The 240,383-nt window shown below is 39.6% G+C and overlaps 2 protein-coding genes and 1 non-coding gene across 3 annotated transcripts; 1 reads left to right on the top strand and 2 right to left on the bottom strand.

The window, feature by feature from the left end:
• Positions 1-8,139: 8,139 nt before the first annotated feature.
• Positions 8,140-136,741, bottom strand: LOC5577314 (LIM/homeobox protein Awh). Its single transcript, XM_021843325.1, has 6 exons — positions 136,227-136,741; positions 55,384-55,565; positions 25,421-25,635; positions 25,143-25,364; positions 8,386-8,619; positions 8,140-8,320 (listed from the first exon to the last, which is right to left on the bottom strand). The coding sequence occupies exons 1-6, from the start codon at positions 136,230-136,232 to the stop codon at positions 8,259-8,261; spliced, it is 921 nt and encodes a 306-aa protein (XP_021699017.1). The 5' UTR covers positions 136,233-136,741; the 3' UTR covers positions 8,140-8,258.
• On the bottom strand, positions 103,599-103,670 carry Trnac-gca. Its single transcript has one exon. It is a non-coding gene; the product is annotated as a tRNA-Cys (tRNA).
• An 80,727-nt stretch (positions 136,742-217,468) lies between the features above and the next one.
• LOC110675154 (non-classical arabinogalactan protein 31-like) lies at positions 217,469-218,128 on the top strand. The gene has a single exon (XM_021839540.1). It carries the CDS (start codon positions 217,469-217,471, stop codon positions 218,126-218,128), a length of 660 nt encoding a protein of 219 aa, XP_021695232.1.
• The last annotated feature ends 22,255 nt before the right edge of the window (positions 218,129-240,383 follow it).

The following is a 240,383-nucleotide window of genomic DNA, read 5'->3' as shown; positions in this document are numbered from 1 at the left end:
CGGGACCACTAGTTTAAAATATATTTTAATTGAAAAACTACGAAAAAAATATTTGTTTAACACTGTTTGCCTATAAAGTGAAATTCAAATCAATAACTGGTAGATTTCTCGACTGAAAGATGACTGCTAAAGTCTATTGAATAAATTTGTGCAGAAATATATTTTTTTGATTACGCTCTAAATTGATTTCAATTTAGAAATTTACTAAAATCCCGTTTTTATACTATATGCCAATATATAAAAATTTAGTGCGATGACAGCTTGTTTTGTCGATATAAATTTTATTATAGAAGTCTTATAAACATGGTCGGCCAGAAAATAAAATTTTCGAGTTCATTCAAAATTTATTTTATTTCAAAAACTACGAACAGTCCTTTTAAAACTTTTTGCCTGCAAATCAAAAATAACATAATTTTTTTCGACTTCAGAACCCCGTTTGTAGGGGGTTTCCAAAGCTGTTTCTCTGACTTCTTGGTAAATAATGAAATTGTGTTTATATTTTTGTCATGGATTGTGTTTTTGTTTGTAACTGGTAATAATTGTCAAACTTGAATGAGCTATCACACTTAAATTATTTTACGGATTCCTGTGATATCGGAGTACGGTAAATTTTCACGGAAATCGGTTGAGCTGTTCGAAAATTACGATATTTTTTTTTATTAAAAAATCTAATGCGCTGAGACCTACAGAGTGTGCCGATGAAAAATGACTGATTTTTTATTTTTTTAAAAATATATCTCAAAAACTAAAAAACATACATCGCTGAAAATTTGACAGTAAACGTAAAACTTTCTGAACTTTCAAGAAAAAATGAGAACAGCAATAGCCCCTTTGGTCCCGAGGCCTCCAAAACACGAAAAAATGGAAGTTATTCATTTTTTTTTCATGTAAAAAGACATTTTTTGTGAAATTTTATATTTTTTATGAAAAGTCCAAGTCTTTAGCTTTCATTTCGTCCCAAAAGATTGAAAAACAGTCGAACGGTTCAAAAGTTCTATTTTTTTAAATAAAAATTTTGCAAAATCGCGATTTTTCTGGTCACCCTATTTCGGGAATGGTCACCCTAATCAAAAAATCCAAAAACACGCGTATCCTTATTTCGGATAAGGAACAAAAAGCAAATTTTCAAGGAATTCGGTGACCCACTAGAAAGTTTTTTCATGGAATGGCTGAAGTTCAAAATTTAGGTTTCTTGTATTTTTTTAGACAAAATTAATTTTGAGTGTAATAAAAAATTTCCCTTTCTGCTCAAATATAATCGCTGAGCTTGTACAATCAAATTTATCACTAAGAACTACATGTCATTGCTTTCAAACGGTTTTTCATGGAATGGCTGAAGTTCAAAATTTAGTTTTCTTGTAGTTTTTTTAGACAAAATAAATTTTGAGTGAAATCAAAAATTTCCCTTTCTGCTCAATTATAATCACTGAGCTTGTACAATCAAATTTATCACTAAGAGCTACATGTCATTGCTTTGAAACTGATGGGATATGGCAATGTCTCACCCCTTACTACATCTTTGAGTTTTTGACATTCTTACCCCTTTTATATTTGGCCCTTCTGGCAACACTGTAAGTGTTTATGTTTTTAAAGAAGACGACAACAACAAAGTTTATTTTTAGCACTAGTGAATTCGATACCGCCATTGTATGTAAATATAGTTCGTCCTTGCTCGTAAAAGTATCGCGGCGTTTGTTCCGTTTTATTTAATCCTTCCGAGACCAGTACGTGTGTGTCCGCTTGTGCTCTGTGAGAACTCTGCTTGCCAACAGGTTATGGGCCCAGAGCGAAGTCCGGAAGGTGAAAATAGTGAGAAAAGTGATCCCGCGGACCGGTTTGTTTTTTTTTTTCCCGTCGTGAGTGTGCCTCTTGTGTGTGAAGATGGCTGATTTGGGCAAACTTTCGTTTGCGCGGCTGAACAACACCAACTGGCAAAGTTGGAAATTCCGTATGGAAATGTTGTTGATGCGGGAAGAACTATGGTATGTGATTACCGAAGTTAAGCCGGAGCCGGTGACTGCACAGTGGACGAAAGACGAACAAAAAGCCCGTGCAACTATCGGCTTGTGTGTGGAAGATAGCCAGTTTAGCCTGGTAAAAAGTGCCACAACCGCGAAAGAATTTTGGGACAAATTGCGCGCGTACCACGAAAAGTCGACGATGACTTCCCGAGTGTCTTTGCTGAAGAAACTGTGTGCGTTGAACTTGTGCGAGGGTGGTGATATGGAGAAACACCTCCTAGAAATTGAAGAACTGTACGATCGGTTGTCGACGACCGGTATAGACTTGGAAGAGCCACTTCGGATTGCCATGATTCTCCGAAGTTTGCCGGACTCCTATGGCGGGCTAGTGACAGCCTTGGAGGGTCGGCCGGATGCCGACTTAACCATGCAATTGGTGAAGTCGAAGTTGCTCGACGAATTCGAGCGAAGAAAGGAGAAGAATGGTGGTTCGCGAAGTGATGCAAGCGCGATGAAGAGTTCAACGAAGAACGGGAAGCAAAGTGGTACGGTACAGATCCGGAAGTGTTTCCACTGTGGAAAGCCGGGTCACTTTCAGCGAGATTGCCGAATACTTGCGCGGCAGAAGAAAGGTGACGAAGAACGGAAGAGGCCCGAAGAGAAGCAAAGTGCTAAGCAGGCGAAGAATACTGGCAGTGGTGTGTGCTTCATGGCCGGAAGTGTTCCACGCGGGTCGTGGTTCATAGACAGTGGGGCAAGTTGTCACATGACGTGTGATGAGAGCTTTTTCTCGACTTTGAAAAAGAAGAATGGCCCAAATGTGTTCCTGGCCGATGGAAAAATGGCTAAAACGGCCGGATACGGTGAAGGTACAGTGCTCGGTGTGAACAGCGACGGTGATGCAGTTGATGTGAAGCTTGTCGACGTTCTATACGTTCCATCGTTGACAAGTGGACTGATTTCGGTGGACAAATTGACAGCGAATGGTTTCACGGCCGTTTTCAAGGACGATGGATGTGAGATCCGTAACGCTACCGGCTCATTGACGGTAGTAGGAGAGCGTTCTGGCTGCCTATACCGGCTGAAGCTAGCAGAATCGTCGAAGAAAGTTGAAGGTAAGACACACACCCTTAATTGTCAGCATCAGTGGCACCGACGTTTCGGGCATAGGCACCCCGATGTTATTAGGCGAATTCGCGAGGAGAAGTTGGGCATCGGCATGAATGTGAGCGACTGTGGCATCCGTGAATGCTGCGAACCGTGTCTGGAGGGGAAGTTGGCGAGGAATCCGATTCCCAAGACAGCTGAGAAGAAGTCAACGCAAGTGCTGGATCTGATTCACACTGATTTGTGTGGGCCGATGCGAACAACGACGCCAGGCGGGAAGCGGTTCTTGATGACGATGATTGATGACTTCAGCCGCTTCACCGTCGTTTACCTGCTAGAAAAGAAGTCAGAAGCGCCGGAGAAAGTGAAGGAGTACGTTCAGTATGCGGAAAATCTTTTCAACCGAAAGCCGCGTATTGTCCGCTCGGATGGCGGAGGCGAGTACGCGAATAAGGAGTTGCGCGACTTCTTTGCCAAGGAGGGCATCAAAGCGCAATTCACAACAGCGTATACACCACAACAAAACGGTGTAGCCGAACGGAAAAATCGATCGCTGCAGGAGATGGCGACGACGATGCTCCTCGATGCTGGCCTACCCAAGCGATATTGGGGCGAGGCCGTGGTTACGGCTGCTTATTTACAGAACCGACTTCCGTCGCGATCCGTGGAGAAAACTCCATATGAGAGATGGTACGGGCGGCAACCTGTACTGAGTCACTTGAAAGTATACGGTTGTCCCGCCTACGTACATATACCCGACGTCAAGCGAGGTAAGTTTGACAGAAAGGCGAGGAAGTTACGGTTCATCGGGTACTCTGATGTCCACAAGGGGTACCGATTCGTTGATACGTCGACGGATAAGGTCACCATCAGCCGTGACGCAAGATTTTTGGAGCTAAAGGATGGATCGTTTCGTGAGACGGAATTGGAGTCAACATCCGTCGAGAATTCACCGGATAGTGAGTTTGAGTGGCCTCTTCCGGTAGTGTTATCGAAGCAGCCGGCAGCTGTAGAAGAAGCTATGGGAGAAGTTGCCGAAGACGGCGAAGAAAACGAAGAAACAGTGAGTGAAACAAGCGATCAAGAAGACTACCACAGCATGAACGATCCCGATCCAGAAGACGATCCCCTCGCAATGAAGGAGGAGGATGAAGACGAAGAAGAAAATAGTGAAGTGGACGAAGCACATAGCGAAGAAGCGGGAAGTGAGGCTCGACAAGGTCGTCGCACCCGAGGCGTGCTACCAAGCCGGTTGTCGGATTATGTGGTAGGCGTCGTGGAGCAGGAAGCTGAAGAACCAGTGACTTTCAAGCAGGCAGTGTCCAGTCCGGACCGAGTGTTGTGGAAGGCAGCGATGGATAGTGAAATCCAGTCGCACAAGCAGAACGGGACGTGGGAGTTGGTACCTTTACCGAAAGGTAAGAGAGTTGTAGGCAGCCGTTGGGTCTACAAAGTAAAGCGGAACGAGTCCAACGAAGTAGTCCGCTACAAGGCGCGGATTGTTGCCCAGGGGTTCACGCAATGTTACGGCATCGATTACGATGAGGTGTTCGCTCCTGTGACTAAACACACCACCCTACGAGTTCTGCTGTCACTGGCTGCGAAAAAGGGAATGATGTTGAAGCACTTTGACGTGCGCACCGCTTATCTCTACGGAGACATAGATGAGGAGATTTACATGCGCCAACCACCCGGATACGAAGTTTGCGGCAAGGAGGAGGTCGTTTGCCGACTTCGTAGAAGTATTTACGGGTTGAAGCAGTCAGCCCGTTGTTGGAACCGGAAGTTAACCGGTGTTCTGACAAATCTTGGATTCCAAACAAGTTCTGCGGATCCGTGTCTATTCGTGGCAACCAGAAACGGCAAGAGAGTGTACCTGATCGTGTACGTGGATGATTTCCTCGTCGGATCTGTGAGCGAAGAGGAGTTGTTTCGCGTTCGGAAACAGCTGGGTCAGCATTTCGATATAGTTGATCTAGGTGACGTTAAACACTTCCTAGGTCTGGAAGTTCAGAAGGAGAGCGACGGGTACAGTGTTAGCCTGGCTAACTACATCGACAAACTGGTTGCCAAAGTAGGTCTTTGTGATGCAAAGACGGCAAGAACGCCCATGGATCAGGGCTATCTGAAGCGAGAGGTTGAGGAGAAACCGTTCGAAGATGGCACGAAGTACAGGAGTGTGGTTGGTGCGCTTCTCTATGTGGCGGTGTGTGCGCGGCCAGATATCTCGACGAGTGTTGGGATACTAGGAAGGAAGTTCAGCGCCCCAACAGAGGTAGACTGGACAGCTGCGAAGCGTGTGGTGCGGTACCTGAAGGGTACCAGAGATTGGAAACTGCTGCTTGGACGGAAGAAGAAGGAAGAGCTAGTGGCATTTTCTGATTCGGATTGGGCTGGAGATCAGAATACGCGTAGGTCAACAACCGGCTACGTAGTGTTCTATGGAGGAGGAGCAGTTTGCTGGGTCAGTCGTCGGCAAAATTGTGTTACGCTATCGACGATGGAGGCCGAGTACGTCGCCCTGGCAGAAGCGTGCCAGGAAGTTGTGTGGCTGCGACGACTGCTTAAAGATTTCGGTGAGGAACAGTTAGAAGCTACACTGGTATACGAGGACAACCAAGGATGCCTGAGCTTCGCCCGTTCCGAAAGATCCAGCAAACGCTCGAAGCATATCGAGACCAAGCACCATTTTGTCCGAGACCTGTGCGACAAAGGCGAGGTGGTGCTTCAGTACTGCCCAACGGACCAGATGCCAGCTGACGTCCTGACGAAGCCATTGGGTTTCGTTAAACATCAACAGTTTGCCGAGCAGTTGGGTTTGGTTGATGGACGACCGAGTCGAGGTAAGGTGTCCAGCCATTGAGGAGGAGTGATGGGATATGGCAATGTCTCACCCCTTACTACATCTTTGAGTTTTTGACATTCTTACCCCTTTTATATTTGGCCCTTCTGGCAACACTGTAAGTGTTTATGTTTTTAAAGAAGACGACAACAACAAAGTTTATTTTTAGCACTAGTGAATTCGATACCGCCATTGTATGTAAATATAGTTCGTCCTTGCTCGTAAAAGTATCGCGGCGTTTGTTCCGTTTTATTTAATCCTTCCGAGACCAGTACGTGTGTGTCCGCTTGTGCTCTGTGAGAACTCTGCTTGCCAACAGAAACTCGATTTATTGGCATACAAAATTAGTTATCTTCAATGTTTATTTTTGGTAAGATAAATTTTGAGTGTTTTCATAATTTACTATTCCTTCCCAAAGATGGTCACTGAATTTCTACAAGAATGTTCATGAGAAAACAAATATGTTATTGCTTTATATATTGATTTTTAGACAAAGAGGTTGTAAATCTAGGGTTTCTCGTAAATTTTTGGTAAAAAATGTTTTATGTGTAATCCAAAATAACGATGTCTGCTCAAATATGTTCGTTGGACATGTACAAGCAAATTTATACTGAAAAAGCTCGATATCATCGCTATGAATTTTGATATATATGCACACAGATCGAAACCTAAAGTGTCTCGTAGTTTTCAGAGTATAACAAATTTTGAGTGTTACCTTGGGGACGGACCTGGTGTAGCGGTTAGAACAGACGCCTCTCACGCCGAGGACCTGAGATCGAATCCCATCCCCGAGATAGTCACTAAAAATTCAGTGACGACTTCCTTCGGAAGGGAATGAACTAGCCGCCCGAGATGAACTAGCCCAGGGCTAAAAATCTCGTTAATAAAGATAGAAAAAAAAAATTGAGTGTTACCTATAATTTATATTTTTACCTAAAAAAGTTCACTGGACTTTGAAATTGATGTCAATAAAATCTAATGTCATCGCTTTGTATTTTGTTTAATAAGCAAACTGTTTCAAATATTTATTATTATTTTTTGTAAAATAAATTTTGAGTGTGATCAAAAAATTCTTTTGATCGAAAACAAATTCACTGCACTTCCACAAAAACTTTCATGTCGAAAAAACTAGGTATGTCATCGCTTTGAATTTAGTTTTAATGTTAAATGTATTTTCAAAGTGCTAGGAAGTGTCTATTACTAAATAACTTTGGGTAGACGCCTTTATTAAGAACCAATTAAAATGGACGTTGATCTTGCATGATGCTTGGTTCCATTGCTGAAATAATTTTCAAAATAGCTTCGAAAACAACAAAGATATGCTTTGTCAAAGTTGGATTTCCGACTTTTTCAGGAGGTTGGATGTGCACAAGTAAGGTCATGCTGTGGCGCCATCTGGTGAGTGAATTCTAAAATATAATTACCGCTGAGTGGAAGATATCAGGACTGTGAACAAGTTCTCCGAACATAACATCATTATATTTTGAGTCATTTGGAAGTTATTTGCGAAAATCACTGTCCTCAATTGAGGACGCTGGGCGTTCGGGGCATCTGTCCTCAAAATAGGACTCTGGGTGTTAATGGGTTAAGTATTCGAGAAGCTGATCTTCTTATTTTATGCTTTTTGCTAGTGCACAAAACTAATTTAAAAAAATGGCTCTGCTGTCTACTGCTTTCTTCGTAAAACTTTTGCTTTTTTAAAGTTTTGGTGAAATATTAAAGTTTGATTCCAAGATGTTTTACCTTAAAGCCGCTCTCTAAAATATAGTTACACAAAATCGATCTCTTCTGGACCAACACACATGTGTGTAATTTTCACACAGCCTGAAAAGTCAATTTTGTGCTGTTTTATGGCTCATATTCTCAAATTTAATGACACACTGACAAAGGCGCAGAGTCAACCTGCCGAAATCGAGAAAGCAGTTGTTTTATGTTCGATATCGAAGGTTTGCAAAGGAAATGACTTTGAAAATGTATTAGATTTTGTTGTTGCGTGAAAAAGTTTATTGGAAAACTCACAGCTTTTCTTATAAAAATTCTTAAAGTTCCGATTTTATGCGATAACCTAAATCTTTAATATTGGTTCAAGATTGTGTAATGAGAAAAAAACGTCTAAAACGTATTTTTAGGATGAGAGGTGGGAGGACATCTTAGCGCATCAATGCTAAGCCATTCAAAATTCTATAGACTATATAACTATAGATGATGAAGAATGAAACAAATTGAAAATTAATATGAATGTCGATAGAATACATTTAATCACTGTTTTAATATGCATAAATATTAGGCTGAAATTTTACATTAATCATTTCTAATAAATATTTCCACATTTACAAATAAATAATATTTCACATCTCATTTTGCATGCAATGGATAGCGGAATCCTCAGATAACTCGTCTAACGATGATTCTGCAAATAAAATCAATAGTTATTTTGTCTAACTTTGTTTCTATTAGTTTTCCTATTATACCTACCGTTTCTACTATATGGTGAGGACTTTGACGAACTGTTTGTATTATTGTTGTTATTGTTGAAAGCTGCGGCCATAATGTTATTGCTACTGTTGTTTATACTACCGGTATGTCCAACAACACTCCCCACAGCGCCCATGTGAATCGGACTATGCATCATACTGGACTGTTGAAATGTATACGACAGCTGGAGATTGATGTGCCTGCTGAAAGGGTTCATATCACCATCTCTAGGAACTGTTGGTAGAAATAAAACAAATGATTCGTTGAGTATGTTCAAGTTTTGTTAGATATTTCTGTTGAGATTTAAAATAAAATTTCGATGTGAAAATGTGATATGTTATTATAAAAGGTTGTGCAATCTCATGCACTATACCAGCGTTTTAATCCAGGACACATAAAGCTGAACGTCGGAGAAAAGCGCCGTTTTTAAGAAGTTGAAATTCTACCAGAAGCCGATATGTGCAGATAATAGAAAGGGAGCATCTTGAAGGACGAACGCGAGGTGATTAAAGGGTGGAAGCACCACAAATCTGAACACCTGTACGACATAGTAGGTACAAGCATAGATGTTCAGAACAGCGAAATGGATACCAGTTAAGGATGTTGAGGATGCCATTCAACAGCTTAAAAACAGCAAGACCACTTACAAGGGTTCTCCATGTTAAGAGTGGTTCACAACAGCGTCTGTTCCCTATGTCAGGGGCTCGTGTGTCAATGAGGAACGCCAATCAAAAATGTGAACTATGACCCTGATAACATTTAGGGGAAATGGTTCCCCGCACAGCCGTGCGAAAAAATCAAGCAACGGAACTTGACAAATGCTTAACATGAATGAATTCTTAGATGTTTTAAATTAAGCATCATTTCCAAAATACACTCACACAATATGACCAGCCCATGATGGTATGCCGTATTTTATATAATGGAAATTTCACTTTTCACTTCAGAATAGCTCATACGAACGATTTGAATTCTTCTTTCTGAATCAAATCAGTAATATTTTACGTATGTGGCATTGTTACGGCGAAAACATGGATTTTTGACGGCTTACAGCCGAATTCTTTGTAGCATATCGCAAACTCCTTTGGCCTGGGTGCGAGACAGCTTTAAGCTGCAAATTTATTAGCTCATTAGATCAAATTATAAGACATCAAAATATTACTTACATAATTCGGTATTTAGCTCAATTTAGAATACAATAAGTTCCTCCGTAACATTTTTTCTCAAACCTGTGATAGTAGATTAAGGTTAAAACACAGACAAACAGACGTCACACTCTCATCGATGTCCGTCGCCCACCTTTTTAACGGTCGATTTGAATAAATGATAGGTGGCCAACTCACCACCCGCAGCGCTCGCGTCGTTTTTGTTCGTGTTTGACGTTTACACACTACCGCCACCTGTTGGCCGATCGGCCAAACACACCGATTTTAGCATTGGGCGTATATGTTCTCGCAGTACAGTAGTTCAAAAACGTGAATCTCATCAAGTAGCCTATGTTGGGTGCACGAATTTTCTAAATCATGAGTGCCATTGAAAGCTCTAAATGCAGGAAATGCAGCGGGAAATAGAACATTTTTCTACAGTAGTTTTGGGTTGCTGTAGGCAAAATGCCTTGAAAATAGCAAAACACCCGTTGCTAAGTGTTTTGCTATTTTCAAGGCATTTTGCCTACAGCAGCGATGGGCGTGAGTTTCACTGGCTTCGCTGACTGTGATTGGCTTTGATTGGCTACTGTAGAGTGAATTTCAGATTTTTTCCCAACCCTGACTATGATTTTCATCGAAATTTGTTCTAAGTGTTACGTCTGTTTGTCTGTGGTTAAAATAATACATTTGTGATCGTCTAACAACTTACTGTGATAATTTCTGTGATATTAACTATAACTTCGTTTATTTCATTGTGCATGTAAATACTACTGGTAGCTGTAAAAAGTTTAAGGATTTTAGCAACTTACTCAATTAATAACTACAAATAAGCAAATAACACCTGCATGACTATTCACTACACTGCTTGGTACTGTAGTTCACAAATCTCTTTTCTCCTATTATTTTGCTTTACCCATCACATACAAACATCTTTAAGCTTGAGCAGTATTGGCAGCAACATTCTCCCCCCGTAACACTGGCCATAGGTCCAGTTTTACTAGACCTTATAAATCTATCCCATTGCCATATTCACGCAGTCTTATTTCTTATTGAACAGTGGAATAAAACCATAATCTCCTCTACATTATTACCTCATCAGCCATCATGACCCTAAAGTAACGCCTAATTTTCACAATGAAGTTCGCTGAACCTTGAATCAACATTTTTTTCCCCGCATTAAATATTCGTTCGTTCCATCCGTTCATTGTTTTGTTATATCTCCAACGCTCGACACGTTCACTGCCGCAATAACACCCGTCTCCACTGTAGCCCCAGTCATGTGTTCAAGTAGACCACCTTGGTTTTGTTCCAAATGCAGCTGCCAGGAAACCGGAGTAGCTTTGGTGTTTTAGAGCTCCGATGTGCGCATTGAATTGGTACAAAACGGTACGTTTGTACTGTTAGTAGAATCCTCACTCTGTCGGTCACTGTGAAGTTCGATAGCGAAGGGTCAATGCTTAGAATGATCAAAAGTTCTACCAGGTGTATCTTGTACCCACATTTGAAGATGTGCGATTCACCATCCTTACTTATCTTTAGTACCAACAGGATCGTCAAACTAACCCCCCATAAATCTATCGGCAATGGCTGACGCACATTCACGCCTCTCTTCCGTCGTGACGTTATATCATCATTCGCGATGATCTCATTCCTGAAATTACCGGAAATCGTATTACGTTCCGGCCTTTCTCCCGATTCGCCAACGCAGATATTTCGTCTCTTCTCTTCGTTTAAACATTTTCCGGTAGACCAGGAAAAGTTTCGCCCATGTATCACGTGTCTTTTCCGGCCCCAACAACCATCAGCATGGTTAACGATGGTGTCTAACTGTTCTTCCGGCTGCACAAACCAGCAAAGATGTCGACGCCCACAAATCGTATTGTAAACACCGACTGATACCTTCTCTATCTTCGACCCACCGTTTTTCTTGCATTCACTCTTCCATACCTCATTATGCTTCATGTCTTGCTGTCTGTCGTGGTCTTCTTCGTAGCCTTGCCTTGATATTCTTATGCTACGCACATGTTCTTGGCTCGCAAATAGCACTGTAATTACGGTTAAAATCAGAGCACTCACCGTAGTCGAAACGAGTACTCATTCTGTTGTCAATGTTGTCATATACATAAAAGGGTTGAGCGACGGATCACGAATTTACACACTTCACAAAACGATAAAAACGTAACCAAATATTCCGCTTCAAAGTAAACACGATTGAAAGCAATCAGTGATGCCAGACGTAAATCGTTACTGTAGACAATCAGTGGTACACATACTTTCGTTACTGGATGCAAAGCAGAAATGTATGTACATACCGGTAACTGATTGATCATTCTACCGTCGTCTATCAAATTGCGATCATTTGGAACCAGTTTGAGAAATGCGCCGTTAATTTGCTGCTGTTTCCCATGTAGTGGTTGATCTACAGGTGGACCCAGGGATGCCAAGTCAATTTTTGAAAAATCTGGAAGATTTTGAAAATTTTTCTGGAAAAGTCTGGATCGCTTTTGTCGTATATGGAGAACCTTACAAATTATTTACAAAACCTTACAAATTCATTTCAAATTTTATCTGGATCTTCCAGATTTTTGTAAAATGAGGCCTTAAAAATCTGGAATATTCCAGACAAATCTGGAAGGTTGGCAACGCTGGGTGGACCCACCATTGGATCAATCTTCACACACTGCATAGACGGACGTTGTTGACTGAATTTCTCTGTTGATGAATCCTCCTCGTTCGGTGAACTGTTTACAACCGATCTGTTCGAAGAAGTCTCGTCGGTTGTTTGTTTATCAACGTTATCGCTGTGTATAGCACTCACATCAATACCGGTACCTTTTGTTCGGTTAACCTTTCTACGCTTCGCCAATTGCTCATTTAGCAGTTTGTATTTTATCTGTACAGCTCGCTTCTCTTGCTCCAAAGCCCTCCTCTCCGCATCATATTCGCGCTGCTGGATGGCGCGCTCTTCGTGAAGTTGCCTTAACCGGAGGGCTATATTGGCTGAACTCTTGATAGCTGATACATCAAATGGTGTTGCTTCTATGCAGGCTTCTGGCACCACAATACTACCCATGGGAAAAAAAACGAGCCGCCATCTCTGGTTCCTACCGGGAAATGGTTCCCCAAGACAGTTCAATGTTAGTAAACAAATAGTCGTTTCAAGACAAACAATCTGGAATGGCGAAACAAATTCCATGGGGAAAAATGTGTTTAATACTACTTTATGCTGTTTTAAATAAACACACAGTTGCAAACGCTTAACATATTTGATACTGAACGAAAACGATTTTTACGCTGAGCTTCGAAAACAGTTTAACAAAATGGAAAATTATTATTGATCCGATTTGGCCAAAGTGAGTAATTACTCTTGGGTATGATGCTCACTTCAAAAACATGGCTACTTAGCAGTGGGCTGCTTCTATGCAATTATTGTTGGCCATCTTTCTCACGATAGTATGGGTGCGCGAGGTATCGACGCTGCTACCCGATCGGTTGCCATCTATTGATTTGATTCTCGTTGTATCGGGGCGCGAAATATTGACGCTGCCTCCCGGTCGGATCACATACGTGGGCATGCTTTTAACTCTCTCGGAGCGCGAGATATCGACGCTGCTTCCTGTGAGATACTGGTCACCCTATGAGAGATGTCAACTGACACAAGCGATCACAGCCACAGCACGATTGCCCTTCGGCACCCGAAGCATCACGGCCGACAGCGTGACTGTACGATACTCGGCCTCTTTCCCTTGCAGACCATCGTCGAGACTACACGCGTAGGTGAGTTGCTCCGCATGGAGCCCATCGGCTTCCGCCGAACAGTCGACCGTTCAGTTGGCGATGTTCGGCGGAATTCCACATTGGCGATCCTCCCAGGTTTGTCATTAAATGGCAAATAAATTGCAAACCTGGAAAAGGAAATCTAAAAACATGAATGAACATTTTCCGCGGATCGGTACGACCGCATTTCCGGAGAATGTATGTTGCTTTTGAGAGTGAAAAGGGACATTCACTAAACATAAAGTAATTTTTTTTAACGAGGAACAAAATACCTAATAATAGAGACGCTTCATAAATCGAGACGACCGCAACATCATACTATGCGATTCTATAGAAACTCAAACGTTCGAGTCGGAGTGAATAGGGACATTTACTCGACACTGGTAATGACTATGTAGGGAACAAACCTGACTTATCGACTGAAAGCCATCCCTGATCTTTGTAAAGCTTGGTTTAAAAGATTTTGAAGTGGAACGGGACATCTACTAACATAGAATGCGGTTTGCGTTGAAATGAGAGGTTATGTTTCTTATAACGAAGCATTCGTTACTGACTTTCTTCCGACTTTAATGCTAGTGCAGCTTAGTGCGATGGGACGTCCACCGATAATACGTATTTTCTATTAAATACATAAAGCTAATACAACTGTCCATCTTTACACACCCGTAGATCTGTCATTTTGAAATGTCTACTCAAGGAAAATACGTCCGAGCCGCAGTTAACGGCAATCACATGGAAGAAGGTCATGATGACTCATTCTACTCCGATGAGCTGCTTTCAACCGAGCTCGGAGCTGTAGAAGTGATCGAGACTGATGAGATGGAGTCTTACGACGAATCTAACGGAACTACGCCAGGTTATGTGATGATCGATGAAGGAAGTCAGTCCACCATTCAGGAAGAGATAGCAGCGTCCACGCCGCCAAGTGATGCAAGCTTGCACGAAAGAATAGCTCAACTCGAAAAGGTGATCGAGCAGCTCACCAAATCATCGCAACCTACGAAAAACAATAACCCGATCAGCGAGCACAGTGTGCCCCCCGCGCGCTCTACAGCTGACGAGCCACAAGGGTGGTCAAGCGCCGGGGAGAATAATATCACGAATCACGTTAACGCGAACATCCGTTGGGAGCATATTCCTCCATTCCCGAAGGACATACCGGCCAACAAGCTCTGGGAAACGTGGAAGCGTTTCCTGGAGAATTTTGAGATCGCAGTGTCGCTATCTAGCGTGTCTGATCCAGCCTACCGTGTCAAAGTTCTTTTCCTATCAATGGGCCCCGAATTACAAGGAATAGTCCGGGCGGCCAAGCTGCGGCCGAACTTGGATGGACCTAGTTGCTACTCAACATTTGTGGCAAACATAGATGTATACTTGAAGTCAATGACCGATACATCATCAGAGCACGAAGCGTTTATCAGAATGCAGCAAGTAAAGGGCGAATCTATTGTCTCCTTTCACTCTAGGCTGACGCAGAAGGTGACATTGTGCGGCTATAGCCCTGACGATCAGGAGCGATTCATTCGTACACAGCTTCTGAAGGGCATGCTGAACAAAGAGTTCGCCAAAACCGCTCGCATTCTTGACCATGACACAAACTTCATTGTTCAATCTGCCACCAGAGACGAGGCTTATCAGGCAGAAAATAAGCCAGCTGACCACCTTACTCAAGCTGTCAACTCAGTTGCTCAGCGGCGCAACAATGGGCGAACCATGAAGAAGCGCACAAGACCAGTAGGACAGGCGCCGATGAAGCCGCTTCACGGATCAGAAAGATATGGTCAAGGTAGGCGTTCAAGATGTTCCAAGTGCAACCGTTTATCCCACGCTGGGAATGCATGCCCCGCGATGAACAAGGCATGCAACAATTGCGGCAAAATTGGGCACTTTTCTGCTGCTTGCCGAAAACGGCGTGCCAACCATGTGCAGGAGATCACCAGCGGAAAACGAATGCGAGCAGAATCGTCGGATTCCACTGCAGACGAGAATTCGCAACAGGTATGATGTGTTGTTAACAAAGTTGAGAGTTCAATAAAGATTACTTCACCCTACAAAAATAAACAATTAGCTTATTGGAAATAATCACATTGCAGGGAATAAACGCGATTTCGGTCGAGGATGTTCTGGTAAATTGCCGCATCGGATCATCGAGCCCAATAACCTTTATGATTGACTCCGGGTCTGATGTGAACATCATTGGTGGTTCTGATTGGGAAATACTCGAGCATCAGTTGCAGAATAAGCTGGTTGATTTGAATCTAATTAATCTTCCACAAAACCAGGAACTGCGCGCATATGCAGTCAAAAAGCCTATGCCGGTTCGACATGCCTTCAAAGCGCACATTGAAGTAGTGGGTATGACGAAACCAACGGTTCTAGCGGAGTTCTTAGTAGTAGCTAAGGGCCGTCGATCCTTGCTTGGTAGATCAACTGCTAGTGAGATGAGGCTCTTAGAAGTAGGTGTTGCAGTAAATAATTGCGAGAATTCCAGCGGCACGGGGGTCTTCCCAAAAATGCCGGGAATTAAAGTTAAGTTTAGTGTGGACAAGACGATCCCCCCCGAAAAGAACGCTTATTATAACGTTCCAGCGGCCTATCGTGAAGGAGCTAGGCATCGTCTGGAAGAAATGGAAGCCCGTGGCATAATAGAACGCGTTAAGGCAGCACCCGAATGGATCAGCGGAATGTCGGCGGTGCCGAAGTGTAAGAACGACTTCCGCTTGGTCGTAAATATGCGTTCGCCGAATAAGGCAATTAAACGGGAATACTTCCGCCTGCCTCTCCTGGAAGAGATGAAGATCAAGTTACACGGATCCCGTTTCTTCACTAAACTAGATTTGAGCAACGCCTTCTACCATTTAGAACTTGCTAAGGAATCGCGGGACCTCACCACGTTCCTCACGGAAAACGGCATGTACCGGTTCACCCGGCTGATGTTCGGCGTGAACTGTGCGCCGGAAATTTTCCAGCGGGAAATGTGTCGGTTATTAGAAGGGGTGGAGCATGTAATCGTTTATATTGATGATATTCTCGTTTTCGCCGACACTTTGGAAGAACTCCGAAACACTACAGCAAAGGTATTGAGAATACTACGAGAAAACAATCTCACTCTAAACGTAGCGAAGTGTGAGTACGAGAGAACGCACATGAAATTCCTTGGCCACGAATTAGACAACGAAGGATTCCACGTTGACGAAGCGAAAGTTAAGGATATCCGCAAGTTTCGAGAACCCACTTCTGTCTCAGAGCTCTTGCCTCGTTCCTTAGCTCATACATCAAGAACTTTGCCGACATTACGAGTCCTCTTTGGGCGGTATGCTCGGCTAAATCTTGGTTTTGGGGTTCTGACCAAAAGAACGCCTTTGAAGAAGTAAAAGAGAAAATTACAAACTGCACTTCAACGCTGGGATTCTTCTCTGAAAACGATAAAACTATACTATACACCGATGCTTCCCCAAACGCACTCGGTGCAGTTCTCGTACAGCAAGATGGCAATGAACCACCACGAATCATTAGCTTTGCTTCGAAAGCACTAACTGCGACTGAACGGAAATATGCCCAGAATCAGCGCGAAGCTCTAAGCGCAGTTTGGGCAGTAGAGCACTTCGCGTTTTTCCTTCTCGGGAGACACTTCACACTACGGACAGATGCAGAAGGAATAACGTTCATCCTAAACCGGACTCGTGAAAGCTCTAAGCGTGTGCTTACGAGAGCAGATGGTTGGGCTCTTCGATTAAGTCCTTACGATTATGACGTCGAATTTGTTCGGGGTCGGGACAATATCGCAGACCCTTCTTCCAGATTGTACGTTGGTGAAGATGCTCCGTTTGATGACAACCAGAGTCCGTGGGAAATAGCCACCCTGGAAGTTAACTGTACAGGATTCCTAACCGAACATGAAATCAAGAAAGCAACTTCACGAGACCAAGAGCTACAGGAGGTTATGAACGCGCTGGAAAGCAATGAATGGCCAACAGCACATAAAAGGTATAAAAGTATTGCGAGTGACCTCTCTGTGAGCGACGGTATTCTAGTGAAGAACGGTTGCGCTGTAATCCCAACATCTCTTCGCAAAAAGACCCTTGAAGTAGCACATGAAGGTCACCCGATGGTGGCTAAACAGAAAAGTATACTGAGAGAGCGTGTATGGTGGCCCGGCATGGCTTCAGCAGCTGAAGACTGGGTAAAATCCTGTCAAACGTGTGCCACAAACGGTCGCCCTGAGAAGCCAACGCCAATGAGAAGAGTTCTTGCACCACAGGCGGTCTGGGAAACGATCGCCTTAGATTTCAATGGGCCGTATTCAAAATACGGTGGGATATCCGTGTTGGTAATCGTAGACTATAGGTCTAGGTACTGTATATGAGTTGTATAGAAGAATTCGATATGAAACATTCCATTGTTGTTACAGGTACATCATGGCTCGTCCCGTTAAGACGACAAGTTTCGAGCAAACGAAGAAAGTCCTAGAGGAAATCTTTGAGCGAGAGGGCTTCCCAAAATGTATACGGTCCGATAATGGACCTCCGTTCAATGGAGAGGAATACTCAACTTACTGCTCACAAAGAGGAATTCAGACAACCTTTTCGACACCGTTATTCCCCCAACAAAACGGGTTGGTCGAGAATTACATGAAGCTGATAAATCGAGCGATGTCTACTGCTATCACTAATAACAAAGGCTTCATGGATGAATTACGCGCGACCGTTCACGCACACAATGCTGCTGCTCACACAGTGACCGGGGTTCCTCCCGAGGAAGTTTTCTTGGGTAGGAAAATTAAGCGTGGATTACCGCTCCTGGTACATAAGAAAGCTGACTATGATGATAATGTTCTCAACATGAAGGATCAGGAAGCAAAAGAACGCAGCAAGCAGCGTGAAGATGCGCGGAGAGGTGCTCGAGAGTGCTGCGTCAAACCAGGCGATACCGTTATAGTTGAGCGTTCGAACCGTGGTAAAGGCGATACACGATTTGGGCCGCAGCGATACACTGTTATGGAAGAACATAACGGAAACCTCGTACTAAACAATGACGGGCAGATCCTAAAGAGGCACGTCAGCCAGACGAAGAAGGTATGCGAGTGGCGATATGAAAGCCTTGCCAACGATCCCCCTACTGATGACAACCAAAAACGACCATCTCGAGAAAAGAAAGCACCAGCATATCTGAAAAACTATGTGCAATCTGTAGAAGAGTAAACCTGAAATAAACAGAGAAACCGATTATTCTCACCTCACGGAAGATCTGAATATCATATGATTGAAAACTAATAAACATAAACAACTATAACTTACCTCAGGAAATATTCTGAATCGTCCAGTTTCGTGAATGAAAGAAAAGGTGGTTTGGTTCGGCTGCAGTAACCAAAGTTACTACTATTAGCATGACAAAACCCACCTATCCTTCCACCAAGCCTTTCCCGTGATAATTTTTACGAATTATCATAAATAAATTAAATGTTGCAACACTAGGATGGCTAAGAGAATGATTGTTTACTTTTTGATGACGGTGACGAAATGAGCAAACGTCATCGCACAACCCAGTGTTGAGTAAAGTGCACAAGTGAATGGCCCACTGCAAAAGAAATGGAATTTTCAGAACTACACGGAATCGCAAACTATTCAAGCATAACAAACGATTTCATCCCAATTCAAACTTAAGAGGCAAAATATTCCCGTATGACGATGCTACTACCGTTTTCCTTTTCGTTCCTTCGCAAGCATTCGGCGTTAGACTCAGCGAAAAGGAAAATGAGGGCAGTAACTGGTGGGTTGGTATTCCATTTATCATTGATCGGTTATGTGAGCGCATTGCTTTCATAGAAGTAGACTGTATAATAAAATTGGGTTCTAAAATTTGTAATGAATTCTTGTTTTTTCTTGTCGTATTATTAATGAAAGAGCATGTTCTTGCAACTGCTTTAGCAATTTTTTCAGCTCAAATAGCGGCTATAAATAGTTAAAGTTGAATTTTAAAAATACTTCCAAATAAGAACCTTGACACCTTTGATCATGTTTGACGTTCGCATTGTAGACAAAAATGCCACAGGGCCTATAGTTCTAACACTGGGATTGTTCCTATCTGAAATTTCGGAAGGGACACGGAAAACAAAACAAACCCAAAATTTGAGTTTAAACCAAGGGGTGAGACAAAATCTCCAAAACCATAAAAAAAAAGTTTTTGGCTCAAACCAAAGAGACTCATTTAAAAATTGAGTAAACATGTGTTTCTGACCTAAACTTAAGCGTTTGGTACTAAAATTGGGACAGGGCTTTAGGACCCAATTACCCAAATAACTGACAACGGTATTCTTGGGAGACCATGGATAATATATTCCTTATGTCTTTCCTTAGAGGGGAGGGAAAGGGGGATGTGAGATACTGGTCACCCTATGAGAGATGTCAACTGACACAAGCGATCACAGCCACAGCACGATTGCCCTTCGGCACCCGAAGCATCACGGCCGACAGCGTGACTGTACGATACTCGGCCTCTTTCCCTTGCAGACCATCGTCGAGACTACACGCGTAGGTGAGTTGCTCCGCATGGAGCCCATCGGCTTCCGCCGAACAGTCGACCGTTCAGTTGGCGATGTTCGGCGGAATTCCACACTTCCAAGGCGAATTACATTCGTTGATTCGATTTTCATTCTATCGGAGCGCGAAATATAGACGCAGCTTCCCGAACGAATTATCTTAAAGTTATGTTACGGCGAAAACATGGATTTTTGACGGCTTACAGCCGAATTCTTTGTAGCATATCGCAAACTCCTTTGGCCTGGGTGCGAGACAGCTTTAAGCTGCAAATTTATTAGCTCATTAGATCAAATTATAAGACATCAAAATATTGCTTACATAATTCGGTATTTAGCTCAATTTAGAATACAATAAGTGCCTCCGTAACATTTTTTCTCATACCTATGATAGTAGATTAAGGTTAAAATAATACATTTGTGATCGTCTAACAACTTACTGTGATAATTTCTGTGATATTAACTATAACTTCGTTTAATTCATTGTGCACGTAAATACTACTGGTAGCTGTAAAAAGTTTAAGGATTTTAGCAACTAACTCAATTAATAGCTACAAATAAGCAAATAACACCTGCATGACTATTCACTACACTGCTTGGTATTGTAGTTCACAAATCTCTTTTCTCCTATTATTTTGCTTTACCCATCACATACAAACCAGAGTGGATCTAGATAAGAGTGGCGTCAATGTCAAAATTGGAACAGCGACGAACTGTCATTTCCATACAAATCCGCGTTCCAATTGAGCAGGAGACCTGTCAAAACTGGAACATGACGTCACTCTTGTTTACAGGCACTCTAATACAAACATCTTTAAGCTTGAGCAGTGTTGGCAGCAACAGGCATAGTTTTCTAATCAGAATAGAAATTCCCAGAAATGGATACACATGGCAGTATAGGTCGTATTCATGTGCTTATACGTCTTGAAAGAGGGTTCACATGAAGTTTTGTGCAGTCACTAATCTACTCATATGCAATGCGCACATGATATTTGGGGTTTGAAGTGCCTGATTTTGAATAAAAAGGCTAGATTACTTCGGATCGACATTATGTGATCACTCCAATTATTTGTCATGAGATGAATAATAAATGTGGCGAAGATGACAAATCGGTCCAACGTAATCCAGCACTTTTATTCACGGCTTCGCACTTATGGAGGGCACATATTGCGAAATAGACACAACAATATCGATAACCAACATGGACACATAAATTTTAGTATCGTAAAACGAGGTATTTTTGATAATGCGGGTATCTTCGATAGTGCAGGATCCGCCACGTACTAAACAAAATAACAAAAATTATGTTATTCAGATAAGCAAAACGAATGCGAAAGTAAGGAGTATCAGTGTGACACTTCACCTCGGAGCTGTTTTCGTGCCAATCGAGAGTATTTGAGGCTTTATAGTGTTTCAAAACGCTCACGAACAATCTGTTTTACTATCACTATTCCATGAAATTATAATGAGTTCGGTACGTATTCTTGATGACATAGCTATAGTAGAACATGAATCCGGTATCAAACCTCATAGCGAAAAACAGTTTCACAATTTTGAATTATTATTGTAATCAAAGTCATAAATTCCCATATAACATTAGAAGCCTAGAGGTATGCAACGCCTCATGTACTTCACGGGATTCATTCGATTTATACTCATTCATGTTCCAAAAACGATTGATTTATGGTGAATTCAATGTCGAAACATGATTATCGATATATATCTATTCAGAGATATAATTTTATACTCATTATTATCAACTTATAATAGTGTTTTTCATGTTTGTTTTGACTGAAAACACTTTTAAAGGTATTTTTTGTTCAATAAATTCTGTATTTTATTTGATAAAATCTAATCCAGTTTCTCAATTAACATTCTCCAATCAAATTCAAACTGTAATGATGTCAAACAATAGTTTGTTGTGGATTTTCATGCGCTTATCTACTCATTGTCAATGTTGCCCCATTACCAAAAACTGACTTTCGATTATCGAACCATTATGCAATCTTTCATGTGCAATCGATAACTAACAAACCAGTGCTTGATTTACAAAAAAAAGATTTAGATTTTCTCTCAAAAAACTATCAAAGTCACCCCGTTTTATGATATATATTTAGTTTTAAGTGTGTGAATGTAACTAAGGATATGTTAATGATGTGAGGTTTTAGCAAACGCACCCAACAAGCGGCTGCAAGATTTCAATATAAATCTGCATGACAACTTTACAAATATTATATAATATTGTTGCTCATACAAGAAATATAAGACTATCATAGATTTTTTTTTATTTTCACATCTTACATTTTCTGTACAAACCCTGTATATGTAACGATATTTTACAATATTTGTATGCGTTCTAGTTTTGGATGTAGACACCCCGTATACAGGTTTGCGTAAAATCTTCCTCCATCTTGCAATCAAAACAAATGTGAATAACAAGACCAGCTAGAGTGAACATACCATACAAAATTGAAACAGTACATTGCCCTATCAGCGTTTTTCATATCGTGCTCCGCGGAGCACTTGGTGCTCCGCGAAGCCTTCCCAGGTGCTCCGCGATAGTACCTTTGCCTAATTTGTACCGATGCCTTGAAATCTTACCTGTATTGATAGATTTTTCTTCAACGAGAAAAAGAGGATCGGAGAAGAAAAATAGATCATGTTAAGCCCATATGAAGGAACAGTGTTGAAATATCTCAGCTTTGAGCTTTAAAATACGATTTTAATTATATTAAAGCAAGTCATATTCAGGATATTCAAGCAGAACTAGAGTGTCCATTTCCTGGCCATTTTGCTTGTCTCGGGATTCAGGACAAGAATTGATATTTGTTCCAGGAAATCCCGGGATTTTCAGATTTTAAAGAAAACTAGTGTTTTCGGTGAAATTGAAGCAAAATTTCAACAATACAATGTTAGTTACAACATATTGTATTTCATATATTTATTCTGATGAACTGTCCCATTTGGATTTTTCAACAAACACCTTTTTCATCGCAACATTCATGATTTAATATAAACTTTACTATCCGTTTTTGCAGACGAACCAGCCACGGACTGAAAGTCTCCCAAATAATGTTAATAATAATGATAATAATAATACCCGTTTGTAGTACCATATTGGAAAAGAAAGGCATTACATTTTCAATATAATCCAAAAAAGAAATACGAAACGTGAATTGCGCTCATATTTATATATTTTGCTTATCAAAGAAAAATAAACTGAAGTCTGGTAAACAGTTAAGTCATAATATTAAAACAATTTACTTCAGATTGTAATGGCAGATTAGACATCTATGTTTTGAAGAACCAAAACACGTTTCAAGATCATTGATACCTCAAATCAAGCTAGTGGCGAACATGCCAAGGGCGAAAAGCCATTTAAATAAAAACAAACCAAATAACTAACTCTAATCATTATGAATATCGAAAATTATTGACAGACGTTTAAGTGTAATTTCAGATTAGCTTTCTCAGCCTATGCTTATGAAATGAAGAATTTTGAAAAGCAACGCAATATATAGCAAAGGTTATTGAACAGATATAAATATATTCTTACTTATTAATTAATTTGGTATTTTATGTAAATAATGACCCATTTATTTAATTTCCTCTATGATTTTCTCCTTTTTATCGAATGAGCTCATTGTTGTGAATTAAAATATAGAAGTTTTTATCAAATTTTACGTTTATTTCAGGAATTCCGGGATTCCCAGGACATCATAATGCATATCCCGGGAAATCACGAAATTTCTCAAATCCCGGGATGTCCCGGGATGGACACTCTAGACAGAACCGATGTTCAACTTTGGTTTGAACCTTGCAACTTGTGTTGAACCGCGAACGCGCTTCGTATCTGTACCAATGCGCTCTGCACCACACACGAGCCCGCCGCTTTCGATTAAACAGCTCGAGCTTCAGGAGCGCTACATCCAAGGAACGGTGACGCATGGAGGTGTGATGTGATGAAATGTGATGGTCTGGGGGTGTTTTTCGTGGAGTGGAGTAGGAAGCCTCGTGAAAATCGACGGAATAATGACGGCAGATTCCTACATCAACATCTTGCGGGAAAATCTGGAGATTTCGTTGATCCAGACGGGCCTTGAAGAGAAATTCATATTTCTCTAGAACAACGACCCGAAGCATACTGCCAAGAAGACCAAGTCTTTCTTCCGATCTTGTCGGATTAAACCGCTGGAATGGCCTCCACAAAGCCCAGACCTCAACCCCATCGAGAATCTGCCGGCGATTCTCGATGCCAGGGTTGACAAAACTGGTGTTACCAACAAAAATAATTATTTTGAACCCTTGGAGGGCGCCTGGGAAGAACTAGAACCACAAAACCTACAAAACCTGGTGAATAGCATGCCGAAGCGCCTCCAGCAAGTCCTTAAGGCCAAAGGAGGACACATTAACTATTAAATTGCTTTTTATTTTTCTTAAATCATCTTTTCTGGGGCCAAGAAGGAAGTGGGCACTTTATTTTGTCACTATTTTTTTCAAAACAAATTGATTTTCTTTTTCTTTGAGTAAAATTCTTTTTTTTTATCAAAATTTCGTAAGTGCAACTTTAAAAGAATATCAAAAATATAATATCAAAAAAGATTTAAGTGTGTTAACTTTAATTTGAACCAGATCAACGAGAGAAATTTGAAAACTGGTAAGGTGGGCACTTTATTTTGCCTCTCAGTGTAAGAGCGACGATGGATGGGGTGCAAAATTGTGCGAAAATTTTAGGAAACAATATTAGTTTGGACTACAAGAAGATGGACATTCGTACCTGTTGTTCAACATTGCCATACATAGAAGGCGTTATTCGTAAAACCGGGTGTAACAGTCGAGGAACGATGTACAACAGATTCAGTCAATTTATTTGCTTCGCGATTGATTTGGGCATTGTTGGTCGAACATTGAAAAGGTGATAGACCTGTTCAACCACCTGAATCATGAGATAGCAAAAGTCGTACTGGTGGTGAATGCGTCAAAGACAAAGTACATGCTAGTAGACGGAGCCGAACGCGACTGGGTTTACCTAGGAAGTAGTGTCACGATAGACGAGTATACGTTCGAAGTGGTCGATGAATTTTGGACCCTTGCTGATATAACGCAAGTCGCGAAATACGGAGGCGCATTATTTGCAGAAGTCCAAAATAAGTTGCGATCAAAAAAGATTCACACCCATTGCAAATGTACCATGTAAAAAACGCTCATAAGTCTTCTCTACGGGCTTGAAACGTGAACTGTGCTTTAACTAGGCTTTGAATCGGATAGTAGAAATGTCGTTTTGAAGTACTACTCACCTTGAACATGCTTCTTCTGACGCGCACGAGAGTTCTGAAACCACACCTGAGTAACCCGTTTACTCAAACCTGTCACCGAAGCTATCCGCTCCAAATCCTGCCCATCGGGATTGCTGTCGATGTTGAAGTTCGCTTGCAGTATCTGCAGTTGTTCCTCGGTGAAGGTTGTGCGCACCCGTTTCGTTTTATTGCTCTTCTGAAAACCATCCGCTTCACAGCCGTCTAAAATAAGTTTTTTGGTAATATTGAGCTAATATAACTAATAATTTAGCGTATACCATCACTAGACGTTCCACAGTCGAACATTTCCGAGTAGTGCGTCTTGCAGAGCACTTTGCCGTCTACCAGGGCAAACTGTTCCCCAGTGGACAACTGTCGTCCACAGCTATCACAGGCAAAGCAGGCAAGATGGAATGTTAGTTCGCGAGCACGACGCACCCAATCCGAAGCGGATAAGCTTCGGCAACAGCGGGCACATTTTGCTCCAAATCTTCTGAAATAAGCATAAATTGGAATCGGTATGAATATTGATGGAATAGAGAATTTTAAAACTTTGATGCTAGAGTAGAGTTTAATTTTTCGATTATATTGCTTGCAATTGCGCGCTCTATCACATATTTTTGTTATCCATTTCTATAGTACCGTAATCCGGGGTAACATTGATCATTTTTTTTAGTTTTTCTTAAATTTTTCATTTCACAATACAAATGTTACAAGTTTCATATATTTAAAACAAGTACTGGCACCCACCGCTCCTAGCTATGTACTTTATTTTGTTTTTCGAAAGATTTAAACATGTTTAAATAAATGTTTTAAGTGATTTTTTGATTCAGCTGATATGGGGTAACATTGATCACCCAAGTAAACAACGTTCGCTAATATTGGAAATGTCGTTACTTACTGAAATTAGGGCCCCTGAAGCCGAATATGAGGACCAAACTCTTACAAGTCATTTACTTTTTGAGGTATTACAAAATTAAAAACACCTTGAATCGCGTAATACGCCTAAAAGTAGGCAATTTCCGCAGGAAATTCTGCATTCGTAATAGTATTTAGTTAATGTTGCCTAAATGAATAAAATTATGAAAGATTTGACAACGGAATCGTTTTCGGCGATGCCTTTTTTAGTAACACCCGCATTTTCCTTGATCACATCGTCTGCAGAACTCATGTGAGACATGAATTTTCGGTAGTGTCAGTGCAAATGATAGAAATCATTGTTCCAAAAAGTTGACAAATTTGCGCATGAACTAAACGCAATTTTGGCAAAAACCTTAATTATCATTAGCTTATGAATATACGAAAGAGAGGCACCATTCATGGTTCGAAAATGCTTCATCAATAAATCTTTATTTGAACGTTTAACAAGATGAGGCATCCCGAACAATGTTACCCCGCTGATCAATGTTACCCCGGATTACGGTACTTATGGAAACTTCTTCTTCGGAAGTAATCATCAGGTATTCTCATAACCATCTTAAGTAATTAGAATTTCGGATATACGACCATTATTGAAGCTAAGTAGTTTTTTGAGGTTATTTTGTGGCCTTCTATGTAATTATAAGAAGTTTCTCATACAATACTCGGAGAGTTTAAACCACGAGCCTAAGCCCTAAGTGTTGGTTTATCCAACGGCAGCTTTTGAGGTTGGTTCACAAGGCCTCCTTCGACTCTCCGGCCCTAGGTTTCTACTAGCATAGAAAATTTACCTTTAACATATGGACCAATGCACGAGTTCACTATTTGACGTTTTAGCGGTGCCGTGTTATTTATGTAACCATGGAAACTAGTGAATTCGGCACCGCTCAAACGTCAAACTAGTGAACTCGTGTATCGGTCCATTGTTACATGTTCATTTTGACGGTTTGGTTGACACATTGTTTTGGCGCAACGTATCGTAATCCTTGGGCTCAGACTGGCTGGGAGGAGGAATTCAGACAAATTATTGGGAAGCTCAGGGCCCAATGGCTGTCGAACGAGAATGGCTTACTATTGGGCAGAGGATAGAGAAATACTCCGTGTGTCGACTGAACTAAAGTGAAGTTTATTTTATAAAATCTTATTATACTTTACAAGTCATAGGTTGCTCTGTTTTCTACTTTAATATTTACTCCTCTTCAACCTACTGACTCTGGATTCTCTTAGCAGCTCGCTGAAGTTCGATCTTCGGTTTCGGGAGCGGCTTCGTCAAGCAGTCCGTCAGTTGTTTATCGGTACTGACATAAACGATGTCTACATCACCACGCTGCACAGCATCCCGAATGAAACAAAGAAGGATGTCAATATGCTTGGTCCTTGGATACTACCCATCGTTTTTAGCAATTGCAATAGTACTTTGATTATCGCAATTGATCTTCACGGCTTCATCGATGTCGAACGTTGTTCTCAGGCGCTTCCACCAAAGCACTCCTTGAACGGCTGCCGAGAGCGCCATGTACTCGACTTCACATGTCGAAAGTGCTACTGTCTGCTGACGTTTGCAGCACCATGAAATTGCACCACCTTGCCCAATGAACACGAATTCAGTAATGACTTCCGATCCTCACTGCTCGTGGCCCAATCAGCATCGGAGTACCCGTTTGCTTCTTTCTTGTAGGCTAAACGGAATTTCGAAGTACCTCGCATTCCAGTGCTTTTCGCCGGGATTCTGATGGAATCGGCACAGAACATTGACGGCATGGCAGATGTCGAGACGTGTACACTGCGCTAGACACATAGGACATCTTACATGTAAGGAACTCGCTTCATTCGTTCGGCCTCGTCATCGTTGATTGATTGCATTTCCTTCGTGAGTTTGTCGTTCGGGTTCAGTGGAGTAGACACCGGATTGCTCTTCGACATACTTAAGCGATCGAGTATGCTCTCAACGTACGCTTCTTGTTCGATAGAAATCATTCCTTGGCTTCTCGTGATATGTATTCCCAGCATTGTATATCGTGATATGTATTCCGGCGAAGCACGGACCGATATCTTTCATTAGAAATTCCTTGGCCAGATCATCCTTCAGCTTCTTACGCCATTGATGATAGTTCGTGAAGAAAAGTACATCGTCAACGTAGATTACCACGATCAAAATTTTGTTGCCGACGATTTTGTAATACACGCAGGAGTCGTAGTCGGTTGAAACCAGTCCAAACTTTTTCAATGCGGAGTCCAATTTGTGGTTCCACACGCGGCTCGACTGTTTTAATCCATAGAGAGCCTAATTCAACCTGCAAACCTTAGTCCTATTTTGGGTGTCTTGGAAGTAGGCTGGTGGTTCCACATAGATTGCCTCGGACAGTTCTCCCTGGAGGAAGGCAGTGACAGCATACATTTGATCGATATCAAGATTTAATCAAGGCAGCTATCGCAAAGAGATACCGCAGGAAACTATGACGTACCACAGGAGAGTAGGTTTCCTTATAGTCTACCCCATTCGCTTTGAATATCCCTTGCTTACCGTTACCAGCCGGGTCTTGTGGCGAGCCGGTTTTCCTTCTGCATCGAGCTTGGTTTTATAAACCCATTTACCTTCCCAATGGCCTTCCTTCCTGCCAGGAGATCCGTCAGAGTCCCGGTTCCATTTCTCATTTGTACCTCATACTTCTCCTGCATCGCGGACTTCCAGAGCTCGGCGTCGTCTCGGGATAATGATTCTTCCGGAGTAACGGGATCATCGGCAATGTACTGTGGAGAATCATACCTGGTACAGCTGTCTTCAGTATCGGTACCGCAATACTTGCCGTGGGGGAAGCGTCCCCTGTCGCTGAGCATCAACCCTTATTGAACATCTTGAACTGGTTTTCCCTGGATTTGAACACTTTTTTCGTTTTCTTATTATAGAGCCGGTTTGTTTTCCTTTCTTCATCAAAACCGGCTTCTGTTTTGGAATGTTTGACATCGTTGTTGTTTCGAAAATCCGCAGGTTGGACGGGTTTCTGCCCCGACCAGGCTTCTTCGGGTGTCGTGTGAATTCCTATCGACGATGAACGTTTGGTGATGTATCAGTTGCACTTCGCTGACGTCGATCGATGATTCCGAACACCTTGGATGCAATGCCACGGAGCCTTCCGCGACTACCTTCATCACACCCACGGCATAAAAAATTAACAAGGCAGGCTCTTCACTGATGTAAACATCAAGTTTGGTTGAAAACATGTGACGTCACTCCTATCGTACCATATACCATCCGGACCACTAGATCAATTTTTTTGAAAATTTGTTCGAGGTGGATAGGAATGACGTCGTCAAGTAGCTGTCAGTTTTCGGAATATATCACCTTCTTAAATATAGTACACCGTGATCACACCCTTGTTCGCAGTGAGAATTTGTTCATCGGCCTTGTGGACGTTGCTTAGCAACGACTCATTCCTTGTAAAATGGCGACAGGATCCCAAATCGAAGCTTCTTCCATCGCAGCAACCGACAAAATTGTGCAAAAAGCGTCATCCTTTTTGACACATTTCTTCGTTGACTCCTTCGATGGGCAAAATCGAGTGATATGCCCGAATCTTCCACAGCAACGGCATTTCGGACCCTTCGACGGGAAATTTTTAGAACCGCTATGCTTGCTTCTTCCTGCCCCTTGGACACGAACGCTAGATCGACGGTTATCGATGACTGCTGAACCTCCTTCAATAGCTTCGTTTTCACTGCATTGCCAGTTATCACCGCTCCAGAGTTCTCTAATTCCATGATCATCGGCTTATAGGTTTCCGGTAATCCAGGGAGAAGCAGCATTCCGAGCCATTCTTCATCGATCTTCAAGCTGACTCCATTCAGTTGGTGGGCTGTACCAACCATTCTGGTCACATACGCCTCAATTGACCCGAAGCTGTCCAAGTTGGTCGTGATCAGCTTGTGTAGAAGTCCCCATTTTCGCGTGAGGTCGCTGTCTTCGAATACCTTTTCCAGCTTCTTCCAAGCTTCACCGGCCGTTTTTGTATTTTGAACATGGACGTACATCGTTGGATCCAGGCCAAAAATAACTTTTCCGTGAGCTTTCCTGTCCTTGGCAGCGTTGAATGTTGGTATGTTTCATTGCTCATCCGGAATAGGTTTCACGACTTCCCACAGCTCTTCAACTTCCAGAAAAGTTCTCAGCGCAAACTTCCAGGTATGCCAGTTTTCGCGGCCTACGAGTCGTTTAATTGCTGGCAGTCCGGAAGGAGCAAGTCCATTACCACCTCCGTTTATATTCAGTTGAAAAAATCTAGAGTTCTGGAAGCTTCTAATTTTCAACCTCGTACCACTGCTGGGCCCATAACCTATGTGGCAGAGGATAGAGAAACACGTCTTGTCTTGTGTGTGGACGGAACGCAAGAGAAGTTTACTTTATAAAATCTTATTCTACTTTACAAGTCATAGGTTGCTCTGTTTTTTCTTTAATACTTACGATTGATTGATTTTGTCGCTTCTAAGAAAATGAACATTCGTAGAATCTACTTCCAGTTTCACAGTCTTCTGCATTGATGCATCTAGCGATTACCACAGAAGACAAAATCACAAATCAATCACGTAATGACGCCCATGATGTGGCTGAGAACAATGTTGGGTACGTGGACGATGTCGACGAAAAAATTGGTTTGACGGGGATGCAAGTGGATTGCTTAGAATCACACTGCACACTAAATTACTTCGCTTGGTAATTTCCGCTATAGATAACTTTGAACCAAGCCCAACTGAGCAGTACCTAATACGCGCCATTGTGTACCCTGTACTCCATCCGACAGGATCACGCGATTTTTTTTTCTTCAACCGCCATCGCAGTTTGGTTTGTGGCCACAGTATCCTACCTGCGTTGAAACTACTAATAAATTTAGTAGTGAGTTCGCGAATGCCTTTTACCCAGTTCAACCATCGAGTGTGCCAGCACATACCATGCTTTTCCGTACTGGAATTCACGGTTCACTGAAGACTAGAATCCGTTATCGCACTCGAGGTGCTGGGTGGCGGAAGCATCCTCCTGTAGAGGAAGTAGAACGTCAATAAAGTGGAAGTGTACACTGGACCACGAAATAGAGGGAGTTATACTTGAACCAATTTATAAGTGTTCTTTTAACGGAGGGTCACGAGCGTAGCGCGGGGGTCTCATCTAGCATCTTGTTAGGCATACCTGAGGTGATTGAAAGGTGGAAGCAGCACTTCGATGAACTCCTGTATGATCCATAAAGGATCGATGGGGATCAAGCGAATGGAGAAAATATCTCGCCAGGGCATCAATAGAAGCCCACCAGGTTCCACTTTGAGGGAGACGTTAAGATGCCTGCTCAAGAGGAGTGGAACAGCTACAAGTGGAGTGGAAGGTAGAGATATTATCTTAATTATAATACTACTATGCCCCATCTTTAAGAAAGGTGACAAGTTGCACCATTCTAAATATGGCCTACAAAGTGTTATCAAATTTAATTTTCCATCGTCTATCTCCTGTAGTTAGTCGGCAATTATGAATCCAGCTTCATGGACCACTTATTTGGCGTTCAATTCGTTTATCGAGTAATATCGCGAATCCGGTTAGGCGCATTCATTTCAAATTATATAATTATCGTTTACCAAAACGAATCCGTCCCCCATATCCAGACTCCCAGTGTTTACTTGTGGAAGAGCAGAGGACTCCTCGGCTTCCATAAAGCAAGTAACACGTCAACATTTCCCTCCTATCCCCAAATTGACCTGCATTCGGACGCAGCCGGTGCCGTTATTGTTTATTATAATAATGAGAGCACCAGTACTTACACTTTGATGATGCTACTGACCCCGAGTAGTGTTTGTTGGTTCCATGTGTAAGTACAGCTGTTCTTGCAATAACGGAGTAGCATCTGCGGGCGGTCAATCATGCTCATGCTCATGCTCAATTATGAATCCAGCTTCATGGACGGTCTGCCTGCCCAAAGCTGCCGACAACAGATTATGAAGGTACATCATCCGTGGAGGTTGGGCCTACAACCGGCTTCGCAAGAAGCTGCGTTCCAAAAAATTACAACCGCATGAAATGTACCATGCACTGAACGCTTATAGGACCGATTGTCTTTTACGAGCATCAAACGTGTACTATGTTCGAGAAGGATCTGCATGCTCTAAAGGATTTCGAACGTTAGGTGCTTATGGCCATCTTTGGGGTGTACAGGCGACCGGTGTGTGGGATGAGCCACGAGCTCGCTTAACTCTATGGCAAACCCAGTATTCAAAATTTGACGAAATTTGGAAGGATACGATGGACAGGAAACATTCGAAGAATGACGGAAAGTAACCCTGCAAAGATGACTTCGCTTCAGATCAGCGAGCTAGAAGGACAGATCGAAAACACACATTGTTTTAGTGTTATCTGTTAACTGCATAGATGAAATAATTAAAAAAATGGGCAAAAGAATCTTTGTTCGCCCATCACGGTTGTTTGGGTGTTATATAGGTACTAACGCAAACTTGTCATCCCATAGCCTCTATAATTATGAATGTAGTTCGATTACCACGTATCTCCATAGGCGAATGGTTCCCTTCCTTAAAAAAACCTTTTCCCACCAAAGCTAGAATAAATCACTGCGTCAATTCGAAAATCCAGTTCCTGTGATTGACGCTACAGCGAAATATTCTGGCACACTTATTAATAAAACATATCTTTGAAATTTTCCTCGACATGATTTGGTACAGTAATCTTCACATGTTGTGAGCAAACGTATATGGAATTTTAATTACCAGTCCCATGCCGTTCTGGCTGCCGGCTGTCTGCAAGTGGTGTTGGTTACAATCAGTGCTAAACTGGTCGCATGCATTGGCAATATCAGGGGCATTAAAATGCGCGAATCCATTCTCCCTTTGCCACATCCACCGCAATTGGGCCCCAGAATGTTTCCAGCTCCATTGAGAACCAACGGGAGCAGAAACATGGAAGGATAACTGGGGTTGCGAATAATAAAATTTCAACATATTTTTTCACGCGCCACAAGAACGTTAACAGATGAAAGGCATGTAACCATGCTTACAATGGAGTAGAGTAAGAATGTTGGCGGTAGGAAGGAGGAAAAAAGTTAACGTACACTGAGAACAGCGTTGCGGTTGAAAATACTATATCAGAGGGTTAAATTAAATACACAACGCCACTTGATTTGTGCAGACTAAATTCGCATTTATTTAGAATATTTTGTACATTCAATGTTACCATGGCACCATTTGTATAGTAAAAATTACTATATCATGGTTAAAAACTTGCAGCAGACCAGAATCGAACCGAGGATCTGGCGATTGCCAAGCGCGAACGCTAGCCGCTCGGCTATCTACGCGGTTGGATTGAGAGGGAACAAGGCGCAAATAAAAAGCGTTCATGATAGCTCAATCGTGGTTGGAATTGTAAATTTAAAAACACGTTCATGGTTCTCATTACTGCAACGCTTGTTTCAGTGTAAGCACATATCAAGCACAGAACAAATCCGGTAGGAGGATTGCGTATAGACGACAATTGCTTTGGTTTGCATTGGAACAAGAGTTTCATACAACATTTTTCAAATATCACATTGTACAGTGGTCCAGAAAGCAGTTTTACGCGGAAAGATGCATTTTCAGCTTTAGATTTAAACATTAGACGAAAACGGTCTTCCACAAAGTTGTTTGTATTAGTTAGGCCCTTTGTTTGGAGTTATTGAAAATTAGGGTGGTCCACGTTTTCATATAAATTGTGTAACTAACTTTCTCATTTGTGGAAATTAAAATTATACAGGAGTAGTGTTTGGTCCTTTGGTCGCATTGCTTGCTCTTGAGTATATAAGAGTCGCGGATCGCGTGATTAGTGTTAGTAGTGTTTGATCCTTTGGTCGCGTTGCTTGCTCTTGTGAGGGCGAACGATGAACACTTGTTCTGCATACAATTCATTTATCGAATAATATATAATAATTCATTTATCGAATAATATCGCGATCGCGGTCAGGCGTGAATATATCAAGGATCGCATCATCAACTAAAGATGACTCCCAGATCCTTACCTTATCCCACTAAGGGGCTGTCCATAAATGACGTAGCATTTTTTCACTTTATTTTTACACCCCCCTCCCCCCTCGTAGCATTTTGTCACAAATGCTGATACTCCCCCTTGGAAAATACGTAGCATATCAAGACCCCCCCCCTCTATATATATTTTATTAGTTTTCCTCAGCGATTGGGTTGAAACAAAAAATTGGAATTCAGGAGTTCAATACAAAATTTGATATAATTTACTGACTAAAATGTAAGGATAATCTAATCTAACAGTTTGATATATAGCAGCGCTCGAAAGTAATTTAGAAAACAGTTTCAAATAAACATATTTCCTGTAACATAATTTTGGTGTACAGTTTCATATAGGCTAAATTGTATTACTTTTGCTGTTGTTACCAAGACAAACAAGTTTACTATAGAAAATGTGAAAAAGAATTTATTGGATTGATGAAGCTCGTTATTGTTGAGTTAGGGTACAATATATTTTTTATTATATGAATAATAAAAAAATCTTCAACTTACTGATAACTTAGTAAATAATAAAATTGAATAATAGGGCAATTTCGATATCGCTCGAATCTGTTGTCCTCATTAATATTCAGGAATTCAAAAGCAAAACAAATCGATGAGTTGATTGAGTGAGATCTCCTGCAACACTGAATGCATAATACACGGTATAAATATCTTGTTTCATGTAATATTTGCCGAAAAGAGCATATTTTATTGTCTTGAAAACGGCTGACTTTATGACTTGTTAACAAATGAGAAAACAATGTTCTTCAAGTAGTTAGAGCATTGATTTTTAATTTATTCATTAAACTTTGATTTTGTTTATTCATAAATTTATCAATTTAGACACGAATATAATATAATATTTACATAACTATTTAAAGCTTTGAAAAATCTGTTTGATTGCATTTTTCATGAAAATCTAAAATTTCTTAGATTTTTTTACAATCTTGTCATGTGAATGTTTTGAAGCTTAATCATCATTTTATAACCTGAGTGTATAAATCAAACAAAAATATAGTTTGATAAAAAATAATTGTATGCCATTCTTTTCTGCGCCTCTCTTTTTACCGATATGATTCAAAATGCTACGTCCACTAGCTAGGACCCCTCCCTCCCCCTCGTCACACATCGTCACAAATTCGTAAAGACCCTTCTCCCCCCTAAAAAGCTACGTCATTTATGGACGACCCCTAACCCAATATTCTTTCCATGACAACTATGGAGAAGCAGAAGATTCTTCGGTCTGTAAAACCAATGGTTGTCTAACTAGCATTCTTTCTCTTCCCCGATGACCGTAAGGACGTGGCCGGCGCCGTTATTGTCTTCTAAAGTTTGTGTTCTCGATTTTTGCATATTGAAGAATGGTAAGCTAATCCCAAACCCCATTCACTAAATCCCTGTGCAACTTCGATTGCTCTGGTCAATCATGGAGTAGCAACTACGAATTGTACGGTCATTTATGCTCATGCTCATGTGGAAATTATATTATACAGGCTTCAGCAAAGTTGTATACTATTCAATTTCAAGCAACTTTGCCAAACAAGTTTTTTTGTTTCTTTTTTTTTTGCGTTTTCAACTCAAATATCTTATCAAAGTAGTCTATGAAACACTTTAAGAGCTTTGAAAAATGCGTAATTTGGTCAGTGAAGGAACTCGCTATCTCATTCCGTTTGGGAGTTATTGTTGTTTTTTTTTAACAAAAACATGCCTACTTTGATTGTGAATATCTCTGATTGGGGCAAACATAAAAAATATTTTTTTAACGGCATTCAAAAGACAAAATAAAATATCATATTCTATCAAAAAATTACAGATGTGTTATGCTTGTAACTTGAATAAAATGCCCGGAAAACAAAGGATTTTTAGCAGAAAAACTCAAACAACTTTTGAACAAAAATAGATATCATCAATATTTTTGCATCAAAACTTACTTTCCTTCCTTAGCCGAGTGGTTAGAGTCCGCGGCTACAAAGTAAAGCCATGCTGAAGGTGTCTGGGTTCGATTCCCAGTCGGTCCAGGATCTTTTCGTAATGAAAATTTCTTTGACTTGCCTGGGCTTAGAGTATAATCGTACCTGCCACACGATATACGAATGCGAAAATGGCAACTTTGACAAAGACAGCTCTCAGTTAATAACTGTGGAAGTGCTCATAAGAACACTTAGCTGAGAATCAAGCTCTGTCCCAGTGAGGACGATAATACCATGAAAAGAAGATATAAGAATTTTTATTTGAATCGTCACAATATGCAATTTTCGGATACGAATACGGATATATTATTCAACTTGTTTTAAATCATTTTTACGTAATATGCCACAGAAAAAAATAAAATAAAATGCATGAAATCAATTACGTAATATGTAATATCATGTTATCTTATAATACTGGAGAAACTTTAGGCATAAAAGGGTTAAACTGAAAATAGCTTTCCCAGTTTCCGATTTCAATTCAATGACTGTACCAACCCATTGATCAATGATCGTATCGCTTCTACCAGCAGCAAACAGTAGCGGAGGCAAATCTGGGTAAGAAACCGGTAAACCGGTAGCGCTCAGCGGCCGAATGGGAAGGCAATAAAATTCATTAACTCGGACGACGCTTGGACACGATTTTTGTTCTCACAATTGCCTTCTGTTGAATGAGCCTCCCGCACTTGTGCGATCCCCCTTCCATTATTCTTCCTCGGAAGTGAACCCTGCAGATCAAATCAGTCCCTTACTTGTTTTTTTTTTCAATTGAGGGGATTAGAAGCAAAGGGGTGTAAGCGACCAAAAAAAAATCGAAAATCGAGTTGAATACTGAAATAATGAAAATTACTGTGGAACAAATTACAATATATTCAAACATGACGATTTTGCGCAAATATTGGTTTGAAGATTTGAAGCTAGAAAATGCTCGTTCAAAACGATTTTCCCGGTTCCCGGCCAAGAGTCAAACTACTTGAATGAGGAAAGTTTATGATTAAAACTACATGATACATTTATGATGTTGGTCACTTACACCCATTTGCTTCTGAACCGCTCAATTCTGATGATTCGATGCAGAGAGAGGGGCGGGGAAAGTAAGTGCAGACAGCATCAGGAGCACTCACGCGTAACATGAGCGGACAAATTATGCACATAATCTGGAAAATATCTAGAAATTTATCATTTCTCCGGTGGGGTTGTATGCCAATGGTGGTGGTGACACGATGGGTAGTCGTATCAGCAGGATGCGTTCAACCATGTGACGAAGCTACGAGGGAGATGGCGCATGCGGATCATGCAATATCATGTGGCGAGGACGCTGTGCTACATCACCCCACACCGGAGCTGCTTAAACTCCACGACCACGACGACGATCAGCAGCACACGGCAGCAATGAAGATGTGACGTGTGAGATGAAGTGGTGTAGTAGCGATCTCGATCGCATGATCGCAAGTATTTCCACGGACAAGGCGCAGAACAAACTGGTGAATTTGTCATGATCGCCTTGTACTGATAGCACACGAATGCTGTTGGAAATTTGTTTTATAGGGTGCACGCTTTTTGAAAGATTTTTACGTATAAAGGGTGTCCAAGAAAGTATGAACACTGCTTTGATAACGAGAAACATAGTATGTTTCGACCAAGCAAACATTTTTGTATTTATACATTATTTTGTTTGATCAAATAAAATTAGTTGTTTTTCTTTCCTCGCAAACCGTTGTCACGAAATTATAATTTTTCAGGTATATATTTTAATGGGAACAAAATATAGTGGGACTCCGTTTTGGCAATTCTTTCCGCTTAAATAACGGCTATATCACATTTAACCCTTTGGGGCCGGCGCGGTCATATATGACCGCAGTACAAAAAAGGCTGTAAAAAAAGAACCAATGAACAAATGTATATACTGTCTTCGGCAAAGTTGTCCCAAATATACTCTTTTATCAGAGAAAAATATGACCTAATTAAAATTATGACCTAATTGACAACCTAGAACATCCTGAACATCCTTAAGTTTGGAAAATTGAACTATAAGTACATACGAAGCGTGAAATGCTGTTTGTGAACATAAATGATGTTCAGGCTAGATAATACAGAATTACTCTTTTAACGAAAACACTATTTCACTTGCTTTGCTATGTCCTGGGATGTTCTAGGACGTCCAAACTGTCTTGAAGCACACTATTTGAAATCTACAACCGTAACAGTAATTGTTTGGGTTAAAAACAATAACATTACAAATTCAAATAGAATCTACCAACCTCTGAGAATCTCAAGAGCTATTTCAAGGAACGTTTGGGATATTCCAGGCCCTCCAAATTACCATGGAGTTCAGAACTTCAGGTCTACACTTGTTCCAGTAGTTATTCTCGCTAAACTGAGTGAAGTTATATAATCTACAATGTTTACTGAACCTTGTCACGGATCAAAAGGCTACTTCAAGAAACGTTTGAGGTATTCTAGGCCCTCCAAATTATTCTAGTATTTGTAACTTCAGGTTTACATTTGTTTCAGTAATTTATCTCACTAAACTGAGTGAAGTTATATAATCTAACATGCTCACTAAACCATCTCATGGATCAATAAGCTCTTTCAAGGAACGTTTGGGATATTCCAGGCCCTCCAAATTACCCTGGAGTTCAGAACTTCAGGTCTGCACTTGTTCAAGTAATTTATCTCGCTAAACTGAGTGAAGTTATAAAATCTAACATGTTCACTGAATTTTCTCAAGAATCAATTAGCTGTTTCAAGGAACGTTTGGGGTATTCCGAGCCACCCAGATTACCCTGGAGTTCAGAACTTCAGGTCTACACTTATTCCAGTATTTTTTCTTGCTAAACCGAGTAAAGATATATAACTTACCAAGTTTACTGAACCTTGTCACGGATCAATAGGCTAATTCAAGGAACGTTCGGGGTATTCTAGGCCCTCCAAATTACCCTAGTGTTCGTAACTTCAGGTTTACATTTGTTTCAGTAATTTATCTCACTAAACTGAGTGAAGTTATATAATCTAACATGCTCACTAAACCATCTCATGGATCAATAAGCTCTTTCAAGGAACGTTTGGGATATTCCAGGCCCTCAAAATTACCCTGGAGTTCAGAACTTCAGGTCTGCACTTGTTCAAGTAATTTATCTCGCTAAACTGAGTGAAGTTATAAAATCTAACATGTTCACTGAATTTTCTCAAGGATCAATTAGCTGTTTCAAGGAACGTTTGGGGTATTCCGAGCCACCCAGATTACCCTGGAGTTCAGAACTTCAGGGCTACACTTATTCCAGAAATTTATCTCGCCAAACTGAGTGAATTTATAAAATCTTTCCTGTTCACTAAACCTTCTCATGCATCAATAGACTGTTTCAAGGAACGTTTGGGATATTATAGGTGCTCCAAATTACCCTGGAGTTCAGAACTTCAGGTCTACACTTATTCCAGTATTTTTTCTTGCTAAACTGAGTAAAGATATATAACTTACCAAGTTTACTGAACCTTGTCACGGATCAATAGGCTAATTCAAGGAACGTTTGGGGTATTCTAGGCCCTCCAAATTACCCTAGTGTTCGTAACTTCAGGTTTACATTTGTTTCAGTAATTTATCTCACTAAACTGAGTGAAGTTATATAATCTAACATGCTCACTAAACCATCTCATGGATCAATAAGCTCTTTCAAGGAACGTTTGGGATATTCCAGGCCCTCCAAATTACCCTGGAGTTCAGAACATCAGGTCTACCCATGTTCCAGTAACTTTTCTCGCTAAAATGATCAAAGTTTTCCCTTTAGGGCCGGCACGGTCATTTATTACCGCAGTCGGAAAATGGCTGTATAAAAAGAACCAATGAATAAAATTTACTGTCTTCGGAAAAGTCCTTGCAAATATACTTCTAATAAACTTCTAAAGCCTCTCGGCTATACGGAGCGACGCCGAATGAGAGAAAGAGGTGGAGATAAAGAATGGCGTCACTGCGCAAGCTTCCATTGAAGTGTTAGCTTATGCATGCGGAAAAATTTGCACCCTTGGCAAAGAGTGTACCAAGTGCTTAACTGACAATAAGGCAATCCATGAGACAGCTGTGATCAGCTAAATTTTTTTTGGTTACCATGAATTTTTGACAATCATCGCTTGGGGAACAAAGGAGATTGATAAGCACTGATGACGCTTAACGAAATTTCGGTAAGTTTAGTGTTCACTGTGCTTGCACTTTGAGCTGTCAACCCAATCGCGAAGTGTCCTCATGGATAGTCTTATAGTCCACACTGCCATCTGTTGCAAGAACCGCGCGAAGCACTGTCGGCCATGAAGGATTTTTAGTTGACGTTTGCCTACACTACTACACGAATTGCCTGTAAGTTTTGTTCGCATCATTCAGCAACGTGTACACTATCAAAAGTCAAAGCGGTCGAATACTAGCGCCTCTGGTGGAACGATCGCGTCGGTCAAATGAAATTCGTCGTTAAACGCATGTACCATGAGCTTCTCAAGAATGTTACGTCTGTTAGTCTGTGACAGTACAGTAGTGACGCCTCTACACGGATAGTCGTGTTGCACGATTGCAAAAAAAAAGTAGAGCTCGAGATTTGTATGACGATTACCGGATCCTTTCGTAAAGGAAAAAGTCTTAACTTCCTTGGGCACAGAGTATGGGCGCATGCCTGCCACACGATATATCCATGCAAAAAGGTCATTAGCTGGGAAAGATCTCAGATAATAAATGTGGAATTGCTAAACTAACACTAAGCTGAGAAGCCAGCTTCCTTCCAGTGGGAACGATATGCCAAGAAAAAAAAGAAGATTCGTCGACAAACACATATATTCAAAACGTGTTTCTACTCGTTTACGCATTTAGACTCTACTGACGTTTTCACAAATTGTTCTCAAACAAAAGATGAAAAGCAGGGGGGTTGAAAATAGTATATTTTTACGTGACATAATTTATGGATGCTTCCCAATAGATGTCGCTAATTATGACTGGAAACTTTGTCGAATACACCATGTTTCGGAAGTGCTTCGTTTCGTGGTTATTAATTTATTACCACTAAATCCTGACTCTCATCGCGTTGTAGATCTTATGTACTGAACATCCCGACAAGATAGATAATCTAGAACATTCAAAATGATCTGATAATATTTGCTGAACACTCAGAAAGTTCAGAATATACGGCAGATTACAGTTCATCACTTTGTATGATGAACAAGGTTGTTATTACTAGCATAGACTTCAAGTTATGAACTCAAGAGCAGTTTGGAAGACCTAGCACCTCCCAAAAAAATATTTGTCATCATTTCTTGTTATGTTTAGCATTTTGAGCACCAAAACTATTGAAAGGCGTTCAAAAAACTGTATAATAGTTCTTGAAAAAATCAGGCCCCAAAGGGTTAAACTCTAATTAAAAAAAAAATGGGTCCAAATTTTAACATGGTCAAGGTTTAAATTTGGACCCATTTTTTTAAATTAGAGTTCGATCATGTTCGACGTTTGCTTAGTCGACAAAAACACCATAGGGGTTGTTCCTACCTGACATTTTATCACAGGGTTTTTCCTATCTGACATTTCGTAAGAATCACGGAAAACAGGGTGGCTGACCATCGTCCGAGTGCCAGAGAAGGGCTCTAAGCTAAACTGTGCGCTATGGTCCTCCGAACATTTAGGGGGAATGGTCCTCCGGAAATCTAGGGATTGGTGTCAGGCCCTGCAAGCTAACCGTAAAAATATATCAGCACAGGAACGTCAAAGATAGAATGCGGACCAGAACAATAGGGCGATATTCAAAACTGAAAAGGCAATAGATGACTCTTTTTCAGTGGTAGTAAAAACAAAATCCTGAAGCAAAGAAAGCACAATGGAAGATGAACTAAATACAAAAAGCTATGTATTCATATTACGCTTGATTTCTAATCACTACTTTTTCGATCCAGTTTCCTAATTGCAAGTAATTTACGTTTTTCATTATTTTCCATACGTTTTGACAGTTCACCGACTACCATTCTTCCATGCGCTTGTGTTTGAAATTTGAGAAATTTGAGAATCCAGCGTAGCGCGATCAGTGAAAGGAATACACACATCAGTATCGCCGCTAGGCGGCCAGCACAGATAAACTGAATGTTCAAAGGGTTGTTGTCTGTACTTTTTGCCACTGGCGCCAACTGTTAGCGATTAAGATCAAAATAAACAGTCGTTATGCTATTGGCGACGGAAATGGACTAGCGATTGGAAACTCGGTACGTGGAACTGCAAATCTCTCAACTTCACTGGAAGTTTTCGCATACTCTCCAATGTACTGAAGACCCGCGGTTTCAGCATCGTAACACCTATTTCCAGCATAGCCTCCCGTACACCTGGAGATTACCTCAGCAGACAGAATTGGTGGGGGTTTGGCATCTAAGTCCGAAAGAGACATGGATTTGCGAAAAGAGATGTGTTCATAGTTAGTACTCGGATTCAGTTTGGCTTTCTATTCCGCAGAATCATAAGGTGTTCTCTAGCTTAGTTGGTTAAAGCGCCGGTCTAGCGTACACGGAGTCGTGAGTTCGAGTCTCACTAGAACGCGTATTTTTTCGCAAATTCATGTCTCAATTTGTCAAACAAACACACTGTGTCTTCTGATTTCAAGTTCCCAAAAAACTATGTTTCGGACATACTAGCAAATCTGGTATATGCCAGTAAAGGGCAAACATTCATTAATGTGATAAAATACTTCTCTGAGTGTATCATTGCACACGCCCAAGCCTATTCTGGATGAGCTTTCGATTTGACATATGAACTGGCGAAAGCTCATCTTCGGTTTGGTTTGCTTTTGTATTGCTGTGTGCGTTTGAAATGCAAATATCAAATGCGGGAACACCAAATGCGGTAAGATTTTCAACAAGGAAGGCGAAGTCAAAGATCGTTTTTCTTTGCTAGGTTGGCGGTGATATGAATCATGGTTGCTAAGTGATGGTTGATGGTTGATTAGTTTGTGTTACCGCATTTGGAATGCATTCGAGCCAGATTTGCACGTCAAACGCAAACAGCAATATCATTGGTTTGTGATCACGCTCGTAGAAAGTGACCACGCGCACTATTCGATAGTATTGGTGAGTGCGAGAATGCAAGGCGCGTTCAATGATTTACCCACATACTATCATGCAACGTCTGAATGGGTGATCATGGAGAGCTTCTGATCATTATAGCTTCAGTTTATAAACGGATTTTGCGGCGAGTAGACGCTTTTCATTTTGAGTCTGCGAGTGAAAGTTGCCACACCTGGTAATGGTGAAACTGCACCCAAAACTATCCGTTATAAACGATGTACGATACCATCGCCTACCTTGCACCCAAACCTATCCACAATCTAGCGCGACTGAAACAACCATACGTTCTCAATGCGTACGCTCAGCATCTGGAGCCAGCGTTGAGGACTGCTGGAAGACAGCCAAATCAGCGATTAACGACGCTGCAGAAAGCACGTGGAACAGAGTACGATTGATTCGACGAGGAGTGCTAGGAGGTTTTGGAGGAGATGAATGCAGCGCGGGCTATAATGGTGCAGCATGGTACGTGGCAAACACCGCTAGCGCATGACGGTTCACCATAGTAGCATGTCCGAATGAACTTGAAACTATTCAACAGCTACAAGTTCAAAGCCCTGATAAAGGTGGATGGTTGTGATGGCTATGACCGTGGTCATCATGTAAAGAACAAACGGACAATTCTGTATCATGTCAGCACCGAGGAGGCAGCCCCTCTACCACGATGTAGGTAGCACAACCCCGCGTTAGGTGGCCTATCACCAACCAAGAAAGGCAAATGTAGAGCAAACGAATTGATTTTACGACAACAGACCCGGCAACGAATAAAGGACAACGATTGGAAAGTTAGATCTTGGAACGCGAGAACTTTGAATGAACCCGCGCTTGTTGGGCTCCTAGCTCGTGAACTGCGGAATGTCGGCGTGAACGTGGCAGCTATCCAGCAAATACGCTGGCCGAGAATCGAAGAACGTGAACTCCGATAAGCCCTATGAAATTAAGGATGAGTTCTATGATAGCCTGGATAAGGCCTACGGAGAGTACCCAAAACAAGATGTTAAGATAGTCATCGGCGACGCAAATGCCCGGATCGGGAAAGAAGATTTCTTCCGACCCGTCATTGGAACGGAAAGCCTCCATTCCGTTACCAATGATAATGACATGCGGCTAGTAACCTTCGCAGCTGCTAGAGGGATGGCAATCAGCAGTACCTACTTCACACGAAAGAATATCCGCAAACACACCTGGCGACACTCGAGTGGCGTAGCCTGCTTCCAAATAGATCACGTGCTGGTTGATGGGCAACATTTCTCAGATGTCATGGATGTCAGGACCTTCCAAGGCCCTAATATCGCCTTGGATTATTGTTTCGTTGTAGCTAAAATTCCAGAATTTTCCAGAAAAATACAGATTTCACATGCTGAATTCGACGTGCAAATTCTGTCGTGCATTCTGTTTAACAGGCTGAGGCCGCTCGAGGAGTCCTTCGTCGGCGAATATCAAGCTGGTTTTCGTGAGGACCTTTCGACAACGGACCAGATGTTTAGCTTGCGTATGATCCTAGATAAATTCCGGGAGTATAACTTGCAAACTCTTCATCTGTTTATTGATTTCAAGGCGGCGTACGACTCAGTGAAAAAGAAATAAGCTGTGGCAGATAATGTCTGAACATGGTTTTCCGGAAAAACTAATTAAGCTGATATATGTTACGCTGGATGGTTCGAAATCAAGTGTTTGGATCAGTAGCGCAACCAGGTTTTAATTCTAGGGGGGGTTTTACAAATTTCAAAATACATTTTAGGAATGGATTTATTTGGATTGTAAAATTAATATAGAAAAATTACAATACATAAGTGTGATACCATTCCACCGCTCTTCTTCTATCTTGCGCTTTAATTATGTTTTGGAGATTTTTAACAATGAAAATTAATTCGAGAATAATCGCTGAGCGCAGCAATTTTTAATAGAAATCATTGACACTATTGTTGCAATAGGTCGAAAATAGATCAGCATTTTAAAACTAAACAGCCGGAAGTAGACTAATTGTTACATCTTGCAGGATTGACATCCTAGAAAATCGATTTCAAAGGTTAAAATCAGTTCTGCTTTCATTGTGAAGATTTTATGACCAAATATGTGATTTGTGATACCTTAGATTTTTAATACAAACATTAAAATTTGTTTTTGGATGACTTTGTAAAAAAGCATATTGATTTACTATTGCAGTGGGACGCCAATGCGTTCATATTGTTAATGGGCACATTTTTCCAACTTCTTTCGAACGAACCCCCGATTTTGATAGTTTATGGATAGTTATTATGATAATTTTTGGGGAATTAATTAATTATTCTAGAGTTTGAAAATTGGTTATTCTAATAATTTTCTAATAAAGATGGCGGAAAAGGGAGAATGTGGTCATAAAAAAAGATAAAATATTCTAATTCAATAATTTTTTTAATTCACGATTTTAAATTTCAATAGGAAGGATTGAATAGGGAAAATTGGAGTTGACACACCTTTTTACTCGGGTTGCGACGCCGCGCCTCAATGCTGGATGCGGGCTCAGGTTGGCGCAATTCCTGCCTCCTATCGACTTCGACGCATTCAACGGGTTGTCGTCGGGACGCTTGCTCGATGCCTTCGGTAGTCGCACCCACTAATTTTCGTCGGCTTGCTTCACACACGTGGCACAAACGTTGGGCTAACTCGGCCCTTCACTGATGGGCTCACAGGGCTTCTATGCCGGGTTGATTCGATTTGCACTCACGCGGACACTAGCGACTGTCTGTTACACGAATAAGAGATCGATCCATTCGATGCATGGGGTTTTTATTCCAGATGATGTTCTGGATCTGGGATTCATATTGCGATGACGTGTACAATATGGTTACAACGTACAGTATGGTTGGTGCACACGGTCTTTGGTGTCAGGGGGGTATTGGATTTGGTTTTTGAATTCAAATTAAAATAGGGTTGTAAAGGGCATCTGACACCAAGGAAAAAGGGGTAGGAAAGGATAGGGAATTTTACACTAGATTTATTTATTTCATTTTCTAATTCATTTTATTTATATTCTTTATTTTATTTCATGACCACAAATTCAATATATTTCAACAAAAAGGATTCTAACAACTAACAAATTAGAAAAGGTATATACAAAAACTATTTACAAAAAAACTATTTACAAAAGAAGTGAATTCTATTGGTTGATCGACGGGTACAATTATTGGAACCTTCTGTGAAAGGTTACAATTTGTATGGTTTACCCAATAAATTGAACGTAATTCATGATCCACATCCATCTCAAAATTGTTTGAAATTTGTTACGGAACCGAAATGCATCCACCGGCAGATAAGTACTTCAATAGCATTCGCTGATATGTTTTTCTCCTTTTATATAAATCAAGGAATTCGTATGTTCCAACTATTGGCACAACGCTTTCAGTTTGATTTAAAAAGGTTAGAAATTTTTGTTATTTATAAGCATGTTATAGTAGTATTTACCAGTTAATTTTGGTTTTTATCAAACTCCACAAAGAGTTTAAGAATAAAACCACACAACTCAAAAGTACATAACTGAAAATTACTAACATTCACATTATTCATACGAATTAAAATAAGATATTGCTTTGTAGTTGTAAGATGTGTAGTGCTGAATTTCACAAGAATATTTAGCAATTCAAAATTTTTCGGCTCTGGGGGGGGGGGGGGGTTTGACCCCCCCTTGGTTGAGCCACTGGTTTGGATCGCAGACGAGGTGTCAACCTCGTTCGTGACGTTAGACTGGTTTAATCAGAGAGAAGCATTTTCGAATTTACTGTTCAACATTGCACTCGATGGTGCTATTAGGAGATCTGGCGTGCAGAGAAATGGCACTATTATCACAAGGTCGCACATGCTCCTTGGCTTTGCGGACGATATAGACCTAATTGGAATCGATCGCAGGTCAATGGAAGTGGCTTTCGTGCTTCTGAAGAGAGAGACAGCGAGGATAGGCCTGACCATTAATTCTACCAAAACGAAGTACATAGTTGCAGGCAGGCCCGGATTTAGCAGGGTTGCCAAGGGGGCAAATGCCCCCTCCCCCAGAAATCAGAATTAAGAACAAAAAACATTTTGAAACACCTTACAATATTTTCTCTTTAGACATTTGGACATATAATTCTAACGTAAAGTTAACCCCGTAACGCGGGTAGATCACCTTTTTGTGGTGCGTTACGGGGTAAGATCTACCAATTTGAACTCTAGTCTCATCTTGTTTGTCGGGCTAGGGTAATATGTTCTGGTAATTCAAGGATTCGCGGTACAAAGTCCTTGTTACTGGCAACAATTTCTAAAAATTAATCTATTTTACCTAGCAGATGGTTAAAGACTCGGCGTTGGTCAGTCCCGAGACTACACTTGAAGCCAGGATAACAATCATGAGTATTAACTCAACAAGGAATGTAAGTACTGGTAATTCAAGGACTGAATTCTGATTACTAAACAAATTTTCTAGCTTGATTCGGTTTTGCTGCTAGCATAAAGCCCCTTTTTTCTAGTATTTTTCAGGGACTAAACTAAAAGCTAAACAAGGATGTGACTAGAGTTCCGTTGCATGGTCAAATATCAGTAGTACCGATTTGGTTCCTCAGAAATTTCATCGATTATGTTTGCTAAGGGACGCGCCTTCGCTGAGATGTAAATTTCTATGAAGGGTTTAAGTAGCGGGACCTAGTCATTTCATTATAGTCGATTTTTATCAATTTCTGAGGAATCAAAACAAAAACTGTACAGAAATCGATATTTCATTACCTGTCAATGGAAATGGAGTAATGCGACATGCACTATACACTAAGGATACGGGTAATGCCACAATGGATCTAAATACTGGTCGCAGTGGCGCATCCGAACAGAGAGAAAAAAAACGTTAAGTTAACTTTACAATATTTGAGTATTATTTTTTTCTTTGCCTAATCTCACAGTATGGTTTGGTCAATTATCATGCTTCAATACATTACAAAAAAATATGAATATTAAGCCAAGATCTTCTAAATTATACTGTTATTAGTTTTCAAAAAATATTAGAATTCAAAATGCGCTTAACTTTTTTGCAGGATCTGAAGAAATACGGCTAAACCTGTACTGCTCAATTCAAAGAGTTTATGTGGTTCCTATCAGAACCTTAAAATTTAAACATATTTGCAATTCCATCAGAAACCTGAAGCGTAAGGGAAATTCTTATTTTTTAATACTTTTTTTTCGTATTTTTGTATTTTGTACTACCAAATTCGAATCCCGCTGGTCGAGGATCTTTTCGTAAAGGAAATTTTCTCGATTCGCAGGGCATAGAGTATCTTCGTACCTGCCACACGATATACACATGCAAAAATGGTCAATCGGCAAAGAAAGCTCTCAGTTAACTGTGGAAGTGCTCTTAAGAACACTAATCTGAGAAGCAGGCTTTGTCCCAGTTGGGACGTAACGCCAGAAAGAAGAAGAAGAAGAAGTACCATGAATAAAGTACATGGAGATCGATTTTCATATAAAAATGGTCAAGTTTAGGGAACTGTATAACAGCTTCTAACGTGAACTACTTCTCATAAATAACTTGAAATTTGATTTATAGAAAATTAATCAAATTATATTCACGAGTTTGGAAGCTAATAAAAAATATTATTTTGAGAAAAATGACAAAATTTTCAAATTGGAATATTTTTGAAATGTGAACATATAATAAAATGCATGTTTTCTGTTTGCAAAATATCTTAGTATCAAAATTTTGACATTTTTGTCAAAATGGGTCGAGTTTAGGTACTTAGATATATTTGCATAGAATTTGATGATTTATTTACAAATCTAATTTAAAGCTACAGTTAACTCTCCCTTACTCGATATTCCGTATCTCGATATCGAGTTAGAGAACCATAGTAAAAGTTGGTTTCATGGCTAACTCGATGGTCCCTTGGATCGCAGTTGCACTGGTTTTGTGTTCTGTAACTCGATATCTCCCTAACTCGATGGTCCCTTCAATATCGAGTTAGGGAGAGTTGACTGTATTTCCAACATGCAGTTCAAATTTCAGGTCAATCGGCCTTATGTACTTTATTTTTGCTAGTAGGGGAAAAGCACTAATTTTCGACCTACAAGAATTTTGTATAAAGGGGCCCCGTTCATGAGATCTGACCCGGGCCCCCGAAGCCTAAATCCAGCACTGGTTGCAGGTAGATATAGAGTCAGGCTTGGTGGCATAGGTGCTGAGGTAGTGTTTGATGGGGATGTGTTTGTAGTTGTTGAAGAATTTGTTTACCTTGGACCACTTGTGACATGTGACAACGACGTTTCCCGCGAAGTGAAACGACGTTTTGCAGCTTGCAAACGGAAACAAAATTCACCCTGTATAAAACATTGATTCTTTCGGTGGCTCTCCACGAAGCGTGGACGTAGAGTTGTATCAAGTGTACAACGATGCGAATATTATCAAGCGTAAAAAATACGGCAGAATTCAGAGGGCTGGTCACTTAGAGCGAATGTCGGAAGAAAGAATTGCGAAAATAATAGTCAGCATGGAACCAGGTAGAGGTCGGCGGCTTCGGGGAAGACTACGAATACGCTGGCTGTACGTAGTGGAAGAGGACCTGGCGACCCTAAACGTTCGGGGCAACCGGAGAAGTTTCGCCCAAGACCGACGAAGATGAAGCTCTACAATATGCCCGGCAATGGCGTGACGATACGCTGTAGCCATCAAGGTATCAAGGTAGGTACGCGGCAAAACGTGGAACGATACAGACTGACGCAGAAACAGTAAACGCGCCTATTCTGGGACAAAAAGGGCCGCTTGGAAGAGGTGGAATGGCAAGAGATGGAGTTGCTATTCCGTTCTCAAGAAACGCTGGAGATCTATCAGAAGCTCAACGCATCACGCAAAGGGTTCGTGTCGCAAGCTGAAATATATAGGGAAAAGGATGGTAGCATTTTGACGGAAGGACGCGAGGTGATCGAAAGGTGGAAACATCACTACGATGAAGGGCTGAATATAGTAGACGACACAGGCATAGAAGGTTCAGGACAACGAAGGTGATGGCTACGTCAGCACTGCGGACAGTGGAAACCAAGTACATGCTGGTAAGCGCGTCAGAGCCCGCCTAGGAAGCATTGTCACGATACACGGGGATTCGTTTGAGGTGGTCGACGAATTCGTCTACCTCGGATCCTTGCTGCCGGTCGACAACAACGTTAGTCGTGAAATACGAAGGCGCATCATCTGTGAAAGTCGTGCCTGGGCTCCAGAAAAAAAATGTGGTCAAGAGATATTCAGCCCCGCACCATATACACGATGTACAATAAGCTCAAACCTGTAGTCCTCTACGTGCATGGAACGTGGGTGATGCTCGAGCAGGACATGCGAGCACTTAAAGTCTTCGAACGCCGGATGCTTTGGAAGATTTTTGGCGGTTTGCAGGAGCACGGTGTGTAGTGGCGAAGGATGAACCACGCGCTCGCCCAGCTCTACAGCGGACCCAGTATCCAGAGGGTGACCAATGCCGGAAGGATACGCTGGGTAGTGCATTTTGCAAGAATGACAACAGCCCGGTCGGAACAAGAAGGCGTGGGGCGCAGCGAGCTAGATAGATTGACCAAGTGCATCAGAACCTGAAGAGCGTGAGTCTAATGTTGGCGATGTTTTCTCATGTTGATTGATGAAGAACCAAATAAATAAATAAATAAAATAATTGAGTTAGATTTGGTTTTCGGGACGTCTATTAAAAAATGGCCTAATACAGTCGCCTCTCCACATTTCGATATCGAAGGGACCATCGAGATAGGGAGAGATCGAGACAGAGAACAAATTTTTGATGAATACTAGATTGAAAAACAGTTGGTTGCCAAGAAAGACGTCATTTAACAATGTGCTTTAATAAAGGTGAGGAGATGATTCTGTATAACACACCACTGTTTGTATGTATTAGTGAATCGCTTGAGTTCTCAACACAGCAACCCATTGCAATGTGACTATGTGTGACGTCATACCGTTTGTTAACAAATCTTTCTGGGGCTTCGTTGCTAGCAACCCTTTCGTTACCAAGGTTGTTAGAGTGTTGTTACTCAAACAAAAACATGAAAAAATCAACTCGGAAGGATAGCACGGGAGGTGATTCATGTAATTAAGTTCTAACTTTTGTTTTATTTTAGGATGAAATCTACAATTCAGGATATCTCCGGCACTTTGGAAGGCGCCGTAAAATACTTAGCCGTAAAACACTGATAGCATATGGATGTCAATGAGCATAACTAATATATCGCGAGGAATGCTGTGTCCATGAATGCAGTGTGGAAAGCTAATATGATTGGAAAAAGAGGAAAAAGTAGTTTATTCCGCGAATTTATTTCAAAGAAATATTATTTCTGGAATTTATTTGAATGAGTTTTACGTCTAGGTGTTAGCTGTAGATTTTTTCCGGTCTAATTTCGACTTTTACGACGCAATGGACGCTTCTTTAATCACTCACAACATTTCATTGAAACCGTATGACGTCACCCATTTCCCCTCAATGTTTGTTTTGGTTTTACACTGTACTAATACAAGCTCACAACGACTTTCTCCTCACCTCCTTTATACCACATTGGTCATTTAACGCTCCTATTTTTTTTTTTTTTGAATCCCAAAATTTTGATCTAGTAACCTTCAATATTGATCATATCGACATATGGAGAGAAAAATGAGAACGAACAATCAACAGAAACACATCGAGATATGGAGATATCGAGATAAGGAGGATATCGAGATATGGAGAGTGACAATGTGTGCAGACTGAAGGGACTAATGAAATCATCGACATAGGGAGAGATATCGAGATGTAGAACATCGAGAAGTGGAGTGTCGACTGTATGTATATTATTTTTACTCAATTTTCCTTATATCTATATCTTATACCTATTGCAAATACAATAAAAGTTGAAAGAGTTATGAGACACCTGAAAAAATAATAATAATGATATCCTGTAGAAAATAAACTTGTTTGAAACTGGGGACAGGAGATGTTAGACTAAAATTATATTTCTTCATAGTTTCTTGCAATATTGTTAAAAAATATTTCGTATTTTTAAAATATGACTGTTTTAGATAATTTTTGTGTGTTTCATATTAATATTTAATATTCAGAAGCATTGATAATTCAGTTTAAAAAATAAAGCAATACGGTACTTTTTATAGAATTCCTAACATTTGTAATTTCTGATAAATGCATGCATTTTTAGATTACGTTTTATTCCAGGCAACATTATTCTCTGTAATAACATCCTTTGCTTTTACCCAGCATCTTGATTGGATAATGATTTCACATTTTTCTAGCAATGTCTGGTATTGGATGCTGTCCTGTACTGGGGGATATCCCCCTACTTAGTAACCTTCACGGTGAAATATAAGCACCATGATATCAATAATTATTAATTATTAATTAATTACAATTCTGCATTTGGATTTGCACTACTGTTTGATGTTGGCAATACCAAATAAACATCCCTGGAATGTTTTGATTTGAAATCAAAAAAATGGCAAAATAAACGTTTCCGCCTGACTTAGACTTGAACCGTCTTCGGAGAGCAAGTCATGTATCTTACCTCAACACCAACTTGCATCTGTGGTCAAATTAATTTCAATCACTTTCTACAGCTACCTGTAAATAATGATTGCTTTCATACAAAAGACATGATGTTCAATATCAACAATTGGTGTTTTGAATTGAGTCAAGATATCAATCTATTAAATCGGACGTCCTGATTTCTTACCGTGTTTGAAATCGATAACATATATATCGCTATTCTGGGTTGAGCCAAATTATGTCCCCTTTCTCAGCGTTTTATTATCATCACGATCAAATTGTAAGTAGGTAGGTGCCATGTGCCAATAAGCAAAACAGACGCAACGTTGGTGGCAGTGGGATTTTGTGGAAAAGATGTGGGTTTTATTGCACTAATTTTTGCTCTGTAAGGTACCGCGGGGCAAGTGGGAACGAAAAAAACGATAGTTCAAACAAATTGTTCAATAAAATTTTCAAATGTCAATATTTTTCAAATCCAACAACACAATCACGTTTTGGCAACATATTTGCTGGTGTGTGCATGAAACTAATCGAATAACTTCGAAATTGTGAAAACCTTGGAAGAAAGTTTTAGAATGAGCCAATGGACGCAGTTACCTCGCTAAGCGGGGCAAGTGGGACACATCCAGTTTCATGCGTCATTCCACATCAGTAAGTCAATCATTACAATAATAGGATTGATAAGTCATAGATTTTTAATTTTAAGTACATATTTGATGTACATAAGGCATCACCATAAAATACGTTACGTTTTAGGAAGAAAACCTTTATTTAAAAGTATATCACCTCACATTTAATATTAACCGAAAATTCCTCAATAAAAGCGTAAAGAGGAATTAAACATGTTCAAAATATATCATTTATGAGTTGTTTATTAAAATGTAGCACATAAACAATCAATAATTGACGAAATTATAAATATGTTTTGTTATTATGTATATGCATGGCAGAAAACCACCATATGGGATGAAATTGTTTTCCATCACTACTTAACTTGGTAGAAATAACAAATAAAGTTCAAACAACATAGAAAAGTAATCGTTCTCATGATGCATTTCAAATTTCAGCTGTTTGTTAGTTCAATTTTGATGTCTTATTTCAAAAATAAAGAAATAATCAAAAAATAAAGAATAATAACACTTTTCTTCTCCCTCTTAGGCAATCACGTAATTTGAGGTTGATCTTTCTTGATAAAAATCATTTGTTTGAATGTTTTAGTGCTCTCTCTAGCAAAATGTATGAAACGTGTACGAAAAGTTTTGATTCTGGTTTTTGTTTGGATAGGTCCCACTTACCCCAGGCACAAATATATTTTGAGGTAAGATAGACCATCGAAAATTTCATATGAAATGAAAACAAAATGCTGGTTTATCGTTAGCAGCTTGTAATAATACTAAAAATTATAGCTCACTGATGGAAATTCGATTCAAAACACATTTATTTTTTGCGAGTCAATGCAAGACGTGAAACGTGTCACAATTTGTCATGCAAGTTGAAAATGGCGCTGAACTGACAACTGTTACATGAACCACATGGTAATAAAAATAACAATATGTTTAGTACTAAATACATTCCTTGTCATTTTATCTTCAACTTTCTAGAAGAATACCCCCATGAAAAACTTTTCCTAGTTGAGCTATGACGAAACGCCCCACTTACCCCGGATTCTCACTTGCCCCGGGATACCTTAATAAATTCGTTGGCGTCTAATGGATATGCATATGAACAAAATTAGTATTTTTTTGTTTTTAAGGTGAAGATGAATCGAAGCCAAACCTCAAATTTTCAAGAGCACAAATCTGGAGAACCGAACACCCATTGGAGCTGAAAACTTAATTGATTGGACACCACCAGCAAGTGACCAATCGATTAAGATTTCAGTTTAAACGGATGTTTGCATCCTCAGATTTGTACTCTTGAAAATATGAGGTTTGGCTTCGATTCATCTTCATCTTAAAATCTAACGGCTATACTTTCTTGTGGAAATCAGGTTGGGAATGATTCAGTTGTTAAACATAATAGAAGTATATTTTTTTAACTCTTATTTTGAAAATTCACATAAATAGCAAGAATTTTTATTTTTAAATATTGAATTAGTTCTGTACTAGTGAAAATTCTGCAAAAGTGGAGTATACATTTTGAATGATGTTTTTAATTATCGCAAGCATTTCATTTGCCATGATTTTGGCTCCCAACATTATTAGCATTGAATGTCCAACGCCTTTAGTAGTATTTTTCAACACGTTTGTTTTACATTCATCGCCTCGTTCAAATTCAAAACCAAACATCGAACCAGTACAATAATTATGCATCCACCTATTTATCATTCTGGATCCCCACTGACTGCCTAATTGAACTAAATTGAGCATGTAAAACGCGTTGTTTATATATGCATATCATTCATGCATTTTTTGACCGGCCATTTCCACTGCTACTGTTTGCTATTCGGAAGTTTTCCTTCATTTTAACACATATTTGCTGAGCATCGTCGTCAACGCACTAGGTTCTTCCCCCTTCGAAAAAAGGTGAACAAAAATGGATTCAAAAGGCAAAAAAGCGTGACTTTGTCTTCTCGTCGTAATTAATAAGCTGAATTAGAATGCACATCGGCAAGGAGCCCCTGGTTTGATTCTAGGTCGAGTAGATATAGAACATTTCCATGCTTACATTACCAGAGCGGGCGTCTGCATCAAAATTTGGCATGCGATGTATATTTTTACTTACTTTGTGTAGTCGTTTTTGCAGTAGATCTGGCGGTCTCTAAGAAAACAGGACGGTTGATGATCCAGCGGGTTGTGGCAGATACAACATCGGAGACAGGCCGAGTGCCAGGAGCAACCGCCTACGTCTAACAGGTACTTGTCTGATATGGGCTCACCGCATGCCGTGCAGGAGCGAAGTTCTTTCTGAAAAGGAAGTTTTGGTTCGAATTATTTCATAGTAAGGTTTATAAATAGGTACTGAGGTTCTACATTGGATTGTTTTATCGTCATCATTTTTTTAGATCTAGATTTCTTAGGCTAAAATTGGGGTCCCAAACAACTAGAATAAACTAAGCATGTATGGCTCCATTTTTATAGATCCCCCTGAGTGTTGGCATGTTTGATAGTTAAGCTCTTATAGAATGTTGCAATGTGCTCGAAGGATGTATCGAAGTAAGTAAGGAGAAAAAAATACTCTACAAAGATAAAACCCTTGAAACTATTATGGTTCTGCATATATTCTTCGAAAATCTTTGCTAACAACTGTTGTGCACCAAGAGGAATCAAATTCAAATATTTTGTTGTTGTCTTACTGTTTACATATGAAAGAACGCTTTTATAACCTGTTATTAATATGCCAGTCAAAAAAACATTACAAACATCAAAGACATTATAATTTTGAAAGCTCACTCCCTTCGATATTGCTATGCAGTGTAGGCCGAAAAAGAAGAAGATTTTCAGCATATTTTTAGAACAACAAAGTTTTGTTGGATTTTATCTAGTATCTTATTCAGTACTTTGGTTTTTAAGGAAAATTTGTGAAGAAATTTACCTAAACATATATTTTGTTACCATATAGTAGAATTGTAAGCCAACGTTACAAAAATACACGTTACAAATTGACGTTGCACATATTGTAATCTAAACCGCTTGTTTTAATTTCACACAGATCTTTAGAGTCCCAAATGAAAAATATATGATAAATCGAGGAAAACGAGTAAATCTTTTACGTTATGACCAACAAAACACAAACGTAAAAAAACGCGACTTTATCAGAAGATGCTGCAGTTCGTAAAGACACTTTTTATGCAGACTAATCGTTTCATCCGAAATTTTTAATGTGACGATGAATCGGAGTCACAATCCAAACTTTTCAATTTCGTTCAATGCAAAATGTATGAGGACCAAAAAACAAGCCAATCTTCTACGAATTATGTTATTTTTTCTAATGGACGGAGAAATCACCGTTGAAAAGCTTGGAACCTCTAGACTTGTTCAGTGTACTTTACACAAAACAGAGTCACCTTTGCTCGATGATGTGGTCTATGGATAAACTTAGATCAGCTTAGACTCATTACATATATCTATTAGAGTGGTTCAAAAAATCGTTTTTGCTCCACACCGCTCATTCGATTCTAGATCAAATTCTGAGTGTCCTCCCAAAATTTGAGCTCATTTGGATGAAAACTGAGACTACACAAGCCCTTTAAAGTTTCTATGGGAATTACCTTGAGAAAAGCAACCAATTCATTCAATCGGTCATAGTATTTGCCCATGTGCTCTTGGAGATTAGAACTACGTTGATACTGTGAGATACATTCATCAGCTACAACTTTGCGGAAGACCGTTTTCAAATCGGACGCCTAAGATTTTAGTAGCCCGCGAATGTCTGTGATGAGATTATGTTCATACGAAAGCTTAAAACAAGATCTTTCAAATAGAGTACTTGCTTTGCGAAAACTTGCGATAGACCACTTTTAACACACTTGAATTCCTATTAAATAATAACAACCCTGTGCTATTCTAATATGTGTATTGCAATCGTAGTAGCCATGAATAGCATGCAGGGTAAGTGTTCCAATAGTGAAAGTACTAAGCACGACTCAACTTCATTTAATCTAAATTAAATTAATGAACTCATTACGGGTGTTAAAGATGGACAAATTATGGGTGAAATTATGAAAATAATCCACGTTCCAGCTGAGCACGTGGATTATTTTCATAATTTCACCCATAATTTTTCCATCTTTACCACGCGTAATGAGTCAATTAATTTAATATACATGCGGATTGGATTACCGAACAGCTCAATATAAGTATCAATTCATTTAATCGCTAAACATTCAAAAAGCGCAATAATTGTACATATTATTGTTGTAACGAAGAGCCCATTTACATAATGAGAAAAATAATTTCATCGCAGTAACCAACGGCATGTCAGTGAAAAATAATCCCTGCATTATTGGTGAAGTGTTCCTTTAGTTGCGGTATATTTTAAATTTGTGTTCCTATAGTTGCGTTATCCGTTGTTTTCTTATGGGATCCTCCCTTTTAGGAACACTTTATCGCAACTATTGCACAGTGGGACGGATTGAGGTTTTAGGAGGAAAGATGGAACTCACGCCTTCAATTGTGATTTTACGTAAAAATAATGTTCTACAAAATTGTTTCTTATATAAAAACAATTTTTTTGGTCGGAACGAAAATTAGGGTGGCCCTATGTTAAAAAAGCTAACCATTAAAACTTTTTTAATTTACGGAATATTGATATAGTTTGTTCTACAAAGTTGAAGATCGAAAAATTTCAAGCTGATTTGAAAAAAACAGTTTTTTTCTAGCTCAAAAATTGTCCGTTTTAGAACGTTTTTCGCTATTGATGTAGGGTGGCCCATCAGAAAAATTTTTTTGGTGTTTAATTTTTATTATTTCAAGTTTCTTAGTAAAATTGTCTTCCCATTACTTTCAAGACTAATTGAAACGCAAACATATAAGAAATAGCTAATGGAAACAAATACAAGAGTAATGAAAATTTAATTTACTTCCTTGGACATAAAGTATCATCGATACTAATACATACGATATACGAATGCAAAATGAAAAATATGGCAAAGAAAGCTCTCAGTTAATAACTGTGGAAGTGCTCCTAACAACAATAACCTGAGAAGTATGATCTGTTCCAGTAGGGACGCGATGCCAAAAAAAAAAGAATATTGATACATTTTTTTCTGATGAAAAGTTAAAGACTTTTTGATAACCAAAAAAAAAACATGTTTAGGGGGACATGGGGCAAGAAGGACACACGGGGCAAAAGTGCCACCTCTAATTTAACGTAGTTCAAATCATTTTTTTATGTTTAACGCAGGATAAGAATACATTGAGTACTAATTGAGGGTTGTGTAAATATTAGAGTTAGAAATGATTAGTACAAAAAATTAGAAAAATGTCTTTAACTCACCAACGCGAAAAAGGCGAAATATTATAAGAATGTAAGACTGGAAAACAAGGTTTGACTCCCAATATATACAAAACATATTGATTTTTCCGCACAGTATTGATGATTTACAATTGTTTAATAAAGCTGTGAAGAAATTTTTTCAAAAAAGTTCTTTTGACATTAAGTTTTACATATATAAAAACAGTATGTCTTATGGGGCAAGAGGGACACCGCAATTTTCTCATATAAAATCAAATGAACTTTTATTTTTCTTGTTTAATATTGCATTAAATGAATGTTTCCTACTAAATGAAATCAAAACAAACCATCTTGGACATTCAAAATGGTTTCTGACAATTTTTACTATTATTTTAACAGTCAAATAAGATGAGAACTAAATTAATTTCGTAAAATTACTGTTTAACTATAAGTCAACTTTTATCCCTCAGTTGTTATCCTTACTTACTCTAGAATGTATCGTTAAGGCGGAGAAATAATAATATACAAAATTTGTTGCATTTTGCCCTGGTGGTCTTCTTGCCCCATACGAGTGGCACTCTTGCCCCGTGCCTCGTCGAAAAACATCATAAGAAGGGACATTTTCAAAAATCTAAAATCAACATGTGTTTCTTATATTTTTGAAATCTATCGAAAACATCATTTAGAATAAGAGGTGAGCTTGCCCCTACACTGGAATAAACTTCAAAAATTGTGCTAATAAACCATGATTTGAACCTATATATCTTAAGGTGTCCTTCTTGCCCCCAGCCCCCCTATATGTTTGTATAGTTGGGAAAACAAAATGAATTGTGTTGACATGACGATAGTGTTTGTCAGCTTAAAAATGTGAATAATCGTATTAGAAACTAGCTTTGAATATAAGTCGTATATTTCCCCCTTGTCCATGGATCGCATCATCGACCAGAGGTGACTCCCAGATCTTTTCCTCCCTCACTAATTAACACCCTTCCCGTGGTGATTGTGGAGATGCAGTGGTATTCTCGGTCTCTAGAAGCAACAATCATTACACCCTAACATTCCTTCCCCATCCCAACTGACTGTAAGGACTTGGCCGGCGCCGTTATTGATCAATAATATTAGATCTGCTAAAATTGCACTTCGAGAGTAAGCGGAAACTCCCATCCCTTATTCATTTGGATCGTAGTGCAATTTTTACCAGTTCCGATCAATCACGGAGTAGCAACCATTGACATGTACAGTCAGTCTGCTATGCTATGCTTAAAAATGTGAATAATCGTATTATACTTCGGCGGATCTGTTTGCTAATGATATGACTGGTTCATATATTAATAACCGTTACTAACAGATTTTTGAAGGTACTCCCAAATTTACTATAATGTTCAATTTTCAGGCATGGCTATCTTTAAATTATAGCCTTAATTAATCAAAATATCTAAACATGATCAAATAATGCATATAGTTATTCTTCTTAATCTAGCCTTGAAAGTCAGCGTCATAATCAGAAATCGTACTCTAGTAATATACCGTTCCAGATACGATATATCTCCTACGGTGGACAAATTACTAGTAATTGAGCATTCGTTACTTCCAATCAGAATGTTTCCCAAAGAGCCCGGCAAATCCCAGAACAGAAGTATTCGGAAGTTTGGGGTGAGCCATGTCAGGAAATTCAACCGTGAGGTAAATTTAGAAGATATTTTCAAAAAACTTTTCTCCTTATTTATATTGCTGAGCTCATTTGACTCTTTTCGGAAGTACGTATGTAAGAATATGAAATAAGTTAGTTTTTTATTCTGATTTAAAGCCGAAAGATACTAATTGTCATGCAAAGAAAAATCTTTTTTTGCCCCAACTACATTTAAAAGTAAAAAAACGTTTGTTTTTCATGAAAAATGTTTATAACTATTCACAGACAAAATTGTATAGGCCTTAAAATATGCGTCTCAATCGTCTAAAGATGAAGGAATGACAACTTTGATGAGATATCTAAAAATAAAAAAATATAACACAAAAACCTATTTTTAAAGGGTCACCCTACATCAATAGCGAAAAATGCTCTAAAATGGTCAATTTTTGAGCTAGGAAAAAACTTTTTTTATGAAATCAGCTTAAAATTCTTCGTTTTTCAACTTTGTAGAACAAGCTATGTCAATATTCCTTAAAATAAAAAAGTTTTGATGGTTATCTTTTTTTACATAGGGCCACCCTAATTTTCGTTCCAACCAAAAAAATTGTTTTTATATTAGAGACAACTTTGTAGAACATTATTTTTACGTAAAATCGCAATTGAAGACGTGAGTTCCATCTTTCCTCCTAAAACCCCTATCCGTCCCACTGTGTATTGGTACAAGTGAGGAAATTTTTAGCAGTTTTGGTGGTATTTCATCAATTTTGAAGCAATTTGAACGATATTTTCAACTATTTCGTGTGTCAACAAGCCAATACGTCGATTGGCAGTGTCGGTTCTGTGGTTAATTCAATGGCATCAGTATAAGTGGCACTACCGCTACTATAGGAACACCCACAACTAATGGATCACTTACCCTAGTGTGATTTGTATGGATCGTCATACTTCATGAGATCCCCTTTTTCCAACAGTGTTTCGTATGTTATGAAGGATCCTCAATAATTATCTTGCGAGTTGTATAAATAGTGGTAACAAACGAGTGGTAAGATTACATCATGCTTTAAATTCTGTCAAGATTTATGATAACGATTCAACAATTTCCTTCTGCTTTTGAAATAAAAAAAAACGAATAAGACGAAATATTGGTAAAAAAACTAAATTTCACCAGCACGAAGAAAATCGTGAACAGCACAAGGCTTCTTCCCATGTTCCATTAAAGATGCAGTATTTGTGGTATTTTGGAAGAGTTTATGTTCTGAGTTTCTTAAAAGTCAGAATACTTTTAGGTAAACTTTGAATTGTAACAAAATAAGTACGTTATTGTATTTAACACAAATTGTCTCGGCTTATTAAGATGGTCTAAAGTACGTTCTTGCAGCCTCCTTATAAATATAAACAAATTGGAAAAATCGTTTCCTACATGGCCATGCTTTTTCAAAACAAGTATGAGAACAGACTGAAGCTATTAACCTCATAATGATGCTGAGACTGATGAAATGGATGATGCTTGCATTGTGGCAAGGTTAGATCTAAGATATTTAAGGACCGATTTGATAAAAAAAAACAAAAATGGAGACGATATAGTACATATTATGTATATATTTCATATGATAAAACAGAACATGCAATGCGAGTGTGTAGATTTTCTTGCGAATTAGTTTGTACTCTTATGCGACTTAATTTATGATAACAAATTTTATTTGACAGTTGCTACGGATTGATCCGACTTACTTTGTAAAAGTATACGGGACGAAACGGAATGTACGTATGAACTCAAAAAATAGCGTTTCATGCGAGGAAACTCATCAATCAAACGATTTGATCCACCATGTAGTGCGGAAGTGATGCAGTTTGTACAAATAAACGACTTTTTTCGCATACTGCTATGCGACTACTGGTTGTCTGGGTAGAGTATCATCGTACTTGCCACAAGATTTACTAATGCGAAAATTGCAACTTTGGCAAATAAAGCTCTCAGCAGTTAATAACTGTGGAAGTGCTCATAAGAATACTAAGCTGAGAAGCAGGCTCTGTTCCAGTGAGGACGTTAATGCCAAGAAAAAGAAGAATAAGTTATGGGCAAATTAATATTTTGCAAATGTATGGTCCAATACTGTATACCCTAATTATCAGTCAAAAACAAGAAATATTTGAAAGCAAACGTCCATGCTGCTTGAATATGATATAAAATATGTCAAACATATAAGTATAAGGAGAACTTGAGGTTTTGGCCGACATTTTGCACATAATTTTGCATTTTTGACTCATGCCTGATTTGCTGCTGAAAAGTAATGTCTTGGCTTATCTTGATGCATGGGAAATTCCTGCAAGGAATAAAAAAAAAATCTTTAGCAGCAAATCAGGCTTCATGGTGAAAAGTTATTGGTAGAAGATTAAAAAAGTACGTCGATGTCGATAAAAATGTATTATTATTAGCATGAAACGAGCTCACCAGTTAGCTATCCATCCTGGACTGAACGCGAACTTGCGCTAGCACCCACACTACTCCTCCTTTGCGTTTGGACCCCTCAAGTGCACAAATCTAAAAAACCAAAGAATTATTGCAACTTTCGGTATACTCAGTTGGGGTGTGGATTCGTTAATGTAAAACATCTCGGAATCCAAAGATGGCCGTCACAATGACCAACTTGTAACCCTACTTGCGATTTCAAAGGCACAAAACTGGAGAAATAGTTGGCAAACGTTCATGATCTTCTTATTTTAAGCTTTCTGCTAGTACACAAAATCAAAATAAAAAGTGCACTGTTGTTAGATGCTTTCTTCGCGATGTTAGTGCCTTTGAATTTTTAGTGCAATCTTAGAAGTTTGATTCCAAACTGTTTCACCTTAAGTGAGATATAATATTTGGACGAGTATTGATGAATTGTAAAAGTTTGAGCAGTCGGGAGGGTCGCCAATGCACAATAATGTCCGGAATCTAAAATTAAAAAAAAAGTATGTATCTGCTCTCATTGATTATAGACGTATGTCTTCAGAGAAACTGTACGGAATTGACTTTTGTATTTTTCTTGAAAAAAATGTTGGGTAGTGATCTTTTGAATCTCTGAATCATCTGCCAAAAAAGACCCAGTTTCGGCCAAAGATTTAACTTCGGTTCCTAAATTGGCCAATTGCATTGATTTCTCATGAGAGTGACCAAATTAGGAGTGCCCTGGCCAAATTAGGTGTATGGAACTTAAAATTATAAAGAAAATTAATTGTTTTTCTTATGTTTTGAATCAATTTGGACGAGTAAATGAATGTAGTTCTGTCATATGAATGTGATGTACTGAACACAAAAGGTTTCATGCTGGCTATGTAAAATGGTGTATAATCCACAATGGCTACAACTAGCGTATGGCCAAAACCGGTGCTTCTACCCTATTTGTTCAACGATGTGAAATTTTATATAACGTACTATTTGTACGACCTCCACCTACTTTAAAATTGTACATCCTAACCACAAAGGTTTAATATATTTGTAGTACTAAAACAACAATAGCAAACTGCTCTTGTTTAAGAAAATTTCACCTAGTATCTCATATTTCGATAGGAGCACAGAAAAACTTGAAATTTTGTAATTGCAAAATTGATCGTATTTGTAGTTCCGTGGAACGAAAATCAGCTCGATTGCTTGAAATGGAACAATATAGAGCAAACCAAAGAGAAGTATTTTGAAAATCGACATTCGTTGCTATTATACAAAACAGCGCTATATTATGTGTGTAGTAGATTTTCTATAGGGAAAGTGTACCAGTTATGGCTATAGTGGTTCCCTATTTGGCCATATATGACATTTTGATAACTTTCACATTTTAAATTTTTTTTAATTTTTTAACATCAAGATATACTATCTTAAATCTAACTACAGTCGACTCTCCACATCTCGATGTTCTACATCTCGATATCTCTCCCTATGTCGATGATTTTTTCGGTCCCTTCAATCTGCATACATTTTCACTCTGCATATCTCGATATCCTCCTTATTTCGATATCTCCCTGTCTCGATATGATTTTCGTTCCCGATTTTTTCTCCGTGTATCGCGATATGCCCATTATCAATTGTTACTAGACTAGATTTAAGGAACTCAAAACAATTTGCGAAGATGAAATGACATCTGTTTGTTATTGATTTTCCTGGCAACGGAGTGATTTTCAATCTAGTATTCGTTAAAAAATTGTTCTATGTCTCGATCTCTCCCTATCTCGATGGTCCCTTTGATATCGAGATGTGGAGAGGCGACTGTAATACAACTCACAAAACTTTTCAGAATTTCAAGACATTAAAGTTATCATATATGGCGAAATAGGGAACCAATATGTCCATAACTGGTAAAGCTACGCTATATCTGAATTTGAAATATTTCCGAACAAATGATACGTTTAGTGTGTGTACTCACATTAAAACACAATTTTATTGCCACATTGAGCATACGGTCCAACGTTTAACAGCTTCCAACTGTTTCCCAACTCAAAACAATTGATAAGCAAAACAGTTTGAAATCTATTAGGTTCCCAGCATCAACTGTTTTATCGTAAACGATTGGATTCAAGTAACCTACAGATGTTTTCCGTTTTGCTTTTGTCTTGCGAATCGAATTTCTTCGGCAGAGGGCGATGGTAGGAAAAAAAAAAAAAATACCAAGTAAAGGGTGATTTGACTGTTGCGATTGAAAGTGATATCACAAATCAAAATATCCGCTCGATCAACAGTCTCTATCAGTACCTCTACATCAAAGCAATTCAAACACATGCCACCCAGCTACAACAGCAGTGGGTAACAGTAAAGAAACAGAAACGTACAAATCATCCACGATTGCACAGTGGAAGAAAATGGACCCAGAGCGGCACCTAATTCAACCAATTCTCAACAATTTCCATATTATATATAGAAAACGGGATTTTTAAAATGTAGGCACGTGAAAAGTTACACCCAATGCTAAAAATACTTCATTTGGCCATCCGCGAACTAGGTGGCGGTAGTACCGATGGGCGAATTGGAATCGATGTTCCGAACATCGATTTTTTCGTTTCGATTTATCTATTATTTGAATCGATGTTGGGATCGCTAAAGATCTAGTGAATCGATTTACTTCATTCGATTTTTTGTTTCGATTCACGAGGATGAAATTTATTAAATTTTTTTAATGAGTTTATGAATCATAAATCAAGTTTTGAACAAGCCTTGAAGCGTTCAATGTATAATTTTTATTTCCACCGTTTTTTAATTGAAGGAAGAAATCAAATATGGAAGCATTTAGTCTTATTTTGAAAGCTTGTTTTTGTGAATTTTCGTATAAGCTTGAAAATCGAATCGATTCAACAACATCGATTTATATGATTCGATTAAATCGGTGAATCGATTCGACATATCGAGTTTGAATCGATTCAGTAACATCGATGTTCTGGTCAAATGTGCCCAACGCTAGGCGGTAGTAAGCAAACGTCAAACTCGAACAAAAGTGATGCGAGTGCCACGAGTAGCCCGTCGGTCAACTACCAAATATTAGAATTGGGCACTATTCTGCTGTGCGATGAAAATAATTAGAGCGTTACGTCTGTTTGTCTGTGACATAACATTGACAAACTACAAACTAAACTAAAAGATTTGTACAGACAACCATTATACTCGCATCATAGTCTCGTTTGCAATTCGTAAACAAACTGTGCACGACTAACTGAAACAATTTAAATTTCTGACAAAAATGAAATTTTTGATAATATCTCGCGATTCAGAGGTGCAAAGAATCGGGAAAACATACTGTTTTGGTTAAAAAATGTCAAAGTTTCATAAGTTTTGGAAAAACTCCAAAAATTCAATTAGGTGCCGTTTAAAGTACATTTTTACCCACTGTGTGATTGGGATGCTAGTTGTTTGGCATATCCGTCCATGGAATGCACAACCACGCAGCGAATTCTGGTGTTCTTCAGCATTTCTACCGCCAGTATGCCAGAAACGCTTTGTCATGCAACAATGTGAAGTCAGTTATCTACCATCTTTTCACTGGCTGGGAGTTTCCGAGTTGGGAAGCATCAGTAATGTTTGCAATGTCGGCCCTCAGCAAGAGGGTGGTGCCTCAGCTACGCAAGTAGGTATACGGCAGCAAGCCATCCAAGAGGAAAATCATAAAATATTCTTAGAAACGATCCATTGTTTAGCTTCATGGCGCTTCCGATTGGGTCATTGAGGAATCGTTAGCTTTTGACGAAGATGTCATTTGTTTCCAAATGACTGCAGCAATCTGTGTCAACCAAACATATAATTTAATTGATGTTCAATACCGTTTCATATCAAGCTCTGAATAAGCTCCGACCACTCGATTTTAGTAAGACGATTTTGTTGAAATATCACTGAAAAAATGTTGGTTGAATTCCAGAACCATCGATTGTAAATCTATTCTAATGATTTTAAAGCAATTCCAAGTACTGGGAGTTTTGATGAGTCATGGATTACGTGGTCAGTACAACTAGCTCAAATAAATTTATTTGTAAATTTATTGATTTGAATACCTACACACAAACAAATTGTGCTCTAGAAACTATCATTTTAGGGGGTTAACTTAAGCGCTCGCACCAGCAATTTTCAGCAGACCACAAATGCGCATGATTTTACCATGTCTGAAATCGAAGTCAGATTGGCGAAAATATGTCAGTCAAATGTACCAAAAAGGCGGATGGTATGTACTACAAACTTTCTCTGAAATTCCATGGTAGTTTTAAGAATGGGCGTAGTCAGCTAAAAAAGTAATTTTTACTATAGATTTTTTTTCCCGTGTAGGGGTAATCAGGGTAAAACCAACCCCCCCGCGCAGTGACAGATAACGCAATTTTCACGTACCACCTTGCAACGTAAACAATGGGGCCATCCACCGCTGCCGGCACGATTTTTCACTATGGCAGATTGGAATTTTGTTTCGTTGTTGACGGATGCAAAACAACGAACGGCATGAAATGAAATAAGGGCGAATCTGATATTTTCGTCTTCCAATGGAAATAAATTTAATGAAATCATCAAGTTTAGGCACCAAATGAACTTAAGAGCGCACCAATTCGTTTGGTGAAAAGATTAAATGACCTGTTAGTGCTTTATTTTGCGGGAAAGTAATCCATGAGAAATAACTCACAATACAGCCTAACTGATTTTGTGGATCGCTTTTCTGCTCTCAAAAGAAATATTATGGGCCTCGCGGCCGTACGGTTAGTGTCGTCAGGAATTTAAGCGCATCGTGTCATGGGGCGTGGGTTCGATTCCCGCTTCAGCCATTGAAACTTTTCTTCAGGAATGTTTCTCGGCTGTGCCACTGGCGCATGCTTGTCCGTTGTCTTGTGTTAAGTTACAGTCTGTGCAGCTAAATGGCTGAAGACGATGTCCTTGTCTTTTTATTTGAACGGGTTTCAATGAGATCGAATCAAGTCAAAAAGTGATAATTCTTATTTATTTGCAGATTTTTTTTCTATGCGGCTTTGAACACTTTTTCTCATACTCACCACCAGAGGTCTAAGTTTCAATCAAATAAGCCTATGAACTAATGTACGATGACGTCACGTAGCAACTTTCAGCGAGAGGAATATTTGTACTGCATACAGAAAAAGTTATAAAAATGTATGTAGGGTGTCGGTGCCATTAGTGGACTACCTAAGCTATAAAAAATCATAACAAAATAACGAAAAGCCCTAACAGAGATCTTTTGGCGTCAACAGAAAGATTTCAACCTCTACTATATGGGAAAAATATAAAAAGAGTGATAAAACTAAATTTTTAACATAAAATCGCTTGAGCCACTATTGGTACACGTGTTCCAGTAGTTGCGCTAATGCTCCAGTAGTAGACGTTCGGGAATGATACAAGGAATTTTAAACAAAATGGTAAATTTTTACATAGGTTTAACATTTTTCCCTCGGAACAGCAATTAATATCTTTCGAATGAAGCATAAAGGTCATCTCTAGGGCTTTTCTCCATTTTTATACATCCATTTTAAAAACTGCTTCCAACCGTTGATCCACTACTGGAACACGACGGCTACTATTGGTTCAAGGGAGCCAATTTTTTACGAAAACTTAATTATTTATATGACTTTTTGATAAGATAAAAAGCTGAAATTTGACAAATCGACTAAACTAGAGGCGATCTATCCACCAAAAATAGCACATGTCGTTTTTATCGAAAAATGTACGTTTTATTCCATAGTCCAATCTAATGGTACATTACAACCATTGGTACCGGCACCCTATACAGAAAAATAAACGATTTCGTTACACATTCATCCACGCATTGTACATCTGGTGAACATTCGTGTTGGTGCGGATGTCATTTTATGTAAACATATTTAGATCGAAAAAAACAACAAGAAAATAGGACTTTGGATAAGTCCATTGGATGAACTATCCAGCTTTTCAAAAACGGCAATGGCCGCCAAAAGTTACCTCACTTTCTGGTAGGGAACCAACACATTGACGTTTGGTTTGGGTTCGGTCAATTGACTTGTCCACCGGGTTGATGAATTCACTCGGTCCAAGAATTTTGACACTTTAGCGGGTCACACTTCTCAATAGTTGTTTCTGCGCTTGTGTACATACATGTTACATGTCACCAACTCTACATAAAAATTGCTGGTGAAAAATATAAATAAAGATCAGCTGTTCCCAGCAAAATCAAACAGTAGTATTTTCCACCAGCAAATTTGCGCATGTGTTCGTGACACCACTCGGCAAGAGCTCAATCGTGCCTATTCTGCGCGGCGTGTGAGGTGACACGAGTCGAATGAGGTGACAATTGTCGACTTACTCCCATTTGATTAACATTAGTCGTCTCACGTCACTCGCGGTGAGAGCGAGTCGTCTCGACTCACACGCCGCGCAGAATAAGCACAAATGCTCCCCACGTGTTTCGGTCAAGTGTCAAAATTCACGGACTGAGTAAATTTGGTGCACCGGTGGATAAGTCCATACCAAGCGACCTATGTCAAACGTCAGATCACTGAATCCCTTTTTTATAAAAGTGGTGTTCTGAACGGGGTTTAAATCACGGGCGTAATTTTCGGATGATCACTGAACACTTGGCAACGACGCGAATACTTAGCGAAAAACCGATTTTTATTTGCAAAAAGGGAGCACTTTAATTCAGATGGTCAGTTCACTGTGGTTGCTTTATTCACTATGGCTAACTGGTGACCGGTGAGCGAGAGTGGCAAAAAAAGGAAGCGCGAAACCGCCAAAAAATACATAATAGAAATGCGTTCTATATAAAGGTGCGTTTCGATCAGTTCGCAAATTTGATACTATGGAGATGGATTCTACATTGGAATTTAAATTCATAATATTCAGGAAAAATATCTAATCCTAACATAGACCGGCCACCGAAATGAATATTTCAAATCAATCTTATTCTAATTAATTCATTGAAAGAATAAAATAATTCACTTAGCTGGATCATCTGCGATGTTTCCTGCGATATCGTCCTCCATGGTGGATGGTAGAAGACAGAGCTTTGATGTTGGCCTCTTGAAGAGTCCCGAAGCGGTGCGTATGGTCACTACGCGCACCACGCCGTCTTGGCCAGGGTGAAGATGCATGATGTGGGCTAATGGCCAGCGAATGGGCGGAAGCTGTTGATCCTGGACGATCACTACTTGACCAACCTTGAGGTCGACCTTTCGTGGGTTGATTGTAGCTTGATGTTGGAGTTCTTTCAGGTACTCGGATGTCCATCGGCACCAGAACTGTTGCACCTTCTGTTGAGCTAGCTGGTATCTGTCCAATCGGTTGACTGGCACTTCTCGCAGGTCCGGCTCAGGAAGAGCTTGTAGATTCGAGCCCACTAAGAAGTGTCCCGGTGTAAGGGCTTCAAGGTCGTTGGGGTCATCCGATAATGCGACCAAAGGACGGGAGTTCATGCACCCCTCAATTTGCACCAACACTGTTTCCAGGTCCTCTTGCAGCAACGAACTGGTTCCTATTTGGCGAATGAGGTGCTTTTTAGCCACCTTGACTGCGGCCTCCCATAGGCCGCCGAAGTTGGGAGCACGAGGGGGAATCATGTGCCAATTGATTCCATTCGTTGCGAGACTGGTAGCGATACGAGCGTTTTCGGTTCTATTATTGAGCATTTGGTAGAGAGCATGAAGTTCGTGTTTTGCCCCGGCGAAGTTTGTGGCATTATCCGAGTAGATGTGCTCGGGTAACCCACGGCGAGCAATAAATCTACGCAAAGCAGAGAGGAAGGATTGCGTAGACAAATCACCGACGAGTTCAATATGAACAGCCTTAGTGCTGAAGCATACGAACAGTGCTATATAGGCCTTGGTGGGAGCTGAACGTCGAATTTTTGATTTGACCAATACTGGTCCGCAGTAATCAACACCTGTTGATGAAAACGGACGACTAGGTGTGATACGGGCTGCAGGTATTTGACCTACAGGCTGCTTAATTGGTCGGGGGTTAACACGTGTACAGCGGTGGCAATGCCAAATTGTGCTGCGCACGGCCCTCCTGCCGTTGGTTGGCCAGAAGTCATTCCGAACTACAGCCAGGGTATGCGAAATACCGCCATGTAGCAGCTTGCGGTGATACGACGTCAGAAGCAGTCTTGTGAAGTGATGGAATCCAGGTAACAAAATTGGATGTTTTGTTTCATATGGCTGCGCAGACAGTCTGAGCCGGCCACCGACTCGGATTATGCCAGATGAATCAACAAATGGATTCAGTAGTCTCAGAGAGGACTGGTTTGCGACCGACTGTCCCCTTTTCAGAGCACGGAGTTCATTGTGGTAGCACTCAGTTTGAACCATTTTAACGAGCGCAATTTTTGAGTGCTCGAGCTCCTCGGTTGTTAAAAAATCTGAGTTCCCCTTTTGTTTCATCCGAGCATTGTTGATGAAACGAAAGCAATAAGCAATGGTTCGCAGCAAACGATGGTATGAAGAGAATCGGGTAATTATTGGGTTGGGTGGTGGCGGGGTTTGAAGTGCGAGGGTGATTATTTTCCGCTCCAGAAGCTCATCGTTGTCGTCGTTTCTCCAAACTGCGTTTTGTTTCGGCCAATGTTCCTCTCCCTCCCGCAACCAGTTAGGTCCATGTCTCCGAAGTTGACTCTCCGTAAACTGCTTCACTGTCATTCCCCGCGAAACAAGATCCGCAGGATTCTCCGTTCCGGGTACGTACTGCCATTTGGATCCGTGGGTGAGAATTTGGATATCCGCCACACGGTTCGATACAAACGTCTTCCATGCTTGGGGTGGTGAACGGAGCCAATGCAATACCACCATAGAATCGGACCAATACCAAACGGAATTCGCTCCAATTTCCAAAGTAGTCCGAACCTTCGATGTGAGCTGAGCAGCGATTTGTCCAGCGCATAATTCCAACCGGGGGATGCTACGCTTCTTCAGCGGAGCCACTCGGGATTTTGAAGTAAGAAGCTCGACTTTTATGGCCCCACCGGATCCAACCGTTCGCACATATACGCACGCCCCATAAGCAACATCGGATGCATCTGCGAAGCAATGCAGTTGCACATCCCCTTCCTCAAAAGCATATCGATCGATTCGGAAGTTAGATAGGCTTGGTAATTCGTTGACGAATGTCCTCCATTTAGCTTGAATTTCGATTGGTACCTCCTCGTCCCATTCCAGCGACAGCATCCACAATTGCTGCATCAAAATCTTGGCTCTCACTACTATCGGTGCAATCAAGCCAAGCGGATCATACAACCTTGAAATCTCCGACAAAATCTTGCGCTTAGTTATGGGCCCGTCCTTCATGTCTACGTTGATGTCGAAGCGAAACTGATCAGACGATGGTTCCCAACTTAGTCCCAACGTCTTGATTGCCTCGTCAGGATCGAATGTTCGGTTCGATTGAGTGGCAAGGTCTTCTTCGGGAACTCCATCAAGGACCTCATGGAAATTGGAACACCATTTTCTCAGCCGAAAACCTCCACGGTTGAGTAGCTTCGTCATCTCCTGCCGTAGTTGAATAACCGCTGGGATTGAATCCTCTCCTCGGATGAAATCGTCCATATAAAAATCTTGTTTGAGGGCATCGGCTGCTAAGGGGAACGATCTACCTTCGTCGTCGGCCAATTGGTGCAACGTTCGTGTTGCTAAAAACGACGATGGGGATAATCCATACGTTACAGTGGTGAGAGCGTACCTGGTGATAGGGTGATCCTTGCCGAAGCGGAACAGTACGCATTGGAGAGGCTGATCGTCAGGGTGCATACGGACCATACGGTACATTTTCTCTATGTCCGCCAGTAAAACTATTCTGTACCTCCTGAAACGCAGTACAATCAAATAGAGCTCGTCTTGCAGGACAGGACCGACCAAAAGCGCGTCATTTAGGGAGTACCCTGTACTGGTTTTCGCTGACGCATCAAATACGCCTCGAACTTTTGTGGTCGAGCTCGATTCCTTCAGCACAGGGTGGTGGGGGAGAAAACATGTCGTTGGGGGTAGTTTTTCATCAGACGGAATTTCACGCATGTGTCCAAGGTTGATGAATTCCGCCATGAATGCGTGATACCTTTCTTTCAAAAGTTCATTTCGGTCTAGCTTGCGCTCGAGACCTTCCAACCGTCGCAAGGCATTGGAATACGAATCACCAATCATCTGGGAAAATCCTTCCGTTTTTGGGTATTTGACTACATATCGGCCAGCAGAATCCCTAGATACCGTCTGCTTGTAGAAATCCTCGCAAATCTGCTCCGTTGGGGAAAGAACCTTCGTGTCAACCTCCTCTATTTGCCAAAATCTTTCTATGTGTCTATCTAGCGATTCAAGGGTGGAAATATGACACAGTGGGGGGTGGGTAATAGGAGTATATGACGATTTTCCTGACACAAGCCATCCAAATACGCTCTCCACAAGCGTGGGTGATGTTTCGCCCAAATTGATCCGACCACCCTTCAGGAAGTTGTAGAAGTGTTCGGCGCCAATAATCAGATCTATCTTCCGTGACACATTGTAGTCGGGATCAGCAAGGTTAATGCCCTCCGGAATGGACCAATTGTTCTTTGGGATTGTAACCGCTGGTAGGTTCGTCGTAATGTTACGAAGAACTAAGCAATCTACCGGAATGGCGAACTTATCGAATCGTGATCGAACTTCGGTAGCAACCGAGCCAACAGCACGAATCTGTGCTTCACCGACACCGAAAATGGGTTGATTTATTCGGCGTCTAACCAATCGCAATTGTTGGCAGAGTCGGTCACTCATTAGGCAGCATTGTGAACCCGAATCTAATAATGCTCGCGCTAAGTGCTCTCTCCCGTACCCATCTACAATGATAAGTACGACGGTGGATAAAAATACATTCACGCTGCGAGGGTCCGATACCGAGTTGGAAGAAATCGACTGTTCAGTTGGTGCAGAGATCGCTTCGACTTCACATCGTGCCACGTTGGTTGACTGAATTGGTGGAGCTTGACCAGTGTTTGAATTTCCGTTGCTGCTAGTTGGTGAATCGAACCCGGGATGCAGCAAACTGTGATGTCGTTTTTGGCAAACACGACAGGAGAATTTGGAAGAACATTTGCGAACGAAATGATCTCCCCGAAAGCAGTTACTACATATCTTCTTGCGTTCACCAAATTCAGCCTATCCTTCAGGGGCATTTTCTCGAAGACGGGACATTTTACCAACAGATGTTGTTGGCTGCATGCATGGCATCCAGGTAGGTAGTTTTCCGTTGCAGCATAACTGTTAATTCGAGACGAAGGGGGACCTTGCGACGACCTTGATTGCTTTGAGGGGGGAATTTGCTTATTCTGAATGGTGGGTGCGAAATGATCAGCAGCGATCGATAGGGATTCTAGTGTGCGTATTTTTTTGTTGAGGAATTCAACCAAATTGGTATACGTTGGATCGTTACCGGCCGAAATGAATTCCTCCCAATCCTTGAGAGTTTGCTCATCAAGCCTCGAGCAAAGCAAATGAACCAACAAACTACTCCAATGGTCAGTTGGCTCACCCAATTGTTCCAAAATTTTAACATGCCGTTGGAACTCCTCCACGACGACACAAAGTTTGGAAGCGGATTTCGCAAGCGGTTTTTGTGGACACGTGATTGCTTGCAGGTGCTTCTTTTTCAACAAATATTTGTTGGAATAGCGATTCAGAAGAGACTGCCATGCCACGCTATAATTCGCGGCGGAGATAGTTAGTGATTCAATTAACTTCAGTGCGTCACCCTTCAATGCGGAACGAAGATACTGGAACTTCTGGATACACGGGATATCTGCCGACGAATGTATCAGCGAACTGAAGGAATCGTGAAACGTTAACCACTCGTTCAGATCACCATCGAACTGAGGCAGTGTGATTGTTGGAAGTTTCACACCGATTGAATGGGAGATTGCTGGCACTGACGTAATTGTTGGCGTTGCGACTGGTGCGGGGGGAGGAAGCAGGGATGTAAGACCGCCTTTAACCCGAAAATATTGCTCTTCTACCCTTGCCCTAATGCTCATATTACCCTTCAAAAATTCCATGGAATCATCGAACGTCTCATATTCACCTTGGATGTCCTCGAAGTTCTCCATCAGTTTGTCCAACCGATTCAAACGTATCGCTACCTCTTGGGAGTCTCGTTCCGGGTTGTAGTTGTTCAGGAACTCATCGATGCGGCTAATCGAATCCATGATGTTGCGTCGCTTGAGCTCCTTCTGCTTCATTTTCTTCTCCGACATCGTGCGAGCCGGACGAAATCCCACAGGTGGCTGTAATGATCGAAAGGACCCAGGAAGTACCGAAAGGGGGATATGAAATGCTTGGACAGACACTCACCTGTGCCTGTCCAAAGACAGGCCTTGTATTATCAAGTTAGACAGGAACCTCGATCGTGATGTCGATCCCCGAGTGGGCACACCTTGCGCACACAGTCTGCTGTTGCAGGTTATATGCGACCTGAGCTGGGATGCTAATGTCGGTTGAACAGCGATTTGATGGCTAAATTCCTTTTAGCACTCTGAGTGATACAATCACTATCGCCGCGGACCGCAAACTATGTATTTCAGCGAGAGAAATCCAAAGCGGGAAGATGGGATAACCACACACAGCACACAGCAGAAACAACAGCAACCTCGTGCCACCCAGCAGCAAGCAAATCACAAATGGGCTGAAATCGATCCAAAAAACGACCCAGGAAGCACCGTACAATGGGGATGGGAAATAATGGACAGATACTCACATGTACCTGTCCAAAAACAGGCCTTGTAATTATGTACGGTACTGCAATTCTCAGGGAAATCCTCCCGACGGGTGATGGGGTTAGGTATCAGCGTCGTTGTACCCGATCCAAATAGCGATATCACTACACACCCGTGATCCTGGTCACGGCACCAAAATGTTCTGAACGGGGTTTAAATCACGGGCGTAATTTTCGGATGATCACTGAACACTTGGCAACGACGCGAATACTTAGCGAAAAACCGATTTTTATTTGCAAAAAGGGAGCACTTTAATTCAGATGGTCAGTTCACTGTGGTTGCTTTATTCACTATGGCTAACTGGTGACCGGTGAGCGAGAGTGGCAAAAAAAGGAAGCGCGAAACCGCCAAAAAATACATAATAGAAATGCGTTCTATATAAAGGTGCGTTTCGATCAGTTCGCAAATTTGATACTATGGAGATGGATTCTACATTGGAATTTAAATTCATAATATTCAGGAAAAATATCTAATCCTAACAAGTGGGCTAATTTTTGATGATATTAGCGCTCGTATAAAGCTGAATAGTTCATCCAATAAGCTTATCTGATTGAAACTTAGATATCTGGGGGTGAGAATGGGGAAAAAAGTGTTCAAATCCGCAAAAGAAAATGTACAGCGAGTCAAAAGCTGGATATGATCTCAGATTGATTTCAAGCTTATCCAGCTGTTTAAAAGCGCTAATGGCTGCCGCAAATAGGCTCGCTTTCTAGTAGGGATCGGTCGATTTGACGTTTGGTTTGAGTCGTTTTATATTGAGCGGACCCAAGCCAAACGTCAAATCGACCAATCCCTACCAGAAAGCAAGCCTGTTGGCGGCAGCCATTAGCGCTCGTAAAAAGCTGGATAACTACAGTAAATTTTCCATAAATTCATAATCCTCGTAAATATCTAAGGGATGATTCAAATATAACGTAACGAAGAAATTTGCCAATTTAAATTCCTCTTCCTCCCTGGAGTAACAGATTTTGTATGGAAGATTTCAATTTATTGTATGGACTGTTACACTACAAAAGACCCCTTCCGATAACCGTATAAATCCTTTCAGAGAATCGTAATTTGGTGATCACTCGTTTAAAATGATATTACAAATGCCAAACAAAAATTGTACATTTTTTTTATGTCCATCAGCATAATTCTAGTTTACGCCCTATTTTGAGCGCATTCCATGATTTCATTGAGTTTGACAGTACCACGGACCAAAATTTTTCGGTACACTGACGTTGTACTACAGCTGTCATGATGCTCCCGGGTTGGGTAAAACCGACACTGTGGGTAAGATCCCTTTGATTTTTCATGTTTTGAGATTTTCCTGCAGTTTCCACCACGCTCTATCTTTACTTGTCAAATGTTGTGTTTTGAATGCATTATTATCATATATATATATATATATATATATATATATATATATATATATATATATATATATATATATATATATATATATATATATATATATATATATATATATATATATATATATATATATATATATATATATATATATATATATATATTTATTTTCGTGAAAAGACAGATTTCCTTTCAATGGCAGTCTAAGTACCAGTGTCAAGTCGTGTAAATACTTATTACAGTGAAACCTCCATGAGTCGATATTGAAGGGACCATCGAATCATGGAAATATCGAGTCATGGAACAGCAATCCTTTGAAAAGCTGCTTTTAGGGACCATCATAGTAACCATGAAATTTTGTTTTTAGTATGGTTCCATGAGTCGATATCGAGTCATGGAACATCGACTCATGGAGGTATCACTGTAGTTACTAGTGGTCCCGGCAAACTTCGTCTTGCCATCAAGTAGGCTGTTGGAAAATGATTTGAATCACCCCATACAAAACGACAGGTCCGTTAGTTCTTGTTTTTTCGACTTTTCTGTTGAATATCCTTGGATTTTGATGCACACAAGCACGTCGGAACCCTTGTCGAACGAAGCGGAGAAAGAATCATCCAAATCCGTAGACCCGTTCGTAAGTTATTTCGTGACATACAAACACCATTCCATTTTTATTTATATAGATGTGTATAAGAAGAAAGGTCAATCTGATACAAGTTTGTAATAAATTTATACTGCTTCGCCACTAAAAATGGGTGAACCATCGTGCAAAATTCGATTTTTGACCAACTATCTATGTCTTCCGCCGTATGCATTATGCGCACTATTGAGGATCGAGTTGCGACGCGGTGAAGTTGGTCAAAAATCAAACTTCGCACGTTGGTTCACCCATTTTTAGTCGCGAAGCAGTATACATAAATCTGTATAATAAACATTTTGTATCTAACTATTCACCATTGGATTTCCCTTAGAACATCTGGTAAACAATATTTTGTTTTCTGAATCAGTGATGTTTCATTAAATTCATAAACTGTTTCCATCCTTCGTTAATACTCCATTGCTGAATAGTTTGGAAATTGTTCGTGAACTTAATCGAAATATTTCTGATTCAGAATACAAAAATGTTTACCGTGTACTTTCAATGAAAAGAAACATTTAAAACCACATCCTAAATTGATATGAATGCATATGCGAACCCCCATTGCAAAAATCCACGTGGGTTTGCACATGCATCAAATGAGAACTTTATCTTGAGTGTATTTTGCCCAAAATAAATAAATTTACACAAATATTTTGTTTGAATCGTTGTGTTTGGTAAGATAGTTAGGGGCTGTCCATTAATTACGTAAGGGTTTATGGGGGGAGGGGGGGTCTGAGAATTCTTACGCGCCATACAATTTATTTTTGATTTTCATACAAAAAATCTTACCATGGGGGGAGGGGGGGTTGAAAAACCCCGAAATTTGTCTTACGTAATTAATGGACCGCCCCTTATGAGGTATTTGATTCGTTTATTTTTACACGAAATAGAGCGAAGTGAGCATGTTCGCTATTTAAACCGTATTTTTTATATTATCATTTAACAGAAATCCAATTATAGGTTCACATGTACAACGGAGCCACATCATCAAAACGAATGCGAAACGGATGCAGAGGTTATCGGGATCAACTTGCTCGAAATACCGAATTCGATACTGTCTCGTAAACCCGAATAAAATGATACGGCTGCTATCGTAAAAAGGCCCGAGAATGCACAAATCAGAATGAGAAGAGAAACAAGCCGCGTTGATGCGTGCCCGATTCCAAAGCATCCGATACGTAAAATATGTGACATTCAGGCGTATTAACTTTGAATCAGGTTCTCTGTTGGCCATAAGGCGAACTGAGTTGGGCTTGGGAAATTACTGCTTTCGGCCTTTTTTTCGGTGCACACGCTATCGAAAACAAAACGGTAGTATTTCAGCAGCTTTATTGATATTAACTTATTATGTTGTTTAATGTGGAACGTTATCGTCATTTTGTAGTCTTATCGAGAAGAGGCAAGTACTGGATGGTATATCTTCATACAGTATATACAGAGAAAAAAGTATATACAGGAACTGTACCATTTCCCTACTTTCAGAGCAAAAGCCATAAAAAATGAAGCATATGGGCCGTCCTTGAACCACGTAGCCATCTATGGGGGAAGGTGGGTAGTCTGATTAAAGATCACAATCCGCACAAATTTTACATGAACGATAGACCATGAGGGGTGGGTGAGGGGTCTGAAAATCCAAAAAAATGTCCACGTGGCTTATAAACCGCCAGGTGTTTGCTTTTTAAAGTTTTCCAAGGTCAAGATGTATCCGATTAGTGGATTACAACAAAATTTTATCAAAATTTGCTACAAATAATTCATTTTCTTTAATTGTTGATAGAACCTCAGTGTTGATGAAAGCTACTTAAGCCCAATTGAAATTAAATCAGCTATACCCACAAAGGCCGGTCAAAATATGTTTTAATTGGAAGTATTACACAGCGTAACAAAAATGTTATTTTTGCTGAATCTGATATCAAAGTCTAGCTTACGATAATCAAAAATTTGTTTTGTTAGTATAATCTTATCGAATGGTTTGGCCAGATTTAAACTTGATATTATTGGAAATAATCGCTAGCGTCGATCAAGACAGTATAATTAATTAACCGATGTGCGTATTCAGATTGACAGATTATGTGGTCTAGTATGTTAGAACTTAAAGGCCTTGTAATAAAGCTATTGGTACATATAAAGCCGAAGGATTCTAATACATTTTTATATTTTATAACCACATTGTTATTTATCAGATTAATGGGGACATTCATATCACCAACAATCAAACAAGGACGATTTACAGAAGACTTGCAACCATGTTTCCATTTTGTCGTGAAAACGGTTAAATTCAAAACAAGCAGGGCAATACACACCATGTATTTCATAATAGAAGCCTTTTATTTTAATTTCGACACTTATATGATGCAATCCATCATCAATCATGTTTTCCAATACTTTATGAGATACCGTTTTGCGAATAAACACAGCCAAACCACCTGATGAAGATTCTGATGAATAATATTAGGAAAATTTATTTCGTCCAAAAACTGTAGAATGCTATCTATCTTTTGAAGATCATTTAGCTCTTTGACATTCCATTGCAATATCTTTAAGGACGTTGATCCTGTATCGAATATACAAATATTATTAAAATCGTCAATACTACCAATATTTTTTTAAATGAGCCATTAAACCAAGGATAATAATAAAACACACAAAGACAATTGAAAACGATTGTTTTATTTACTACAACACCTAATAAAATCATTTAAATCTGCCCTATTCCTAATTATTTATACATCACAGTTTTCGCTTTGTTTGACTGAGATTGCACCATCTTTACTCTTAGCGGTGCTATTGAGTTAGGCTTTATTGTTTGAAATATTAGCGCAACCACTTAAATAAAGTTTTATGTGACCATTCAACAACATTCAGGATACTGGGTTCGCCGAAGAGTTGAGCGAGCTCGTGATTCGAAAACCCCAAGAGCTTGCAAGTCCTCCTCGAGCATAGTCCACGTCTCATGCCCGGAGAGGACTACCGGTCTTTTGAGCATCGTGCATTTGGTGCGGGGCGAATCTTTCTTGACCGCAGTTTCTTCTGGAGCCCATAGTAGGCACGACTATTTGTTGTCAGCCGTCAGCAAGGATCCGAGGTAGAAGAACTCGTCCACCTATCGTGACACTGCTTCCTAGGCGGTCCCTGTCGCGCTTAGTTCCGCCTGTACAGCATGTACTTTGTTTTCGACGCATTCACCATTAGCCTGACTCTTGTTGTTTCGCGTTTAAGAGGGGTGAACAAATCTGCCACCGTTTCAAATTTTCTCCCAATAATATCTATGTCGTCCGCGAAGCAAACAAACTGTCCGGATCTCGTGATAATCGTGCCTCGACTGTTAAGTGCGGCTCACCGCATGACACCTCCAAGCGCAATATTGAACAACAGGCACGAAAGTCCATCGCCTTGTCGTAGTCCCCGCCGAGACTCGAACGAACTGGAATGTTCACCCGAGATCTCCATGCAGTTTTGCAAACCGTCCACCGTTGCTCTAATCAATCTTGTGAGCTTCCCGGGAAAGCTGTTCTCGTCCATGATCTTCCATAGCTCTACACGGTAAACACTGTCGTATGCATTGGCGTAGCTAGGATTTTTTTCTGGAGGGGGCCTAGGGGGGGCCTAGCAAATACTTGCTTTACAGAAGTAATGTCGGTCCCAAATTTCACGATTTAAAAAAAAAACGCAGTTTTAACAGACTTGTATTGATTTTATTGATTTTGTTATATATTTGTTATTTTGTCTCATTTCGCAGCACATCAGGGATATTTGTAAATTTCAATTTTCGCTACGAAAAACATTCATTTTTTTTGTAATCCAGTCAAAATCCTACAAGGATTCTAGCAAAAACTCACAAGGAATGTCCATTTTGATTTTTCCACGAACTTTTCAGGTATTCAACAATGTGCTTTACATAGATTCCTTGAGGAATTTCCTCATGAATTTTTTCTCCATTTTCAGTGTTTTTTTTTTCAATAACTCCTTTACCAATTATCACTGAGTTCGTCCTGGGATTCCCACGGAAAATCATTCTCAGACTTTCTGATCTTACCAGACAATTTCTCGAAGAATCTCTATCGAACTGCTTTTAAAAAATCATGAAGGATTCCGCCAGAGAATGCATTAGAAATTCTGAATTTGCATCATAAGTCATACATGTATTTTTTACATATAAATTCCAATGTTAAGTTCAAAGTGTCCTCCTGTGTTCATTGATAATTTATTTAGGATTTCCAGGAATTACTGAGGATTTCTTCAAGAAAATAGTATAAAAATTCTAGGGGTCTCATCAAAAATGTCTTCAAGATCACCAAGCAAGGAATCATTCCACGAATTTTTCAGAGAGTTCGCCAACAGTTTTACCAACTTTGCTTTTGAAGTTCTTCCTGAAGTTACTAAATGATTGTTTGAAAAAATCGCAGCAGAAATTATCCAGACTTCCCGAAAAAAAAAGATTGACTCTTCCAGGTGTTACTGTAAAGATCGTAATAACAAGAAGTTCATTAGCAATTAAAAAAAAAACTCAATTGAAAAAATGTTATTCATGATTTTTCAGAGAAGTCCTTCGCAGATCTATCTGTATTTTTTAGTGATAATTATTTTTCAGATTCCTTACAAATCAAGGAGCAACATTTCGCCTTCCCTCAAAACTCTCTCAAAAATATATATTTTTAAAAATTTTCAAAAATGCTTACCCAAAAAAAATAACATTCCTATGAAGCTCCTAGCGGAATACATTCTTTCAAAAACTCTTCCGCGAAAATCATTTGGCAATCTTTTGAAAAAAAATTTCACCGTATTTACAAAGATTTTGCAAATTATACCTGAATTTCTCAAAAAATTTCTCCAGAAGTTCCATCAACTATTCTTTCAGGTTCTGAAAATAACTCCAAATTATGAAAATAAACTACACATACTGTTGGTTACTTTGTAGTACTGTATAAGTTTTACGCAAAAATATGGCAGCATCTTTTAAGAACATGGCCGAAGATGTATTGTGGAAAAATTCGTAATGTAAGATTTTGATGGATTTAAATCTTAGGGGAAACTTTTGCATTGCATTTGAAGTTTGTTAAGGAATTCCTGATGGACTTTCAGGAATCAGGAACCATACGTATAAGAATTTTGCAATTTATTTTACTATATCTATAATTTACCTTTTTTTAAATTCTTCAAAAAGATGCTTTTTGGAGCATTGAAAGATTTTTGAACAAAGTTCCTCAAAGTGTCATGCGAAGGAAGGAGAAATAATAAAATATTGAAGCAGGTAGGGCAATGGTAAAATAAAAGATAATTTATTATCTTTTCTCTAGAGGTAATTACAAGATAATTAAAACCTATCTAATGAATTTACAAATAAAACAAATTTCTCAAGAAGGTCCATCAGAATCTTCTTTAGAAGTTATCCTTGAAATCTGCCCTTCTTTGACTTCTGATTTCCTAGAATTCTGCCAGAAGCCTCTATAAATTTCGCCCTCTTATCGCACAAATATTCAAAATTCTGCCAATGATTGGCAAAATCATTTCTAAAAAAAGTGTTTTAGGGACGATCAATACTAATTTCATTATGAATAGCTTAATAAATTTTCCCCCCTTCCCATTTATTTGCTGTATGTTTCTCTACAGATTCCTTTAGCGCTATGCTGATTTGCTGAAGCAAAAATTTTCCTGGTGTTTTCGACAAATTTCATCTGAAATTACGAAGGCAATATTCTTTCCAATTGTTGAATAATCCTAAATATAGAAGATTTCTTGACGAAATTTGCGAATTGCTTTGGAAATATTGTTTACGACTTTTGATGAACTTAGCGGAAGAATTTGTTATATAACTATTGGGAAAACTATTTAAAAAAATAACACAAGAAATTCAGTGAAATATCACAGCATTAGATATGACAGAATCAATGTTTTTCTTTGAGGAATTGCGGAAAAACTGAACCTTTGAAAAACTAAGTAACTTTTTTAAGTAGATCCTGGACCATTTTCCGGAATCAATTTGCTATCATATGGTAAACATAGAAGAATGGATGTCCACCAGGAAGAATTCGCTTCGAAAGTATGAACAAGTTCCACAATATTATTTGACCAAGAGATTTGCAAATGTTCTGAAACCACCTTTCAATATTCCTTGACGAATTTCATCATATTAAAATTCTTTAAAGAATATCGAAAAGTTTTTTGAAAAAATTTGCTCCAAATCTGTTGGAAATTTATCAAATTATTTACGAAATAATAGGTTTTCTTGAAAAAATATAGTTTACGCAGTAAATTGAGTCATGCAAAATTAAATACTTTAAAAATTGAATCAAAATCAAAGATAGAATATATTACTGGAATAAAACACTAAGGTCGATTTTGTTACATTTTTTCACTCCAGGTTAAATTTCTGCCATTCATCTGAAAAAAAAATCCGAAATTGCTTGCAAGTTTAGCCTTATTTTTGGACAAAAATTCCCGCTTTATATTTTCTGAGAAATTCCTCTAGACAAAATTCTAATTTTCCAATTATTTTTTTCTGACATTATACGAGTTGAAGTTGATATATGGAATTCTTTAGATGATTCTAATTCCTCCAAAAAACATGAGGAATCAGAATGCAGTGAATATGCCGCATTATGCTCTATGCAGGACTATTTGAATTTTAGAGAAAAAACCTGACTTAATCCACCGATGGTGAGACTGAACCCTTCTTACATTTCCATACAGGTATGAGATAATTATTATTCATCATTCATTTGGAACCTTGTACCAGTACAGTGGGGATTCGCTCGTTGTGGTTCGGCTACATGGAATGACTCGATGGTTGGAAAATATTCCAACTAAAAGCACTCAAATGTCAACAGAAAATGTCAAACTGACTTTGACGTCTGAGAATCGTCGCTTTGAAGTCTCCATATATAGAACAAATGCGTATGTATATGTGCGTTTTGTGGCGATTTGCTGTCCAGATGCGTTCGTGTGGAGCATTTTCACCAGCTGTCAGTCTTTCCTACTAACGGGTCGGATTCGCTAGATGGAAGGCAGTCGTGTTCCAACCAGCGAATCCCCGGTGTATAACTAAACTTTAGGATGTTGTGACTATGTTCTATCTGCCCTAATAGTTTAATGGTTTGCAAAAAAGTCCAGGAAACTGCACGTCAAAAGGCGGATATCGAACTTTATTAGTTTTCATACGCTTATTATCATAGTTTATGTGCAGGTTTAAATTAAAAAAAGGGGAATTTTAGAGATTTTTGAAAATAATGATTTTTATCTCTGTAATTTATAATTCGATTGCAATATGGTTGTGAATGATGTCCGAGCTTTCAATCGACGAAAAAAGAGCTTAAATTGGATTAAAAATAGCTGAGAAATTGATCAAAATGTAAAAAAATGAATATTTCAGAGAATTTTTTTTTTCCAGTACTTTAGAAAATTCTTCCAATGATATCTCTGAAACTAGTAATCCGATTTCAATGAAAACTTGAAGGCTTATGATTGAATGTCAGAGCTTTCATTAGCCGATAAAAGAACTTAAATCGGTTCAAAAATGGCTGAGATATCGATCAAAATGCAGACAGTTGAAAATATTAGAATATGCTTTTTCTAGTACTTCACGATACTGTTTGAATCATAACTCTGTAACGAAATGTCCGATCGCAATGAAATTCAATAGCGTTCTATGGGAATGTTGTAGCTTTCATTTAGAGCTAAAAGTGTTTAAATCGGTTGACAAACAGCTGAGATAATTGAGTGACATTTTTTGTAACACACACACACACATACACACACACATACACACACACGGACATGTGCTCAGTTCGTCGAGCTCTATCGATTGGTATATGAGACTTGGCCCTCCGGGCCTCGGATCAAAAGTCGGTTTTTCAAGCGATCTTTATACCCTTAGAGATTTTTTTTGGATAAAATCGATTTTTATCTCTGTAACTTTACGTTCGATTGCAGCATGTTTATGAATGATGTCAAAGCTTTCAATCGATGGAAAAAGAGCTCAAATCGGATCAAAAATAGCTGAGAAATTGATCAAAATGTAAAAAATTGAATATTCTAAAATAAACTTATTTATTTCCAGTACTTTACAAAATTCTTCTATTGATATCTCTGTAACTTGGTGAATGCTTTCGACTGTGATACTAATTTCTTTCTAAAGTTTTATCGGCTCTATCAGTCTTAAGGCAGCTAAAACGACTTTTGCTTCTACTTCTCCGACGTTTCGGCGTATATTTCGCCTTCTTCAAGGGTTTAGAGGCTGCGTTTTGTTGTGTGTATTGGTGTCTTGTCCGACTTGTGACCGTCTAAAAAAAGCGTAGGTGCAGGCGAAAGCTAGTTTAAAAATCCCTGTGAAACATTTCGTAATACAGTGAGAGCCGCGAAGAATGATACGCACAGATCATAGTGGGACGCCATTAGAAATTTTAGACGGCCACAAGTCGGACAAGACACCAATACACACAACAAAACGCAGCCTCTAAACCCTTGAAGAAGGCGAAATATACGCCGAAACGTCGGAGAAGTAGAAGCAAAAGTCGTTTTAGCTGCCTCAAGACTGATAGAGCCGATAAAACTTTAGAAAGAAATATCTCTGTAACAAATAATCCGATTTCAATGAAAATTTGAAGGGTTATGAATGAATGTTAGAGCTTCCATAAGTCGATAAAAGAACTCGACTCGGTTCAAAAATGGCTGAGAAATTGATCAAAATGCAAACAGTTGAAAGTAATAAAATATGCTTTTTCTAGTACTTCACGATACTGTTTGAATCATAACTCTGTAACGAAATGTCCGATCGCAATGAAATTCAATAGCGTTCTATGGGAATGTTGTAGCTTTCATTTAGAGCTAAAAGTGTTTAAATCGGTTGACAAACAGCTGAGATAATTGAGTGACATTTTTTGTAACACACACACACATACACACACACATACACACACACGGACATGTGCTCAGTTCGTCGAGCTCTATCGATTGGTATATGAGACTTGGCCCTCCGGGCCTCGGATCAAAAGTCGGTTTTTCAAGCGATCTTTATACCCTTCTTATGGTTGTAAGAAGGGTAAAAGGGGAATTTTAGAGATTTTTGAAAATAATGATTTTTATCTCTGTAATTTATAATTCGATTGCAATATGGTTGTGAATGATGTCCGAGCTTTCAATCGACGAAAAAAGAGCTTAAATTGGATTAAAAATAGCTGAGAAATTGATCAAAATGTAAAAAATGAATATTTCAGAGAATTTTTTTTTCCAGTACTTTAGAAAATTCTTCCAATGATATCTCTGAAACTAGTAATCCTATTTCAATGACAATTTGAAGGCTTATGATTGAATGTCAGAGCTTTCATTAGCCGATAAAAGAACTTAAATCGGTTCAAAAATGGCTGAGATATCGATCAAAATGCAGACAGTTGAAAATATTAGAATATGCTTTTTCTAGTACTTCACGATACTGTTTGAATCATAACTCTGTAACGAAATGTCCGATCGCAATGAAATTCAATAGCGTCCTATGGGAATGTTGTAGCTTTCATTTAGAGCTAAAAGTGTTTAAATCGGTTGACAAACAGCTGAGATAATTGAGTGACATTTTTTGTAACACACACACACACATACACACACACATACACACACACACACATGGGTTGCAAAATGGTGAGTCGACAACCAGGAAGGAGCGTCCAACATAGCTCTGGTCCTCACAAGCCCCTACCTCACGCTTCCACGGGTCTAACGATGACAAAGACCGCCAGCTAAGGGTTGCGTACTTAGCTGGTAGTGCAACCTGGGCACTGTTGTCCTTCTGACATCAGCTAGAGTGAGGAGGTGCCAGGTGGAAGCTTGGGATTTTTACCCTTTCCAAGCGAAACTCATACATACAGCCGTATGGAATACCACCTTTGGTACTTCCTTCGGGAGGTGGCCGAGCGTCTGGTCCATCTGACCAGGGGCTCAAGCATGGTCTACCTAGGATGTGGCGGGGGTTCATCAGTGGGCTCTGGTGAATCTCTACAAAAAACCACATATCTGTAAGTAACCCTGAACAAGCGACCTGGTACCGCTTTCAAAGTGCCTTAGCCCAACCATTGGAGTGCCAACCGGCACATTAGGATCGATGCCAGTAAGATCCTAATTACGGCATACTGGCTGCAAGGACAAGGACAAGGTCAAGGACTGTATCAACACGACGTTATAGAGCTGACAATCGCTCTATTCCACTTCCTTAGTAAGAATGGGTGACACTATTCTGAAACGGCAGGTGGGCTAATGGAACGGTTGCCCCCGTCCCGTTAAAACCGTGGCAGGCCTCCTAGTACGTTCAAAGCTCGCCACCTTAGCTGGTGGAAGTAGGCTCAGATGGATATTCCTGACTAGCGTCGATCTGGCTCTGAACCCGGTACCCCATGAAGGACCGTGTCAGCCCTCGCGTGGACCTCACTGCAAGCAAAGGTACCCATGGGATCACAAGGACGACTACTTACGACGGGTGGAGATAGCGGCTTGGAGGGGGGACCCTTAAGCATGGAAGTTAACAACATCAACGTAGGTGAAACAGCGAATCCGTTCGCAAAAAGTGGCTTGCCGAGGTCGCCACCGAAGCAATGCCAACAGCAGGAGCTGGAACAGCAGCAGCTGGAACACCAGCAGAGCGAAGATAAGCTGCACGAGCAGCGAACACGTGAACAGGAGCGGCGGGATAAGTCGCAAAGTGAGCAGGAGCAGCGTGAGAGACAGCAGCAACATCAGCTGCAAAGTGCGTGGAAGTTACCCCCGAGGCAATCGAAGGTGGAAGCGGCGAAAACCGTTGTAGATGAGCTTCGGGAATTCGTCGATAAGAGGCACAACGTGCACAAAGACATTAAGGACCTCGTGGCAAGGATTCAAGGAACCCTCGGATCCGCCGTCAAGGACTGGAGGAAAGTGATGCAGAGGATTGAAGCTGTTGAAACCGAGTTAGCGGCGACCAAAAAGGCCCTGGCAGCTGCGGTAGTGCAGCCGGAAAAAACCGGCATAGCCCCTCGGAAAGACAGCAAGGGGAAAGAAAGGTCAGCGGGAATAGGAACTACGCCAAGTTTCACCCCCAAAAGACATAGGTCGTCACCAGGAGACGAAAGACAGGCTGTATCCAAGAAGCCGAAAAACGTAAATCCAAAACCGGCGGATGAAGTGCTCAGAGGGGGACCTGGCGATATCCCATGGCAAGAGGTCCGGAACAAGAAGAAGAGAGGCAAACAGGAGAGTGCCAGAAAGCAAAGGCCAATCAGGAAGAAGGCAAAATGCGAAGCTGTTGTCGTCAAAACTAGCGAGGACACTTATGCTGAAGTCTTGCGGGCCATGAGGACGGACCCTCAACTAAAGGAGTTTAGTGCCGACGTTCAGAAGATCAGACGCACCCAGACGGGAGACATGCTCATCGAGCTAAAAAAAGACTCGGTGAACAAAAGCTCGACATACAAAGAGCTAACCGAGAGAGTCATGGGCGAAAAGGTGCAGGTGAAAGCCATGTGCCCTGAAGTGACACTCCAATTGCGGGATCTGGATTGGATCACCACCGAAGAGGAAGTGAGGACCGCCATAAAGGAGCAGTGCGATCTGGAAACGGTGCAGATGACAGTACGGCTAAGAAGAGCACCGCTTGGTACACAGGCGGCGTCCATAAAGCTCCCAGTAGACGCAGCCAACAAAGCGCTGGAAGTCGGGAAAATTCGAGTCGGTTGTTCAGTATGTCCACTGAAGATCTCCCAGAGACCGGAGGGATGCTACAGGTGCCTGGAATACGGCCACCTGGCACGGAACTGCGAAGGACCAGACAGAAGTAAGCTCTGTAGATGGTGTGGCGACGAAGGTCACAAGGCGCAAGATTGCAACAATAAGCAAAGGTGCCTGATCTGCAAGGACAAAAGTCAAGGTTGGACGTAGACTTGGGTAACGAAGGAACAACCAGCACCTACCGTAGAGATGGCCGGGAATCAATAATCGACATCACTTTCTGTAGTCCTGTGTTGACGGGAGGCCTGAACTGGAGAGTCTGCGATGGGTACACTCATAGCGATCATCAGGAGGTCCGGTATAGAATTGGTGGAAGAACACAATGCTCACAGAGAGCGAGTACACCTCACGAGCAGATGTGGAAAACGCAACGTTTCAACGAAGAGCTTTTCGTGGAAGCCCTCAGAAGAGAAGAGCAGGTTCTGAACTTGAGATCGGAGGAGTTAACGGCTGCGCTGGTACGAGCATGCGACATTACCATGCCACGGAAGGTCGAGCCGAAATACAGACGTCGTCCGGTATACTGGTGGAATGAGAGACTTGGCAACCTCCGCAAAAGATGCCTCCACGCCAGGAGACGGATGCAAAGAGCCAAAACCGATGGTGAGAGGGAAGAGCGTAGAGTAACACTGAGGGCGGCGAAAGCCGATCTGAAAAGAGAAATTTCGCTGAGCAAGAGAACGTGCTTCAAGGAGTTGTGTCGCGATGCCAATGCAAATCCGTGGGGAGATGCATACAGGGTAGCGATGGCCAAGATCAGTGGTCCAGCCGTACCCGCTGAAACATGCCCAGAGAAGTTGCAGATTATCGTCGACCGGTTGTTCCCACAACACGCGCCAACGGTCTGGCCACCGACACCGTATGGCCAGGAAGGTGAAGAAAGAGCAATCATTACCAATGAGGAGCTCATAGAGGCGGCCAAGAAAATGAAGCCGAAGAAAGCGCCTGGCCCTGATGGTATCCCCAACGTAGCGTTGAAAGCAGCTATCACGGCCAACCCAGATATGTTCCGGACATCACTCCAGATCTGCTTAGATGAGGGACATTTCCCAGCACAGTGGAAAAGGCAAAAACTGGTTCTGCTACCGAAACCGGGTAAGCCCCCCGGTGAACCAGGCTCGTTTCGGCCGATATGTTTGCTTGACACACTCGGAAAGCTGTTGGAGAGGATCATCCTCAATAGACTGATGGCGTTCACTGAGGGAGAGCGTGGACTGTCGGAGTGGCAGTATGGATTCCGGAAAGGAAAGTCAACGGTAGATGCCATCAAAAAAGTGATTGACACAGCCGACAAAGCAAGCACAAAAAAACGTAGAGGTAACCGTTACTGTGCTGTCGTGACGATAGATGTGAGAAACGTCTTTAACAGTGCAAGCTGGGAAGCCATTGCTGTGGCGTTACATAAAATGAAGGTTCCGGATTATCTGTGCAAGATACTATTTTATTTATTTATTTTATTTTATTTATTCTACGTCTTCAATTTTCAATTTAATTGTACAGACTGAAACTTATTTTAATGCCTTATCCTATTTTTAAACGTCATCTTAGTAATATTAAAATCGAATTTATCATAAACGTCATTAAAGTATCGACAACAAGAGTGTAGAGGGTTATGATGCCCGTAAAGAGTGCGATGTGTCGGAATATACAAAAAAGTTGGATGGCGTAGGCGACGGTTCGGGACATGAATGTTCAGTTGTTGAAGCAAATCTCCGCAATCGATATTCCCCGTCAGAAGATCAAAACAGAACACCCTCTGTAGCAGTATCCTTCTCGACGCTAGCGTGTCCAGTCCAATCAACATGCATCGGTGTTCATATGGCGGCAACCTTATCGAGTCGTTCCACGGCAGGCGCCGTAAAGCATATCGCAAGAATGATTTTTGGACTCTTTCAACTCTATTGCTTTGGACTTCATGGTATGGTGACCACACTTGAACGGCGTACTCCAAAACACTGCGGACTACCGTACAGTAGATTGATTTGAGTGCGTACACATCTTGGAACGATTTCGTTATTCTTCGCAGAAACCCAAGGAGAGAAAAAGCTTTCGCAGTAGTTGTAGCAATGTGTTCATTGAATGTAACCTTGTTATCAACGACAACTCCCAAATCCTTTACGGAAGTGACACGGTCCAGCTCATGAACTCCGATTGAGTAACTTTGTTGAATCGGCGCTCGGGATCGAGTGAATGATATTACCTTACATTTCTCAGCATTGGTATCCATTCCGTTAGCACTGCACCAATTCCTTATTGTGTCCAAATCGCGTTGAATTACGCAACAGTCCATTTGAGAGAGAATCGTTTTAAAAATTTTCAAATCGTCGGCATAAAATAACTTTTCTGATTGAATCAGATCGCATAGGTCTGCAATAAATAACACGAATAGCAGTGGTCCGAGGTGACTGCCTTGAGGAACCCCAGACGGTATTGTAAACCGAGCAGACTCATACCCATGTACTTTAACGAAAGCAAATCGTTCGGTTAGATAGGATTCTAGCCACGCAATTATCCATTCCGGAAGTCCCATTTTCCGTAGTTTTGCAATTGTTAGGGTATGCGGTACTTTATCGAACGCCTTGGCGAAGTCAATGTATATAGCGTCGACTTGATGTTTCTTCTCTATCCTGTTTTTCACACATGTAACAAAAGACATGAGGTTCGTTGCAGTAGATCTACCTTTGACAAAGCCATGCTGAAATTCCGGAATCACTGAACGTACAGTTCTATACAATGCCTCGTGAACGAAACTCTCTAGAACTTTTGAAATGCAGTTGAGGATAGAAATGCCACGGTAGTTTTCTGCGTTGTTCAGGTTTCCTGCCTTATGGATAGGAGTGATGGACGCAATCCTCCATAAAGCTGGGAAAACTCCGCTTGAAAGCGATCGATTGAAAATTATTGTTGCAGGAAGAGAGAGCGCTTCCGCACATTGTTTAACAAACAATGGCGGAATTCCATCCGGTCCTGGACCTTTTGAAGCATCGATATCAGAGAAGCGCCTGAAAACTTCTTCGACGGTTACATTGAGGAGTGGCATATGCAGATCATAGGTCACAACACCATCAAGTACCTCCTGAGTAACTGGTGTTGGTCTGTCATTGTAAACGCTCTTCAGAAAATCGGCTAATAAATTTGCGGATTCTTCTGCAGAACTGGCATGAACATTTTGGTAACTTACTTCACGCGGTATACCATTTGATTTTCGCTGACTTTTAACAAATGTCCAGAATGATGAAGGATCGTCTTTGGCATTGCATTCTAAGCCCCTAATATACTCACGAAAAGCGGAAGTTCGTCGCGTCGAAAAATGTCTTTCCATTGTTTGAAGAAGAGTTCTGTTTTCCTCGGACCGATGTTTGAAATATCGTTTTCGAAGCTTGCGAAGCCTGTTCCGCAATGTACGAAGTTCATTGTTCCACCACGGTTGATTATTGCTGCGAGTTGTTCGGCGCTTTCTCATCGGTACATGTTCGCGGATTACGTTGTAGATCACGTCATAAAAAACGTTGACTGCATCGTCTACAGTGCTTTCGTTGAGAATTGAATTCCAGTCGACATTAGACAGATCTCTACTAAGAGCGCTTGCATCATATCGCCGGAAGTCGAAATGTAAAACATCGTCCTTTTCGTTATCTTCGATTGCGGGTAGAAAAACGTTTAACAGAAACGGCTTATGGTGTGCGTCAGGTTTCAGTAGAGGCGAAGGCGGCTCAAACACCTCTACATTGTCTGGATCGTTCAGAAAAGCTAGGTCGAGCAGTCGATCGTTATGATTGCGAATATTCAAAACTTGAAACAGTCCAGATGCGATCACTGATTCTGTCAGCGAGATTTCGGATTCGGAAGATGCATTCGTTGGGAGATGAGCGTTTATATCGTTGTCGTATCGCCACACAAGATGTGGTAGATTATAGTCCCCTAGTAATAGTATGGCATCGTTCATCGAAGCTCCAGCACAAATATCTTGGATGCAAGAAGCGTGTTGTTCGTAAACTGATGGGGCAGAACTAGGCCTGATGTAAATGCAACAGACGTGGATCGTTTTGGTAGGAAGTCTAATTCGCACCACTACTTGCTCAAGATCTTCTCCGTTTGACATCGAAACTACTTCGCACCGGTGATGCTTCTTGACAGCAATCAAAACACCTCCACCACGTTGAAATTCACTTGTTGAATTGTTGCGGTCACAGCGGTAAACATTATAGTTAGATGTAAGCTCAGAATCAGCAATACCTGGGTGCAGCCAAGTTTCAGTAAATGCGATGACTTCGTAATCACAGCTGCATAGTTCTAAAAAAAGCTCTCTCGTCTTCGTTCTGAGGCCACGGACATTTTGATAATACACGAGGAAGGAGGAAGTAGGAACAGAAGGCAGCGTGGATGGTTGCTCGATGTCCGTATTCAGTATCAAGCCACGTTCAGTGGATGATCTGATGTGACTGTTATTTGCGGTAATGTATTCTCGGGAACAGGAGCGGATGGTCTCCAAAAACCCGCTGGTGGCAAGTTTTGGTTTTCAAATTCACGAAAACGGATTCCCATGGGCCATGTGTCGGCGGACATAGCTTTTTCCTTCAAGTCAGCGGCAATGCCAACTTTGAAAGAGATGAACGTAAGCATACGCTGGTCTTTCCCCTTAGGAATAAGCTTCACCAATTTAAACTCATTTGTCCCAAGGCTCTCCTGTACCATTTGCCGTACAGTGTCATCAACAACGTCAGGTTGGATACCGGACAAATACAACCAGAAATCTGGTACTGTATCCGCCGAATCAATAGCAACGGAACAAACGTCAGAGTTGCGAGTGGCAGTTCCACAGAGCAGCTTCGGTGGGCGTCTTGAGGAAGTGTCGTCATCAACGTCAGCTTCACGTTGTCTCTTATTTCTTGACGAATGAGGCAACGGAGGTGGTCGTATTGTCAAAGGCGTCGATGGAACCGCGTCAACCAAGGTTTTGAAGTTATCGCGTATTTCAGTGCGAATATCATTCAAAATGCTGTCCTTGATTTCCGTTTTTAGTGCATCAATGATGTTCTGATTAGCAGCATTCACAGATGAAATGGCATGAGAGAAACGTGTTTTTGCGAGTATATTACGACAAGCAAAACACATCCATACGAGATGACCGTTATTATTCAGTAAACGGTGTGTTTCCTCCGTCATACCCGTACATTTCATGCAAAATTGGCTTGAACAGAAACCTCCACATTTCATCACCGCTCCAGTGAAATCATTTGCGCATTGCTCGCAGACAGTATGCATCTTTAGCCTTGACGGAAAATGGATCACCCTATCAGAAGATCAGGTTCAACGCTCAGAAACTAGATGGCGCAACGAGCGGCGAGAAGGCAGCAAAGAGTACGGGTGTAGCGAGTTGAGGTGGTATACAAAATGGCTCACTAAAATACTTCCAGTGGACTTACGATCACGGTCGATGGCAGCGGTAATCAGGTCAAATGATGAAACAACAGCGATGTAGGCGGCTTGCTGGATTATATGGGACGTTTTCGGATGGATGTAATGATAACACGGAGCGGGAAACAGCTTTCTATTTTCTTAGATGACGGATGATTCGTACAGGTTTGAAAATAGATGAATGTTTTGATTTCCGATACGCAGCAGCGAGAGCGAGAAGGCAGATCAACAAGAGCTTGTTCGTTTGGGTTTGACAGCAGCTGGTACAGGTGGAGAGTGGCGAGGTGGGAAATTTTCTGGAGGGGGCAATGGCGGTGGTGGCGGGCACTTCCACTCTCAAGCCAACTCGGATTTATTTTAAAATCACGATCCTACCTGACCACTAGGAAGCTACTTTGAAAACCGGGTCTTGAGCTACAGCACTAGCGAAGGACAGAAGACTAGGTCGGTAAATGCGGGAGTTCCACAGGGCTCTATCCTGGGTCCAACGTTGTGGAATGCTATGTACGACGGAGTGCTGACGCTTAGGCTGCCAACAGGTGTCAAAATCGTTGGATTTGCAGACGACATCACGCTTGTGGTCATTGGTGACTCACTGGAAAGGGTGGAGGTTCTCGCTACAGAAGCAGTGGACGCAGTCGAAAACTGGATGTACGAGAAGAAACTGGTGATAGCCCACCAAAAAACGGAGCTGTTGCTTATCAGCAATCGAAAAGTGGTGCAGAAGGCTGAGATTACAGTGGGAGAACACACCATAGCCTCAAAGCGGGAGCTAAAACACCTCGGCGTAATGATCGACGATCGGCTGAACTTCAACTGCCATGTCGATTACGCGTGCGAGAAAGCAGCAAGGGCAGTCACGGCGCTGTCCAGGATCATGCCGAATAACTCGGCGATTTGCAGCAGTAAGCGGAGGCTATTGTCTAGCGTGGCTACGTCGATCCTGAGGTACGCTAGCCCGGCGTGGGGAACCGCAATGAAGACGAAGAGGAACCGAGTCAAGCTTAGCAGCACGTATAGGCTGATGGCCATGCGGGTAGCGAGTGCCTACCGAACCATATCTTCGGAGGCAGTATGCGTGATTGCCGGAATGGTCCCTATCGGCTACGTTTTGGAAGAGGATAAGGAGTGCTACGAAGCTAGTAGTACTAGAGGAGCCCGGAAGATTGCCCGAGCCGACACGATGGTGAAATGGCAACGCGAGTGGGATACCGCTGAGAAGGGAAGGTGGACTTATCGCCTTATTCCAAATCTGGCGAAATGGGTGAGCAGATCCCATGGAGAAGTCAACTTCCACTTGACGCAGTTCTTGTCAGGTCACGGCTGCTTCAAGAAATATCTGCACAGGTTCGGCCACGCAGAGTCGCCGCTCTGCGCTGAGTGCCCAGTCGTAGAGGAGTCGCCGGAACACGTCATTTTCGAGTGTCCACGTTTTGCTGCGGAACGTAGCGAGATGACAGCGGTCTGCGGTGCTGACGTAACCGTAGACAACGTAGTGGATAGAATGTGTAGCGATGAGGTGATGTGGAACGCGGTGAACATGGCGGTGACGAAAATAATGTCATTGCTTCAGCGGAAGTGGAGGGAGGAACAAGCCGGTGAACCGGAAGTCAGTCTCCAACCGGAATCGCCGAACCGACCTCGGCACCCAACCGGTAGGTAAGCTTGATCCACCGTCGGGGACAAGACCGAGTAGATCGTGGAAAAGCCCCGGAAATTGTAGGCTTCGTGGCCGTGCGGTTAGCGGCGTCAGTCGTTTAGGCATATTGTGCCATGAAGTGTGGGTTCGATTCCCACTCCAGTCGGTGGAAACTTTTCGTCAAACGAAAAATTCATCATTGGGCTACTGGGTGTTTCGTGTTGTCCGTTGCCTAATGTTTGTGATTGTTCAGTCTGTGCAGCCTTGAGCTGAAGACGGTGTAAATTGTCTTGCCAAATTGGTCGTCAGGGCACCTGTGAACCGGAAGTCATCCACCAACCGGAATCGCAGGATCGACCTTGGCACCTATCCGGGCAGCATCGGTACCGGAAGAACTTCCACCTCCGGGGAAGTCTTCGTCGGGGTAGGGTAGATTCACCGCCGGGGACTATCCGAATAGTGCGCGAGAACCTGGAGTGCTAAATGGCATGCGTCCAGCACCGAGAGAACTTCCTTCGTCAGGGAGTTTCTGGCACCCATGGTATCGTGAGCCGAATGGCTGAATATGGCATGTTTAGATCACAAACTAGGAATACTAACAAATTATTAATGGGAGCCGAAGGGCTCAGCATGGCATAGATTAGGAACTAACAAATTAATGATGGAGCCGAAGGGCTTAATGAAGGGTGCGCGTAGCATGTGTCGCCTCTTCTTCGAAGTAATACCGCAAGGTGGTGCCGGAGAAGAATTCTTTACGGTGACGGTGTACCTAGGAGACTGTTTTTTAGTGGGTAGGCGCCCCATTGCGAATCCCACACAGTGCCAAACCATACACTGTGGCATGAGCATGAACAAATACAGGCCAGTCTTGAGAAGATTTTTTAACTCCTAGAGATGCATGAAAAAAAAAAAAAAAAATACACACACACATACACACACACGGACATGTGCTCAGGTCGTCGAGCTCTATCGATTGGTATATGAGACTTGGCCCTCTGGGCCTCGGATCAAAAGTCGGTTTTTCAAGCGATCTTTATACCCTTCTTATGGTTGTAAGAAGGGTAAAAAAACAATTTTGGGAATTATACTTCCAGGATATTGACGCTTTTTTTTATTCCATGGCGTTTTTTGCAACGAAGATGTTGAAAATTGTGTATATCGTATACAATCAGTAGCTAGTTCTAACAGTAACCGATCGATGGACAGCTGGACGGTTGAGCTTTTGGTTGTCTCGAAATTCACCGAAGTTAGAACCGTCACGCTGATGTTATGTAAAACAAGCGAGGTTTTCTCACTGTAATTGAACAACATAAAATAACGTAACTACTGAAGAGATTTTTGTCAATAACAAGAGTCATGTACATTGATTCGAAAGATGTTGCTTCATGTTAAATTAAATGTTTTTTAATTTTTATTTTTAGTATCAGCAAAAATTCTGGGGGGGCCTGGATGATTCTGGAGGGGGCTAGGCCCCCCTGGCCCCCCTGTTCCTACGCCAATGGTCGTATGCCGCCTTGAAATCGAAGAACAAATGGTGCGTAGGGACCTGGTAATCACGGCATTTCTAGAGGATTTGCCACACGGAAAAGATCTGGTCCGTTGTAGGGGAACTTACGTATTCTCGGCAGGCTAAGCAGATGCCGCGCTTCTTCTGTAATTTTCTCGGACAACAGCAGACAAATTTCGTGTTTGTCTATTTGCATTTATGCGTTGCTCAATCCTCTATCGATTCACACCGACAGATTTGTCAAAATGCGTTTGGAAACGTTTTTACAACGCTGCGAACATCTCTTGTCAGTGTGACTATTGTCGGCAGCCTCATTCTCTTCGGCATCTTTCCCATAAGAACTGCTGGTGAATCTCTTCGGCAGCTCCGAATCAGTCGCATTTTGAGGCGTGTTCATTTGAATTGATGACATCTCTGGCGATATTGTTTGTTCAGTATCGAAAACCTCGTCAGCGGGAAATGGGACAGAACAAAGAATCATTTGAATGTTTTCATTGATGTGTTTTGATAGGGAAATACTGTGTATTTGGCGTTTGAAATTTAATTGCCGATAATAGCCGAATGGTGCCGAAGCCGTAAGTCTCCCTACTTCCCACGAACTCGTTTGCTATAGGTGATAGACGACATGGGGCCCAGATAGCCGTAGCGGTAAACGCGCAGCTATTCAGCAAGACCAAGCTGAGGGTCGTGGGTTCGAATCCCACCGGTCGAGGATCTTTTCGGGTTGGAAATTTTCTCGACTTCCCAGGGCATAGAGTATCATCGTACCTGCCACACGATATTACGCATGCAAAAATGGTCATTGGCATGGTAAGCTCTCAGTTAATAACTGTGGAAGTGCTCATAAGAACACTAAGCTGAGAAGCAGGCTCTGTCCCAGTAGGGACGTAACGCCAGAAAGAAGAAGAAGAAGGTGATAGACGACGGAAGAGAATCTGCCATGTAGCACTTTGTAGGCGGCGTTGAGAAAAGTAATTGCACGATAATTTTCACACTCCAGTTTGTCGCCCTTTTAGTAGATGGGGCATATAACGCCTTGCTTCCACTCCTCCGGTAGCTATTCCGTTCACCAGATTCTAATTATCAGCTGTTAAGGACAAGCGGCTAACCTGTCCGGGCCTATCTTAATGAGTTCGGTTCCGATACCATCCTTGCCAGCGGCCTTGTTGTTCTTGAGCTGTTGAATGGCATCCTTAAGGCCCAAGTAAAAATGGTGCAAAAGTCAAAACTGAAATAGCAGTTTTCTCTTTTTAAATAGACAAATCAAAGAAAATAAAAACACAATGCTCTTTTATTTTTCAAATAAAAAGGCTGTGTGTTCTTATTTTCATCAATTTATTGTTTTAAATGGAGAAAACTGTTTTTTCAGTTCTGAATTTTGAGCCATTTTTTCTTGCACCTTAACTTCCCCTATCGTGAGAGCTGGTTGGTTTCCACTGTCCGCTGTGCTGACGTAGCCATCGCCTTCGCTATCCTGACCTTCTGTGCCTGTGTTCTTTGCTCCATTCAGGTGTTCATCGTAGTGCTGCTTCCACCTTTCGATCATCTCGCGTCCGTCCGTTAAAATGCTTCCATCCTTATCCCGGCACATTTCAGCTCGCGGCACGAAGCCTTTGTGAGATGTGTTGAGCTTCTGATAGAACTTCTACGTTTCTTGAGAACGATACAGCAACTCCAAATTGAAATGCCTTCATGTGGGCGAATATCTGAAGTTCTGTTTTACTTAACGTTCTTTCCCAGATGTAATCTGTATAAATAAAAATGGAGTGGTGTTCGTATGTCACGAAATAACTTGAGAACGGATCAACGGATTGATGTGAGTTTTCCACTGTTGCATTCGATAAGGGATGCGACGTGTTCGTGAAAGAAAAAAGTTTGGGAAAGACTCTGGAATAATCGGGAAAACGGGAGAAGAATCATGTGTCATTTTGTATGGGGAATTACATGACGTTTTACAACAGCCTACTTGATGGCAAGACGAAGTTTGCCGGGACCACTAGTTTCAAATAAGATTCTCATTACCGATGTAACACTATGGACCAACAGAAATGTCTCAATTTTCTGTTAGAAACTGCAACAAATGCTTGGTGAGTTCGTTTTGACTCCAGTTTTTTTTTTCAAACTGGAACACAAACCAAAAACTACATATGCTCGATTTATCAACTTTGCTACGCCTTCGTCAATAATGCCTTTATACACGGTGCCGCCATACGCGGTTAATCCACCTTTTCACCGAAATTGAAGCGTACAGAATCAATAATCGCGTGAGCTACACTAATCGCAACAAGTTTATCGTACAAACGCAAAAGGTTACACATATACGTGTGTTAATAAAATATAATAATCAAATAATTACCGCGGCCCGAGATCGAACGATCGATCGGTCGAATTATGGTCGGTGGCAGTAGCTGCCGTTTGCTAAGGAATGACGACGTCTAAGTAAAGACGAGCACCGATCGTGGAGGACAGCCAACAAGTGAAACGGTTTCTCCTCGGTGGAACTGATTTGTCCAACCGAGAAGTTTGCGGCTTGGGGTATTCCTTCATTTCGATGCGCGAGGGTGATTTGCGCCACCGCACAGTGGACTAAAGGTGGTCAAAAGTCGGAAAATTTAGTTTATCAATCTTAAAGTAACTCCAAAAAGTATAAGACCGATTAGAGTAAATCGTGTTGTTGCATCATGTAAATTGTAGATATGTCAAATTTTACAATTTTGAATTTTTTAGTTTTCCTTCAAAATAGCTGTTTTAGCTCAATCAAATCTTTCGCAACCGGTCTTCTTCAAAAATAGAACTTATGCTATGTATTGAAAATGTGTCGAAAAGTATTTGAATTTTTTATCATTTGTACGTGTCAGCACTTTAGTGCTATTCTAATGCCTGTAGGGGGATTTGGGGTATAATGTACACTAGACTGGCCCAGCACAGTATGGGAGAAAAATAAAGTTGCCACCTATGACGCTGGGCGTGCTGCGGTGCAAGGTGCATGCATATATGTGATCTAAGCCTAACTTTCAACAACTGAAAGGTTAATGAAAATGAGCTTAAATCCAGATACAACCTTCTGCAACTATGTTCATTAGGGTATCAACTAGTGAATTTGTCATTCTGGGCATAATTGAACGCGATTAACTAGTATACGAAACGACATAAGGTCAATTTTCAATATATTTGAAACGAATATTCCATACAAACTTCAAATTGAAAGCGCCAGCTGGGGGAGCAACCAAATGAGTTGAAATTTTGAGAGAGCTTTTCTCTTACCCAAAGGTACATATCTAGGGGGTGCCCCGTTGAGTTTTACAACTTTTTTGTTTAAGGGCCAGTCTAATGTACACATTAAGCAAATGCTTATTTTGAGACCATAACATGGCAATATTTTTAACTCTTTTTTATGTATCTGATTATCTATGAGCAGAATCTCAATAGAGAAACAAAAAAATAGATTGGAGTACCTTGTACCTTTTACCTTTTTTACCCTTCTTACAACCATAAGAAGGGTATAAAGATCGCTTGAAAAACCGACTTTTGATCCGAGGCCCGGAGGGCCAAGTCTCATATACCAATCGATAGAGCTCGACGAACTGAGCACATGTCCGTGTGTGTGTATGTGTGTGTGTATGTGTGTGTGTATGTGTGTGCGTATGTGTGTGTATGTGTGTGTATGTGTGTGTGTATGTGTGTGCGTGTGTTACAAAAAATGTCACTCAATTATCTCAGCCGTTTGTCAACCGATTTAAACACTTTTAGCTTTAAAAGAAAGCTACAACATTCCCATAGAACGCTATTGAATTTCATTGCGATCGGACATTTCGTTACAGAGTTATGATTCAAACAGTATCGTGAAGTACTAGAAAAAGCATATTCTTATATTTTCAACTGTCTGCATTTTGATCGATATCTCAGCCATTTTTGAACCGATTTAAGTTCTTTTATCGGCTAATGAAAGCTCTGACATTCACTCATAAGCCTTCAAATTTTCATTGAAATCGGATTACTAGTTTCAGAGATATCATTGGAAGAATTTTTTAAAGTACTGGAAAAAAAAATTCTCTGAAATATTCATATTTTTTACATTTTGATCAATTTTTCAGCTATTTTAAATCCAATTTAAGCTCTTTTTTCGTCGATTGAAAGCTCGGATATCATTCACAATCATATAGCAATCGAATTATAAATTACAGAGATAAAAATCATTATTTTCAAAAATCTCTAAAATTCCCCTTTTTACCCTTCTTACAACCATAAGAAGGGTATAAAGATCGCTTGAAAAACCGACTTTTGATCCGAGGCCCGGAGGGCCAAGTCTCATATACCAATCGATAGAGCTCGACGAACTGAGCACATGTCCGTGTGTGTGTATGTGTGTGTATGTGTGTGTGTATGTGTGTGCGTATGTGTGTGTGTATGTGTGTTTTTTAATTTAAACCTGCACATAAATCTTAAAAAAATCGCTGGCAAAATCATTTTAGGACATCAATTTTTCATTTTTCGATATTATTTTACAGGATGGCAACATGGGTTTATAGACCCTCTTAAACTATGATAATAAGCGTATGAAAACTAATAAAGTTTGATATCCGCCTTTTGACGTGCAGTTTCCTGGACTTTTTTGCAAACCATTAAACTATTAGGGCAGATAGAACATAGTCACAACATCCTAAAGTTTAGTTATACACCGGGGATTCGCTGGTTGGAACACGACTGCCTTCCATCTAGCGAATCCGACCCGTTAGTAGGAAAGACTGACAGTTGGTGAAAATGCTCCACACGAACGCATCTGGACAGCAAATCGCCACAAAACGCACATTACATACGCATTTATTCTATATATGGAGACTTCAAAGCGACGATTCTCAGACGTCAAAGTCAGTTTGACATTTTCTGTTGACATTTGAGTGCTTTTAGTTGGAATATTTTCCAACCAGCGAACATCCAACCATCGAGTCATTCCATTTAGCGGAACCCCAACGAGCGAAACCCCACTGTACTGGTACAAGGTTCCAAATGAATGATGAATAATAATTATCTCATACCTGTATGGAAATGTAAGAAGGGTTCAGTCTCACCATCGGTGGATTAAGTCAGGTTTTTTTTGTATGAAAATACTGGAAATGTCGAATTTATTTTGTTCGCTTGGCCATCTTGCCACTGTGCACCGCCATCCTAGTGAAAACATGCGCCTCCGTCACATAAAAAAAGTGCTGCCAACAACAATCGATCCGATGATCCGTGAAATCCTGTTTTACGGTAGGTAGTGCTTCTCTTGACCATTTTTTCAAGATTGCTTCAATGCATCATGGCAATGGTGCTCTCTGAGTGGTTCGTCTCGAGGCGGCATGACGGAACATTGATAAAGAATTAATGGTTGTAACATCAAAGCAAATCACTCAATTATCGTTGTCTATGTGAAGCAGTGATCGATGCAAGTCTTTGAAATTACTGCTTAATAAAGTGATTTACATTCATTGTTATGTATCTGAAAATTCTAGTTTCCACCGGCCAAATGAAAATATTTTATGGAACTGAAAAATTGAAATTAACATTGACAATGTTTTGATTTTGTAATGCAATATGTGAAATATGGCAAACATCTGTTTGAAATTATATAAACTCTGCTTTGTCAAATACAAGTGGTTGCCGTTAATTATATTTACAGTGAAATATAGTCTTTATGTGTCTTCATCTGTAACCTATCTCGCTACATCCTTTTGCCTACTTTCATACGGGTTAAGACCGTTCGCTTAAGTAATTTAATATAAGCTCTCAGTTTATAAGTGTAAAAGTGCTCTTAGACAATAAGCAAAGAAGCAGTCTCTGTTCAATGCCTAGAAGAAGAAGAATTAGAAGAATGCAAGATTAAAATCTGTCATTGGTGTTGCCTTTTTCCTTAGAAAAAATCATTCAGGGGGCACCCGGATTTGAACCAGGGACCTCTCGATCTGCAGTCGAATGCTCTACCACTGAGCTATACCCCCTTTGCTACTCGATGATGTAGTGTAACTGTTCAAACTAAAACTCTGTCAGAACGAAATCTAGTTAGGGGTCATGCACAAATTACGTCACGCTCCAAGTGGGGGGATAGGGTCAAGTCAAGCGTGACAAACCTTGCAAAATTGTCGAAAGACTCATACAAAAAACGTGACAAGGCGGGGGGGTTGAAAAAGTCGAAATTTAGCGTGACATAATTTATGTACCATCCCTTGTGCTATTTTTGTTGCAAAAGTTTGATGGCTATCACCACATAGAAACATGCACGGTACAAGATAGCTTGCTTGTAAATCTTATCTATCAAAGTTCTTCACCTATTTTGCTGGCCAAAGCGAATTTTAAACCTCGCTTGCTAGTGAATAGACGTGCCCGAGCAGAAGCAAAGTACTGACAATGAAACGTGTTATTTACCTGTTTGACATAAGAGATAAAAAATCTAAAGAAAATATTGAAATTTAATTCCAGGATTTACTAAAAAATATCAAAATTTGATGTTTACAGATCTAATGAATAACTCGCTGCTTTTGTTTAGATTTTTCTAAATCTAAATATTCTATGCTAATGGTATGGTATACGAACAAGGTAGGCAAAGTTATAGCTTATGAACAGCATCAGCATAGCTCTAATCCTCAAGCACATGGGCAAACACTATGACCGATTGATTGAATTGCTTGCTTTTTCCATAGTAATTCCCAAACAAAATTTTAAAGGCTTGTGCGGTCTTATTTTTCATCTAAATGAGTTTAAATTTTGGGAGAACATTCAGAATTTGATCTAGAATTGCTTGAGTGGTGGTGTGGAGCAAAACCAAGTTTTGAACCACCTTAGTAGCATATTCATGTGTGGGGAGCGACGGAATCAAGATCAATCGTATTCGGTTTGTGTTGTTCGAGTGCGAAGAGAAGATGGGTTGTCAACTGGTGAGCTCGTTTCATGCTTATGATAACAATTTTTATTGTATTGTACATTGTGTTTATGTAATTTTCAAACAAACTATGGATGATTCGTCACTACAAGTGTCGACGTAAACCTTTAATCCTGTTTCATTTGATTTTAATATACACATACTGTTCGGTCTCACCGCAACGACTCTCCCATTGATTGTTAGGCGTACTCAACTACGGCAGAAGCGCAGTAGTGTTCATTTAATTTCATCTGTTTCTCCGCCAGCTAGCAGCAAGCAGCCCAATTGCTTTGAAGCTCTTGTGTTGGGCTGCGTGATGCTAGCCTGTCGGCGCATTACAGTATTGTAATGTTATGCTCTACCGTACTACCTATAGTGTATAAAAGAGGCATGTTTTCTGTAATCAAATCAGTTGTAAGCTGTTATCGTTACCCAGAGTATCCCCCACCGAGCAGGAGCACTGCCTCTCTGGTGGGCAATCAATTAGTTTAAGGAGAATATCGTTCGTCATTTCGTCTGCCCTTTCGGGACCACATAGTTAATCACAACGTAGGGCCTGGTCAACCCTGGACGAAACATTGGTGCCGTGACCAGGATAACGGACACCCGGAGAAACGATCGACGAGTGACGGACTGTCAACGGACAACTCAACCCGGGCCGAAGTGTCGCCCAATCGGACCTCGCCGTCCATCTGTTGGGACAGTTGCGTCCATCTCTGGATCATCGCCATCCATCCGGACCCCTGCGTCCTTTTGTGGAACCACAATGTTTCGTCCAGGGTTGACCAGGCCCTACGTTGTGATTATTTTTGGTCCTGAAGGGGCAGACAAAATGACGAACGATATTCTCCTTTAACTAATTTATTGGCCACCACCGAGAGGCAGTGCTCCTGCTCGGTGGGGGATACAAAACGTAACGAATCACTTACAATTTGGCAACGAACAACACGAAACACCCAGTAGCCCAGCGATGATTTTTTCGTTTGACGAAAAGTTTCCACCGACTGGAGCGGAAATCTAACCCACACCCCGTGGTACAATACGCCTAGACGACGGACGACGCTTAACGTAAGCCCACGAAGCCTGCGATGACTCATCTCGTAAAAAGATCGCATTATCATTTATTGATGGAACATTTCCAAACTATGAATGGTGCTTCCCTTTTATATATTTATGATCTAATAAAACTAATTTTTGTGAAAATTGCGTTTACCTTATTCGTAAATTTGGCAACTTTTCGAAACAATGATTTTAATGGTTAAGGAGGACACTACCAAACATTCGCGTCTCACATAAGTTCTGTCAACGAGATGAGCAAGTAAAATGCGGTTCTTACTAAAAACGGCATCGCCGAAAACGATTCCGTTGTCAAAACTTTCATAAGCATGTTCAATTAGGCAACATTACCGAATTACAGTTAAGCATGTGAATTTCCCTTAGGAAATTGCTTACCCTAGGTGTATTCCGTGGTTCGAGGTGTTTTTTATTTTAAAATAACTCAAAAAGTAAATGAATTGTAAGCGTTTGGTCTTCATATTCGGCTTCAGGGCCATGATTTAAGTAAGTAATGACATTTTCAATATTACCGAACGTTGTTTAAGTGATCAATGTTACCCCATACCAGCTTAATAAAAAAATCGCTTAAAACATATTTTTAAACATTCTTAAATCGTTCAAAAAACAAAATGAAGTATATAGTCACGAGCTATAGGTGGCAGTATTTGTTTTAAAAATATAAAATTTGCAACATTTGAATTTTCAAATGAACTATAATAAACAGCTTCCCGTAGTGATTGTGAAGATGCAGATGTTTTCTCGGTCTCTAGAAGCAACAATCATTGCACCCTAACATACCTTCTCCATCCCCATTGACTGTAAAGACTTGGCCGGCGCCGTTATTGATCAATAATATGAGATCTGATAAAATGCGCACTTTGAGAATAAGCGGAAAGTCCCATCCCTTATTCATCTGGATCGAAGTGCAATTCTCACCACTTCCGATCAATCACGGAGTAGTAACCATAGGCATGTACAGTCAATAAATGCTATGCTATGCTGCTTTCCCAGCTGAAGCGGGATTCGAACTCAAACTTTATAACACAATGCGCCTGTGTACCAGTTGACTCTAACGGAATGACCACAAAGCCCACATGAGTGGTTCAAAAGTGCTCAACTATTAAATTTAAAGTGCAAGTGCACCATACTAAATTGAGTGTGGCCCGTTTTGCCATCACACAAAGTAAAACGAGTTGCACGAAATGTTTGTGAACAATTTTATATATTATAACATTTCCTCGATTTATGAGTGAGTGCATCGGTAACTCTGTTAACATTTCTATAGCTATCTACCTAGTTATAAAAGTTTTTATAAGCAGTTGTAATAATTTATTTGCATGTCGTGGAAGGGTCAGTACGAAAAAAAAAATCGTTCCCAAAAGTTTGATCATCAATTTGAACCGGAATGGCCTCCAGATACATGACTTTATCAAAATAAATAAAGATAAAGCTAAATGCAGCTTGAATTACCTTTACCGTTGCAGCGTTTATCTTCATCGCCGCCCGTCAGCGACCTGGTAACCACCCGCGATAAAAATGATATCGAACGATTTTTTATGCTAATTTAATTTGTTTTTATTAGTCTTCCTCGGGATCTCTGATTCCGATTTTTCGACTTTCGGCGAGGTCCACGCAAATGGTGATGAAGTTTACAGCTGTTCGGACGTAACACGGTGGTAATGTCTCGTGAAGGAAATGCAAATGAGATCAACGCTTTTACTGGCGACGGAGGATGGTTCGGTATTCTTGTTTGAGATGCTTTACCTTTCTTATGTGTAATATTCTTGAAAATTGTGGGAAAGTCGTAGTACAACCGCAAAGCAGTAGGGTGATTTACAGCTTCGGCACCATTCGACCAACCACAATTGAAACGTCAAATTTACAGCACTTTTTACAAAACACTCATATTAAGACGTTCAGTCTGAATGATGCACATGATTCTTTAAGTTTTCACTTCTGTTAGTTTCACTCTGATGCCAAGTGGACACCTTAAGATTAGCGACAACACCCTAAGGAAACCAATTTCCAAAGCAGTGCTGATTGTTCTTTTGCAACAGCTAGAAACTAACTTTTATTTGTTTACAATTAATTTACTAATATGTTCCTCACATTTAATAGTCGTTCAGAGTAATTCTCTTGTCGGTTTTAGGTATGGCGCGTAATTTTCCTTTGCTGAATATACAAATATTTACTTTACAAAATACATTATTCTTACCATTTACAACATTTCGCTTTACCTTCAAAGACTCCGAAAATCGAACAAGAGTGTTTTATCATAATTATAATAACTTTTCCACCAATAATTCCAACTAAATTATTTGTAAAAATGAACTGGTTTCAATTCTCAATACTGTTTCGCGAAACCTTTTCTTGACTGACCATTTGGATTTTCTCCTTAGCTGTAATTATGTTTTGTTTACTAGCCTTCTCCCTCTCGTGTACCAATATACTCACTGACAGCTCAAAGCTGTCCCGCTAGATGATGTGAACGCTTGTAGCGATCCCGAGCCATCACGAACACAGTGGTTCGGCATCAACGCCCTTGGTTCTAGGCCGACGTACGTTAGCGACCGTGAGTTAATCAGGCCTTCGGCTTCCGTGCACGTCGTCTGCAACACTTCGTCGGTTAACGTTCGACCATCGTTCAGCACGGTGAGTGCTGCCTTCACTGACCGAACCAGTCGCTCTCAGACCTCTCATATGGGGTGCGCTAGGTAGGTTGAAATTCCACCGGGTTCTGAAAACCGTGAACTCGTCCCTGCTCGGGGCTTGAATCTGCTGCACGATCACCTTGCTTGCCGCTTGGAAGTTCGTGCCGTTGTCGGAGTAGAACTCCAACGGTTTTCCTCTACGGCGAACGAATTGACGTATGGCCATCAGACATGCTTGAATCGTCAGGCTGTGAGTGATCTCAAGGTGAACAGCCCTCGTCGTCATGTACGTGATAAAGGCAGATATATCGTTTCTCCGTTTTGCGGCCGACAGCCACTGTCACCGGTCCGCATTTGTCCACGCAGGTATGGCTGAACCTTGGAAAGTTCGGCGTGCGATGCGCTTCATCTGTGCTCGTAAGTTTGCGATGCAAAAGCGCTATCGTTTACGGCAATTTCCACGTTCCTGTGTGCTACTCGCTGGTGATAGGTACTACTCTGCAGCTGTTGATTTTTTCAGCGTCCTAATTTCCTGTTTAATTGATTATGGTTTGTGGTTTACGGCTAACCAGCCGAGTGGATATTTAACAACTACCGAAAAACTAAACATTACATATATTTTTCAATTGAATTAGATGGAAAAATTGATGTGATATTTACGAAAAAGTTTCACGCCTTTTAGGTGAATCGAACAGGGAATTGTGAGTTCGATTCTCTCCGAGAAGACGTGAATTTTTTTTTCGCAAATTTCACACCAATTTGTCTATCTAATTCAATTGCAAAATATATGTAAATATCGTGGAAATGTAGACTCGCTCAGAATCCTTCGGGGACATTCGGTGTGATGTGCTCTTGCTCCGGCCAATTGTCCTCCGGTTGGTAGAGAAACTTTGGGGCACGGAACCACGGCCCATCGGATCGGAAGGTGTTCCCTTTCTCCCACTTGGTCAACGCATCAGGTACGTTGCACTTTGTTGACACCTAGCGCCACTCCGCAATTTTCGTCAGCCTACGGATTTCGCTGATCCTAAACGTCACGTACTGCTTGTATCGCCGGTGGTCGGAGTGGATTCATGACTGAACAGTCTTCGAGTTTGACTACATGAAACGTTGCTTCACCTCGAGGGAAAGAACGCCGACGACAGAATTTGCAAGTCTTGCTCCAAGGGCTGCTGCCTGCAGCTCTAAGCGGGGAATTGATAGTTGATCAAGTGGGCCACCTTTGATCTCGACATCACGAGGGAGCACAACGGCCCGTTTGTCGTCTCGTTTCGGACGTATGCTGCTGCCCTGGCTTGCATCCACGAAAACGTGGAGCTAAAGGCTGCTGTAGTCTATGGTACGACATCCCTGGAAGAAATAACGGGAATGCGAACGCCCTCGACTTCTGGGAATCTTCTGATCCAGTTGTTCCACTTCTTTAAGCAAACTTCGTCGATCGGTTCATCCTGAAAACTCGTCCTTGCCGGGCTCCACACGATCCCCAACACGCGCTTGGCGCTAGACTCTTCGTTTTCGCTGAAGCAGACGCACTGATCCGTTTCCCGTTCTGCCATTTCTATCAGGATCGTTTCGGAGTTGGAGACCCAGCTGCAGAGCTCAAAGCCGTGCTGAACTTCCTTCGCTCGCTTCACTGCATGGTCGACCGTATCTACACACTCGACGATCGCCTTCGCTACCCCGTCCGGCAAACCTTCGCATTCAAGTTCTTCGTATTGTGCGGAGCATGACGAACTCGTGGATCCAAACGTTGCCACGTCCATCACGTACACCTCCGGCTTTTCTGGAGGTTTGTTCTGGAATAGAAACCTCTGCTTCTCGGATCCGCAGCTGGTGATACATCTCCTTGATATCTGCACCGAATCCAACCGCTCGCTATCTAAACTTGCAGAATACTTCACTGCCGGCAGGGCAGTCAGCATATCCGGACCCTTCAGCAGCTTGGAATTCAGCGACACGCCTTTTACTTCTCGCACTACCAGGCGGGATTTCTTCTTCCTGGGATAATAGATGATGTTCAGTGGTACATACCACACCTTGCTGCAGTCGAAAGTCACTAGCTCTGACGGTGTTGCTTTGTGTGCGTACCCTTTGATCAAATAGTCGGCGATCATCGAGCGGACTTTGGCGTAGAGATCTGGATCCTTCCTCAGACAATTCTCCAGGCACTTGAGACGCTTCACCACCATCGGGAAGCTATCGCGAAACTCCGGGTCATCATGCTTCCAAAGCAGTCCAGTTTCGAATCGATCGCCGATCCGCTTCGTTGTCTTCTTCAAAATTTCTTTCACTCTTCTATCCTCTTTCAGCTCGGGAAGCAAAGCGTCGGAAATTCCAGCGTATAGTAGCGTCGGACTCTTCCAGCGTATAGTAGCTCTCCAGTAAGTCGTGGAGATCTTGGTTTGTCACGGTGGTACACGTGTGGTGCCCGATGATTCCTCCCTCTACATTTTCACCATTGGACCGATCCAAGATTGGACCTGACCGCTATTGGCTCTTCGGGGTGGCCTATCCACGACTCAAGTAGCATCGACAGGTGAACATCTTGCCGGCCGATCAGAATCTGCGGGGCTGCTTGCTGGAAGCCAACGATCGGTAGCCCTCGGAGGTGTGTGAACTGCTGAACCACTTTCGAAACGTTTGATGCGGCAGCTTCAAGCATCCATGTGACCCGCAGCGGTTGCGTTACTCCACGATCACCAAAGTGGTTAATTAGCGACTTCTCCACCAGCGTATACGACGATCCCTTCATCCAGAAACGCGATGCGGAGAACATTCCGCTGTGGAGGGTGACGGGCATCAAGCGGTAGATGACGAATGGTTTTGGCTGGATAACATGGATGTTGCAGCTCGCAGCTGATCTCCCTGAATGAAAGAGTGGATTGTGGCGCTCCTTGCAGCCGTCGATGTTGCAAAGATCAAGATCAAGATCAACTTGCAGCCTGCTCCACCATGCTAATTCAGGTATAATTTGCACAGCCGGGTGCACGACGTTAGGCATAAATACGTTAGGCATAAGGACGTTAGGCATAAGTACGATAGGCATAAATACGATAGGCATAACGGACATTTGGCATAATGGATGTTTGGCATAATGGTCATTAGGCATAATGGACGATAGGCATAATTTCCAAAATGAAAACTGAAATTGGTAAAAAATGTGAGCTGACTTTTTTGGTAATTGTAGAGGGCTCCAATGATAACAGTGTGTCCTTTGAAATGCGATTGTCTTGCAGTCGTCCCATAGTTGTGAATCCTTTGAGGTCAATTTCTAGGACACCACTTGATTAAATGATTAGCATGTGGTAACTTCTGTTACCATAGAGTCAAGCCATGCTGAAGGTATTTTAGTTCGGTTCCAAATAGATCCATGGTCCTTGGCCATGAATAATCGTGCTCATGTATCGTGCACAAATAAGAATGAAAAATTATTACTTTGCCAAAGCAAACTTTTGCTTAATAAAAGATGGTACACAAATTATGTCACTTTAAATTTCGACTTTTTCGATCCCCTCACCCCTTTTGTCACGTTATTTGTATAAGTCCTTCGAAAATTTTGTAAGGCTTGTCACTCTTGGCTTGACCCCCTCTTCCCCTTGGAGCATTACATAATTTGTACATGACCCCTAACTGTGGAAGTGCTCCTAGAACACTTAACTAAGAACTTGGGTTGGGGCGTAATGCCAAGAATAAGAACGACACTGTAACTGCCGCTTATCTTTTGAGTTTAGTTGTACACATATTATTGGCAATTTTTTCATCAGAGATTATCCCTTCTTTAAATTGAAGGCTGTTCTTTATAGTTATACTGTCGCCAAAATTACCGGAGTTAGTGCTGCTAATGTTTTAATCAGCATTTTGTTTTTCTTTTATAATTAAACTGTTCTTTCGAGACATACTTATTCAGTAATTAATGTCATTATTACTCTTAATACTTCCATCATAAATTATCCCTTCTTTGAATCATAGGCTCTTCTTTATAATTATACGTTTAATTTAATATCTGGAAGAGAAGGCTGTTAAAAAATCACCTTCTTCCAATAATATGCTGTTTTGTGGATTCTTGCTGTTCTAATAGTTTTTGGAATTGTAGATGTAAATATTTCCATAAAAAATGCGCGTCATGCTAAGTTCTGAATACTATGCTATGTTAAATTGATTTGACTGATAAATTGACTTTGAAATCAAATTTTACTTTTCAAACTCGACGAATTTCATATATGTTCAAGGTGCTTAAATATGTGGTTGTTCAAAATTGTTTGAAAATATCGAAAATTGTTGGCAAAAGAGGCAAAGGAACTGTTCTCACTACATTAAATTGATGAGCAGACTCGAAGTTGGAATGTAGCGCTCTTCTTGGTGTCACACTACCAGAATATTATTGTTGAAGTTCATAATATGAATTTTTGACTTAACTCTAGATTGTTGTCTTGAAGTTAATCAAGTACTAAAAATTATATGGAAATCTTCTTTAGAATTAACGCAATTATGTAAGAGAAATATAACAAAATATGGCATATACTCACCAAAACGAACATTTCTAGAAATTAATAACACTTGCACATCGCAAACATGAATACATACTTACAATAATGGATTAAGCTAGACTTTAGAATGATAACAATGACCATGACAACAATCTTATTCCATATCTTGCGATAATGGAATAATTGTAAAATTTAAAAACACCGAAAATAGTAATTTATAACTAACCAATTAATTATGGAATGTTCACTTATGAGCTGTTACATCTTAAGAACATCCACCCACCCCCATCAACGTTATGGAATTTGAAAATGGACCCAAATAATTTTCGAAATGACAAGAGTTTTGAATGGCACACACGCAAGTAATTTTATGTCAAACGTCCATTATGCCTAACGTATTTTATGCCTAACATCCATTATGCCTAATGTCTTTATGCCTAACGTCCATTATGCCTAACATACTTATGCCTAACGTCCTTATGCCAAACGTCTTTATGCCTGATGGGGTATACTCGGCACAGCCTCCACTTGCGTACTGCTTTTCAACGTTCGGCGAACTGGAACCGTTTGAACCTCTCGCAGTTGAAGATTCGGCGATCCACTTTCCTGCAAATCCTGCACGGCGTCCTCTGTTTCATCGGTGGACTCGAACTTTGGTTTTCAGCCGCATCACACTGTGTTTTATTTTGTCGATTTCATGCCCTTCTTGAATAGCGCCCAAACCGTTGATTTGAGCGATATATTTTGTTCGGAAAAGTTTCTAGGTATATTAAAGCGCATCTTTTGACGCAAAAAGTTTTGTCATCAATGCACCTAGCAGTGAGATAGAAAACTGTTTTTTTTTTTCAAAACATTTAAAACAAATGGTGTCTTCAACAAAGTTGTAGAATTGGCAATTTAAAACAACTGTAACCCGACAGCCTGAGTTTCCCGGGAACAAGTAAAAATGGCTTTTGTACCACTCCCGATGGAGACCACTTACCGAGATTGAAAGGTTGCCCGACCCAATTAAGACCCTTCAGGGGAGGGTTCTGATTTTTCCCAAATGAATGGGCGGGAAACAAGCTGGCTGATCAGGGAAACGAAATGCCTCACGACCAAAGTCGTGCAAATAGATAAAACCAGAGTGCATAAAGGTGATTTTCGCCGACGACAAAGTAATGCTTGCGATGATTATCATCACGGGAAAACAAGACTAAAACACCTCGAACGAATCTTCGTTCGATTAAAAAGCTGTCTGGTTGATTTCGGAGTCAACCTCTCCAGTAAATGACCAAAATAGAAAAAACGACGATTGAGTGTGGTGTGACGGGCCTTGCAACTAGCCACAAATCCTATCAACGGAAACATGCCGACACACGGCCTTAACTTATAATATACCCACGGACATAGCACCACGGAATAATAACCGCCAACTTGCACAAAGTACTACCACGGCAATTAACTTTGGCCTAACTACTTGAGGGAAATAAGGGAAAAATCTAAATTAGTAACCTAAAGGTCTCTTCACGTTTAACTCTGGTTCACCTAGAACTTCACACCACGACGCGTTTAGACTACTAGGACCGCTCTCGCCTCTTCCACAAACCAGAACGAAGTGAAAAAATCAAGTTCAGGGATCCTCAGATTAGGCGCGAGATTTGCAAATCTATGTTGCCGGAAATTACAAATAGAATTTCGCGAAGGTCAAAAATCGCTCAGAGGCAGAATCTAACAACGAACTTATACAAATGGTATGCAGAGTGGAGCAAATGAACAAATGAACTCGAATTCAGTATTTCATTCAAAGTGAGTGGTCTATATACAGGGGGTAATTCAATGATATAATTCAACATAAGGAAATTATTCTGTACAACTTAAACTAATATTCATTTTAAATTCAATTATTCGTGGTACCGCCACACAACTTTGTCCAAGACACGATTTTTCTATCTCTTATACTTTTTGAGATATAGCCCCTAAAATCATATTTTTTATTACAACTTTTTTCCAAGATTTGTATCATTTTTTGTGTTTTCTACAAAGTTGTTTTTTATGAGAAAACCCGTGTTTTTGCATCACGCTACCTTTTGAAGCAACAACAACAATTTCAATGACGGCCTACTTCGCCTTAATATACTATATCGGAACTTCTCCCAAAAAACTATATCGCTAAAATCAACGGTTTGAGCGCTATTCAAAAAGCGCATGAAATCGAGAAAATAAAACACAGTGTTTCGTGTGCGTGCACATGCCCAAGTTTTGGGGTCTGTATCTCAGCTTCTGGTAGACCGAATTGGCTGAAATCTGGATGACGAACTACAAAAAGTAAGAGGTTGTTTCCAAGATACGACCGCCAAGTTAACGTTGGATAACGTTAGCTTTTTCTATTTCGCGGCTTGAGACCGTCACGAACTTATGAAAGATTTCTAGGGGAAGAGCACCAATTTTCGACCCAACACTGGTTTTCGACCCTTTCATACGATTTTGGTCTACTTTGTATCAAAATCCGAAAATGGTCACAGAATTCTTGTAGGTCAAAATTAGTGCTGATACTGATAAACATCTAATCATTTTTCACACTATTTGTTGCATGTCAAATCTGACCTATTATGGACATTGTGTGAACCGGTCGATGGTATATGAAGCATGAGCGGTAATTTTTGCTCTCCAGACAAATATTCCGGTTGAACGATAGTTCCACGCATGATCCACTAAGTTTGGTTGCTTTAGTGCGTTCCGAAGCCAGTTTGAGGTTTAAGTACTTGTCTATCAAGTCCGCTAACCCCATGTTCTCCTCTTTGCTCAAATCGATGTTGAAGTTTCCTGTCACGATGATTGGCAGTCTCCTTTTGATACTTGAACAAGTTCCGCGCCATGAAGAACTTCTTCCGCTTCTTTGTTGTATCCGGGGAAATGTAAAGACAAACCAGTAGTGCCAGACAATTCATTGTAGTGATCTCGGCAGCGTTATAACTGCGTTATAACTGGTGCAGAGTTTGCGGATCGTGTGCGGTACAGCTGATCCGCAAGTTGCCAATCCAGCGCCTGGCCGTGAAATCGCGCAGGATTTCTTGATCAAGACCGATCTGCGATTCTAGAGCTCGGCCATCATGGCCCTGCAGGAAACGAGCGTGGCCTAACTGGTCGGTTTGTTTGAGGATACCAACCTGTACGCGATCCACGCCAAGCGTGTCACCATCATGAAGAAGTACATCCAGCTGGCTCGTCGTATCCGTGGCGAACGCGCTTAAATTGCATTCAAGCACAATTTCAAACAACAACCCTTTACAGGGCCACAATTGATTAATTAATTTATTTAGTTATCAATTGTAATTTCGAATGATAAGTTTTCAACGGAGATGAATGGCAAACAAAGTATTATCTAGGTTCCCGTCGCACGGGTCGGGCGGTGGTAGCATTTTTGCAATCTTCTCTGTGTGTGTATTTCGATTCGACAATTTCTTACCAAATCAAAAGGTCAACAAAGCTGTTGCTGATAAGTTTTAGTTCTTTGTTCGTCAAGTTGATACTGATCGCTCTAGCATGCGACGACGATAACGGCACCATTCAATCATCACTAAATGCGAGGCAAACCTGACCTCGCGCGCACAATGGGAATTTTATTTCTTGACACTGTGATTCTCGAGAAGCATTATTTTGCCGTGATAAATGATTGCATGCAAATTACTGACCAAAATCTGAATCAATCACATCCAATCACCAGTAATGTCACTCTTCACGGTAGAAAATTCTCACAACTCTTTCAAAATGAAATGGTCGTCCTGAAAAGGACGGTTGGGGCTAGTCACCGTCGATCGAACTGGGTTGTCAATCCATTGTTAGACAGAAACACAGCAAAAGATTACCGAAGACGATTAAATCGAAATGCGGTCGGTAATTTTGTGCTTCGTTGTTTTCGTTGGTTTGCTCACTCATCCGACGGCAATTTTCAAGGTTTCTAGACGAGATCTCCACGAATTTGATGGTCTAGCTGGATGCCCATGGCCATGATGAGCGATTTCACGGAACCCGCAGCATTTAGCTTGGGTTGGGAATAAACAAGAGCAGAAGCAGCGGCAGCGACGAATGTGTAAAATTTATTCCGATAGGAGTCCTTCTCCGGTTGCTGGTCGACGATTGACTGATGTGCGCGGGGCTCATTGAAGGTTGGTTGGCTTCGACTGAACACGATAGAATAAAGAGGAGTAAGAAGAAGGCCGAAAGGGGCGTTTCCCTTTGCATGACGAAAGTAGCTAAGATATCGAGCAATGATGTCTGTGCTAGGAATACACAAGAAAAAAATTTCAATAGTTAATTCATGAAAATCAATAGTTTTATTTATTGGAGTCGATTCGTAGAAAAATTTCTAATATTCAATGTTTAGCTATTGATAATCAATAGTTTTCTTTTGTATGAAGGAAAATTTCTGATCCATGGGTGCCAATATGATGAAAATTGTTCAATGAGAATTTCTTTTCAGAAGCATTCTAAATATGTCGCAATTTTGTTACATATGTTCTCATAAAATGGCAAGTCTAAGAAGCTGTTGGAAATGCCACTCTATTTTACAATCGTTGTGAAATGTTGTGACGGCACTGCAGCAGCGTCCACGAATACAGTATCAAATTTTCGTGCCATCAATTATTCCTGACAAATTAAATTTTGTATGAAGCTGTGAGATTGATTGAGAAATATAAGATGTAATAAGGTCGAAAATATTATTCTTTCAACTCTTTTCAACACATTTGATGGCCCTGAAAAGCGCCGATTTGCTTATACGACGAACCAGCTAAATGACGTGACGTGGATGGCGCACAAGAGCAACGGATTATTGATTACCGGGCATAAGTCGAAATCTGCAAACGATGCTCACTTTTAAAATCTTGAGCGATTTCACAAGTCCGACGCTCGATTAGAAGCAGCTCCTCGGATCAGCAACTCAGAGGGCCTGTGGTATTTCGTTCCTAGCGGGCTTGCTTCTTGACCACCGATGCTGAATTCAAAGTCGAAATCTGCAAGCGCGGATAAATTTGCGGCGGCGATGACGACGGCTTGGACGCTTTTCCGAGCGGCAGTAGTTCGCTGCTAGGAGAAGCGCCCAAGCCATCGTCATCGCCGCCGCAAATCAACCTTGCGTCTTCCTCTTCCGACGACACAAATTGAACTGTGACGGCGGGGGCAAACGCAAAGCGAAAATGACTCGCCCGACCGTGTGAACAGTCCGACCGCAAAAAGAAGACTGAGGGAAGAAGCAGGACCGATGCGCTTTTATAGTGGGAAGCGGAACCGAAAAATGTGCTTGAACGTGATTGGTTAGATAAGAAAGGGGTCAACGTTTTACGATATTTCAATAGTTTGTTGCTAATAATCAATAGTGTCCTCCATTTGAATCGACGCGTAGATAAATTTCCAATCGATTCATGGATAAATATTGAAAATCTATCGATAAATGACTGAGTTATTAGCGGTCAAAACCTGACCATTTTTCGTTACATGCTCAATTTTTCGTTTTTCTGAATTGTACCCCCATATGTTGCCGTAAGACGTTATCCAACGTCAAAAACTTGAAATTTTGTGTATTCTGAGCTCATCGAATTTCAATCATTTTCCAAGGGTTTTCAGAGGATTGGTCAAAGAGAAAAGTAAGTAACCGAAAGATTTTTCGATTTAATAAAAAACGATAAGCTGTAGAATTACACATCTGATGTGGTCATAAAGAGTTCGATTTTGGGCAAATAGCACCTTATTTTATGTAACTTCATTTAAGCGTATTACCTCTATCGGTTGATAATAGGTGAATTTCCGTACTTTTATAAATCAGTGCAAAATAAAAGTATTTGTTCAACATATGCAAATGCATCACCAAGGACCGTATTCTCGTACTGGTTTGTATATTTCAATACATTCAAAAGTAATACCGATGTATTGATTGTATTTTACTGTCGTGTAATCATATCTACGATGGAATCAGAATAGATGCATGATTGAATGACACATTCAATGCTTTTAAACCAACAGAGCTGTTCACTAAGATTCATTTTTTCAGCGCAGTATATTATATCTAAGGTCTCAGCAAACCCCAAAATGAACTTTTGGTAATAATTGCAGAAGTTTTCCATAATAAAAATAATTTTGCATGGAAGTAGGGGTTAACAAAACTTCCACTCGTGTCCTTGAGACCCTAATTTGACTTCGTATGTCCGAGATAATTGCGATTGAAGCGCAGCTAAGGCTGCCGAGTATACGTTAATTCTCCTATATGTATGTTGTTGAGAAAAGTTCTGAATTATTCTAGGTAAATTCATCCACCATTTTCTGCATGCACATTGTGTCAGTTGAATGGGGGTTTGATGTTTCAAGTTCGAGTAAATGACCTCAATATTTTTGGACTCTCACTCCCGCGCGGTAGGTTTCGCAGTTCCTTCTCTTTTTAATTGGTCATCCAGGAGACGGTTCGACGATCCGCTGTGTCAAGACGTGAAAGATCGTTAATTACCTACCATCTCGCTTGACAATGCTCCAACTTGCACAAGAACGAAGACGGCGCGTGGTGGTAAGTAGATATAACATAAGCAATTCAGTTCCCTATCAACGGCAGAATTGCCTTCGAGTAATCCTGCGCTAAATGTGATCACAAAACTGTCAGGTGTTGATGGAGCCGTGAGTAAAATATCGTTCGGATTGAATCACACGAGTCGTGGCATGGGACCTTGAAGAACGGCAACGGCAACCGAAGGGGAAGAGGTACACTACCCGCCAATGGTATGGATCTGCTTTACCGTGTATTGAAACACTCGTTTTGAATACTGTAACATCCCCGGAAAGTTTAGAATCACTAAACACTATAACTAATATAAACTTCCTGGTAATTCTAAGCTTTTCAGGGTATTTCAATATTGAAAACGGGTTTTGCATTACTCGATAAAACGATAACATACTTTTGACGGGTAGTGTAGGGGGAGATCCCCCAGTGCCGGACAGCACCCAATACCGGACAAAGCCGAAACATTGAGAAATCATGGTCCAATCAAGATGGTGTATTAGAAGAAAAGAAAGCTATTATGTAGACTAATGATTGCGTAGAATAACATATCCTTGCAATATGCATGCCTTTTTAAAAAAGTAGAAAAGTTCGAAGATCTTTAAAAAATTGACGTATCCACTTAATTTTGAGCCAATTTAGTAAATATTTTGAATATGAAAAAATACTTTGGATTCCGCAAGCATGATCGAACATAATCCTAATTTGATAGTATGAATGTATTTTGTACCTTAATTGAACTAAATATGGACAAATTACAAATTTGGTTGAGCACCTCCTGTCCCTCAGTTTCGGACAGCTTGATTTTTTATATGATATCTTTGTAATTATTGCATCAGTGTCTCAGAATACTTTCATTTTTCATGGGTTCCGTCGATCATGGTATCAAATATGCAATAAAATTAAGAATAATGAACATTCAGAACAACATCGTAAAATGTGCTATTTTTCATCATATATGAAAGAGGTTTTAGATAGGCATCTTGCAAACTAAGAAAAACTCAAATTATTCTTATAAATATAGCAAATGCATTGAATTGGTAATTATAAACTATTCTTATAGTGTACACATTCGATGATGTTCAAATTTACAGAATTCGAGGCATTTCCAGATCTTGTCCGGTATTGGGTGCCACCTTTCGAGATCGATCAATTTGGTACTAAAACTCATCATCAAAATGCAATATCAAAATTCATATTTATATTTTCAAATTTATTTTTGTACACTATAAAAATGATAATATTTATCATAAATGGGTAACACGAGCCCATAAAATCAATATTTTTCGAATTATGGATTTAGTGGCTTAAGTGTCCGGTACTGGGGGATCTCCCCCTACATAAAACAACGGGAGAGCTCGTCTAGAGCTTCACTAAAATCTCGTCACACGCTTTAATTCCTACGCTCCACGAAGGACTTGGTTGCCGGGTTGGACAGTTCAGCTATGGATGCGGCGACTATGAACCATCTCTGCGGCTATTTCATTCGGGTTCCCGTAAGCTTAAGAACACATTGAAATATTAATTATTTTGTCAAGGGTCATAATTTAATAACTTTATGGCTAGCGAGGCCGTAGAATACGATCTGAATGAGTCGTTTCTGTTCTTTGAAGTTGGTCGATGTAGAACGAGCATTGTCGTCATCTGAGTGGAAAGCAAACAAGTTAAACAAATAAACAATGTTCGAATAAAAAAACTGTTCTATCTTATTTTGTGAGTACTGGATTTTTTATCATCATTGTCATTTTAATGAAACATGAATTAAAGTGGGGTAAAACTTCGATTAGGGGGACGGACCTGGTGTAGTGGTTAGAACACTCGCCTCTCACGCCGAGGACCTGGGATCGAATCCCATCCCCGACATAGTCACTTATGACGTAAAAAGTTATAGTGACGACTTCCTTCGGAAGGGAAGTAAAGCCGTTGGTCCCGAGATGAACTAGCCCAGGGCTAAAAATCTCGTTAATAAAGTCAAACCAACCAACTTCGATTAGGTTGAGAGTTTTTTATTTTTAGATTTTTAGCCTGATGCAAAACATTTTTTTTTTAATTTCTCGGTGGTTCGAATGCTATTGAAGTAAGGGACTTCTATTCTGAAGGCACGGTTAGGATTATCATAAAGATGCTTTGAAGGTATTAATTTTTGCATAGATTTTCAAAACCGTTTTTGATTCATAGTGGGGAAAAAGTTCGAATCTACGGGGCAAACATTTGAGCCATATATTTTCTTAGGTAAAAGGTAAAAAATCGTACATATTACCTTTAAATGCAGATCAAAAACTTACTGTTTTTTCCCTTATTTAGTGTATGTGTAAGTATTGTACATCATCCATTTATGAAAGTGATTTGGCATAGTATAACCACTAGGATGGTTCAAAAAATCATTTTTGCTTCACACCGCTTATTCGATTCAAGATCAAATTCTGAGTGTCCTCCTAAAATTTGAGCTCATTCGGATGAAAACTGAGACTGTACAAACCCTTCAAAGTTTATATGAGAATTACTATGGGAAATGCAAGCAAATCATTCAATCGGCCATACCGTTTGCCCATGTGCTCTTTGGGATTAGAGCTACATTGATAATGTAAGATACATTCATCAGCTACAACTTTGCCGACGATCGTTTTCAAATCGGACGCCTCAGTAATTAGTTATTGATTTTTAAGTGAGTTGTAAAGCTTTGACTATAATAATTGGGCTGATCTGCAGGCATCACTGGATATATGCAGTAAAACATAGTAGCCATGATCTATGTGTGCTATCTTTCGCGCCAGATGCAGCAATGTTGCCTGTTCAAAAGATAAATGAGTACTGTAGAAGAATTTGCGATTGGATATACAGTCGAAGCGCGTTATAACGACATCGCAAGGAACCGTCGCAATAAAGAAAAGTCGTTAAAGAGAAAAGATATAACATTGAAATATTTTTCATGAGACCGAAAAATGTCGTTATAGAGAGGTTTTGTCGTTATAAAAGTTGTCGTTATAACGAGCTTCGACTGTAAATCAATAACTAATTACTGAGACGACAGATTTGAAAACGGTCTTCGGCAAAGTTGTAGCTGATGAATGTATCTTACATTATCAATGTAGCTCTAATCCCAAAGAGCACATGGGCAAACGGTATGGCCGATTGAAAGATTTGCTTGCATTTCCCATAGTAATTCCCATATAAACTTTGAAGGGCTTGTGCAATCTCAGTTTTCATCCGAATGAGCTCAAATTTTGGGAGGGCACTCAGAATTTGATCTTGAATCGAATGAGCGGTGTGGAGCAAAAACGATTTTTGAACCACTCTAATAACCACGACCTAAGCATATTTCGATAAAAACTTCGATTTGCTTGTTTTCGCTCGGCTAAACGAATGTTGAACACCATGGCATGAGGCTAAACATAGTTATTGAAGATAACTCGTTTATCAGAACATGCCAATATGTTGAATGCGACCCATTTCATCTTCTTCGTTGAATCATTTTTAACACATTGCTCTTGGCCAAAAATTGCATTCTTGTGCCATATTTCATGTCTTATACACCATTATACTGCAAAAATGAGTTATGAGCCGTGAAAACAGTGTTCTTCTGTATGCATAAGCAAACGCGATCCATATCACAGTCGGTGTGCACGGCTCTTGCATCTATGGAAGCATATTACAAACCTGGTTATGTGGCCATCGGCAGAAGAAGCAACGTTTCAACAACCCACCGAAGCTTTTCGGCATGACTGTTATTATTACGGATTATATGGTGAGGAAAATAATTAAGAAGCTATTAAGTCAAAAGTTTCGACCGCTGCCTGCGAGCAAATATAGAAGATTTTGGCGCATCATCCATCTGGTTTAGTAGACGTGATAAATCTAAAGCTTAAGTATGATAAATGGCAATCTACATTGAGAGAAACGCTCCACGGAATCGACGGAAGCTTATTTGTGGATGCTTTGACAGTGCGTTTTTCCGAGATTTATTGAAATCGAATATACCACTAAATCATAGAAATGATCGCAAGTATATTAAATTGGCAGATATTATTGTGTAATACCTATTTTGATTCACTCATTTTTGTTAAAGTTCTATTTAGAATAGGTTTTTTTTATAATATTGAAAATGTTTAGTGCTTTTAGACTATAGTTTGATATATCAATTAGGAACAGTTGAGTACTTGTGGGAATTTAACCTGTGGGATGCGATATGGTGAGTGGACAAGCTGAAAAGAGCGTCCTATAAAGCTCTAGTCCACACAAGTCCTTACGGGTCAAGCGATGACAAAGACCGCCAGATAAGGATTGTGTACTTAATTGGTTGTGCAACCTTGGCACTGTTGTCCTTCTGACATCAGCTAGATTGAGGAGATACGGACCAGGAGTTGTGCCTCTAACAGCGTTTGTTCTGGTACCCAGCGGCTGATTAAGAAATTCTGAATCGCGCACAGCAAAATCCAAGATGGTGGTCCCATCAGTGCGATCCTCCTAGTGTTAGATGGGACGTTAAACAGAGCTGCCACGATGGCGATCCGACGAGACAGGAGGGTTGGTGTAAGCCCAATAAGCCACACGTAGAAATCCTTATTGCGAATAACACAGGAGAAAATACGACCCAGAACAATCGACAAAGACCCATGAGATGATATAAGGACTACGATTGGAAGCTTGGAACTGCAAATCACTTGATATCGTAACTTGCGACAAGTTTATTTACGACGAACTATATCCTCTTAACTTCGATATCGTAGCGCTGCAGGATCTATGTTGAACTGGACAGAAGGTATGGAAAACTGAGCATTGAGAGGCCTGAGCTATGGTACCACAAATGAGCTAGGAACTGGCTTCAGACTGTTGGGCAAGATGCGGTAACGCGTTATCGGTTGACAACCAATCAATGCAAGAATGTGCAAGATGAGGATAAAAGACCAGAACTGCTCGCTGTTAATTTCAACGCTTAAAATTTGCTGATTCCTACAGTCTGTCTGCGATACAATTCACATCATTCTGATTCTATATCACATCAACATCATGCTATATACTCCATAATCCGTGCATTGATGGCGATAGACTCTGGATATCACTGATGAATTATCTTTAGTCTTAAATTAAGCAATGAAAATGGCAATTTATCAGTACGATCATTATTACAGTGCTGTGGACCAATTGAAACTATATGTTGGTCACTAAAAACTAGAGTGTCCATTTCCCGGCCAATTTGCTCGTCCCGGGATTCGGGACAAAAATCTATGCTCGTCCCGGGAAATCCCGGGAATTTTAAATAAAACTAGCATTTCAATTAAAATAGAAGTACAAATTCAACAATAAAATATTTTTTCAATAAAATAAACAGATAATGTAACTTTTCAAAATAATATGTTAATTATAGCAAACCACATTTCAGATAAGACTTTCTTATTCTGATGAAATAATCTAACAAAAATCAAAACTTAGCTTGAATAATTACGGATTTTCTATGGATTTTTTCAAATTCTTCATAACACATATGAATGGAAGTATGATTAAAACAAAACAAAAGTCACAATTTTAAAGCAATTTGCTTCAAACATTTGAAAAGTCATAAAAACTGTAAAATAAAAGAAGCGATTAAAGATCATTGAAGGTATTGTAGATCATGCTAAAAGTTAATTACTGAAAATTATTGACTGAAGTTCACTGCTGTGAATCGCAAGTCAGTCCTATCTGTATTTTGGTCAATATTGAGTTGATATTTCATTATAGTTTTCATTATATCTTCTAATGATCTCTCAACTGCACTAACGAGAAATCACTTTTTGTTCAGTAAAATTAGGAAAAACACCAAGAATTGTCCCATAATGAAAAGTAAACGCATGTTAGTACCACTGCAGATTTTCGAATCGTGTTACACACAAATGAATCGTTATTTGGTCATCATTATATTTTTCTAGGAAAGATTTGGAAAAGTTTCATTGAGATCGAAACATGTTCCAATCTCCCGGAATTTTTTTAATATTTGTATGGAAAACGAGATTAAAAACTTCTCAGTCAATTTTCGCAATGCCTACTTCTTACAGATGATACTGACATGCGATTAACGGCGGTTTAGGTGTACTTCCAATTTTTTATCTCAGCATAGGCTTATAAAAACGGCTAATGTTGGAAAGAAAAGCATTAAAACTTTGCAACTAGACAAATAAAAATATGTATATCTTACTTGGTCGGTGTTCAGACAGACTGAACCAAGTGCTTTTTTAAATGATTTCAGGAAAACGTACCCCAAGCGTCCAGAATAACAATATATTCGCATTTTTTGCTATAATAATGGAACTTATATGTTTGACAAAACATAGAGTAAGGTGGGGCAAAAGTTCGACCTTAGTGGTATAATCAAAGTTTCCAGGAAAATAATAGCAGATGAAACAAAACAAATACCATACAGCGAACCTTCAACATATTGGCTATAACTTTGCTGAACGAACTTGTGTGAAAATATTTACCCATTTTTAGTTATAACAGTTTCAAAATTGATTGTCTTAAACGAACTTTTGCCCCACCGGTGGGGCAAAAGTTCGAATCTAGTGTGGGGCAAAAGTTTGTTGGCTAAAACACAAAATATCAATACTTTTATGCCAGGCATACTTTATACCAGCCGTAAACTTATGTTTGCCGAAAAATACACACTAAATTTTCATCAAAAAAATGCCCAAAACAGGATTAATTGTAATACACCCAAAAAATAGCAGTTTTTCGCAAAACTAAGTGAAAATGTAAAATTTTTGTGACATTTTTCGCACGATCAGGCAAATTTCGCTAAATTCGAAGATGTATGTAGATTTAAGGAAATTTGAAAAATTTTCCGTGGTTTTATACATGGGTCGAACTTTTGCCCCGCAGATTAGAACTTTTGCCCCGCTATGGGCCAAAAATTGATTCCAACTATTTATGGAAAAACTAATACACGTCAAAGCATCCTTATGATAGGCCTAGAAACGCCCTTACATAAAATATTGAAAAATATTTTATCTTCATTTGGTTCCATGCATCGAAAGTTTGACCAAATATTACAATATTTACGTCGAAAAACAACAAATAGCCATAACTTTTCCAAATCTTAATCGATTTTTATGATATTTGGAGTGAAAGTCTCTTACTTGAATAGCATTCGAACCACCATGACATTTCTAAGTTTTGTTTTGATTTGAGCTAGAAATCTTAAAAAGAAACTCTTGCCCCACTCGAACTTTTGCCCCACTTTACTCTATGTATCAAAATAGCATCGGGAAAATCAGAATCGGCGGAGTTCCTGGCATATCTTTACAAGGCCAAAATATCATTTAGTCCGGTCTGTCTGAACACTGACCAGTTGGTAAATTGATCTTTTCATGAAAATAATTGTTCGTTTATTCTCTTTCCCATTATGCTTTACTACTTTATCAAATAAGGTTGATAGTAAGGAAAAATGACATTGTTTTTCACTGAAATTTAGTGGTTTTCATCAAATTCTACGTACATTTCGGAAATCCCGGGATTCCCGGGATGTCAGAAATAAAATCCCGGGAAACGGGAAATCACGAAATTTGTCAAATCCCGGGATTTCTTGTCCCGGGATGTCCCGGGATGGACACTCTACTAAAAACATTAATAGCTTGGATAACTACCACGTGATCACTGGTGTTGGTTGTCGAATCAAAGTGATATTAATAGCTCGCAAGTGATACTGATATTTTTAGTCCATCAGCTATCAGCTGATATGACTGATATTGTGCAACTCTGTCCGATTCTTCAACTACTGCTTTATCAACGTACACTATCCACACAAAGGGTGACACGACGACGAGCAGGAGACGTTTCACGCGCAGCTGGAGCAGATATACAACGGATGCTCGCTGCGTGATGTGAAAATCGTTCTTGGTGACAAGAACGCACAGGTAGGATGAAACATTCAAATAGCTCACGGTGTGTTTCGTAGAACAAGTTTATTACAAAAAAAAAAGTAAGAGGTTGTTTCCAAGATACGACCGCCAAGTTAACGTTGGATAACGTTAGCTTTTTCTATTTCGCGGCTTGAGACCGTCACGAACTTATGAAAGATTTCTAGGGGAAGAGCACCAATTTTCGACCCAACACTGGTTTTCGACCCTTTCATACGATTTTGGTCTACTTTGTATCAAAATCCGAAAATGGTCACAGAATTCTTGTAGGTCAAAATTAGTGCTGATACTGATAAACATCTAATCATTTTTCACACTATTTGTTGCATGTCAAATCTGACCTATTATGGACATTGTGTGAACCGGTCGATGGTATATGAAGCATGAGCGGTAATTTTTGCTCTCCAGACAAATATTCCGGTTGAACGATAGTTCCACGCATGATCCACTAAGTTTGGTTGCTTTAGTGCGTTCCGAAGCCAGTTTGAGGTTTAAGTACTTGTCTATCAAGTCCGCTAACCCCATGTTCTCCTCTTTGCTCAAATCGATGTTGAAGTTTCCTGTCACGATGATTGGCAGTCTCCTTTTGATACTTGAACAAGTTCCGCGCCATGAAGAACTTCTTCCGCTTCTTTGTTGTATCCGGGGAAATGTAAAGACAAACCAGTAGTGCCAGACAATTCATTGTAGTGATCTCGGCAGCGTTATAACTGCGTTATAACTGGTGCAGAGTTTGCGGATCGTGTGCGGTACAGCTGATCCGCAAGTTGCCAATCCAGCGCCTGGCCGTGAAATCGCGCAGGATTTCTTGATCAAGACCGATCTGCGATTCTAGAGCTCGGCCATCATGGCCCTGCAGGAAACGAGCGTGGCCTAACTGGTCGGTTTGTTTGAGGATACCAACCTGTACGCGATCCACGCCAAGCGTGTCACCATCATGAAGAAGTACATCCAGCTGGCTCGTCGTATCCGTGGCGAACGCGCTTAAATTGCATTCAAGCACAATTTCAAACAACAACCCTTTACAGGGCCACAATTGATTAATTAATTTATTTAGTTATCAATTGTAATTTCGAATGATAAGTTTTCAACGGAGATGAATGGCAAACAAAGTATTATCTAGGTTCCCGTCGCACGGGTCGGGCGGTGGTAGCATTTTTGCAATCTTCTCTGTGTGTGTATTTCGATTCGACAATTTCTTACCAAATCAAAAGGTCAACAAAGCTGTTGCTGATAAGTTTTAGTTCTTTGTTCGTCAAGTTGATACTGATCGCTCTAGCATGCGACGACGATAACGGCACCATTCAATCATCACTAAATGCGAGGCAAACCTGACCTCGCGCGCACAATGGGAATTTTATTTCTTGACACTGTGATTCTCGAGAAGCATTATTTTGCCGTGATAAATGATTGCATGCAAATTACTGACCAAAATCTGAATCAATCACATCCAATCACCAGTAATGTCACTCTTCACGGTAGAAAATTCTCACAACTCTTTCAAAATGAAATGGTCGTCCTGAAAAGGACGGTTGGGGCTAGTCACCGTCGATCGAACTGGGTTGTCAATCCATTGTTAGACAGAAACACAGCAAAAGATTACCGAAGACGATTAAATCGAAATGCGGTCGGTAATTTTGTGCTTCGTTGTTTTCGTTGGTTTGCTCACTCATCCGACGGCAATTTTCAAGGTTTCTAGACGAGATCTCCACGAATTTGATGGTCTAGCTGGATGCCCATGGCCATGATGAGCGATTTCACGGAACCCGCAGCATTTAGCTTGGGTTGGGAATAAACAAGAGCAGAAGCAGCGGCAGCGACGAATGTGTAAAATTTATTCCGATAGGAGTCCTTCTCCGGTTGCTGGTCGACGATTGACTGATGTGCGCGGGGCTCATTGAAGGTTGGTTGGCTTCGACTGAACACGATAGAATAAAGAGGAGTAAGAAGAAGGCCGAAAGGGGCGTTTCCCTTTGCATGACGAAAGTAGCTAAGATATCGAGCAATGATGTCTGTGCTAGGAATACACAAGAAAAAAATTTCAATAGTTAATTCATGAAAATCAATAGTTTTATTTATTGGAGTCGATTCGTAGAAAAATTTCTAATATTCAATGTTTAGCTATTGATAATCAATAGTTTTCTTTTGTATGAAGGAAAATTTCTGATCCATGGGTGCCAATATGATGAAAATTGTTCAATGAGAATTTCTTTTCAGAAGCATTCTAAATATGTCGCAATTTTGTTACATATGTTCTCATAAAATGGCAAGTCTAAGAAGCTGTTGGAAATGCCACTCTATTTTACAATCGTTGTGAAATGTTGTGACGGCACTGCAGCAGCGTCCACGAATACAGTATCAAATTTTCGTGCCATCAATTATTCCTGACAAATTAAATTTTGTATGAAGCTGTGAGATTGATTGAGAAATATAAGATGTAATAAGGTCGAAAATATTATTCTTTCAACTCTTTTCAACACATTTGATGGCCCTGAAAAGCGCCGATTTGCTTATACGACGAACCAGCTAAATGACGTGACGTGGATGGCGCACAAGAGCAACGGATTATTGATTACCGGGCATAAGTCGAAATCTGCAAACGATGCTCACTTTTAAAATCTTGAGCGATTTCACAAGTCCGACGCTCGATTAGAAGCAGCTCCTCGGATCAGCAACTCAGAGGGCCTGTGGTATTTCGTTCCTAGCGGGCTTGCTTCTTGACCACCGATGCTGAATTCAAAGTCGAAATCTGCAAGCGCGGATAAATTTGCGGCGGCGATGACGACGGCTTGGACGCTTTTCCGAGCGGCAGTAGTTCGCTGCTAGGAGAAGCGCCCAAGCCATCGTCATCGCCGCCGCAAATCAACCTTGCGTCTTCCTCTTCCGACGACACAAATTGAACTGTGACGGCGGGGGCAAACGCAAAGCGAAAATGACTCGCCCGACCGTGTGAACAGTCCGACCGCAAAAAGAAGACTGAGGGAAGAAGCAGGACCGATGCGCTTTTATAGTGGGAAGCGGAACCGAAAAATGTGCTTGAACGTGATTGGTTAGATAAGAAAGGGGTCAACGTTTTACGATATTTCAATAGTTTGTTGCTAATAATCAATAGTGTCCTCCATTTGAATCGACGCGTAGATAAATTTCCAATCGATTCATGGATAAATATTGAAAATCTATCGATAAATGACTGAGTTATTAGCGGTCAAAACCTGACCATTTTTCGTTACATGCTCAATTTTTCGTTTTTCTGAATTGTACCCCCATATGTTGCCGTAAGACGTTATCCAACGTCAAAAAAAAATAGGTAAGTCTGAAACTTCTTTACAATAAAGTCTAGGTTTCTCGCGTTCATTTGCTGGTAAAACCAAAATAATCGGTCGGGGGGTCCAGAATAATTTTTTTTGTTTGATTTCGAGAGACTTGCACATATGTTTGAATTTGCCTATTTATGTGTTTATGTACATTAGGGCGGTTCAAAACTAAAAAATGTTTGAGAATTCAATAGCACATATGTTCCTTACTATCTTTACTATAAAAATAGTGTTCTGTGAAATTCGCAGCTTTCTAGGTGGTGATTTAAGGTGGCCCAAAGACAATGTAGGTTTATATGGAAATTACTATGAAGAAATTTTGAGGTATGTTGCAAACACGCTTGTACTGTAATGTAAGTACAAACTTATTATCCCATTGTAAAAGCTCACCAAAAAAACCATAATAAAGAAATTTACTGAAGAGAGAAATTCAATTCGACAGATAGCAGAAGAGATATTCATGAGTTTGTTTGCTATTATTTAGCTTAACCCCTCTACCGCAGCTTCGTTTTTTCAGCGCAAAAATATATTTGAATCGCGATAACTTTTTTGTTTCTCTATATTTTCCCCCTTTTTTTCACAACTTCTCAAAAAACTCTTCTACTTGTGGAATCTATGTCGGTATTGACCATTGATCAACTGGTTTTAAAAATATTTATGTGTTCCTTGGGAGACCGACACTTCCTATATAAAATTTCAATATGATGTTTTAAGAAGTTTTCAAGTTTTCTCGTTACGGCTTGAGTGGTACCAAAAACATAATAGCTCATTGCTCAAAAACAGTTACACCGATTTGTTTAATTTCTTCACAATAGACTTTCATCAAAGTTTAGTTTTGAAAAGCGAATAACCAAATATGAGAAAAATCTGTAGCCAGAGATAATTACGAGAGTTATGGCTATGCGTCGGTCCCCCAAGGAATTTTGGAATATCTCCGAATATAGATGACCAATGCTCAAAACCGATACAGATTCTGAAAATAAGAGAGTTTTTTGAGAAGTTGTGGAAATTTTTTTTCAAAAATATTGAGAAACAAAAAAGTTATCGTGATTTGAATATTTTGAAAAAATGAAGCTGCCGATAGAGGGGTTAATATGGGGTTATAGTACTGCAAACAAGTACAAAAATCCCAAACCCATTTTAGCCTCATGATGTTAGTTTCTAATCTTTTTATAAGCACTGTGCCATTAAGAAAATAACATAAAAATATAAGATTTGAAACTTCTCAAATACCATCCAAATTAGCGTATTTTTCAGCACCATGGGGCAAGTATATTATATGCCTTATAACAAGGTTTATCACATGCGAAGCCCTCTACTAATTAATTCGAATAACTGAAATTGTGTTGTTTGAAAGGCGGATAAGTCACTTTTTATCTAGGGGTCATGCACAAATTACGTCACGCTCCAAGGGGGGGGGGGGGGAGGTGGTTAAGACATGCGTGACAAGCCTTACAAAATTATCGGAGGACTCATACAGAAAGTGTGACAAAGGGGGGGAGGGGTTCGAAAAGATTGAAATTTAGCATGACATAATTTGTGTACAGGGGATGGTAAACGAGTAAAAAAAGAAATCTCGCATAATTTATGATCTCGTCCTAAAAGCCATAGGTTGTTATTACTGAGCAAACGAATGGATTTACACTTTATTTCACAATACTACGACGAAGAAAAGATCCTCCTCTGTCTCCCAGCGGTGATAGTTTTTATTTTGGTCCGTTTATCTGCTTAATAACAACGAGCTACACACTCGGTTATCAATGGTTTTAAGGGTGAATATACATAGAAGCCAAACCTCGAATTTTAAAAAGCACAAGTCTAGAGAAGCAGACAACCGGTAACTAACTGGTCACTCGCTGGTGGCGACTAATAAATAAAATGTTCAACGCAAAAGGTTGTCAGGTTCTCAAGATACAAATCTACAAACAAGCTCTTGAAAATTCGAGGTTTGATATCGATGCATCTTCACCTATTAAAAATATTTCCTAATAACTTCTTACATCATTTTAAGTACAATTTTCATGGTTTTTCGTGGACAATAACTAAAATGACGTTTGAGACAGTTTTGCAATTATGCGTATATCATATGTCATATATGCTTATTACAGCTCTTTTGAGCAAGAACAACTTTAACTTCCAAGCCAAAGTGTTCAAATGGTTTGATCTTGCAGTTTGTCCCGTATCTATGTTCAACGCAAAGTGTGTCGGTACAAAAACACATATCCATGAATACTTCACACAATATAAAAAAAATGTTCTGGACCCCCCGACTGATTATTTTGATTTTGGTCGCAAATGAAAGAGCAAAGTCTAATTGTTTTTAGTTAGAAATTTCAGACTTACCTATTTTTTGTAATAAAGTTACTCCACAAAGACACGTGAGCTATATCTTGAGATCCTTATGATTTGCAAAGAAGCGATCAACTTTGCTGAAAGTTGTGCAGCAGATCAAGGACATCCGAAAGGCGAACCGTTTGGTTCGCAATTTTGCTACTAGGTGGTCTCACTAGCACCAAAATTGAGCAGCATGTAAAATTGAGCATTTTAATTAAGTTCTATCGTGTGATTCACATGAGATCTTTCGAGTCTTCGGTAAAATTGTTCAGAAGATCAAGGACATACGGAAGGTGAACAAGTTGGTTCTACATTTTACTGTTAGGTGGAGCTTGTGAACATATAAATTTAGCATATAACTTATGAATCAGATGAGATAGAAAGTTCAAGTCTTCAACAAAGTTGTTTTGATGTCAAGGACATTCGGAAAACTGACAGTTTGGTGTTGCCACTAGGTGACGCTAGTAAGTATATAAACATGAGCATTTTAAGCAAGTTCTTAATGTGATCCACGTGAGATAGAAAACTCAAGCAACGGCAAAGTTGCTCAGGAAATCAAAGACATGCAGAAAGCAGACCTTTTGATTGAAAAAATCGCTTGGTGCCGCTAGTAAACAAATAAAATTAAGGATTCCAAGCGAATCTGATCCAGAGATAGAAAATTGGAGTCTTCAATATCCAATGATTAAGACTTGAATCGCTAGGAACTAAAGTGAATCATGATTGAATCACTGGATTACGAAGTTATCCAGTGTCCAGTTATCCAGTTGTCCAGTTAATCAGACCTGAAACTCTTGATGTCAGACCTGAAACACCTAAACTAAATTATGAAACATGAATTGCATCTGACCAGAATTATTAGAAAAATAAGTGAATCAGTCTCAAACTGCTTGGAAAACATGAATCACTAGAAAATGCAGTTAAACAAAAATCAGACCTTTTAAACTTGAAAATGAAGTTCATAAAACAGACCTGAAACATTTGAATATAAAGTGAAACAGTCTTGATTATAAAGAGATTTCAACCTAATTCATTTGAAAGTTAAAAGCATCAGACCTAAATCAATTGTACAAATATTAAAACTTAACTTCATTACTTGAAATGAAGTACATCCGATTCTGTTTTTGCACGGATTTTTTTTTACACGGCCGTGCAAAAAAAAGTTTTCATACATTTTTTTCCGCCAAAACCTTATTTTTGCATGAAACGTCGAGAAATGGTGTTACTTTTTTTGTACGGTTTTTGAAATTTTGAACTGAAATCTTTTTTTGCACGGTACGCATCCCCCGTCCAAAAACAGAATCGGGTGTAAATCAGACCGGAATCACATGAAAATGAAATAAATCAAACCTGAATTCCTTAAATATGATGCAAATCAGACCCAAATAACTAAGAAATTAATTGACTCAAACTCAGCAACAATTTTGTAAATAACTGGATTGTGTATACATCGTAGCTTTGCTGAAAATCGTTGAAACGATGAGTAAAGAAAATTTATGGAACTCAAAATACAGCAGATATTTAAGTTCTTAAAACTACTATTGTTTTGAGCGATTTAACCTGGTGCTTAATTTTTTAACCGGTACTGAAATTTAAAATTGTGTGATAATAAGCATATATGTAAATTCTCTGTCAAAATTATTTCAAGTCGATAGACTCCAAAGTTGCTCTCTGAAGTTGACCACTTTATAAGAGAAAATGAATTTGGTTCATTTATTATATCTGATACTGTACATTAGGGTGCGGCTAATTTTCTGAAAGCTCTTAAAACCAAAATTCGTGAGCTTCCCTGAATTCCAATCACATAAAAAGAGAAACCTCAAATGTTGATATATTAAGATTTAGAGGTGGCGCAAGCGACTTGAAGATGAATTTTCAAATAATGAAGTATAACCTTCAGTGAAGCCTTCATAACTTTGTTGTTTCCTAATCAATTTCGAAGCTCTTAGCATCATTATCTTCAAAATTAAATTTACAGAAAGTTAGTAGAAAATCACATTTGTCTAAAATCAAAACTAATTTCAGTTAAAAGTCTCCAAATTTTTCTACTTTTTACTAAAAAAAATCATCTTTGTTTGCCCATAACTTCATGAATACTTTACTGATTTCTGTGGTGCAACAAACCAATTTGACTTAGTTGTTTAGGGGTATTTCATTAATTACGTATGGAAATTTTCGGGATTTTTCCACTCCTTTCCCCCCATGATAAGATTTTTTTTTGTATGAAAATTAAAAAAAAAAGTTTGGCGCGTAAGAAATCCCACATCCCCCCTCCCCCATAAACCCTTAACGAAAACTGCCAAAAAAATTGAATTTTCAATTGAAATTACTACATTTTTTCAAATTTTTGTCAGTTTAAACCAGCTGAAACTGTTTTATCTCATTTGTTAAAAGGTCTTAGAAGCAATTTTTCATAATTTTTTTATATGAAAAATATTTTGTAAAAATATATGGAACCGAATGAGTTATTATGAAGTTATGGTCAAACAATAACGATTTTGTTAGCAAAAAGATGAAAAAATTAATGAAAAATGTTTTGAGCTAAGACTTTTTTTTATTTTAGACAAGTTTCTATATTAAACAAACATTTTATAAATTTAATTTTGAAGAGAATGAGACTAAGAGCTTCAAAATTTGTTAGAAAATTACAAAGTTATGACAACTTCACTCAAGGTCATATTTCATATCTTGAAAATTCACCTTCAGGTCGCTTGTGCTGAATATTTTTTACTCAAAATTTGAGTTTTTTATGTTATTTGAATTCAGAAGAGCACACGAATTATTGGTTTTGGAAACATTCGAACAATAAGCCACACCCTACTGTACCTAGCAAAATACGTCGAGTACTGAAATGTCACTTATGTCACTTCGTCAGATTTAGGCAGTAAAGTTAATGCTAAGATACGTTATCTCTGAATGCGAAGATAAAGAAAAAATCCGAACAAGTCTTGAATTCGTATTGGTATTAGCGAAATTGCATTTCTCACAATTGTTAAACAATGGTTATATAATATAGCCAAATTAAATGAATATACATACACAGAGAAAAATATATTCAAATTTCAGTATGTAAACTCAGGAATACAGAAAAAATAAATCAAATTAATCAATTATTACAGCATCACGTTTAATTTCCATTTAAAGATGCTTGAATTCTACATGATCGTGCAAATTTAAAGAGCATTTGACTGACAAATAAGAGATTGATTGCTGACGTTTAATCGGGCTTGTAGTCGTTATATAAATTATTGCTCAATATGTAATCCTATTCCTTTAGCTTCAAATAATCAATTTTCTATTTGTTCTCAACACTATGATAATCAAAAAGTTTGTATCTCACACTCAACTATATTAGTTTTCAATACCGTCGGCATGATCAACCTACCTTCATGTTCAATTTCACAGCCACTTTCGCACTGATGCAATTCCATCAACTGTGTGTTCTTCATCTAGCTTTGCACCATTGATGAATTTGATTCCTGTCGTAACTATTCTCACATGCAATATGATTGTTATGTATTTGTTTATTGTGCCACGTTCCACAAATAATTGATCATTTTGTTTTCAACATATATCCATGAATTTATTCCTTCTCACAGTTGTAATCATATTTTTAACTATCCAATGAATTTTCATGGTTTTCATTACAAATTGCTCTAACGAAACGAGCTCACAATTCCGAACATATTATTTTTTATAAGACACATACATGAGATTTTTTTTCCCTTTTGGTTCAACTACGTCGATAAAGAAGACCCAACCAATAGAGCATGTCTAGCTGGCCATACGTAAAGCACACGACAAACTGTTTTCGAGAGCTTTTCGGTGTGAGAAAAACCTACACGTCTAATCGCGACCGTTATTCGTTCGGGACTGTTACCCGTCGCAATTGTATTGAAAGATTTTCTCTCATTTGCTCCAGCCACTTTTATCGATCTGTTATGAGCCGGGTGCAAACACAAGACCGCTCTCAAGGTTCCGTGTGATCTTGCGGTTCCTTATCCCATGCGAGATGTAAGTATAGCGCCATGGATATGACATGCCAAAGATCAGCTGGCATCGAGTATGTCTATGTGGCCGTATATTTTGTTTGTTGGTTCTCTTTATTATTTTGTATGAGACTTTCTATGGATTTGTTTGTTTCTTTTTTATGCTCTGCTCTTTGTTTCAGGAGAGGATTTTTATCGTACTCTCTTGCTGTTTTGAAGCTTTTTTAAACTACTACCATCTCTCTCCCTTTGCTCTCTTTGTGGATATATGATGCTCATAGAGAACGTTTTGTACATAGCAAGGCGTCATGGAAACTAGGCAGGCTCCGCCTACCACGTGTTTGCACAATTCTTCTCCCATTAAAAGCCTCCGCACATCTGCTATTTAGATGTTTATCTCTTCTGGGACGCACAGGGGTTGAAAAATGTTATTTCTCTATTTAGTGTGATGATTGTACTTCCATAACAAGCATGTTTAAATAGAACTAGAGAGCAGTACTCGGCAAAATCCAGAAATTTAATTTCATATTAAAGATTTTTATTGCTTGCATGAATCTTTTCGCGCTATACTTAAAGCACCAAGCAAGGGTCTGGAAAATTATGGAGGAAAATCTCTCGGCCGATTGATATCACAAGCCTTGTTACCAACCTGCGCAAACTGTCCAATAAATCATCCCGGATGCTTTTGGTCGTCGTTAGCCGGATGGCGCTATAAGAAAAGGTTGATGATTTTTATGATTTACCATAAAGCTTGGCGAAACAAAACGGACACAATGTGCTAATGCGTCCAGGCTGTTTGCTGCTAGATGTCTTTTTGATTTCAATTAGACACCCCGGAATCGTTAAAAAAGGCGATTGTTTTTCGTTCGTTTTATAATTGGGCTTTACTAGTTTTCTTGCTCAAAGGCTCGTTAGGAGAATGATACGTTGATTTTAATTACTGTATTTGATCTTCAAAGATTAGTAAGTTTGTAAATTACTGTTTTGGGGTGGTAGAAACTAACACTTTAGGAACCATTGATCGACAGTTAAGATAAACTTTGGCTGCAAGCGTATTTTTTATTAGTCGTTGGCATTACATCATTCTTGGAAACGAATATCTGACCTCTGAATCGTTAAATTATGGATACTAGGAAAAATTATGAAGAACTTATATTTCTAGATTAACAGCCATAACACATATGGGAACTTACGTATTCTCGTCAGTCTAAGCCGATGTCGCGCTTCTTTTGGAATTTGCTAGCACATCAGCTGAAAAATTCCGTGTTTGTCTGTTTACATTTATGCGTTGCTCAATCCTCTATCGATTCGCACCGACAAACTTGTCAAAATGCTTTTGGAAACGTTATAGGGTGGATGTACCAATAGTGGAGGTACTAAGCACGATTGAACCTAATTTAAACGCCCAAACTCATGATGCGCAATTAATGTACATGTTAATGTTGTAACGGGAAGTAACGATCTTTGACTTAATGAGAAAAATGATTTCATCGCAGTAATCCACGACATGTCAGTGAAAAATAATACCTCCACTATTGGTACACTGTTCCTTTAGTTGCGGTATATTTTTAATTTGTGTTCCTATAGTTGCGGTATCCGTTGTTTTCTTGTGGGATCCTCCACTAAAGGAACGCTTTACCGCAACTATTGGTACAAGCAAGTGAAGTTTTAGCTATTTTAGTGATATTTCATCAGTTTTGAAGTGATTTGAACGCTCTTTTCAACTGTTCCGTGTATCAACAAGCCAATACGTCGATTGGCAGTATCTGTGCTGTAGTTGATGTAATAAAATCAGTGAAAATGGCACTACCGCAACTATAGGAACACCCACAACTAAGGGAACGCTTACCTTAACAACGCTGCGAACATTTCTTGTCAGTGTGACTATTGTTGGCAGCCTCATTCTCTTCGGCAACTTTCCCATAAATGCTGCTGGTGAATCTCTTCGGCAGCTCCAAATCAGCCGCTTTTTGAGGCGTGTTCATTTGAATTGATGACATCTCTGGCGATATTGTTTGTTTAGTCTCGGAAATCTCGTCAGCGGGAAGCAGGCAGAACAAAGAATCATCTGAATGTTACTGTGTATTTGGCGTTCGAAATTTGGTTGCCGATAATAGTCGAATGGTGCCGAAGCCGTTAGTCTCCCTATAACAAATTCATTTACAACTATTTGCCAAGTTCACACTATCTGGTGAACACTTGGGGGCTCACGGGGGTTCAATTTGTTTTGAATTCTTGCAAGAGCCAAGTCAAACATTCAGATAAACAAGGACATGTTTTTTTTATTTCTTTTAGACCTTGAATAGGTGTACCCATAGGCGCCAAACAATATTTTTCAGAGGGGCGAAGTATTAATAATTCCGAATATTTCCCCAATAATTCAGACAAAATGCCTTTTGCTATTGTTTGAGTAGTTGAACCAAATTCCTTGCTCAAAAAGTATTTATCTTATTACTTAGGGATTTCAAATGACAAATTGATATTTCTTCGATTTTAGTAAATGTTGTTGCAAACCATAATTTGTCCAGCTCGAGCCAAACGTTTCCCCAAATCTAACCTTGCTTACTTAGAGAGTAGCTCCTTGTACTTGTTTTGGAAGTAAAAATCTTGAAAACCAGTAACCAGTTGGCTACGAAGGAGACTGAAGTCGGTTAAACCCAAATCAATCGTAGAAGGGTTTCAAGTAGAGGAAAAACAAGTAGGACTATCAGGGTAGCAAATTTAGTAGTATCCTGCAAAGCTCTCATCAAATAAAATTCTGATATTGGAATTACTTTGCAAATTATTCCATGAGCGATGTTTAGCATTAAAGTCATCAATGACAAAAAAAGTAAGAGGTTGTTTCCAAGATACGACCGCCAAGTTAACGTTGGATAACGTTAGCTTTTTCTATTTCGCGGCTTGAGACCGTCACGAACTTATGAAAGATTTCTAGGGGAAGAGCACCAATTTTCGACCCAACACTGGTTTTCGACCCTTTCATACGATTTTGGTCTACTTTGTATCAAAATCCGAAAATGGTCACAGAATTCTTGTAGGTCAAAATTAGTGCTGATACTGATAAACATCTAATCATTTTTCACACTATTTGTTGCATGTCAAATCTGACCTATTATGGACATTGTGTGAACCGGTCGATGGTATATGAAGCATGAGCGGTAATTTTTGCTCTCCAGACAAATATTCCGGTTGAACGATAGTTCCACGCATGATCCACTAAGTTTGGTTGCTTTAGTGCGTTCCGAAGCCAGTTTGAGGTTTAAGTACTTGTCTATCAAGTCCGCTAACCCCATGTTCTCCTCTTTGCTCAAATCGATGTTGAAGTTTCCTGTCACGATGATTGGCAGTCTCCTTTTGATACTTGAACAAGTTCCGCGCCATGAAGAACTTCTTCCGCTTCTTTGTTGTATCCGGGGAAATGTAAAGACAAACCAGTAGTGCCAGACAATTCATTGTAGTGATCTCGGCAGCGTTATAACTGCGTTATAACTGGTGCAGAGTTTGCGGATCGTGTGCGGTACAGCTGATCCGCAAGTTGCCAATCCAGCGCCTGGCCGTGAAATCGCGCAGGATTTCTTGATCAAGACCGATCTGCGATTCTAGAGCTCGGCCATCATGGCCCTGCAGGAAACGAGCGTGGCCTAACTGGTCGGTTTGTTTGAGGATACCAACCTGTACGCGATCCACGCCAAGCGTGTCACCATCATGAAGAAGTACATCCAGCTGGCTCGTCGTATCCGTGGCGAACGCGCTTAAATTGCATTCAAGCACAATTTCAAACAACAACCCTTTACAGGGCCACAATTGATTAATTAATTTATTTAGTTATCAATTGTAATTTCGAATGATAAGTTTTCAACGGAGATGAATGGCAAACAAAGTATTATCTAGGTTCCCGTCGCACGGGTCGGGCGGTGGTAGCATTTTTGCAATCTTCTCTGTGTGTGTATTTCGATTCGACAATTTCTTACCAAATCAAAAGGTCAACAAAGCTGTTGCTGATAAGTTTTAGTTCTTTGTTCGTCAAGTTGATACTGATCGCTCTAGCATGCGACGACGATAACGGCACCATTCAATCATCACTAAATGCGAGGCAAACCTGACCTCGCGCGCACAATGGGAATTTTATTTCTTGACACTGTGATTCTCGAGAAGCATTATTTTGCCGTGATAAATGATTGCATGCAAATTACTGACCAAAATCTGAATCAATCACATCCAATCACCAGTAATGTCACTCTTCACGGTAGAAAATTCTCACAACTCTTTCAAAATGAAATGGTCGTCCTGAAAAGGACGGTTGGGGCTAGTCACCGTCGATCGAACTGGGTTTGTCAATCCATTGTTAGACAGAAACACAGCAAAAGATTACCGAAGACGATTAAATCGAAATGCGGTCGGTAATTTTGTGCTTCGTTGTTTTCGTTGGTTTGCTCACTCATCCGACGGCAATTTTCAAGGTTTCTAGACGAGATCTCCACGAATTTGATGGTCTAGCTGGATGCCCATGGCCATGATGAGCGATTTCACGGAACCCGCAGCATTTAGCTTGGGTTGGGAATAAACAAGAGCAGAAGCAGCGGCAGCGACGAATGTGTAAAATTTATTCCGATAGGAGTCCTTCTCCGGTTGCTGGTCGACGATTGACTGATGTGCGCGGGGCTCATTGAAGGTTGGTTGGCTTCGACTGAACACGATAGAATAAAGAGGAGTAAGAAGAAGGCCGAAAGGGGCGTTTCCCTTTGCATGACGAAAGTAGCTAAGATATCGAGCAATGATGTCTGTGCTAGGAATACACAAGAAAAAAAATTCAATAGTTAATTCATGAAAATCAATAGTTTTATTTATTGGAGTCGATTCGTAGAAAAATTTCTAATATTCAATGTTTAGCTATTGATAATCAATAGTTTTCTTTTGTATGAAGGAAAATTTCTGATCCATGGGTGCCAATATGATGAAAATTGTTCAATGAGAATTTCTTTTCAGAAGCATTCTAAATATGTCGCAATTTTGTTACATATGTTCTCATAAAATGGCAAGTCTAAGAAGCTGTTGGAAATGCCACTCTATTTTACAATCGTTGTGAAATGTTGTGACGGCACTGCAGCAGCGTCCACGAATACAGTATCAAATTTTCGTGCCATCAATTATTCCTGACAAATTAAATTTTGTATAAAGCTGTGAGATTGATTGAGAAATATAAGATGTAATAAGGTCGAAAATATTATTCTTTCAACTCTTTTCAACACATTTGATGGCCCTGAAAAGCGCCGATTTGCTTATACGACGAACCAGCTAAATGACGTGACGTGGATGGCGCACAAGAGCAACGGATTATTGATTACCGGGCATAAGTCGAAATCTGCAAACGATGCTCACTTTTAAAATCTTGAGCGATTTCACAAGTCCGACGCTCGATTAGAAGCAGCTCCTCGGATCAGCAACTCAGAGGGCCTGTGGTATTTCGTTCCTAGCGGGCTTGCTTCTTGACCACCGATGCTGAATTCAAAGTCGAAATCTGCAAGCGCGGATAAATTTGCGGCGGCGATGACGACGGCTTGGACGCTTTTCCGAGCGGCAGTAGTTCGCTGCTAGGAGAAGCGCCCAAGCCATCGTCATCGCCGCCGCAAATCAACCTTGCGTCTTCCTCTTCCGACGACACAAATTGAACTGTGACGGCGGGGGCAAACGCAAAGCGAAAATGACTCGCCCGACCGTGTGAACAGTCCGACCGCAAAAAGAAGACTGAGGGAAGAAGCAGGACCGATGCGCTTTTATAGTGGGAAGCGGAACCGAAAAATGTGCTTGAACGTGATTGGTTAGATAAGAAAGGGGTCAACGTTTTACGATATTTCAATAGTTTGTTGCTAATAATCAATAGTGTCCTCCATTTGAATCGACGCGTAGATAAATTTCCAATCGATTCATGGATAAATATTGAAAATCTATCGATAAATGACTGAGTTATTAGCGGTCAAAACCTGACCATTTTTCGTTACATGCTCAATTTTTCGTTTTTCTGAATTGTACCCCCATATGTTGCCGTAAGACGTTATCCAACGTCAAAATGTCTTATTGCGGGTCCATTTCCGCAAATCATATTGGAGCAAATTCACTTGCTGCCCAGAGCATTGAAAAGGCAAATAGGCAGCTATGAAAGTAAATTTACCAAGCTGTGTTTCAACAGAAACACCTTAAGTTTCAAAAACTTTAGTTTCAAATGACGAAAACAGTTGATGTTTTATACGCCTATGAATGATGATTGCAACTCCCCACATGCCCCATCAAGTCGATTATTACGATTAACAAAATAGTTTGGATCTCTGTTGCGTTTGGATCCAGGTTTTAGAAAAGTTTCAGTAATGACTGCTATGTGTAAGTTATTGGTTGTTAGAAAATTAAACAGCTCATCCTCTTTACCATTCAAAGAACGAGCATTCAACTTGAAACATAAAAAAAATGATCCATTAGTTAATCGTGATCCAAAAACAATTCTATTTGTAATTTTTACACCAAAATGGACTGCTTCAACCATAGTGGTGGTTTCGAGCATTACATTAATCATTTGATCCAATTGTTCAGTTAGAAAATTAAAGTCATTTGTACCGTAATCCGGGGGAAAATTGATCACTTGGGTGAATTTGATCAGGTCGGTACCAAAAGACATTTCCTTTCAAGGATGCTGAAAATTTCATTGGCACCACAGACAATCCATGTTTTCTAGTTTATAGATGTCTAATGATGATTTTGAACTATTTTATTTTTATTAGGGTCAGTTTTGCATAGAAATATTTACACTTTTTGAAGGTGTAAGCAATACAGTTGGAAATGTTGCTGCTAAACAATCCACTGTTGCTATGCCTACATGCCAGCTTTGAATGTTTAATATGTTATGTACGCTCAAGTATGAACTACTGAAATCATTTTTGACATCATACAGCATAGCAAGTTAAGTTTTTTGCTCATAAATCGGTTCATTCTCAAATAATGTGCTAAATTCAAGGGAAATTGCCTATTTTTAGGCGTATAAGGCAGATTTTAAAGGTTTTTTTTTGCAATAATATGATCGTATACTCGAGTTGTTAGAACTTTGACATCATTTTTATATTCAACAGGCCCAAATTTAGTAGAAAGGGATTTTGTTTTATTCTTAAGCCTGCTTTGTTATATGGGGATCAGTTTCGCCCAGCGTGTTATTTTAAGTTTTTGATATTCAAACTATTTTTATGATGTGTTAAATATTATTTTATGTAAAGTTGGATTACATAAACTGATAGAGATCAATAAAGTACTGATTTTATCGAATTTTTTTTTTGCAATATTCGAATTACAAAAAAAAAAACACAACAAAAATAGAAACTACCTGCAGCAGAAAGTTTGTGAATGAGCGTTGTTATAATTTACCTGATGAGTATGATTATAAAGCAAGCGATAGTTAACTAAAAAATGTAAGTTGTTTGAGATTCTACCTGGGGAATTCCGGCTACGAAAAACAATGCCGTTCCTGCCTTGTACGAACCCCAACGATTCATTTGCGAGAAGGACAATCCCAAAAGTTAGACTTATGGTTTCCTCCGTAATTTGCGCATACATACTGAGGTATGTTCAAAGACAAAAGCAAGTAATTGAGTTATTTTTTTTACTTTATTTCAAAATGATTTAGATTGAATGTTGTTGGCTTGTTCGGAAAAGTTTCTTGTTTTAGAACTTATGCAAATTTGTGAAACAAACCAATCACCCGGAACTAAGAATAAGCGATATTTTGAAAGATTCCATCAATGGTGCTTCGAAACGAAATTTCGCCGATTTCCACAGTATCCAATGAGGCGGAATGTATTTTTTTTCCAACTTTGTAGGTCGTGTTGCAGCCTTTGGTATTTTTGGTTAGTTGCATAAAGATTTTCCAGTCATTTAAGGTGATTATAAAACGAAGCCAAACTTTGAAATTTAAAGTGCACAAGACTGAAGAATCTGACAACAATTCTCGTTGAAAACCAATCAAATTGTTTGCTTACTGGTATTCCTCGTATGTACTTTTGTATGTATTCCTCGATATACCTCACGTATACGTTGTTGCAATACAAATTGTATGAAATATAAAATAACTGAAAAATATTTAAGCCATTTTTCCTAAAAGACTGCTTGTCACTTACACATTTACCTATGATTTTCTCCTTCTCATGTTTACTCGTTAGCGTTATTTCATGTAATTAACTAATCTGATCTCGAATCATATTGAGTAAGTATTACAAAAAGATTTATCTTTACAGATTTTTCACGCTGTTGGTTATATCAATTTCACTTTATTGCTTGTATGCAGTTCTGATAGACTCACACTCAATACGCTCTCCCGTGAGAGCAAACTCATTAGAGATCTGCTTCGCAAATCTCACGTCTGAGATTTTGATGCAATATCACTCAATCAACTCAAACCGTAAAAAAACTGATTCCGTCACCAAACCCGTTAAAAACTCGTCAAACCAGAATGTTGTTGTTTACGTTAGAGGATTACTATAATTCTACCAGGTTAACAAGAAATTATTGTTGTGTGTGAGTGAACTGTGGAAATACGAGACAATGAGTCAAACAGACAAGCCAACTCATCCATGATTTTTTGACTGCTGAGTTACGTGGTTTACAATTCACGCATGAAAAATCCCAAACGTGAGTTATGAGAAATTGAGTTTTTCACAACGCTGCTTGTATGTGAATATGATTTACTAAGCACCTTAAATGATTGAGTTTATCGTTAACGAGAGTTCTAGAAAGAAGTTTCTTGGAGGTACGACTGTTATGTTGATGTTTGAGGTTATGGCTTTCAGTCTTCAATAAAACTCAAAAACGGATTTTCGCTTACACTCGACGTTTCGGACACATGTATTGTACCTTTTTTCAAGGATTAGCCGTGTTCCGTTTTATCGTTTGCCCACAGCATAGGCAACATTTGTCCAACAGCATAAAACGAATCACCCGTTCGGGTACTGTACGGAAGTAGAAATCCGAAAACGATCCGGGTCGCAGAACTGAAAACGCAGTTGCCTCAAACATCTAGAAATAAGTATGAAGCGAAGTCCAATCCAATACCGTTTTGATCCAAATATTTTGACTCGCATTTCGATTTCAAAGGTAAGAATTGATATTTTTACGACTTTGATATGTAAACGACTGGAATCATACAAATATTGATTATCCTACGAAGAAATATTAGTGATCTTTTTTGAAAAATCGCTATGAAAAGTACAGTATTTAGAATATGAGCCATGTTCGGAAAATGAAACAAAACTGTATTCAATGATATGAAATGGTAAATAAATAAACAAAACGTTTTGGCATGACGCCCCTGATGTGTAATTATTTGTGACTGAAAAATTCCATCGATTGAAATCGATACGATCTCCCATGGACACATTTATTTTTTTCCTCAGTTTCACACATCAAGGTTCAACAAGGCTTTCAATGGCATCCATCAGACGAAAAGGAATTAATAGGTATAGAGCAATTTCACCATCGAATCGATTACAGATTTATTTACACGCACAGTGGGTTGCTCTCACTGTTCACGGCACAGTTGGAGTTCTTCGCGAGTCGTCCACCTATCGAGGCTGGTCTGACCACCACAAGAGCTTGTGAAGGCATACGAGGTATGCGCTTGTTTTCTGCTTGGCGGTTGGTCGGCAAGTTCCAGCAAGAGCAGTAGACCAGCCATGATCGTTCATATTCAAATACATTGCAATCCTAGTAATCATCTAAATTGAGTGTGCGTACCATCCAGTAGACCCAGACATCCAAGGCACTTCGCATATGCCGGATTTCTTAGCGCCACTCCCCGTAGAGAGGTCAGGGATTGGCTATTTGTTATTTTCAAGTAGATGAACAGTTCCAGCTTTCTATCCTTCTACCGTATATAATCCATCTAAAGTGATTAGAATCGAGATGTACATGACATGGGTTTTAGCGAATTGCAAAATAGAGCAGAATTATTAATGAGTTCGTAAATCTCATGCAAAATTTAACTACACAGAAAAAAATATTTAATTTTCAATGTGATGTAAACTGAAGTCTACTGTAAAAATAAATCAAATTAGTGTTTTTTTACAGCATCATGTAAACTTAAATTAATATACATTCAATATTCAACCAAAACTGGTTGAATATTACATGATCGTGTAAATTTAAAGTGATTTCGATTGAAAAATAATGGATTGGTCGTTGAAATTTAGGTTTATTTTGATGCTCCAAATATGTGCATCAAAATAAACTTAAATTTACAACATTTTTTTAACTGTGTATGTTGGTGCAATTATATCCTCCATCTGTCTCCATATCCTCCATATCCTTATCCTAGCTCGATCCTCTTTCTGTGATTAGCATAAACCATATTATAACAAATGTTGTTAAAATTCACTAAGAAATGTTTTATTTGAATACAATACATCAGCATTATTAATGCCTGACATAATAGGATTCCCTCTCCAGTTGCTTTCATACTCATATAAATTTGATACTTGGGTATTAGATCTATTCAAATGTCTGAAAGGTGCTCAGTCAACCAATATTTTGATTTTTCATGTCAAAATGAACTTCTGGTCAAAATTTCAGTCAATTTGGATAAACATAAGATGTGCTTCAAATCAATTATGTCTTTTTGGACTATTTTCAAGCTTTGAAAATTCATAACTACTTAATGGAACATTATCGGAAATACCTCTACATAGTAGTTTATTCAATTCTACGAACTTTTGTCGAACACGGTTTTATGATTGGAGCAATTTTAAACATAGTTTGGTTGAGTTTTGTGCTTCAAGGTTCTTGAAAATCACTATTTTTAGGGAGTGTTCTGGATTTTCTGAATATGTATAGCATACATATTCAGAAAACCGTGATTTCTGGGTATTAAGGAAACAAATCTCGATAAAACGATGTTTGAACTTAATTGAATCTTATTGGCGTGTTCGACAAACTTTAACAGTATAGAATTAGCTTTCAATAGGTGGTAATAGCAAGTGATTTTGATTTATGAGTATTGAGTTATGATATTTCAAACTTTAAAAAAAGCCTTAAACACGTTTTCAACTTGAAGCATAGTGAAATCTCTATCAAATGAGCTGAAAATTTGACCAGACATTGTTCTTAGCATGAGAATTCAGAATACTGCTTGACCGGAAGATTTCCAGACATTTTTTCAATTAAGAACAGGTCCAATGGGTATGAAAAGCTAGATGGTAAATACAAATGTTATCGAATATTTAATTTTTTTTAAATGTCAATAAGAAAAACATGTAATTTTTATCTGTTTTTATGTACACTCTTAGAAAATTTCATGTAAATTTATATCATTGTAGATGCACATAAAATAAGCGAAACTTTGACAGAGATTGACATCTGTTCTTAAAATTACATGACCCCAACGATACAAAAACACGGCATGATGTAAAATCTAATGAGATTTAATTTTACATTATGACGTAAAAGTAATTTCTTATAGATTTCACGCCATGCCGTGTAGTTTTATTTCTCACAGCGAGCAGATGAATAACAAAAACACTTACCTTTAATCATCTGCGAAAGGATTTTCAACTCCCGAGTAGCGTGAAAATATGAATATATTGCACTATATTACAACTGAAACTTATTTTCAATTCACATGAAGATGTAGGCATGTGAGAAATAATCAATCTTTCTGAATCTCGCCAGATAGACCCGACCAGAACCACATAACAAGATTATAACACATACCTAACAGAAGCAGTCAAAAATAACAGAAGTTGATAAAATTTTGTTGTCAAGATGGTTTTATTCTAAACTTGTTATATTTTTGGTAACACATTTATAACAACATTTGTTTTATTTTTGACATCGTAAGTTTGTTGCAAACAACATCCAATGTAAAAAAGAGTAACACAGTTTGCAATAATTTTGTTGTTTTGTAACATCCTTTCAACACATTCTGTAATAATTTTGTTATAATTATAACAGGGTTTGTTAGATTTAAGTTTAATTTGGTGCAAACTTTGTTAGAATTTTTGTAATTTTAAATACTAACGGTATACCGTATACTCTTATATATACGGTATACTCTTAAAAATAATGAAATTTACATGTGATGTAATCCAATCTGAACTTGAACATTTTGTGACGCAAACGCTTTCAGGACGAAAATATAGGTGTCTTTTGACTTCAAAATAACGATACAAAATATTATTTCAAATGAAACTAGATTGAGAATTACGTCCGAGAACCTATCTTTACAGAAACATATAATGTTTGTGTAATATTTTCAATCCCACATGCAGCAACCCGTCAAATATAGAAGTAGGACTGAAAGTTCCCTTTTAACACACTTAAATTTACATGATGTTTGATTTTGGTGCCGCTGTCATGCAAACCATTGAGTTTGTTTCCAAAGATGGCCGGTACTGTTCATCGCGATTTTTCTCTTCCGTATTTGGGGAGAAATCAATAGAAATCAAGATAAGTGTTTGTAAAATAACTAGTGTTTCGTTTCTATGAAGTGCGGTTGTGATAGCAGCTTGTAAATTATTTAGCGCAAGGCTCCATGGATAAGAAAATGACAAATCGAATCCGCTCGCGTCGGCTGATTGGCACCTGAAATGCAGATGCCTATTTATGTGGAATTGTGAAATGTTATATGTTCCATGATTAAAACTAAGATTGCTACTGCAATGTTCCGTGAAGTGGTGAATTCAGTGAAATGGAAAGCAAGCAGGTCACAACTGAGTATTATTTGTAAATTTGTCCCCCATGAAGAATGGAGAAGTCCACAGAAACGTGCGGCAACTTGCACCAAAGAATGATGGTTCCTGCAAGTTATTGCCTTTTCGTCAGAATCAGCAAAAGGTAAGAGTTTTCTTTTTTAAATTAGAATATGCACATAGCATCCCGCCAATGCAATCTAAGATACATGAAAACAAAATTAGAATCAAATTACACGTCGTGACGTAAAAGTCGGTCATAACGACTTTTACGTCCTGGCGTGTAATTTTTTTTTTGGTTTTTTGCAGTCATGTAATTTTAAAATCAGATGTAAAGTTAGGTCTAACGGTTCGCTTCTTTTATGTGCACCTAGAAGCACGTAAATTTACCCGAATTTTTGTAAGAGTGTACATGTTTTATAACAAATAGTGATATAAAAAAATCATATCAGGGGAACACATTCTGTAATAATCTTGTTTCTTCCGTCTAGTCGGGGAATCATTCCCAATGTCATTAATAAGAGCGAGCGATGTATAACTTAAAATTATTGATTTTTTATTGGTTGAGGATTATTCACTATTTAGAATATTTAATTGTAAGTAGGTTTTCGTCACACGTAATTCTCATTATTTTTAAGAGTGTAGTTCCATCCAAACATCGGGTTATCATGTAATATTTGTTTTGTTGTTCACACCGATGAGTAGTTGGTGTTGCCAGTTGTTAGTATCAATCGACAATCCTCGCCTGAAAAGATACTGCGCAGTGATCTCCGAGGAGGAACACATAGCTTGCAATAATCTCTGTGTACCATATTTTGGTATCATACCATAATTAGGTATTGTTCAATACTCAATACCTTAATTTGGTTTTGTAATGGCATTGCAAAAAAAGTTTAAAAAGAACTGAATAGATTTCATTGAGGTTTTCGACAGCTATTGAGAACAGCTGGAAGCAGTGAACCACTATTGAAAAAAAATACTTTATAGGAAAATCCATCATGTATTATTAAGGTATTACAATGCCTGATCTAATTATCAGTTTGCTGTTTGTAGAATATGCGTCAGATATTATTTGAGGTATTTTACTTCTCATGCAGGGCTCTTTTATACATCATTTATGTATCTAGTATTGGACATTAGCTGGTATGGAATACCTTAAATTGACATTCTCTTCTGCTCGGGTCTTCTCGAAGTCCAACTTCTGATGCGATAGCATCTACTTGTTGACTGTGCTGCAGCAACATTTTGTCTCCGACGCTAGTACAAGTCAGATACAGACTCGTTCTCCTCGTATCTTCCACGCGCGAAACTTTCCCCATCCATCTGATTATCAGTCGCTCTTGTACTAGAGCAGTGATTTTCAAAGTGGGCGAATTCGCCCCCCTGGGGGCGATTTTCAGGATCAAGGGGGCGAAAATGTGTGAAATAGAATTTGGGGGGCGAAAAATCCAGAAAGGGGGCGAAAAATGCACGGGAGAATTTAAAAATAATTACTTGTAAAAATAAATAAATAATCTTTTTAGGACACACATCTGAAGGTTAATCAATTCTAAACATAACTAATTCTAGGAATGTTTTACCTTGGATTGATATATATCCAATCAGGGTCATTTTAAAATTATGATAGACTGCACTTGATAATTGTCAAACACATATTATGCATTCAGGTTTTTAATAACATATGAGTTTTAAGAATGGTCGGTATTTGAGATTTTCACAAGGTTGGATGATTAGTCACAGATAAAATTTAAAACACAACATATTTTGGATGTACAAAACATGTATCTGAAATTTTTTTGAACTTTTTGTAAATGTCAAATATTTTACATAAGGATTTTTTTATGTGGGAACTTTGAGGTTAGGATTTGAATATTTCTTTCATTGGCATCCAGATTTTTTACAGAAAAAAAAGAAGATTCGATTGCATTTTTTCTTATCATTTCTTGGTATTAGAAAAAAATACCCTTTTTATATATTGCATAGAAATATGAGTTCAAAACCATTCTGGATATTCATATATTTGTTCAGTGTTTTTGGATTTAATGAAAGAAAGCGTTCCCAGAAACGTCAAACATTTATTATTCATAATTTCTGAAAACTATTGCGGTAATTTTAGAAATGAAAAATAAATCAGTATGAAATCACCATTAACGAATCATATCCCAACTACGTCACAAGATGGTGCCTATGCATATATTATATTCAAACAGATTAAACTGGGCTGAACTTGTATCGAAAACTGATTCAGTAGCCTGTAATGCACGCAAAATATTGTTAAAATTTCTATTATAAATTGATCATCATTCCTTATAATAAATCATTCCTAATAATTTTGGGGTAACCATATTTAAGAAACTTTTATTAAACGTACATAATAGTTATTGTATTTTGATTCTGTGGATATGCCAATGACATTTATTGACGTACAGTACTTAATTAAATAAAATATTGAAAGCACATATCTGGGGGACGATTTCTGATAAATGTTGGCCTCAAGGGGGCGAAAGTTGAAAAAGTTTGGGAAGCACTGTACTAGAGGGTCTTGTTTTCCGGACTCGAAAAAATCCCGGGATTCGGGATTTTATTTTAAAAAACGACTATAGGACAGTCGAAGTGGGTTTTGAAGCAATGTTTAGTTTTATAGAGTAGTTTCGTAATAATCGAACCTGTTTTTAAAGGTAAAGTTGAATTCTTATAGGAAAGAAGAATTCTATCTTGGATTAAATTTATCAATATTTCACCTATGTGTGATACCAATTAATCTCATATTTTTCCAAGAAATATTTCAAAATCTATTCTCATGATTATGTAACTTATTTACATTGTTGGAATCATCATGCTTTTAAATTATTGGAATAACATGTACGTTAGACGTTAGAGCCACGTTAGACATGTTAGACCATGAAAAGTGTAAGGTACACCGGGCAAATTAGAACGGTTACGGGAAGATAAAAAAAAATCAACCACTAAATCATTTGTTGACAAATGGAACAAACCGTAGTGAAACCTGTTATAGTTTATTGAAAATAACGTAACAAACATACCAGAAAAACACAAGTTTAAGCAGAAGTGGCCTTAAATATTGAATAAGCTAAATGCAATTAATACATTCTTGCATTGCTAAAAAAATATAAGCCGCTTGTTTTGTGCCATTTTTTGAAAATGAGGCAACAGCATTTTCTAGTTCAACATGCATTTTCTGGAAATCTGGGGATTTTTGAAAATATCCCGGGATTCGGGAAATTTTGGATCCCGGGATTTCCCGGGGTTTTTGTTCCGGTATTCCCGGGACAAGACCCTCTATCTTGTACTCCATCCGCACCCAGGTGATCGACCAGCATGATGGACGTACCTTCGTCTAGAAATGATAGCACAGCAGCCGATTTCCTACCACAGTGTAACCGAACTGGAACAATCCGGAAGAGGACCGTGCAGTTCATCCGGATGTGAGCTCTACGATATTGCCAAAAGTATGGATTAGCGGATTGTCCAATCCCCAGCATTCGCCGATATTACACCGGATTCTAAACTTGCACTGTTCACCGTGCTCGTTGAGACACACTTGCAACAGCTTCTCGTGGCTCAAAATCTTCAGCCGATCAGCATACGGCATCTTCATGAATTCGCCGCAGTGCCGCAGCCGATGATCGGTTCTCCGACATAGGTTGTAAGGTTTCAGCATTTTCTCGCGGGTATAAGATGGTGAACTACTGATTGCACTGTTGCAATAAAGTACGCCTTTCACAATAGGCATGCTTCTTCCGGATTGCGAACTTCTTATGGGTGGCTGCGGGAACTCCACGTCGGTGTCGCAGGCATCTTTCACTGTCAGCGTTGTATCACCGCGACCTATATGATAGTGAACTCACTTTTCACGATTCGGCAGCTAGGCGATTTCATTTATTTCATTTATTTAGTTAAACAGATAACACTGAATCAACAATTTCACGCCACAATACTCGGTTCGTGGCCGCATCTCTCCATCCTCAGTTCTGCCCCACGCTCGCTAAATCGATACGCACTTGATCCGCCCACCTAGCTCGCTGTGCACCACGCCTTCTTGTACCAACCGGATCCGAAGAGAACACCATCTTTGCAGGGTTGCTGTCCGGTATTCTTGCAGTATTCCCTGCCCATCGTAGTCTTCCAGCTTTGGTCACCTTCTGGAAACTGGGTTCGCCGTAGAGTTGGGCGAGCTCGTGGTTCATCCTTCGCCGCCACCCACCGTTTTCCTGCACACCGCCAAAGATCATCCTAAGCACTCGACGTTCGAAGACTCCAAGTGCTTGCAAGTCCTTCTCGAGCATCGTCTACGTTTCATATCCATAGAGGACTACCGGTCTTATGAACGTTTTGTACATCGTGCATTTGGTGCGTGGATGAATCTTTCTTGACCGCAGTTTTTTTTTCTGGAGGCCATAGTAGGCACCACTTCCACTGATGATGCGCCTTCGTATCTCCCGACTTACATTGTTGTCAGCCGTCAACTTGGATCCGCGGTAGACTAACTGGTCGACCACCTTGAAGGTAACCCCGTCTATCGTTAAACTGCTTTCTAGGCAGGCCCTGTCGCGCTGAGTTCCGCCTACCAGCATGTTTTCGACGCATTCACCAATAACTCGACTCTTGTTGCTTCGCATTTCAGGAGGGTGAACAAATCTGTCACCGTTTCCAATTTTCTCCCAATAATATCCATGTCGTCCGCGAAGCAAACATATTCTCCGGATCTCGTAAAAATCGTGCATTGACTGTTAAGTCCGGCTCTCCGCATGACACCTTCAAGCGCAATATTAAACAACATGCATGAAAGTCCATCACCTAGTCGTAGTCGCCGCCGAGATTTTCACTCAGTTTTGCACACCGTCCATCGTTGCTCTAATCAATGTTGTGAGCTTCCCGGGAAAGTTGTTCTCGTCCATGATCTTCCAAAGCTCTACACGGTCAATATTGTCGTATGCCGCCTTAAAGTTGATGAACAGATGGTGTGGAAGGACCCGGTACTCACGGCATTTCTGGAGAATTTGCCGCACGAAAAAAATCTGATCCGTTGTCGAGCGGCCGTCGATGAAACCTGCTCGATAACTTCCCACGAACTTGTTTACTGTAGGTGATAGACGATGGAAGGGATTCTTGGATATCACTTTGTAGGCGGTGTTTAGAATAGTGATTGCACGATAATTTTCACACTCCAGTTTGTCGCCTTTCTTGTAAATTGGACATATGACGCCTTGCTTCCACTCCTCCAATAGCTGTTCCGTTTACCAGATTCTGGCTATTAGCCGATGCAGACAAGCGGCTAACCTGTCCGTGCCAGTCTTGATGAGATCGGCTCCGATACCATCCTTGCCAGCCTGTTGTTTTTGAGCCGTTGAATGGCATCCTTAACTTCCCCCATCGTGGGATCTGGTTGGTTTCCACTGTCCGCTGCGCTGATGTAGTCATCGCCTTCACTGTCGTGACCTTATGTGCCTGTGTTCTCTGCGCCATTCACGTGTTCATTGTAGTGTTGCTTTCTCCTTTTAATCACCTTGCGTTTGTCCGTCAAGATGCTCCCATTATTATGCCGGCACATTTCAGCTTGCGGCACGAAGCATTTTCAGGATGTGTTTAGCTTCTGATAGAACCCCAGATAACCAGAAATCGCATTGTGCGATATTTGCCAGAAAACCATTCGCCAGAAAACTATTCGCCAGAATGACATCTGCCAGAAAACCATTCGCCAGAATGTACCATTTACCAGAAAACCATTTGCCAGAATGTACCATTCGCCAGAAAGTACCATTCCCCAGAATAATTTTTTTGTCGATTTTGATTAATTAATGAAGGGTGAAATATCTCGGAATCCAAAGATGGTCGTTACAATATTCGACTTGTGCCCCTTCTCACATCTCCAAGACTACTAAATTTGACTAATAGTGCGGTTACAATATCGTTCTTCTCATTTTAAGCTTTCTGTTAGTGCACAGAGTGGAGACATTATAACACTGTTATTCTACATCTCTTGTAAGATTTTTGCCTATGAGAATTTGAGACAATATTCTAAGCTGTTTTTCCTTGTTTAAATTCTCGAAGTTATGCATTGCCTTTTCTTTTACCACGAGCTGTTCTTTATCAGAATATTGTATTGTACCGAATTTCTCGAACAACTGCCAGATAATTTTTGCTCTTTAATGAGTAGTTTATTGGGGTTGTGCTACTTTCACCCGAATATCGATACCCCGAATGTCGGTTCCCCGAACACCAGTTCCGCAAGTGCCAGTTCCCCGAATACCCCGTTTTCTCAAGTGGCATATTTCCTCGAAAATGTTTTGGCACTCATAATTATAATAATTTATTGTATATTTCAGAGTGATGAACGATTCATATGATATGCACCCTTCTTTTTCGATCAGCGGTTCTTTAAAGTTTCTCCGAACTCAACATTTTTCTTGTTTTCTTTATCGGTTTTTTCTAGTTCACCACTCTGTCTCTGAAGAATGTTTCTTATCTATTTTGCATCTATTTTGAGGCCGTCCTTCAACCACAGGGTCGTTCAAGGGGGGTGGGGAGGGGGTAGGTGGTTGGTCCTATCCTAATACAGTAATGTCCCGATTTTTTCAGCCCTATGCTGCATTTAGGGTTGACAAAATCGGGAAAGAGCTAAAATCGGGATAAAATTTTTCGATTGGTTTTAAGTTTGATTTTTACTTAAGGACTTAGTTTTATAATTTCGTTAATATAAACATTCTTTTTTATTTCCATTTTTCTATGTACCGTAATCCAAGGTAACATTGATAAGTTTCATAGATAATTATTAAGAATTTAAAATTTCAAAAATTCGACCTTTAGATAATTGTATAGACGTGGCCAAGGTCATAATTGATTTTATGCATCGAATATTGCTAATATTGATGTGTTTAGTCTAAATAAAATAAATATAAATTTTAGGCTGACAAAATCGGGCCAAAAAGGGTGCTAAAATCGGGGGTAGATAAAATCGGGAGCTGACAGAATCGGGTTATTACTGTTCCACGAGCCATACTAATTTCAGGTCATTCGGGAGAATGGATTACGTGGAAAAGTGTCATTTGGGTAACTGGCGTTCGGGAAAATGATACTCGAGGGAACAACATTCAGGTAAAAATAGACCAAAAGGTTTTTAGTGATAATGGTCGCTTGAATTTCAGTACATGAAAAAGTATTCAAAAAAGAGTCATTGTCTATCGCTACTTGATATGGTTTGGAGCAAATAAGAATTCTCCATTCTTCATATATAGAATGTTCTTATTAATTCTACAACTGTCTTATTTGTCTGAAAGCTCCTCAAAGTTGTTATAGTAAATGTAACTTTGATTTTCGAGTGGAGGCATTAATTACAATCAATCTTGTAAATATCCAACGAACTAGCCCTTGAAAAACAACAAAACTTTAAAGAACAGCATATGATGAAAAGAAGGGAGAACCACTTGTGATATATTTCAAACCGTAATTCCCTGTAAAACTTAATAATGTAAAAAAAAAACATTTAATTGAAACTGAAAAATTCAGGAAGGAAATCGTATGGAATTCACTAATTATAAAAGTATAATCTCATGCTATAAAATCTGTATAACAATAGCGGCAACGTATATTTAAATCTCGTAAATATTCAATGAATTAGTCCATAACAAGCAAACAAAACTTTGAAGAACAGCTTATGCTGAAAAGAAGGGTGAATCTCTTGTGAAGTCTTCCAAACCATAATCCATTTTACAGGGAAAACATATATTTAAAAAACAACCTTACTTTATTGCCAGTATCTTTCATACATAGTGGAACAGCTTTCAATGAATGAAATTGTTATCCTATGGTACGTTTTCTGCTTTCTACTTCCACGGTTTCTCAGGATTAAGCGCTGCCTCTTAAATTCATATTTATAAGGACTCAAATGTTGATGTTGATCGTTGAACGCTCGAGAAATCTTGAACCGTAAGGAAGTCATGTGTACCTAGTCCATCAATTAGAATACTAGAACCACACTATCCATAATGGATATTCGAAGCTGGCTCACTGAGTCAACTGGAGATGGTGTCCAAGAGATCCTGTACTTTTTTGAGTATACAAACAACAATAATCTTCCAATTTTTGTAACGATGTGGCTTGATTAGTTCTCCTACAATTGCAAACTTGATTTACCTGAAAAAAAAAATAAAAAAAAATACTTGGGGATGGTCCATTCTGGGGAATGTTACATTCTGGCAAATGGTTTTCTGGCGAATGGTACTTTCTGGCAAATGGTTTTCTGGCATATGGTACTTTCTGGCGGATGTCATTCTGGCGAATAGTTTTCTGGCGAATGGTTTTCTGGCAAATATCGCACAATCCGTACCGATTGTGCGATATTTGCCAGAAAACCATTCGCCAGAAAACTATTCGCCAGAATGACATCCGCCAGAAAGTACCATTCGCCAGAAAACCTTTCGCCAGAATGTACCATGCCCCAGAATGGACCATTCCCCTAGATTTTTTTTTCAGATAAATCAAGTTTGCATTGTAGCAGAAATAATCGAGCGTTAAAAAATGTGTGAGATTATTTTTGTTAGTATACACAAAAAAATTAAGGTTCTCTAGGACACCATCACATTTGAATTAGTGACTGAGGGACCATGGAACTATAATGAAGGAAACATACAATAGAATAACAATTGCATTCATTAAAAGATACTCCACTATGTATGAAAGATACTGCTTACTGATGTAAAGATTTGATATTCAGCATGACATATAATAAAGTAAGATTTTTTTTCTGAATACAGTAATGTCCCGATTTTGTCAACCCCATGTTGCATTTAGGGTTGACAATATTGAGAAAAAACTAAAATCGGGAAAAAAAATTCGACTACTTTTAATTTTTATTCTCGCCTATAGACCTTGTTTAATATTTTTGTTATTGTTTACAGCGTTTTTTATATTTTTGTATGAACCATAATAATATACAAGATCCCTAACGTAACTGCGTTCTGTGACAACTGCGATACAAAGTGAATTCATAGTTTAGAAGATCGCATAGACGTGGTCAATGTCATACCTGACTTTTTACATTATGATTCCACATTAAAATAATGTATTTTTTGAAGGCTGACAAAATCGGGTCAACAGGGTGCTAAAATCTGGGGTAGACAAAATCGGGTCTAAAAAGGTGCTAAAATCGGGGGTTTACTAAATCGGGGGTTGACAAAATCGGGTCATTACTGTATATATTGTCCCTGTAAAATGGTATTTTGGTTTGGAAGACTTCACAAGAGATTTGTCCTTCTTTTCAGCATAAGCTGTTTTTCAAAGTTTCGTTGCTTCTTATGGACTATTTCATTGAGTACTTACGAGATTTCAATAAACGTTGCAACTATTGTTATACAGATGTTATAACATGAGATTGTGTTATTTTATTATTAGTAAATTCCATACGATTTTCTTTCTGAATTTTTCAGTTTCAATTGTTTTTTTTTTAATACATATTATTAAGTTTACAGGGAATTATGGTGTGGAATATTTCACAAGTGGTTCTTCCTTCTTTTCATCATAAGCTGTTCTTTAAAGTTTTGTTGCTTCTTAAGGGCTAGTTCATTGGATATTTACAAGATTTCGATATACGTTGCAACTATTTGTGCCGTATGTTTGATGAAGTAATTAATGCCTCCAGGAGCTTTCAAACATATAAGACAATTGTAAAATCAATAAGAACATCCTATATATTATGAAGAATGGAGAATTCTTATTTGCCCTAAACCATATAAAGTAGCGATAGGCTATGCCTTTTTTTTTGAATACTTTTGCATGTACTGAAATTTAGGTGACCACAATCACTAAAAATCTTTTTTTACCCGATTGTAGTTCCCTTAAATATCATTTCCACGAACACCAGTTATCTAAATGACACTTTTCCCCGCAATCTATTCACCGTAATGACCCGAAATTTGTATGGATCGTGGTATTAGGATAGAACCACCCCATTCTACCCCTCCTTGAACATCCACGAGGTTTATGGACGACCCAAAAATAGTTGCAGTTCAAAATAGATAAGAAACAATCTTCAGATACAGAGTGGTGAACTAGAAAGAACGATAAAGAAAAGAAGTAGATGAAGTTCGGAGTAACTTTAAAGAACCGCTGATGAAAAAAGAAGGGAGCATATCATATGAACCGTTCATCACCCTAAAATATATTATAAGTTATGATAATTTTAAGTGCCAAAACATTTTCGAGAAAATGGGCCACTTGAGAGAACGGGGTATTCAGGGCATTTGCAGAACTGGTGTTCGGGAAAACACATTCGGGGTATCGATATTGGGGAAAGGTAGTACAACCCCAATAAACTGCCCATTGAAAAGCAAAAAATATGTGGTAGTTATACGAGAAATTCTGTACAATACAATATTCTGATAAAGAACAGCTCGCGGTGAGAGGAAATGCCTTTTTTTTAGTTAAAACTAGGTAAAACAGCTTAGAATATTGTATCAAAACTTCATAAGAAAAAATCTCGCAAGAGATGAAGAATAACAGTGTTATATTTTCTCCGCTCTGTGCACTGGCAAAAAGCTTTCAATGAGAAGAACGAGATTGATACCGTACTATTAGTTCAATTTAGTGCTCTTGAAGATGTGAAAAGTGGCACATGTTGAATATTGTGACGGCCATATTTAGAATCCGAGATATTTCGCCATGCATTAATTGATCAAAATCGACAAGAAAAAAAATTCTGATGAATGGTACTTTCTGGCGAATGGTACATTCTGGCAAACGGTTTTCTGGTAAATGATACATTCTGGCGAATGGTTTTCTGGCAGATGTCATTCTGGCGAATAGTTTTCTGGCAAATGGTTTTCTGGCAAATGGTTTTCTGGCAAATATCGCACAATCCGATAGGTTCTGACATCGGTAATATCGGAGAAGTGCCGTCTGCTGAGGTGATCTCCAGGTGTACCGATACGGGAGGCTGTGCTGAAAATAGGTGCCACGAATAGCTATATTCTTGGAGGTTAGTTTTTTTTTTGTTTTTTACAAGGGGGAAATCTGCAAACAGATCCCCTGAGAAGATAACTCAGGGAATGCGGGGATGACGCACCAACGACGACCCGCTAAAACCAGCCTATGCACTGTGCATGAGCAATTCATTTAGAATTGCTCAAGTGGTGAACAGTGCATCGACATGACCCTTGGACTCAGACCCTCATCTCCCCGGAACCACCTTACGGTATTTCTTCGGGAAGGGACCAGTGCATATAGCACAACACGTGTAGCAGAAGTAGCCTAGGCAAACTGCTTCTCCTAGCCGATTTAAACAATGTTACAAGGGACCAGCCTCGGCAGGGCTAATCCTCTGCAGCCAACTCTTGGTCGGCGCGCCATAGACGCTGCAATTCTAACATAATGTGAGTGACAGCCGTGGTTACTGCATTCCAGCACTCGGCATCCGCACACATTCTCTCTATAATATTGTCGGGGGACGTGTCCCCTCCGCATGTAGTGAGCATGCGACCTCTCACAACAATGGAACGGGGGCAATCGAACACGACATGCTCCGCTGTTTCATCTACACCAGCACAATTGGGGCACGCAGGAGATTCTGAGTGTCCGAACCTATGCAGGTACTGTCTATAGCAACCATGTCCTGACAGAAACTGCGTCAGGTGGAAGTTCACTTCCCCATGGCTTCTACCATACCAATCTGACACATTTGGTATTAGTCGATGGGTCCATCTACCCTTAGTGGAGTTATCCCATTCCTGCTGCCAGCTTCTGAGCGTTTCCTCTTTACACGTGTCGCGGACTCCTCTGGTACCCCTTTGGTTGAAGCATTGAACATCTTCCTTGATGATGAGCCCGATGGGCGTCATCCCGGCTATGATGCACACGGCCTCTTTAGATACCGTCCGGTATGCACTTGCTACTCTTAAGCACATTATCCTGTACGTGCTTTCCAACCGCTTTAGGTTTCTGTTCGTTCTAAGCGCTTTTGACCAGATTGGTCCTCCATACCTTAGTATGGATAGCGCCACGCTTGCCAGCAGCTTGCGTTTGCTGGCAATTACAGCAGAGCTGTTAGACATCATCCTCGAAAGCGCCGCTATAGCCGTAGATGCCCTTTTACAGGCATACTCAACGTGGCTAGCGAAGCTCAGCTTGTCATCGATCATTACCCCAAGATGCCTAAGGGATCGCTTGGACTCTATGGTGCAATCACCTACCGAGATAAGCGCCCGTTGCTCGGACCTGCGGTTGTTGACCACCACCACCTCAGTCTTGTGACGGGCCAGTCCTAGTTTCCTAGACTTCATCCACTCCTCAACCAGGGAAATAGAGTGCGCTGCTGTCAACTCTACTTCCTCCATCGATTCACCATAGACCACTAGGGTGATATCATCGGCGAAGCCAACAATCTTAACACCCGTCGGAAGGGGCAGCCTCAGTACGTCATCGTACATCGCATTCCATAACAGCGGGCCCAGGATTGAACCTTGAGGTACTCCCGCGGTAATTCGAACGCTTTTCTGCCCCTCCTCTGTGTCATACAGTAGAATCCTACCATCAAAATAGCTTTCTAGAAGCTTACACAACTGCACCGGTACCTTGAGGCGGTGAAGCGCGTGTGCTATTGCTTCCCAGCTTGCGCTGTTGAACGCATTCTTCACATCCAGAGTGACAACCGCGCAGTAACGGATGCCGCTCCTTTTATGCTCGATTGCCACCTCAGCTGTTTGAACGACCGACTGGATGGCGTCCAGAGTAGATTTACCTTTTCTGAATCCAAACTGGTTGTTGTACAGGCCGTCCGCACTCTCCGTATACGGTACTAGTCTGTTGAGAATCAACCTCTCCAATAACTTGCCCGTCGTATCTAGTAGACAGATAGGTCTATACGCCGACGGGTCACCTGGTGGTTTCCCCGCCTTTGGTAGTAGCACCAATTTCTGTCGCTTCCATACATTCGGGAAGATTCCTTGATCAATGCAGCGTTGCATCGTGGTTCTGAACATGTCCGGATCCGTGTTCACTGCCGCTTTTAAGGCAACATTCGGGATACCATCGGGTCCCGGTGCCTTGTTTGACGCGAATGATTTCACGACTTCTGCCAGCTCTTCGTTCGTCACTCTCGCCACTTCTTCTCCTTCATCTGCCGCATACGGCGCTGGGGGCCATGGGCTTATGGGATGGTGCGGGAAGAGTACATCTATTATCGATCGCAGCAACTCGGGCGATTTCTCTTGGGGCGCTATGGCTCCTTTGGTCTTAGCCATTACCACTCTGTAGGCGTCACCCCATGGACTAGAATTGGCACTCTCGCATAGACTTTCAAAGCATGCCCGTTTTCGACTCTTGATTTCCTTTTTGAGAGCCAACTTTGCCTCTCTGAATGCTGCACCGCGTTCCTCTCTTTGTGCTTCTGTGCGTGCGCGTTGCATTCTTCGTCTAGCCCGAAGGCAGATTGCTCGAAGATTTGCAATTGATTCGCACCACCAATACACTGGCGGCCTGTTCTCTCTAGGAGGGGCTTTTCTCGACATGGAAGCATCACACGCTCGTGATATCATAGCAACTAGTTCTTCACCGTTTAGGTCCAGAGTGTTTCGTTCGCGCCTCAGGGCTTCAGTGAATACTTCGCCGTCGAAGCGCGCTGTTTTCCATCCTCGGGCTTGGGTCGAGTTACATCGCGCTGCCTTCTGCCCGCCTGGTATTATACTATAGCGAATCGATTGATGATCGCTATGAGTATAACCGTCATCAACGCGCCAGTTCATGGTACCTAAAAGGTTAGGACTACAAAACGTCACGTCGATGATCGATTCTGCACCATTTCTGCGGAAGGTACTCACTGTACCCACATTTGCCAGCTCTACATTTAATGCGGCCAGGGATTCCAACAATAGCTGGCCTCTTTGATTGGTGCAGCGGCTACCCCACTCCACTGCCCATGCATTAAAGTCGCCAGCTATCACTACTGGCTGCCGATTAGCTAGTTCGGCCATCATCCTGTCAACCATGTGGGAAAATTCCTCAATCGACCACCTTGGGGGCGCGTAACAACTGCAATAGAACACGCCGTTGATTTTTGCTATCGCAAAACCGTCATTTTAGCTAGAGACTACTTCTTGGATTGGGTATCGTCCTGTCGTCCCTATAGCTGCTAGCTGTTGAGACCTATCCGCCACCCAGTTCCCGTTGTTGGCTGGTATGCGGTATGGGTCCGATAATAACACCACGTCAGTCTTGGTTTCCGAGACTGACTGCCAAAGCAGCTGCTGGGCTGCATCACAGTGGTTTAAATTTAACTGTGTTACTTCCGTTTTGGCTGCTTTGATACTCCGCTTGTGCCCGGACATTTGGGTCCGCCCGTTAAGTGTCCGTTGTCTGCTCTGTCGACACATATTAGGCACTTAGCGATTTGCTTACAATCGCTTGCCCTATGGCCTTCAGCGCCGCATTTTCTGCACATCTTACTTCTGTCGGGACCATTGCAATTCCACGACTTATGGCCCTTCCCGAAACACTTGAAGCAAACTTCAGGAGGCTGTTGTATGCTCAGCCGGCAAACCGACCAGCCTACCTTGAGTATGCCCAAGTTCTTCGCTTTGTTGGCCTCTGCGACCGGCAGCCTGATCGCCGCCACCTGGGTGCCCTGCGGGCCCTTTCTAAGGTGGATGGCCTTACTGGCTACGTCGATGTCACACTGCTCTTTGAGGGCAGCCGAGACCTCCGCTGCATCGGTGACCTCATCCAGATTTTTACACTGGAGAGTCGCTTCAGCAGTAAGGGATCTTACATCAACCTCGTCACCAAGTACTTCTTGTGCCAGTTGCTTATAGACTGCACCCTTTTCCTTGGCGTCCTTCTTTAAGACTAGGATCATTTCACCAATCCTAGTTCGCCTTATGCTTCGCACGTCTGCGCCCAATGGCGATAGCTTCTCTGTGCTTCGCATCGCCTTCAGAACCTCGGCGTATTTTGCTTCCTCCGTTTTGATAACGAGGGCTTCGCCTAAATTCCTACGTTTCGCTGTTTTCGGTTTAGCGCTCTCCTTGGGCTCCGTTTTCGGTTTCATCTGTTTTTTCTTATTTCCAACTCGTATCCACGGGTTGCTGTTGCCTTGCGCCCGTGGTTCCTGTGGATGCACTGCCTGGTTCCGGTTAACCCGTGGCTCCTTTTTCGTGGCTTTCTTGGCCTTAGGATTGGTGTTGGCCTCTCCTTTGTTGCCATGTCCTCTTGATCGCGGGGCTTGGCTCGTGCCAGCTTTTCCGCTTTGGAGGACGGCCGCATAGGTTACTTTTCCCTTAGCAACCATACGTCTTTTCGCCACGTATTCATCCCCGGAAGCTTCCCTCTTCCGCATCGCGTATCGAATAATATCATCAGATATATTCGCGTTGCCTGTGAAGGAAAACACTTCGGTCTGACACGACCTAGTGTCTTTTTGGCCTTCTACCTTGCCCAGTTGTTCCTTGGCTTTCTCGTAGTCCTGCTTTGCAGCTAGGACTGATTGTCGCAATTTCAGTAGACTTGTTTTCAAGTCTTTGCTGATATTTGTTTTGCTTTTAACATATTCGATGATGACATCAAGTTGCTCAGCAGCTACCTGCATTTTAGGGAGGTACTCCCTATTGCGATCCATGGCCTCGATTAGTCCCGGGCCATCGGTCACCACACATGTTGCACTGGAGCGGCCAGTGCCTGCCGTCGTCACAGTATCTAGGCTTTTGCCCACACTGTTTTCAATAAAGTTGGTCGCCTCCTTCCTTGGCGGGAACCTTAGCCGGTTACTGATAGGTCCAGAAGCCTCTCCTTCACATTCCGCTAGTTGTTTGTTTTGGTTGATCATCTCTTATGGGTCCCCCTAAGAGCCGCTATCCATCTCCGCTGGAATAGTCGCCTTTATAATCCCATGGTTATCTATGCAAGCAGGGAGGCCATGCTAGGGTTGACATAGTCCTTTATGGGGTACTATGTTCAGAGCCGGATCGGCGCAGGTCAGGTAATGGCATCTGAGCCTACTCCCGCCCAGTTGGAACAACCAGGCGACGGATTTGGAACGTACTCTAAGGCCTGCCACGGTTTTACGGGACGGGGGCAGCCTGCGCCATTAACCCACTCGCCGTTTCGGGCCAGTGTCACCCGACCCTACTAAGGGAGTAGAATGTCGCCGCTGTCAGCCTCAAAGCATATTATCCAGTACATATACCGTTACTTGTCCTTTGTCGTGCGCTGCCAGTATACATAATTGGGTCCGTACTGGCGTTGGTCCCAATGTGCTCGAAGCACTCCTACTCGTAATTCCATGCCTTGTCCGTTTGTATCGCGACCAGTATGCCATAATCAGGATCTCACTGGTATCAATCCTGATGTGCCGGTTGGCACTCCTGTTAGTTTGGGCTAGGGTACTTTAAGCGGCACCGGTCGCTGTGACAGAGTTGCATTCGGATTTTTGTGGTTTTTATGAAGGTTCATCAGAGCCCACTGCGAACTTCACCACATCCTGGGCAACTCCCCAACTCGCAGAGGTCCTGGGGGGGGGGGTCCGTTAAGCCCCTGGACTGTCGTCCCTGCTGCCCCTTGGAGGTGGCAAAATCTATCAGTAGTAGGTCGTTGTCGTTCGTCAGTCAGTGGGCGCTGAACTTTCCAATCGTCGCACAATGGTCGGGCTCCATATGAAGGAGCGGCCAAAACTACCAAAACACTTTTTTGAGATTTTTATGGTTTTTATCATTTTAAAATATACCTCATGTATTATATTATTATGATTCTTAAATGAAATTGTATTAAAATTTAAATTTCTTTGACTTTTATAACTTCAAAATGACTGAAGGCAAAAAAATGAAAAATTTAACAATAAAATAAAGTACAAAGTTCATATTTAAGGAATGCAATATTTTCCCAAAGTTACGCACTATCTGAAAGCTTATGGTTCAACACTTTTATCGAGCATGAGGATGGAAAAAAATATTTGGTTGAAGTTTTAAAACTGTTCAATATTACACTTTAGTAATTTTGATGATTTTGAACATGAAAAACAACTCTTGTCGCGTCATGTCGCCGCGATTTCGTATATTGCACTTTAAAATACATCCTTAGATCTTACAAAAAACGTTTAAATTTTTTGCAGAAATTTGCTGATTTGCAAGTTAGAGCTATTTGAATAATTCAATATTTTCATACATTTTGACGATATTTTTCATACAAAGTTTATATAAAATATATTTAACCACTCTTCATACATATTTTTATCAAACTCGTTTTAATACAAACAAAATTTGTGCTTTCAGCCAAATTTGATAGCATTTCTAATTTAAAAAGAAACTTTTTTTTAAGTTACGTAATATGTGAATAACCCCTTCTGAAACAATAAAAACGCCGAATAACATATTCAGATTACATATTTCATCGATTAAGGCGATACAATTAGTTTTGGCCAAACTTCGTTTTTTCCCGACCATTGTGCGTCGGTCTGAACTCCTCTTCCTGACCAACCTGAGCGTTCATATCTCCTATGGGCAGCGGTCGTACTCGCATTCGAGCTGCGCGTAAAATGCGTCCCTGTCATCATCAGTGCTCCCGGGGTGTGGGTTATGCACGTTAATTATGCTGAAGTTAAAGAATCGGCCTTTGATTATTAACTTGCACATTCGTTCATTGATCGGCTACCACCCGATCACGCGCTTTTGCATATCATCAAGCACTATAAAAGCTATTCCCAGCTCACGTGTGTTGCCGCACGTTCGGTAGATGGTATGATGACTTCTAAACGTTTGCACCATTGCCTGTCCAGCACACATCCTGCAGCGCTACGATGCCGAAACCGCGGATCTTCAGTTCGTCGGAGAGTATGCGTGTGCTTCCGATGAAGTGATTGTCATTTTTTACGGTTGGATTGCAGGGCCTGACACCCACCCCCTAGATTTCCGGAGGACGATTCCCCCTAAATGTTCGGAGGACCATAGTGCACAGTTTGGCTTAGAGTCCTTCTCTGGCACTCGGACGATGATCAGCCGCCCCTGACATGGGGAACAGACGCTGTTGTGAGCCGCTCCTAACATGGAGTACAAACGCTCAAGGTTTGCAGAGGCCAAAACAAAAATAAACCTCACCTTCCCTGTCAGTTCCCACCGTGGTTGGTTATCCGATATTTCCTAAAGTTAGTCTTACCTAATTAGGTATACATGAAATATAAGACACTTTGCTTTTCCTTGCTTCAGAAACCTTCGCTTGCGAGTCTCAAATGCATTGTCACATTGAGATTTTCTCATGAGACGACGCATGAGCCAGTGCAGATGTGATCGTTTGAGCTAGTACATTACTACATGAGATCTAAAAAAATGTGTTTCGTCATAGCACGTGCTCAAGTGCGCTCATGGCAAAATGATCTCAAGCTCTTGATATGAAACGCGTATACATGATGCCTGAGGAAAAGGGATCAAACCATGGATTTAACTGTCCGTAGGCAGTAAGTATGAAAGGATTGACGCGGTTCAACGTTGAGTTGAGTTGAAAAACTAGTATTGGCCACCGAAGACGCATAAGGCGAAGTAGGCCGTCATTGAAATTTGTACCCGTCGTTGATGATTGTTACTAATTCATCTAACGATTTCGAATCAAAGAAAATCAGTTGGTTTTGCACTGACACAGCTGAAAAAGTATCAGCATACTTTATGCACGTTAGCGCGTACAGTGATACTTTATCAAGTCAATATAAACTATCAAGACTAAGTTTTATTTATTTATTTATTCATCATTGCTGCCAAAACAAATGACGGGCTACTTAGCCATAAGCATAGACCGAAGTTGTATGCTTCCGTGGGGTTCTTGTACTAGGCAAACATAACTGCATGAAAGTACTCCTAGTAAGCGCATGTGACGAGTCTCACGAGATGTCTCATGAGACTCGCTCACTAAGATATATTTTGTACGTACCTGTATCACGTGCCTCACATAATCTGTGAGCTGCGATATAAAATATCGCATGGCACACTAGCTCATTTAGGTATACATGAGAAATACGACACTCTGCTATATAGAATAATCGTCAGAGTTCGCCCGTTAGCCTTTTCAAAAATTTGAATGCAATCCTTGATGTGCGATTTTACAATGAAGAACGTTGTCAAAGACCGCAAAGCAATTCGATGCTTGTGAAAAAAGTTATTAAGCCTTGACTATTTAAGAGTTTTGCTAAATGTTGTTATTATTGTTATCCCATTACGTGTTAATCATTGACACCTAGCTAATCGGTTTTCACTGAACAACTATTTTCACATGTGTGGGCTAACCAGGAACTGTGGTAAAATTATCTATCGTAGACTGGGATCTGATTTTTTATAGAAGTCAATAGACGACCTTTGGCGTTTTTTATCTGTAAAAGTAAGTTTTCCTATAGCACATCCCATATAAACTGTGATCCACTGGTGCTAAATTATAGTTTCACCGATCGCTAAATTATAGTCATTGATTGAGATATTTTACACAATTGTTATGCGACCCAAATAGGACCTGAAAAGTAGCGATAATTTAAATGTTGTTCCACATTATTTAATATAAAGTGTGCTTTATACATACCTAGTATTATACCTACAATACGTAATACTTCAGATCCATGGTCACTGTTAGAATAAATTTGTTGCAGGTTGATTCAGTGCTATCAATCTGTAAAAAAAAAACAATTTGAAACGATAAAGACCAACTTAATACCCGTTTTTATTTGATTGGCGCTATTCACGCTAGAAGCATCAGAAATGCTCAGTATGGTAACGAGATTTTGTAGATATACATGTCGGAACCCGACAACGGCCAATATTTCTCACGCATCTCTGAAACAGCTAAATCAACAACCAGTGGTGATGGCGCCATCGGCCTACCGCTTAGAGGTGTGCTCGTGAGAAATTTGTCACTTTTACTACCCTGGGAAAACGACACATACCTTTGGGAAGTCCCATTTCTATTGTCTAGGAAAAAAATTTGATAGCATTTTGAAGTGCTCTTCAGCATGTTCAGTAACTGTAACATTCAATAAGCAGTAATATTTTGAATAGCTTCTGCTGGATTGCCCACTTGTCCATTCGTGATGGTCCCAGATGAACACCCATAAAAAGCAATTAGACAAAACATTGGAGCATTTAATCTCAGATGAGTCATCTACATAGAGATACATGTGTACAGATCTTAAAAAAGGGGTTTTATGTGAGAAAATGTCCGAGTTTGCAGAAAGACTTTTACACATCGGAGAAAATAGTTCATCTTTGCAAAAAATACACCACAAGTTTGCCACATGTGTTCTCGAAGGCCGTGCGATTAGGTGCGTATAATAAATCTTGATAAATCGTTATTTGCCCAGCAGGATTGAAGAGCTTTTTTTTGGAATTCTCTTCAAAAGTCGTGCGCCGAAGATAACCACACGAAAGGAAAACAGATGCAGCACATGAACTCTGCGGGGTCGGTCATCGATTCGGGCGAGCCATTTATCAAACGGAGAGGTTGGAAATCAGGGAAGAAATCATCAACTGTATGACCGCTGAACAATTTGTTCTGCTCCAGGTCCATTAACATATTAATTTATCAAATTAATTACGATCGGCCTGGTTTAATGCATTGGGTAGAGATTTGGAGAGGAATGGCTGACAAGGAGAAAGTATTGAAAATGAGTCATAAATAGTGTGGTTTATATTTTTCGAAATGTGATGTCAAAATAAAAAAAAACCTTTACACTTCTAACGTTTTGCACGTTTTTTATCCATCCTTTTCCCCCAAAGTTTTTTCACTCCTTTTTGTGTATGAATCGAATTCTGTGTAAGACTTCTTTAGGCGAAAAAGCTTTATACGAACTTATTTAACTCTCCCACTGATCACCCAAAGGTCAATGGGATAAAAAGTCACAAAAATATTTGTGTATAGTTTTCGTATTGGATTTTCAATCTCTACTTTTGATGAGAAGATTCAAAACTTTCTCACTTATTCCTTTTTTGAAGCATGTAACTGTTTTGCAGACTTTAAACTGTTCCTTGAGCACTGAACCTTTAAATATTATTCATTATTAACAAATTTCTTACCAGCATTATAACTCAAATTTGTAGATTTGAGTTGTAATGCTGGTAATATTATATTCGATTTGCGTAAAAATTAAAATTAGTTGCGATTGTATTCTATATCAATAAAACTACCGAAACAACAAAAGAAACAAACTTCTGTTGAAAAAAAAGGATTCAAACCTGTAAGGCAAGCGATGGAGGTCGATGGGAACAACATGTACGAGAATTTACAGATATTAAAAAAAGCGGCTGCTAAAACCGTCAAACCAACAACAACCGGCAACGTATCGAATGAAGATGTACAAATAAGCGAGCTGCACCAGCACCAGCTTGAACCCACGACGAATTCCCTTGATCGATGAGGCCGAGGGGAGGGAAAACTATAACATTTGTGTGTAATAAAAATATGATAAATTGTAAATTGACCCAAAGCGACTTCGGACCATCGCGAGTGTTGTGTACCTTTTCGAACCACAGCAGAGAAAGAGAGCGGGAAATCAAATAAAAAACAGTTTACGTTGTATACTCCGTCAATATATTTTTTACCTTACTCGTTGGATTCCAACGCGCAGCAATCATCCAGCAACGTTTACCTTTTCGTTGGGCGGTCATCAGTTGTAGCCGGCTGTGGAGCCGAGGAGATAAATTAAACCCATGATGTAAAGTAGGGCTCACAACAAGTTTGAAACATTCATAACCTGCTTGTTTACGACCTTTTAGGTTGTTTTCAACAATGTCCATTCATGTAAGACGGTGCGTACGGTTCTGAAGCTTCTTTCACACAATGTATGGTTCTTTATTTTTGTAGCTCTATTTAACCCAATGGGACCCATATAGCCGTAGCGGTAAACACACAGCTATTCTGCAAGACCAAGCTTAGGGTCATGGGTTTGAATCTCACCGGTCGAGGAACATTTCGGGATGAAAGTTTGCTCGGCTTCACAGGGTAGGTATTGAGCTGCCCATAACTGCATATTTGTAACATCCGACAAAAGTAGGCAATGATCAAATGGAATACCTAGTGTGCTAAACTAAAATTTCTAAAACATACTGAGAACTCAAACAGAAGTACTTTTAAGTTCTCAGTATTTTTTAGAAATTGATGATGAAATTTCGTACAGCTCATATCGCATATTGGGTGAATAGCCATATAATAATTCTGATAGAAATTTCATTGCTACTACATTATGAAACTTATGTAGAATCTTAATGTGACTGTTATGCGGTTACAATTACCAATGTGATCATCAACAGCGTTTATCATTTGATAACTCTCCACAGTATTAACCCGAAATTGTCAAAAATGTCGAATGTGACAAATATGCAGTTATGGGCAGTGAGTATCTTCGTGCCTGGCACACAACATACACGTGTAAAAATGGTCAAGGCAGCGTCCATTTATTGTATTGTAACGCTAAAATTGCCAAATTTTTGACACCCTCTCCTCGTCCGCTTTTTGTATGAACAATTTCAATTTTTTGTATGAATCGTAACACTTGAGCCTACTCTCCTCCTCTAGAGTGTTACGTAATTTGTGGACGGCGCCCAATAGGCAAAGAAAGCGTTAATAACTGTGAAAATGCTCATAAGAATACTAACCCGCATAAAGCCAAACCACAATGAAACCGCACTGAATATGGTTTATGGTTCACTTCCAACCATTTCCACAATGGTGCATTCGACCGTAATCCAACAATTACTGGGTAATATTTCGACTGTTATGGGTAAGGTTTTTGAAGATCCGATTATACGAGCAACGGGTTGTTGAAAATGTTTAGCTTTCCAAAACACATTTTTTGTCATACATGAATGAGAACAACAGAAGAACCACATCAAGTAGGTTTGACGATCGTACACCTGGAGAAATGAAACTATAGTTGGAGCTCAATACAATTGTAACTTCAGTCGAGGATGGACTACCAACTGATGAGCTCGTTACATGCTTGTAATAACACATTTGTATCATGACATGTATTTTTTATGTATTTGTTGAAAAAACCATGGATGGTTCGTCTCTTTAAGTGTTACATAGGCGCATATTCATGTTTTATAAAATTTCGAGATTCAAACCTTTGAAGAGTTCGATGTTTATGATTTTGACGCATTGATAGATAACTTTTTAACAGAGGTTACATGAATCGCATCACTTACCAAGGTGAATCCTGATCATGTAGCATTTAAGCCATTCCACTAACAAAACTTTTTCCCGTGACAACCATGAAGATGCAGAGGTATACTCGGTCGTTAGTAACAATGGATAATCTTAAGGACGTGGCCGGCGCCGTTATTGACATTACTAATTTCAGAGTCCTCGAAAATGTACATTGAAGATGGTATGCTTCTCCCAGGCTACATATGTTGTGCCTTGTACAATTTCTGGTTAATCAATGGTCAATTATTCTGGTCAATCACGGAGTTGCACGGTCATCGGTCGGGAGTGTACGGTCTTCTTCTTCTTTCTGGCGTTACGTCCCCACTGGGACAGAGCCTGCTTCTCAGCTTAGTGTTCTTCGAGAAAATTTCCAACCTGAAAAGATCCTCGACCAGTGGGATTCGAACCCACGACCCTTAGCTTGGTCTTGCTGAATAGCTGCGCGTTTACCGCTACGGCTATCTGGGCTCCGGGAGTGTACGGTCATCAATGCTCATACTCATGTTCAGAAAGTCAGAATGCATTAAATGTTTTGAACATTCAAACATGCATTATACGGGTTGCAATATGCAATAGTTGTGAAATGAACACTGGGCGCCAAGTCGGATGCCAATTCGCAAAGTTCTTCAAATTTCCAAACTTGCCAAACTTTTACTGTCGTGTTTTGATGTTTATTTACATTTGATTGTGAGAGAAAAAAATAAGTGTCATTTTTTAAGTATTTTACATTGACCTCACCAAAAATGCAAGGTTGAACTTTTATGATTATGCATGAGGTTAAGAATCTTGTAGAACAAAAACTGTAGAGAAATGTATGTTTTACAGGTACTTTAATGAACAGAAATCAATTTTATGAAATCAAAATCATCTCTAATCGGCATACAGTGTTCTCAGAAGTTGTACAGTACTAATAATAAGTTCAACTAGTGGTATTTATTTTGATTCTCGTTTTTCTAAATTCTCGTTAGATTTTTTTGAATGTAAAAAATAACCAAAAAACACAAATTCGACTTGAGGCACCTCCTAATCTTCTCCAAATTGGATGAAAATTTGTGTAAATTTGTTGACGATATTACAAATATGTTCGTCAAAAGGGGAATCCGCCCCTTTTAACGGTACCGTAAAACGAGGTATCGTTGATAATGCTGGTAACTTTGATAGTGCGTTACCCAGCACATACTAATCGAAATATCATAATTTATGCTAATCGGTTAAGCAAAACGAATGCAAAACTAAACAATATTAGTATGACACTTCTTGTATGAGCTGTTTTCATTTGAATCGAAAACATTTAAGCATTTATTCCGAAACGCTTGCAAACAATTTGTTCTGCGATCACTATTTCATGTAGTTTTGAATATTTGGGCACTTATAGTTATCACAAACTTGAAGATGGTCTCATATCTCTTAGTGAAAAGCAGTTTTACAAACTGGGACAATTTTTGTAATCTAAGTCAGAAATTTCCATATAACGTTAAACGCCGAGAGGTATGCAATGCCCCATAAATATTACGTAATTCAGTCAATTTTATTCGATTCATACTCCATTACCAAAGTTACCCCAAAACAGAAAACCGACTTTCGATTATATTAAAAATTATACAGTTAACTCTCCCTTACTTGATATTCGGTATCTCGATATCGAGTTAGAGGTCGATGGTCCCTTGGATAGCAATTGCACTGATTTTGTGTTCTGTAACTCGATGGTCCCTTCAATATCTAGTTAGGGAGAATTGACTGTATATCCATTCAAAATAAATCTTTTGGCAATTTATGAACTGCAATCAATAGCTAGGATGCCAGTACTTGTTTTAAAATTGTAAATTATAATTCTTAGAAACAGCATGCATAAATATTCAAGTTTTCTTCGAAAAAACTATCAAAGTTACCCCGTTTTACGGTACCTACTTTAGTTCAAACAAAATTTGAACTAACTACTCACGTCTGGCACGTTGCAGAAATGCAACTCATCATTTGTCTTCGTGTCCCACTGAACACGAAGCCGTCGACTGCAGCAAGTCGTCAGCTAATTGAAACATAATCCATGATCAGTCTTCAAATTACTGTGAGCGGTCGTAAATTGCACACGCTTCACTTAACAACCCTACTTCTGGTTTTACTTTTCGACGGGAGCGAAAAACAAACTCACCTTCATTCGGAACATTGTACACCGACAGATCGATCGATCGATCGAGTTCAGTTTTAGTGGTTCTGAAAAGCAATTTTGGCCCGGATAATTTACGACAAGGATCTGACGATAAAATTTGCTGGTTTATGTAGGTACGGATCAGTTGATCCCAGTTAGCAGAAGGCATGCTAGCGCGCAAGCTTTATGGGAGTTGTCTGAGTTTTGCAGAAGTCCAATGCAGCATATTTCGTCAATTACTCAGAAAATACATTGCTTGTTCGGAGTTTTTGTTTTGTATTTCAACGATCAAATTGAGTGGGCTGGATAAACAGGCGGGGAATGAGATCAAGCATTTTCAACATTGTAGTTGATTTTGTGGACTGCTAATAAAACATCGAATGCATTAATTACGTGTTGTGCGGTGAACCCATGAACATGAATATCATCCTTTAAGTAAAGTTTGCATAAAAAACAAATCCACTGCAATCAGGTAAAAATTACCAACGGAAGGATAGGAAGTTGTTATTTTTGAAATATTGAATTGCAATTGCAAGGCTTAACTGTAAACCATTGAGTGTGGCGATAAAGACAATGATTTATCACCTGGTATTAATTTTATGCAAAAGTATGGAACAAAATTATGCTTGAAATGCCGAACATTGAACACTGTACTCAGTCTGTCGCATATTTTGAACACATTGATTTAAATTCCAACATCACAAATAAATAGTATTCGAATGAATAATTTCATAATAGAAATTCACTTAATCAAATTATCTTGCAAGAAACTCACATTTTAACGATACTTCAAGTCTTATTTCGGGGCTTAAATTATCGCTCTTATTGTTCTGTACGTTTTGGCTAAATATTTCTTATGCAGCACTTTTGTAAGCGAAACAAGCTTTGAGAGACAAATTCAATTCTTAACTAACAAGATTTGTTTTATTTGATTGAGCAAGCACCGTTTTGTTTAAAATTCCGAACACACTCATATTCCAAACACTCGGTTTTTGTATGGCAATTTGGTTGAAATGTTTCGCTGAAATATATCATCAAATTACAAGGAAATGGCGGTCGATTGCAATTCAATATTAACGTCTTCACATCTATTTTATACATCGGGAGTAGTAATGATTCTCTAGTTTGAGACCAGTAGAACTAGTACAGATAAATTTATTTGCGAAATTATTCATTGGAATACGATTTATTCGTGCTGTTCGGAATTTGAATCAAGGTGTTCGGAATATGAGACAGAATAAACACCGTGTTCGGCATTTGCGTCAAAATGTTGTTCTATACTTTCACGTAAAAACAATACTTAAAAAGCTTAAATAAATAATTTTATCGGCACACCCAACAGCTAACAGTTAGGCTTTGTGAATAAATTAAAATTTTCACAAATATCAGCTAATGTATGCCTATTAGAGTGGTTCAAAAAAATCATTTTTGCTCCACACCGCTCACGAGTGGTGGCCGATCAACGAAAGAATGTGCTAGTTAAGAATCAAAGGCCGATTCTTTAACTTCAGCATAATCAACGTGCATAGCCCACACTCCGGAAGCACCGATGATGACAAGGACGCATTTTACGCGCAGCTCAAGCCACGACGTCAAGATCATCATAGGAGATTTGAACGCTCAGGTTGGCCAGGAGGAGGAGTTCAAACCGACGATTGGAAAGTTCAGCGCCCACCGGCTGACGAACGAGAACGGCCTACGACTGATAGATTTTGCCGCCTTTAAAAAGATGGCCATTCCAGCACAGCCTCCCGTATCGGTACACCTGGAGATCACCTCAGCAGACAGTATCGCAAATCGACCACGTTTTGCTCGATGGACGGTACTTCTACGACATAACCAACGTCAGAACCTATCGTGGCGCTAACATTGACTCCTACCACTACCAGGTGATGGTGAAACTGTGCCCAAAAATATCCGTCATCAATGATGTACGGTACCGACGCCCGCCCCGGTACAATCTCGAGCAGCTGAAACAACCGGATGTCGCCAATGCGTACGCGCAGCATCTTGAGGCAGCGTTGCCGGATGAGGGCGAGCTCGATAGGGCTCCTCTTGAGGACTGCTGGAGGACAGTCAAAGCAGCCATTAACGACGCTGCCGAAAGCATTGTCGGATATGTGGAACGGAGCTCAAGAAACGATTGGTTCGACGAGGAGTGTCAGGAGGTTTTAGAGGAGAAGAATGCAGCGCGGACTGCAATGCTGCAGCATGGTAGCGTTTTTTTTTTCATCTACAGAAAGGGCGACAAACAGGAATTTGAAAACTACCGTGTAATCACTATCCTAAACGCTAAAGTAGGCATTAATTTGGTATAGAAATCGTAGTAGATCAATCAAGCGAATGCTGAAAAATAATCATTCTTTTCAGTTCAATGAGCCTATGCATGCTATAAAACGTTTGAATTTTACTGACGCCCTGTTTTCAAGTTACCCGTGAGGCCGTGATGGAGAGCGAGACAGCACCAACACACGGCGCACAGTAAAAGTCAAAAGAACAATGGAATTTATAGCGCATACAAAGGCTCATAAATCCTTTTGTTCTTTTGACTTTTACTGTGCGCCGTGTGTTGGTGCTGTCTCGCTCTTTCCCATGGGCAACTTGAAAACAGGGCACACAGTAAAAATCAAACGTTTTATGGCATGCATAGGCTCATTGCTCATTGCAGCAACCGGTTTTATGGTGAACTTGTCATCTCGGCACATCGGCACACCTGATGACACACTTACGCACTCAGAACTGCACGGAGTGACCACCCCTTTGCCTAGCTGTCAACTATAAAAGAAGCTTTTCTCACAGGCTGCTACAATGGCGACGAGGTGAAACTGAATAGGAAGATCAGTTCAAGTCATATCTCGCTTCCTAGAACAAGTATCGTAAAAACATGGAGCTTGCAAAAGAAAATGAAGGGAAAATCATTGAATAAAGTTATGAACAATCATAATTGGGAGCAAGAATCGGACGTTTACGGTAACTAAAAGTTCTATGTACAGTATTATTGGGAAAATAACCATAATGGTTAAAGGCCAGTAAAAAATGGACAGTATTGTAAACACATCAAAAACATATATTGTAATCTTAAATTTAGAACTTTCCAAAAAAGAAAACCTAAATAAAGGGATACTAAATCCAAGCCATTAAGGTAGATGAATGAAGAGAACAAAGATTCCAGGCCACTCATCTGTAAGCCCACTTAAGTGAGGCTTTTGAATAGATTATAAATGAAGGGAACAATTGTTCTAGGCCATTTGACTGATCCAATGAAGGAATAGCAAAACGAAAGAGGATTAAAAACACCAACCTTTCATACTAATCAATTATTGATATGATAAATGGAAGAAAAAACATCACTGTGTACAAGGGTTTCAAGAAGTAAATTATACAGAAAAATTATAATAAAAGTTTGAAGTTCTTCGAGCAAGCATCTTATCTATCATTAATAAAAAAATATTGGTTTTAAACAGTCAGCGGTCAAGGATACAGCATTGATGGTATAGACATTTCAGATACTTCAATGAAATTCGAAAAACACAGACAGAGGCTTTTCTGTGAAAACCCAGATTATTTCTTGTTAAATTGTTTCTCAGATTGGTTCAAAATATCATAAAAAAAGTAATTAAAAAGGAGGAGAGATGTAGTAAGCATTAATTTGGTATAGAAATCATAGTAGGTCAATCAAGCGTATGATGAAAAATTATCATTTTTTTCCCAGATGTCAACTATGAAGGAAGCTTTTCCTACAGGCTGCTACAAACGCCGCCTACAAATTGCTATCCCAGATTATCTTCCGTCGCCTATTACCAATAGCAAACGAGTTCGTGCGAAGTTATCAAGCATGTTTCTTCGACGGCCGCTCAACAACGTGTCAAATCTTTTCCGTGCGATAAATCCTCCAGATAGCGCGAGTACCAGGTCTCTACGCCCCACCTGTTCATCGATTTCAAAGCGGCATACGCCAGTATTGACTGTGTAGAGCTATGGAAGGTCATGGACGACAACAGCTTTCCTGGGAAGCTCACAAGATTGATTGAAGCAGCGATGGACAATATGCAAAACTGAGTGAAGATCTCGGGCGAACACTCCAGTTCGTTCAAATCCCGCCGGGGACTACGACAAGCCGATGGACTTCCGTGCCTATTGTGCAATATTGCGCTTGAAGATGTCGTGCAGAGTGCCGGACTTAATAGTCGAGGCACAATTTTCACGAGATCGGGACAATTTGTCTGCTTCACGGACGACATGGTCATTATTGGAAGAAAATTTTAAACAGTGGCAGATTTCTCCACCCTCCTTAAACGCGAATCAACAAGAGTCGGACTGATATTGAATGCGTCAAAAACAAAGTACATACTGCTAGGCTGAGTTTAGCGCGACATTTCTTCTCTTCGAAGAAATTGTTCGCCGGAATTCACCTACAGATCATGGAATTCTATGGGCTCCAGAAGAAACTGCGGTCAAAAAAGATTCAACGCCGCACCAAATGAACGATGTACAAAACGCTCATAAGACCGGTAGTCCTCTACGGACATTAAACGTGGACGATGCTCGAGGAGGACTTGCAAGCTTTGGAGTTTACGAATGCCGAGTGCCTAGAATGATCTTCGACGGCGTGCCACGAACTTGACCCATCTCTACGGCGAGCCCAGTATCCAGGTGGCCAAAGGATACGCTAGGCAAGGCACGTTGCAAGAATGCGAGACAACAGTCCTGTAAAGGTGGTGTTCGCTTTGAATCCAGTCGGTACAAAAAGGCGTGGGGCGTAGCGAGCTAGGTGGATTGACCAGGTGCACCAAGTCCTGGGGCCCAGATAGCCGTAGCGGTAAACGCGCAGCTATTAAGCAAGACCAAACTTAGAGTCGTGGATTCGAATCCAACCGGTCGAGGATCTTTTCGGGTTGGAAATTTTCTCGACTTCCCAGGGCATAGAGTATCTTCGTACCTGCCAAACGATATACGCATGCAAAAATGGTCATTGGCACAGTAAGCTCTCAGTTAATAACTGTGGAATTGCTCATAAGAACACTAAGCTGAGATGCAGTCTCTGTCCCAGTGGGGACGTAATGCCAGAAAGAAGAAAACGAACCAAGACCTGGGGAGCGTGGGTCACAGTCGATGATGGGGAGAGGCGGGCATGAAGTGAATTGGCGAAATATTGTTGAGGTTTTATCAAATTAATTGATACACAGTCATCTCTCCCTTACTCGATATTGAAGGGACCATCGAGTTAGGGAGGTATCGAGTTACAGAACACAAAAGCAGTGCAATTGCGTTCCAAGGAACCATCGAGTTAGCCATGAAAATCAACTTTTACTATGGTTCTCTAACTCGATATTGAGATACGGAATATCGAGTAAGGGAGAGTTAACTGTAGAACCAAATAAATAAAAATAATAATCTTGCCATATAATCTTACCTGAGTCGTTTCAGTACGACACGTACCTTAATGCATTTTCAACCAGCTTTGTCTAAAAAAAGATGTGCTATGACATTTAAGAAAACAGTAATAGTTTAAGCGACCTAAATAAATAGCGTATTTTAGTGCTTAAAAAACAAGGCTCCGCTGTAATTATATAGCGGCCGCGAATAATTTTTAACTAATTTATTTCCTTGAGTCTGGTAAGCAATTTAGCATATTATAGTTCTCCACATTATCTCAGATATAGCGTTTCACAGTATATTCTTTTACAACATATAATTAATCGAATCTTTGAAAAAATATCTCAAAATAACTAGTAAAAAATATTGAAGCACTGGAAATAACATGAAGTCTGAAAAGTCGGAAGTCACCTACACTGATTCACCGATAACCGTTAACCTGATACTACATGCAAACTGAAAATAAAATACTTAGCTGTTTGCTTGAATTGCAATGTTTCATCTTGAGCGCAAAAATGACACAAAGCCGATTAAAAGATTTATTGCTCACGGCCGCGTTCAACCAGTTCAGTTCTTCTGCACAATCCTGCCCAAGTAGGTACCTACGCAAGACCGCGCACTCGAGCACGTGTCATAATGTTTATTCTTAAGTTGAAATTGATGAGGGATTTCAGTGAAATCTCTAAGGTGCAATGAGTTTTATACAGTGTGTAATCGACGATCTGAAATCTCCAAGTACTTCCATATGAACGTTAGTTGTATATTTTAATATATGAAACTGCTTCACGAGAAAGATGTGTGTTTTACAACGCACACAGTAGAATACATTTCAAACATAGTTTAAATATCAAACATTATCTGAATAGAATTCCAGCAGCAACTATCATATGTCAACTATTTATGACATGACATCCAGCACGCATTTATTTCGTAAACCTACTACTGAACACTTTTCAAGGTAGACGATCTATTCACAAGAGTGTACCTAAGTGAATAATAAACTGTCGCTTTTTATGTTTTCGAATCAGCTCAACGTGTGGGACAACTACAAAGTACAAAGTTTGACCAGCGTGGATTGGTCGTTCGCGAGATTGCTGAATGGTTCTGTGGGTATCTGTTTCCAGTAGCAGCTGGAGCTTTTGTCAAACAAAACATCCTTTTGTGAGCTGAAACCTTTTATTATGCAAATTTATCGTCTTTCAAAAATGCACCTTATTCTACTGAGAAACAACTTCCCATAGTCTAAAACGCTATTCCTTTCTCTTTGAAACAGTTTTAAAGTTTGAGCACGTAACTTTTCCGCATTTATGTCACACAAAGTTGATACCCCGACAAGCCATTGTATCGCTCACATGTGGTCACACATTTGCCTTATATTAAAACACATTCCGTTTCAGTAACGCGGCCGAGGCCAGAAATAAACAGCTTCGAACCTCAAATATGTATGACTGGCAATGAAAGTATATCTTGGCATATATAGGTAGTTACCTGTATCCTAAGACAAGCAAACAGAACTTCGATCTCCTCCGCGAGGCTAACGTATTACAACTCAATCAAGCTGCAACGATTTATCATCGGCTACAATAAATAAATAAATAAATAAATAAATAAATATGGATAGGTAATGAAATGGAACAAATCGTGCACGTGAGCCAAAGTTCAACCGAAGCCCCATACGTATTAAGATACTGGGTATGAATAATATCGCGATCTTTGAATCGCTTATGAAAAGACTTCGTTTTTTTTTTAATTTAATGTTATTGTTTTAGAAGATGTAGGAGTCAGCAAAGAGTACTAGCGAATTTTGACGTTGACTGTCTTGTTTTAATATTTAGTATGTACATAAGCATCTAGTTCGACCTGGTGCAGATGTTGTATGTTGAAGTTTGGAGTCACCATTCAGACCTTTCCGTTAATTCATCTATTATTGATATCACGGCAAGGCGCAACTGTGATTCAATTAGGCTCATCAGATGGTACCCTAAGAAAGGACAGGTTCCTTTTTCTTTATCAAGCGTCCTCCCCTTCTCATTTGGGCTGAATATTCAATTTAATTTCAATTAGTATTATGATTGTTTATTAACCTTTACGTTACCGGCCTCCGACAAGGCATTTTCAAACAGCTGCTATTTCGTCAATTTCCATTCGATTTTTTGAAACTACCCTCAGTTTACTTTAAAAAGGTTTCAGTTATTTGTCATAAATGGACAATTCATGCCGGAGATATTCCGGGTTGTACTGGGGTCAGGAGGGTGCCAAATTCGGGAAATGTGATTATTTTTTTATTTTTTTCAGCTACAACACTAAAGTTTTCACGTAAGACGTGAGATAATGGTCGATTGTCATCATTTCAACATAATTTGAATAAATGGACCGTTCCAGAACATCGTAGCCGTTTCCACCAGTTTGGGGACATTTTCGTTTCATGTCCAAAACACACCGTGCGTCGTCTTCACGAATTCGGAAGAACATGTCAATAAACGAAGATTAAACTAAATTTCAGTATATTTGGCCACTCAAGAGCACCTGACACAGGTTCCGCCAGGGTCTCTTTGAGGACATTTCCGTTTTTTTTTTTTCGGAAACATGCCGTGCGACGTATCAATCTTCGTGAATTCGAGAGAACTCTTCAATAAAAGAAGAAATAAAAGAAGGAAGCTGTTTGTACCAGATGTGGCCACTCCAGATTTCCAGGCACAGGTTCCACGAGGGCTTCTTGGGGAACATTTCCATTTTATGTCCAAAAACATACCGTGCGACGTCTCAATCTTCATGAATTCGAGGGATCTTGTCAACAAACAAAGATTTGGCCACTCCAGAGCAATACAATTTGAATTGGGGCGAATGATCTGACTTATTAGCTCAAAAATAAAAAAAGAAAAAATGCATGAAGAATTTGTAAGTAAAACCTTTGCGGATAATGAGCATGAGCTCAAGCATAGATGACCTCAAAGAGGCCTTGGCGCAACCTGTGTCAGGTGCTCTGGAGTGGCAAATTCTATGAATATTTAGTTTTTCTTCCTTTATCGACATGTTCTTTTGAATTCAAGAAGATTGAGACGTCGCATGGTATGTTTTGGACATAAAACGGAAATGTCCCCAAAGAGGCCCTCGTGGAACCTGTGCCAGGAGATCTGGAGTGGCTACATCCATTTATACCGGGGTTTTTCTTCTTTTATTAACATGTTCTCCCAGTGTTGCACAGACTCATTTCCCCGAAAATAACATTTTCCGAACTACGAAGCCACGAACTACTACAACCATGCTCTATCCTCTAGAAAAGCAGATGGTTAAGCTTGAGTACTGCACACAAAATCGATCAATTTTGATCCCAGAGAGCCACAATTGATTTTGTTTTTCAAGTCAATTTTTGATTTTGTTTTTCAAGTAAAAATAAAAACAATTTTTGTAAAATTTTATTTTTTTCTTGAAAAGTCAAAATCTTAAGCTTTTATTTCGTACAAGAGAATTGAAAATCGGTCAAGCGGTTCAAAAGTTAAAATTTAAAAAATATAAAAAAAATAGCAAAATCGCGATTTTTCTGGTTACTCTATTTCGAAAATGGTCACCCTCATCAAAAAATCTAAAACCACCTGTATCCTTATTTCAGATAAGGAACAAACTAGCAAATTTTCACGGAATTCGGTTTTCATGGAATGACTGAATAAGAATCTATATCTTTTTAATGGCCTTGAATACGGCCGATTTTTGAAAGTTAAATTTTTATCTAGCATGAGCCCTAGGAACTTAACTTCATCTGACCAATTTATTGGAACCCCTCTCATTGTGCAACATGTCTATGAAGTGAAGGTTTCAAATAAAATGCCTTTGGTTTATGTGGGCATATTAAGGACTGTTCATTTTAAAAAGTGGACGCCTTGTACATGCAATATATTTTTATTAGATCAATGAAATCGTAATCGGTTTTCTGTACATCGATTGACTAATGTTACACAATATTGTGATAATACAAAAAAATATTAGAAATTGGCTGGAAAATTCGATAATCATAATCGGAAGCCTACTGAAAAATATCAAGTTATTTTTGAAGCAACAATTTTCCAGATATCATAAATTCATTTTTCACTTATTTTTTTAGACTGATTCGCTGCTGACAAGTAATTTTTCGACCTATCGTGATGCATGGAAAATTTCTGCAAGAAATCGCGCTGCAAATTTGGCCATAAGGAATAAATCACTCAAATGACCTTATGTCAGAAAATGGTGGAATATTATTGATGTTTTTAAAGCTCTACCTTTAGCAGAATAGTGGAAGATACCAACATACAAGTTGTTCATAAAAAATAAGATTTTTTTTATGCAAAAAATAATGCCTAACTCTGACGAACAGTGTTTCCTTGAAGTTTTTGGAAAAACGATTTAGTTCTTCAATCAAAAGCATTTTCTAAGACTTTATATTTTCATAACATTGTAGAATAATAGTTGAACGATGCACAAAAAATTGATTACGATTTTATCAATAAATTAAAAAGATATAGCATAAACAAAGTGTCCACTTTATAAAATGAACAGTCCTTATTGGTTGAGTTTTGGATGCATTTGGAGAAATTTTCCATTTCCATTCCAACAATCTGTTCGTGGCGCATATCTCCATCCTCGGTTCTGCCCCACGCTCGCCAAATCGATACGGACTTGATCCGCCCACCTAGCTCACTGTGCTCCACGCTTTCTTGTACCAATCGGATCCGAAGGGAACACCATCTTTGCTAGATTGCTGTCTGGCGTTCTTGCAACATGGTCTGCCCATCGCATCCTTCCAGCTTCGACCACCTTCTGGATACTGGGTTCGCCATAGAGTTGGGTGAGATCGTGTTTCATCCTTCGCCGCCACACACCGTTGTCCTGCACACCGCCAAAGATCGGCCTATGCACCCGTCGTTCGAAGACTCCAAGTGCTTGCAGGTCCACGTTTCATACCCGTAGGGGACTACCGGCCTTAGCGTTTTGTACATGGTACATTTGGTGCGGGTGTGAATCTTTTTTAACCGCAGCTTCATCTAGAGCCCATAGACGGGGTTGGTGGTCTAATGGCTACCGCTTCTGCTTCATAAGCAGAAGGTCATGGGTTCAAGTCGGCGAACAAGTCTGCCACCTTTTCAAATGTTCGGCCGACAATGTCCATACCATCCGCGAAGCAAACAAATTGACTGGATCTCATAAAAATCGTACCCCGGTCTCTTTCTAGCCCAATATTGAACAACAGTCGAAAGTCCATCACCTTGTCGAAGTCCCCGGCGGTATCCAAACGAACTGGAGTGTTCGCCTGAAACCTTCACACAATTTTGCACACCTTTCATCGTCGCTCTTATCAGTCTCGTGAGCTTCCCGGGAAAGCTGTTCTCGTCCATAATTTTCCATAGCTCTTCGCGGTCGATACTATTGTATGCCACCTTGAAATCGATGAAAAGGAGATGCGTTGTATCCTGGTATTCACGACATATTTGGAGGATATGCCGTACAGTAAAGATCTGGTCCGTTGTTCATCGGCCGTCAACGAAGCCGGCTTGATAAGTTCCCTCGAACTCGTTTACTACAGCTGACAGACGACGTAAGATGAACTGGGATGATACTTTATAGGCCGCATTTAGAATGGTGATCGCTCGAAAGCTCTGTCGAAACTTTGTCGCCTTTCTTGTAGATGTGGCATATTACCCCTTCTTTCCACTCCTCCGGTAGCTGTTCTGTTTCCCAGATTAGCCGATGCAGACAAATGGACAGCCTCTCCGGGCCCATCTTTACGAGTTCAGCTACGATACCATCCTTACCAGCAGCTATATTGTTCTTGAGCTGGTGAATAGCATCCTTAACCTCCCCCAAAGTGGGGCTGGTTGGTTTCCAACGCTCGCAGTACTGACGAAGGCATTTCCCCAGTTGCCCCGAACTTCATTGCCTGTGCTCTCAGCACCATTCAGGTGTTCGTCGAAGTGCTGCTTCCACCTTTAGATCACCTTACGCTAGTCCGTCAAGATGCTCTCATCCTTATCCCAGCACATCAGCACATTGCTTCTGATAGAACTCACGTGTTTCTAGGGACCAGCACAGCTGTTCCATCTCCTCGCACTCTGTCTCTTCTAGGCGGCGTTTTTTTTCTCCCGAGCAGACCAGCTTCTGCTGATGTCGTTTCCGTCTATAACGTTCCACGTTCTGCCGGGTCTCTTGCTGTAGCATGACCGCCCGCGTTGCATTCTTCTCCTCCAGAATCTGCCTACATTCCTCGTCGAACCAATCGTTGCCGTTTTCGTCTATAACGTTCATTCATTGGACTCCGTCCCACGTACCCGACGTTGCTCTAGGCTGCATCGTCGATGGCTGCTTTCACTATTCTTCCATTCTTCATCCAGCTCACTCTCTTCCGGTAATGCAGCCTCGAGGTGCTGCGCTTACGCAGTTGCGACATCCGTTTGCTTGCGCCGCTCTAGGTCATACTGCGGCGGCCTGTTAACAACGGAGTGTTTTGGGCGCAATTCAACTATCACCAGATGTTAACGCCATGATAGGTCCTGACGTCGATAATTATAACGTGGTCGATTTGTGATTCTGTCTGCTGTTGTGATCTTCAGGTGTATCGGTATGGAGGGCTGTGCTGGAAGTAGGTGCTATCAATGTCCATATTTATGGAGGCGGCGAAATCAATTAGACGTAAGCCGTTTTCGTTCGTCAGCCGGTGTGCGCTGAACTTTCCAATAGTCGGTCTGAATTCCTCCTCCTGGCCAAGCTGAGCGTTTAGATCGATGATGGTTATGACGTGGTTGCTTGGGTAGCTGTCGTACTCGCGTTTGAGCTGCGCGTAAAAAACGTCTTTATCATCATTAGTGGTTCCGGAGTGAGGGCTGTGCTCGTTTATTATGTTGATGTTGTAGAACCGGTCTCTGATCCTCAACTTGCACATTCTCTAATTGATCGGCCACCGCCCGATCACGCGCCTCTGCATATCACCCATCACTATAAAAGCTGTTCCCAGCTCGTGTGTGTTGCCGCAGTTCTGGTAGATGGTATGGTTACCTCTAAACGTTCGCACCATTGATCCCTTCCAACACACTCCCTGCAACGCTACGATGCCGAATCCGTGGTCCTTCAGCACGTCGGCGAGTATGCGTGTGCTCCCTATGAGGTTGAGATATTTACAGTTCCATGTACCGAGCTTCCAAACGCTAGTCCCTTTACGTCGCCTTGGTCTTCGCCGATTGTCCCGGTTCGTATTCTCTCGTTGATTATTCGTTGCTTGATTTTTTTTACGGTTGGCTTGCAGGGCCTGACACCAACCCCCTAGATTTCCAGAGGACCATTCCCCCTAATTGTTCGTAGCGCCATAGTGCACAGTTTAGCTTAAAGTGCTTCTCTGGCACTCGGACGATGATCATGGGGAACAGACGCTGTTGCGAGCCTCTCCCAACATGGAGTACACCCCTCCTCCACTGTAAGCATACGACCTAAGTTCCCTAAGGTTGCTCGTACTTCGGCTAGTACCACGAGGAGGTAGAGATAGGAGTTGCTGGGCAGGAGGCTAAGGAAAGGGGTATTTTATTTTATTCATTCAGGTACGCGATCTACCAGTGGTACGCCATGCCCAGTATTTACCAACCTTTTCTACATCAATGAAAAGCTTTCAATCAATTCTTCATAGAACCTTAAATCTAGTGCTACTATAGGTGCAGAAATAAGGAATTATGCTGTAAAAATAATGCAGCTGGCCTTATTTTTCGATTTTATACGGCTGTGGTACATCTAACCTTATAACGATAAAAAAATATCGTTTTCACTCAAAATTACGGCAGCTCATTGTTTTCAGCTTTTTTTTTCTACCATAAAAATTGCATAGAAGCCAAAAGTCTTCTACGAATTATGTTATTTTATCTGTTGAACTGAAAAATCAAGTAAGACAGTTGGGAAACAATTTTTTTTTTTTTCAGAACTTCCAAGTCACCCCTTTTCGTCAGGGCCCCTTGTTTTAAAAATTACTGCAATGTTATAAATTCGCTGCAAATAATATTTCAGGTTTATTAGTAGATCGTCATTCAAGTTTCAATCGAGACCACCAGGAGCTGAGTTGCTGAAAGAGACAGGCTTTCAAAATATTTCTCTTTTCTTTATCGAGATCTGCTTTTGATACCCAACTCTCACAAATCAAAGCTAGTCGGTGCCCTCTGGGAGGAAAGATTGAGTTAAAAATTTTAATTGAAATGTCAAACGATCGAATTTCCAAATAAAACAAAACGCCAAAGCATCTGAACACGGTCGAGCAATAAACGATTCATGTGAAAAATTTCCCGTGTATTGCCTCTTTTATGCAAAAAGTAAACAAATATAAAAATTAATTTTATAATTTATGACATACAGCTTCATTCAGTACGGAATGGAAAGAAAAGGGCGATTCAATTCTGCTGCCCGGGATGATGGGGGAATCAGCGCAGTAGTGCAATAAACAGTAGGGAAGATTGGGTAAAATGGTTTTATCCTAAGTTATTCAATGCAATACTTCTTATATACGAAAGACAAAGGATTGAAAAATAATGTTTTTGGAACAGTTTGTTTGAAAACACTCAAAAATATTGAAATAGTTATTTATGCAACAAGTTGCAAAATGATGATTTTTTCAGCACGAGTTGTACATTTATCCAACGAGGCTCGCCGAGTTGGATAAATACAACGAGTGCTGAAAAAATCGAGTTTTGCAACGAGTTGCATACAACATTTTTTGCTATTACGAAAAACTTCGTTTAAGCTGGATCATTTCCAAAAGCACAAACAAACATTTCAACAGAAACCACGTGCGCATACATCTACGCGTAGTATCATTTCAGTATTTTTCAATCACGTAGGCTGCGACATAGTAGTATCTACGAATGTCACAAATTTTCTCGTTCACAGACCTATATTCCCTATTGGAGGACAGAACAGGTAAGACGACGCGTACAGTAGCGGATTCTGCTGCCACCTCTACGAGTTCTGGACGATACGTTCCCAATCCAGTATTGTCGATCAATCGTTAGAAAATGCAGTTCGCTGGTAACGCATTTTTCTCAGTATCCATGCAAGATACCCTGCATCGGAAGAAGGGTGCATTAGTGCATGTCCAGATGCGAATCGAATGCACCACTTTCGAAGTCAGGCCTATCTCGCATAGATTCTGAGAAAAATCCAACTCTAGCGAGAAACCGATTCTAATTTTCTATCGCGCCGACAATATCACCAGTCTTGCATCTGTATCGCGCATCAGCTATAGAATCAGATGCTATTGCAGAATAGACTGGCTGACGCCTCCCAAACAGTACTGAAAAGTGCAACTTTTCAGCACCGAAAACAGTGCTGAAAAGTAGCACTTTTAAGCATTGTTTTTTGGCAGGAAAAGTAGGCTATTATGTAGTGCAAATTGTCAATGAAAAGTTGATTAATTTGCAACGGAATCGCAAAAATAGATCTTATGAAATAGAAGAATCCTTTTGACTTGCAATATATTTAAACAAATCGTCTAAAATTTTCCGAACATGGTGATTTAAATAAGTCAAAACCTATCATTTTCTTTGTTGTCTATGTCTTTTTAAAAATTCTAGTTTGATTCGAATGATATAGGCTGGGGACACTGATTCCTCAAACAAACACTACAGACTCTGCAATAGAATTCTATTTTTAAAATTTCCATTTTCTAAAACTGTGATATCTCCGACGATAAACGTTTTCTTAGAATTTGACGGTCATAGAAAAAAATACTAGAGAACAAATCTCCCCAAATTGAAAAATAAATACTGCTTATTAGAAAATTTTGCCAATCTCATATTTTAGAATAGGTTCTCAGTGGTATAGTACATGTGTTCGTGTGAGTTAAATTTCACATAACTTTTTAAACTCTTCATAAGACATGTAATTGAAAGAACAAAATTCTGAGAACCGTTAGACGGGATATCATTGATCGTTGGGATTAACTTTATTGGAATAACTTTCCTCGTAAAAAGTATGTTCAATTCAGAAATATTAAGGAATTATTATAGTCTTCCCCCAATATGACCACGTGATGTATGAGCAACCCACAAATAAGCAGCATTTTCTTAGGAAATTGCGTAACTTTAGGCGTATTCTGTTGATCAATGTGGTTTTATAAGAATTTCCCCCTGGTTTATGGTACTTCTAATGCAATTAACAATAATTTCGTAATGTATGATGTTACAAAACATGTTTATTTGAGAGTTTGTGTAGAAATTTTGTAAAAATATGATCTCCCTGCAGAGATACAGTCAGATTAAGAAAAGAGGATCAGCCTCCCCAGTCTCCCCTATCCGGTCGATGCGGCGGACGCCAGTCAATTACTCCGCCCCTTCTTGAGAGGGTTCGATCTTCCACACTCGGCATGTAGAAATATAATTAAAAGCTTCTGGGCAAGTAGCTCGATTGCTTCCTCTTGTTCCAGGTTGTAGCAGTTTTGCCACGCGGAGACCACTACCGGAAAGAAGCGTACGTGTTGTACCACTCCCAATCTGACAAGTGCTCCCGGGGGAAGATAACGAGACCATTAAATTTGATAAATAACGACCATATCCTTGGCAGTGCGCTGCGCAACAGGTTATAGCTGAAAGTTCATTCAAAGATGGGATTATTTTATCTGGCTGCAAGGCATGCAGTTTGTTTTTTACTGATCGCTAAAACGAATGGAATGGCTTCTGGGTACTAATTTTCCGATCGGACTTTGTTATATATTGTATGAGCTGGAAAGAATTGATGATCTCAAGTAAAATTATTAGTGTCTATTTATTTTTATCTTCAAGTTCATGCTCAATGAAGCATGTTCAAAGGGTCAGTGATTAGAATCCTAGCTCAAGTTAACAATTATACAGAATAATTGAGAAGCTGCTGAAAATATTTAAAAAAGTTGACAAATAAATTAGAATATGGGATTTACGAAGAAAGTGAATGATGTCATGAGCCTGGTGTTCTTAAAAAACCGTGATGCTGAAAATATTTAAAAAAGTTGACAAATAAATTAGAATATGGGATTTACGAAGAAAGTGAATGATGTCATGAGCCTGGTGTTCTTAAAAAACCGTGATTATTGCATAAAATAACATTGAAATGACTGCAATCATATAAATGGATCAGTGTGGATATACAAATAATGTTATTTAAATTTTGCTGTAATTTTACGCAATAATCACTTCGCGAGTGCAACGAAAGCGGCATGATATTAGAATTTATTTTTTGCTGTATAAAGCTTCTCATAGATCAACATTTCAACCCCCAAATTTGATCAAACGGACCCCAGAAGTTACTGTGTTTAGAGGCCTTCCTAAGCCGAGTGGTTATAGTCCGCCGCAACAAAGCAAAGTCATGCTGATGGTGTCTGGGTTCGATTCCCGGTCGGTCCAGGATCTTTTCGTAATGGAAATTTCCTTGACTTTGCTGGGCATAGAGTAGCGTCGTACTTGCCACACGATATACGAATGCGAAAATGGCAATTTTGGCAATGAAAGCTCTTAGTTAATAACTGCGGAAATGCTCATTAGAACATTAAGTTGAGTAGCCGGGTCTGTCCCATTGGGGACATTAATGCCAAGAAGAAAAAGGAGAAGGTAGCAAATACAAACGAAAGGAAGGGTGAATTTCTGAATTCACAACTTCCTTCCAAAAAAGTGGGATTTAAAACTGTCACTAAAAGTGGCAAGAATGGAAGAAAGGACGTTTCTCCGGAATGCGAAATCTCTTCCAAGGGTGAAATGGATCATGTTGATAATTGCATCGAAATGAGCAATCAGTTCAACTCTCTAGAGAAATTTTCCGAACACCAAATCGAAGCAGTCTCTAGCCCAGGCTCTTTGATTCAAGTGAGGAAGCCGCCTACCGTGGATTTAGGCAGGAGATCTTGAATTTCATTAGTAGAATCAAGGTTTCCTTCCAAATCGCAAAGAAAGGAGACTGTCGCGTTTTTTTCTGGAAAGATCGTGAATTTCTTCTCAAACATCTTGAAGAGAACAAGCACAATTTTTTACTTATGACGACAAAATTGAACGTTTGTTCAAAGTCTCTCAAAAGAAGGTCTCTCAAGTGACTATAAGTCTGAAGAGATCAAAAATGGAATAAATGATTTACTTGTATTTTCTTCGGTACAAATAATCATAATGAAAAATAGAACCCAAGCTGGCATTGTTCGGAAAGGGCTTTCTCAAAAATATTATTTAGTTCACTTTAACAAAAAAGATCTAGATAATATTAAAGCTTTTGAAAAAGCTAGATTTATGTACGATGTCCGTGGAGGAAATTACCAGAACCCTTCTCAAAACGGTGCCAAAAGTGGGGTCATGGTACAAACCATTGCCGCATGGATGCTAAATGCATGATTTGCGGAGGTTTTTCTCACGTTAAGGACGTCTGTCCAGTGAAAGAAGATACCGACTAGTTCGTATGCACAAATTGCGGGGCAACCATAAGTCAAATTTTTGGGCTTGCCCTTCGTGTAAGCCAGTCGTCGAAGCTAGTTCCAGGCAGATGAACAGTAATATCCTTTACGATAATGGTCGTTTCCGGAATTTCCCTGGTAGAGTATCGAACAATGCTCATTTTTCAGTAAACGACCGCTTGATCAAGAATCATACCCATCGGGAAGATTATAATCACGCTCATTCACAGACTTATTTTAATCCGACGGAAAGTCGTTCGAATCTTTTAATATCGAATGTACCTACCCAAGGAAAATCCTTTGCCGATATTGTAGTAGGTAATTTGAACTCCTCCCATTTTCATACTATGAGTGTCCGTTCGAATTGTATCAAATTAAATGGAAAAACCCTGATGCCACAGGAAACTTCTACTTCGCCTCTTCGTTTACCGAAAATTCTAACGGAAAGTCATCAGATAATGTACCCACTTCAAGTGATATGTCTGCCTCTGATTTTAATTTTCTAACTAAACAATTGAATCTCATGATTGATGCAATGTTCAAAGCCACCATAATGACTGAAGCAGTCCAAGTCGGTGTAATATTTACTAATCAAATTGTTATTGGATTACGTTTTTCTAATGGATCCAATAATTAAAAATTTAAATATTTTATATTGGAATGCTCGTTCTTTGAATGGTAAAGAGGGTGAGCTGTTTAATTTTCTTACAGCTAATAACGTGCATATAGCAGTTATTACTGAAACGTCTAATGGATCCAAACTCAATAGAGATCCTAACTTTTTGGTTTATCGTAATGATCGACTTGATGGAGCATGTGGGGGAGTTGCAATCATCATCAATAGGCGTATTAAACATCAACTGTTTTCGTCATTTGAAACTAAAGTTTTTGAAACTTTAGGTGTTTCTGTTGAAACACAGCTTGGTAAATATACTTTCATAGCTGCCTATTTGCCTTTTCAATGCTATGGACAGCAAGTTAATTTGCTCCAAACTGACTTGCGAAAATTGACTCGCAATTAGTCAAAATGTGTTGTCATTGGTGACTTTAATGCCAAACATCGGTCATGGAATAATTCTCAAAGTAATTCCAAAGGTAGAATTCTATTTGATGAGTGCTCTTCAGGATATTTCTCAATTCAATACCCTGATAGCCCTACATGTTTTTCCTCTTCTAGAAACCCATCTACGATTGATTTGGTCTTAACCGACTCTAGTCATCTTTGTAGCCAACTGATCACTCATGCTGATTTTGATTCTGGTCATGTCCCTGTTACATTTCAAATATCCCATGAAGCGATTCTCAATCCTATCAGCATCACTTTTAATTATTTTCGAGCCGATTGGAATTTATATGAAACATATATTGACTCTAATCTTGATATTAACATTTCTTTACAAACAAAACTTGATATTGAAAATGCTCTTGAAACATTAAAAAATTCCATTGCTGAAGCCAGGAGCATTGCAATTCCAAAATGTGAAGTAAAATTTGAATCCGTGAGTATAGACGATGATCTTAAACTCTTGATTCGTCTTAAAAACGTGAGGAGAAGGCAATTTCAATGCACTCGCGATTCTGCTATGAAAATTATATGGCATAATTTGCAGAAAAAATCAAGAAACGTTTTTTGCAATTAAGAAAAAAAAATTTAAAATAAAATTTCTCAATTGGACCGTGGCTCTATGCTCTTTTGGAAATTATCTAAATTTTTGAAAAGCCATGTCAGAAGCCAATACCGGCATTGAAAGAGAAAAACAAATTGTTACTAACTTATTGCGAAAATGCTTAAAAACTTGCTATGCAGTTTGAAGCGCGCACAATTTTAATTTAGGACTTACTAGTCCAATTGAAAATCAACTTACTCAGGACTTCGAAAATATTCTAAATCAAGAGAACGTTTTCGAAAATGCCTGGGAGACTGATTTGGAAGAAGAGAGAACTATTTAAAAAAAATCAAATATATGAAAAAGCTGCTGCCGATGATGGAATTTTCTACATCCTCATCAAGAAACTTCCAGAAAGTAGCTTATCATTCTTAGTTGATATATTTACCAAATGTTTTCAGTTAGCATATTTTCCTGACAAATGGAAAAATGCTAAAGTTGTACTTATTTAAAACCAGACAAAAGTCCTGCAGAAGCTTCTAGCTATCGTCCAATCAGTTTGCTTTCCTCCATCAGTAAACTTTTTGGAAAGGTCATTTTGAACAGAATGATGGTCCACATCAACGAAAATTCAATTTTTCCCAATGAACAGTTTGGATTCCGCCATATACATTCGACCACTCATCAAGTTTTACTTATTATTATTATTATTATCAACTTATTGATAGAAAATCAAAACTTTGTCTTAAGAACAAGCTTTTGATATTCAAACAAATTTTCAGGCCAGTCATGTTGTATGCTGTACTATTATGGACTAGCTGTTGTAATAAGGTACAGTGGGGGAAGTGGATCATTCGTCAATATAAGGCATAAATACTTGAAAATGTTGAATGATTTCGCACCATTGCTTAGTTTTAGGTTATATTCTTACATCCACACTGATACTATTGCAAAACTGGTACTACACGTACACTAACACAAGCAAACTTGTTAGCTGCAAAAATCAATTAATTTAAAAATTGTTTTCCATCAATCAAAAATTCATTGTATCTCTGTCTAAAATCGACTTCTATTAGTTTTTTCGACACATGGTGAGCATTTCAGTTCTTATTGAATTAATCACAATGAAAAATATGTGATTTTTATAAATAAATACAGGTACATTGTACATGGTACACTTACCCCTACTTTTTAATGGGGTGGGGTAATTAGATCAAGTATTATTATCATTTATTGGCAGGCTGCTTACGAGTATTTTCATAAGTTTTAATATTCTTAAATGTTGTTTTCCTTTATTTTTTTTCATTCCCAGCAAAATTTAAGCTTGACCATAGAGAATTTGAATTGATCCACCTGAAACTTTTTTTTAACCTTTCTGGTATAAAAAAAATATAAAATAATAATAATATCAAAACTCACACTTTTCGTGGTTTACCTAAGCTGAGTTGCAAAAAAGCAAAATATACTAATTCTCCAATTGATAGCATATTATCGTACCTTATTTGACCATATAACTTATTCTAGAGAAATAATCATATTCATAAACAGAATAAAAAGATTTCAGTTTGTTATTCAAAAATAGATGTAACTAATATTTTCAAACTGCGAGCGTTTTTCGAAAACAAAGTTAAGAATAATCCTACAATACTTCTGTATAACTTATGGGTATAAATGGATGAATTTTCTTCAAATTATTCTAGCTACAATGTTTTTTTTTTGTTGTTGTGCGAATTAGTGTAAACTAATGTATACATATTTTCAAATATATTTTGATTAAATAAAGATACTTTTTAATTTTAAGGTATTCAAATGTACCATTACTAGTACTAATAATAAGAACGAGAGTTATATCATTCTTACTGTACATAATCGCATCACATTTGTTTTGAAGACAGATTTTTTTTCTATTGGTGATCCACTTACCCCACCATGGTGGATCATTTGGCGCAAATTTTCAAGTGCCTCATACTCAATACATAATAATCAGAAAAATCAAAATAATCGATGATTTGAAGTATGTTAGTCCCTCATTTGTCATCCACAGAAAAAAGTTTGAATTACATTATTCACGTTAGCTGTACTGCCGTTATACGCATAATTGTCCCATGTTCCAAAATATGCAATCGAGAAAAACGCGTTTAAAGATTTTAACACATTTAGGCCTCGTATTGACCAGGTGTGTGGTAAATTTAATTAAAATCTTTACAATAGTATAAAGAATAGCGTGTTCATTAGAGTCAAGAGTTTGTATTATGGAAATAAAGTAAATTTAGCTACAAAATTCAAAGTGGGACTGTTATGCCTAGAAATACAGGGTTTTTGGTGAATTTCTACGCATAACAGTCCCACTGATAGTAGTGACCAATGATGTGCTAAGCATACTGCTGTAGATGACCGTTCTTACGTATAGATTGTACCGAATGTAGAGGCCGTATATCCTCAAGACAATGTTAAGGCTAATGAAGGCTCAAGTGACATGTGCCAAACGGAGCCACGTGTGGGGAAGTGAAGAAATAAGATTTTATAGTTTAGGATGGAAAGCGAAGTTTTCTGTATGTGTGATAATGAGACAGTTAATGAGTTAGTGAAATAGAGTGGATGAGTTATTTAGAGAGTTTATAAGATGTTATAAATTCATATATCGACTCTTCCAGCTGCAGGCTAGACAGAAACTCATCTGCGAAGTCAAGGTTATTCTGCGGAGTAAATATTCAACTCAAAATTCACGACACAAATCTTCACACGATTTGACATTTCTTTGGACTGGTTTGGCAAAATCTTGATATTCGATACATCGCAAATTAAGCTTCAGAACCACCAACATATTTGCCACTTGCACCGAAGAACCAATAATCCGGAATGTGGCCAGGTCATCCAAAATCTCTTAAACTATTCTTCTTTTGACTTCTTCTTGACTTTATCAAGTTTGATAAGTCTCAGAACCGCCAATATAATGGTCACCTCCTCTGGAGAACAAGGTATCCAAAACAACCTGGCATGTTATCAAGTTATCCAAGAACCTCTGAATTACCCTTCTTTAGCCTGGATTTGGGAATTTATGTAGTTTGATGTTGCCAGCTAGGTTTCAGAACCAACGGTTTAGAAGCCATTTCCCCCAGGGAATTCGGAACAACCTAGCATGTGGCCAAGTCATCCAAAAACGGTCGAACTATTTTTAGTTAGACTTGGTTTGCTGAATCATGAATTTAATTAATCACAAGCCATGGACTCGAAATTAAAGTGGTTACCTTTTCTTCAAGTGGGATTATTTCACTACTCCCCGTGATAAATCCAAAATTACGGTAAATTTTTAATCGATGACCGCGGTTTCAAACACTAGAAGAATTTTGTGATCGACCCTGAAAATTCAACTAAAATTCCTTGAAAAACGGATGGGAAATAAAATTTTGATATTGAAAATTTGAATCAAATCTGACTTCAGGCTCGCATGAATGATGAATGCATCCCGATAATACAAACACATAAAACAGGTTGTGTTCCACATGGAATGTAAAGCCAACGTAAGAAGGTGTTCAAAACGATATTCCCTAACACTAGCTAATTCAAAACTGCCTACTGACTATTTTGTTCTAGATCAGCGCAGCGAATTGTATAGTGTGACAGTTATGCGTAGAAATACAGTAGTGGGACAGTTATGCGTAGAAATTCAACAATGGGACAAATTGACTTGGCTTGCTTTTCATTGAGTTTCCGAACAAAGTTAATTTGCGGTGTGTGTATTCTAAAACTATACGTAAAAATAAACTGTTTGATGACAAAAAGTCAAAATGCCCAAAAAGTAACATGGGACAATTATGCGTATAACGGCAGTGTACATAACAATGAAATTGACTATTGATTTTTCTGTATCCACTTACCCCACGGTACCTTACCAGGAAGAAAGCTCTGCAGAGGTTTCAAAATAAAATTTTGAAAATGATTCTGAAGCTTCCTCCCTGCTATAGTACCAATGAGTTACATAGAATTTCCATTGGAACAAATGTCAAATAAAATAATTAATAATTTCAGGCAAAAATCGTTACAATCTTCTATTGCCACGATTAATGCGTTATATATTTAGGTTAAGTTAGGTTAAGAATATTGAAAACGTGTTTTTCTCTTATAAGCAGGTGAAATCAACTCACCTATAAAAAATCTGAACCGCTACGGCAAATGAAATATAATGTGTTGTTAACAAAATGTTAATAAAATCTTAAATTTGTTTTACCAAATTAGGATGATAGTGTTGTCTAACAAAGAACACCTAGATATGAGAAATGAATGTAATGTTTGGAATAATACTAATAAAGAAATTAAAAAAAAGTAAGCTGGTATTGCAAAATAATATGTTTACCCACAGCACGAAAGAGCGATGTGTACTGATCAACTCTTATAAAATTTCGATTACTCGAATTGTATACGCATAATGTTCTTCTCAAAATTCCTAGATATTATTCCACTTCAAAGAATTTGGGCATCATAAATTTTTGTTGTCATACCTAGTGTCGGGCCTTTCATCTCCAAATTTCAATACACTTACAATATATTTGACCATTCGTCATAACAAATGTATAAACATTCTTACTTCGAGAACATACTTCCTTCAGTTGACAAGATCAAGCCTTGTGAGCGAAAACGGAATATCATGGTGTAATGATATCATTACGCGTCGAGGTAAACACTAAACATTATCTGTCGAGAAAAAGTAAGCTTTATCCAAATCGTGCCCGAGAAATCAATATCATACTCCATGCTGAGAGTAATACCATTGTGCAAGTTGATTTCAATGTGACCACTAGCCGAAAGAGATTGATTCGTAGATGGGGAAGTCGATCTGGACATGCTCGGCAGGCCCGCAGAGCTCGGTTCCCCGGAAAGAATAATGATTAAGCCATGAGTAATCACTTTGTACGATTTGTGGCCTTTAACACTTTCGAACGATTTCGACATCATGTTCATATGAGACCTCGCTGAACTGAGATGTGGCACGGAACAAAAAATAACGTTTCATCCAACAGCAGACAAAAAATAATATTTTGTTAAGCCGTGAAAATATGACTGCATGCTTTCTGTGTCTTCGCTCTTGAGGTGCGGTTCCTGTTGCTGCACTCTAATGTTGTTGATGGATGAACGTTTTAGGTTCAAGTGCAGGGGGCTATTTACCTTTGAAGGTTGCGTAAGCTTCCACATGTCGTGATGTATCAAAATATTTGCTTATCAACTCTGAAGGGAATTTTAAACTATGAAATTCATTACAAGTGGCCAGTAAATTTTCATTTAGGGTTGCAGAGCGTTGTGCACCATGTGGCTAATATGAACATGAAAATATAGTAGATTTAATATCAACATGTAACCAAATTAACGTTATCTGTAACATTGAGTAAACTCATTTTTATTTATTACACCGTTCATTGACCTTTTGGTAAAACTAAATTAGACATTTTTCAAAATTCCGTTAACAACACATTACATTTCATTTCCCGTAGCATTTTATTTTTTTTATAGATGAGTTGATTGCACCTGCTTATAAGAGAAAAAACGCTTTCAATTTAGTATACTAGATATACAACGCATTTATCGTGACAATAGAAATTTGCAACGATTTTTGTCTAAAATTAATAATAATTCGTTCGACATTTGTTCCAATGTTTCAACATTGCATATTCTATGTAACTCATTAGTTCTGTACCAGGTAGGGAGCTTCAGAAACATTTACAAAATTTTATTTTAAATTCTCTGCAGAGCTTCCTTCCTGGTATTACAATAGCTAGTCCATATTGGCACAGCATACTACGTGGTTGGCCTGAAAAATTGTTTGCAGATCAAAAACTTGTTCTTAAGACAAATTTTCGATTTTCCATTGATAAGTGGATACAGACATTCTATATATTTGGTATATTATACTTTCATGTGCCCTAGATACTTAACTTCATCCCCGAGATAGTCACTAAAAATAAAAATCAGTGACGACTTCCTTCGGAAGGGAAGTAAAGCCGTTGGTCCCGAGATGAACTAGCCCAGGGCTAAAAATCTCGTTAATAAAGATAGAAAAAAAAAAACTTAACTTCATCTAACCAATTTATTGGAATCTCCCTCATCGTAACAAACATGTATATTTGAATGTTTCAAATAGAGTGCTTTTGCTTTATGTGGGAATATTAGTAGCCTTCAGATTTGTTGGAACGAATCAAATTTGTTACATGTAAAAGTTGATGAGTGGTCGAATGTCCATAGCGGAATCCAAACCGTTCATTGCAAAAAAATGAACTTTCGTTGATGTGGGCCATCATTCTGTTCAAAATGACCTTTTCAAAAAGTTTACTGATGGAGGAAAGCAAACTGATTGGACGATAGCTAGAAGCTTCTGCAGGATTTTTGTTTGGTTTTAAAATTGGAACAACCTTAGCATTTTTCCATTTGTCAGGAAAATATGCTAATTGAAAACATTTGTTGAATATATCAACTAAAAATGATAAGCTACTTTCTAAAATTTTCTTGATGAGGATGTAGAAAACTCCATCATCGCCAGGAGCTTTCATATTTTTGAATTTTCGATAATAGTTCTCACTTCTTCCAAATCAGTCTCACAGGTATTTTCGAAAACGTTCTCTTGATTGAGAATATTTTCGAAGTCCTGAGTAACATGATTTTCAATTGGACTTGTAAGTCCTAAATTAAAATTGTGCGCACTTTCAAACTGCTTAACAAGTTTTTGAGTTTTTTCGCAATTAGTTAGTAATGTTTTCCTCTTTCAATGCCGGTATTGGCTTCTGAGGTTTTTTCAAAATTTTAGATTATTTCCAAAAGGACTTAAAGCCAGGGCACTATGGTCCAGGAATCAGTTTTACGCGGAAAGATACATTTTGAGCTTTAGAATGAAACATTAGACAAAAACGGTCTTCTACAAAGTTGTTTGTATTAGTTGAGCCCTTTGTTTGGTTTTATTGAAAATTAGGGTGGACCACATTTTCATAGAAATTGTGTAACTAACTTTCTTATTTGTAGAAATTATATTATACATGCTTCAGCAAAGTTGTAGACCATTCAATTTCAAGCAACTTTGCCAAAAAAAGTTTTTTTGTGTCTCTTAAATTGACCGATTTAGAGCTTTTTTCCTACGGTGACATAGGGTGGTCCGAACAAAACTGGTTTTCTGGCTCTAGAGTTTTCAATTCACATTTCTCATCAAAGTAGTCTATGAAACACTTTTAGAGCTTTGAAAAATGCGTAATTTGGTGAGTGAAGAAACTCGCTATCTCCTTCCGTTTAGGAGTTATTGTTGTTTTTCTCTCAAAAACATGCCTACTTTGATTGTGAATATCTCTGATTGGGGCAAACATAAAAAATATATTTTGACGGCATTCAAAAGACAAAATAAAATTGTATATTATATCAAAAAATTACAGATGTGTTATTTTTGTAACTCGAATAAAACGTCTTGAAAATCAATTATTTTTTATCACAAAAACTTTAATAACTTTTGAAATAAAATAGATATCAACAATCTTTTTGCATGAAAATTTGCGTTTTGTTAAGTTCTAAAAGTCGTTTTTAGACGACTTTGACGAGAAAATAATATTAAAAAAACTAGAGTTGAAAAACTTATTTTTGTTGGACTACCCTGCGATGATTAGGAAAAAATGCTCTAGATTGGCCAAATTTTGAGCTACAGAAAAACTTTCTTTGGCAGTTGATCAAAATTTCAAGTTCTACCGTTTTGCTTAAGAGCATATACCAGTATTTTTGCAAATAAAAAAGTTGATTATATGATATGTGTTATATTGTGGACCACCCTAGTTTCAAATGACACAGTATGTAAGCTTACATTTTTAGAAACAATTTTGTAGAAGATCATTTTTGTCTAAAATTTCATTTTCATGCCCAAAATGCAAAATAATAAAAAAATACATACTATGAAAATCTTCAAAATAGTTTTAGAGCCCTATCTTTCTTATTTCGGATTTCTCGTCAAAGCGGTCTATGAACGACTTGAAGAACTTAATAAAACGCAAATTTTCATGCAAAAATATTGATGATATCTATTTTAGTTCAAAAGTTATTAAAGTTTTTCTGCTTAAAATCCTTTGTTTTTCAAGGCATTTTATTAGAGTTACAAAAATAACACATCTGTAATTTTTTGATATAATATACAATTTTTTTTGTCTTTTGAATGCCGTCAAAATATATTTTTTATGTTTGCCCCAATCAGAGATATTCACAATCAAAGTAGGCATGTTTTTGAGAGAAAAACAACAATAACTCCTAAACGGAAGGAGATAGCGAGTTTCTTCACTCACCAAATTACGCATTTTTCAAAGCTCTAAAAGTGTTTCATAGACTACTTTGATGAGAAATTTGAATTGAAAACTCTGGAACCAGAAAACCAGTTTTGTTCGGACCACCCTATGTCACCGTAGGAAAAAAGCTCTAAATCGGTCAATTCAAGAGATACAAAAAAACTTTATTTGGCAAAGTTGCTTGAAATTGAATGGTCTACAACTTTGCTGAAGCATGTTTAATATAATTTCTACAAATAAGAAAGTTAGTTACACAATTTCTATGAAAATGTGGTCCACCCTAATTTTCAATAACATCAAACAAAGGGCTTAACTAATACAAACAACTTTGTAGAAGACCGTTTTTGTCTAATGTTTCATTCTAAAGCTCAAAATGCATCTTTCCGCGTAAAACTGATTCCTGGACCACTGTGCAGGGTCCTATTGAGCAATTTTTTTTTCAAAATTGTTGTTTCTTAATTGTGCAAAACGTTTCTTGATTTCTTTCTGCAAATCCTGCCATATAATTTTCATAGCAGGATCGCGAGTGAGTTGAAATTGCCTTCTCCTCACGTTTTCAAGACGGATCAAGAGTTTAAGATCACGGATTCAAATATAACTTCACATTTTGGTATTGCAATGCCCCTGGCTTCAACAATGGAATTTGTTAAAGTTTCAAGAGCATTGTCAATATCAAGTTTTGTTTGTAAAGAAATGTTAACATCAAGATTAGAGTCAATATATGTCGCGTATATATTCCAGCTGGCTCGAAAATAATTGAAAGTGGAGCTGATAGGATTGAAAATCGCTTCATGGCATATTTGAAATGTAACAGGGACATGATCAGAATCAAAATCAGCATGAGTAATCAGTTGGCTACAAAGATGACTAGAGTCGGTTAAGACCAAGTCAATCGTAGATGGATTTCTAGAAGAGGAAAAACACGTAGGGCTATCAGAGTTTTGAATTGAGCAATATCCTGAAGAGCACTCATCATATAAAATTCTGCCGTTGGAATTACTTTGAGAATTATTCCATGACTGATGTTTGGCATTAAAGTCACCAATGACGGATTTCACACCAACTCGACAAAGGGATTGGCAGTACCCCTTCAGAATTCAATGAAACTTTCTGGGTGTGAGGACTATGTGAAACTAAGATACTTTACACACTTTGTTTTTTTCAAAATCGATCTAGACTAACATTTGGAAAGGGTCAAAGGTTTTTTTTACTTCTTTTATAAACCCGTATAAAACTCGAAAACGATAAGACCTACATAAAAGTGTTGTATGGGGGACTGTCGTGAAATTTCCTGACGTTTTAGAGAAAAATATTGAAACAATAAAAACACATTTTCTACACTGAAAAAAAAATATTCAAAGCTTTAAAGTCGATTTAAAAATAACGGACATTTCAGATTTTGATCATCCTTAAGCAAAAAGTTATTCCTGAGAAACGTCCTGTCTTCCATTCTTGCCACGTTTAGTGACAATTTTAAATCCCGCTTTTATGAGAAGCAGTTGTGAATTCAGAGATTCACCCTTCCTTTTGTTCGTGATTGCTACCATGTTAAGTGAATAAACAAAAGAAGAAGAGATCTTTTAAGAGGTTTTTTTCCAAGACGGTGTCCAACAAGAATAACCACCGCTAGCTTTCGCTTAAGGGTCCAACAAAAAATCGATGGCACGGGTCCTAAAAAGGATCATAAAGGGATCAAAAGTAGATGGCATCAGCCTCATGATGCCATGTATACCGATTTGAAACGAAGAACTCGCTACGAAACATTTCTCGTTAAAATTAAATGGGTCCGTTGGGCACATTAAACAAAGCTTACAAAAGAGGAAAACGCTGGAAATATTGTATTTTACTTTTCCCTACTCAATGCACATGTACAGCAGTCTGTAGCTGTTTTTCTTTCTCACATTACTATGCACAAAGATGATCCCCGTCTGTTTTGAATCAATTTGTAGGAATAATATTGATTTTCTCTGAGACCGTAGGAAAACTATCGTGAGAATAGCTTGTGGAATTTTGGGGTTATTTGACAAAGCAACATTAAAAAATAGGCACCTGAAGCATCGAGGTGCGGAAGTGTAATAATTATGTTTCATTTTTACCCGTTGGCATGAAAGATTAATGGTCGAGAGCTGAATGATTTATTCGCAATGCCCAACCGTGATGTCAAGTTGTCATGTGTGGCTTTAACACGGCTTTGTTAGCAAAGTTGACCTTGTTTATGTAAATTAATGCCCCCAGAGTGACAGATGAGTGTAAACACATATCCTTCTTTCTTTGAGGGACGGAAGATCGCGCACTGCCGACTACCGCACTCACGAGCCACTACTGGTCATGCTTTGAATGCGCATTCGCTGGACGATTTGAAGAAGGCAATTTATCAAGACAAATTCATGTCCGCCTGAAAATGATGAACGAATTTGGTTCCTATATCTACGAGCTGATGCTGGTTGGCACGTCAACCGAATGATTAGTCGCGTGCGAAGTTTTAAATATCAACTTACGGAAGACTGGATTACTGCAGCTTGTCCTATGTGCCAATACTTCTTGCGACCTCATTTTGGGTGGCCCGCGATGAGTTTGAAGACTCTTTTCGTATCTGACCCGTTGAATGTACTTTCAACTTGAAGTCAGTACAAATCAGAGCAAACAATTTGAACATAAAATTTAACTTCAAGCCAAAACTTAAGTTTGACAATATTGAGCATTTTATTTTATTTTTTCCTAATTTATTTATCTCTAATCATTTTATTTCCTATTTGATTTAAACAAAAAAAAAAAAAAAAAACAAATTCTTTCATGTTTTAACAAATTTTGTTACCTTAAAGTCAAATTTATCAAAAGTAATTTCATTCAATCATACAGTAGTGTTTGGTCCGTTGGATCTGTTACATGCTCCTTTGTGGAGCGAGCAACGAAAGCAGGATCGTGTCTGGTTCGCATAGTAATCGCACTATTTTTTTTTTTTTTTTTTCACAAGGGGGAAATCTGCAAACGGACCCCTGAGAAGTTAACTCAGGGAGTTTCGGAATGTCGCACCAACGACGACCCACTAAAACAAGCCCATGTACTGTACTTGAGCAATTCCGGATTCCGTGTACACTAAAGTTTTTTTTTAAACGGGGGATGCGTGCTGTGCAAAAAAAACCGTGCTAATTCTGGAATTTGTGTAAAACTAAAACGCGTTAATTCTGGAATACGTATAATAAGTACCGTGTTAATTCTGAAATCCTGTAAATAAGAAAAAAGCCGTGTTAATTCCGAAATGCGTGTAGTTAAAGCTATGTTAATTCCAAATTCCGTGCAAAAAGTGCCGTGTAAATTCAGTGTAAAACAACCGCGTAAATTCTGAAATCCAAGTAAAATGAACCGTGTTAATTTTGAAATCCATGTAAATAAGAAAAAAAGCAGTGTTAATTCCGAAATCCGTGCAAAAATAAACCGTGTGAATTCCGAAAGCCGTGTAAAAAAAACCCGTGCAAAAAACGTGTATAACTTTAGTGTATTCCGATTGCCTTCGTCTCTGTTGAGTATCGTCTGTTTGCAAATTTTCAGACTCTCCACCACATCCAATGTCCAAGATAAAAAAAAACTTTTCGCAAAATTTTGATCTCCGCTGTCGTAATTGTATGACCCCCTGGAAAGACATGTTCTGCTACCTTAGATTTGAAATCGTGAGTCATCCCCTTGTATGGGATGGAAACTCTCTTCATGGGTTCTGTGATATGGCTGAATGTCGTCGAAGCACTCCGAATATGCTGTATTTCCTTTTTGTGGATGATGGCTTTTATCTTCCTTTCCTTGAATCCGTTGATCCTTGACGTCTCGTAGATATATTCCAGTTTCTTGGTATTTCCGTCTTTGCTGAGGGGTAGAGTCTGCATCCTGAGGATCATGTAGTGAAACTTTGCCATCTTATGCTGGAACGAATGATTCGATGTGTTGGGTAACTGTTGGGGATGACTCGCTGGGTGTTTGTAGGCTACCTATAGATTTCGAAGTTGAACGATGAACTTTCTTCCCTGTTGACATGTAAATCCAAGAACGGTAGTTTTCCATCCCTCTCCTCCTCGTGGGTGAACTTGATATCCTTGTGTACGCTGTTGATTGTATCCAAAACTCTAGCCAGATCGTTCCCCAGTAAACACAAAGTCGTATACGATAGAGCATAAGAGTACAAAACTGGAGACAATATACGTATATGTGCCATAAGGCTATATGCAAAATGTACGTATATCGCCTTCAGCTTTGTACTCTTATATGCTTTCATATACAATCGCGTGTTTACTGGGTCCCCTTGATGACGCTGAAAATGTCGTCGAGTATCTCCACCATTTATCCGGTAATACTCCTTATTTCTTTAACCTTTCGGTCGTACCGCAAATTTTTGCAACGCGCGTAGAAATTCGGGATTTTGTCACTAGGCGGCGCAAGTGAGCAAGAAAATTTTAACAACTACCGAGAAGCTTACTTACTTTACTTTTGCTGGCTCTACGTCCTTCAAGACATGACCTGCGCCACAATGTTACGCCAACTAACTCGGTCCATGGCTGCTAACCTCCAATTCCTCGATCGCCCCACACTTCCAAGATCCTGCTCCACTTGGTCAAACCACCTAGCTCGTTGCGCTCCCCTTCGTCTTGTACCGGCCGGATTTGAGTTGAACACCATTTTTGCAGGATTGTTGTCCGGCATTCTCACAACGTGTCCCGCCCATCGTACCCTTCCAGCTTTGGCTTCTTTCGTGATACTGGGTTCACCGTAGAGTTGCGCAAGCTCGTGGTTCATTCTACTCCTCCATACGCCGTTCTCACATACTCCGCCGAAGATCGTCCTAAGCACACGTCGTTCAAAAACTCCTAGCGCTTGCAGGTCCTCTTCGAGCATTGTCCACGTCTCATGCCCGTAGAGGTCTACCGGTCTTATTAGCGTCTTGTACATGGTACACTTAGTACGGAAGTGATGTTTACCAGACCGCAAGGTCTTGTGGAGTCCATAGTAAGCACGACTTCCGGCGATGATACGTCTTCGAATTTCTCTGCTGCAGTTGTTATCCGACATTATCAATGATCCGAGGTAGACGAATTCGTCCACCACCTCGAACTCATCCCCGTCGATCGTCACGCGTCTGCCTATGCGAGCTCTATCGCGCTCGGTTCCTCCAGCCAGCAGATATTTCGTCTTCGACGTATTAACCTTCAATCCAACCCGATCTGCTTCACGTTTCAGCCTGGTATACTGTTCAGCAACCACCTGGAACGTTCTTCCGACAATGTCCACGTCGTCAGCGAAACAAATGAACTGGCTGGATTTATTGAAGATCGTGCCCCGCATGTTGAAGCCCGCCCGTTTCATAACACCTTTTTGCGCAATATTGAACAGGAGGCAGGAAAGACCATCGCCTTGTCGAAGTCCTTTGCGTGTTTCAAACGGGTCCGATAAAGCACCCGATATCTTCACACAGCACTGTACACTATCCATCGTAGCTTTGATCAGTCTAGTCAGTTTCCCGGGAAAACCGTTCTCGTCCATAATCTTCCATAGCTCTTCGCGGTCGATGGTATCATAGGCCGCTTTGAAATCGATGAATAGGTGGTGCGTAGGGACTTGATATTCGCGACACTTTTGGAGGATCTGCCGCAACATAAAGATTTGGTCTGTCGTCGATCGACCGTCCACAAATCCGGCTTGATAATTTCTAACAAATCTGCTTGCCAGTGGCGATAGTCGGCGGAAGATGATCTGGGAAAGCACTTTATAGGCTGCATTAAGAATGGTGATCGCTCGATAGTTCTCACATTCTAACTTGTCACCCTTTTTGTATATTGGGTATATTATTCCCTCCTTCCACTCCTCCGGTAGCTGTTCTGTATCCCAGATCCTGGCTATCAATCGGTGCAGACAAGTGGCCAACCTGTCCGGGCCCATTTTAATAAGTTCCGCTCCAATACCATCCTTTCCAGCTGCTTTGTTGTTCTTGAGCTGTTTGATAGCATCCTTAACTTCACCTATTGTGGGAGTTGGCACGTCTCCCTCATCCGCCGTACTGATGAAGCCATTCCTCCTGCTGTCTTGATCTTCCTCCTCTGCGCCGTTTAGGTGTTCATCGTAGTTCTTCGCACTCCAACTCTTCCAGGCGGCGCTTTTTATCCCGGAATAGATGGGTTTGCTGTCTTCGCTTCTGTTTGTATCGTTCCACGTTTAGACGGGTGCCTTGCTGCAGCATCATCGCCCGCGCTGCATTCTTCTCGTCCAAAACCGTCTGACACTCCTCGTCGAACCAACCGTTCCGTCGATTTGCTTCCACGAACCCAATGGCACCTTCCGCTGTGTTGTTTATGGCTGCTTTGAGACTACTCCAGCAGTCCTCAAGAGGGGCTTCGGTGAGCTCTCCCTCTTCCGGCAACGCTGCCTCAAGGCTTTGCGCGTATTCAGTTGCGACTTCGGGTTGCTTGAGTCGCTCCAGATTGTACCGGGGCAGGCGTCGGTACCGAATGTTGTTCACAACGGAGAGTCGTTGGCGCATTTTAACCGTCACAAGGTAGTGGTCCGAATCGATGTTTGCGCCGCGATAGGTTCTGACGTCGATAATGTCCGAGAAGTGCCTTCCATCAATCAAAACGTGGTCGATTTGTGATTCAGTCTGTTGGGGTGATCTCCAGGTGTACCTATACGGGAGGCTGTGCTGGAAATAGGTACTACGTATGGCCATGTTTTTGGAGGCGGCGAAATCAATCAGTCTAAGGCCGTTTTCGTTCGTAAGCTGGTGAGCGCTGAACTTCCCTATAATCGGTCTAAATTCCTCCTCCTGGCCAACCTGAGCGTTGAGATCTCCGATAACGATTTTGACATCATGGCTTGGGCAGCCGTCGTATTCACGTTCCAGCTGCGCGTAGAAAGCGTCCTTATCGTCATCGTCACTTGCTAGGTGAGGGCTGTGCACGTTGATTATGCTGATATTGAAGAAACGGCCTTTGATCCTCAACTTGCACATTCTGTTGTCGATTGGCCATCACCCAATCACGCGCCTCTGAATTTCGCCCATCACGATAAAAGCTGTGCCCAGCTTATGTCTATTGCCACAGCTCTGGTAGATGGTATAACCATCCCTATACGTATGTACCGTCGACCCTTTCCAGCAAACCTCCTGCAGCGCTACGATGTCGAACTTGCGGACCCTCAATAATTCGGAAAGAATGCGGGTACTTCCCAAGAAATTGAGAGACTTACAGAGCAATTCTCGCTGAAACCAGGCCGCCATCGGCACCCATCGTTAGAATTCCAATTTTATGTCACTGATCGCTAGCTTTCGATAAAACTTAAGGGTGGTCCTTTTTGTTTTCTCAAATTGGTGGACCCCTCATACGCCAGCTAGCTAAACAGTTTGCAAAAAAGCCCATTTTTTGATAAATCTTGGGTATTTCTTCACGTGATATGTCTCATATTTCCCTTGGAACACATACCAAACTTAATGGCATCGTATAGAGAAAGGATATAGCTTTCATTTGAAGTTAAAAAAAATCCGGCGGCCATTTTGAATTTGGCCGCCATCTTGAACTTTGTTAGAAAAACCGTTTTTTCACCATTAGCGCACCGCTCGTTTTGAATTCTGAGATCACCATCAGAAAGCTGAGGAAAAATTGCGTAAGATAGGCTACAGAAACAAGGTGTGCAATGGTATTTACCCTATGAAATGAACGATTTTCTAAAACATGTTCCACGATTTTGACGTATATGGCGAGTGCAATCAATGCAAACATCATTTTTTGTACAACAAAGATACAAGTTTTCAATAGTTGGTGTATTTTTCGAGTCAGATGAAGAATAGGAGTATTATTTTGAGTGAAAAAATCTGGCGGCCATCTTGGATTTTGACGCCATCTTGGTTTTAAGTAGTAGAATGAGTTCTCACCTTGATAACACTCAACATATTGAATTTTAATGCCATCGTTGCACTTACTATTCTTCTTGTTCTTTTTTTTTTTCCTGACGTTACGTCCCTACTGGAATAGAGCCAGCCCCTAAGCTTCAAAAATAAATTAACAAGTAGAATTTTTTAACGCTTATTTGCCACCTGAATGATTGTTCTGCATATCTGCGAGTTGAAAAATAGCATTAATTCTTTCATTTATTTGGTCTAAAACCATTGATAGAAATGAACAATCTGTTGAACAGCTAAAATAAGATAAGAAATAATGAATCTGTTTGTTTTTAACGGAGATCAATAATTAATTAAACATGAAGAGCGCTGAGATGGTAAAAAATCATTCTACTGCTAAAAACTAAGATGGCGTCGAAATCCAAGATGGCCACCAGATTTTCCAAACTCAAAATGATTCACCTGCGTTTCGGCATTACGTCCACATTAGAACAAAGCCTGCTTCTCACCTTTCAATTTCGCTATTTTTCACATGCATGTTGGGTGTTAGTGAAAACAATACTTTATGATTCAGAAAATCAAGGATTTTTTTTGCTTAAAAATTTAAGATTTCCATTCTAAATTAATGCACTTTCGGAAATGTTTTACGTTAAAACTACAGATATTACCACAAAACTTACTAATGTCGCAACAATTTATAAACTTCATTCGATGACAAAAAAAGGATATGGTAAAAAAAAATATTTGTTTATTTCAATCAATGTTTTTGGACGGTTTTTATTCATTAAATTTATTTATTCATAATAACTGAATTCAAAGATATGTCGAGAATTATTCTGTTATTAAAAATCGTATTATAAAAGAAAATTCCTATTTAATAACCTGTATTTATAACTAACAAAGCTGAGTATCAGGCTCGGTTCCACTAGGGACGTAACGTCAGGAAAATGAAGAATAATAAGAAGAAGAGTATACGTAACCTTGTTTTTATTGGTAACCTCTAAATTAGACATGCTGAGTGCTATCAAGGTGAAAAATTTATTCTACTAGTCAAAATCAAGATGGCGTCAAAATCCAAGATGGCCGCCAGATTTTATCACTCAAAATAATACTTCTATTCTTCATCTGACTCGAAAAATACACCAACTATTGAAAACTTGTATCTTTGTTGTACAAAAAATGATGTTTGCATTGATTGCACTCGCCATATACGTCAAAATCGTGGAACATGTTTTAGAAAATCGTTCATTTCATAGGGTAAATACCATTGCACACCTAGTTTCTGTAGCCTATCTTACGCAATTTTTCCTCAGCTTTCTGATGGTGATCTCAGAATTCAAAACGAGCGGTGCGCTAATGGTGAAAAAACGATTTTTCTAACAAAATTCAAAATGGCGACCAAATTCAAAATGGCCGCCGGATTTTTTTTAACTTCAAATGAAAGCTATATCCTTTCTCTATACGATGCCATTATGTTTGGTATGTGTTCCAAGGGAAATATGAGACATATCACGTGAAGAAATACCCAAGATTTATCAAAAAATGGGCTTTTTTGCAAACTGTTTAGCTAGCTGGCGTACGAGGGGTCCACCAATTTGAGAAAACAAAAAGGACTACCCTTAAGTTTTATCGAAAGCTAGCGATCAGTGACATAAAATTGGAATTATAACGATGGGTGCCGATGGCGGCCTGGTTTCAGCGAGAATTGCTCACAGTTCCATGATCCGAGTTTCCAATCGTTAGTCCGTTTTCGATGCCTGGGTCTATGCCGATTGTTCCGGTCCGAATTTACATTGTATGCTTCCTGTACTGATGATTTTTACGGCTGGCTTGTAAGGCCTGCACCAACCCCCTGTCTCGCCGGAGGATCATCGTGCACAGCACTGTTTAGAGTCCCACGCTGGCACTAGGACGATGATCAGCCGCTCCTAACATGGAGAACAGACGCTGTTTTGAGCCGCCCCTAACATGGAGAACAGACGCTCTGATAAGCTACACCCTCAGAAGAGAGGAGCCCCCCTTCCCTGTCAGCATACGACCAAGGTTCCACCAGGGTTGGTTACCCGATCTTCCCTACGGTTACTCGTATCCCAGGCGGCACCACGGGGAGGTAGGGATATGAGTTACTGGACAAGAGGCTAAGGACCACAAATGGGGTCTATTTTATACCTGCAGGTACGCGAAGTACCAATGGTACGCATTGTCCAGTCATTTACCACCCACCGAGAAGCTAAACATTACATATAATTTGCAATTGGATTAAATGGACAAATTGATGTGAAGTTTCTTCCGAAAGAGGTGTACTTTGCGAAAAAGGACCACGTGATTATTGAGCTGAAATCGAATTCAGGTTAACTTCTACGTTTATGAGTCCTCTCATGGCGTAGGGGTACCGCGCCCTAACTAGAGATCAGGAAGTCGTGAGTTCGATTCTCACTGAGAAGACGTGTAACTTTTTCGCAAAACTTCACATCAATTTGTCCATTTAATGCAATTGCAAACTATATGTAATGTTTAGCTTTTCGGTAGTTGTTAAACTTCCAACTTCCCTTTCATAACCCATATCCATCCATGTGTAGGAACATGAGATGGATGGATATGGGGTATGAAAGGGGTCCGCGTGGTCTGTAGGGATTTGAATTCTAAAACTTGGAACCAACTCAGTTATTGGGTCACCAAGTGGCTCAGTACCCAAGCAGCACAGTTTGTTTCAACTCAAGAATAAAATTATCTCTTGAAACTAATCAGAGTTGTCAATTGCTGAAAATATGACTCAAAATTGCACCGAATAGCAACGCAAAAAGCGCAAAAGGCGGAGTCTGTTTGCAACATATTTAAGTAATATCGAAATTGCTTATTTGTTGCAAAATACTTACGAGAAAAAAATAAAAACTAAAATATGAACGAGAATTGAACCTCCGACCTCAAGATCACCAATCTTCTCCTCTACTCACTACTCCACCAGCTCTTCGAACAATTGCTTCGCCAATGCAGTATAAAAGCGACCACATGGCTCATTAATCAAAGCTTGTTGCTTATAACTTGACTGCACCCTTCGGAATACAAGTTCATTACTAGCGAAATTAGGCCACGCTTGAAATAATCTAAATTTTACACAAAAACTTCCGCGCAACACATGAGAAACACCTTTTAAACAAACAAACTGTTGCTAGACCATGTTTTCGTTGTTAGATGATACGTAGAGTGCAACTCAACCATATTGCAACTGGATTAAAACAAACAAGCTTCTATAGCTATAGCTGTCAAACACTTAGTTAAGTGCAACTTTCTCGCAACTGAAATTAATCTTCTTGAGTTGTGGGTATAGGAACGAAAATTGAATGCAAGTTGCGGATGCTTTTAATGAAAGTAATTTGAAACATAACATTATAACCGGCATTTTGGGAGAAGTTTCAAGAGTTTGTTTGAAAAGTTGCTGAAAACATTTTGATGAATTTGACTTAATTGCTATTTGCAAGGGACATTTGCAGCAAATCTTGTCATTTCAACAATGATGAGCGTCAAACAAGGAGTGAAATGCAGTTCATTGGAACGGCAACGAAACTTTACGAGGCTTGATATTGATATGCAACCGATCTATAACCAGGTAAGTTACAGATGCTTTTATTGATACGCAATTGAAACCATTTTTGAAAAGTATCTCTTTGAAAGATTTTTTTTTTCTATCTTTATTAACGAGATTTTTAGCCCTGGGCTAGTTCATCTCGGGACCAACGGCTTTACTTCCCTTCCGAAGGAAGTCGTCACTGAAATATTTTTAGTGACTATCTCGGGGATGGGATTCGATCCCAGGTCCTCGGCGTGAGAGGCGTGTGTTCTAACCACTACACCAGGTCCTTCCCCTCTTTGGAAGATGTTTCGCGTGCTACTTGGGTAGCTTAGTTGGTAAAGCGCTCGTCTAGCATACAAGAGTCCTGGGTTCAAATTCCAGCCGAGCACGTGGATTTTTTCCATAATTTCACCCATAATTTGTCCATCTTTACCACGCGTAATGAGTTAATCAATTTTATAAAACATTTGTTTTGCAAATATCTCAGAAGCCTGTTCACTTATAAAGATGGCGTCTTCGGTAGAGTTGTTCAGTTGCTCAAATTCTTTCTTTGTTTGATCCTTAAAGTTCGAGATTTTGCAAAATAATGATAGTTCCTGAGCTTCTGAACAACTTTGACGAAGGTTCCTGTCGAAAAAGTCAAGATCCTGAGGTATCCACACAACAAAATTTCATGCTCACATGCGCCGCCTACTGGCAAGATATCCTATTTCTTGGCTCAAATAATGATAGCCCTTGAGCTACTGAACTACTTTGCCCAAGACACTAACTTTCTAAGTGATCAGGCTCCTGAGATATCTGCAAACAAAAGTTTCATGCTCACTAGCGCTGCCTAGTGGCAAAATTTTGAATCAACTAGCTCGAACAATGATAGTCCTTAACTTATTAAACAACTTTGCCGAAGACGCCATCCTTCTAAATCAGTGTTTCCCAAACTTTTTTGACTTTCGCCCCCTTGAGGCCAAAAAAATTTTGAAATAGCCCCCTTGATGTGGTTTTGAAATTTTTAATTTGGTTTCAACCGTGGTTTTCTGTTGAATTACGGTCAACTCTCCATATCTCGATATAAAAGGGACCATCGAGTTAGGGAGGTATCGACTTAAATGACATAAAATCAGATTATTTGCAAACCAAGAGACCATCGAGTTAGCCATGAGAACCAACTTTTACTATCGATATCGAGTAATTAATTTTTTACGACTTCAAAATGTCCAAACCTTTGAAAAACATTAGAAAATCTTGAAAGTTGTTTGTACCTTTCTCACTCCAACGTAAATTGAAAAGTTTTTTTTTTAATTCATTAACTCATTAAGCGTGGTAAAGATGGACAAATTATGGGTGAAATTATGAAAAAAATCCACGTCCTCTGCTGGGATTTGAACCCAGGACTCTTGTATGCTAGACGAGCGCTTTACCAACTAAGCAACCGAGCCACTTGGTGACCCAATAACTGAGTTGGTAACAAGTTTAGAATTCAAATCCCTACTGACCACGCGGACCCCTTTCATAACCCATATCCATCCATCTCATATCACTACACACGCGGAAGGAGCGAGTGCGATTTATTTAGTGTTGAAACTGTTTGCCTATCGTACCTACATCGCTTCCACAACAACTGTATTGTGGAAGAGTAAAGATGTGGGAAGGCTATCAAAGTGTCGTTCTCACTCAAGTGACGACATGACTACTACAGAGTGGCAGTAACACTCTAATATAAATTGACACTTATATTGAGCTGTTCGGTAATCCAATCCGCATGGTTATTAAATTAATTAACTCATTACGCGTGGTAAAGATGAACCGAACAACTTTACTTAAGACCCCAAGTTTCTATATTATCTGGATTTTGAGATATACCGATTTCAAACTGTGGTTTACTCGAACCGTATATAGTGCGTTCATTATTATGCGACTTCCTTGTACATTTGTTGATTTTACCGTATTAAAAAGGGTCATACTGTAAATAAAAACTGTCGAGTATTGTTCTTAAGAAGATTCTTGAGGAATTCATTTTGGTTTGGTGTTGATAGATATCTTTGTTGCAAAATTATAGCATATAAATCACAACTGTTGTACAAATTACAACAGCGCGACAGCCCGAAGGTTCAATTTTCTTCAAAATTTGCCATGAGTGATTCGCACAAAAACGGGGAGAGAGGGTTTCCCATGGGGGCTCTTTTAATCTGCTTGTAGAAATTTCCTCGAAATTGAAAGTAGTTCTTCCATGCTGCATCCGTCCTTTTGGGTAATAACCAGTCCTCGAGAAGATTTAGGGAATCCTCTACTGGATCGTTGGGGATGAAAAGTAACAATGTTTACATAGCTTAATGATAATGTTAGCAGCTACAAAACAAACCCTATTGCTGCTGATGGCGTCTGTGTTTCCTAGTCGATCCAGGATTTTTTCGTAATGGGAATTTTTTGACTTCCATAGGCATAGAGTATCAATGCGAAAATAGTGAATTTAGCAGACAAAGCTCTCAGTTAATAAATGTGGAAGTGCATTCAGAACACTAGGCCGAGAAAAGCTCTGTTCCAGTGGCGGCGTAATGCTTAGAAGGAAAAGATAAGGTGATGATTAAAATCAAAGTTTTAACCAATGTACCTTGTAAATATTTTTTCGGTCCTTAAATGATATATTTTCTTGTTTATTCTGTTATTGTTGATGTTGTTCTAAAAAAAATGCTTGATTTTAGAGAATTGAAGTGCTAAAGACACAAAATGATTCAGAAGAATATGTATGCTGCAAATAAATCCAAAACGTGAGTGTCCAAAGCAAGCCCCGGAATCAAAAGTAGCCCCGTATGACGGTAAATCGTAATAACATTGTTGAATGAGCAATCGTCTTTTGATTCATCAATATACGAATACATGGATGCATGACCCACTTTCTGTACGAACAGGTCCCATCATGTTACGTTTTCACGCGATCTGCACGTTTATTGCATAATGTTTGTAACTCTGTGCTATATGCATACTACTAAACAACCTGGTCATTATGACACCCGCCTCAACCTTTACAGCAGCAGAAATAAAAAATGGATTGAAAATCACCACAAAAAGTGTTGAATGTTGATATGTAAAACATTACACCCAACGCTTATACCACCCTGCCAAGCATTGGTGGAGACACTAACGTATTAGTTGCTGTGGGAATTTTCACCAAAGTTGTGTGTAATTATGACTCTCGGGCATGAACTCATCAACTAGCCGAAACAGTAATGTTTATCATACACGCACGCAAAAACTAACAATTTCAGGTTATGCGGTCTGAGCGTAACACGCTGAAAGCTGTATGTAAAAGTATTTCGGAGTAGAATCATGTTTCCTTTCCAAACAAACTGAAACATTTTTTACGACAATTATCGTCGGTATAAAATGTACGATTATCGCGCTTATCTGTCACAATTCATTCATTGCTCTCAAGTTAAACACATCATCTTCCTAAAGGGAAAGGATCGTTGGATTATCTATCGCAAAATGTTCAAAATTATCGTGTGCATCGTGTTGGCTCTGTTTAGTCACGCTGAATGCAAACCATACTCCAGCCCAAAGCCATATCCAGACCCTCAGCGACAGTGTCGAACAGGTCACTGCAACGTGAACCCTTCTCTGCGGTACGATTCTTCCTTCTACCCGTCAGCAAATCAGTTACAACGTGTTGGAGTCTATCCCGGTTGTGATGCCGATGACAGCGATGAAGTTGAAGAAAGTCAGCCACCCCCACAAATGCCCCCATCTGAGCCCAGCGATAATTCACTTCCCGTTTCCGTGTGCGTACAACTTCCACCCAAAACTGCATTGAAACTGCCGAAATGTGTGCTCCAGCAAATTGTGTACGCTTTGACCAAGGACGACAACGCTTTGGAACCCCAGCCCGAAACAACGGTTGCACCATGCACTCAGACGACGACCCCGCCACCTCAAACGACGACAGCTCCATGCACCCAACCACCCCCAGTGCTGCCACCTGCACCGATTGTCTACCCGGGTTATCCAATAATGCCCTCTCTGAAAACTACGACCGCATCGCCAGTGGTGTATCCTCCACCGATTTCTGCACTGAAACAACCTTACAAACCATCCAGCTACTGCGGCTCGTGTCGGTCGTCGCTTACACCACGGTACAATAAATCGTGAATCGTGGATAGACAAATGATGATGACCAGGGGCTAATTTATTTATTTATTTATTCATAGTTCAATAAAACCAATGATCCTAAGTTGAAAGCTTTTTTATTCAGATTAATAGGATTGATAGGCACAGTTTCGGCTCAAAAATTGAAATGGTTTGCAAATCTAATCTCGTATAGTTTCTTCAGGATCTGTCCATAAACCAAATGGATTTTTTTGGGTTTTTAGACCTTCCACCCCCTCTCGAGCTCTTTAGACCATACATTTCTTTATTATTTTGATTGGACCGTGGTCTGTGACCAGAACTTAACCTCCTCGTTGAATAAAAATCTCCTGGTTTATGGGCGGCCACCATCCTTGCAATAAAAATAGTGTTCTGTGAAATTTTTGAAAGAAATTTAAATTTTAATATGATCCAACCACATATGATGTAGGTTCATATAGAAATGACTATAAAGAATATTTGAAAATGTGCCTCACACGTAAGGGCTGTAATATAAGTACACACATACTTATCATCTCATAGTGTAAATTCATTCTTTGAACCTTGATGATGAAAATGGCTGAAAAAACAAATCCGTTTTGAGCTTATTTTTTTGGGATTTTTACATAAACTTGCAGGGCCATAATGCCATATAGACCCAAGAAATAGCAAACAAATTGATGGACATCATTTCTCCCACTTCATGGATAGAATTTCTCTCTTCAGTAACATCCTCTATTAAGGTTTGAAGAATGAGTTTTCATTGTGAGATGATACTTTCGTACTTGCTTTATGAACTTAATTTGTAAAATTCAAACTACAATATCCTGAAAACTAATGCATCTATACGATCATTTTAATAAGTAACACTACAGAACACGTTTCTGTCCATAGCATCAAAATACCGATATTTACTTAATTAAGTATTTGAAGTATTGACTGCTGAAAATGCAAAATTTGACTATGTCAGCCAACTTGCATGCAAGTGTCCCAGCTTGTATGGTAATTTATTTGCTTAATTTGCCACAGAATTCAAACTTCATGTACCGTAATCCGGGGCAGCGTTGTAAGCAATCTCGGTAGTCGACACATTTTCGCTGATATTCGGCAGCGCTTACCTAAGACATGCACAACACGAGCGATCAAACGAATGTCGAAAAGAAAAATGTCAATTGAATGCCACTGACCACGATAGCTTCGCTGAAACATTGCGGTTTTGTTGATTTCTGTTCTGCTTTCACTGTATGTGTGTCACATTCGACATAGCAGTCAAGATCAAACTATCCATGTTGTTTATGATCCGATGTCTGAATTATATGCAAAACTTTATGCAAATGCCATTGTGTCAGACGACATTCAATTGACACTTTTTTGTGTTTGTCGACGTTCATTCTAATGCTCGTGCTGTGACTTTTCGAAACAATGATTTCAATGGGTAAGGATGACACTACCGAAGATTCATGTCTCACATAAGTTCTGCAAACGATATGAGCAGAAGAAATGCGGTTCTTACTAAAAACGGCATCGCCGAAAACGATTGTCAAAACTTTCATAAGTATGCTCAATTAGGCAACATTAACGAATTACTGTAAAGAATATAGGATTCCTTTAGGAAATTGCCAACCTTTAGGCGTATTCCGTGGTTCGAAGTGTTTTTAATTTTAAAATAACTCAAAAACTAATGACTTGTAAGCGTTTGGCCTTCATATTCGGCTTCGGGGGCCATGATTTAAGTAAGTAACGACATTTTCAATATTACCGAACGTTGTTTACATAGGTGATCAATGTTACTCCATATCATCTAAATCAAAAAATTACTTGAAACATTTTTTTAAACATGCTTAAATCTCTCAAAAAATAAAATACAGTATATAGTCACGAGCTACGGGTGGCAGTACCTGTTTTAAAAATATAAAATTTGCAACATTTGCATTTTCAAATAAAATATTTAAGAAATATTCAAAAAAAATGATCAATATTACCCGGGATTACGGTATATAACAATACTTATCAGCAAAGTTCTTAATACTTTTGATGTTCAAAATTTATTTTTTGGTGATTTAAACAAGTGTTGTATTTTGCCATATAAGAAAAACGAAGAGTTTTGGATGGAGACTGGAAGTATGTCGACAAAATCAATTTACCGTTTTGATTCATATTACGGACACTTAAGGACTCAGGAAAATATAACCCAGCATAGAGCATACAAAATAAATCATTCTGTATGATTCCTTAGCGCTATCGAGCGTCGGAAGCCCTTTACTTTCGAACGGTGGGTGAAGAATACGCTTCCGCAACTTCAATAATTTTAAATAAATCAAAATGTGTGGCCTTTTCATGATTCTTATTCCGGACGCTTCCTCACTTTTGCCTCATATTCCGGACACTTTGAATCGAATTCCGGACAGCTCATGATAATCATTAATGGAACAGTCAAATCATCAATCGATATCGTTAAACCACCAAAGAGACATCTAAGGTAGTTGGGCATTATAAATTTTCAAAGATATTTATGGAAAAAGTTTACTAAAACGAGCCTTGAAATTGAGAACTTTTGAACAACAAAAATTGAAACATTTCGCGTGAAATGTTTCCCATACAAAGTAGAGTGTCCGGAATTTGAAGCTGTCCGTAATATGAATCAAAACGGTAGTCAAATTTGTTGAGTGCAATTTCAACCAAATTGTATTTGAAATAAAAGTTTAAGTCCTATTTTGTATGCTTGCTGGATTAGATCACAAAAAAAGTTTGATAAATCATACCTTAAATTTCATGTAGGCATCAATTAAACCATTGTTTTATACAACTTTGGCGACCTGTAGTTAAAAATTGTGAAGTACAGAGACACTTCTAAAAACGGCATCAGATTCAGCGACCCCAAATCTACTAGAGACTCATAATTTAATCGTTGAGACGCGAAAAAAAAAATAATTTTTGTTGCGCTGTGTAATACTATCAAAAATATGTCAAGTGTGTAGATGAAGCTTATTTAAACATTGTTTTTTTGTGACATTAGATCAGAGAGAGCGTTTTACATTATTTTGCCAAACTAACATAAAATTTCAAGCACACGCATAGTTTCCGAGAGAATATATAAAAAAACTGTAAATTATTGTTCTTAATTTTCCTTTAAACCGATTTTATATACCGTAAAACGGGGTAACTTTGATAGTTTTTTCAAGTAAAATTTGAATATTTATGAATGTTGTTTCAAAGAATTATAATTTATATTTTTAAAACAAGTACTTGCATCCTAGCTCTCGATTGCAGTTGATAGATTGCCAAAAGATTCATTTTAAATGGATATATAATTTTTCATATAATCGAAAGTCGCTTTTCTGTTTTGGGATTACTTTATCAATGAGCATTGATCGAACAAAATTGGATGAATTTCGGAACATTTATAGGGTGTTACATACTTCTGGGCGTTAACGTTATATGAAAATTTCTGACTTGGATTACAAAAATGGTCCCAGTTTGTGAAATTGCTTTTCGCTAACAGATTTGAGACCATATTCAAGTTCTATGATAACTAGGCTGTCAGAGATAAGTGACCAACTATTAAAAACTACATCAAATAGTGATCGTAGCACTGATTGTTTGTAACCGTTTCGAAAATGCTAAAATCGTATCAATTTTTAATATTCGTATATAAACCCGAGCAACACAGATGTTATAATAGAGTATTTTAAAACTATATATGACCTGATTTAGTCAGATTTCAGTTGATAATGCTCAATTATAACATGTGTGCTACACGGGAAGCCTCAAATGTTCTCGATTCTATTTACAGTTCTCTTTGATTATTTATTTGGTTCTACATCAATCAACTTGATAAATTCTCGCCAATAATATATCGCCAATTCACTCAGTTCATGGCCGCCTCTCTCCATCCTCGACTTCGACCTACGCTCTGCGTGTCCACCTGGCTCGCTGTGCCTACGCGTTCTTGTCCCGGCCGGATTCGAAGCGAACATCTTTACAGGACTGTTGTCCGGCATTCTTGCAACTTGCCCTGCCCAGCGTATCCTTCCATCCTTCACTGTCACGCACCGCGCTCTTGCACACCACCGAAGATCATCCTAAGCACCCGGCGTTCGAAAAGCCCAAAAGCTTGCAGGTCCTCCTCGAGCATAGTCCACCTTTCATGCCCGCAGGGAACTACCGGTCTAATGAGTGTTTTTTTACATCGTGCATTTGGTGCGGGTGAATTTTTCTTGACCGCGAGTTCTTCTGGAGATTCCATAGATGATGCGCCTTCGTCGTTATAGTCGGCCGTCAGCAAGGATCCGAGGTAGACGAACTTATCAACCTCGAAAGAATCCCCGTCTATCGTGATACTGCTTCCTAAACGAGCCCTGTCGCGCTCAGTTCCGCCCAGGCTAGACGATCGTCACTGTCAAATGGAAAACGTCGGCGACGAAACTAAAATAAGCATTGTAATCGTCACTGAACCAGCGTCGGATGACGATTTTCCGCAGAGATCTGATCAAATAGGCTCGGCGTCATGACGAATAAATACGATTCCTTCGTTACGGGCGAATCTTCGTTCGGGAGCACTGAGCCGACTAAAAATATGAATCGTGTCTTCGACAGATTAAGAGCATTTAAAAACAAATAAAACAAAACCAAATTAACAAAATACGACTGGAATCAAACAAACGATTTCTGAAACATCAACTCCACGCGCTTACCAACAGAACTATTTTAGAGTCATGAGGAGAGCGAGTTCATTTGCAAATACAAGCAATTATCACAGAGAACAGACGTTCATCTTTTCTTGTCAGCGTGTGTAAAGCATTGTACTGGTCATTTCAAAGTATGTCGTTATGCTCCTGTTACGCGGCGCTGTCGTCATATTGAGAACGCTACAAATTTGCCGCTTTTTACACTTTGGCGCTAGTGTCGATAGCAAAAATTGCCACTTGTCGCTAGCGTTGCCTTGTGTGCTAATGCATTTTGACGTTCACTAGTGACATCGTGTTGTCGAAACGAGTTTGTATGTCGGGCTGTCTACGTTGGCGGCGCTGATGGTTGATTCGAACCTTTACACATGGTTTAGATGAAATTTTGTTCGAGCCTCGATGTCTGTTCTCTGTGCAATTATGTGATGGCATTCGTTGGTTGGTGCGAAGCAAACGAATATACAGTAAATTGAAGTTTGTCGTGCATTCTTTCGTCGATGACGAGACGACGATCTGCCAGAGTTATTATACTGGATGACGATGTTTTTTTTTATTTTGTCATCGCACTGTGACGAATCTGACAATTGCCTGCCCTGGTTCCGCCTTAATTTTCGACGCATTCACTATCAGTCCGACTCTTGTTGTTTCGCGTTTCAGGCGGGTGAACTATTCTGCCACCGGTTTTAATAATATTCATGTCGTCCGCGAAGCAGATAAATTGTCCAGATCTCGTGATAATCGTGCCTCGACTGTTAAGTCCGGCTCTCCGCATGACACCTTCAAGCGCGATATTGAACAGCAGGCATGAAAGTCCATCACCTTGTCGTAGATCCCGCCTGGATTCGAACGAACCGGAGTGTTCGCCCGAGATCTTCATGCAGTTTTGCACCGATGCTTTAAACAATCTTGGGAGCTTCCCGGGAAAGCTGTTGCTCTATGCAGTCAATACTGTCGTATGCCGCTTCACGACATTTCTGGAGGAATTGCCACACGGAGAAGATCTAATCCGTTGTCGATGAAATCTGCTTGATAACTTCCCACGAACTCGTTTGCCTTAGGTTATAGACGATGGAAGAAAATCTGGGATAGCATTTTGTACGATAGTGATTACACGATAGTTTTCACATTCCAGTTTGACGCCCTTTTTGTAGATGGGGCATATCGCCTTTCTCCTACTCCTCCGGTAGCTGTTTCGTCTTTGAGATTCTGACTATCAGCCGATGCAGACAAGCAGCCAACCTCTCCGGGCCCATCTGAGCTCGACTCCGATACCATCCTTGCCAGCGGCCTTGCTGTTCTTCAGCTGATGAATGACATGCTTGATTTCCCCCATCAGGAGAACTGGTTGGTTTCCACTGTCCGCTGTGCCAACGTAACCTTCATTGTCTTGACCTTCTGTGCCTGTGTCTACTGTGCTATTCAGGTGTCCATCGTAGTTCTGGTTCCACCTTTTGATAACCTCGCGTCCGTCCGTCAAGATGCTCCAATCCCTTCACTTTTCAGCTCACGGCACGAAGCCTTTGTGTGATACGTTGAGCTTTTGATAGAACTTCCGCGCTTCTTAGGAACGGTACAGCTGCTTCATCTTTTGGGATCCCACCTCTTTCAGGCGGCGCTTCTTGACCCGGAATAGGCGGGTCTGCTATTTCTGGTTCAGTCTGTATGGTTCCAAGTTCTGCCGCGTATCACGCTGCAGCATTACAGCCCGCGCTGCATTCTTCTCATCCGTAACCTCCTGGCACTCCTCATCGAACCGATCATTTCTTGAACTCCGTTCCACGTATCTGGTAATGCTTTCGGAAGCGTCGTTAATGACTGCTTTGACTGTCCTTCATTTGTCCTCTAGAGGGGCCCATTGAGCTCGCCCTCATCCGGCAGCACTGCCTCATGATGCTGCACGTTGCATTGCTGACATCTGGTTGTTTCAGTCGCGCTAGTTTGTACCGAGGTGAGCGTCGAACAGTGGGACGGAATCAAAAAAAGTGGGACATGTGGGTTTGCGCCAAAACTATCGGTTTTAGCGTTTTGGTGTCTTCTGCAATGTTTCTTCTTTTTAAGAGTACTTTATTATAGAAATAAAAAAAATCGTTTTCAATTGTATACACTGAGAAAAAAAAATAACTTTTTTATTTTTTCTCAAAATTGAAAACTACCTAAGGAAGTATAGTAGGTAACGTCATTTGAAGAAACTTTGTCGAAGACGAAAAAATTTGGGGTGGGTAATGTCTATTACATTACCGCGGGGTTGACGTAGAACTACGATGATTAATAATTTGATTTGTCATGTGTATGAATTTGTAAGTGTACTAGTTTTTGTTGTTATTGATCGGATGAAGTTTTCAGAAGTTAACTCTTTTTGGACTCATTTTGGTAGTCCTGAAAAGAACCATTTGTCGTTCTGTGGTTTCGAGAACCAGTGTATGGTGTTCCAGGAATAATGCCAGATGATTGAATTTGTTTGTTTGGTCGTTGCTTCCTTGTGTTGCTTGGTTGGGTGATCGGTTTCTGCCTCCAGCTGTAGTTCGCCAAACTCCTCCAGTAGATTAAATGTTTGATAGCTCGGGTGCTTCGATCGTGATAATCGATTGAATCGGTTCAGTGCTTTGGTCTGTAGCAATATCCATTGCATGAGCATTTAGGCTCTGTACATTGATACTCATCAATATGTAGGCTGGGCCACTATGATCCAGTATTTCACGTCTCAAAGCGTCACTAATTGATGATTGCCTAAACGCTGCAGCTCATTCCTCAAGTCAACCCTTGGAATTGCTGCCTTTGGCGTGATGGAACTGGGAAGAATTGGTAGAGTTTGTCAAAAATAGTCCTTGCAGTGAAGTAACCCGCGATAAACCAACATATACCAATTGCTGATCCTGGCTTTTGTCATAGTCGTACACGACCTCGGGGAAAGTTCCACCTTGCGACTTATGAACAGTTAAAGCACAGGCACTAACCATCGGGAACTGAATGCGTTTGCATTTGATTATGCCGCACAGTTTGAAAGTAAAATAAAAATTCTCTATACAGGAGTGAAATAGGAATTTCAAAACCAAGAGCCTTACGTTGGCATGAAATATTTTGAACTCTTATAACTGTTTGCTGGTTTAACGAAATTCCTTGAATGGCACATCAATTGAAAGACAAGACATCAAAGGGTCATGTCGTTTACTTACTGAATCCCACATAACTGTTCAAATAGTTTAATAACTGTTTTAAAAGAGAACGTTGATTTCAAGCAAATTTATAAATAGGGGTGCAAGAGAAAATTTGACGTCATTTGCTTTCAATTCTCCGCTTCGATCGCATCTCAGCAGGCAAGGAGGATTCCCCGTTTGACCATGGCAATCAACTGATAACATCCCGCAGTGTTATTTATCTGTAAGAGCATCAAAGCTAACAAAGCCATCGGCCCTTTTCAGGGTCATCAAATTAGTAGAAAAGAGTTAAAAGAGAAATATTTCCGACTTTATATATGACTTCTTATATTCCTAAATCAATTTCACAGCTTCATATAAAATTTCATTTGTCATGAATAATTGATGACTCAACATTGTGAGACTGTAATCGCAGACGCTGCTGCAGTGCCATCGGGGTGAGTGCTCAACATTCCACAACAATTGTAAAATAGAGTGGCATTTCCAACAGCGTCTTTGATGTTCCATATTTTGTGGGAACACTTTGATTAGCAAAATTATCACATGTAACAAAATTGCGACATATTAAGAATGCTTTTGAAAAGACATCCTCATTGAACAATTGTAATAATTTTGGCACCCATGGATCAGAAATTTACCGTCATAATAAAGAAAACTATTGATTATCAATATCTCGTATTGAATATTTAGTTAATGTCAACCCTTCCAGCAATTCATGTTCGACCAATTTCTCACGCATTAGCATTCTCCGCAATTTTCAAGTAATTCTAAGCCCAACACATTATTGGCACATACCCATTTCCCAGATTGGTCGAAGAAGCACAAAAGGGAGGAGCATCATCTGCTATTCTGAGGTTATAAAACATGCTTCCTTCGTCGGATTCAGTTTCATTCTAATTCCGCTTTCGAGCTGGTAAGAGCTCCTCCGAACTTGCTCAGCGAGAAGAACCTCGCTGCTAGAAATCTGCTGAGCTGTCATTCTTCAAGCTGTCAATCCAGCATCTGGTCTGTGAAATCGCTCAAGATTTCTAGGTTGACCGATCCGCGCTTCTAGATTTCGCCTCGTGGTAAACTCGTGGTCACAGCATCCAAGCTCAATCGGCCCTTTTCAGGGCCAACATACGTTCATAAAAGGGTTTATTGGATGATATTTACTGATTTATCTATAATGATCTAAATATCGCGGTATACTACAATTTGGTTTACATAATTTACCCCACATAATTACATGAATTTGAGAATTTACCACTGCAGCGCCGTCGGACCGTAATAACATCATGTTACTCAGCATTGTATGGTATTGCTGTGTGCATTTGAAATGCAAATACCAAATGCGGGAACACCAAATGCGGTAAGATTTTCAACAAGGAAGGCGAAGTCAAAATTTGATTTTCTTTGCTAGGTTGGCGGTGATATGCATCATGATTGCTAAGTATTAGAGATGGTCGGGTTTCACATTTTCCAAACCCGAACCCGACCCGTACCCGACTTATTTTATTCCTTCAAACCCGGACCCGACCCGAACCCGAGACAAAAATTGAAAAGCAAACCCGGACCCGACCCGAACCCGAAAATTTTACGCTGTTCAAACCCGAACCCGACCCGAAACCCGAAAAAGTTTTCTAAGAAAACCCCGAATAGAATCCGGGTTCGAAAAGATGATAAATTCATAGTTTCTGATGCATTGGGAAGCTTTCAGGTTGTTACTTTGTGAACATTTCTCACAAAACCCGACTAATCCCGACATTTTTCAAGCCCGAACCCGACCCGTACCCGATAATTTTTAAGCCTTCAAACCCGACCCGAACCCGAACCCGAAAAAAATTAAATTTTCAAACCCGAACCCGACCCGAACCCGTCGGGTTCGGGTTCGGGTCGGGTTTCGGGTTTGAAAACCCGAGACCCGACCATCTCTACTAAGTATCCTTTGGTTACTTGGTGTTACCGCATTTGAAGTTCAGTTAGACTGGATTTGCACGTCAAACGCAAACAGCAATATTTCAAACAGCATCGTTGATTTATCAAATAATGGGGGAACACTTCCTAAATTCTCGAGTATTAAATTGGAAAATGTATTAAAATTGGGACAGATTTTAAATACTGTTCAATATACTGTTTCCTGACCAATTGTAATAAGTAACTATTGATCTGAAATTTTTCTACCTGTTAGTCTATTGCGTTAATCTGAGAAATAGGCTATATGAAATTGATGTCTTGGCAAGGGATGTACAAGATGAGCATTATGTATTAATTTTCCAATTTCCGTACTCGAGAATTTTAGAAGCGGGGGCCGTGATGCTCGGGATGGATTGTCTTCCATGACTGGTCCTGGCTGGAAATATTCGTGGGGAGAAACTCGACCCTTTGCTGCAGGAATTTCATTAACAACTCTTTGGTAAAGCAGAAATTTCTGATAAAAGTGAACTTTTTCAAAACAACTCTTATTGATTGGAATATTTATCAACAACTCTTTGTTAAGTAAAATCATCCTTAATAACTCTTTGCTCCATCGCCAAACCAAACCATTTCATTGAATTCATCAAGTACAAGAATATGAATGGTAAAGAGAGGCAGATGGTATATATTTTGCTAACGTTACTTTCCAACAGGTCGCCGGTTGGCGCTGACTACTAATCCGTCCACTGAATGATTTTCAGTTGTTGCTTTCGCTCTCTGGTTCCGTTCGCTACTCGCACACTGCTGTGGCTTTCACGCGCTCTTCTTTGCTGCTCCGCTGCTTGATCCGTTCGTTATGCCGTTCGATTTGTGAATGAGCTGGGAACAGAACAACCAGTGGTTTTATTTGCTCGAGCTCCGTTCACCGATGGCGAGTGGTGGGGCTCTCGCTTGGTTGTTTCGTCACTTCGTTCGCTACTCGCACGCGATTGGTTATTGCTTTCGCGCTATTTTCGTTGATGGTGTGATTCTTCGCTGAGAAATAAAAACTGCAACTCTTTTGATTTTCCATGCAAAATGACCAACTTTGATAAACTATATCTCAGTTATTTATGGACTGATTTGAATGAAATTTTAACAAAATATCAGACATAACTTAAATTTTAACATATGTTTTTGAGTGATTTTTCCAATCACACGTTGAAAAGCATTAACGGTTTGACTAAAGAGAATTTTTTGACGATTTTTTATGATTGACATAACTAAACATATTGAAGGAATAGCTTCATGGAATCTTCAGAAAAGTTGTAGATTTTGACGAGATGAATAAGTTTGTTGAAGTCAGTTTTTGTGTAAGGCTATCAGATTTTAAGATAAAAAGTTTTGAATTTTTCGTCGAAAATTACAGTTTAGTCAAACCGTTATTACTTATAAACTTGTGATTGGAAAAATTTTCAAAAATATATGTTAAAATTCAAGTTACATCTGATGTTCTGTGAATGTTTCATTCGAAAATATTTCCATAAATAACTGAGATCTAACTTACCAAAGTTGGTCATTTTGTATGGAAAATCGAAAAAGTTGCAAATGCATGCGAATAAGTTGGGGCCTTCCTTAGCCGAGTGGTTAGTGTCCGCGGCTACAAAGCAAAGCCATGCTGAAGGTGTCTGGGTTCGATTCCGGGTCGGTCCAGGATCTTTTCGTAATGGAAATTTTCTTGACTTCCCTGGGCATAGAGTATAATCGTACCTGCCACACGATATACGAATGCAAAAATGGAAACTTTGGCAAAGAAAGCTCTCAGTTAATAACTGTGGAAGTGTCATAAGAACACTAAGCTGAGAAGCAGGCTCTGTCCCAGTGAGGACGTTAATGCTAAGAAGAAGAAAAAGAAGAAGATGTGAATAAGTTCTCTGTTTATTCGACAAACAAGCTTAATATTTCATAGGTACACAACAGCAACAGAGTAGCGTACAAAGGGATTTAGTTGAAATCTGGAAACGTAGCTCAATCTTGAAATCTTGAGTGATTTCACAAACCAGATTCTGGATTAACAGCTCAGCAGGCTTCTAGCAACGAGGTACTTCTCGCTAAGCAAGTTCGGAGGAGCTCTTACCAGCTCGAAAGCGGAAATGGAATGAAACTGAATCCAACGAAGGCAGCATGTTTTATAACCTTGGAATAGCAGATGATGCTCCTCTCTTTTGTGCTCTTCGCTTTCTGATCGACCAATCTGGGAAATGGGTATGTGCCAATAATGTGTTTTGCTTGGAATTATTTGAAAATTGTGGAGAATACTAATACGTGAGAAATTGGTCGAACATGAATTGTTGGAATGATTGGCATTCCCTAAATATTCAATACGAGCTATTGATAATTAATAGTTTTCTTAATTATGACGGTAAATTTCTGATCCATGGGTGCCAAAATTATTACAATTGTTCAATGAGAATGTATTTTCAAAAGCATTCTTAATATGTCGCAATTTTGTCACATGGGATAATTTTCCTAATCAAAGTGTTCCCATAAAATATGGAACATAAAAGGCGCTGTTGGAAAAGCCACTCTATTTTGCAATCGTTGTGAAATGTTGAGCACTCACCCCGACGGAACTGCAGCAGCGTCCGCGAGTACAATCTCAAATGGTTGAGTCATAAATTATTCACGACAAATGAAATTTTGTATGAGGCCGTGAAATTGATTTAGGAATACTAGAAGTTATAAATAAAGTCGGAAATATTTCTCTTTTAACTCTTTTCCACAAATTTGATGGCTCTGTAAAGAACCGATGGCTTTGTTAGCTTCGATGTTGTTACGGATAAATAACACTGCTCGGACCAGCAAACCTCAGGGGGCTTCTGGTATTTGCTCCTAACGGGATTGCTTCTTGACCACCAAAGATGATTTCATCACGAGTCGAAATTTTGAAGCGCGGGTCAACAGCTCCTCGGCCGATGAAATTTGCGGCGGCAATGACGATGGCTGGGTGAACGCAAACAAGCGGTGAACCACAAAGCGAGAATGACTCGCCCGACCGTGTTCACAGTTCGACCGCAATTTCTCCTGTGGACTGCTTCCTCTTCTTCTTCTAGGCGGCGGCAGCGGTGATGGCTTTATCTTCGGACGGCATCTTCTCTCGCTCGCTCGACAGTTTGATTTGAGCGAAGCAAGACAAACGGGGGCGTCCTTCGCTATCGATGTCTGTGCCTGAGAAGCACGCCCGGTCAGAACAAGCCGATCTGTCGCCTGCTGAGATGCGAGCCAATCGGAGAGTGAAAAGCAAATGACGTCAAATTTTCTCTAGCCACCCCTATTTATAGATTTGCTTGAAATCAACGTTCTCTTTTAAAACAGTTATTAAACTATTTGGACAGGTATGTGGGATTCAGTAAGTAAACGACATGAAGCTTTGATGTTTTAGCTTTCGATTGAGATGCTAATCAAGAAATTTCGTTAAGCCAGCGAAAAGTTATAAACGTTTAAAATATTTCATGCCAGCGTAACGCTCTTGGTTTTGAAATTCCAATTTCACTCCTGTATAGAGAAGAGAGACGTACTTCTACGTCAAAATTCTAGCTCTCATACTTACTAAGTTATATTGTAAAAATGATGTTAACCCCCTTAAAAATGATTTTTTTACAATATCTTTTTTATATGATTTTTTTAATTTTTACAATGTTCTACAATGTTGTAGAAACTTCAAAAATACACATTTTTGCTGAAGAGACTAAAGCGCTATCTCTTATTTTGAAAGAGCTATGAACTATTTCTTCTTTTTTATACGTCACCTTTAAGGGTTAACAGCTTGCAAAGTTGCAGGTAGTAGCAGTTAATTTTGACGTTATACTGTTCAGTAACTTACACACTTTCAAAACATATATGAACCAGAGCGGGATCCAATGGGATCAATAATGTTTTTTAAGTTTAACGATCTTGATGTTATAACATAATATTGCAGTTTTCAACAATTATGATGGACATATTATGCTTCTGAATAATTTTATATTGCTTTTGAGGTTCATATGTATTGCAAAACAATAGTAAGCAATTGGTTTCAATATTGGAGTACCTTTTTTAACTCATGTTAGAATATTGATTTATTTTCGGAGATGTTTCCTTCATCCAAATTTAGTTCATATTGGTTCAACAAATTCATCGAATTCTAATATTTTCTTCTGCTGGAGTTATAATTAAAGCTCATTTAAATCATTTTCTTCCCAATCTTCATCGTCGGAGGAATTTGACCAATCGTTGTGAAAAACATCTGGTTCTTTCAAACATTCCAATACTTTTTTTCGAAACGGAATACTTTTCCTCTTTGGAATTTTTCGCATAGATGAAATCAGCGGATCCGAAGATACCATGAGGCGGTTGAAAATGTCCTGATTGGTTGCTACACTGTTAAAAAGAAAAGTATGCTTTATTATTTGAGAAGACATAAATATTTGAAAAGTTTACCGTGAGCATTTCCTTGATCGATTTTCGCGAAAACTTTTGATGTCCTTATTTCGACATTCTTGAGGTTCTTCAGATAAAGTTCCGACTGGAACGATGCAATGTCTGACTATTTCAGCGCCATGAATCAGAACACGGTGAACACTGGATGGCATTTTGTACCAGTCGTAATGCTTTACATATAGCTGAGCAGATGTTTCTCACAACGATTGGTCAAATTCCTCCGACGATGAAGATTGGGAAGAAAATGATTTAAATGAGCTTTAATTATAACTCCAGCAGAAGAAAATATTAGAATTCGATGAATTTGTTGAACAAATATGAACTAAATTTGGATGAAGGAAACATCTCCGAAAATAAATCAATATTCTAACATGAGTTAAAAAAGGTACTCCAATATTGAAACCAATTGCTTACTATTGTTTTGCAATACATATGAACCTCAAAAGCAATATAAAATTATTCAGAAGCATAATATGTCCATCATAATTGTTGAAAACTGCAATATTATGTTATAACATCAAGATCGTTAAACTTAAAAAACATTATTGATCCCATTGGATCCCGCTCTGGTTCATATATGTTTTGAAAGTGTGTAAGTTACTGAACAGTATAACGTCAAAATTAACTGCTACTACCTGCAACTTTGCAAGCTGTTAACCCTTAAAGGTGACGTATAAAAAAGAAGAAATAGTTCATAGCTCTTTCAAAATAAGAGATAGCGCTTTAGTCTCTTCAGCAAAAATGTGTATTTATGAAGTTTCTACAACATTGTAGAACATTGTAAAAATTAAAAAAATCATATAAAAAAGATATTGTAAAAAAATCATTTTTAAGGGGGTTAACATCATTTTTACCATATAACTTAGTAAGTATGAGAGCTAGAATTTTTTCGTCTTCGACAAAGTTTCTTCAAATGACGTTACCTACAATACTTCCTTAGGTAGTTTTCAATTTTGAGAAAAAATAAAAAAGTTTATTTTTTTTTCTCAGTGTATACAATTGAAAACGATTTTTTTTATTTCTATAATAAAGTACATTTAAAAAGAAGAAACATTGCAGAAGACACCAAAACGCTAAAACCGATAGTTTTGGCGCAAACCCACATGTCCCACTTTTTTTGATTCCGTCCCACTGTGCGTCGGTACCGTAAATCGTTGATGATGGATAGTTTTGGGTGCAGTTTTACCATCACCAGGTAGTGGTCGGAGTCAATGTTAGTACCACGATAACTTCTGACGTCTTTTACGTCGGACCGCTCTTGTAGGCCCATCTTGTTCGTCAGCCGCTTAATGTTGTTTATTATCAACAGACCTTATGGTAGTCCCAATGATAACACTTATCTAGGTTTACATAAATCGTTTAAATGTCGTGATAAATAATTGCTTTAAAGTAGTTCTAGAATAGTGGAAATCGAAAACAGAAGCTAAGCGATTGAAAATTCTCAGCAAACCGGGTATTCCACAATTTGCGCTGTAGTTTGTGCGGCGGAACTGAATCCTAAAAAGTGAATTGTTTCGTAAATTTCGGATTCTCGCTTGAAACGGTCGATATCGCAGAATAACAGGACAAAGTATACGCGCCGGCAATACATTAGAAATACACAGAGCACGAGTAACGCTTCTTCGGCAGCTTAAAGTGTACAATCCAATTAACTGGCAGCGATCTTTGTAGGATGGGAGTTCAGCACAGATTTGCCACGGTAGATTCCGCAAAGCCCAACGAATAAATCTGCGTTGAACTCTTTCAATCTTATCAGACCCGTTCAGATAGCAAGGGGATCAAACAGATAATCCGTATTCTACCACTGAACGGACTATGGCACAATACAGAGATTTCAGGCAACATACGTATCTAAATTCCTTCACTTTTCGAAAGATGAGTCCAAGGTTCCTTGATGCCTTCTCAATTATGCAGGATGCATGTTGCCTGAAAGTCATTTTGAAATCCAGTACCATATTGGTCTTTCATACAGCTTCCTTTGCTCAAGCTTTTGCCGGACAAACTGTAATCGTAGAACACTGGCTTCTGACTTCTAGAGAAGGATATTACAGTGCACTTCTTAGCATTCAAAACCGTCCGATTCAAATCACGCCAATTTGCAAATATGAATAACTGCTTTTGCAAGAAACTCGCATCGTCTGGTTTGGAAATTTTCAAGAAAATATTGATGTCGTCTGGGGCAGAGGGCAGAACTACCACGTTGTCAACGTTGCTCTTCACGCCCTTCTTGTGTACAGGAAAGATGTATGCATTTTTCGATAGCAATGGAAAAGTACCGTAAGCCGGGGTAACATTGATCAGCGGGGTAACATTGATCGGGATGACTCATCTTGTTAAACGTTCAAATAAAGATTTATTGATGACACATTTTCGAACCATGAATGGTGCCTCTCTTTCGTATATTCATAAGCTAATGATAATTAAGGTTTTTGCAAAAATTGCGTTTAGTTCATGCGCAAATTTGTCAACTTTTTGAAACAATGATTTCTATCATTTTCACTGACACTACCGAAAATTTATGTCTCACATGAGTTCTGCAGACGATGTGATCAAGGAAAATGCGGGTGTTACTAAAAATGGCATCGCCGAAAACGATTCCGTTGTCAAATCTTTCATAAGTTTATTTAATTAGGCAACATTAACTAATTACTATTACGAATGTAGAATTTGCTGAGGAAATTGCCTACTTTTAGGCGTATTCCGCGGTTCAAGGTGTTTTTAATTTTGAAATAACTCAAAAATTAAATAACTTGTAAGAGTTTGGTCTTCATATTCGGTTTCAGGGGCCCTGATTTTAGTAAGTAACGACATTTCCAATATTAGCGAACGTTGTTCACTTGGGTGATCAATGTTACCCCATATCAGTCGAATCAAAAAATTACTTAAAACATTTATTTAAACACGTTTAAATCTTTCGAAAAACAAAATAAAGTACATAGTTAGGAGCGGTGGGTGCCATTACTAGTTTTAAAAATATGAAACTTGTAATATGTGTATTGTGAAATGAAAAATTTAAGAAAAACTAAAAAAAATGATCAATGTTACCCCGGATTACGGTACTGGTATTTAGAGAAAGCTGAAATATATGCTGAAGAGGAGAGACTAGATTTTCGACAGTTTTTTTTTCATCAGAACAGAGGCTATATCATCAGGACCACACGACAAAGACGATTTTAGGCGGGAGGCTTCTTCGATGACCATGGCGTTGCTTACATTTACTGCATTCAGCGAAAGGCCACTGAGTAGTACATTGGAAGCAGCAGCCACTATTTGCTCCGACTCCAGATGTTCATTGGTATAAACCCAAGAAAACTTTGTGGCAAAGAGCTGACAAAATTCCAATTCATTCGATCCTGCGCTATCATTTAACTTCATCACTGATGGTATTCCGTCCTCTTTCTTCTGACGTCTTACGTAATTTCAAAATACTTTTGTAATTCCAAAATACTTTTGGGTTCACTTTCATTGACGCTGGGCGCTGAACTTTGCAATAGTCGATCTGAACTCCTCCTCCTGGCCAACTTGAGCGATCTCCTATGATCTTGACGTCGTGGCTTGGGTAGCGGTCGTACTCGCGTTTGAGCGTCGTGTCATCATCAGTGCTTCCGGAATATTGGCTATGCACGTTGATTATGCTAAAGTTAAGGTGATTATAGAACGAAGCCACACCTCGAATTTTCAAGAGCACAAGACTTGAGAACCAAACAGCGCTCCACGTTGAACATTTATCCCATTGGTCACCACCAGCAAGCAAGTAATTTGATTGATTTTCAACGCGAACTGTTGTCAGATTCTCCAGTCTTGTGCACTTGAAAATTCAAAGTTTGGCTTTGTTTTATAATCACCTTAAAGATTCGGCTTTTAATTCTCAATTTGCACATTCTTTCGTTGATCGGCCACCACCCTACATGCGCTGCAAATCTGCATATCACCCATCACTATAAAAGCTGCTCCCAGCCCACGTGTGTTGCCGCAGCTCTGGTAGATGGTATACTTAGTTACCTCTAAACGTTCGCACCATTGCTCCTGTCCAGTACACATCCTGCTGCGCTACGTTCTCTTCGAATTATGTGGCAAAAACATTACAAAACCACAAAAGAGATAACCCGAAACATACAAAAGGAAGAAATACCTGAAGTAACAGCAAAATTACACTGGAAGTTTGTTGTATTTGGACAGATCTCGGGATTTGATTTTCTGTTGCAAAAAAAACTTTGATTTGGCCAAATACGAAATAGGGTCCTAAAGCCCTGTCCCGATTTTAGTGCCAATCGCTTAAGTTTAGGCCAAAGATACATGTTTACTCAATTTTTTAATGTTTTCCGTTGGTTTAAGTCCAAAAAACATTTTCTTATGTTGTTTTAGATTTTGTCACACCCCTTGGCATAAACTCAAATTTTGTGTGTATTTTGTTTTCCGTGTCCCTTCCGAAATGTCAGATAGGAACAACCCCAGTGTTAAAACTAAAACCCCTGTGGTGTTTTTGTCGATTAAGCGAACGTCAAACATGATCTCAAGTGTCAAGGTTCATTTATGGAACCAATTTTTAAATTAAAGTTAAAACATGATATAGCCGTTATTTGAGCGGGAAAAAATGCTAAAGTAGTTGAAGTAACATGCTCTTTCGTGTTGTTAAATAAAAACAAGATTTTATTAAAAATTTTAGGACCCAATTAAGACCTTGCAGTTACCTAACATTTTATGACATATAAGGTACTTGAGTAAAATCTAGAATACCATGAAAAGTGTACTGTGATCTGTCAAACTTAGGTGCCTTTTGCAGTACCAAAGGACCAAACGTAGTACATCCTCACTTCTTTTAACGACCGTTTGCGGGGGGTCGGAAAAAGAGTCCTTCGAAAAAAAATCAGGGTTATAATTGTTTTTGAAAAATACAACATCTAGATGTTGAAATACTGATCCGAGATATTCGGCAGAATTGAACCATTGATTGAGAACTGTTCAACGATAGCCATTTAAGTTTTTTTATATTCTGATAATGAATTGATTGAAAATGATTGAAGGAAGTACTGCATGCCATACAGTCGGCTGAAACACAACTGTTCACAGTGTTGTGTGGCTGGCAACACTGTTTAACCCTTAAAGTGGCAGGACAGATCTTAGTTCACAAAAATGCTTCGATCTCAGTCAATAGTCATCCGAATCCAATTCTCAAAAAAGGAAAGGGGATTAGTGTACCTACATTTAAAGGGGTAACCCATCCCTCCATACCCCTCCTCGCGTTTGTTTGACTCAAAAAACCTTGGCTTTTTAGTGTTTTTCTGTAGCAATTCTACTAAGTATCATGGGAACAAAAATGCCATGCAGATTTTGCGTTCTCCAAACTGGTCAAAATGATGAACTATGTCCAAAGTGGAATTCCAATATTCCACAAAAACACCAGAATTGTTGCCGGAATAAGGAATTCTCTAAAACTTCAGCAATCTCCCCTAAATCTTCTACTAAAATCCCAGAACTCTTATCAAAAGCTCCGAATTCTTACAGGAATCCAAGGATTCCAACTGGATGCCCTGAACTCGAGCCGGAATTTCTGACCACCCATCGAAATCTAGCAGCAAAACCTTACACGAAATCCCAGGGGAATTGTCATTGAAATCATGGATTTCAAACGGAACTCAACACTGCCCCCGCTTTTTTTTGCGGGATCGTAGATTGTCTTCAATGTAGGGAGTCGATGCCGGTTATGGACCCTTTGTGTATTATGGACCCCCTACAGAAAAACATAAAATTAACACTCAAAGCAACTTTATTCCTATGAAAATCCACCAGGGGAACTTCGATTACATTGTTAGTCAGCAGTTTCAGGCAAAATATTTGGTTTGGGACGCATAAATACAGATATTTGAACAGTTTTGTGGATGAAACCACACAAGAGGGTCCATAATACGCATTTCCAGGTGGGTCCATAATAGGCTCGTCGGCAGCGAGCCGGCTTACATGGGAATCAAATGGAGGGTCCATAATACGCAACGTCAAATTTGTAAACAATCCTATTATGGACCCCGGGAGGGTCCATAATAGGCATTCGGACAACAGTTTTTCAAATGCATATTTCGCTGGAAAAATCGAAAGATTTTGTATGTTTCATAGACGTACTATGAAGTAAAGACATTGAATTTGTTGTTAGACTCCACAAAACGTATATGCGTCTGAGATATCATTGCGGAAAAGCGTCTAGAATGAATTTCAGCTACTAAGGGGTCCATTACTAGCTTTGAAACCCTATTAAGATAAAGAGTTCATTGGAATTACAGAGTTCCCATAGGTATTTCAGAATTCCAACTGGAATCCAAAAAACTCGATAAATCTTCGGCATCCTTGCCTAAATTATAGAATACTGACAATAAAATCTCAGAACTCAAAAGTTTTGATAACGTAGAAATCCTATTACCTATTACCTATTATCCTATTTTCTGATCACCAATTGGAATCCAACACTCAGAAATTTAGAACATGCACCATGAACCACTAGAACTTCTAACTCCCACTAACACTAACTCCTGTCTAAAGTCCAGAATGCCTTTTGATTCTAATATTCCTTATCAGAATCGAACAATACCCTGGAATACCTACATGCATCCTAGAAGTATTCTAGAATTTGGGATTCCAAGAATTTCCAGAAATTCGTCTAGAAACCCTAAAAGCATCTGGGGATTTTTTTTATAATCGTACAAATTGGGCCGAAGGGTCTCAGATTTTCATGAAACTTTTTCCACAGGCAGGGCTCATGGATATATGAATAAAAAAAATTGAGAAAAATTCAGGGTCGCCTATTTTTCCGGAAAACTCAGGTGGAAAGAAAAATATAAAAAGAATCTTATTTGTTCCATAGAAAAGAAAGAATCCCTTGGAATGGAAAAGAAACAGTTTTTTTCAGCTTTGCTTAACGGTGTAATGTTTCATGAAAAATATAATCCAATCCGACTTATACTTCATAAAAACCAATCCCATATCGTTTCTTTCAGATCTTTTAGAAAATTTGCAATTGCTTTGATAAAAAAAACCTTGTTTTTCTGATGCTTCGATTGAAATATGGGTTTTTAAAGAAAAGGCTAATATGGTCATTTTTCACAAATTTGACCATAGATCAGGAACTAAAGAAAAGTACATCCTTAAAGTTATTAGAATTGAAGTTTATAAAGTTTCTTTCTTAAAAATATTTTATTAAAAAATTTCTGTGAGTTCGGGCATAGATTTTCCAGCTTTTCTTTATGAATTTCCCCAACGGTGGAAAATTTTGTGGAAAACTTTTTCCAGTTCATATTTTTTTTGGATTTCTGAGAAAATTTGCTTAAATTTTCATATAAAAACTTTGTTTCTACAATGTTTTGTTCTTGAGCTATGATTTTTCAAAGAAAAGTCTTATATGGCACATCTGGACATTTTTCACAAAATTGGTCATAACTCAAAAACGAAAAAAAAGTGCATTCCAAAAATTTCAGTGATTAAAGCTTATAAAATCACCTTCTCGAAAATATTTTTTTGAAAATTTTCCACGAGTTTGGGCATAGTTTTTCCGGCTTTTCTTTACGAATTTTCCCAACGGTGGAAAATTTTGTCGAAAACTTTTTCCAGTTCATATTTTTTTTTGGATTTTTGAGAAAATTTGCTTAAATTTTCATATAAAAACTTTGTTTCTACGATGCTTCGTTCTTGAGTTATGATTTTTCAAAGTAAGTAGTGCCAAGAGAAAACAAAAAATTTCCACCTGAGTTTTCCGGAAAAATAGGCGACCCTGAATTTTTCTCAATTTTTTTTATTCATATATCCATGAGCCGTGCCTGTGGAAAAAGTTTCATGAAAATCTGAGACCCTTCGGCCCAAACCCGTACGGTAATAAAAAAAATCCCCTCATCTGCCGGATTCTTAGTAATCTCTTCAAAATCTCAGGATCCCCAATCATTTGAAATCGGTTCCGGGTCATTTGGCCGAATGCCATTTGGCCGAATGCCGTTTGGCCGAACGCCATTTGGCCGAAAGGGTCATTTGGCCGAATGCCATTTGGCCGAATGCCGTTTGGCTGAAATAGGAAACAGTAGTGAATTGCAGTTAGCATGTTATTGT

Source organism: Aedes aegypti, chromosome 2 (assembly GCF_002204515.2).
Source record: "Aedes aegypti strain LVP_AGWG chromosome 2, AaegL5.0 Primary Assembly, whole genome shotgun sequence".
NCBI lineage: Eukaryota > Metazoa > Arthropoda > Insecta > Diptera > Culicidae > Aedes > Aedes aegypti.
Note: the sequence above shows the minus strand (reverse complement) of the source record. Positions and strands in the feature narration are given on the sequence as shown.

Coding starts and splice junctions, on each gene's coding strand:
- LOC5577314 (XM_021843325.1), bottom strand. Junction 25,365..25,420: donor CTGTGGAACGTCTAGTGATG/GTATACGCTAAA, acceptor AACTTATTTTAG/ACGGCTGTGAAGCGGATGGT. Junction 8,321..8,385: donor CTCACCATATAGTAGAAACG/GTAGGTATAATA, acceptor TTTTATTTGCAG/AATCATCGTTAGACGAGTTA.
- LOC110675154 (XM_021839540.1), top strand. CDS start 217,469: ATGTTCAAAATTATCGTGTGCATCGTGTTGGCTCTGTTTAGTCACGCT.